The sequence below is a fragment of the Oncorhynchus masou genome, chromosome 3, assembly GCF_036934945.1.
Source record: "Oncorhynchus masou masou isolate Uvic2021 chromosome 3, UVic_Omas_1.1, whole genome shotgun sequence".
NCBI classification, from domain to species: domain Eukaryota; kingdom Metazoa; phylum Chordata; class Actinopteri; order Salmoniformes; family Salmonidae; genus Oncorhynchus; species Oncorhynchus masou.
This window is the reverse complement of record NC_088214.1, coordinates 23,117,343-23,405,700: the sequence shown is the minus strand read 5'-3', so window position 1 is coordinate 23,405,700 and position 288,358 is coordinate 23,117,343. Positions and strand designations below refer to the sequence as shown.

General features: G+C 42.9%; 4 protein-coding genes across 4 annotated transcripts; 1 reads left to right on the top strand and 3 right to left on the bottom strand.

Moving 5' to 3' along the window:
• Window positions 1–115,511: 115,511 nt before the first annotated feature.
• LOC135513033 (desmocollin 2-like protein) lies at window positions 115,512–141,140 on the bottom strand. Its single transcript, XM_064935687.1, has 16 exons — window positions 140,844–141,140; window positions 140,423–140,513; window positions 140,016–140,215; window positions 139,783–139,887; window positions 131,914–132,069; window positions 131,679–131,823; window positions 131,336–131,490; window positions 130,518–130,652; window positions 130,147–130,332; window positions 126,199–126,446; window positions 122,680–122,822; window positions 117,933–118,157; window positions 117,360–117,581; window positions 116,990–117,105; window positions 116,556–116,888; window positions 115,512–116,122 (listed from the first exon to the last, which is right to left on the bottom strand). The coding sequence occupies exons 1-16, from the start codon at window positions 140,904–140,906 to the stop codon at window positions 115,925–115,927; spliced, it is 2,721 nt and encodes a 906-aa protein (XP_064791759.1). The 5' UTR covers window positions 140,907–141,140; the 3' UTR covers window positions 115,512–115,924.
• Window positions 141,141–156,991: 15,851 nt separating this feature from the next.
• LOC135513028 (desmoglein-2-like protein) lies at window positions 156,992–181,005 on the top strand. Its single transcript, XM_064935677.1, has 14 exons — window positions 156,992–157,275; window positions 160,088–160,213; window positions 161,287–161,442; window positions 161,544–161,685; window positions 162,272–162,435; window positions 165,696–165,830; window positions 166,564–166,749; window positions 166,938–167,251; window positions 167,392–167,534; window positions 167,714–167,935; window positions 168,175–168,408; window positions 169,808–169,935; window positions 177,796–178,131; window positions 178,327–181,005. Exons 1-14 carry the CDS (start codon window positions 157,225–157,227, stop codon window positions 179,512–179,514), a joined length of 3,525 nt encoding a protein of 1,174 aa, XP_064791749.1. The 5' UTR covers window positions 156,992–157,224; the 3' UTR covers window positions 179,515–181,005.
• Window positions 181,006–186,144: 5,139 nt separating this feature from the next.
• Window positions 186,145–197,959, bottom strand: LOC135513023 (tubulin beta-2A chain-like). The gene is made up of 4 exons (XM_064935663.1): window positions 197,770–197,959; window positions 197,160–197,268; window positions 188,222–188,332; window positions 186,145–187,597 (listed from the first exon to the last, which is right to left on the bottom strand). Exons 1-4 carry the CDS (start codon window positions 197,824–197,826, stop codon window positions 186,504–186,506), a joined length of 1,371 nt encoding a protein of 456 aa, XP_064791735.1. The 5' UTR covers window positions 197,827–197,959; the 3' UTR covers window positions 186,145–186,503.
• A 7,433-nt stretch (window positions 197,960–205,392) lies between these two features.
• On the bottom strand, window positions 205,393–282,602 carry LOC135513017 (solute carrier family 22 member 23-like). The gene is made up of 10 exons (XM_064935651.1): window positions 281,652–282,602; window positions 263,277–263,380; window positions 262,882–263,036; window positions 230,854–231,022; window positions 229,477–229,604; window positions 222,368–222,470; window positions 221,222–221,460; window positions 219,524–219,556; window positions 217,650–217,773; window positions 205,393–208,299 (listed from the first exon to the last, which is right to left on the bottom strand). The coding sequence occupies exons 1-10, from the start codon at window positions 282,102–282,104 to the stop codon at window positions 206,712–206,714; spliced, it is 3,096 nt and encodes a 1,031-aa protein (XP_064791723.1). The 5' UTR covers window positions 282,105–282,602; the 3' UTR covers window positions 205,393–206,711.
• Window positions 282,603–288,358: the final 5,756 nt, after the last annotated feature.

Genomic DNA, 288,358 nt, shown 5'->3' with positions numbered 1-288,358 from the left:
AGTTTGACATGTGTAGCTGTGTTTGTCAAAGCTGATATACTGTAATACAATACAGGTTTAAATGATCAAGCCCTTGGTCAATTCATATCTTCATCTGTAGAGCTGCTGGGAACAGATCATGGGCTGCTTAGTGACCCCCTGAAACCCCAAATTCCCTCAATCTCAGCAAGCTACCTAAGACAAATAAAACAATGTTACATTTTATCCTACCATCCTTCGGGGTGAAAACAAGATTACTTTTCTTGATTTTTTCCCATGTAAAATGTAAAACTGCTGTAAAAATGTAGTTTCTGAGCGGAGATGAAAGCAAAAGCCCTCAAACATCTGGCGACTAGACCCTGGCAGGTTAAGGTAAACAGAAAGTCCTTTTATGGAAGTGATCCTACCCTCCAAAGATTCAGAGGTATGGTGTGGAAGACCTTCAAAGGAGCGTGGGGCCGCCACATCTTGTTTCCATTTATTCCGTAACCAGGCCGCCTCCTCATCGGCAGACAGAATACTCCAGGCAGAATACAGTATGTACTCCTGAAAAGAGGATTCTCATCAAACACACACACACACACACACACACACACACACACACACACACACACACACACACACACACACACACACACACACACACACACACACACACACACACACACACACTGTTCTCAGAGACAAACCACATATTTTCTGAGTGACCTTCTGTAGAAACAGGGAGGGGAGTAGATTAATTAGTTCATACCCAGCTCTGAAACGGAGACGAACGCCAAACCCACAACGTCAACCCACATTGTAACATCTGGCACTGGGCATCTGGCAACATACATCAAACCCTGCTCCTTCATGTTCCATGGACGGCAGGCCGGCCCACACATGACATGTTGCCCTATCAAACTTAGTTTTAAAACTAACATTTGCTTTAAAGGGGAAAGTGAGCCCCAATACTAGGGGCAGGCAGGAGGTAGGAGGCCCCACTGGGCCCATTTACATGGTCAGAGTTCGGGGTCGGTCCAGACCCAGCCCCATTAGTCAGTGTGTCAGGGAGCAAGAGTCCAGCCCCAATCCAGCAACATTCCTGGGGTAGAGCAAAGGGATAAGGTGACAGGGCTGGCCTCAGGAAACCTAGACCCATACTCAGCCTCACCACTCTGTGGAGGCCTAGGGAAGGTGTCAAGACTCAGCAACCCCTCCAGGGATCCAACATCCAACTGCTTCAGGGTCCAGATTCCAGCCCAGAGCCAATGAGAGCTCTCCATTGGCTCTTAGCTGTCACGGAGACATGAACAAGGTCTCCATGCTGTGGGATGGCGGTTGGAAAGAACAGTCTTGTCATGATAAGAACCAGGCTAGAGCTGCAACAGCTTGAAATGGGTCATACAGTATCTGTGTCCGTGCAGCTTTCTGCTCCTCCTCCCCTCAGCCCAATTCTGCCTCTGCTACAGTATAGCTGCAGCCATTTCCAATGCTTTACTCTTTTACACGCCACCAGAGAGAGAGAGAGAGAGAGAGTGCCCCCCGGCTCTAAGCACTTAGCTATGTCTGTCTACCACCGCTCGCCTGCCTCCCCTCAGCCTCCCCCTCAGCCTCCCCCCTACCTCCCCTCGGCATTTCCGTCTGCCACCAGTGTAACTACATTCCTGTCCTCTGATAGCATCGAGATGGTGTGGATATAGATAACTCATGGAAGAAGGTCTGCGGCTCCATTTTTCTCAGTCGTAAAGCAGCATGGTGGCCTGCCAAGTCGCTCGCGGTTGGTTGCCTACCTACCTGCCTGTTTGTGTTTGTGTTGTATTTCATTATCCTTTCCATTGAGCCCTGTCTCAGGCAGGGCTCAACAGGCACTGTTGTGTTGCCTTTCTTTGTTGTTCTCCGTCTGTCAATTGTGTGTTTATTCCTCTTTTGTTCTGGATTAGTGGTCCTTTTATATCCGCCTTGAGGGATGACACGTACACCTGGATGCAAGCAAGCACACGCACACAGGTACAATAACCCATATGAGGTCATCAGTGGACTGAATAGCAACAACATGAATAATAGGTTGCAGTAAATTTGAAACCTCCCTCACGATTGGAAAATCCCAGAAGGTCTTTGACAGATGATTTAGAAATTAGAAGGACAATAGAAGGTTCTAAGATGTGTAATCAACAGCGAGACCATTGTGAATAATAGGGACTGTACTGTATATGCTTTGTACAACAAAGATGCAACTAAATAGAAAGATACATGAGCCCTTTCCTGCAGTTAAAGAACTAAAAGTGCCCTCTTCGGCCTCATGGGTGGAATTATTTTAATAATTTCATAATTAATAAAGATTTTGTTTTTTTAAACGATAAAAAATCCAGTGTTTCTATTTCAAACAATTTTGTTATGTTTTAGTCTTCTGTGATGTATGTAAAGTGTAATATTTATGGATGTAAATGGGATACATGTCAACTCAACATCTCACATGGTACCGGAGTCTTCTTTTTTTAAGACTATAATCATGCGTGTGAAGTGTATACTGTTGTTTCAAAGTCCATTTGTTTAAGACTAACAAGAAACACTGTGTGACCCTGATTTAGCCCACTGCAATAAAAGGTTACAGGACAGTGTACAGAGAAACTAGTTCTTTCTATTTCAATATAATTTGGAAGCACAATGGGAGTTGTTTGTCAGTGAGTTAGTGTTTACAATATACTTCTGTTTTCAGTACAGTTTTTTTATGTACATCTCTACCTGCGTGTGTGTGTGCGTGTGTGCGTGTGTGTGTGTGTGTGTGTGTGTGTGTGTGTGTGTGTGTGTGTGTGTGTGTGTGTGTGTGTGTGTGTGTGTGTGTGTGTGTGTGTGAATATGTGTATTAGCATTAGTTTCTGTGTGTAAGCGTGTGTAAGAGGGATTGGTTTGAGGAGGTACATTCAGAAGGGATTGTAGGGGGATTTCTCTCATGCACTGTATTTCTATTCCAGGGGTGGGGGTAGTGCATACAGCTCTAACTGTTATTGTGTAGAAAAGGCCCTGCAGCTTTCTGAATGTCCCCTGTTATGTGGGCAAAGGGAGGGTAGTATTATGCAGGCTAGGCTATGGATCCTTTCCCTAACAATCTCTAGTAATCCTAATAATCCAAGCTTGCGTTCTCATTCCTCTGTAATGGGAGACATATGCTGATAGACCAGATAAACAGTAAACCCGGGTTTTTATCCAAGCTAAATAAAGCAGGAGGCTTGGGGGCCACAGGAAACAAATAAACAAATAGAGCTCAACATGCTGTGCTGAAAGTATGTGAACACACGCACCTACACAGGGAAACGCTTACATGCACACAAGTACTGTACAGAAACACATGTCTGTCTCAGTTACTGTAGGCCTACTGTACAGAACACACGTACTCAACATAACTGAAACACATAAGGACACACAGGCTCTGATGAAGGCGATTAATGCCGAAACGTAAGCCAGTTTTTGCTTGTCCGTCAATAAATCTATTAGATTTATGTTGCAACAGAGTGCTCCTTTTTCTTTATCCTCCCGCATAGTCACCAGTTGAAGTATCCTTGGGTAAGGAATGTTTTTTAAGCACACACATGCCTTATCCAGAAACACACATGCAGAGATTCAAGGTGCGCGAGCACACACAGACACACATTAATGTATTGTACAGTACGTCTCAGCAATTGCTTTCGGGTACTGTACTATATGATGTGTTTTCTACTGGCCCTCTACAGAGTGCTTTGAGAGAGAGAGAGAGAGAGAGAGAGAGAGAGAGAGAGAGAGAGAGAGAGAGAGAGAGAGAGAGAGAGAGATAGAGAGAGAGAGAGAGAGAGAGAGAGAGCAGTCAGCTCTGTATTGTTCAAACCAATGTCCTCTGGGCTTTGGCTGCACAGATTGCTTTCACCGCACGAGAGAGGCAGACAATATTAGGTGGAAATAGCAGGCTAGAATGAGCCCCCAGCCCACACACACACATCCACACACACTCAAGTGGAAGGACACATCCTCAGGTAATCACAGGGATTTCTCCCCTCACAAGCAACCCAACCCATTTTTCATGGAGGTATCACTCTGAGGCTTGCTTAATGCCAGACTCAGACTGACTCCCTGCATATTGCATAGTAGATCAAGTGAGACTGTGTTAAGTAAAAATGCAAAGTAATTAATTTTGTGTCGTTTCAGGCGACACAGAGAGATCGCGGAGGGAAATGAAGAGTAAAATTGAATTTGGGGTAGTTCTAAAATAGTGTCTACTTTTCAGGTGATGCGGGGGCTACTGAGGGATATTTTTCCCCCAAATGTAATTAAATCTATTTTCTCTGAAGTATACATTTCACCATAAGTAGGTACTTCTGAATAGACTATTTCTGAAGTTGCATTTGTCAAATCTGACAATGCCCTTCTTACATTAGGAGGAAGGGGGACAAAGTGGCTGACCCAGTTGTGGCAACATAGGCTTTGTTTTCCCTTATCCTTTCGGCAGGAGAATATGCTGGCCTTGACTAATACCTCAAATTCCACTACAATGCCTGCTTTAACACAAACTGCATTGGACCGTGGTGGTGGTATGATTAGTTAAAGCTCTGTTGTACTGCATGTACTCTATTATCAGTAGGGCAGCCTATTGTTGGTTCCCCCCTGTTTTAGAAACACAGGGTAAAGTACACTCATGAGTATGTTTTCTCAACAAAAAAAATGTGCTCTTGACAGTTGTATACCTGGCAATACTAATGGCAGTAGAGAATGACAGTGACGGTGATGATGGCAATGACCTTGACGATGATGACGATAACGATGACCATTGCTAATAGGAATAATGATTGCCATGGTGACGGTGATGATAAAGATGATGAACGTGACAATGATGATTTAGATCACATTTTTGTCCTCTCTAAGACCAACTATAGCTAAGAGTACTCCCCAGTAATTGTCCCTTTTTAAGGGCCAGCACTTTCTCCTCACCAACCCCACCCTTGGAGAAAAGAGAAACAAGAAAGCCAACAGGGGGAAGTTAGCAATCACGGTAATGACATGTCTCTGTGGGGACAAACGCCTGGGGCAGGTAGTATGATGCCCCGACACAGTCAAAACAACACTCCATCCCCACTTAAAGTTCATACTGCAAACTCGCTCTGACCAATCAAATATTTCTGTGCTTCATCACTCTAACCAGTCAGATCATTCTGCATCATCACTCTGACCAATCAACCCTCTCTCTTCTTTCAGTCTGACCAATCAGCTCATTCTATTTCTCATCATGCCGACCAATAAGCTCTCTTCTCACTTCATCAAGTCAACCAATGAACTCCCTAGGTAGTTCATCACTCGAGCCAATCAACTATCTCTGTCTCTCATCACTCGGACCAATCAACTCCCTCCACAATTCATCGCTCCGTCCAATCATCAAATCAGCAGTGGTGGAAAAAGTACACAATTGTCATACTTGAGCAAAAGTAAAGATGGCTTAATAGAAATGACTGAATTAAAAGTGAAAGTCACCCATTAAAAAATTACTTGAGCAAAAGTCTAAAAGTTTTTGATTTTAAATATACGTTAGTATCAAAGTAAATGTAATGGCTAAAATGTACCTAAGTATCAAAAGTGAAAGTAAGGAAACCAGACGGCACCATTTTCTTGTTTTGTAAATTATGGATAGCCAGGGGCACACTCCAACATTTAGACACAATTTACAAATGAAGCATGTGTTTTTAATAGGTATCGCACCCTTTTTTTTAAAATTCGCCTTAAATGTCATACCCAAATCAAACTGCTTGTAGCTTAGAAACAGCAGGGTTCAAACTTTAGAACCCACTTACTACATTTTAATATAAAAATAGATTTGATTAAACAATGCAATGCTACGTTTTATCTCTGGAACCCTCAGGATGACAAATCAGAGCAAGATTACTGAATGTAAATACATGATTTACCTTCAGAGGTGAATGTATCAAACCAAATGCTGTGACAAAAGTTTTTGCCATTGTGCACTCTCCTCAAACAATAGCATGGTATTTTTTTACTGCTACTGTAAATTGGACAGTGCAGTTAGATTAACAAGTATATAAGTTTTCTGCACATATAAGACATGGCTATGTCCTGGAAAGTTTGCTGTTACTTACAATGTAATTCTAGTGACATTAGCGCACGTTAGCATCAACCGTCCCGGTACAGGGACACCGATCCTATGGGATCCTTAAGAGGTTTTAATGAGTCTGCCAGATCACATCAGAGGCAGTAGAGATTACCAAGGATTTTCTGTTGATGTGAAGTGTATGAATTTGCCAATTTTCCTGTGCTGCTAAGCATTCAAGATGTGACAAGTTGTAACGATCGTCATCCTCCTCGTCTGAGGAGGAGTAGGACATATCGGACCAATGCACAGCGTGGTACGTGTTCATGATGTTTATTTGCCTGAACACTGAAATACAAAATAACAACGTGAATAAACGAAAGAAAGGAAACAGTCCCGTGTGGAACAAACACTGACACGGAAAAATAATCACCCACAAAACACAGGTGGGAAAAGGCTACCTAAGTATGATTCTCAATCAGAGACAACGAACGACACCTGCCTCTGATTGAGAACCATACCAGGCCAAACACATAACCACAACATAGAAAAGGGAACATAGACTACCACACCCCAACTCACGCACTGACCATACTAAAACAAAGACATAACAAAAGAACTAAGGTCAGAACTTAACACAAGTACTTTTGGGGGTCAGGGGAAATGTATGGAGAAAAAGTACAATATTTTATTTAGGAATGTTGTGAAGTAAAAGTAAAAGTTGTCAAAAATATGAATAGTAAAAAAAAGTACAGATACCCCCAAAAAATAAAGTAGTACTTTAAAGAATTTTTACTGAAATACTTTACACCACTGCATATCAGTACACATTCTTCCACATTTTAATCACTATTTGAAATATTAAATATTGCAACAATATCAACAGATTATCTACTTCACAAACATTGACCCAGAGTTTCCATCTCTTCCTTGATCTTCTCTCTACATCTCAGACATTTTATCAACCCAGTTCATCTGTTCTCCGCTGCTCCACAGGGTTGGGTAGGTTACTTTCTAAATGTAATCCAATACAGTGACTAGTTACCTGTCCAAAATGGTAATCAATACCTTCACTTCGAGAGCTTGGTTCTATCTGCAAAAAGATGATTCTCAGATAACTGGCTTTAAAGTTCCAAACCTTCAGGGGTTTGAATGGTGTCATATGTTTTTTATCTTGTATTCTTTTGAATTTTAACAACATTAATTGGGGTATTTAGAGTACTTTAGAGTACAAGTCACCCATTGTTTGGGATGCTCTGGATCGATGTGTATGACAGCGTGGTCCAGGTCCAGATAATATCCAGCAACTCCGCACTGCCATTGAGGAGGAGTGGGAAAACAACATGTCAAATCCATAGCTTAGGGCCTGATCAATGTATTTCAATTCACTGATTTCCTTATATGAATTGTAACTCAGTAAAATCTTTCAAATTGTGGCATGTTTGTGTTTATATTTTTGTGTCATTTAATCTTAATAAGATAGCTAGTTGGGACAACCACATATCTCAGTCATAGCAATACATTTTTCATAAATAAAGTAGCTATCAGCAAAGTGTGGGGGGAGTCAGGTGCGAGTGTTAGTTCAGAAAGTGTATTTTTTAAATATACAGTGCCTTCAGAAAGTATTCACATCCCTTTACTTTTTTCACATTTTGTTGTGTTACAGACTGAATTTAAAATTGATTACATTTCAATTTTGTTTCTGTGGCCTCAACACAAAACCCCATAATGTCAAAGTGGAATTCTGTTTTTAGAAATGTTTACAAATTAATTAAAAATGGAAAGCAGAAATGTATTGAGTCAATATGTCTCAAACCCCTTTGTTATGACAAGCCTAAAGAAGTCCCAGAGTAAAAATATACTAAACAAGTCACATAATAACTTGCATGGATTCACTCTGTATGCAATAATGGTTTTAAACATGATTTTTGAATGACTACAGTACCTCATCTCTGTACCTCACACATACAGATATCTGTAAGGTCACTCAGTTTATCAGTGAATTTAAAACACAGATTCAACCACAAAGACCAGAGAGGATGTTCCAATGCTTCTCAAAGAAGGGAACCTATTGGTAGATGGGTAAAAAAAATGTAAGCAGACGTTAAATATCCATTTGAGCATGGTCACTACAAAAGATACAGGTGTCGGTCCTAACTAGGTTGCTGGAGAGGAAGGAAATCAAGGAGGCCAATGGTGACAGTTACCGAGTTTAATGGCTGTGATAGGAGAAAACTGTGGAGTTACAACATTGTAGTTACTCCACAGTACTAACCTAAATGAAAGAGTGACAAGAAAGAAGTATGTACAGAATACAAATATTCCAAAACATGCATCCTGTTTGCAATAAGGCACTGAATAAAACTGCAAAAAATATGGCAAAGGATTTAAAATGTTTTATTGATATATTTCCACAGATATGTCTTAATGCAATTAATCCTTTACAATAGTTTATGTACTATTTATCAAGTGTTGGTGCTTGAGTTTGCGCACATTGTGGGTTGACATGGATTTGATGCATATGCCAAAGAAAAAATAATTATGTCCTGAATACAAAGCGCTATGTTTGGGGCAAATCCAACACAAAACATCATTGAGTACCACTCTTCATATTTTCAAGCATGGTGGTGGCTGCATCATGTTATGGGTATGCTTGTCATCAGCAAGGACAAGGGAGTTGTTTTTGTATAAAAATAAACAAAACAGAGCTCAGCACAGGCAAAATCCTAGAGGATAACCTGGTCAGTCTGTTTCCAACAGACACTCGGAGACAAGTCCACCTTCCAGCAGGATAATATCCAAAAACGCAATGCCAAATATATGCGGGAGTTGCTTACCAAGATGATATTGAATTTTCCTGATTGGCCTAGTTACAGTTTTGACTTAATAAATCTTCTTGAAAATCTATGGCAAGACCTGAAAATGGCTGTCTAGCGCTTATCAACAAACAACTTGACAGAGCTTGAAACATTTTTTAAGAATAATGTGCAAATATTGTACAGGTGTGCAAAGCTCTTAGATAGTTTCCCAGCAAGACGCACAGATGTAATCGCTGCCAAAGTGTGTGAATACTTATGTAAATTATATATTTCTGTATTTCATTTTCATTTTCAATAAATTAGCAAACATATACTACAAACATGTTTTTACTTTGTCATTATTGTCATGTCTTGTTATGTCTGTTCCTGTCCTTTCTCTTCACTCTGTCTCTCTCTGCTGGTCTTTTTAGGTTACCTTCTCTGTCTCTCATCCTTCAGCTGTTCTACATTTCCCCTAACTAGCTCATTCTCTCTTTCCCCACCTGTTCTCTCTTCCCCCTCTGATTAGGTCTCTATTTCTCTCTCTGTTCCTGCTACTTTCAGTGTCTGATTCTTGTTTGTGTTTTTTGATGCCAGAAGCAAGCTGTCGTCCCGTTTGCTTCCACCTTGTCCTATCCTGTCGGAGTCTGCCTGGCAGGTGCATCCTGCATTATACTACGTTCTTTTGTTCCATTGACTACGTTGGAAGAGGATTTATGCCATTCCTGTTTTTCATTAAAGAACTCTGTTTTCTGTTAAAACCGCTTTTGGGTCTTCACTCAAGTTCATAACAGAAGAATCAGACCAAGAATGGACCCAGCGGCTTCGGACCCTTTTCACTCCGCCGTCGAGATCCAGGGAGCGATGCTAGGCAGACACGAGGAGGAATTGTCTGCTGCTCGACATGCCGTTGAGACCCTGGCCGTCCAAGTCTCCGACCTCACAAGACAGGTTCACCAACTCCACCTCGATCCACCGCCCACTTCCAGGGTTTCCGAGTCTCCGGAGCCCAGGATCAACAACCCGCCGTGTTACTCTGGGGAGCCCACTGAGTGCCGCTCATTCCTCACTCAGTGTGATGTGGTGTTCTCTCTCCAGCCCAACACTTACTCCAGGAGCGCAGCCCGCATCGCCTACGTCATTTCTCTCCTTACCGGACGGGCGCGTGAGTGGGGCACGGCAGTCTGGGAGGCGAGGGCTGAGTGTATTAACCAGTATCAAGACTTTAAGGAGGAGATGATACGGGTTTTTGACCGTTCTGTTTTTGGGGAGGAGGCTTCCAGGGCCCTGTCTTCCCTATGTCAGGGGAATCGATCCATAACGGATTATTCTATTGAGTTTCGCACTCTCGCTGCCTCAAGTGACTGGAACGAGCCGGCTTTGCTCGCTCGTTTTCTGGAGGGTCTCCTCGTCGAGGTTAAGGATGAGATCCTCTCCCGGGAGGTTCCTTCCAGTCTGGACTCCTTAATAGCTCTCGCTATTCGCATAGAGCGACGGTTTGATCTTCGTCGCCGAGCTCGTGGAAAGGAGCTCGCGTTCTCCGCTGCTCCCCTCTCCACATCACTGCCACCTGCCGCATCCCTGCCACCCTCCTCCGCCGGCTCGGATGCTGAGCCTATGCAGCTGGGGGTATCCGCATCTCGGCCAAGGAGAAGGAACGGAGAATCACCAATCGCCTCTGTCTCTACTGCGGCTCCGCTGGTCATTTTGTCACCTCATGTCCAGTAAAAGCCAGAGCTCATCAGTAAGAGGAGGGCTACTGGTGAGCGCAACTACTCAGGCCTCTCCTTCTGGATCACGCACTACTTTTCCGGTCCATCTCCGCTGGCCCGGTTCATCTGCTTCCTGCAGTGCCTTGATAGACTCTGGGGCGGAGGGCTGTTTTATGGACGAGACCTGGGCTCGGGAACATGACATTCCTCTCAGACAGTTAGGGGAGCCCACGGCCTTGTTCGCTTTAGATGGTAGTTCTCTCCCCAAGATTCAGCGTGAGACGCTGCCTTTAACCCTCACTGTCTCTGGTAATCATAGCGAAACCATTTCTTTTTTAATTTTTCGTTCACCTTTTACACCTGTTGTTTTGGGTCATCCCTGGCTAGTGCGCCATAACCCTTCTATTAATTGGTCTAGTAATACTATCCTATCCTGGAATGTTTCTTGTCATGTAACCTGTTTAATGTCTGCTATCCCTCCTGTTTCCTCTGTCTCTACTTCACAGGAGGAGCCTGGCGATTTGACAGGGGTGCCGGAGGAGTATCACGATCTGCGCACGGTGTTCAGTCGTTCCAAGGCCACTTCTCTCCCTCCACACCGGTCGTATGACTGTAGTATTGATCTCCTTCCGGGAACTACTCCCCCCCGGGGTAGATTATACTCTCTGTCGGCTCCCGAACGTAAGGCTCTCGAGGATTATTTGTCGGTTTCGCTCAACGCCGGTACCATTGTCTCCTCCTCCTCTCCCGCCGGAGCGGGGTTTTTTTTTGTTCAGAAGAAGGACGGGTCCCTGCGCCCCTGCGTGGATTATCGAGGGCTGAATGACATAACAGTTAAGAATCGTTATCCGCTTCCTCTTATGTCTTCAGCCTTCGAGATCCTGCAGGGAGCCAGGTTTTTCACCAAATTGGACCTTCGTAACGCCTACCATCTCGTGCGCATCAGGGAGGGGGACGAGTGGAAGACGGCGTTTAACACTCCGTTAGGGCACTTTGAATACCGGGTTCTTCCTTTCGGCCTCGTTAACGCTCCAGCTGTCTTTCAGGCACTAGTTAACGACGTCCCGAGAGACATGCTGAACATTTTTGTTTTCGTTTACATGGACGATATCCTGATTTTTTCTCCGTCTCTCTCGATTCATGTTCAGCACGTGCGACGCGTCCTCCAGCGCCTTTTGGAGAACTGTCTTTATGTGAAGGCTGAGAAGTGCATTTTTCATGCCGCCTCTGTCCCTTTTCTCGGTTCCGTTATTTCCGCTGAGGGCATTAAGATGGATCCCGCTAAGGTCCAGGCTGTCATTGATTGGCCCGTTCCTAAGTCACGCGTCGAGCTGCAGCGCTTTCTGGGCTTCGCTAATTTCTATCGTCGTTTCATCCGTAATTTCGGTCAGGTGGCAGCTCCCCTCACAGCCCTTACTTCTGTTAAGACGTGCTTTAAGTGGTCCGTTTCCGCCCAGGGAGCTTTTGATCTTCTTAAGAATCGTTTTACATCCGCTCCTATTCTTGTTACACCTGACATCTCTAGCCAGTTTGTTGTTGAGGTTGACGCGTCAGAGGTGGGCGTGGGAGCCATTCTTTCTCAGCGCTCTCTCTCTGACGGCAAGGTCCATCCTTGCGCGTTTTCTCTCATCGCTTATCGCCGTCAGAACGTAACTATGATGTTGGTAATCGCGAACTGCTCGCCATCCGCTTAGCCCTAGGCGAATGGCGACAGTGGTTGGAGGGGGCGACCGTCCTTTTGTCGTTTGGACTGACCATAGGAACCTTGAGTACATCCGTTCAGCCAAACGACTTAATGCGCGTCAGGCTCGTTGGGCTCTGTTTTTCGCTCGTTTCGAGTTTGTTATTTCTTATCGTCCGGGCTCAAAAACACCAAGCCTGATGCTTTATCTCGTCTCTTCAGTTCTTCTGAGGTCTCCACCGACCCCGAGGGGATTCTCCTGACGGGCGTGTTGTCGGGTTGACTGTCTGGGGAATTGAGAGGCAGGTAAAGCAAGCACTCGCTCACACTCCGTCGCCGCGAGCTTGTCCTAGGAACCTTCTGTTCGTTCCCGTTCCTACTCGTCCGGCCGTTCTTCAGTGGGCCCACTCTGCCAAGTTAGCCGGCCACCCCGGCGTTCGGGTACGCTCGCTTCCATTCGCCAGCGTTTCTGGTGGCCCACTCGGGAACGTGACGCGCGTCGATTTGTCGCCGCTTGTTCGGTCTGCGCGCAGACTAAATCTGGGAACTCTCCTCCTGCCGGCCGTCTCAGACCGCTTCCCATTCCCTCTCGACCGTGGTCTCACATCGCTTTAGATTTTATCACCGGACTGCCTTCATCAGCGGGGAAGACAGTTATTCTTACGGTTGTCGATAGATTCTCTAAGGCGGCTCATTTCATTCCTCTCGATAAGCTCCCTTCTGCTAAGGAGACGGCTCAGATCATTATCGAGAATGTTTTCCGAATTCATGGCCTTCCGTCTGACGTCGTTTCCGACAGAGGCCCGCAGTTCACGTCTCAATTTTGGAGGGAGTTTTGCCGTTTGATTGGGGCTTCCGTCAGTCTCTCGTCCGGCTTTCATCCCCAGTCTAACGGTCAAGCCGAACGGGCCAATCAGACTGTTGGTCGCATTTTACGCAGTCTTTCTTTTCGTAACCCTGCGTCTTGGTCAGAACAGCTCCCCTGGGCAGAGTACGCCCACAACTCGCTTCCCTCGTCTGCTACCGGTCTATCCCCTTTTCAGTGTAGCCTCGGGTACCAGCCTCCGCTGTTCTCATCTCAGCTCGCCGAGTCCTGCGTCCCCTCCGCTCAGGCTTTTGTCCAGCGTTGCGAGCGCACCTGGAAGGGGGTCAGGTCGGCACTTTGCCGTAATAGGGCGCAGACTGTGAGGGCCGCTAATAAGCGTAGGACCAAGAGTCCTAGATATTGTTGCGGTCAGAGAGTATGGCTCTCCACTCAGAACCTTCCCCTTAAGACAGCTTCTCGCAAGTTGGCCCCGCGGTTCATTGGTCCGTTCCGTATTTCTCAGGTCATTAATCCTGTCGCAGTGCGACTTCTTCTCCAGCGCTATCTTCGTCGCGTTCACCCGGTCTTCCATGTCTCCTGTGTTAAGCCCGTTCTTGCGCCCCCGCTCGTCCCCCCCATCCTTGTCGAGGGCGCACCCATCTACAGGGTTCGTAAGATTTTGGACATGCGCCCTCGGGGCCGTGGTCATCAGTACCTAGTGGATTGGGAGGGGTACGGTCCTGAGGAGAGGAGTTGGGTTCCCTCTCGGGACGTGCTGGACCGTTCGCTGATCGATGATTTCCTCCGTTGCCGCCAGGTTTCCTCCTCGAGTGCGCCAGGAGGCGCTCGGTGAGTGGGGGGGTACTGTCATGTCTTGTTATGTCTGTTCCTGTCCTTTCTCTTCACTCTGTCTCTCTCTGCTGGTCTTTTTAGGTTACCTTCTCTGTCTCTCATCCTTCAGCTGTTCTACATTTCCCCTAACTAGCTCATTCTCTCTTTCCCCACCTGTTCTCTCTTCCCCCTCTGATTAGGTCTCTATTTCTCTCTCTGTTCCTGCTACTTTCAGTGTCTGATTCTTGTTTGTGTTTTTTGATGCCAGAAGCAAGCTGTCGTCCCGTTTGCTTCCACCTTGTCCTATCCTGTCGGAGTCTGCCTGGCAGGTGCATCCTGCATTATACTACGTTCTTTTGTTCCATTGACTACGTTGGAAGAGGATTTATGCCATTCCTGTTTTTCATTAAAGAACTCTGTTTTCTGTTAAAACCGCTTTTGGGTCTTCACTCAAGTTCATAACAATTATGGGGTATTGTGTATAGAATAGATTGTTGAGAAAACTACTCAGGCAGTAAACACAACAAAATGTGGAATAAAAACACAGTCTCTCTCTCTCCCTCTCTCTCTCTCTATATATATATATATATATATATATATATATATATATATATATATACAACGTGGCCAAAAGTATTTAAACACTGCTTCAAATTAGTGAATTTGGCCATTTCAGTCACGCCCGTTTCTGACAGGTGTATAAAATCAAGCACACAGCCATGCAATCTCCATAGACAAGCATTGGCAGTATAATGTCCCGAATGGAAGAGCTCATTGACTTTCAACGTGGCACTGTCATAGCATGCCACCTTTCCAACAAGTCAGTTTGTCAAATTTCTGCCCGGCTGGTGCTGCCTCGGTCAACGGTAAGTGCTTTTATTGTGAAGTAGAAACATCTAGGAGCAACAACGGCTCACCCGTGAATGTCACGCCCTGATCTTAGTATTTTGTGTTTTCTTCATTTATTTGGTCAGGCCAGGGTGTAGCATGGGTTTTTGTATGTGGTGTGTTTTGTATTGTTTTTTTTTCACATGTATTGGGATGGTAGCTTAGTGGGGTGTTCTAGGTGAATCTATGGCTGTATGAAGTGGTTCTCAATCAGAGGCAGGTGTTTATCGTTGTCTCTGATTGGGAACCATATTTAGGCAGCCATATTCTTTGAGTGCTTCGTGAGTGATTGTCCTCTTGTTCCTGTTCTGTGTTAGTTTACACCAGTATAGGCTGGTTCGGTTTTCGTTATGTTTATTATTTTGTAGTGTTTGTGTTTAGTGTGTTTTTCATTAAACATTAATCTCAATAGCCACTCCGCATTTTGGTCCGACTCTCCTTCACCTATAGAAAGCCGTAACAGAATCACCCACCACAACAGGACCAAGCGGTGTGGTAACGGTCAGCAGCAGGAGCAGCGAAATAAGGATTTCTGGACTTGGGAGGAAATCCTAGACGGAGAAGGACCCTGGGCACAGCCTGGAGAATATCGCCGCCCCAAGGAAGAACTGGAGGCGGAAAAAGCATAGAGGCGCTGGTATGAGGAAGCAGCCCGGCGACGCGGATGGAAGCCCGAGAGTCAGCCCCAAATAATTCTTGGGGGGGGGCTCACAGGGAGTATGGCGACGCTAGGGAGGAGACCTACGCCAACTTTCTGTGCTTACCGGGGGGCTAGAGAGACCGGGCAGGCACAGTGTTATGCTGTGGTGCGCACTGTGTCCCCAGTGCGGGTGCATAGCCCAGTGCGGTATATTCCAGCTCCACGTATCGGCCGGGCTAGAGTGAGCGTCGAGCCAAATGCCATGAAGCCGGCTCTACGCATCTGGTCCCCAGTGCGTCTCCTTGGCCAGCTTACATAGCACCAGCCTTGCGCACAGTGTCCCCGGTTCGCCTGCATAGCCCAGTGCGGGCTATTCCACCTCGCCGCACTGGCAGAGCGACCGGGAATATTCAACCAGGTAAGGTTGGGCAGGCTCGGTCCGGTCTACCCAGTACCACCTCCACGCACCAGCCCTCCGGTGGCAGCTCCCCGCACCAGGCTTCCTGTGCGTGTCCTCGGCCCAGTACCACCAGTGCCAGCACCACGCATCAGGCCTACAGTGCGCCTCGCCTCTCCAGCACTGCCAGAGCCTTCCTCCTCTCCTGTACTGCCGGAGTCTCCCGCCTGTTTAGCGCTGCCAGAGCCTTCCTCCTCTACAGCGCTGCTGGAGTCTCCTGCCTGTTCAGCGCAGCCAGAGCTGCCAGTCTGCATGGAGCAGCCAGAGCTGCCAGTCTGCATGGAGCTGCCAGTCTGCATGGAGCAGCCAGAGCTGCCAGTCTGCAAGGAGCAGCCAGAGCTGCCAGTCAGCATGGAGCAGCCAGAGCCGTCAGTCTGCCAGAACCGCCAGCCAGCGGGATCTGCCAGAGCCAACTACCTGCCTGAGCTTCCTCTCAGTGCCGAGCTACCCCTCAGTGCCGAGCTACCCCTCAGTGCCGAGCTACCCCTCAGTGCCGAGCTACCCCTCAGTGCCGAGCTACCCCTCAGTCCCGAGCTGCCCCTCAGTCCCGAGCTGCCCCTCAGTCCAGTGGGGTCCTGGGTGAGGACTACTAGGCCAAGGTCGGCGGCGAGGGTCGCCTATCTCAGGATGAGAGGAAGATGGACTAAGACTCTGTTAGAGTGGGGTCCACGTCCTGCGCCGGAGCCGCCACCGTGGACGGACCCTCCCCTATGAGTTTTGGTGTGCGGCCGGGAGTACGCACCTTGGGGGGGGGGGGGTTTCTGTCACGCCCTGGTCTTAGTATTTTGTGTTTTCTTCATTTATTTGGTCAGGCCAGGGTGTGGCATGGGTTTTTGTATGTGGTGTGTTTTGTATTGTTTTTTTCACATGTATTGGGATGGCAGCTTAGTGGGGTGTTCTAGGTGAATCTATGGCTGTATGAAGTGGTTCTCAATCAGAGGCAGGTGTTTATCCTTGTCTCTGATTGGGAACCATATTTAGGCAGCCATATTCTTTGAGTGTTTTGTGGGTGATTGTCCTCTTGTTCCTGTTCTGTGTTAGTTTACACCAGTATAGGCTGGTTCGGTTTTCGTTATGTTTATTATTTTGTAGTGTTTGTGTTCAGTTTGTTTTTTTCATTAAACATGAATCTCAATAGCCACGCCGCATTTTGGTCCGACTCTCCTTCACCTATAGAAAGCCGTAACAGTGAAGTGGTAGGCCACACAAGCTCAGAACGGGGCCGCGTAGCGTGTAAAAATTGTCTTTCCTTGCTGTGCAACACTCACTACCGAGTTCCAAACTGCCTTTGGAAGCAACGTCAGCACAAGAACTGTTCATTGGGGAGCTTCATGAAATTGATTTCCATGGCCGAGCCGCTGCATACAAGCCTAAGATCACCATGCGCAATGTCAAGTGTCGGCTGGAGTCGTGTAAAGCTCTGCGCCATTGGACTCTGGAGCAGCGGAAACTTGTTCTCCGGAGTTATGAATCACGCTTCACCAATCTGGCAGTTCGACCAACGAATCTTGGTTTGGGGGTGCCAGGAGAACTTCACCTGCCCCAATGCATAATGCCAGCCAACTATAAAGTTTCAAACATTGCTTCCATAGGCAGTTTGGAACTTGATTGTGAGTGTTGCAAAGCTAAATGAGAGAGCAGCAGTGTGATTCACATCAATGCGCTATAGATATCAATAGTAAGTAATATAAGTATCGCCTGTAGGCTACACCACTGCTGTCGTCCTTACCTCCAAGCGTTTATTCAAGTTGGATCATCTTTGGATGACATACATAGCTTGGACTGTAGACTACAAAAGCCTATTCCTGCTCTTTTCCTGCAATCTATCAAACAAATTTGGTGTGTGGTCTCTGACTTGTGATCAGACTCGCTCAGGTGGAACAAACTTCAAATTGAGCCTTTTTTCAATGCTGATTTGAATGTCATTGAGAAAACAGGAGTGTAAAATAATTGTTTGCAAACATGCTTTCTGAATTTAAAAGTCATCTTAAAAGTAATCATCCATTACATTTTTTTATAATGTGATTACATAGTTTTTGCTGGTAACTTTCAGATAACAATTACAGTTTTTTGTAATCAGTTAAATGTAACGAATTACATGTAATATATTACTCCCCAACCCTGCTGCTCCACATCCGGCATCTGGCCAGTCAGTCCTGAGACAGGCTGAGGTCATGGTGAGTAATGCCTCCCTCCCTCCTTCCCTCCAACTTTCCCTCCCTCCTTTTTCACCCTTCTTTCCTTCTTTCCTTCTTTCCTTCCTTCTTTCCTTCTTTCCTTCTTTCTTTCCTTCTTTCTTTCTTTCTTCTGCCCTTCCTTTCCTCCAGTGGCACCCCTCCAGCTGATTCCAGTCTCTTCATTGCTGTCTTGCCTGGCAGGGGGCTGGGTGGTTGTTTTAGGTGTTAGTGGGGTCTGGCCTGGCCTGGGAAGCTACATGCTGGTTTTAAAGGCCAGATGTGTTATGAGAGTGTATCCATTGGAGCAAAGCAAATAAAGTGTTCCCATTGGAGACCTGTTCGAGTCCCAGGGGTTTCACAGTAGATTTGCATGCTTGTCAGGACCAGACTCAAACTAATGTAGGAGTATTGAATCACTGAGTTTGTGTGCGGTTTAGGTTTACTGATTCAATATACAGTACATTCTTGAATCACCCATAGCTAATATAAAATGGATTCTAACCATGTCGGTGTACTCTGCTGACACATGTATTTCATGTAGCTCTGTGACATTAGTGATTTCTGAACTTTTTCAAGTTACTATGTGAACATATGCAGCAATACCAAGTATTTGAGTATGTGGACTGTTGTCTCAGACCTACACAGCACATGACTATGTGAACTGGAATCTGTGCAATGCTAACATCCTCTGGTTCATCCTCCTTTTCAAAGACAGTGAAGGCCCTCCTTAGGCAGAGATATGTAACTGCATGAGTCACGCTAGCAGCTGCTCTTTGTTTGGCAGAGTGTATTTCTCTCTCACACAACTGGATATGTGGGCCCACAGCCAAATCAGTCTCCACAGTGCTGCTTTTCTTCCTCAGAGAGGAAGTGTGCGTGAGTGCATGTGGATGCGTGTGCGCGAGTGTGTGTGTGCCTTTGTGTGTATACCTGCATTCATTCCTGTTTGCTGCATTTCTAATGTATTGATTTTTTGTCTCATTATTTAGCTATTTGTCCTGACCATTATTTCATGATTGCCCTTTTGAATAAATCACAAGGAAAGCAAGTAAGCTATCAACCCCCAAAATATCCAATGTGACACACATTATTTCATTATTTTTTATGGTTTATTAAGATGATTAGGTTCATTTTTAGGCATAATTGAGGTGAAACAGATTTAATCGAATAGAGTCAAATATCTTCACAAAGAGAATCGATACTGATATGGTCGTTTAAAACAATAGAGCATTCTCAATTATGGTGGAGTGGGAATGAAAATGTTACTGTTGATGTTACTGGGATAAACAAACAGGCTCATTGTACTTGAAAGCTTTCTCAAGTTATAAATGACTAATGTACAAAATAGCTCTTGTTTAGGCATTTGCCGATGTGGCATTGATACTTATTTTAACATGGGAATGAGCTACAACTTTCACAAAGCTTTTTAAATGGCTCACCACCAAGGATCAACATTATGTGCATACTAATTACGCCAATTAGATATTAGGAGCGTGTTCTTCGAGCAAGTCCAATTCAAAGAAGAATACAAAGTATCTTACTCATCTCGTAGACTGTGTATGAACAATTATACAGCTGACGAAAGATAGAGGATTTCATCTGATGTAAAAAGTCATGATTTAAACTATCACCCTCGTGAATATCACCCTTATTATCTACCATACAGTACCTCATATAAATAAATAAATGTTTGACAAACCATTTTACAGAAACATTTAGCGTCTTTTAATTAACACATTTCCATTACATCAGTAACAAAGTTATACGACAGAAAATCTATGAATCATATATAATTTAACACTGACTATCCATCCAATAGATTCAAAGTGAGTTGAAGAGGAGGAGAGTCTTTACACTCTTTAAAACTGTGATAGTGCAGCTATAAACGTAATTTAGGTCGTTAGAAATCCGACGGTTAGCCGTGAGACTGGTTACAACGCTCCTCCTCTCCCTCATTATAACCAAGAGGCCTTTAGATAAACACCCTCTCTAATCAATGGAGATCCACTGCCAGCCAGCCAAGTGCTCAGCTTAGAGAGACACAGTCTGGCCAGGATTTACACCTGTCTCAAATCATCAGCAGTCACATAATACAAACCACCCCCATCCTAGGGGAACTGCTAAATCCCATCCACCCTCCCATAGGCTACCCCTCACCCTTCTCCAATAGGACCAACCTGACTGTCACCAGTCACTTATTACACAGCAAGGGAGACTGCTCCAAGTCTCTCAACTACAAAAAGCCCACTGTTCGTTCATGGTCATAAAATATTAATATAACAGTGTTTCGTTCCAATTTCCCCCCTCCTCCCTTCTTTTTGGGTCGCAGTTCAAATCTGGGAGGCCGTCTGACTGCGGTGGATTCATCTCCTGTGGCAAGTCTCCATCTGCGATCAGCAGCATCATCGTCAGCCGTACAGTACGTCCCCGCTCTCTCTCCCATCACCCTCTCTGCATTAACCTCCAGCTGGGACTACTGTCTGTCTGCCTGCCTAGCCCATCACTTCCCTTTCCAGCTATGTCCAATCATGCTGTGTGTGGACACACTGGGGAGAGGAAGCGAGGATGGGGGAGGAGGAGGAAGCGAGATAAAAATCTCAATATCTCACATCAATTCTATTTTGCTGGGTTGATTTGTGCCTAATTTCCCCTCCAATAGCCCTTTTGTCTCCACTGTGATCTGATTGATACTAATAGCTTCCACAGCGGCCACGTTGAAGAGGATGAGAGGCTTCTGCAGTACCATACCAGGATGGGAGAGGAGTTGTTAGGGTGACACCAGTGAGATTGGGAGATGGGGGGATTTTTAATGTAATTCCACTCTGTGGTGCTCAGTCATAGACATGAGGGTTTGCTGCTGAGAGCTTGTGTGAATCCACTGCTGTCGGCTCTTGTCTGTTTGATGTTCTGAAAAAGGGAAAATACACTGATTTATATAATACATTGAACAGGCAAGCTTTCCGTTCTCACTTAACTGTGCAGTAGATGCTGTTTATTAAGTGACAAGTTACATCGGAAGGAGTGTAGTAAGGAGAGAAGTGATCCCTGGCCGTGACCCCACTCTCCGAGGGTGTCTCAGGCAGAGTAGGATATGCAAAAACACATTTCCATTTCACACCACATATCTGTACAAGTTACACACTTGTACATGTGTGAAACAGGACAGATATAAGCACCCCCTATTTGACCTTTGAGTTAAGATAAAAAGGATTTGAATGGTTTAGGTGTATAGTGTGTACTGTTACATGTACTGTATAGTTGGACGTCTTGGCTGGATGGATGATTGACTAATGCCTTATATTGCCAAATTGTATTGCCTTTTGTTTGACTCACATTCCAGCATGATCCACACTGGGTGGCAGCGTGGTACAGCTATATGAGCATTATGACAGCAGTCAATCACAACAAGCTGTGGCCTTATAAAAACCACGCCTGGGTTTGAAACATTGGGTTTTAACCAGCCCTGCCAACCAGAGTAGCCAGTTGCTTGTTGTGCCTGGCAGTCCATCCCATTTAATGAATGTGACATAGTCCTGATCCAATTTGGGCCACACTCAATCAACCCAAATCTACAGGTGTTGTGTGTGGAGGCCAGGCCGGGTAGGGTTGTACTGCAAGAAACAAAGCAGCTTGTTTTGTCTGCCTTCATGTCCATCACAACCGTATAGACTCTATAGGTGGTATGGTTTACACACTACATAGTATGTGTAAATTAATCAATGCCATTCAACTCCACAGTAATTTATGCTGTTAACCTAAGGGCTGCTGGTCCAAGCAACAGTGACTGGATTCTCGGAGGCCACTATTTTTAGTTTACTGCAAAATAGTAAGTTATTGAGAATGACTCTGAAATCAATGAATCCCCCAGTGACATGAAAACAAGCACTGTCTGACTCGGCAACCCACTAGTTTCTTCTACTTCGTTAATCGGAAAGTGTAAGGAACGACGCTGCAGAGAAGAAGCAGGTACGGGGAGTTGACGTTTAGTTAGGAATGGACATGCAACAGGACAGGACCAGCGTCAGAACTGGGAAACACGAAGACAGATGACAATCAATGCAGCAGCGGGGAACAGAGCTGGAGAACTGACAAATATAGGGGAAGTAAAAAACAGGGGATTGAGTACAGGTGAGTCCAATATCGCTGATGCGCGTGTCGAGGGAAGGCAGGTGTGTGTAATGATGGTGGCAGGAGTGCGTAATGCAGGGCAGCCTGGTGCTCTCGAGCGCCAGGGAGAAAAGCAGGAGCAGGCGTGAGTATGGCATAGTTGGAACAAATATAGCTAAGCATATGCGCAAGTCAAGTCAACAAACTTAAAAAAAACATGTTTTACATCTAATCTCCTTTTGATATTCTCATCATTGTCGTGGGGAGCACAATGTCATGCTTCTGCTTCTGCTGTTACAAGAAGCCCATTATATTAGCAGCGTGGGATCTCCGCTTGACATCCTGTGTCCTGATGCTCTAATGAAATAAAAGAGATTTCACACACATGCTCCTGCTATGTCCTTGACTCTTTGAATTCACTACTTTGCAATTTTTATAATTTGGGGGAGGGGGTTCAAAGATACCTTGGTGTCAAGCAGACTACACAGGGGAAAAATGTCAGACAACCAATCTCACATTTCAATACGGCATGGCACTAGTCAGTACCCACCAGGGTATACTGCAGATAAAGCTGGGGATGTGTTGCAAAGTCTCATAGATTACAATATGTGGGATCTGCTGAAAAGTTAAACAAATATTGGTTTGTTAAAATGTCAGTGTTTGCATCAGAACATGTAGTTATATTTTGTACAACAGATATCCACTGAAATGTAGGAACCTTTCAGTTGCATCAGTTGACTATTACATAGAAAAATATTAAATACATTTTCAAGTACAAACTCTATTTTAATCTGGAGTTGTCACGATGGTCGTATGGAGTAGACCAAAGCACAGCGTGGTGTGAATGCATATTTTAATGATTAAACGGAAAACACGAAGTACACTAAACTGACTGACTGACTGACTGACTGACTGACTGACTGACTGACTGACTGACTGACTGACTGACTGACTGACTGACTGACTGACTGACTGACTGACAATAACCCACGAAATACCCAAAGAAGATGGCTGCCTAAATATGGTTTCCAATCAGAGACAACGATAAACAGCTGCCTCTAATTGAGAACCAATCTAGGCAACCATAGACATACATAAACACCTACATGGTATACAACCCTATAAACCTATAAAACCCATAGACAGTACAAAAACACATACATCAGCCATGTCTCACCCTGACCTAACCAAAATATATAAAGAAAACAAAGAATACTCAGGTCAGGGCGTGACAGGAGTGTATTGTCAAAGTAGAAGAAACTTCTCTAAGCACTCAGTCGTGAACTCTAAAGCCCCCAACTTTTACAGGAGTCAGGGATGTTTCTTGTAAATGCTCAACATGCTGTCATAAAATCTGCCAAGCCGTGTTTAAAATTCCCTTTTCCTAATGAGCTCTCCCACCAACAAACAGATGTGAGTGAAGCATCGCTGTGTGAAGTTAACATCTGTACATAATTGGATATTGTAGCTGCTATTGTGGAAAACATGCTGTGGGCCCCCTTTCACTGTGAGAAGTCATTATCAATGTTTATGTTAATGGTTCTGCCCAAACCAACCCAGCCTTGCTCTGGATAGGAGCCCTGTTCCGCTTTCCGGATTGAAGCAGTTTTTCGTGAGTCTGACTGTTAGATGCACATGTTCGTGCTGCTGTGGTCCTGCTTGGATTCGTAAAGTCTTGTGTATGTGAGCAATCTGTTTCACAGCTCCACAGTGACTAAGACACAGTGGCAGCTTTAGTCACTTGTCTGTCACCTGGCTGACATACAGGCAGATGCTACCACGGTTACAAGCTGCAGGAATAGGGTTTGATATGATTTCAGTACTGATAATATGGTTTGATATGGTATCAGCACCGAAGATATGGTTTGATATGGTTTCAGTACAGAAGACAGGATTTTATATGGTTTCAGTAGTGAAAATTTCAGTACTAAAGATATGGTTTGATATAGTTTCAGTGCTGAAGAGAAACCCTAAACCTAACCACAATAGTATAGAAGAAAGGTGTAACAGTTTGGAAGTACTGTTTCACAGTTTTAAGGGCCACTTGTGCTAATATGGGATCTTAAAGTTGAATTAACTGGGAATTAAATAATGTTTCACAAACAAACATTTTAGCAATATTAAAAAGGCATTAATCAGAATCATTAAGTCAGCCTTACATGCATATGTATTTGTGACATGAATTGAGCAGTCAGGCATCATATTTAAGATGTATTGACGACTGAGCAGAATGAAGTAGCATGGGGCCTTCAGATGGGATAGTCTTCCTTTCATCTTTGAAGTCCTCACATGCCCTGCCTCTCTTTAGTATTCTCCAGAACCTTTCTGAATAATTGGTAACATATTGTGAGAAGGAAACATTTTCGTTCTCTCTGAAAACCCCCCTCCCTGAGAGAGAGAGAGAGAGAGAGAGAGAGAGAGAGTGAGAGAGAGAGAGAGAGAGAGAGAGAGAGAGAGAGAGAGAGAGAGAGAGAGAGACAGACAGACAGACAGACAGACAGACAGACAGACAGACAGACAGACAGACAGACAGACAGACAGACAGACAGACAGACAGACAGTCAGTCAGTCAGTCAATCACTGTATTTGTCATTTGTAATACCACCTATGGAGATTTCTTCAATCTCCAGGTTTAGTCTGGTTGGTTAGATTAGCAGAACACATGTATTAAAAGTGTATGATGACTGGGTTACAACAGTACTCTGATCTCTCTGTGTAAGTGGGGATACCAGTCCATGGAGACATTAGCTTCATGCTGAGAGGTCTCATAGGTGCTGATTTTCTTGCCCTGCTGTGGGGGCCTTCAGTGGGCCGATGTGTCACAAACACCCAGGTGGCCCTCTCTCCCCTGAGCACTGTAATTACATGGATTGGTGCTGGTAGACGTCCACTTCTATGTCCAAAGGCTTACTTTCGTCTACTGAATTTGCCTCCAGCTTTAAAATGTAGTAGGCAGTTTATTTCCATGAAAAAAAGTTGTACCTTAGCACAGCAGGGTTTATGATGTGTGCCAGGTACTGCAGTAAATTGTGTTAGTGAGTGTGTGCATGTGTGTGTATGTGTAAGATTGATAGAAAGAGTAAGGTTGTATACGTAATGAACATCTAAACTGAGATACCCCTCAACATTTATCCCTGTCCCCTGACTAAGCTCCAACACATAATAATCAGAAATGTAGATATTTGTCTTGATATTTGATATTTGAAAGGAGGAGCTTTGCATTCAAGTCAAGTGCCAAGCCCTGATGTGTTTATTTGAATATTATTCAAATCAAGGAGCTATTGAAAGCTAATGTGTGCTGCTCAGCTTTGAGTGTTGCCAATCTATTCAATCTATTCAATCATGCAATGGGCTGTGCTAATGAATGAAACATTCAGGTATGTCACGGCCACTGAGATGTACACAAAGACTCCGGGTAGATGACAGTCTTATTGAAAATTACAAGATTATGAGTCATCTTTGGCTAGTTTCTAAGAACCCATGTTTTTTCAATAGGCTTCCTGAGAGGACAGAGAGTAAATGTCTGACAGTGATTAGAATAAAGTTATGACAAGGACTCAAGGAGAAATGGTAGTCCTAGATTGCTGAATAGCACCCATTTCAACTTAGATTTACACTACCGTTCAAAAGTTTGGGCTCACTTAGAAATGTCCTTGTTTTGAAAGAAAAGTTTTAAAAAAGTGCATTAAAATAACATCAAATTGATCCGAAGTACGGTGTAGACATTGTTAATGTTATAAATTACTATTGTAGCTGGAAACGGCAGATTTTTTAAAATGGAATATCTACTAAAACGTACAGAGGCCCATTATCAACAACCATCACTCCTGTGTTCCAATGGCACATTGTGTTTGCTAATCCAAGTTTATCATTTTAAAAGGCTAATTGATCATTAGTAATCCCTTTTGCAATTATGTTAGCACAGCTGAAAACTGTTGTCTGATTAAATAAGCAATAAAACTGTCCTTCTTTAGACTAGTTGAGTATCTGGAGAATGAACATTTGTGAGTTTGATTACAGGCTCAAAATGGCCAGAAAAAAAGAACTGTCTGAAACTCGTCAGTCAATTCTTGATCTGAGAAATGAAGGCTATTCCATGCGAGAAATTATCAAGAAACTGAAGATCTCGTACTATGCCCTGTACTACACCCTTCACAGAACAGCGCAAACTGGTTCTAACCAGAATAGAAAGTAGAGTGGGAGGCCCCGGTGCACAACTGAGCAAGAGGACAAGTACATTAGAGTGTCTAGTTTGAGAAACAGAAGCCTCACAAGTCCTCAACTGGCAGCTTCATTAAATAGTACCCGCAAAACACCAGTTTCAATGTCAACAGTGAAGAAGCGACTCCAGGCTGCTGCCCTTCTAGGCAGAGTTGCAAAGAAAAAGCCATATCTCAGACAGGCCAATAAAAATAAAAGATTAAGATGGGCAAAATAACACAGACACTGGACAGAGGAAGATTGGAAAAAAGTGTTATGGACAGACACATCTAAGTTTGAGGTGTTCGGATCACAAAGAAGAACATTCGTCAGATGCAGAATAAATGAAAAGATGCTGGAGGAGTGCTTGACGCCATCTGTCAAGCATAGTGGAGGCAATGTGATTGTCTGGGGGTGCTTTGGTGGTGGTAAAGTTGGAGATTTGTACAGGGTAAAAGGGAAGAAGGGAAGATAATTGTGTCCTTCAAACTCCATTTTGCAACGCCATGCCATACACTGTGGACGGCTCTTAATTGGAGCCAATTTCGTCCTATAACAGGACAATGACCAAAAGCACACCTCCAAACTATGCAAGAACTATATAGGGAAGAAGCAGTCAGCTGGTATTGTCTATAATGGAGTGGAAAGCACAGTCACCGGATCTCAACCCCATTGAGCTGTTGTGGGAGCAGCTTGACTGTATGGTATATAAAAGGTGCCCTTCAAGCCAATCCAACTTGTGGGAGGTGCTTCAGGAAGCATGGGGTGAAATCTCTTCAGATTACTTCAACAAATTGGCAACTAGAATGCCAAAGTACTGCAAGGCTGTAATTTCTGCAAATTATTATTATAGGACTATTGCAAATTATTATTATAGGATTATTTGACAAAAGCAAAGTTTGAAGGACACAATTATTATTTCAATGAAAAATTATTCTTTCTAACCTTGTCGATGTCTTAACTATATTTTCTATTAATTTTGCAACTCATTTCATGTATGTTTTCATGGAAAACAAGGACATTTCTAAGTGACCCCAAACTTTTGGGCGGTAGTGTATATTATACAAATCGGTACAGATGATCTTGACTGGAAGACCATTTTCTCTGGTAATAGTGACTGACACGTTCCAGGCTGGCTAGACTGATAAACACAACGAGATAACAAGCTAATCAGAGCCTCCTCTGTTCACATCTCTCTCCTCATGTTGTAATCACACAGTAACTCACACAGAGATCACTGACCTGGTGTCTGTTAAAATGTCAGACAGATGTGTGTTTAGAGAGTGCAGAGATTTAGTGAATTTCACAGACGTAGGGGCATGAATACCAGAGAGACGTGAGGTCAGTAGTTCACACCGGAGATATGCCAGTGATGGTCTTAGTGACCTTGTCAGGAATTAAAGTGCTCTGCATTTAAACAGTTTATGAGGTTTGATGTTAAGTGAATTAAGTGATATGTGTGTGTTATTACCTTTAACACCCCTTCCCACACACACACCTCCTACTAACCCCTCCACTCGCACACACAAATACGCACACATGGTGAGATTCCCGGTGAGATACCCAATGAGGTGGACCATACTTTTCTATTCAATGATTTTGAAAAAAAATTCTACTTAAAACTGGCAATCATATGATCCTCCATCATTGTGGCAGTGGATTAATCAAATGTATTATTATTTAAATATTGAAAAGGTGTGGGCTACAGAGATAAATAGAATAGTGCAACTTGAGGTGATATGGCATAGAGTGCTAGAACGTTCCAGGGATGAACGATGAGGGGGAGTGTGGTTGTGAGACATACGTGATCAAATCAAATTGTATTGGTCACATACACGTTTAGCAGATGTTATTGCGGGTGTAGCGAAATGCTTGTGTTTCTAGCTCCAACAGTGCTGTAATATCTAACAAGTAATATCTAACAATTTCACAACAATACACACAATACGCACAAATCTAAAGTTAAGGAATGGAATTAAGAATATATAAATATTTGGACGACAATATCGGAGCGGCATTGACTAAAATATACTAGAATATAATAGAATACAGTATATACAGTGCCTTGCGAAAGTATTCGGCCCCCTTGAACTTTGCGACCTTTTGCCACATTTCAGGCTTCAAACATAAAGATATAAAACTGTATTTTTTGTGAAGAATCAACAACAAGTGGGACACAATCATGAAGTGGAACGACATATATTGGATATTTCAAACTTTTTTAACAAATCAAAAACTGAAAAAATGGGCGTGCAAAATTATTCAGCCCCTTTACTTTCAGTGCAGCAAACTCTCTCCAGAAGTTCAGTGAGGATCTCTGAATGATACAATGTTGACCTAAATGACTAATGATGATAAATACAATCCACCTGTGTGTAATCAAGTCTCCGTATAAATGCACCTGCACTGTGATAGTCTCAGAGGTCCATTAAAAGCGCAGAGAGCATCATGAAGAACAAGGTAACACACCAGGCAGGTCCGAGATACTGTTGTGAAGAAGTTTAAAGTCGGATTTTGATACAAAAACATTTCCCAGGCTTTAAACATTCCAAGGAGCACTGTGCAAGCGATAATATTGAAATGGAAGGAGTATCAGACCACTGCAAATCTACCAAGACCTGGCCGTCCCTCTAAACTTTCAGCTCATACAAGGAGAAGACTGATCAGAGATGCAGCCAAGAGGCCCATGATCACTCTGGATGAACTGCAGAGATCTACAGCTGAGGTGGGAGACTCTGTCCATAGGACAACAATCAGTCGTATATTGCACAAATCTGGCCTTTATGGAAGAGTGGCAAGAAGAAAGCCATTTCTTAAAGATATCCATTAAAAGTGTTGTTTAAAGTTTGCCACAAGCCACCTGGGAGACACACCAAACATGTGGAAGAAGGTGCTCTGGTCAGATGAAACCAAAATTGAACTTTTTGGCAACAATGCAAAACGTTATGTTTGGCGTAAAAGCAACACAGCTCATCACCCTGAACACACAATACCCACTGTCAAACATGGTGGTGGCAGCATCATGGTTTGGGCCTGCTTTTCTTCAGGAGGGACAGGGAAGATGGTTAAAATTGATGGGAAGATGGATGGAGCCAAATACAGGACCATTCTGGAAGAAAATCTGATGGAGTCTGCAAAAGACCTGAGACTGGGACGGAGATTTGTCTTCCAACAAGACAATGATCCAAAACATAAAGCAAAATCTACAATGGAATGGTTCAAAAATAAACATATTCAGGTGTTAGAATGGCCAAGTCAAAGTCCAGACCTGAATCCAATCGAGAATCTGTGGAAAGAACTGAAAACTGCTGTTCACAAATGCTCTCCATCCAACCTCACTGAGCTCGAGCTGTTTTGCAAGGAGGATTGGGAAAAAATGTCAGTCTCTCGATGTGCAAAACTGATAGAGACATACCCCAAGCGACTTACAGCTGTAATCGCAGCAAAAGGTGGCACTACAAAGTATTAACTTAAGGGGGCTGAATAATTTTGCACACCCATTTTTTCAGTTTTTGATTTGTTAAAAAAGTTTGAAATATCCAATAAATGTCGTTCCACTTCATGATTGCGTCCCACTTGTTGTTGATTCTTCACAAAAAATACAGTTTTATATCTTTATGTTTGAAGCCTGAAATGTGGCAAAAGGTCGCAAAGTTCAAGGGGGCCGAATACTTTCGCAAGGCACTGTACATATGAGATGAGTAACACAAAATATGTAAACATTGTTAAAGTGACTAGTGTTCCATTATAAAGTGGCCAGTGATTTCAAATCCATGTATATAGGGCAGAAGCCTCTAAGGTGCTACGGTGGCTATTTAACAGTCTGATGGCCTTGAGATAGAAGCTGTATTTCAGTCTCTCGATCCCAGCTTTGATGCACCTGTACTGACCTCGCCTTCAAATATTATTGGTCACATACACATGGTTAATGCGAGTGTAGCGAAATGCTTGTGCATCTAGTTCCGACTATGCATTAATATCTAACAAGTACTCTAACAAATTCACAACAACTACCTTATACACACAAATACACACAAATGTAAAGGGATAAATAAGAATATGTTCATATAAATATATGGATGAGCGATGGCGTGTGGCATAGGTAAGATGCAGTTGATGGTGTCGAATACAGTATATACATTTGAGATGAGTAATGTAGGACATGTAAACTTTATTAAAGTACAGTTATTTAAATTGACCAGTGATACCTATATGTAAACATTATTAATGTGGCATTATTTACAGTGACTAGTGATACCTATATGTAAACATTATTAATGTGGCATTATTTACAGTGACTAGTGATACCTATATGTAAACATTATTAATGTGGCATTGTTTACAGTGACTAGTGATACCTATATGTAAACATTATTAATGTGGCATTATTTACAGTGACTAGTGATACCTATATGTAAACATTATTAATGTGGCATTATTTACAGTGACTAGTGATACCTATATGTAAACATTATTAATGTGGCATTGTTTACAGTGACTAGTGATACCTATATGTAAACATTATTAATGTGGCATTATTTACAGTGACTAGTGATACCTATATGTAAACATTATTAATGTGGCATTGTTTACAGTGACTAGTGATACCTATATGTAAACATTATTAATGTGGCATTATTTACAGTGACTAGTGATACCTATATGTAAACATTATTAATGTGGCATTATTTACAGTGACTAGTGATACCTATATGTAAACATTATTAATGTGGCATTATTTACAGTGACTAGTGATACCTTTAAGTCCATTTATTTAAGTGGCCAGAGATTTGAGGCTGTATGTGGGCGGCTATGTTAATGATGGCTGTTTAACAGTCTGATGGCCTTGAGATAGAAGCTGTTTTTCAGTCTCTCGGTCCCCGCTTTGATGCACCTGTACTGACCTTGCCTTCTGAATGATAGCTGGGTGAACAGGCAGTGGCTAGTGTGGTTGTTGTCGTTGATGTTCTTTTTGGCCTTCCTGTGACATCGGATGCTGTAGGTGTCCTGGAGGGCAGGTAGTTTGCACCCGGTGATGCGTTGTGCAGACCTCACTACCCACTAGAGAGCCTTGTGGTTATGGGCGGAGCAGCTGCCGTACCAATGCTCTCGATTGTGCATCTGTAGAAGTTAGTGAGTGTTTTTGGTTACAAGCCGAAATTCTTCAGCCTCCTGAGGTTGAAGAGGCACTGCTGCGCCTTCTTCACCACGCTGTCTGTGTGGGTGGACCATTTCAGTTTGTCCGTTATGTGTATGCCGAGGAACTTGAAACTTTCCACATTCTCCACTACTGTCCGACGATGTGGATGGGGGGGTGCTCCCTCTGCTGTTTCCTGAAGTCCACAATCTGCCCTGACCTCCTCTCTGTAGGCTGTCTCGTCATTGTTGGAAATCAGGCCTACTACTGTTGTGTCGTTTGCAAACTTGATGCTTGAGTTGGAGGCGTGCGTGGCCACGCAGTCGCGGGTGAACAGGAAATACAGGAGGCGGCTGAGCACAGACACTTGTGGGGCCCTGTGTTGAGAATCAACAAAGTGGAGTTGTTATTTCCTACCTTCACCACCTGGGCACGGCCCGTCAGGAAGCCCAGGACCCAGTTGCACAGGGCGGGGTTCAGAACCAGTGCCCAGAGCTTAATGATGAGCTTGAAGGGTACAATGGTGTTGAATGCTGAGCTGTAGACAATAAACAGCATTCTTACATAGGTATTCCTCTTTTCCAGATGGTATAGGACAGTGTGCAGCGTGATGGCGATTGCATTGTCTGTGGATCTATTGGGGCCGGTAAGCAAATTAAAGTGGGTCTAGGGTGACAGGTAAGGTAGAGGTGATATTATCCTTGACTAGTCTCTCAAAGCACTTCATCATGACAGAAGTGAGTGCTATGGGGCAGTAGTCATTTAATTCAGTTAACTTTTTGGGGAACAGGAACAGGAACAGGAACATCTTGAAGCAGCAGACTTTGATTGGGAGAGATTGAATATGCCTGTAAACACTCCAGCAAGCTGGTCTGCGCATGCTCTGAGGATGCGGCTCGGGATGCCGTCTGGGCCAGTAGCCTTGCGAGGGTTAACACGCTTAAATGTGGTACTCATATGGGCCACAGAGTAGGAGATGTTGATAGTAAGAGAATAAATGTTGTTGAGAAAAACTATTTTACAACAGGCAGCATAGCAGTGCGGTGTGTAATTATCTGTTATTGTCTCACACTGTTTCACATAATAATGTCTGCTTTAATAAATGGTAATGACAGTGCAAGACAGAATGATGAGCTTGCACTCCTGCCAAACCAGGAATTAGTCTACAAACGCTTCATTACACCCCCGTTGGACTGCTGTTAGAGTTAGTGTGCTTTCCTTGCTTTCCTTGAATGTTTCTCTAATGATAGACAAGTATGCTATGTAGTGTTTGTGGATTTAAGGGTTGGTATTGTTCAGTTTGTAGACCGAGTTGGGCTCTTTGACGCAACAGACCTGGGTAATTGCTATCATTTAAATGTCAGGGGAGAACAGTGCTGCAATCGCTACAACCTTTTTAGTCATTGTCTAAAAGCATAATTTAATAATCAAAATGGAAACAGCTGCTTTTATCGTAGTATGTATCATTTGTTGAATAAACAGATAATGCTGGCAGAGTTTCAACATAATGATAAAAGTTTTTTCTAAATGATCTGTAGTGTATTATGAGCAAGTTCCACACAGTGGAAACAAAAGCACTACTGTAAGTTCTGGCTATAACAAAGGACATTTATATTGAATTCTAATTCCAATTATTCACCCAATAATGAGTCATTATTATGTAACACCATATGTATTCTCAGGCGCTATCTTAACCTCTCTATTTGTTGCTCTTTGATATTCAAAGTGTTTCTCTGCGGAACATTGTTTTCTTAATTGGAAGTATCTCAGGAATACTAATGATGATAAACTCACTCACAGTTATTGCAGCATATTGGCCACATCGGACGTTGACAGGGAGAGCAGCAGTGGGGAAGAGGGAAGAAGACTACAAGCCAATCAGAAGGTGACCCAGACCCTGTCATCCAGCAGCGTATCACTGACCTCTGACCTCCTGTCCGAGGGCCCCCTCTCGCACCTGTCAGCTGCTCCACCTTCTTGTGTCCATGGGCTGAGCGGCTAGGCATGTGGGCGAGAGATGATTGATTCTCCACGGTGCCTCTAAGAGGAGGCCTGGGGGTGAGGAGGGGGTGAGAGGTGACTGCCCACCTGAGCAGGGGAGTAAAAGTGGACATGATTGTGTCAGGAACCCTGGCAAATATGGGGCCATGCCTGGCAATCACACTGCCTGAGAGCTAAAAGAGAGACACGACTGACCTCACTGGAGCACAAAGTACAAGAGGATGGCTAGTTCCCATGTTCAGAATTTTGATAATTTTGCCTTTTTCAAACACCTACAACAGCTTTTTCCTGCAATCTAGATCCATAATCAGTATGCTTCATTTTATGTTAAAAAATATGTACATTTTTCTGCATATCTAAGCATACCTCCTGAGCTGTCTGTATCCTCCTGACAGGTGGTTATTTTTTAAAAGAAACTAAATCTGAATGTCCCAATTCTTCCATTGCCTGCATACTTACCAGACTTGTTACCCATAGAGCATGTTTGGGATGCTCTGGATCGACGTGAACAACAGTGTGCTCCATTTCCCACCAATCTCCAGCAACTTCGCACAGCCATTTACGGTATCTGTGACCAACAGATGCATATCTGTATTCCCAGTCATGTGAAATCCATAGATTAGGGCCTAGTTCATTCATTTAATTCTAATTTCCTTATATGAATCTGTAACTAAGTAAAATATTTGAAATTGTTGCACGTTGCATTTATATTTTTGTTCAGTAGAGATATTGATTGCTCTTCTAATGTCTACCAACCTTGCCAGCAGGCGTGCCAGCTAACATACAGGTAACTGACAAAATAATGAGGGTTATGAAGTATTTTCAAAGCAAGTGCTTTTTTCATTTAGAATTCAAGGCACACTTAAACATCAGTTAGTTGGACTATCATTTGCTTGGACTATCATTTGCTTTTCAACAGGACAATGACCCAAAACACCTCCAGGCTGTATAAGGGCTATTTGACCAAGAAGGAGAGTGGTGGAGTGCTGCATTAGATGACCTGGCCTCCACAATCACCCAACCTCAAAACCAATTGAGATGGTTTGGGATGAGTTGGACTGCAGAGTGAAGGAACAGCAGCCAAAAAGTCCTCAGCATGTGTGAGAACTCCTTCAAGACTGTTGGAAAATAATTCCAGGTGAAGCTGGTTGAGAGAATGCCAAGAGTGTGCAATGCTGTCATCAAGGAAAAGGGTAGCTACTTTGTGTGGCTCAGTCGGTAGAGCATGGCGCTTGCAACGCCAAGCGTCGTGGGTTCGATTCCCGCTGGGGCCACCCATATGTAAAAGTAGTGGCCCCAGCCGACTTGTAAGTCGCTTTGGACAAAAGCGTCTGCTAAATGGGATATTATTATTATTATTAAGAATATAAAATATATGTTATGTTCAACCCTTCTTTGGTTACTACATGATTCCATATGTATTATTACATAGTTTTGATGTCTTTCTACAATGTAGAAAATAGTTTAAAAAAGAAAACCTTTGAATGAGTAGGTGTGTCCAAACTTTTGACTGGTACTGTATACACACATGCGCACACATACACACACTTGGTATACCAAACCTAATATTGATTTGCACCTCCTCCCCCTTTTGCCCTCAGAACAGCCTCGTTGGGGCATGGATGGACTCTTCAATGTGTCGAAAGCGTTCCACACTGATGCTGGCCAATGTTGAATCCAATGCTTCACGCAGTAGTGTCAAGTTGGCTGGATGTCCTTTGGGTGTTGAAACATTCTTGAAACACACATGAAACTGTTGAGCGTTGCACTTCTTGACACACCGAAACCGTTGTGCCTGGCACCTACCTCGTTTAAAGGCACTTAAATATTTTGCCTTGCCCATTCACCCTCTGAATGTGACACATACACAATCCATGTCTCAATTGTCTCAAGGCTTAATAACCCTTATTTAAGAGGTTAACTTATCTCCTCTCCTTCATCTACACTGATTGAAATGGATTTAACAAGTGACATCAATATGGGACCAACCTAGCTTTCACCTGGATTCACCGTGTTAGTCTATGCCATGTAGAGAGTTCTTAACCAATTTAATCCCATCGGTCACAATAGTGACCATAAAAAAAAACGTTTCCAGTCATAAGGCTCTATAAATGTTACTGAATGATGTATCAATGCATTTACAGAAAATATTGAAATAATAAAGGGTCTCAATTAAATATGTGCATTGTCACATGTTTAGTGTAAATTGTCACATGACCAGAGCTGTTTACTTCCTGGTTACACCATGAGAAAAGGATGGCTGCATCAAAGCTCCCAAACAAAAGGTTAGTATATATGTTAACAAAAAGATAGGACAAAGATTTTTGGTACACATCATCTTTAAGGGGTCTGGTATTGATATATGCATGTGAAATTACTCAACTTTGTTCAGTGTGGTCATAGAATGAGTAAACATGTTGCCGGCAGCAATAGTGACATGCGGGATAACACAGTGCATCCAGGTGTACACATACTTGTACACATACATAGTTATTGTTCTACCGGACTTTCTACTCTGTTCTTTCTTTTAGTTTCACTTTGAGTAAAGTTCTGTATATGTTGGATCTAGGTGACTGCCCAGACAAGGCATGCAACATTGCAGTTATCCCTCATAATGAGAAAGATGCTGTCCTGAGTGATTGTGATAGCGATGGGTCAGATATGGACTATGGACAGGCCATTTGCCAGCCAGGCTGTTGAATGCATATGCTGAACCTATGCAAACTGACCATGACAGGAACAACGTTATCAGTGATGATGACCTGTTGCACTAAAATGTCACAATGACAATGTTACAATGAGTATTGCACTAAAGTACTAAAGTTCAAATGTTACAATAAAGTTACAATATCATGTTTCAATACATGTTGCACTAAAGTAACAATGTTACAATGTATGTTACAATAAAGGAACAATGTTGAAATATGTTGATGGTTGTTGTTTTGTATTTGCTCTCAGTATTCATATGGTGTTGTATAAAGGGGTTTTGATGTGTAAAATAGTCACACTAGAATGTGACGGTGAATTCTAGAGGCAATGCTGGGGACTGCTAGTGACAGAGTTTTAAATGTGTTAATAACTGGGTTGGGATTTATAAGAACATTGATAACTGCTTAGGAGAAATATGTTAATTTAGTACACGTAACATTATCCCACCGGTCACAACTGTGACCGACCATAAAAACACACTTTTTCACCTTCTTTTCCATTAAAAGTTCTAAAAATAATAATTGATTACGTCAAAGGGTTACTAATGACACTTGATTTGGATATTTTCATGTCTGGGAAAAATGTGTGATTAAATGGGTTAATGTTGTGTATACTCAGTGTATATTATAATATTTATAAATCTGAGGGGGCACGAGTTGCATTATACTGTATAGCAGTCTGTTCAGAGAAACAATTTACTTACAGCTGTGGTTGCTTTTTCAATTAACAAAACGTAAGTCTGAGTTTAAAGGTGGAGTGCCTTGATGCAATGCTGCTGCCCTTAATTTGACACAGTTTGCTCTGCTGGCTGTGCCATCATGTCTCTGTGCTCTGAGCTTTAGTGTGTACTAAATCCTACCCTCCCTTTCTATGTGCTCTGAGCTTGAGTGTGTACTAAATCCTACCCCCCTTTCTATGTGCTCTGAGCTTGAGTGTGTTCTAAATCCTACCCTCCCTTTATACGTCAACTCACCCACTCCCATCGCCCACAAGCAAATTTGTCACAGCCACTATCAATAACAGTCACTTCATGGACGAGAGATGTCCTCTGTGTGAGTGACTGAGTGTCTCTGTCTCTCTCTGTGTGTGTGTGTGTGTGTGTGTGTGTGTGTGTGTGTGTGTGTGTGTGTGTGTGTGTGTGTGTGTGTGTGTGTGTGTGTGTGTGTGTGTGTGTGTGTGTGTGTGTGTGTGTGTGTGTGTGTGTGTGTGTGTGTGTGTGTGTGTGTGTGTGTATGCATGATATAGGTCGTAATGCTTACTTGCCGGTTCCTTCTCGACAGCCACATTAAGAAATAATTAAAGATAAGAATACGAACATAAAGTAAATGGCAATAGAATAGAATAAACATTTTAGCATCAGTATAATACAGGAAGGTACAATTTATAATCCAATATTTACACAGGGGGGAAGAGGGACAAGTGTAAATTGAGCAGTATAATAAGAGTCCGGTAGCGGCAGTTGTGATGTGTGTGTAGCATGAACGTATATTTGTGTGTGTATGTCTGTGTGGGTGTGTGCATGAGTTAGTGAATGTTTGTTAAGGTGCGGAGAATCAGAGCAGGTGGTCAGTCCAGTTCAAGTGTTAATCAGTCTGATGGCCTGTAGAAATAAACTCTCTGCTCTGATACTGTCTGGCCAACAGTAAGAGAGAGAACAGCTCGTGACTGGGTTGTGTGAGGTCTTTGAAGATGCTACGTGCCTTACTGAGGCACCGTTTCAAGTAGATTTCGAGGATCACTGGGAGCACGGTCCCAGTGATGTACTGGGCTGTCTTCACCACCCTCTGGAGGGTCTTGTGGTCGTGGATGGAGGAATTTTTGTACTAGACCATGATGCAACCGGGACAGCATGCCGAATTTCTTCAGCCGCCTTAAGAAGTAGAGACACTATTACAGGGGTTGGTGTTCAGACCCAGGGCTCGGAACTTGGTGTTGAGCTTGGAGGGAACAATAGCGTTGAATGCTGAACTGAAGTCAATGAACAGCATTCTCACACAGGTGTTTCGCTTGTCCAGATGTGATTTATCTCACCCACACATATACGCTAACATAAACACCCTGCATATAAAACCTCTTATCATGTGAAATGTTGTTTACCGTATTTATAGAGCCATACAGAGCGCTATTATTCTGCTCTTTCTCTTTATAGTGCCTGTGATGGTTAGGTTGAGTTAGGTGGCGCATGTTTTGGGGGTTCAGATGAAGAGGATTAGGTCTACTGATGTCTCTTTTATTCTCCTGTCCTACTGATGTCTCTTTTATTCTCCTGTCCTACTGATGTCTCTTTTAGGCTCCTGTCCTACTGATGTCTCTTTTAGGCTCCTGTCCTACTGATGTCTCTTTTATTCTCCTGTCCTACTGATGTCTCTTTTATTCTCCTGTCCCACTGATGTCTCTTTAAGGCTCCTGTCCTACTGATGACTCTTTTAGGCTCCTGGCCTACTGATGACTCTTTAAGGTTCCTGGCCTACTGATATCTCTTTAAGGCTCCTGTCCTACTGATGTCTCTTTAAGGCTCCTGGCCTACTGATATCTCTTTAAGGCTCCTGTCCTACTGATGTCTCTTTAAGGCTCCTGGCCTACTGATGACTCTTTAAGGCTCCTGGCCTACTGATGACTCTTTTAGACTCCTGTCCTAATGATATCTCTGTTAGTCTCCTGGCCTACTGATGTCTCTGTTAGTCTACTGGCCTACTGATGTCTCTGTTAGTCTACTGTCCTACTGACGTTTCTGTTAGTCTCCTGTCCTACTGATGTCTCTGTTAGTCTCCTGTTCTACTGACGTCTCTGTTAGAATCCGTCCTACTGATGTCTGGTTTAGTCTCCTGTCCTACTGATGTCTCTTTTATTCTCCTGTCCTACGTATGTCCCTTTTAAACATCTGTCCTAATGACGTCTCTGTTAGATTCCTGTCCTACTGATGTCTCTGTTAGGCTCATGTCCTACTGATGTCTCTGTTAGTGTCCTGTCCTAATGATGTCTCTGTTAGCCTCCTGTTCTACTGACGTCTCTGTTAGCCTCCTGTCCTATTGATGTCCCATTTAGTCTCCTTTCCTACTGACGACTCTGTTCGACTCCTGTCCTACTGATGTTTCTGTTAGTCTCCAGTCCTACGTATGTCCCTTTTAAACATCTGTCCTAATGACGTCTCTGTTAAATTCCTGTCCTACTGATGTCTCTGTTAGGCTGCTGTCCGACTGATGTCTCTTTAGCATCCTGTCCTACTGATGTCCCTTTTAATGTCCTGTCCTACTGAAGTCTCTGTTAGTTTCCTGTCCTACTGATGTCTCTGTTAGTGTCCTGTCCTACTGATGTCTGTTTTAGTCTCCTGTCCTACTGATGTCTCTGTTAGACTCCTGTCCTAATGATGTCTCTGTTAGCCTGCTGTCCTATTGCTGTCCCATTTAGTCTCCTTTCCTACTGACGACTCCTGTCCTACTGATGTTTCTGTTAGTCTCCTGTCCTGCTGATGTCCCATTTTGTCTCCTGTCCTACTGATGTCCCTTTTAGTGTCCTGTCCTACTGAAGTCTCTGTTAGTTTCCTGTCCTACTGATGTATTTTTTAGTCTCCTGTCCTACTGATGTCTCTGTTAGCCTCCTGTCCTACTGACGTCTCTGTTAGCCTGCTGTCCTACTGATGTCCCATTTTGTCTCCTGTCCTATTGCTGTCCCATGTAGTCTCCTTTCCTACTGACGACTCTGTTCGACTCCTGTCCTACTGATGTTTCTGTTAGTCTCCTGTCCTATTGATGTCTCTGCTAGTCTCCTGTTCGACTGATGTTTCTGTTAGTCTCCTGTACTACTGACGTTTCTGTTAGTTTCCTGTTCTACTGACATCTCTGTTGGTCTCCTGTCCTACTGATGTCTCTGTTAGTCTCCTGTTCTACTGACGTCTCTGTAAGTATCCATCCTACTGATGTCTGGTTTAGTCTCCTGTCCTACTGATGTCTCTTTTATTCTCCTGACCTATGAATGTCCCTTTTAAACATCTGTCCTAATGACGTCTCTGTTAGATTCCTGTCCTACTGATGTCTCTGTTAGTGTCCTGTCCGACTGATGTCTCTTTAGCATCCTGTCCTACTGATGTCCCATTTTGTCTCCTGTCCTACTGATGTCCCTTTTAGTGTCCTGTCCTACTGAAGTCTCTGTTAGTTTCCTGTCCTACTGATGTCTCTGTTAGTGTCCTGTCCTACTGATGTCTGTTTTAGTCTCCTGTCCTACTGATGTCTCTGTTAGACTCCTGTCCTAATGATGTCTCTGTTAGCCTCCTGTCCTACTGACGTCTCTGTTAGTGTCCTGTCCTATTGCTGTCCCATTTAGTCTCCTTTCCTACTGACGACTCTGTTCGACTCCTGTCCTACTGATGTTTCTGTTAGTCTCCTGTCCTATTGATGTCTCTGTTAGTGTCCTGTCCGACAGAGGACTCCTGTCCCAATGATATCTCTGTTAGGCTCCTGTCCTACTGGTGTCTGTTTTAGTCTCCTGTCCTACTGATGTCTCTGTTAGACTCCTGTCCTAATGATATCTCTGTTAGGCTCCTGTCCTACTGATGTCTCTGTTAGTGTCCTGTCCTACTGATGTCTGGTTTAGCCTCCTGTCCTAATGATGTCTCTTTTAGCCTCCTGTCCTACTGATGTCTCTGTTAATTTGCCTGTCCTACTGATGTTTCTGTTAGTCTCCTGTCCTACGTATATCCCTTTTAAACACATGTCTTACTGACGTCTCTGTTCGACTCCTGTCCTACTTATGTCTCTGTTAGTCTTCTGTCCTACTGATGTCTCTGCTAGTCTCCTGTTCGACTGATGTTTCTGTTAGTCTCCTGTACTACTAATGTCTCGTTTATTCTTCTATCCTACTGATGTTTCTGTTAGTCTCCTGTCCTACTGACGTTTCTGTTAGTTTCCTGTTCTACTGACATCTCAGTTGGTCTCCTGTCCTACTGATGTCTCTGTTAGTCTCCTGTTCTACTGACGTCTCTGTTAGTATCCATCCTACTGATGTCTCTTTTATTCTCCTGACCTATGAATGTCCCTTTTAAACATCTGTCCTAATGACGTCTCTGTTAGATTCCTGTCCTACTGATGTCTCTGTTATTGTCCTGTCCGACTGATGTCTCTTTAGCATCCTGTCCTACTGATGTTCCTTTTAGTGTCCTGTCCTACTGAAGTCTCTGTTAGCCTCCTGTCCTACTGACGTCTCTGTTAGCCTCCTGTCCTATTGCTGTCCCATTTAGTCTCCTTTCCTACTGACGACTCTGTTCGACTCCTGTCCTACTGATGTTTCTGTTAGTCTCCTGTCCTATTGATGTCTCTGTTAGTGTCCTGTCCGACAGAGGACTCCTGTCCCAATGATATCTCTGTTAGGCTCCTGTCCTACTGGTGTCTGTTTTAGTCTCCTGTCCTAATGATGTCTCTTTTAGCCTCCTGTCCTACGTATATCCCTTTTAAACACATGTCTTACTGACGTCTCTGTTCGACTCCTGTCCTACTTATGTCTCTGTTAGTGTCCTGTCCTACTGATGTCTGGTTTAGCCTCCTGTCCTAATGATGTCTCTTTTAGCCTCCTGTCCTACTGATGTCTCTGTTAATTTGCCTGTCCTACTGATGTTTCTGTTAGTCTCCTGTCCTACGTATATCCCTTTTAAACACATGTCTTACTGACGTCTCTGTTCGACTCCTGTCCTACTGATGTCTCTGCTAGTCTCCTGTTCGACGGATATTTCTGTTAGCCTCCTGTCCCATTGATGTCCCATTTAGTCTCCTTTCCTACTGACATCTCTGTTTGACTCCTGTCCTACTGATGTTTCTGTTATTCTCCTGTCCTACTGACGTCTCTGTTAGCCTCCTGTCCTATTGATGTCCCATTTAGTCTCCTTTCCTACTGATATCTCTGTTATTCTCCTGTCCTACTGACGTCTCTGTTAGCCTCCTGTCCTATTGATGTCCCATTTAGTCTCCTTTCCTACTGATATCTCTGTTAGACTCCTGTCCTACGGATATCTCTGTTAGTCTCCTGTCCTACTGATGTTTCTGTTAGTCTCCTTTCCTACGGATGTCTCTGTTAGCTTCCTGTCCTATTGATGTCCCATTTAGTCTCCTTTCCTACTGACGACTCTGTTCGACACCTGTCCTACTGATGTTTCTGTTTGTCTCCTGTCCTATTGATGTCTCTGTTAGTGTCCTGTCCTACAGAGGACTCCTGTCCTAATGATATACCTTTTAGGCTCCTGTCCTACTGGTGTCTCTGTTAGTGTCCTGTCCTACTGATGTCTGTTTTAGTCTCCTCTCCTACTGATGTCTCTGTTAGACTCCTCTCCTACTGGTGTCTCTGTTAGTGTCCTGTCCTACTGATGTCCCATTTAGTCTCCTTTCCTACTGACATATCTGTTAGTCTCCTATCCTACTGATGTTTCTGTTAGTCTCCTGTCCTACGGATATCTCTGTTAGTCTCCTGTCCTATTGATGTCCCATTTAGTCTCCTTTCCTACTGACATCTCTGTTTGACTCCTGTCCTACTGATGTTTCTGTTATTCTCCTGTCCTACTGACGTCTCTGTTAGCCTCCTGTCCTATTGATGTCCCATTTAGTCTCCTTTCCTACTGATATCTCTGTTATTCTCCTGTCCTACTGACGTCTCTGTTAGCCTCCTGTCCTATTGATGTCCCATTTAGTCTCCTTTCCTACTGATATCTCTGTTAGATTCCTGTCCTACGGATATCTCTGTTAGTCTCCTGTCCTACTGATGTTTCTGTTAGTCTCCTTTCCTACGGATGTCTCTGTTAGCTTCCTGTCCTATTGATGTCCCATTTAGTCTCCTTTCCTACTGACGACTCTGTTCGACACCTGTCCTACTGATGTTTCTGTTTGTCTCCTGTCCTATTGATGTCTCTGTTAGTGTCCTGTCCTACAGAGGACTCCTGTCCTAATGATATACCTTTTAGGCTCCTGTCCTACTGGTGTCTCTGTTAGTGTCCTGTCCTACTGATGTCTGTTTTAGTCTCCTCTCCTACTGATGTCTCTGTTAGACTCCTCTCCTACTGATGTCTCTGTTAGCATCCTGTCCTATTGATGTCCCATTTAGTCTCCTTTCCTACTGACAACTCTGTTCGACTCCTGTCCTAATGATATCTCTGTTAGGCTCCTGTCCTACTGATGTCTCTGTTAGTGTCCTGTCCTACTGATGTCTGGTTTAGCCTCCTGTCCTAATGATGTCTCTTTTAGCCTCCTGTCCTACTGATGTCTCTGTTAATTTGCCTGTCCTACTGATGTTTCTGTTAGTCTCCTGTCCTACGTATATCCCTTTTAAACACATGTCTTACTGACGTCTCTGTTCGACTCCTGTCCTACTTATGTCTCTGTTAGGCTCCTGTCCTACTGGTGTCTCTTTTAGTCTCCTGTCCTAATGATGTCTCTTTTAGCCTCCTGTCCTACTGATGTCTCTGTTAATTTGCCTGTCCTACTGACGTGTCTGTTAGCCTCCTGTCCTATTGTATCCCCATTTAGTCTCCTTTCCTATTGACGTCTCTGGTAGTGTCCTGTCCTACTGATGCTTCTGTTAGTCTCGTGTCCCACTTATGTCGCTTTAGTGTCCTGTCCTACAGATGTCTCTGTTAGTCTCCTGTCCTACGTATGTCCCTTTTAAACACCTGTCCTACTGATGTCTCTTTTAGGCTCCTGTCTTTCTGATCACTATGTTAGTGTCCTGTTCTACTGATGTCTCTTTAGCATCCTGTCCTACTGATGTCCCATTTAGTCTCCAGTCCTACTGATGTCTCTGTCAGTCTCCTGTCCTACTGATGTTTCTGTTAGTCTCCTGTCCTACTGATATTTCTGTTATTCTCCTGTCCTGCTGATGTCTTGTTAGTGTCCTGTCCTACTGATGTTTCTGTTAGTCTCCTTTCCTACTGATGTCTCTGTTAGCATCCTGTCCTATTGACGTCTCTGTTAGTCTCCTGTCCCAATGAAATCTCTGTTAGTCTCAGGTCCTACTGATGTCTCTGTTAGTCTTCTGTCCTACTGATGTCTCTGTTAGGCTCCTGTCCTACTGATGTCTCTGTTAGTCTCCTGTTCGACTGATGTTTCAATTAGTCTCCTGTTCGACTGATGTTTCTGTTAGTCTCCTGTACTACTAATGTCTCGTTTATTCTTCTGTCCTACTGATGTTTCTGTTAGTCTCCTGTCCTACTGACGTTTCTGTTAGTCTCCTGTTCTACTGACGTCTCTGTAAGTATCCGTCCTACTGATGTCTGGTTTAGTCTCCTGTCCTACTGATGTCTCTTTATTCTCCTGACCTATGAATGTCCCTTTTAAACATCTGTCCTAATGACGTCTCTGTTAGTGTCCTGTCCGACTGATGTCTCTTTAGCATCCTGTCCTACTGATGTCCCATTTTGTCTCCTGTCCTACTGATGTCCCTTTTAGTCTCCTGTCCTACGGATGTCTCTGTTAGCCTCCTGTCCTATTGATGTCCCATTTAGTCTCCTTTCCTACTGACGTCTCTGTTTGACTCCTGTCCTACTGATGTTTCTGTTAGCCTCCTGTCCTATTGATGTCCCATTTAGTCTCCTTTCCTAATGACGACTCTGTTCGACACCTGTCCTACTGATGTTTCTCTTTGTCTCCTGTCCTATTGATGTCTCTGTTAGTGTCCTGTCCTACAGAGGACTCCTGTCCTAATGATATCCCTTTTAGGCTCCTGTCCTACTGGTGTCTCTGTTAGTGTCCTGTCCTACTGATGTCTGTTTTAGTCTCCTCTCCTACTGATGTCTCTGTTAGGCTCCTGTCCTACTGATGTTTCTGTTAGTTCCTGTCCTACGAATGTCTCTGTTAGCCTCCTGTCCTATTAAGGTCCCATTTAGTCTCCTTTCCTACTGACGTCTCTGTTAGCATCCTGTCCTATTGATGTCCCATTTAGTCTCCTGTCCTACTGATGTTTCTGTTAATATCCTGTCCTACTGATGTCTCTGTTAGTTTCCTGTCCTACTGTTTCTGTTAGTCTCCTGTCCTACTGATGTTTCTGTTAATCTCCTGTCCTACTGATGTTTCTGTTAGTCTCATGTCCTACTGATGTTTCTGTTATTCTCCTGTCCTACTGATGTCTCTGTTAGTGTCCTGTCCTACTGATGTTTCTGTTAGTCTCCTGTCCTACTGATGTTTATGTTAGTCTCCTTTCCTACTGATGTCTCTGTTAGTCTCCTGTCCTACTGATGTCTCTGTTAGTCTCCTGTTCAACTGATGTTTCAATTAGTCTCCTGTTCGACTGATGTTTCTGTTAGTCTCCTGTACTACTAATGTCTCTTTTATTCTTCTGTCCTACTGATGTTTCTGTTAGTCTCCTGTCCTAATGACGTTTCTGTTAGTTTCCTGTTCTACTGACATCTCTGTAAGTATCCATCCTACTGATGTCTGGTTTAGTCTCCTGTCCTACTGATGTCTCTTTATTCTCCTGACCTACGAATGTCCCTTTTAAACATCTGTCCTAATGACGTCTCTGTTAGTGTCCTGTCCGACTGATGTCTCTTTAGCATCCTGTCCTACTGATGTCCCATTTTGTCTCCTGTCCTACTGATGTCCCTTTTAGTGTCCTGTCCTACTGAAGTCTCTGTTAGTTTCCTGTCCTACTGATGTATTTTTTAGTCTCCTGTCCTACTGATGTCTCTGTTAGACTCCTGTCCTAATGATGTCTCTGTTAGCCTCCTGTCCTACTGACGTCTCTGTTAGCCTGCTGTCCTATTGCTGTCCCATTTAGTCTCCTTTCCTACTGACGACTCCTGTCCTACTGATGTTTCTGTTAGTCTCCTGTCCTATTGATGTCTCTGTTAGTGTCCTGTCCGACAGAGGAGTCCTGTCCCAATGATATCTCTGTTAGGCTCCTGTCCTACTGGTGTCTGTTTTAGTCTCCTGTCCTACTGATGTCTCTGTTAGACTCCTGTCCTATGGATATCTCTGTTAGTCTCCTGCCCTACTGATGCCTCTGTTAGTCTCCTGTCCTAATGAAATCTCTGTTAGTCGCAGGTCCTACTGACGTCTCTGTTAGTTTCCTGTCCTACTGTTTCTGTTAGTCTCCTGTTCTACTGATGTTTCTGTTAATCTCATGTCCTACTGATGTCTCTGTTAGTGTCCTGTCCTACTGATGTTTCTGTTAGTCTCCTTTCCTACTGATGTCTCTGTTAGCATCCTGTCCTATTGATGTCTCTGTTAGACTCCTGTCCTAATGAAATCTCTGTTAGTCGCAGGTCCTACTGATGTCTCTGTTAGTCTTCTGTCCTACTGATGTCTCTGCTAGTCTCCTGTTCGACTGATGTTTCTGTTAGTCTCCTGTACTACTGATGTTTCTGTTAGTTTCCTGTTCTACTGACATCTCTGTTGGTCTCCTGTCCTACTGATGTCTCTGTTAGTCTCCTGTTCTACTGACGTCTCTGTTAGTATCCATCCTACTGATGTCTGGTTTAGTCTCCTGTCCTACTGATGTCTCTTTTATTCTCCTGACCTATGAATGTCCCTTTTAAACATCTGTCCTAATGACGTCTCTGTTAGATTCCTGTCCTACTGATGTCTCTGTTAGTGTCCTGTCCGACTGATGTCTCTTTAGCATCCTGTCCTACCTATGTCCCATTTTGTCTCCTGTCCTACTGATGTCCCTTTTAGTGTCCTGTCCTACTGAAGTCTCTGTTAGTTTCCTGTCCTACTGATGTCTCTGTTAGTGTCCTGTCCGACTGATGTCTGTTTTAGTCTCCTGTCCGACAGAGGACTCCTGTCCCAATGATATCTCTGTTAGGCTCCTGTCCTACTGGTGTCTGTTTTAGTCTCCTGTCCTACTGATGTCTGTGTTAGTGTCCTGTCCTACTGATGTCTGTTTTAGTCTCCTGTCCTACTGATGTCTCTGTTAGACTCCTGTCCTAATGATGTCTCTGTTAGCCTCCTGTCCTACTGACGTCTCTGTTAGTGTCCTGTCCTATTGCTGTCCCATTTAGTCTCCTTTCCTACTGACGACTCTGTTCGACTCCTGTCCTATTGATGTCTCTGTTAGTGTCCTGTCCGACAGAGGACTCCTGTCCCAATGATATCTCTGTTAGGCTCCTGTCCTACTGGTGTCTGTTTTAGTCTCCTGTCCTACTGATGTCTCTGTTAGACTCCTGTCCTACGGATATCTCTGTTAGCCTCCTGTCCCATTGATGTCCCATTTAGTCTCCTTTCCTACTGACATATCTGTTAGTCTCCTATCCTACTGATGTTTCTGTTAGTCTCCTGTCCTACGGATATCTCTGTTAGCCTCCTGTCCCATTGATGTCCCATTTAGTCTCCTTTCCTACTGACATCTCTGTTTGACTCCTGTCCTACTGATGTTTCTGTTATTCTCCTGTCCTACTGACGTCTCTGTTAGCCTCCTGTCCTATTGATGTCCCATTTAGTCTCCTTTCCTACTGATATCTCTCTTAGACTCCTGTCCTACGGATATCTCTGTTAGACTCCTGTCCTACTGATGTTTCTGTTAGTCTCCTTTCCTACGGATGTCTCTGTTAGCCTCCTGTCCCATTGATGTCCCATTTAGTCTCCTTTCCTACTGACATATCTGTTAGTCTCCTATCCTACTGATGTTTCTGTTAGTCTCCTGTCCTACGGATATCTCTGTTAGTCTCCTGTCCTACGGATATCTCTGTTAGTCTCCTGTCCTATTGATGTCCCATTTAGTCTCCTTTCCTACTGACATCTCTGTTTGACTCCTGTCCTACTGATGTTTCTGTTATTCTCCTGTCCTACTGACGTCTCTGTTAGCCTCCTGTCCTATTGATGTCCCATTTAGTCTCCTTTCCTACTGATATCTCTGTTATTCTCCTGTCCTACTGACGTCTCTGTTAGCCTCCTGTCCTATTGATGTCCCATTTAGTCTCCTTTCCTGCTGATATCTCTGTTAGACTCCTGTCCTACGGATATCTCTGTTAGTCTCCTGTCCTACTGATGTTTCTGTTAGTCTCCTTTCCTACGGATGTCTCTGTTAGCTTCCTGTCCTATTGATGTCCCATTTAGTCTCCTTTCCTACTGACGACTCTGTTCGACACCTGTCCTACTGATGTTTCTGTTTGTCTCCTGTCCTATTGATGTCTCTGTTAGTGTCCTGTCCTACAGAGGACTCCTGTCCTAATGATATCCCTTTTAGGCTCCTGTCCTACTGGTGTCTCTGTTAGTGTCCTGTCCTACTGGTGTCTCTGTTAGTGTCCTGTCCTACTGATGTCTGTTTTAGTCTCCTCTCCTACTGATGTCTCTGTTAGACTCCTCTCCTACTGATGTCTCTGTTAGTGTCCTGTCCTATTGATGTCCCATTTAGTCTCCTTTCCTACTGACAACTCTGTTCGACTCCTGTCCTAATGATATCTCTGTTAGGCTCCTGTCCTACTGATGTCTCTGTTAGTGTCCTGTCCTACTGATGTCTGGTTTAGCCTCCTGTCCTAATGATGTCTCTTTTAGCCTCCTGTCCTACTGATGTCTCTGTTAATTTGCCTGTCCTACTGATGTTTCTGTTAGTCTCCTGTCCTACGTATATCCCTTTTAAACACATGTCTTACTGACGTCTCTGTTCGACTCCTGTCCTACTTATGTCTCTGTTAGGCTCCTGTCCTACTGGTGTCTCTTTTAGTCTCCTGTCCTAATGATGTCTCTTTTAGCCTCCTGTCCTACTGATGTCTCTGTTAATTTGCCTGTCCTACTGACGTGTCTGTTAGCCTCCTGTCCTATTGTATCCCCATTTAGTCTCCTTTCCTATTGACGTCTCTGGTAGTGTCCTGTCCTACTGATGCTTCTGTTAGTCTCGTGTCCCACTTATGTCGCTTTAGTGTCCTGTCCTACAGATGTCTCTGTTAGTCTCCTGTCCTACGTATGTCCCTTTTAAACACCTGTCCTACTGATGTCTCTTTTAGGCTCCTGTCTTTCTGATCACTATGTTAGTGTCCTGTCCTACTGATGTCTCTTTAGCATCCTGTCCTACTGATGTCTCATTTAGTTTCCTGTCCCTCTGATGTCTCTTTTAGACTCCTGTCTTACTGATGTCTGTTTATGCTCCTGTCCTATTGATGTCTCTGTTAGTGTCCTGTCCTACAGAGGACTCCTGTCCTAATGATATACCTTTTAGGCTCCTGTCCTACTGGTGTCTCTGTTAGTGTCCTGTCCTACTGATGTCTGTTTTAGTCTCCTCTCCTACTGATGTCTCTGTTAGCATCCTGTCCTATTGATGTCCCATTTAGTCTCCTTTCCTACTGACAACTCTGTTCGACTCCTGTCCTAATGGTATCTCTGTTAGGCTCCTGTCCTACTGATGTCTCTGTTAGTGTCCTGTCCTACTGATGTCTGGTTTAGCCTCCTGTCCTAATGATGTCTCTTTTAGCCTCCTGTCCTACTGATGTCTCTGTTAATTTGCCTGTCCTACTGATGTTTCTGTTAGTCTCCTGTCCTACGTATATCCCTTTTAAACACATGTCTTACTGACGTCTCTGTTCGACTCCTGTCCTACTTATGTCTCTGTTAGGCTCCTGTCCTACTGGTGTCTCTTTTAGTCTCCTGTCCTAATGATGTCTCTTTTAGCCTCCTGTCCTACTGATGTCTCTGTTAATTTGCCTGTACTACTGACGTGTCTGTTAGCCTCCTGTCCTATTGATATCTGTTTTAGTCTCCTGTCCTACTGATGTCTCATTTAGTTTCTTGTCCTTCTGATGTCTCTTTTAGAATCCTGTCCTACTGATGTCTGTTTTAGGCTCCTGTCCTACTGAGGTCTATTTTATCCTCATGTCCTACTGGTGTCTCTGTTAGTCTCCTGTCCTACTGGTGTCTCTGTTAGACTCCTGTCCTACTGATGTTTCACTTAGTCTCATATCCTACTGATGTCTCTTTAGTCTCCTCTCCTGCTGTTGTCCCTTGTAGGCTCCTGTCCTACTGAAATATCTGTTAGTTTCCTGTCCTACTGATGTCTCATTTAGTTTCCTGTCCTTCTGATGTCTCTTTTAGAATCTTGTCCTACTGATGTCTCTGTTAGGCTCCTGTCCTACTGATGTCTCTGTTTGGCTCCTGTCCTACTGATGTCTGTGTTAGTCTCCTGTCCTACTGATCAAATCAAATCAAATGTATTTATATAGCCCTTCGTACATCAGCTGATATCTCAAAGTGCTGTACAGAAACCCAGCCTAAAACCCCAAACAGCAAGCAATGCAGGTGTAGAAGCACGGTGGTTAGGAAAAACTCCCTAGAAAGGCCAAAACCTAGGAAGAAACCTAGAGAGGAACCAGGCTATGTGGGGTAGCCAGTCCTCTTCTGGCTGTGCCGGTTAGAGATTATAACAGAACATGGACAAGATGTTCAAATGTTCATAAATGACCAGCATGGTCGAATAATAATAAGGCAGAACAGTTGAAACTGGAGCAGCAGCACGGCCAGGTGGACTGGGGACAGCAAGGAGTCATCATGTCAGGTAGTCCTGGGGCATGGTCCTAGGGCTCAGGTCCTCCGAGAGAGAGAAAGAGAGAGAGAAGGAGAGAATTAGAGAACGCACACTTAGATTCACACAGGACACCGAATTGGACAGGAGAAGTACTCCAGATATAACAAACTGACCCCAGCCCCCCGACACATAAACTACTGCAGCATAAATACTGGAGGCTGAGACAGGAGGGGTCAGGAGACACTGTGGCGCCATCCGAAGACACCCCCGGACAGGGCCAAACAGGAAGGATATAACCCCACCCACTTTGCAAAGCACACCACAAGAGGGATATCTTCAACCAACAACTTACCATCCTGAGACAAAGCTGAGTATAGCCCACAAAGATCTCCGCCATGGCACAACCCATGTCTCTAACAGATGTCTCTGTTAGTCTCCTGTCCTACTGATGTCTGTTTTAGTCTCCTGTCCTACTGATGCCTTCGGAAAGTATTCAGACCCATTTTTCCATATTGTTAGGTTGCGACCTTGTTATTGTCCTTTTTTCTTCTTTTTTCCAATCTACACACAATACCCCATAATGACAAAGCAAAAACAGTTTGTTATACTTTCTGCTAATAATACAAATATTTTTAAAACTGAAATATGACAATTACATAAGTATTCAGACAATTTACTTTGATAAAGCACCTTTGGCAGTGATTACAACCTCGGGTCTTCTTGAGTATGATGCTACAAGATTGGCACACCTATATTTGGGAAGTTTCTCCCATTCTTCTCTGCAGATCCTCTCAAGCCCTGTCAGGATCGATGGGGAGTGTTGCTGCACAGCTATTTTCAGATCTCTACAGAGATGTTCAATTGGACTCAAGTCTATGCTCTGTCTGGGTCACTCAAGGACCTTCAGAGACATGTCCCGAAGCCACTCCTGCTTTGTCTTGGCTGTGTGTTTAGGGTCGTTGTCCTGTTTGAAGGTGAACCTTTGCCCCAGTCTGAGGTCCTGAGAGCTCTATAGCTGGTTTTCATCAAGGATCTCTCTGTACTTTTCTCCGTTCATCTTTGCTTGGATCCGGACTGGTCTCCCAGTCCCTGCCGTTGAAAAACATCCCCACAGCATGATGCTTCCACCACCATGCCTCACCATAGGGAAAGTGCCAGGTTTCCTCCAGATGTGACGCTTGGCATTCAGGACAAAGAGTTCAATCTTGGTTTCATCAGATCAGAGAATCTTGTTTCTTATGGTCTGAGAATCTTTAAGGTGGCTTTTGGCAAACTCCAAGCAGGCTGTCATGTGCCTTCTACCATAAAGGCATGATTGGTGGAGTGCTGCAGAGATGGTTGTCCTTCTTGGAGGTTCTCCCATCCCCACAGAAGAACTCTAGAGCTCTGTCAGAGTAAACATCAGGTTCTTGGTCACCTTCCTGAACAAGGCCCTTCTCCCCTGATTGCTCAGTTTGGCCGGGCGGCCAGTTCTGGGAAAAGTCTTGGTGGTTCCAAACTTCCATTTAAGAATGATTGAGGCCACTATGTTCTTGGGGACCTTCAAAACATTTTTTGGTACCCTTCCCCAGATATGGCAAAAATTCTTTCAACCTCATGGCTTGGTTTTTGCACTGATATGCACTGTCAACTGTGGCATATCTTATAAACAGGTGGGTGCCTTTCCCAATCATGTCCAATCAATTGAATATTCCACAGTTGGACTCCAATCAAGACGTAGAAACATCTGAAGTATGATCAATGGAAACAGGTTGCACCTGAGCTCAATTTCCAGTCTCATAGCAAATGGTCTGAATACTTATGTTAATAAGGTACATTTTTTTACAAACATTTCTACAAACCTGTTTTCGTTTTGTAATGCTGGGGTATTGTTTGTAGATTGCTGAGGATTGTTGAATTATTTAATACATTTTAGAACAAGGCTGTAATGTAACAAAATGTGGAAAAAGTCTCAAGTGTATCATTTATTTAATCTGATTAGTGATTAATTTTGGTCTGACCCTCATTTTAAGGTCAACCCTCTTACATGAATTTAAGTGTCATTTTAAGATGGTTAAACTTTTCCTTTTTCATGGTTCATTTTTTTCTATGGAGACATTGAACATCCAATAGTCAAATCATAAAGTAAAAGCAGGTGAGCTGGTTAGACAGGCTAGAAATGTTCTAACAATATTATTTTTTTTGTGACGCTTGCATGTAATTGCCCCTCCATGTTGCACACAACAGGCTTCCACTCCCTCTGTCACAAGGGGATTTATTACTGATTTAAGATGAAATCGTCAACCCTGTTACCTTGTTTGGCACTTAATAGGCACTTACTATAGTCATTTTTTATTTAACCTCTTGACATGGGAAAACATGTTTTTTATAAAGTTGAATATGTGCTCTTTATGACAGAATATTAACATTTGGTGAAATCAATTGGTAATTGGAGCACTTTTTCTTTGCTGCATCTATCTGTTTGTGTGTTTTTCCCTCCGAGGTACAAGCTAACTCCTCCACTAAACTTGTTCTCTTTGGTTGGGTTCCACTTGAGAGGTTTATGTGTGGCTCTGCACTTTTTAATAGAAAGAAGAGAAGAGAGTTATCTGGGTCTGTATCCCTCCAGCTAGAACCACTGAGCTCAACATATATTGCTGCTCTGCTCTTCGCTGTGATGGGGTACGGTGAGACAGGAAGGAAAGGCAGAGATCTGGGTTAGCTTTTCTGGCTCCTGTGCCCACCGTGTGGGGTTCTGTAGAGAGAGATGGGCTCCCGAGGGGCGAAGTGGTCTAAGGCACTGCATCTCAGTGCAAGAGGCATCACTACAGTCCCTGGTTCGAATCCAGGCTGTATCACAGCCGGCCATGATGGGGAGTCCCATATGGCAACACACAATTGGCCCAGAGGACAAAAATAATATATATATATGCAAATACTCTGTTAGCTCCAGATGGTGAGGAATGAAATGGAGTTGGAAGTGTTTTTTTTGTGTGTTTTTTTCTGGCAGATGGAAAGGTCCCCGACCAGAAGTAAAGCAGGGACAAGGTACTGTGCGTCTGAAAGTTATACAACCTTGTTGACACTCAAAGTTCCATTGTGCACAGGTGAAACCTGTACTAACTACCAATCTAACCTAGCAATGTACAGTATGAGTGTGTTAACATGTTTAACATGTTTAACATGAATTAGTGAAAGTGAAATGGCATGAAATGGCAAATGAGCCCCACTCATTTGCCAAATTCAGTTCCTGTGACGGGGTTTTGTACAATCATCGTGGCAGCCCTGGCCAGCCTGACAGTGTGTGTTATCGTGGCAGCCCTGGCCAGCCTGACAGTGTGTGTTATCGTGGCAGCCCTGGCCAGCCTGACAGTGTGTGTTATCGTGGCAGCCCTGGCCAGCCTGACAGTGTGTGTTATCGTGGCAGCCCTGGCCAGCCTGACAGTGTGTGTTATCGTGGCAGCCCTGGCCAGCCTGACAGTGTGTGTTATCGTGGCAGCCCTGGCCAGCCTGACAGTGTGTGTTGTCTGGTCACCACGTAGCTCCCGATCTCTTCCTCACCTTTCGTTAACATGGGAGTCAGTGATCAGCTTGGACCACAGACCACGCAAAGGCACACACACACACACTCTTTCTCTCTCTCAATTAAATTAAATTAAAATGTAAACAGATGGGAAACATATGTTTACTTTGCCAAAGCAAGTGAAGTAGATAATAAACAAAAGTTAAATAAACAATATAAAATTAACAGCAATCATTTACACTCAAAATATCATATTATGGCGATATAAAGTGTTGTAACGATGTGCAAATAGTTAAAGTACTCTCTCTATCTCTATCTCTCTAATGTGTCTGTCCTCACAGCCGACACATCACTCCCACACTTTCAAGTCATTTAGACAGCACATCCCAGAGACTGCACTGCTCCTAAACTATAGAGACTGTGTCAGGATTTGGCCAGGGTTGTTCCGGGTTTTGGTCAGTAGATGCCCCCATTGTGCTTTTTGTCCTTATGTTTTTCCCTTGATCCCCATTAATTATTTGCACCTGTGCCTCGTTTCCTCTAATTGTATTTAAACCCTTAGTTTCCCTCAGTTCTGTGCTCTGTGTTTGTATGTTAGCACCCTGCCCTAGTGTTCTGTGTACTCTTGTCGATTCCGGGTGACGCTCTTGTGGTATTCTGTTTTTTGTTTTTGTTTATTTTTTGTGAGTTTCTTTTGAGGCCTTTTTGTGCTTTTCCTACCACCTTTTGGATTTGCCATTTTTTGTATTTAAGGATTTTTCTTTATTAAATACACCGTCTTAAGTACTGCTGTGTCTGCCTCATCTTCTGGGTTCTGCTGACTATTCGTGGCTCAGTTGGTGACTGTTTCTCACTCCGGAGACCCAGGTTCGAAACCGGGTCCTGACAGAAACACAGAGCCAAAAATGAACCCAGAGGCAGCCAGTTCCCAGGACCTTTTTGCCACGCTGTCCCACCACCAGGAGACTGTCCAACGCCACGAAGCCGCCCTGGTTCAGCAAGAGGCCTTAATGGCTAGACATTCTCATCTTCTGTCGGAGATGCTGACTTCCATTAAGCAAATATCTGATCGACTTACCCCGGCAACAGTTCCCATCCCAGTACCTCAGGTTCACGTACCCATGGCAGTTAACCCCCTGGCTGAACCTCGTCTTCCACCTCCCCAACGGTTCTCAGGTGATCCAAGTGCTTGTAAAGGGTTTCTCACTCAATGTTCTCTCTCCTTTGAGCTGCAACCCTCGTCGTTTCCCACCGACCGGTCTAAGATCGCATATATCATCACCCTGCTGTCGGAAAAAGCCCTGGCCTGGGCTACTGCTGTGTGGGATGCCCATAGTTCCTGCTGTGCCAGCTACTCTGCCTTTGCTGAGGAATTCAAACGAGTGTTTCAAGGCCCAAGCAGTGGTTCTGACTCAGCCAAACAGCTCCTGACTCTCCATCAAGGTTGGCGCAGCGTGACGGACTATGCCATCCAGTTCCGCACGGTGGCAGCAGCGAGTGGCTGGAACAACGAGGCGCTCACGGTGTGCTTTCTGAAAGGCCTTTCCGACACTATCCAAGATGAACTGGCCACTCGGGAACCACCGGACAATCTCGAGTCCCTGATCAAGTTGGCCTCACGCATTGACCAGCGTCTGAGAGAGAGAGAACTCAACCGTAGACCTCTAGCCCCTATCAGTCCCAGCTCCGAGTCCCCACCTTTATCATCGCTGGCTCCACCGGAACCCATGCAGATTGGACGCATCTCCCAGGCTGAGAGAGACCGCCGGATGAGGGAGCGACGCTGTCTATATTGCGGCAAACCGGGCCATTTCCGTTCCACGTGTCCCGGGCTCCAGGGAAACGCTCTGTCCCGTACAGACCGGGGGAACTGTAACGGGAAACATAACCTCCTCCCATCCGTCCAACTCCCGTCTGCTCATTCCAGTCACCCTCTCCTGGGACAACCACAAGCTTCACCTTCAAGCCTTGGTAGACTCTGGAGCCGCAGGTAACTTCATGGATGGTGTCTGGGCGAAGGAGAATGGCGTTCCCTCTGAACCTCTATGTGAACCCATGAGGGTCACTACATTGGATGGAAGCCCTTTGGGATCTGGACTTGTCACTCATGTCACTACCTCCTTGCGACTTTCAGTTTCACAACACCAGGAATTGATGAACTTTCATTTGATCTCCTGTTCCGAGTTCCCTCTCGTCCTTGGATACCCCTGGCTTCACAGCCATAACCCTCACATCGACTGGTCTGTGGGCACTATCAAGCAGTGGGGTCCTACGTGCCAAGCTACTTGTATTTTCCAGAATTCCCCGAGTTCTACTCCCGAGTATTTAGAATCCATCGACCTGACCCGAGTTCCCGAGTGTTACCATGACCTCAAACTGGTGTTTAGCAAACAGAGGGCCACCATGCTACCACCCCATAGACCTTACGATTGCCCCATCGACCTGTTTCCGGGCACTTGCCCCCCCCAGGGGTCGGATCTTTTCCCTATCTCCACCCGAACGAGCTGCTATGGATACCTACATCAAGGACGCTCTGGAAGCAGGCCTCATGCGTCCATCCACCTCCCCGGCGGGAGCAGGGTTTTTCTTTGTGGCCAAGAAAGACGGTGGATTACGTCCTTGCATCGACTACCGGGGACTCAATGACATAACCGTCCGTAACCGTTACCCGCTACCCCTTATGGCCACAGCCTTCGAGCTGCTCCAGGAAGCAGTTGTTTTCACTAAGCTTGACCTGCGGAACGCATACCATCTTGTGCGGATCAGACCTGGTGACGAGTGGAAGACCGCTTTCAACACGCCTACTGGTCACTATGAATACTTGGTGATGCCCTTCGGCCTGACCAACGCCCCAGCGGTGTTCCAAGCGCTCATAAACGATGTGCTTAGGGATATGCTTAACATATTTGTGTTCGTTTACTTGGATGACATCCTCATCTTTTCGAGCTCCCTTCAAGAACACACTAAGCATGTCAGACAAGTACTCAAATGCCTCCTAGACAGCCATCTGTACGTTAAGCCGGAAAAATGTGAATTCCATTCATCCCGAGTACAATTCCTGGGATTTGTAGTGGAACCCGGTCGAGTCCAAATGGACCCTAGGAAGGTAGGGGCGGTAGCGGATTGGCCCACCCCCAAATCCGTTAAGGATGTTCAGCGTTTCCTGGGCTTCACAAACTTTTACCGCAAGTTCATCAAGAACTTCAGTTTGGTGGCAGCTCCTCTCTCAGCTTTAACCAAAGGTGGCAATGCAAGGTTTTTGTGGGGAAGAGAAGCTGAGACGGCCTTCCAAGGACTCAAGCAGCGCGTCCTCTCTGCTCCCATCCTGATACTACCGACTACGGATGAACCATTTGTGGTGGAGGTAGACGCATCAGAGGTTGGTGTTGGAGCTGTCCTGTCTCAGAGGGGTGAAGACAAGAAGCTTCATCCGTGCGCTTTCTTCTCACACCGGCTTACCCCGACTGAGAGGAACTACGATGTGGGGATCGTGAACTCCTAGCGGTTAAGATGGCATTGAAGGAATGGAGACACTGGCTCGAGGGGGCTTCTCACCCGTTTCAAGTGCTTACGGACCACAAAAATCTGGAGTATATCCAGCAGGCGAAGCGATTGAACTCTAGACAAGCTAGATGGTCTCTTTTCTTCAATCGATTCCAGTTTATCCTCACCTATCGGCCCGGGTCGAAGAATCTCAAACCGGATGCCCTGTCCCGAGTCTACGCTCCTGCCATTCGAGATGACACGGACATGCCTGTCCTTCCTGCTGCTAAGATTGTGGCTCCGATCTCGTGGCAAGTTGAGGATACCGTGAGACGTGCTCAAGCTAGCGAACCGGACCCTAAAGGAGGCCCTGCCAATCTGTTGTTTGTCCCCAAGGCAGTGAGGACTCAGGTCCTTCTGTGGGGGCACTCCTCTCGCCTCACCTGTCATCCGGGCGTAGGTCGCACCTTGGAGTTCATCCAGCGTAAGTTCTGGTGGCCTACCATAAGAGAAGACGTTGCCACTTTCGTCAATGCCTGCCCCGTGTGCTGCCAGGGCAAATCTTCTCACCTCCGCCCTCAAGGACTCCTTCACCCTTTACCTGTTCCCCACAGACCCTGGTCCCATATCTCATTGGACTTTATTACTGGACTTCCTCCATCCCATGGCAATACTACTATCCTAGTCATAATCGACAGGTTTTCAAAGGCGGCCAGGTTCATCCCTCTGACTAAGTTACCTTCTGCCAAGGAAACGGCTGAGTTGGTAATTAATCATGTGTTCCGAGTCTTCGGCATTCCTCAAGATGTGGTTTCTGACAGAGGTCCCCAGTTCGCCTCAAGGTTTTGGAAGGCCTTCTGCCAACTCATGGGGGCTTCTGCCAGTCTATCTTCAGGGTACCATCCGGAGTCCAACGGCCAAACAGAGAGGATGAATCAAGAGCTGGAAACCACCCTCCGATGTATGACTCGTGACAACCCGTCCACATGGTCATCCTTTATTGTTTGGGCCGAATACGCGCACAACACCTTGCGCTCCTCCTCCACTGGTATGTCCCCGCATGAGTGTCAGTTTGGCTATGCTCCTCCATTGTTCCCGGACCAGGAGGCAGAAGTCAGAGTGCCTTCAGCCTTGAAGTTCGTCAGACGCTGTCGGCTTATGTGGAGGAAGACCCGTCTTAATCTTATGCGTTCCTCACAGAGGTATCAACAACAAGCCAACAGACGTCGCCGTCCCGGGCCTACCCTGCGCCCGGCCAGAGAGTCTGGCTCTCCACAAGAGACTTACCTCTACGGGTGGAGTCTCGCAAGCTGTCCCAAAAATACATCGGTCCCTTCAAGGTTGCCAGGAGAGTTAACCCAGTTTCTTATCGCCTACACTTACCCATATCCCTTAAGATTAATCCCACATTTCATGTTTCATTGTTAAAACCTGTTGTTTTTTCTCCCCTTGTCCCGGCAGACAGACCTCCCCCTCCGCCTCGTGTCATTGGAGGCCAGCCGGCTTATACCGTCCACCGGATACTGGATTCCCGCCGGGTGCAGCGGTCCTGGCAGTATCTGGTGGACTGGGAAGGCTACGGTCCTGAGGAGCGCTCCTGGGTTCCTGCCAAAGACATCCTGGACCCTGACCTCATTCGTCAGTTCAGGGTCCTCCACCCTGAGAGAGCTGGTAGGAACGTCAGGAGCCATTCCTAGGGGGGGGGATTCTGTCAGGATTTGGCCAGGGTTGTTCCGGGTTTTGGTCAGTAGATGCCCCCATTGTGCTTTTTGTCCTTATGTTTTTCCCTTGATCCCCATTAATTATTTGCACCTGTGCCTCGTTTCCTCTAATTGTATTTAAACCCTTAGTTTCCCTCAGTTCTGTGCTCTGTGTTTGTATGTTAGCACCCTGCCCTAGTGTTCTGTGTACTCTTGTCGATTCCGGGTGACGCTCTTGTGGTATTCTGTTTTTTGTTTTTGTTTATTTTTTGTGAGTTTCTTTTGAGGCCTTTTTGTGCTTTTCCTACCACCTTTTGGATTTGCCATTTTTTGTATTTAAGGATTTTTCTTTATTAAATACACCGTCTTAAGTACTGCTGTGTCTGCCTCATCTTCTGGGTTCTGCTGACTATTCGTGGCTCAGTTGGTTAAGTGACTGTTTCTCACTCCGGAGACCCAGGTTCGCAACCGGGTCCTGACAGACTGGAGTCAAACTACAGCAGTGTTTATCTGATGAACTGTGGAGATGTTACACTAATCTCTAAAAATATAAAAAATATAAACACAACACGTTAAGTATTGGTCCGATGTTTCAAGAGCTGAAATAAAATATGCGAGAAACTTTATATATGCACAAAAAACGTACTTATCTCACATTTTGTTCACAACTTTGTTAGAAAGCATTTATCCTTTGCCAAGATAATCCTTCCACCTGACAGATGTGGCATATGAAGAAGCTGATTAATGAGCATGATCATTCCACAGGTGCACCTGGTGCTGTGGACAATAAAAGGACGCTCTAAAATGTGCAGTTTTGTCACACAACACAATGCCACAATGCCATGCAATTGGCATGTTGACAGCAGAAATTTCCAATAGAACTGTTGCCAGAGATTTTAATGTTAATTTCTATATCATAGGCCATCTCCAACATCGTTTTAGAGAATTTGGCATTATGTCCAAACGGCCTCACAACCGCAGATCATGTGTATAGCGTTGTGTGGGCGAGCGGTTTGCTGATGTCAACGTTGTGAACAGAGTGCCTCATGGTGGTGATGGGGTTATGGTATGGGCAGGCATAAACTAGAACAATAAACACAATTGCAATTTGAATACACAGAGATACCGTAACGAGATCCTGAGGCCCATTGTTGTGACTTTCATCCGCCGCCATCACCTCAAGTTTCAGCATGATAATTCACGGCCCCATGTCACAAGGATCTGTTCACAATTCCTGGAAGCTGAAAATGTCCCAGTTCTTCCATGGCCTGCATACTCACCAGACATGTCACCCATTGAGCAAGTTTGGGATGCTCTGGATAGACGTGTACGACAGCGTGTTCCAGTTCTCGCCAATCCCCAGCAACTTTGCACAGCCCTTGAAGAGTGGGACAACATGTCATAGGCCATGCTACATTCCCCAGTTTTTGTGTTGTGGTTTTGTTTGTATGTGTGTGTTTCAGGATGGCTTCTAAGCAGCTGATTGGTCGGCCCCATTGATGATTGGAGATCTGACCCCGCCCTCTCGTCAGGAGATACAGCTGTCTTCAAATACCGACTCCTCTAAGCTATAATATCCAGTGTTCTTATGTTAGGAGAGAGAGCTGATGGTTATGTCCCGTGTTGGTTGTTGCTCAGAGATAGGTCCTGCTAGTTAAGTAAGTAGTGGGTAGGCAGGTAAGGTAGGAGAAGGGCGCTTGTTAACCTCTTACATCTATGGTGGCGCTATTTCATTTTTGGATGAAAAACGTTCCCGTTTTAAACAAGATATTTTGTCACAAAAAGATGCTCGACTATGCATATAATTGCTACTGTTCGAAAGAAAACACTCTGACGTGTCCAGAAATACAAATATCTTCTCTGTGCGTGCCCTTTAACGTGAGCTTCAGGCAAAACCAAGATGAGATGGCATCCAGGAAATGACAAGGATTTTTGAGGCTCTGTCTTTCATGATCTCCTTATATGGCTGTGAACGCAAGAGGAATGAATCAACCCTTTCTGTCGTTTCCCCAAGGTGTCTGCAGCATTGTGACGTATTTGTAGGCAGATCATTGGAAGATTGACCATAAGAGACCACATTTACCACGTGTCCGCCCGGTGTCCTGCGCCGAAATTGGTGCGCAAAAGTCACCTGCCAGTATTTTTCCATGGGACACAGAGAGGGAAGCAAGCTTCCACGAACTGCATGTCAATGAAGAGATATGTGAAAAAACACCTTGAGGATTGATTCCAAACAACGTTTGCCATGTTTCGGTCGATATTATGTAGTTAATCCGGAAAAAGTTTCACGTTGTAGGTGACTGCATTTTCGGTTCGTTTCGGTAGCCAGGCGCAATGTAGAAAACGGAACGATTTCTCCTACACACAGACGCTTTCAGGAAACACTGCGCATCTGGTATGTGGCTGGGAGTCTCCTCATTGAAAACATCAGAAGCTCTTCAAAGGTAAATGTAAAGGTATTTATTTGGTTATCTGGCTTTTGTGAAAATGTTGCGTGCTACATGCTACACAAAATGCTATGCTAGCTTTGCATACTCTTACACAAATTAGTCCATTTCTATGGTTCAAAAGCATATTTTGAAAATCTGAGATGACAGTGTTGTTAAGAAAAGGCTAAGCTTGAGAGCAAACGCATTATTTTAATTTTATTTGCGATTTTCAGAAATCGTTAACGTTGCGTTATGCTAATGAGCCTGAGGCTTAGTCACAAACCCGGATCCGGGTTGGGGAGTTTCAAGAAGTTAAATTCTCTGCCTTTGTCATCCTTACTCGCACCTACAATCCCATTCGTCTTTCACTCCATGGGGAGTTGAGTTGTAGCAGGGTGTTGCGTTCCCTCTTCCGAGAGGCGTACGTAACAGGCCACAATCAACAGTCTGATCAACTCTATGCGAAGGAAATGTGTCGCGCTGCATGAGGCAAATGGTGATCACACCAGATACTAACTGGTCTTCTGATCCATGCTTTCGTGACGTTGTATTAGTTAATGTGACGGCTGTTGCTCATCGAATGATTAACGGTTTCTAATTGCGTGATTAACTGAATCAAGCAATTATTAACTCATTAACCTGGGGCACCATGGGAAAACTAGTTTTTGAGTTTCTATTTCCCAAATTAACTCAAAGAATATCAATTTTACAACAGCCGCTAATTAACCAGTTAACTCTACAGTCTCGTTCTGAACGTCGCATAATCCGGGAATCTGCGCAGACCCGGGTCTCACCAATGAATTCGTACCACACCAATCTTAGTTGAGTATTTATTTACTAGATAGCTAAAATGATGATAAAAGATACACATACACAAAAACACATTCTAGGCTATTGATTAGAACTTAGTATAATGGGCCAACACACTATGGCGCGTGTTACCCAAAATGGGGATTTAAAAGAGAGAGCAAAAAAGAAAGTACACAAGAGAAATATACATTTGGGTGAATTTGTCAGCTATGCTTATTCTAACCCTAGCCTTGCCCCAAACTTCCCCTCTTATGGGTCAGAATAGAATGATATAATTACGTGGGGAAGGTCTCTGTGGATTTTCCATGTGGACCGTTCAGGCTGCTCAATGACGCACTTCTCCGGCGCAACTCTTTGGTTGTCCTCGTGATGTCAGTGTCCTTTTGGCTTAGGATTCTGTTCCCTCGCCCTTGCTCTGGAAGGGCTCTTCTGAGGACAGACAGCTCTGTGGCTCAGAACTCACAGCGTAGGAATGAAATAGTGTAGATACCACGACTCGATGGGGAGTGGAGGCTAGGTGGTTCAACTTGAATTCACCCGCTTAGACACAGCTACTCATCCGTAGCTTGGGTAGAAAAATATTTCTGTCTTCAAACTTGTGTTTCGTTTTGGGTTTGTTGACTTTTTAGACCTCGGCTGCAGCTTGGGTCACTTAGTCTTATTTGTAAATTATTCACTCACAGGTTTTATACCCTCGGGTCAGAAGTGGGCGTAACCGCCTTTAGGGCAATTCTCTGGGCGTACCAAGTTAAGAGCAAGGTCTAGATTTTACTCAAATCCAATTTTAGACAACTAACTTCACATTTCACTTTACCAAAACATTCTCTTTGATTTGGAGATTTTCCATACAACGTACAATGTATAAAAATCAAACATATACTAGGTAAACTGTTGATGTTACAATGTTTTCGTAATAACGTCATCTATTAACCTTTAATAACAAAACAAAAATGACATAAATTTTCATGTTACATATATCGTCATGACCACCATTGTTGTTGACGGAAACCATTGTTCCAAAGTCCCTTTATTTCATGTTTAACTTGTTATGGCTGCAATCCCGTTCACGGGATCGATATGACAACTACCAGTGAAAATAGACAAATTCAAACCACAGAAATCTCATAATTACAATTCCTAAATCATACATGTGCCTTATATCATTTTAAAGTTAATCTTGTTGTTAATCCCACCAAAGTGTCCGATTTCAAAAATGCTTTTCAGCAAAAGCACTACAAATGATTATGTTAGGTCTCCACCAAACCACATTAAGCACAGCCATTTTCCAGCAAAATATAGCATTCACAAAAAGCAGAAATAGAGATAAGATGAATCACTAACCTTGAATTATCTTCATCAGATGACACTCATAGGACTTCCTGTTACACAATACATGCATGTTTGGTTTGATAAAGTTCATATTTATATAAAAAAATTGGAGTTTACATTGGTGTATTAGATTCACTAGTTCCAAAAACATCAAGTGATTTTGCATAGCCACATCGTTTCAACAGAAATACTCACCATAAATGTAGATGATAATACAAGTTATAAACATGGAATTATAGCTATACCTCTCCTTAATGCAACCGCTGTGTCAGATTTCAAAAAAGTTTACGGAAAAAGCAACTCATGCAATAATCTGAGACGGCGCTCAGAACAGTAGCCAAATTAGCCGCCATGTTGGAGTCAACAGAAACCAGAAAATACATGATAAATGTTTTCTTACCTTTGGTGAACTTCATCAGAATGAAGTCATAGGAATCCCAGGTCCACAATAATTGCTTGATTTGTTCGAAAATGTCCGTTATTTATGTCCAATTAGCTACTTTGTTTAACGCGTTTGGTAAACAATTCCAAAGTCACAAAGCGCGTCCACTATAACGTAACGAAATGTCGAAAAGTTCCATAACAGTCAGTAGAAACATGTACTGAATCAATCTTTAAAATGTAGTTTACATCTATCTTGAATAACATTCCAACCGCAGAATTAGAATGACTTCAGACGACCAGTGGAACGCAGGTTCTTCCTCTGTGAGCGCGTATGGTGAAAGCATGGTCAACTCGTGGCAGTGGTGACTATTTCCTGCCTCATTCGATCCCCCTTCACATTAGAGTCATCAGACAAAGTTCTATTGACTGTTGACATCTAGTGGAAGGCGTAGGAAGTGAAAACTCATCCATATCTCACTGTAATTTCAATGAGTGCTTGGTTGAAAATCTGCCACCCCCAGAAAAAATACAAACAGGAAGTGGAATTTCTCATGTTTTGGCCTGCAATATGAGTTCTGTTATACTCACAGACATAATTCAAACAGTTTTAGAAACTTCAGAGTGTTTTCTATCCAATACTAATAATAATATGCATATATTAGCAACTGAGACTGAGGAGCTGGCAGTTTACAATGGGCACATTTTCATCCAAGCTACTCAATACTGCCCCTGCAGCCATAAAAAGTTGAAGTTCTGAGGCTGGTTCTCCATATTGAGGTGACACAGGAATGTTGTGTGGCCTAAGATTTACCAGGGGCGTGGGGGGTCATAAAACCCCCACATCTTCAGACCCCTAGATCTCTCCTCCTCTGTTGGGGTTGAGAGATAATCTGTAGGGTTGTGGTCTCCTGTAACCTGACCTGATCAGGACAGTCATGACAACGCACATACTTTTTTTAAGGTATCTGTGATCAACAGATCTGTGATCTGTATTCCCAGTCATATGAAATCCATAGATCATTTATTTAAATTGGCTGATTTCCTAACATGAACTGTAACTCGGTAAGATATTTTAAATTGTTCCATGTTGCGTTTATATTTTCGTTTCGTATATTTAGATGGATTCATGAATTTGGGCTAGTGTATGATGTATCCCCAAGCAATGATGTCTGAAGAGGTCACTTAGATTCTTCATTTTGTGGGTATTCACTGTTGTATTCAGTGTTATGGGTGGCAGTGGCGGATTCAGGCATAGCCCTTTTTTAAATATTCTGATTGGTGACATATGCGCAATCGGTTTTCTATTGCTCAATTGCACATCACGTCAGTGACATCATGTCACCGTATGGGACTGTGGGTCAATTAACCGTGTCGGAGTGGGCCATACAAGTGTCACGTTCTGACCTTAGTTCCTTTGTTTTGTCTTTGTATAGTCAGGGCGTGAGTTTTGGTGGGCAGTCTATGTTTGTTTTTCTATGTTGTATTTTGCGTTTGGCCTGGTGTGGTTGTCAATTAGAGGCAGGTGTCGTTAGTTGTCTCTGATTGAGAATCATACTTAGGTAGCCTTTTCCCACCAGTGTTTCGTGGGTGATTGTTTTCTGTTTTCTGTTGTGTGTCTGCACCAGCCAGAACTGTTTTCGGTCGTTTCTCTTTGTTATTTTGTTATTTCCGTGTTCATTTAATAAATATGGACACATACCACGCTGCACCTTGGTCCTCACCTTCTTCCACCAACGACGACCAATACAACAAGCTAGAACCGCCACTGATAGGTGGAATGCATTTTGAGAAGAGTGCAGATTGTTGTATTGTCTGTATGACCTTCATAGCCACATAATATTGTCCATTCCCCCATTGATTTTCTGAAGCATCAGTGTAGTTGACAATGTGACAAATGGACAGAAGCATACTTTTAACCTTTTTTTTTAAATCCACCCCTATGTTTCTGCCTTTTACCAAACACAAATGACAGAAATGGAGAGCGAAATACATTCCAAGCCTAATTGAAAGTCTGTACATAACTGAGTTTATGTGAATGCAGCGTCACAATACAGCGTTGAAGGTCAAAACTTTCACGTTTTAGAAATGGTAGCAAGAATGTCTGTCTTCATCAAAGTTCCCATTTAATGAGTCGTGGTTAGGCATCCATACTTAAGAACTATTGAATTGGCAAGGCCAGTCAGTCAATGCTGTAGCTTTTACATGCAGCTTCCGTGTTCATATTGTACAGATTATACACAGGTACATTCTAAGTACATCAGAATAATCAGCCAACGTGATTGTCAATCAAGGCCAACAGCTACCCGTAAGCTTAGGGCGTAACTTTTTTTAGACTCACTCAAAAGGTGTAGCTATTTCAGAGGGAACCAGCACCAACCCCTCTCAAAGCTATTCTAATCAAACATATTTGTGAAGTTTTGAGAACTATCTGTCTGAGTATTACTCTTCCTAGTTCCTAAATTTATTATGAGCCAGGGGACACGATCAAAGAGACCTCATGAGGAGCCGAGCCCAATCGTGGCATTCACAGGGGGGAAAACAACCTGCCGGCTAAGCCCCTCCTTCTCCCCTCGCCCCTCCACCCTTCCCTTCATCACCATTCTCTTGATGCCTGTAATGTAATGACCACCAAGTGCTGAAACATGCACATCCATCGGTGGGGTGAGTCAGTCACTGAGCTCAGGGTCAATAAGATGAGTGTGCGCACAGGGAGATACTCATAGCAGGTGGAGGAGGGGACAACTCTGATAAACTTGTGTTGTTTAACTGCTGCTGCTCAGACTTCAAGCTGTACAGCTCCAGCCTTTTTTGGAAGACCGGGAGGAATGTCAAGTGGTGCGGTTCCAAGTGTTTTCAGATTAAGGAGATGGGAGGCAAGCGAGAAATGAGAGGTAGGAAACATTGCACTGAATAGGAAGGAATAAAGCAGCTAGCAGATGAATAAAACAAATCATTTCTGAGTTCCATTGTGAAACAACAGGGCAATGAACTTGTCATAAGATGCTAAGCATTCAATACCCCTCCAGAGCAGAGATCTCTTTTTCTCGCTCCTTCTCTCCCTCCCTCTCTCATACACTCACATGCATACACTTGCTCATCCCAATTCCTCTCCGAGATGAATTACTTTACGTGGAAGAAGCTCTCCTTCGGGTGGCAAATTTCACTGTGTCTGACGAGAAGAAATTAGATGTCTAATGGAATGGAATAGTTGTGAAAATTGAATAAATGAGATACTTTTTTATCTAGGTGCCCACCTAAATTAGATTTTAATTTGGACCGCATTCACAGGTAATGGAGTGCAGTCGACTTCGTTTGGCGCCTCCATCTCTCCCCGTTGCTTGTGGCTTTTTTGATTTATGCAGGTCGCCTATGGTATCCATTATCAACTCCACTGCCCACCATTTTGAGCTCACCAGCCGTAATATGGTGATGGCATGACAGCTGAGTGTCGGTTCTGAATGTGAATATAACTACAGGAGCAGAATAACAGATGATGTCTGACAAAGAAAAGGCATAAGGATCTGTCTATTATTCTAATCCAAGCTTGGGGGTTGAGACAAAGTGGTCACAGAAAGATAGTTATGGTCACAGAATATGTAAAGGAATACAGCTTCAGCTTGACATTGAGATTGAGCTTTGCATGTCATCTCTATCATTTAATTTGAATTTGAATTTAATTTTACCTTTATTTAACTATGCAAGTCAGTTAAGAACAAATTCTTATTTTCAATGACGGCCTAGGAACAGTGGGTGCTCTCTGTAATGTATGTCAGTGAGACAGAGATAGTTGAGCTGTGAGCATGTCTTCTTTCTTTACATTTTTGGGGAGGATTAAACTGGAGAATGTCTGATGTTGACTCCTTTTGTCTGATGCTTAACCTGTTGCGTCGCGCAATCCCGGATCCGGGATTCTATTTATAGCCTCAAGCTCATTAGCATAACGCAACGTTAACTATTCATGAAAATCGCAAATGAAATGAAATAAATATATTTGCTCTCAAGCTTAGACTTTTGTTAACAACACTGTCATCTCAGATTTTCAAAATATGCTTTTCAACCATAGCTAAACAAGCATTTGTGTAAGAGAATTGATTGCTAACATAGCTATAAGCCTAGAATTCAGCACGCAACATTTTCACAAAAACAAGAAAATAATTCAAATAAAATCATTATTTGTGTAGGACAAATCGCTCTGTTTTGTTCACGTTTGGCTATGAAAAAAACCTGTATACAGTTATAGCCTCAAGCTCATTAGCATAATGTAACGTTAACGATTTCTGAAAATCGCAAATAAAATGAAAATAATGCGCCTGCTCTCAAGCTTAGCCTTTTCTTAACAACACTGTCATCTCAGATTTTCAAAATATGCTTTTGAACCATAGCTATTCACTAATTTGTGTAAGAGTATGCTAAGCTAGCTTAGCATTTTGAGTACATTTACATTACATTTAAGTCATTTAGCAGACGCTCTTATCCAGAGCGACTTACAAATTAGCATTTAGCACGCAACATTTTCACAAAAACCAGATAACCAAATAAATAAAATCATTTACCTTTGAAGAGCTTCGGATGTTTTCAATGAGGAGACTGTCAGTTACATAGCAAATGTTCAGTTTTTCCTGAAAGAATCTTTGTGTAGGAGAAATCGCTCCGTTTTGTACATCACATTTGGCTACCGAAACGAACCGAAAATTCAGTCACCAACAACGTCAAACTTTTTCCGAATTAACTCCATAATATCGACCGAAACATGGCAAACGTTGTTTGGAATCAATCCTCAAGGTGTTTTTTCACATATCTCTTCATTGATATATCGTTCGTGGAAGCCTGCTTTCTTCTCTGAATTCCATGGAAAAATACTTGCAGCTGAGGTTTGCCCACCAATTTCGGCGCAGGACACCGGGCGGACACCTGGTAAATGTGGTCTCTTATGGTCAATCTTCCAATGATATGCCTACAAATACGTCACAATGCTGCAGACACCTTGGGGAAACGACAGAAAGGGCAGGCTCATTCATCTCAATTTGTAAGTCGCTCTGGATAAGAGCGTCTGCTAAATGACTTAAATGTAAATGTAAATCTCGCATTCACAGCCATATAAGGAGACAATGGAAAACAGAGCCTCAAAAATCCTGCTGATTTCCTGGATGCCGTTTCATCTTGGTTTTGCCTGTAGCTCACGTTCTAGGGCACGCACAGAGAATATCTTTGCAGTTCTGGAAACCTCAGAGTGTTTTCTTTTCAAAGCTATCAATTATATGCATAGTCGAGCATCTTTTTGTGACAAAATATTGCGCTTAAAATGGGCACGTCTTTTTATCCAAAAATGATATAGCGCCCCTAGAGTTTCAAGAGGTTAAAGTTGTCTGTGGTTTGATTTGAACACACAACATAGGCGTTCAAGTTATATGCCCACCCCTCCTCCCCGACCAACCTCCATCCTCTCGTTTTTTTGCTTAAAACCTCTTGAAACTCCCCATCCCGGATCCGGGATCGTGACTAAAGCCTCAGGCTCATTAGCATAACGCAACGTTAACGATTTCTAAAAATCGCAAATAAAATTAAAATAATGCGTTTGCTCTCAAGCTTAGCCTTTTATTAACAACACTGTCATCTCAGATTTTCAAATATGCTTTTGAACCATAGAAATTGACTAATTTGTGTAAGAGTATGCAAAGCTAGCATAGCATTTTGTGTAGCATGTAGCGCGCAACATTTTCACAAAAACCAGATAACCAAATAAATAAAATCATTTACCTTTGAAGAGCTTCTGATGTTTTCAATGAGGAGAGTCTCAGTCACATACCAAATGCGCAGTGTTTCCTGAAAGCGTCTGTGTGTAGGAGAAATCGTTCCGTTTTCTACATTGCGTCTGGCTACCGAAACGAACCGAAAATGCAGTCACCTACAACGTGAAACTTTTTCCGGATTAACTACATAATATCGACCGAAACATGGCAAACGTTGTTTGGAATCAATCCTCAAGGTGTTTTTTCACATATCTCTTCATTGACATGCAGTTCGTGGAAGCTTGCTTTCCTCTCTTTATCCCATGGAAAAATACTGGCAGGTGACTTTTGCGCACCAATTTCGGCGCAGGACACCGGGCGGACACGTGGTAAATGTGGTCTGTTATGGTCAATCTTCCAATGATCTGCCCACAAATACGTCACAATGCTGCAGACACCTTGGGGAAACGACAGAAAGGGTTGACTCATTCCTCTTGCGTTCACAGCCATATAAGGAGATCATGAAAAACAGAGCCTCAAAAATCCTTGTCATTTCCTGGATGCCATCTCATCTTGGTTTTGCCTGAAGCTCACGTTTTAGGGCACGCACAGAGAAGATCTTTGTATTTCTGGACACGTCAGAGTGTTTTCTTTCGAACGGTAGCAATTATATGCATAGTCGAGCATCTTTTTGTGACAAAATATCTTGTTTAAAACGGGAACGTTTTTCATCCAAAAATGAAATTGCGCCCCCAGAGCATCAACAGGTTAAGTAATCTGAATTATACCATTGCCAAACGTCACATATAGTATAATACTAATTTGAGTGTTACATATTTAGGTTTACTATGTTCCGTCTAGTCTTTGAGGGCAGGCTGGTCCAAGACGCTGCCACCATGGCCCCAATATTGGTTAGTGGTTCTTGAGAGTTTAGAGTTGTACTGTAGCTCTGGTCCTTTTTGTTGGAGTGTGTTCGTGAGGGGTTCGAAGGAAAGATGGATGTCTGTTTGAGAGTTTGAGAGAATCCCAAATGACCAAGCTGAACTTTGTTAGGCTCTCACAAAATCCTCCCCAAGTCTAAATAAAGCCCATCCAATACATCCAGTACAATAATGTACTATGTGCTAATTTATTGTAATTCAACACAAAAGTGACAATGTATAAACCATTCAGAGATAAAAATAAAAAAACAACAAGAAAAAAATAGAGAAAACTGACTGAAAAAAGCCTTGATATGGTCTGATTAGGATGCTGGTGGTGTGGTGTACAGCGTTCTGATGTAAAACAGAAATAAAACTTTCATGTCATCCATATGGGAATTCTCTCTCTGGGCTGTCAGAAGCTTCCTCTGGCGATCTAAGCCAGCCAGAGAGAAAAAGCAGAGATGTGTTGAAAGGCTTGCAACAAGAATAGTAACTTATCACCCGCCCCAGGCCCCCTGGCACTTGGCTACAGCCAGGGCTTAGGCACAGCCAGTCAGTCTTTCCCCTCCCGGCCCATCTTCCCCTCTGTCTCCCGCTTTACTTCTCCCAACTTCAGCTGCCACAATAAGACTTACTTTATCTGGACCTCTGCGAAAATACATATTTAGTGCATGTGTGCACAGAATTTCATCATTACCTAGCAATTCCACATCAGCTACACATGCCGAAGTGATAAGACTCCAATGCTTGACATACTGTATGTGTATGACTGTCTATGGTTCAGTTGCGGTAGGCTTACTCCATGGTCTTGAAGCGCATTCTAGAATGTGTTATGACCTCGGACTTGGCCGTGGGAGGAATTTTTTGTTTTCCATTTACGCTTGCCTTTAAAACGATTCTGATTCCAAATAGGTCTGAGGTGTTAGAAGTGTGGATGATTATGATTGGGGTGTTTCGTTTTGACTGGTTTAACTGCAAATTATTCAGATGTGTGTTTAATTGGGGTTCCTGCATATTTTCCCTCTTTACGGGAATCTAAGCTACAATAGAGAATGTGGTGGGCGGCTAGCTGGTGAGAGAAGGAGAATGTTAAACAGCAAGACAGGTTAGAACTAGGCTCTGTGGCAGTTGCATCAACATCACTGCTGATCAGATGCTTGCCATACTGTATAAACGTTGGCGTTAGGCCGTGAATGGCAGAATGGGAGTATATTAGAGAAAAGGGGTAATGTGTTGTATTATATGTTTACGTTTACCATGAATAATTCACAGCACATAGTTTATCTCTAAACCACGATTAATAAAGTGGTACAGTATGTGGGAGATAATATTTAAGGATTAATCCTGCAGAAATAATTTGTTTATATGAATTCAACTCGTAAATGTAGACCATCTGTCATAGTCTGATTCTCTAAAAAGTTTGCTTCTTGTTGAAAAGTAGTTGACAGTACACAGTTTTGGAGACTGGAGTTGGGGGTTTGAAAACGAAGAGACAACAATTACTTTTTACTTTCACAGTTAATTTCAAACCCATACAATTTGCTGAGATGAAGGACAGTCGATAAGCTGACATTTTCTGAGCCACAATGGCTACACAATAAATTCTATGCTAATCTGAGAATAGATGGACAAAGGACAAAATAAAAATTGCATTACAAACACTGATACAGCATGGAGTGTGTTGAATGGCGAATTACCAGCAATAAACAAAAACGTCAGAGAGTCTGAGGAGGGAGGGAGAGATGAAACGAGAGAGAGGGAAAAATGTAAATGTGCCAGCAGCCTGCAGATTTGTTGTGTGAAATAGCCATTATCTGAACAGGCAGCAAGGTTTTACAGCTAGCGTGTGGTGAGGAATGCTAACGTGTGGCCTGGCGTGTAATTAACAGATAAAACTGTTGGTTCATTAAATGCATATGCAGTGTAGTGTTTTCAGTGAAAGTATCGATTGGCAGGCAGGCGGGCCACCTCCACGTCCTCCACGCTACACCGGACTGTGTGACACTACATCCATCACAACATCCTACCTCCACCATATTTATAGAATTTTAATTAGCTCACCACTCAAGCCAACAACATCGTTAGCTTTTCTCATTTTTTATTGCCAGCAAACAGCCAGCCACGCATGGTAATAACGGTTTGCAGTGAGAAAAGCAGTGGGAGCCCTTACATGGGGAAGGGAGGGAGAGAGACAGCAGGAGAAATAGATGAACGTTTAAAATGACAAAGAAAAATGAAGCCGTTGAAGAGAGTCTAACATGTGGCAGTAGACACAGACAGTAATGTCACCTTGGAATACTTTTCAAAATGATTAACTTCTCGTTCTTCAGAGATTAAAATGTCTGATAATGGTCAATATTTTGAGCGCTGTGTGAATCACCATGTGGGAGGACATACTGACTAGACAAGATAACCTACTGAGACTCAAAGTAAGTGAACTGAAGCCTAGTACAGCTGGACAAAAACAAGGCTGACATCTGGCTGGCCCCAAAGAGGAATATGACCTAATGTGACACCACCATGTTACAAACAATATTCAGACCCTTAGCCTTGATCTACAACATAGCCCACACTGACCTTTTAGGTTTCTCCAGCAAAGCACAAGTTTTAATTCAATAACAAAAATAACAAATCACTTTCAATGAATGTGAATTGACCAAAGTCCAGTTTTTCAAAGGTACTCAAAAGTATGAGCCCATCCGACCAGACCAATGACAGACCCACGGTTATGAATAGGAGTGCTCAGCTCAGATACCATTATGTTCATGTAACAAAGCGACACATTTTCTCTCCTTTTAATCAGACCTGAACAGAATTGAGGGGTCGATGAAGAAAGTCCACATCCCTATTCATCCCCTCACAAAGTTGTCGTTTGTCTGGTGTTGTGGACTGGAGGGCCTAAAGGGCAATTCTGACCTTGCCTTTCCTCTCTGTCTGCCCAACCAGCCCTGTTCTAGCCGGGAGGTTGCAGGGAGGACAAAAGCACTGTATCGGACCAACAGAAACTGTATTAGACCAATAGAACATGTATTAGACCAATCAAAACTGTATTAGACGAATAGAAACTGTATTAAACCAATATAAACTGTATGCAGACTGTCATCATGCATTATACTATTACACTCTACATAGACCACCAGCAAGAGGTCCCAAAGGTCGAGGAAACAAGCAGCTGCTGTAGAAATCTACTGAATACGTGTTCCCTTTGAGGCCAGGCCACACTTTTGTCAACTACAAACGTACTCTTTCAGATATTTTTAATTGTATGCCAATGTTTGAGACTTATACAGTAGCAACATCATAATGGGTGTCAGAGACACTTTGTTAAGTGTTTAAATTGTTACCATGATGTATTGTAATTAAGATTCCAATTAAGATTATTGGACTTTAAGTAGGTAAAGATTTGTAATTTCACCATCTTTTAAGTAGACACACTGTACACAGCGCTTGGTGCAATGCTGATCTTGAATGAGTCATGTGAAGATGAAGGGCTCTTTATCTGGAGAACAACAAAATCTGTTCTGGCCACTTGATGTTCTGGCCACTGACAGGAGCCATGATGACTTCTCAGGTGCTACGGTATAGAGAACATGTAAGACATCACAGAGAAGCTCCGAAATGTGCGTCATGGAGCAATCTTCAATTACACAATGTACAATCACAACATTTTCACTTTGATAATTGTTTTTCTTTTGTCAATCCACATACATTTTCCCGTGCACACACACACGCACACACACACACAGTAATTTGAGAGTGACCTGGTCCCTATTAATGTGGATGCTCTACTAGCTGCCTGTGGACTCAAACCCATTTGGCCTGTTCTGCTGTTGCTTGGAGACGGAATGATTTAACCCATTAGTTATAACAAACCTTTTCTAAAGCAATGCCATAACCAAGCATTCAGAAAGCTCTGTACAACTACATAGTCGGTGAGGGGCTACTCCTTCAATGTATGTTTGATTTTCAAGTGTTGGTACAGCTTTTTGGTGTATGTAATTTAGGATGGGATTATTTTCTTCCAGATAGCTCTTTCAGAAGTGCATTTGATTTGCACAGCAGCATGTGTGACATTTGACATTTGGGTAATGATCTGTCTGACAAGTCATTCAAGAATCCTGACCTCACTTTTGTTATTTTAAACTACTTTTGTCATACTGCAATCTGTTTCGTTAAACCACATATGAACATTAATAGAGTTGCTAGCACTTGGAGAATATCCAGAGTTGGGCATGGTGTGTTACTACTACTAGTCATGTTAGACGTTAGAGGTGATTGGGGTCGACGACAAAGAATCTTATCAGCGGGGCCACCATGTGTGGCAGACGGGAGGCAGTTTGTGCTGCGGGGCCCTGTAAGTAATTAATACATTCCTTCGTTCAGAGCGTCAGGGAATAATTTCTCTGGACAGCGGCCCATGAAGGGTCATCCACACCGCCCGCCACTGGCCGGTCGTTGGTCATTCCGGGAGGGAGAGCCAGAGTCGCTCAAGTGGCACGATGCACATCCAGTCAATTCAACTCAATCATTGATGCACATTTGAAATGAGGCACGGGCACATCACGGCCGACGTGGTTAGGAATTATAGTGTTGTTGGAGCGTGTCATCAGCTCCAGGAATAACTGGGCTATAGGTAAGTAATGCTTTGTTTCCACAAAGTGAAGGTCTCGGAACAGGTCCTTACTGTGATACTGGGTAGAATGTTGAGATGCAATGATATCTTGGCGAGTTTGTGGATTCAACTCACATGGTCATCTCATTTCTAAGGCACTCTGTATGTTTTCATGTCTAGAGAGAAGATAAGATCACACACATATAGGGCAAGGTAGAGTAAAGTGGCCTCACATTGTCTGAAAGCTTCCTTCACTGCTTCCTAGGAATTAATGAAAAATAGAACAATCTAAGTATTGAGAACAATGAAAATCATTGATGGTGCTGCTTGCGCTGACCTCTGGGTAAAAATAATGAAAGGTTAGTAAGAAGGTATGACCGCCAACTGTACCTCCATCGATTTCCTCTCCAGCATCATCGCTCTTCCTGCCACTCACCAGAGATGGAGTGATTGCTAGAGTTGTCGGGAGATCAATCAATAGAAGGAGAAGAGAGCAGACTGAAGGAGGTGGAGTTGGTTTGGGTGGGTGGGTGGGAGGGAGGGAGGGAGGCAGAGAGAAGCTGGGCATCAATTCAAGAGTGGAGATAATGTGTAGTTCTTAGCCATTGCTATTAGTGAAATGCTGTCTACTGAAGCATTACAGGTTCTCTGGAATATAGTTACATTTGATATTTTAGTCATTTAGCAGACACTTATCCTGAGCGCTTTAGATAGTGCATTCATCTTAAAATAGCTAGGTGGGACAACCACATATCACAATCATAGCTACTTTGATGAAAAATATACTTGCTATCAGCAAAGTCAGAGCTAGTAAGGGGGGGGGAGTCAAGTGCGAGTGTTTGGTCACGCAAGTGTTGTCAACTTGTGTCAGGGCTTCAGGTGCAGCCAGTGACTGGAAATATAGAGTGCAAAAAAATGGAAAATGGCTGTGTCCGAATACCCATACTTGGTTCTGTTTTTTTTAGTATTGTTTCTCTGGGTTACCGCTGGAAGACACTCTGGTAAGTTTCCAGGTTACCCTGATTATTTCTTATTGGTTTCACCTGTGTCTAATTATCTCCTCTGTACACCTGGTTGCCTGGTTATTTAGGTTCCTCAGTTGGCCTGTATCGTTGCTTTGGTCTTATGTTTTGTTAGTATGCTCTTGCCTGGTTTCTTTTGAGACAATAAGTAAAAGTTCTGGATTCACCCCTACCTCTGCTTGCTGTGTTTCTCTGTGCCTGGGTTCGAGTTCGAACTAGCATTATTGTCACAGTAGACCAAAGCCATCAAAGGACCCAGCAGAGCTCTCTCAGTCATCCGAGGAACATTCAGAACTCCTCCATTTACGGTCGACTGTCACCCACCATGGAAAGGTGATTGGTCGCAATGAGGCGCTGCTGCAGACATTGTTGGAGGATTTAAGAACTCTTGTGTCTGCTCTATAGACAGGACAGATAGGAGAAACGGCTGCTGCACCTGTGGCTGTTCCTAATCCTCCACTCTCCCTACCAGCTCAGTGTCTTCCTCCCTTCAGGAGCCTCATCTCACGGCACCGGAGCACAATGAAGGGCATCCTGGGGGGTGTCGTGGGTTCCTGCTCCAATGCTCGCTGGTCTTCGAGCTGCAGGCATCAACGCTTCCCACCGAGCGTACCAGAGTGGCATATGTCATCTCCTTGCCCTCAAGACGGGCCTTGGCCTGGGACACGGCCATATGGGAGCAGCAATCAGACATCTGTTTTAATTGGCAAAGCTTCACCCAGGAAATGAAGAGGGTTTTTGATCACCCCATCAGTGTCAGGAACGCTGCTCAAAGACTCATTGCGCTTCGGCAGGCCAGCTGGAGCATAGCTGATTACGCCATTGACTTTTGGACACTCGCAGCTGAGAACAGTTGGAATACAGAGGCACTTCACTCAGTCTTTCTGAACGGACTCAGCGAGGTTCTCAAGGATGAACTGGCTTCCCGGGACAACCCTGACACTATGGAGGAGCTTACCGTTCTGGCCATCCGGATTGACAACCTGCTTCGGGAACGTCGTCGTGAGAGGACGGAGGGGTTCCGAGTTGTTTCCAGTTTCGGGCTCCGCTGAGGGTGTCAATTCTTTGTTTGTTCCAATGCCTTATGCTGCATCTGCTACCCCGTCAGAGTTCTCAATTCGGCTCTGGTTCTCCTTCATATCCTTCAGAGGAATCGATGCAATTGGATGGCACCAGACTTTCCGCTCTTTCCGCTCTGGAGAGGATTAACGACCAACGTTGTCTTTACTGTGGACAGTCTGGATATTTCCATGCCTCCTGCCCCAAGCTGACGGGAAACGGGATGACTCATCAGTAGACGGTAGAATACTGGCGAGTCAGATACAGTCTCCAACTGCCAACACGGTACGCACCTTGCTTCCGGCCAACCTGCAGTGGGACAATGGGAAGTTGGACATTCCTGCTTTCATAGACTCTGGGGCTACTGGCTGTTTTCTGGATCACACACTAGCTCACCAACGCCCCTCACTAAGCTGGACATTTCGTTGTCGGTCATTGCACTGGATGGTCAACCCCTAGGTTCTGGGAAGGTGAAGCAAGTCACCATCCCTATTCAGCTACGAGTTCCAGATTATCATGTGGAGTTTATCCAGTTACATTTGGTGGAATCTCCTGAGCTTCCCCTGGTTCTTGGACATCTGTGGCTTTCTATCCATAATCCTCAAAATGACTGGCCTTCGGGAAGAGGTCTAGGATGGAATCCTTCATGCTAGTCCACCTGCCAGCAACGCTCTACACACCATTCCGGTCCTGCTCATCTGGAGGCTTCAGATTCTCCTGTCCCTCTGGCTGGGGAGGACAAGCCTGATCGTTCCCGCGTACCTGGGATTACTGGGATCTAGGTCAGGTCTTCAGCAGGCAAAGGGCCAGCGAACTGCGTTCTCACAGGTCCTATGATTGTGCCATCAACCTCCTGTCCGGCACCACTCCCCCGAGAGGAGGGCTGTATTCTCTCTCAGGTCCAGAGATGGCAGCCATGAACCGTTATATTAAGGAGGTGCTGGTTTTATTAGGCCGTATACTTCACCTGCAGGAGTGGGTTTTTTCTTTGTTGGAAAGCGGGATGGGGGATCACATCCCTGTATCGATTACCGGGGTTTAAATAACGTTACCATCAAGAACCGTTACCCTTTTCCTCTTATGATGTCAGCCTTTGAGAGATTCCAGAGAGCTATAGTTTTCTCTAAATTAATTTACGGAATGTGTACAATCTGGTGCGCATCAGACAGGGAGATGAGTGGAAGATCGTGTGCAACACCCCAAATGGACATACTGTGGACCGTGTCATGCCGTTTGGACTAACAAATGCCCAGCCGTTTTTCCAGGCACTGGTTAATGATGTGCTGCGCGATTTCATTCACCAGTTCGTGTTTGTGTACCTGGATGACATCCTCATCTTCTCCAGGTCCATGGTTGAACACATCCACAAGTTCACCAGGTTCTTCAAAGACTCCTCTCTCACCACTTGTTTGTGAAGGCCGAGCAGTGTGTTTCACGTTCCTCAGATCTCCTTCCTGGGGTGCATCGTGTCTCAGGGCTGTGTGTGGATGGACTCCAAGAAGGTAGAAGCGGTGGTCAACTGGCCGCGGCCCAGCACAGTCAAAAAGGTTCTGCGTTTTTTGGGTTTTGCTAATATCTACAGGAGATTTGTGAGACTTTAGTTCTGTGGCAGCGCCATTCACAGCACACACCAAAGGCTTGGCTGGGCATGCAAGCTGAACCCCTGCTGTTGAGAAGGCGTTCCAGGACCTGAAACATCGTTTTTCTTCTGCACCCATTCTAGTTAATGCGAATCCTTCTCTTCTCTTCGTGGTAGAGGTGGATGCCTCTGACATTGGCGTGGGTGCAGTTCTGTCTCAGTGCTCGGCTAAAAGACCAACAGCTTCAACCCTGTGCCTTCTTCTCCAGGCTACTCACTCCAGTAGAGAGGAACTATGATGTCGGCAATTGGAAGCTTCTTGGGGTCAAACTGGCTTTGGAGGAGTGGCGGCACTGGTTGGAGGGTTCGGAACATCCCTTTACGGTTTGGACTGAGCACAAGAAAGTGGCCTACATTCAGGAGGCTAAACACCTCAGTCCCCAACAGGCTCGTTGGGGTCTTTTCTTCACTTGGTTCATATTCACGTTATCTTCTCGTCTGGAGTCTAAGAATGTGAAGCAGGATGCCCTTTCTCGCTAGTTCCCCAGCTCCAGTGAGGATCGGCAACTTGGATCTATCATCCCCAGGTCGCTCATCCTCGCACCGGTAGGGAGGCAGTTCCTGACGGCTGCCCATCTAACTTTTAGCTCCTCTTGGGGCGCAGTCCAAGATACTTCAGAGTGCTCACTCACCACATCTCACCTCTCATCCGGGAGAGGTTAGATTACCACTGGAGGGCACCCTTAACTTGTTTTCTACATTCCAGGTTACCCTGATTATTTCTTATTGGCTTCAGCTGTATCTAATGTGTCACAATACTTGCGTCCTAAATAGTAGGCTGTTTGAGTCTGCGTAAAAATAAAGTTTAATAGTATGCAACATTTCAAAAATCTAGTATATTATAAATGCCCTGATATCATACAAATTATGGCTTTGACAACATCTGATCAATTAGATATGGGGATACACTATCAAATCAACAAATAGTGGGAAACAACGTCATCGCGCATTATGCATTCTCAGTATGTGAAAATATGTTTCATAGTATATGAATTTTCAAAAATCGAGTATGGTTTAAATGCAATGATGTATAGTCATTTCGGCTTTCATCTAGTAGAATTTGATTTACACTATTCCACAATGCATTGGAAGAGGTGATGCTAAGTGATTGGCTACTTGAAGAAAACCAGGGCCTAACAACAAAACTAGGCTACTTAATTGGGAAGAGCCGAATAGCGAAGCTTCTGTGGTGGTGTTCAAAGGTAGGCTAGTTTTTGTTACATTGTTGAAAACAGAACTAATTTATTTATTTTTTTACCCAAAGGGGATTTCTCATTGAAACATGTTGTCTTGCCCTTCATCAGAGCTTTTAAACTAAATACTAAGCCTATGTGTACTAGGCTATTTGATTTAATTTATATACACTACATGGCCAAAAATATGTGGACACCTGCTCGTCGAATATCTAATTCTAAAATCATGGGTATTAATATGGAGTTGGGCCCCTCCCCTTTGCTGCTATAACAGCCTTCACTCTTCTGGGAAGGCTTACCACTAGATGTTGAAACATTGCTGCAGGGACTTACTTCCATTCAGCCATGAGCATTAGTGAGGTTGGGCACTGATGTTGGGCCATTAGGACTGGATCGCAGTCGACTTCCCTATTCATCCCAATGTGTTCGATGGGGTTGAGATCAGGGCTCTGTGCAGGCCAGTCAAGTTATTCCACACCGATCTCAACTAACCATTTCTGTATGGACCTGGCTTTGTGCATGAGGGCATTGTAATGCTGATGCAGGAAAGGGCCTTCACCAAACTTTTCCCCCAAAGTTGAAAGCACAGAATCATCTCGAATGTAATAGTATGCTGTAGCGTTAAAATTTCCCTTCACTGGAACTAAAGGGCCTAGCCCGAACCATAAAAAACAGCCCCAGAACATTATTCCTCCTCCACCAAACTTTACAATTGGCACTATGCATTCAGGCATGTAGCGTTCTCCTGGCATCCACAAAACACAGATTTGGCCGTCGGACTGCCAGATGGTGAAGGGTGATTCATCACTCCAGAAAATGTGTTTCCACTGCTCCAGAGTGCGCTTGGCACATGGAAATCCTCCTGATGAACAGTTCTTGTGCTGACGTTGCTTCGAAAGGGAGTTTGGAACTCTGTAGTGAGTGTTGCAACTAAGGATAGACGCGCTACTCGCTTCAGCACTCAGCAGTCCATTCTGTGAGCTTGCGTGCCCTACCATTTTGCGGCTGAGCCCAGGCATTTCCACTTCACAATAACAGCACTTACAGTTGACCGGGGCAGCTCTAGCAGGGGTAAAATTTGGCGAACTAGAAAGGTGGCATCCTATGACAGTGCCACGTTGAATGTCACTGAGCTCTTCAGTACCGACCATTGTACTGCCAATGTTTGTCTATGAAGATTGCATGGCGGTGTGCTCGATTTTATACACCTGTCAGCAACCCACTAATTTAAAGGGGTGTCCACATACTTTGGTTTCACTAATAAATATGTTGAAATGGAACCAAATGATCTGTTTTTGTCTTCAGTCCTTTTGAAATAGGAATCATTAGCTATATGGGCAAAGATATACAGTTTAAGTCAAAAGTTTACATACACCTTAGCCAACTACATTTGAATTCAGTTTTTCACAATTCCTGACATTTAATCCTAGTAAAAATGATCTGTCTTAGGTAATTTAAGATCACCATTTCATTTTAAGAATGTAAAATGTCAGAATAATAGTTGAGAGAATGATTTCTTTCACATCATCACATTCCCAGTGGGTCAGAAGTTTACATACACTCGATTAGAACGTGGTAGAATTGTCTTAAACATTTTTGGGGCCAATTCCTCTTGACAGAGCTGGTGTAACTGAGTCAGGTTTGTAAGGCCTCCTTGCTCGCACATGCTTTTTCAGTTCTGCCCACACATTTTCTATAGGATTGAGGTCAGGGCTTTGTGATGGCCACTCCAATACCTTGACTTTGTTGTCCTTAAGCAATTTTGCTACAACGTTGGAAGTATGCTTGGGGTCATTGTCCATTTGGAGGACCCATTTGCGACCAAGCTTTAACTTCCTGACTGAGGTCTTGAGATGTTGCTTCATATATCCACAATTTTCCTTCTTCATGACCCATCTATTTTATGAAGTGAAACAGACCCTCTTGCAGCAAAGCAACATCATGATGCTGCCACCCCGTGCTTCACTGTTAGGATGGTGTTCTTTGGCTTGCAAGCCTCCTCTGTTTTCCTCCAACATAACGATGGTCATTATGGCCAAACAGTTCTATTTTTGTTTCATCAGACCAGAGGACATTTCTCCAAAAAGTACGATCTTTGTCCCCATGTGCAGTTGCAAACCGTAGTCTGGCTTTTTTATCGTGGGTTTTGGAGCAGTGGCTTCTTCCTCTGTGAGCAGCCTTTCAGGGTATGTTGATTTAGGACTCACTTTACTGTGGACATAGATACTGTGGTACCTGTTTCCTCCAGCAACTTCACAAGGTCCTTTGCTGTTGTTCTGGGATTGATTTGCACTTTTCGCACCCAAGTACGTTAATCTCTAGGAGACAGAACGCGTCTCCTTCCTGGGCGGTATGACGGCTGCGTGGTCCCATGGTGTTTATACTTGCGTACTTGTAACGGCGTTCTTCGTTTGTCGAAAGAGAGTCGGACTGAAATGCAGCGTGTTGGTTACTCATGTTTTTAATGGAACAAATGACGATACACAAAATAACTTATAAATACAAAAAACAACAAACGGAACGTGAAAAAACCTATACAGCCTGTCTGGTGAACACTAACACAGAGACAGGAACAATCACCCACGAAATACAAAGTGAAACCCAGGCTACCTAAATACGGTTCCCAATCAGAGACAACGAAAATCACCTGACTCTGATTGAGAACCGCCTCAGGCAGCCAAACCTATGCAACACCCCTACTCAGCCGCAATCCCAAATACTACAAACCCCAATACGAAAATACAATATATAAACCCATGTCAAACCCTGGCCTGACCAAATATATAACGAAAACACAAAATACAATGACCAAGACGTGATAGTACTATTGTTTGTACAGATGAATGACGTACCTTCGGGCATTTGGAAATTGCTCCCAAGGATGAACCGGACTTGTGGAGGTCTACATTTTCTTTTCTGAGGTCTAGGCTGATTTATTTTGATTTTCCCATGATGTCAAGCAAAGAGGCACTGAGTTTGGAGGTAGGCCTTGAAATACATCCACAGGTACACCTCCAATTGACTCAAATGATGTCAATTAGCCTCTCAGAAGCTTCTAAAGCCATGACATAATTATTTGGAGAAAAAAACATTCCAAGCTGTTTAAAGGCACAGTCAACTTAGTGTATGTAACCTTCTGACCCATTGGAATTGTGATACAGTGAATTATAAGTGAAATAATCTGTCTGTAAACAATTGTTGGAAAAATTACTTGTGTCATGCACAAAGTAGATGTCCTAACCGACTTTCCAAAACTATAGTTGGTTAACAAGAAATTTGTGGTGGTTGAAAAACAAGTTTTTATTTATTCCAACCTAAGTGTTTGTAAACTTCCGACTTCAAATGTAGAATAAATGTGACAATCTGCCTATAACCAGCTTGAGTAAGTACAGTGCCTTGCGAAAGTATTCGGCCCCCTTGAACTTTGCGACCTTTTGCCACATTTCAGGCTTCAAACATAAAGATATAAAACTGTATTTTTTTGTGAAGAATCAACAACAAGTGGGACACAATCATGAAGTGGAACGACATTTATTGGATATTTTAAACTTTTTTAACAACTACTGAATAATTTTGCACGCCCAATTTTTCAGTTTTTGATTTGTTAAAAAAGTTTGAAATATCCAATAAATGTCGTTCCACTTGTTGATTCTTCACAAAAAAATACAGTTTTATATCTTTATGTTTGAAGCCTGAAATGTGGCAAAAGGTCGCAAAGTTCAAGGGGGCCGAATACTTTCGCAAGGCACTGTATATAACTCCATGCCTATTCTATTCAGAGTTTAGAGATATTAATCGCCCCACCTACTCAGCCAGTTTGGCCGTGGCATAGTGCATACTTTTTACTAAACGGTACGTGTTAATATTATGCGATGGTAAGTACATAGTAAAGGTCGACCAATTATGATTTTTCAACGCCGATACCGATTATTGAAGGATAAAAAAAAAGGTGATACCGATTAATCGGCCAATTTTTTTCATTTTATTTGTAATAATAACAATTGCAACAATACTGAACACTTATTTTAACTTAATATAATACACCAATAACATCAATTTAGCCTCAAATAAATAATGAAACATGTTCAATTTGGTTTAAATAATGCAAAAACAAAGTGTTGGAGAAGAAAGTAAAAGTGCAATATGTGCCATGTAAGAAAGCTAACGTTTAAGTTCCTTGCTCAGAACATGAAAGCTGGTGGTTCCTTTTAACACGAGTCTTCAATATTCCCAGATAAGAAGTGTTAAGTTGTAGTTATTATAGGAATTATAGGACTATTTCTCTCTATACCATTTGTATTTCATTAACCTTTGACTATTGGATGTTCTTATAGGCACTTTAGTATTGCCTGTGTAACAGTATAGCTTACGTCCCTCTCCTCGCTCCTACCTGGGCTCAAACCAGGAACACAGCGACAGCAGCCACCCTCGAAGCAGCGTTACCCATGAAGAGCAAGGGGAACAACCACTCCAAGTCTCAGAGCGAGTGACGTTTGAAACACTATTAGCGCACACCCCGCTAACTAGCTAACCATTTGACATCGGTTACACCAGCCTAATCTCGGGAGTTGTTAGGCTTGAAGTCATAAACAGCTATTGGCAAACGCACGAAAGTGCTGTTTGAATGAATGCTTATGAGCCCGCTGCTGCCTACCATCGCTTAGTTAGACTGCTCTATCAAATCATAGACTTAGTTATAACATGATAACACACTGAAATACAAGCCTTAGGTCATTAATATGGACGATTCCGGAAACTATCATCTCAGTGAAATACGGAACCATTCTGTATTTTATCTAATGAGTGGCATCCATAAGTCTAAATATTCCTGTTACATTGCACAACCACCAATGTTATTTCATAATTACGTAAAACTCTGGCAAATTAGGCAGCCCAAACTGTTGCATATACACTGACTCTGCATGCAATGAACGCAAGAGAAGTGACACAATTTCACCTGGTTAACATTGCCTGCTAACCTAGATTTCTTTGAGCTAAATATGCAGGTTTAAAAATATATACTTCTGTGTATTGATTTTAAGAAAGGCATTGATGTTTATGGTTAGGTACACATTGGAGCAACGATACGCACCGCATCGATTAAATGCAACGCCAGACACGCTAGATAAACTAGTAATATCATCAACCATGTGTAGTTAACTAGTGATTATGATTGATTGATTGTTTTTTATAAGATACGTTTACTGCTAGCTAGCAACTTACCTTGGCTCACTGCATTCGCGTAACAGGCAGTCTCCTTGTGGAGTGCAATGTAATCAGGTGGTTAGAGCGTTGGACTAGTTAATTGTAAGGTTGCAAGATTGAATCCCCTGAATAAGGCAGTTAACCCACCATTCCTCGGCCGTCATTGTAATAAGAATGTGTTCTTAACTGACTTGCCTAGTTAAATAAAGATTAAGTAAAAGTGTAAAAAAATCGGTGTCCAAAAATACCGATTTCCGATTGTTATGAAAACTTGAAATCGGCCCTAATTAATTGGCCATTCCGATTAATCGTACCTCTAGTACATAGTATGTCATTTGCAGTTTAAGTATGTAGTACGCTTGTATGGGTATTCGGACACGGACTATGATTGACTTCGAGTCAATTCATATCTTATTGATCAAATGTGATCACGTTGATCCATCAGCGAGATCCTGATTTTCTGTAAAACTCATCCAAGCCAACTCACAGTACGGAGAACATTAAAGGCTGCTGCAAAACACACTGACCTCAAACACATCTGACATGGGTTCAATCCACCGAATTGGTGCTCTTCCACAACATGCATCACCATTCTCTGGTCTATCTGCACTACTTACTGTCCACCATCTATGTTGCTGCATACCTGGCCTCCCGATAGACCTGTGTTTATACCGGTCTGACAGTAAATCAATAAAATGCATTCCCTCGGCCTCAGTGCCATAAAACATGTATTTTGAGCTCAATCTCAGGAACATGAAAGGGATCGACATGTAAGGGCGTCGGCGAGGTTTACGTTCGCCAGTCTTTGGTATAAATAAACAATAAAGTAGTCACTGAGCTTACTGCTCTGCTGTATTGAGTTTTTCACAACACTTATTCTACCAAAATGAAGTTGTGCGCTTCTGTCGAATGTTGGATATATAGCTGCCCTGTACTCAAGCTCCCAGGTACATCCTGTAGAGAATGGCCTCGGTAGACATAGACTGAGTGTACAAAACATTAGGAACACTTTCCAAATATTAATTTGCACCCCTTTTTGCCTTCAAAACAGTCTCCTATGCTTTTCACAGTTGTGTCAAGTTGGCTGGATATCCTTTGGGTGTTGGACCCTTGATACACACAGGAAACTACTGAGTGTTAAAAAAAGAAGCGTTGCTGGTACTTCAATCTTTTGTCTTTCCCATTCACCCTATGAATGGCACACATACACAATTGTCTCAAGCCTTAAAAATAATTATTCAACCTGTCTCCTCCCCTTCATCTACATTGATTGAAGTTGATTTAACAAGTGACATCAATAAGGGATCATAGCTTTCACCTGGAGTCGCCTGATCAGTATATGTCATGGTAAGAGCAGGTGTTCCTAATGTTATACACTCAGAGAGAGGAAGAGGCTTCAAACACTGCATAAAATTATAGAGTTTACAAGGAATCTGTGGCTTACTTTGAAAACACAAATAGTCTGAAAAGTATAGCCTATGCTACAACTATACACTACACAGTTTGGCAAACATGGCATGAGGGTAAGGTTCTGTATTTATTGTCTTAGTCCATCTTGTGTTCTGTTTCGCTGTGTTCTTGAACGTAGCACTGTTTCTTTGTGTTGTTAAACGTAGCCCTGTCTTTCATTTTTGTTCATTTATTTCACCTGTGTTAGTTACTCACCTGGTCTCATCAGCTCCTTATTTAGTTCAGTTCATTCTGTTTGTGTTTTTTGGGGCATTGTTCGTTTTGACTCTACAAAGCCTTTTCCTAGCTCTTTGTGAGAACCAGTTATAGCCTTCAGTTCTAGCCTTCACCTGCCTGTTTGCATACCTGTGTATGACCATCGCCTGCCTATGACCACAATTCCTGCCTTCTGCGAAGGTGACAAACACTTGCTGCGCTCTGCACATGAATCTACACCCTTTTCTCCCTGAGTATTCATTACAATGAGATGTAGAATGTTTTACTGCCTGAGGGACCTGACTCCTCGCAGCAGAGCTCTTTGTGTGTAATCCCTGTAGTACAGATCTGTATCAGGGATCAGACCACCTGCCGAGGGGACCACCAGCAACGCTGCACTGTACTGCATTGCCATGTTCCAAGGTTATTACAATCTTGTTAAAATGCATTTTTTTGTCACAGAAAATTGGGTTCAAAATGGTGTATAGTTGACCAAAAGCTCTGGTTTTTCCTCACATCAAAATATTTCACTACCCACACAAGCGTTTCAGACCAACGGGACATAAAACCCACACCAGCACAAAGCGATTATCAAGGGCCTTAGCTCTCTGATACCGTAACGCTGTTGTGATGTTGCCCTCTGTTCTGGCAGATATAGAGCCGCCCCTCCTTCCCTTATTACTTCCCTCCCTCTGTGGAGGAGAGGAGACGACCTCTGTCAGAAGCACAACCCAGTGAGTATAGAAATGCAGTACAGTGCAGCGTTGCTGGTGGTCCCCTCGGCAGGTGGTCTGATCCCTGATACAGATCTGTACTACAGGGATTACACACAAAGAGCTCTGCTGTGAGGAGTCAGGTCCCTCAGGCAGTCCCCCCAATCAGCTCACAAACAGCCACTTCAAAGTAGCTAGTCTCTCACACACACACACACAAGCCACCTTTTTCTTTCTCTCCTTCTCTCTCTCTCTTTTCCACTTTCTGTCTATATCTGTTTATCTCCCACTCTACCTCTCTCTCAGCCTCTCCCTCTCTCTGCATCTACTAGATCTCTCTCCCTTGTCTCTTCCACCCTCTCTCTGTGATTGTGAGTAGATTCACTTATAGCTAACTCACTCTTCTCATCCCGAGGCGTCGACTGCTGACTGATCAGCTGTGAAATTCCTGATGTTGGGAAACACAGGAGAGAGATCGGCGGATAGGGCTTCATTTTGATTATGATAACTAGACAGAAAAACACTCCACCTGTTCCCTCTCCTATCCACGTTTTTATTCATGACAGATTCAGATGACACCGCCTGGTAATGGAGGAGACTAATGTTTGCCGTGTTCGTCTAAAGAGTGCGGTGCCACACGGAGTGTCTAAGTGGGACAGAGACTTGGGAAAGAAGGGCCCTTTCATCTCTACCCGGCTTTAGAGACTAACAGCATCTCCCATTAGATCCCACCACTTGGTCTGTAATAAGGAACCATCATGTACATCTCTCTCTGAGTTTGTTGCGTACTAATCAAACAGATTGTAACTGTGTTTTGACAGTCAGTTGAATTGATCTCACTTTCAGCCCCGTGCCTGGAAATGACAGGAACAGAGGATTCCATTTTAGAAGTTTCTTCTTCAAAGAATTCCCAAAAGTTTGATGAGACTCTCGCAGGTCCAAAATAATGAACATAGAAGTACAAACATTTTGGTATCCCAGAAACTATATGCACCGACTTGTCATTATGTGGCCCAGATCAGATGCGTTGAATAATCACCTAATGGAACATTGGGTTCCAACTTCCTGTTTTTGGCTCCCGAGTGGCGCAGCGGTCTAAGGCACTGCATCTCAGTACTAGAGGCATCACTAGACCCTGGTTCGATGTCAGGCTGTATAACAACTGGCCGTGATTGGGAGTCCCATAGGGTGTTGCACAATTGGCCCAGCGTCGTCCTAGTTAGGGTTTGGCCGGGGAAGGCCTTCATTGTAAATAAGAATTTGTTCTTAACTGACTTGCGAAGTAAAATAAAGGTTAAATAAAAAATATGTATATACAGTGCCTTGCGAAAGTATTCGGCCCCCTTGAACCTTGCGACCTTTTGCCACATTTCAGGCTTCAAACATAAAGATATAAAACTGTATTTTTTTGTGAAGAATCAACAACAAGTGGGACACAATCATGAAGTGGAACGACATTTATTGGATATTTCAAACTTTTTTAACAAATCAAAAACTGAAAAATTGGGCATGCAAAATTATTCAGCCCTCTTAAGTTAATACTTTGTAGCACCACCTTTTGCTGCGATTACAGCTGTAAGTCGCTTGGGGTATGTCTCTATCAGTTTTGCACATCGAGAGACTGAATTTTTTTCCCATTCCTCCTTGCAGAACAGCTCTAGCTCAGTGAGGTTGGATGGAGAGCATTTGTGAACAGCAGTTTTCAGTTCTTTCCACAGATTCTCGATTTGATTCAGGTCTGGACTTTGACTTGGCCATTCTAACACCTGGATATGTGTCACGCCTTGGTCTTAGTATTTTGTGTTTTTAATAAGTTGGTCAGGCCAGGGTGTGACATGGGTTTATGTTGTTGTATTTCGTAGTGGGGTTTTTTAGTTATTGGGATTGCGGCTGAGTAGGGGTGTTACATAGGTTTGGCTGCCTGAGGCGGTTCTCAATCAGAGTCAGGTGATTCTCGTTGTCTCTGATTGGGAACCGTATTTAGGTAGCCTGGGTTTCACTTTGTATTTCGTGGGTGATTGTTCCTGTCTCTGTGTAGTTTCACCAGATAGGCTGTAATTAGGTTTCACATTCCGTTTTGTTGTTTTGTATTTATTAGTTATTTCATGTATAGTTCCTTTTTTTCTTCATTAAAAAACATGAGTAACCAACACGCTGCATTTCGGTCCAACTCTCTTTTGACAAACGAAGAACGTCGTTACAATATGTTTATTTTTGAACCATTTCATTGTAGATTTTGCTTTATGTTTTGGATCATTGTCTTGTTGGAAGACAAATCTCTGTCCCAGTCTCAGGTCTTTTGCAGAAACTGATGGAGTTTCTTCCAGAATGGTCCTGTATTTGGCTCCATCCATCTTCCCATCAATTGTAACCATCTTCCCTGTCCCTGCTGAAGAAAAGCAGGCCCAAACCATGATGCTGCCACCACCATGTTTGACAGTGGGGATGGTGTGTTCAGAGTGATGAGCTGTGTTGCTTTTACGCCAAACATTACGTTTTGCATTGTTGCCAAAAAGTTCAATTTTGGTTTCATCTGACCAGAGCACCTTCTTCCACATGTTTGGTGTGTCTCCCAGGTGGCTTGTGGCAAACTTTAAACAACACTTTTTATGGATATCTTTAAGAAATGGCTTTCTTCTTGCCACTCTTCCATAAAGGCCAGATTTGTGCAATATACGACTGATTGTTGTCCTATGGACAGAATCTCCCACCTCAGCTGTAGATCTCTGCAGTTCATCCAGAGTGATCATGGGCCTCTTGGCTGCATCTCTGATCAGTCTTCTCCTTGTATGAGCTGAAAGTTTAGAGGGACGGCCAGGTCTTGGTAGATTTGCAGTGGTCTGATACTCCTTCCATTTCAATATTATCGCTTGCACAGTGCTCCTTGGGATGTTTAAAGCTTGGGAAATCTTTTTGTATCCAAATCCGGCTTTAAACTTCTTCACAACAGTATCTCGGACCTGCCTGGTGTGTTCCTAGTACTTCATGATGCTCTCTGCGCTTTTAACGGACCTCTGAGACTATCACAGTGCAGGTGCATTTATACTTGTGAAGGTCTACAATTTTTTTATGAGGCCTTGGCTGATTTATTTGGATTATCCCATGAAGTCAAGCAAAGAGGCACTGAGTTTGAAGGTAGGCCTTGAAATACATCCACAGGTACACCTCCAATTGACTCAAATGATGTAAATTAGCCTATCAGAAGCTTCTAAAGCCATGACATCATTTTTGGGAATTTTCAAACTTGTTTAAAGGAACAGTCAACTTAGTGTATTTAAACTTCTGACCTACTGGAATTGTGATACAGTGAATTAATCTGTCTGTAAACAATTGTTGGAAAAATTACTTGTGTCATGCACAAAGTAGATGTCCTAACCGACTTGCCAAAACTATAGTTTGTTAACAAGAAATTTGTGGAGTGGTTGAAAAATGAGTTTTAATGACTCCAACCTTTTGGTTACTGATCATTTGAACAAATCAAGATTTCGCAGGAGCTTGCATCGTTTGAATTACAGAAGTGGAGAGGACATTTGGACCACAGACTTGCCTGAAACCTGCAAAGTTTCTGTTTACGGGGGTGGAGACTTCGCAAGTCGTGTTAGTGTATACAGTAGGCCTACATGTGGTCATGTTTTGACTGTATTTCCTGAATCGTGTTTGTTGTTGTTGAGAGTTAATACAGTTGGCTTACATTTGTTTTATGTGTTGACTGTATTTCCTGTATCATGTTGACTAATTAAGACACAGATTCCTCTCTGGGGCTTTTAGCTGCTAAATTGATTTATCTAATTAACTTGTCAGCTGCATGTATAAAATGATTGTGGTTGATAGTGACTGTAACCCTGGAAGAAACACAATGGCCCAAACAAATCATTAAACAGGGAAATTATATTCTTGCATAATTAATGTGCAAATAATGAAGGTTATATTTTCCAAAATGGTGAGCATAGATCTGATGAGACTATTGTATTACGCTTAGGCATATCACATTAGTCATACTCTTGCTCTATCGTATTAAATCTCCCATACAAATTGATTAGCTACATCATATACAATGGCTGAGAAAAATGTCTTAATAAGATAATGAGCAGTGAGTACCTAGTATGTTTTTTCTCTTTCTACCCTACAATTATCTTCAAAACAATGTCATTCTTCAATCATGACTATATGACATATCTAGGGTCCTTGTTTTTTTTTTAAGAAATGCCATTCCATTACACTGACTTCCAGAAGCAAACCATACTGTACATACAGTATATATTTCTGCTACACAGGCACTACAATCACGACTGCTGTGGGAAAAAGACGAACACATACAGTTATGCTCCTTCCTCCTTCACCTATTCATTAATCTCTGAAGAAATAAGAGAAAGAAAAAGAAAAGGACTATTGTTGTGATTTCGTTGTTCCCTCCACCTTCCATTGCGTTACTTCATTAATTATTGCCATGGTTAAATGCTCATAAATCATCCCTATTCACTATTACTCTCCCATGTACATTAACAGCTCAGCATCGCCATAGGAATAAGACCTAGAAATATTTCTTCTCCAACACCTCTCTCTAACTAAAGGATATATACTGAACATAAATATAAACGCAAAATGCAACCATTTCAAACATTTTACTGAGTTACAGTTTATATAAGGAAATTAGTCAATTGAAATAAATGCATTAGACCCTAATCTATGGATTTCACGACTGGGAATACAGATATGCATCTGTTGGTCACGGATACCTTAAAAAAAGGTAGGTGCGTGGATCAGAAAACCAGTCAGTATCTGGTGTGACCACCATTTACTTCATGTAGTGCGACACAGCTCCTTCACATAAGAGTTGATCAGGCTGTTGATTGTGGCGTATTCCTCTTCAGTGGCTGTATATTGGTGGGAACTGGAACACGCTGTTGTACATGTCAATGTAGGGCATCCAAAACATGCTCAACGAGTGACATGTCTGGTGAGTACACAGGCCATTGAAGAACTGGGACATTTTCAGCTTCCAGGAATTGTGTACAGATCCTTGCGACATGGGGCTGTGCATTATCATGCTGAAACTTGAGGTGTTGGCGTCAGATGAATGGCACGGCAATGGGCTTCAGGATCTCATCACCGCATCTCTGTGCATTCAAATTGCCATTGATAAAATGCTATTGTGTTCTTTCTCAGAAGCTTAGGACTACCCATACCATAAATCTACCACCACCATGGGGCACTCTGTTCACAATGTTGACATTAGCAAACCACTCGCCCACCCGATGCCATACACGTTGTCTGCGTTTATGTGGCCGATTCGATGTACTGCCAAATTTTCTAAAACGACACTGGATGTGGCTTATGGTAGAGAAATTAACATTTTATTATCTGGCAACAGGTACATTTACATTTACATTTAAGTCATTTGGCAGACGCTCTTATCCAGAGCGACTTACAAATTGGTGAATTCACCTTATGACATCTAGTGGAACAGCCACTTTACAATAGTGCATCTAAATCATTTAAGGGGGGGGGTGAGAAGGATTACTTTATCCTATCCTAGGTATTCCTTAAAGAGGTGGGGTTTCAGGTGTCTCCGGAAGGTGGTGATTGACTCCGCTGTCCTGGCGTCGTGAGGGAGTTTGTTCCACCATTGGGGGGCCAGAGCAGCGAACAGTTTTGACTGGGCTGAGCGGGAACTGTACTTCCTCAGTGGTAGGGAGGCGAGCAGGCCAGAGGTGGATGAACGCAGTGCCCAGGTCTGGCGGACATTCCTGCAGTCAGCATGCCAATTGCACACACCCTGAAAACTTGAGACATCTGTGTTGTGTGACACAACTTCATATTTTAGAGAGGCCTTTTACTGTCCCCAGCACATGGTGCATCTGTGTAATGATCATGCTGTTTAATGAGCTTCTTACAGTTTTTTCCAACTGCTTACACACAAAATCTTTTCATGTCACATGATTTTTGAAACCTCTCACTCAAAGTGCAAAACTACACACCAAATTTCCAAAACCATAAGCTATTTCTCAGCCTTTGACTCAGTTGTCAATTGCATAAAACACTTTTTTCAAAACACTACACACAATTCTCTACTAAAACACATAAATCTAACAGGAAGTGACTTGCTCTCCTTTTCCAAACACAACCAATCAAAATTATACACATATTCACCAGGTCACACACACACTCCTCACATGTGCAAACACTACTAGCTTAACTGATCACTAACCAATCACTGCTTTACTGTAGTATAGGCCTTTAAATAGGTCAAAGGTCAGATTACCTGTTTTGAACAATGGGTTGCCAACAATGGACAGGGAGCAAGCGGAGTAGGAGGGAGAGGACGAGGGGAAAGATGAGAAGGAAGGAGAGCCATTTCTTATGAGATTAGGGCAACACTTGTTAATCGTGTGATCAACCAAGGTTTGACCATGAGAGAGGCTGGACTGAGAGTTCAGCCCAACTTGAGTCGATTTACAGTGGAGTCCATAATTCGAACCTTCAGATATGAGAACAGGTATGCAACTATCTAATGACTATTTTAGCATTAAAGTAATGTACTGTAAAATACGTACGACTGCATATTATTGAATAAACATTTGTAACTCTAAGCCATCCATTTACTGCACTGCATTGAATGAATGAGGTTGGTCATCATGCTATACTACATTGAATGAATGAGGTTGGTTATCATGCTGTACTATATTTTTTTGTACATTGTTTACAGTTCTTATGCTGAACACATACTGTGTTTGAATTCTGTACAGAGTGGAAAGGCAAAGTCATCATGGAGGACGAGGACACTTGTTTACAGATGTACAAGAGACTGCAATTATAAATATGGTTTTGGCCAACAATGCAATTAGGATTCGAGAGATAAGAGAGCATATCTTGAATAATGACACCATATTTAACAACATCAAGGCTGTAAGCCTGTCGACCATACAACGCATCCTCCAATGGCACCGAGTGACGATGAAACAACTTTAAAAGGTGCCATTTGAGAGAAACTCTGACAGAGTCAAGAATATGCGACATGACTTTGTAGAGCTATGTATGCAACACTACCTCCAGTACTTCAGACATACCATTTTTAATCATCTGTATATCCTTTTGTCTGTTACAGAGAGTATTGGAGCTGGATGCCCATGTAATTCGCCATGAATTTATTTATGTGGATGAGGTTGGCTTCAACCTCACCAAAACCAGGCGCCGCGGAAGAAATTTAATAGTACAGAGGGCAATTAACAATGTTCCTGGACAGCGTTGGGTAATATAACTATGTGTACTGCCATCACTCAAAACGGGGTCCTCCATCACAATGCCACACTGGGTCCGTACAACACCGGCCATATGCTCACTTTTCTGGATACAATTTACACAATGCTTGTCCCTGATCCAGATCAAAAGCCTGCTAGATTTGTGGTTTTATGGGACAATGTTAGTTTTCACCGGGCTGTTCTGGACCAAAACTAGTTTGCCACCCATCCACAATTTGTAGTTTTGTACCTTCCCCCATATTCACCTTTTCTAAATCCCATAGAGGAATTATTCTCATCCTGGCGCTGGAAAGTGTATGATCGCCAACCCTATGCCCGCATGCCGCATCTCCAGGTGATGGAGGACGCATGTGGGGACATAGAGGTTGCCTCTGTCCAAGGTTGGATACGCCATGCTAGGAGATACTTCCCTCGATGTTTGGCAAGAGAAAACGTATCTTGTGATGTGGACGAAGTATTGTGGCCAGACCCAGGCTGGAGAAGAGATGAAGCGTAGCTTAGCACTGGTGACTGCCCCCCCCCCCCCCTACCAATTCCTGGACTGCCCCCCCGGGACCCCACACACAAAATTGTGTTCTTTACTGTATTCTAAAGAATAGTATTTTGGTTTACATATGTTTATGGTTTTGTTGTATGCTACTGTATACAACAGTAATGTTTGGCCTAATAAATATTTTCTGTTTCTACATTGCATTGGTGTTTACAGTGTACTTGTTACCCCTCTCAGCAGATTACTTTCACTGTAGAACATTGCATTGAAATGTAGATATAAGCCTATGAATGACCAAAGAGCTTTAGATTAGATTTAGAACAACAGTGTTTACATGGTATATCCAAAAATGTACTATTATGAAAGCAGTGTTTGCCATTTGATGCAAGTGCTTCATTCTGACATGTGTTTATTGCATTTTGAATGCAGTGTTACATTTTGAAGGAGATGTGAGACATTTTGCATTTTGTGTGTGCAGTTTTGGGAATTGTGTGTAGAGTTTTGAAAAAAGGAGACAGTTTTGAAAACGTGTGTAAGCAGTTGGAAAAAACTGTAATTTGCCACACCCGTCAAGTCGATGGATTGTCTTATCAAAGGAGAAATTCTCACTAACAGAGATGTAAACCAATTTGTGCACAAAATTGGAGAGAAATAATTTTTTGGTGCATCTGGAAAATGTCTGGGATTTTTAATTTCAGATCATGAAACATGGGACCAACACTATAGTACATGTTGCGTTTATATTTTTGTTCAGTGTACATTATTACTATGTAGGTGGATGTAGCCAATCAGCCTATCAGTGGTATGGCAGTGACACTGAACAACAGCGAGGAAGGAACACATGAAGCCTACATACTGTTAGGTCTATACTGGCATGACATAAATATAATGTGACACCTGTCATAACTAGTTGTGTCATATTGTATTAATTATATGACATCACACTGTTGTGATTCTGGCATCAGCCTAAATGAATGGATTCCAGGTTCTGTTAGCTTCCATTCTGACTGCAAGTATCAGCAAGACTGTTGACTGGAATCTTCAGCTACCTTCCAGATAGGCCTCTAACTATCATAGAGCAGAATGAACAAGACATAAAAGGTAAGACTGCCACCTAGTGGTTGTGAAAATGAAATGTGAAATTGCAACGTAATGAGACATTTCCAAAGGCCTCATGGTCAAGGGCGTCATTTATAAACATTGCGCAAATTTTTTATTAAATATCTGTGTGTGTCATTTCTAAAAATACTGAACACACACAAAAACATTGAGATTTATAAACTTGGCGCACGCCATACATACGCATGTTTCCCTTATAAATCAGACCTGACATAAAAATGTGCGCGTGTGAACGAGCATTATAACTCCGCATGAATAACCACCATCATTCACCTTTTATGCCTACAATAACGACCTTATTTATTGTTTTGGAAAGTATTAGAATTAAACCAAGACAGTAGGCTAGCTAAAGGAAATAGCAAGTTGTCCGAATGTTTCCTTGTGACCTGCTGTGTCTGACCGTCTTTGAATGTCAAAAACAATTGCAAATTGTTGTGGACCTGTAAACAGATCGTTTAAATGTTTTGCATTTACTTTTTCCGAAACTAAATATGCTGCACTGCCCACGAATTTTGAAACAATATTGTCTAATCGTATAGGCGCACGCATGTTTTAAACGTTGCATATGCTCAAAATATGCCCCCAAAACATGCGTGCATACTTTTTCAAACAAAAGTTAACATTTATAAAAACTGAACATGACCTGAGAATGTGCTTATCCTTCTGCAACCTTTAGATCACTTAAAAGACACACCCTATCCCCTCAGCCCTCAAATTAAGTGGACACTTCTGATGACGTTTCATGAGGTCTGATAAGTATACACTTGCAGGGCAAGGGGCGAGGGAGGAAGGAATTATTATTATTATTATTATTACTTTTTATTAGCAACAAATCAATACAGAAAGTACATGAGGGAACACAAGTATATATAGATTATAAACAATGGACAATCGAGCTTGGGGGTAAAACATCTGTTGCTAGGGGGTAAAACATCTGTTTTTTCGTTTGTAAATTTACATTTGTGTATATGAAATTTGGCCAAAAGAATAATTAAATTAATTACATAAAAATGTTTCAGCTTATTTCTATCATTTGTAAAGAATCCAAGCAGTACATCTCTCCACAATAGTGTAAAATCTTCATAAATCGGAAGGAATAATTTTAAATGGACCACCCTTGTCCGGAAATGCGCTACTCGTTCATCCCGCGATGATTGTGTTTTCAGTCACCTGTAGCTTGTGGGTGATTTATATACGCTGCAGTCAATTATGAGTGCATGTCTACTTATATTAAATATATAACTATTAATATACGCCTACTGTATGACAGCTAGCAAATGGATTAGCTAACTAACGTTAGCCTGCCTAGCTGGAATTTATGAAGAAGTCAAATGTTTTATTTCTACAATTTTCAAAAGACAACCAAACAAAAACATTTACGAGACGTGTTTGTGCCGTCATGTGCATTAGTAGCACACTTTCTAACTTGTTTGCATTCGTTTTTACTTACACTTGCGTTGTATTCTGTTGATTACTGATGTCCTCTTTAAGGATGGAGCACCCATGGTCATGGCACTGTTGTTCTTGTACGAACTCGTTTTAGTAAATGTGAAGCTCCAGTTCACTTCCTTGTATTCGGAGTCTTTCTTATTATATAAACAAGTAATAAGAGCGAAGACACTACAATGGCGACGAGGATGATTACCTGCAGATTGCTGACGAGAACGAGGTGGCATATCAAAGACCCGTGGAGCCGGAGTTAAAGAGAATGGCTAGCATCGGGAAAATAGATGTGTTTGATGACACGCAAGAAAACTGGGCAATTTACATTGAACGACTGGAACAGTACTTCATTGCAAAGGACATTGCTGATAACTAGCATTGTTGTGTTTAATTGGCCCCAAAACGTACAATTTGCTAAGATATCTGACTGCCCCTCTGAATCTCTCCAATAAAACATTCACAGAGATTGTGGAGATATTGCAAAATCACCTAAACCACTCCTCATCGCGGAACGTTTTCGTTTACACAAGAGAGATCAGAATGAGGGGAGGGTGTTAGTACATATGTAGCTGAGTTGAAGAAACTGTCTGAACATTGCCAGTATGGAGAGAACCTAAATGACACATTAAGGGATAGATTTGTTGTGGACTGAAACATGAACACATTCAGAAATGTTTTGCTGTAGCTATGGAAATCTCGACCAAATATGCAATTGAGTTGCCAAGTAAAATAAATAGTGACCTATCACCAACTTCCCTGCACAAGTTTTCACGTGGCCGAAAAATGCAACAGGCGTGATAGAGATGGTCACAGAGCAGAGGACTGCCGTTTCAAAGAGCATGAGAGCAAAATTCAGTCACAATAGGAAAACTGAGAAAGTGAAAGGGTCTGTGAATGCACTAACAGAGAACAGTGGCAGTGATTCAGATGATTAATTAGTACAATATGGGTGAACACAGTGACTTCTCCCTGCATTAGCATAATATGGGTGACAGCAGAAAATGAAGGCAAACCCCTCAAAGTGGAGCTGGACACAGGATCTGCAGTGTTTATAATTTCCACGACTGTTACAATGAGAACTTCAAGGCTATCAAGGTGAAGAATACAAATGTGTTGCTGAAGACATACTCAGGAGAGAGATTGAGCCCAATGGGGGCATTGCAGGTCAGAGTGAGAAAGTTGACAGAAGCGAATGGGCCACACCCATTGTGCTTATTGTAAAGAAAGACAGGTCTGTTAGGATGTGTGCATGTGGACCAATACCCCATGCCACGTCTGGATGACATCTTTACTGCACTAGCTGGTGGGAAACAATTCAGTAAAATCAACCTGAAACATGCTTACCTGCAGCTATTGGTTGAAGAGAGCTCCAAACAGTACCTGACAATAAACACACACAAAGGTCTATACAGGTATAACCACCTGGTTTTTGGCATTGCATTGGCCCCAGCCATTTGGCAATTAACTATTGACCAGCTTTTGCAAGGAATCCCAGGAACCCAGTGTATCCTGGATGACATAATCATAACAGCACAGACAAAGAGCACCTGGCTAACCTGGTCCTGAGAAGACTGAAAGAGTATGGGCTACAGGCAAACTTACAGAAGTGGGAGTTCTTTAAAGACAAGATTGTCTTCTGTGGACATGAAATCGACCACAATGGATTGCATAAAAGACAGAACAAAATCAAATCAAATTTATATATAGCCCTTTGTACATCAGCTGATATCTCAAAGTGCTGTACAGAAACCCAGCCTAAAACCCCAAACAGCAAGCAATGCAGGTGTAGAAGCACGTTGGCTAGGAAAAACTCCCTAGAAAGGCCAAAACCTAGGAAGAAACCTAGAGAGGAACCAGGCTATGTGGGGTGGCCAGTCCTCTTCTGGCTGTGCCGGGTGGAGATTATAACAGAACATGGCCAAGATGTTCAAATGTTCATAAATGACCAGCATGGTCGAATAATAATAAGGCAGAACAGTTGAAACTGGAGCAGCAGCACGGTCAGGTGGACTGGGGACAGCAAGGAGTCATCATGTCAGGTAGTCCTGGGGCATGGTCCTAGGGCTCAGGTCCTCCGAGAGAGAGAAAGAAAGAGAGAATTAGAGAGAGCATATATGGGGTGGCCAGTCCTCTTCTGGCTGTGCCGGGTGGAGATTATAACAGAACATGGCCAAGATGTTCAAATGTTCATAAATGACCAGCATGGTCGAATAATAATAAGGCAGAACAGTTGAAACTGGAGCAGCAGCACGGCCAGGTGGACTGGGGACAGCAAGAGAGAGAAAGAAAGCGAGAAGGAGAGAATTAGAGAACGCACACTTAGATTCACACAGGACACCGAATAGGACAGGAGAAGTACTCCAGATATAACAAACTGACCCTAGCCCCCCGACACATAAACTACTGCAGCATAAATACTGGAGGCTGAGACAGGAGGCGTCAGGAGACACTGTGGCCCCATCCGAAAAATCAATTGCAATTGTACAGGCACCAAGACCGCAAAATATCACAGAAGTGAGATCTTTCAAAGGACTGATCAATTACTGCAGAAGACTCCTCTCAAACCATTCAGCAGTACTCCAGCCTCTCAATCATCTCCTGGAAAAGAATAAGACATGGCAGTGGACAGAATAGTGTGAAAATGCGTTTCTTGAGGCAAAACGGCTCATCACATCTGAACAGGTCCTGATGCATTATGACCCCGAACTGCCAGTGAAGTTGGCTTGTGATGCGTCCCCTTAAGGCTTAGGGGCTATCCTTTCACACACACTGAAAGATGGGTCAGAGAGGCCAGTGGCAGTTGCGTCACGAACATTGAATGATGCAGAGAAGAACTACTCACAAATCGACAAAGAAGCACTGGGACTAGTGTGGGGCGTAAAGAAATTACATGCATACCTATATGGCAAGTGTTTCACACTGGTTCACCAGCCATTGCTTTCCATTTTCAGTCCAAAGAAAGGCATTCCGGCAATGACATCGGCCAGGTGACAGTGATACGCCTTGTTCCGTGCCAGTCATATGTATGACATTGAGTTTAAGCCATCGTCCCTCCACAGAAGTACAGATGGATTATCCATACTGCCGTGTACAAGAGAAAGACAAAGGAGTGTGGATGCAATGGACATGTTCCATACCGCTCAGCTCGATGCACTACCTGTTACATGCACAGTTATCAAACAGGAGACAAGGAAAGATGTGGCCTTGTTAAAAGTATACACCTACACCAGGTCAGGATGGCCAGCTACTGGCTGAAAGGAGCTGACTCAGTATTTCCAGCGGAGAAACAAAATTACAACGTACCAAGGATGTTTGATGTGGGGAATGAGAGTCATGATACCCCAGAAATTCCAACATCGAGTTTTGCAGGAACTACATGAAGGTCATGTTGGAATTGTCAAAATGAAGCTGCTTGCAAGGAGACACTTTTGGTAGCCTGGTTTGGATCAACAGATAGAAAATATGGCGAAGAACTGTCGCGGATGTTTGGAAACCCTTCACATGCCTGCTCCTTTCCCAGTCCACCCATGGGAATGGCCCGCAGAGCCATGGCAGAGAATTCATGTGGACTACGCTGGTCCCTTTGAAAAGCACATGTTTCTGGTTATAGTTAATGCCCATTCCAAATGGCCAGAGGTGTTTTGCACTGGCTCCTCCACCTCAGCTCAGACGATAGTGTCTCAGAACAACGTTTGCACACTGCAGCTGGTGACTGACAACGCACAAGCTTTTGTAAGTGATGAATTTACAATATTCATGTCAGTAAACGGAATCAAACACTAAACCTCAGCTCCGTACCACCCTGCCACCAATGGGCTGGCAGAACGCTTTGTGCAAACCATAAAGCAAGGACACTGCAGTAACCTGAGACGAAGGGTCTTTGCAAACAAAACTGGCCAAGTTCCTAGCCTCTTACCGAAACACCCCACATGCCACGTCAAATGAAAGCCCAGCCGCACTGATGTTCAGGCGGCCTCTCCGCACACAGCTGGACATCACGAAATCAAACAGGCGTAATGAAGTGCTGAACAAACAAGCCAAGATGCTCTCCAGTAGCTGGGAACGCCATCTCCAAACAGGACAGGAAGTGATGGTGCGAGACTACAGAAGAGGAGGGAAATGGGCAAGAGATACCGTACACACAGAAACGGGACCCAGAACTTACCAGGTTCAAGAGAGCCCAGACATAATGTGGCTGCATCACATTAACCAAATTCATTCCACGGAAAACAGCACAACAATCGAGAGAGAACAGGGACAGAGAGATCATGAGAGTGAAACACAGGGAACTGTAGAGAACAATGGGGCAATAAAGATACCCAAGGCTGAAAGAAGGGAACGTGTGGATTAAGGTGCTGCTATAGTAGAAGCTATAATGGAGTCAGTACACACTGAGGATGTTCAGGAGCCTCTAGATCACATATGTCAGAGTCAAGGCCCGCGGGCCACATCCGGCCCGCGAGAAGGTTTTTTACGGCCCCTGGGATGATCTTGATTTATTATTAGAACCGGCCCGCAGACCGCAGCAAGCCGGCAGCCCGCAGATCTTTTACACGCACCAATACTACATTTCCCACAATGCAACGGTGACGCACCGAGCAGTAGGCTGCTTCATTTCAATATTTATTGGCACAGCAGTCGTCAGCATCACAGTAAAATTAACTTTCAGATACCCATCAAAAATGGCAAAACGGAAGGTGGACACTGAGAACCGGGGGTTTCAAACAAGGTGGGAGTCGGAGTATATGTTCACGGAGGTAGCTGGAAAACCTGTGTGTCTTCTGTGTGGAGAAAGTGTGGCGGTACTGAAAGAGTATAATCTGAGACGACATTATGAAACGAAACACGCGGACAAAAACAAGAATATGGACATGGAACAAAGGCTACAAAAGGCAGAGGAATTAAAACGAGGCCTCAAATCTCGACAGGCTCTGTTCAAAAAAGCCAAATCACAAGGCCAGGCTGCTGTCAAGGCCAGTTTTTTGCACTTTATTTTATTGTATTTCAATCCAATTATATTTTAAAAATATTTCAGTTGAGTGGATGATAGAAAATTGCTATTATTGTTTTTTTCTTTGAAGTAAATTTAGCCCACTTTTGCTAAAATAGAAAATATAGGCTACTGATGGTGCCTTGAATACCGGTTTCTTTCATTTAATGTTCATGTTATGGGGATTTTTATATAAAGGAAATTTGTCTTTTGTGTCTGTTGAAAATTAAAGATTACTGACAGAGCCATAAGAAAATATTGCTTTATTTATCTGATCATATTGGAATATATTTGTTAGGTTTTCAGTAGGTTCAATTAGGTTCACTAGACTATATGCGTCATTTAAAAATTTTTCAATGAACATTCGAACAGTCCGGCCCTCGGCTTGTAGCTAAATTTTTTATTTGGCCCTCCGTCCATTTGACTTTGACACCCCTGCTCTAGATAATCCAAGGCGCTACCCAGAACAAAGGCCCCGTCCACCAGACAGACTGGACTTTAAAAAAACTAAGACTGTTAAAGTTCAAATAACTACCATTTCTGATAAATGTGGTGGTTGTGGTTTGGTAAAAATAACTCTGATTTTATAAGAGAAGGAATGTTATGTTCTGTTAATTACTGATTCCCTCTTTAAGAATGGAGCACCCTTGGTCATGGCACTGTTGTTCTGTTATTCTATCTCTGTTTAGTAAATGTGAAGCTCCAGTTCACTTCCTTGTATTCGGAGTCTTTCTTATTATATAAATAAGTAATAAGAGCTAAGACGCTACAACTTGTATGTTGACTTCTCCATGTACGACAGGTCTGATTTATAACGGGAAACATGTACGACAGGTCTGATTTATAACGGGAAACATGTACGACAGGTCTGATTTATAACGTGAAACATGTACGACAGGTCTGATTTATAACGGGAAGCATGTACGACAGGTCTGATTTATTACGGGAAACGTACGACAGGTCTGATTTATAACGGGAAACATGTACAACAGGTCTTATTTATAACGGGAAACATGTACGACAGGTCTGATTTATAACGGGAAACATGTACGACAGGTCTGATTTATAACGGGAAACATGTACGACAGGTCTGATTTATAACGGGAAACATGTACGACAGGTCTGATTTATAACGGGAAACATGTACAACAGGTCTTATTTATAACGGGAAACATGTACGACAGGTCTGATTTATAACGGGAAACATGTACGACAGGTCTGATTTATAACGGGAAACATGTACAACAGGTCTTATTTATAACGGGAAACATGTACGACAGGTCTGATTTATAACGGGAAACATGTATGACAGGTCTTATTTATAACGGGAAACATGTACGACAGGTCTGATTTATAACGGGAAACATGTACGACAGGTCTGATTTATTACGGGAAACGTACGACAGGTCTTATTTATAACGGGAAACATGTACGACAGGTCTGATTTATAACGGGAAACATGTACGACAGGTCTGATTTATAACGGGAAACATGTACGACAGGTCTGATTTATAACGGGAAACGTGTATGACAGGTCTGATTTATTACGGGAAACGTGTACAACAGGTCTTATTTATAACGGGAAACATGTACGACAGGTCTGATTTATAACGGGAAACATGTACGACAGGTCTGATTTATAACGGGAAACATGTACGACAGGTCTGATTTATAACGGGAAACATGTACAACAGGTCTGATTTATAACGGGAAACGTGACGACAGGTCTGATTTATAACGGGAAACGTACGACAGGTCTGATTTATAACGGGAAACGTGACGACAGGTCTGATTTATAACGGGAAACGTACGACAGGTCTGATTTATAACGGGAAACGTGTACGACTGGTCTGATTTATAACGGGAAACATGTACGACAGGTCTGATTTATAACGGGAAACATGTACGACAGGTCTGATTTATTACGGGAAACGTACGACAGGTCTTATTTATAACGGGAAACATGTACGACAGGTCTGATTTATTACGGGAAACGTGTACGACTGGTCTGATTTATAACGGGAAACATGTACGACAGGTCTGATTTATAACGGGAAACATGTACGACAGGTCTGATTTATAACGGGGAACGTGTACGACAGGTCTGATTTATAACGGGAAACGTGTACGACAGGTCTTATTTATAACGGGAAACATGTACGACAGGTCTGATTTATAACGGGAAACATGTACAACAGGTCTGATTTATAACGGGAAACATGTACGACAGGTCTGATTTATAACGGGAAACATGTACGACAGGTCTGATTTATAACGGGAAACATGTACGACAGGTCTGATTTATAACGGGAAACATGTACGACAGGTCTGATTTATAACGGGAAACATGTACGACAGGTCTGATTTATAACGGGAAACATGTACGACAGGTCTGATTTATAACGGGAAACATGTACGACAGGTCTGATTTATAACGGGAAACATGTACGACAGGTCTTATTTATAACGGGAAACGTGTACGACAGGTCTGATTTATAACGGGAAACATGTACGACAGGTCTGATTTATAACGAGAAACATGCAATTGTACGGCGTGCGCCAAGTTTATGAATCCCAATATTTCTTTGTGTACAGTCTTTTCAGAAATAGTACATGTAGATATTTAGTGTAAAATGTACACAAAAATTATAAATGAGGCCCCAGGTCCTTCATATTATGTCCGAAACGGTGAACTAAAATTTGTTTTTAAGTGCATCATTCAGGTCAGGCAAGTTGCAACATGGGACTTTTCTTCTTAAATCCTCTCAAGTCAAAGCATATACTAATGTGGATACTGAGTAAAAAGTTATGCTCATGAATCATGGATAAAATGTTAATAGTGTCTAATTCACTTTGATATTTGGATACTTTAGATTTGATACATTGATTTGGCTACAACTTGTACAAGTTATGCTCTATTTCTAAAAACCCTACTTCACAGACACAACAAAAACAGCAATACTGAAGCGTATGGTACTGTACGCCTATCTTTTAATACATTCCGGGCCATTGGCTTTGATACTCTGATTGGTTTGAGACGATCCAATCGCTGATGACTTTGTTTTGTACAACACCCCTCATTTTGACTTCACCACAAATTACTTCAATGATGGTAGTCGCAGACTAAAGTACGTAGCGACAGATATCTGTACATAATGACGAAATGTCTCCACCCTAACAATGGGAGTTATTGTACCAAAGGTGGGAAGGCAGGCCACAAGTTTAGGTCCAAAAGAAGCCCATTGAAACGCATTACGCTTCTTTTGGACAGATTTTGGACAGAGTGAAACCTCTCACCTCTCCCGCTCTGGTAGGGAATGACAGAGCAGCGGAATAATTTAGTGTGAGTCGTCAGGCTAGGTCAAAGCCACCAGAGGGTTAAGAGGTCACAGGGAGAGCTCCTGCAGTGCATTGTGGGAGATTCTCAATTGCATACTCCTCATTCCTCGCCTCCTTTTCAAAATTCATGGGAGGAGAAGGTCAAATGGTAGAGACGTCTGGCTTTCTCATCTAATGGTTTTTGAGAAGGAATGCAATTGAGATTCTCCTCCTGTAAGTTGAAAGCAGTCACTCCATGGTGGACTGAGAGGTGGTTAGAGCGTTGGACTAGTAACCGAAAGGTTGCAAGTTCGAATCCCCGAGCTGACAAGGTACAAATCTGTCGTTCTGCCCCTGAACAGGCAGTTAACCCACTGTTCCTAGGCCGTCATTGAAATTAAGAATTTGTTCTTAACTGACTTGCCTAGTAAAATAAAGGTAAAATAAAAAAATATAAATAAAAGATACAGTGGCGTGTTATTCATGGACGCCAAGGGAAGCCTGGCTTCCACAAACAATTGACCAAAAAAATTAAAATAAATGCCCAAAAAGATTTCTTCTCTCTGTGTTTTCATAATATTCCTTCAATTCGCAAGAGGCTGATTGTATCTCACCAGAGAAAACATCCGAGAGAACAAAACAGCGCCCCTCTGTCTGTGTAGGCCATCTACTGTATCTGATAATGTCTGGTCATAAAAAGTATGACATTGTTGCCGCCCGTAGCATTGAATGCAAGGGAAGCCAGCGAGAATTTGGCCTCTCTTGATAAAAAAAAATGTATATCCAATCAGCTAAACTGAGTGAGCTCAACTGTGAATGGTCCTGGCTCATGTCAAGGGAAGCCAGTTTGGATTTGGCTTCACTCCCATCACATCGCATAAAGTGAAATACGGAATTGATAGAAACAACTTGAATTGTTGCATCTTGTTGTGTTGTTGTCCTTTGGTGGCTAGTTAACGGGCTGAAATGGTCCCTTTCCTAAATTAGCCATGGATGGAGATAGGGATTTGGTTTAACTTCATTCTCCATACTGGCCAATGATTATAACGGTGATTCTGATCCAATCATACATTTATACATTGCGCCTCTGGACTGAAAGGATGGAAGTTCAATATATAGCTAGATGTAGAAGGCTAATGTTAACTTGCTAACGTTGCCCATGAAAGGAAATTAGGCTAGAGAGCAAGTATTTTAGTCAGGTAGCCTAGGACAACAAAAATATAAGTGTGTACTGTATGACAGTCATAGACTGTTTCGTCAACATGAATGAGGGGAGGATGGCATTTCTCTACAAGTAGGGTGAGTCATGTTTTTTCTACTTGAACAAACGCACACACACACAAACACAAATCACAACCATCGTCAGCCACATCATATTTAGCTCACTTTGACTGGAAAAAATTGTTTTAGGTATCTTTTAGTTGTCACTGTGTTAGACTAACCATAGGTGATTTGCAATAATGCTGGAATAGTGGAGGCAGCTACTGTTTTCTATGCAACTTGCGGTAACTCCGTGGTTCTAAATCATTTATTAGTTCAAAAATGTCGGAAACATTAACTTGCTTGACCATGCTGTAGGTCATGTAACTGTTGGATACATGCAATATGCTTTGTGGACTTCACTGGATAGAGGTTGCTGTCCTATTTTGTGATGAAACAAAGGTGTGGTTGAATTTATTCTGCCACATTGTCTTCTTATTGTCTCGGCCTTAGGCCTATATATCACGGTCGCAAGAGATATGAACTAACAGGTTATAAAGCAAACAACGCAATTATCACAACACATAGGTTGTAATATGGCTTTTTTTCCTGGCTTCCCCAGTGATTTTACCCACGCACCCCTACTGCAGAGATGCGGCAGCCAAGTGCCCTCAGAGTCTCTCTTGGAGGACGACAACGAACACCCTAGATTGTTTTCAGAGTATGCAGAAAACAAATTACAAGCAATAAATTAATTTCACGCTGTCACTTTAGAGTTAATTGCGTCTTTACAGAACTGACTGGAAGCGATGGTTCAAGCGGTGATAAGAGCGAACAACGTGTTATATTAATTTATGCATCAATGGCATTGCCTTCGCTGAAGGTTGCACTCCATGCTCCTTAAAGGAACGCTCTAAACCTATTTCAATCGCTGCTTAAGTATTTCCGTCATGCATCTTATGTGGCCTATCTATAGCCTATAAATATCCATATGTGTCCTTAAATGTTTGGATTGCCTAAGCCATAAGGAAAGTTTGCCACCTACTGTGTTCTAAAGGTTGTAATGGAATAAAACACTGCAGGGAACGATCAACTGAAGCATCTTTCTTAGTCTTCCTGACAGAGTCTGCTTGCCTCGCTTCAACCACTCATCTATGAGGCAGCCATTTTGACCTGAGGTGGTACATTTTACACAAGCCAGGTGTATATAACTGTTGTTACCAGGTAACCCTGACAATAAGGCTTCCAGAGGTTCACATGCTGTTGGGGTCATTGGAAATTAATGTATCCACTTCAGTCACTGGTGTCAGTTATACAAAGCGGACAAAAACAACTCAAATTTTGACAGTTGTCCTGCACAAAAAACGTTTTGAGGGGGCACATATGGCCCCTCAGTTTCAGTGTGTAATGGCCCTTCAGTTTGGCCCCTCAGTTTCAGTGTGCAATGGCCCTTCAGTTTGGCCCCTCAGTTTCAATGTGCAATGGCCCTTCAGTTTGGCCCCTCAGTTTCAGTGTGCAACAAAGTGGTGTACGAAGTGGTTCTGTGTACAAATAGGAAGGGAATGCTTACTTGGACAATGCTTCCCAGGCACAAAATTTGAAGAAGAAAACACATATTTAAAATAAATACAATAAGAACTGATTATGGTATTTAATAATACAATGTTTTTGGTCAATCATTGTCTTATCTAAGCACAGTTTTAATATAACTAGGGAGCATAAAAACATTCTGCTGTGGATATTTGGCTTCAAGTTATTTGTAAGTCTGTACTTAGAATGCTTTCTTATTGCATTTGGGTCAACTGCTCATTTATATTATTTCTTAACACAGAAGAACTTGTGAAGTCATTTTTGTGGATAAAAAAATGAGTCAAGTAACTTTTCAAGATACAACTAATTGGCTCCTGTGGGAATTAAAGCAGAAATCATTGATGTGACTGCTCTTCTCACAACTCTCTAGCAAGGCTCTATCACATGAAAGAAAGACTCAGTTTTATTTCATAATACTCTCACAATTATGACAGTAATTGTAATCTTACCAGATAACATTGTTGTATTTTTAACACATTTCACTGTTTGATCATTATAAAGGACTTGTTCATAGTTTTTCCATTAATTTCCATTCCCTTTTTACTGTCCACTGCCATCTTTGATATTCATCACCCAATATGACTTGACAGATGTTCCAATCTGGACCTTCTAATTATATATCTCAAAGACATCCTCAGAGTAATTCCAATCAAATTGAGAATTGATAACTTAATATTTCCTATGCTGAAACATTTCATTCAAACATAGTACTACTTTCTTCAAATATGCCTAGGCTGTATAATGTTTTGAATCACTGTTAAATTAAAAACCTCCCATTAGAAATGGGCCTTTGTCAAAACAGTTATGGTAAGGGAATCACTTTCTATTAGTAGGGTTGACTATATATTTGTGTTACACTTTCAGATCATCTTATGTACACTACCTTTGAAACGTTTTGGGTCACTTAGAAATGTCCTTGCTTTTGAAAGAAAAGCACATTTTTGTCCAATAAAATAATATAAAATTGATCCAAAATCAAATTAAATCAAATCCAATTTTATTTGTCACATACACAAGGTTAGCAGATGTTAATGCGAGTGTAGCGAAATGCTTGTGCTTCTAGTTCCGACAATGCAGTAATAACCAACGAGTAACCTAACAATTCCACAACTACTACCTTATACACACAAGTGTAAAGGGATAAGGAATATGTACATAAAGATATATGAATGAGTGATGGTACAGAATGGCATAGGCAAGATGCAGTAGATGGTATCGAGTACAGTATATACATATGAGATGAGTAATGTAGGGTATGTAAACATAAAAGTGGCATAGTTTAAAGTGGCTAGTGATACATTTTTTATATCAATTTCCATCCATTTCCATTATTAAAGTAAGCTGGAGTTGAGTCAGTATGTTGGCAGCAGCCACTCAATGTTAGTGGTGGCTGTTTAACAGTCTGATGGCCTTGAGATTGAAGCTGTTTCTCAGTCTCTCGGTCCCTGCTTTGATGCACCTGTACTGACCTCGCCTTCTGGATGATAGCAGGCAGAGCTCGGGTAGTTGTTGTCCTTGATGATCTTTATCTCCAAGGGAATACAGTGTAGACATTGTTAATGTTGTAAATGACTATTGCAGCTGGAAACAGCTGATTTTTTTATGAAATATCTACATACTGTAGGCGTACAGAGGCCCATTATCAGCAACCATCATTCCTGTGTTCCAATGGCACGTTGTGTTAGCTAATCCAAATGTATCATTTAAAAAGGCTAATTGATCATGAGAAAACCCTTTTGCAATTATGTTAGCATAGCTGAAAACTGTTGTTCTGATTAAAGAAGCAATAAAACTGTCCTTCTTTAAACTAGTTGAGTATCTGGAGCATCAGCGTTTGTGGGTTCGATTACAGGCTTAAAATGGCCAGAAACAAAATACTTTCTTCTAAAACTTGTCAGTCTATTCTTGTTCTGAGAAATGAAGGCTATTCCATGCGAGAAATTGCCAAGAAACTAAAGATCTTGTACAACGCTGTGTACTACTCCCTTCACAGAACAGCGCAAACTGGCTCTAAACAGAATAGAAATAGAATAGAAAGATGATTGAGACGGTAACCTTTGACAGACACTAAACATTGTCAGATATGTAATATCACTCTGTTGCCAGATGGTGGAGCTCAATATTTGTACAAGGGTGAATAAAGCATCCTTAGTTACCTCATGATGTCACAGTTATTGTGCAAGACTTGGCTTATTTGTACTCTACTGTACAATGAACCAAACCCTTTTAATAATTTACCAGGCGTATCCAGGCATGAGAAACAATAGGCACAAGCTAATAATTTCTCTCTCTCTCTCTCTCTCTCTCTCTCTTTCTCCAGAAAATGAAGGGTTTACAGTAAAAAGGTCTATTTTATATGATTTATGTTCAAAGTCATATTAGCAAAAATTGACAAAATTAGGCAACACGATTAGTTAAAAAATGGGTCAGTTTGGAAACCCAATTCCAAATGAGTAATAAGAACACATGTGCATACATTTCCCATTTGAGTCTCATGTACCATTTCCAAAATTGTTTTTTAGTACATTATATAAAAGTACAGACTCATAACTTTCAAATGGCATATCATACACTGCAGTTGTGGGAAACATGGGAAAGTTATGCTCATTTGAAACAGGATAAACGTGTTATACCATCTTGTAGACAAGTACCAGAAAATCCCAATATTTCACACTTGCTCAAGAGCTCTTTTGTTTCTGTGCCCATTCAGCATTGTTCACACCCTCTTAAGCCTAAGCCCCACCCATCTACTTAAGTAGTCATATGAGTGATTTAAGGTAGTGTAGTAAATAGGTAGTGAAAGAAGTTGCCTACAATAAGGAAAATCTCCAGGTAAAAATACACTTTATCTAGTCCTTGGCCTATATCCTAACAGGTTGTTCTTCACATTGTCTCTGGTAAAAACACTATATTTAAATATAATATAAGATCAAAGTTTATTATGACACTTCTTTTGAATCAATCAATCACACGTCGTTATGACTACACATAGACTCACAGGTTGTCCGTCTGGTTTTATGCTAGGAAGATAAGTTTCTGGGTGCTTCTGTTTAGAATATATGTTTCTGATGAGGCAGATGCTGATAGACATGGGATTATAGAGGTTGTTGATGATATGTGTCTGACAGTTTGTCAGTCATACTGTGGAATTAAGCCTGAGGCTGATTGTATGAACAGGGAGAGGTTAACCTAGGAACATACAGAGATGTATCATGTATGTTTCTAAGTTCTAACCCCTCTCTGTTTGCTCAATTGCATGTAATGCCAAGCAATATTACAGAAATGCATAGCTATGACATTCTACAGGGTGGCCAAAATGGTTCCTAATTTGGCTTCTTAAAGTTCTCTTTACATATTGATCAATGGAGATATTTTTTGGGGTGGGCATCAAGCCAAAACTTGGCAGTGATATTGTTTAAATTGTGATGGTGAGTAAAAGAAAACATTTTGATTTCACCTCATTTTACCATTCTGTGGTAAAGAGCAAATGTTCAACTTCATACAAAACCCGTTTCCCATCTCAAGAGGGAAAAAAGACTATTGAGGGAAAAAAGACTAAGTGCCTCTCTTCAGGTTAATTAAATAATGAAAAATAATAATGATCAGGTGGCACTCGGCTATTTTTATTATTTTTAACTTTAGTTTTTATCGATTTAAACAAAAACTATACATCATACACATTAAAAATATGTTAAGTGTAGGTCTTGTTCTTGTGCTTCCAATTCCAATGAGTGGTATTATACAGCTATACAGTGGATGGATACAGGTGTTAGGGTGTGTTCACAACCAAGCGGGAGGTGGAAATTTACCACATCTGGGAAAAATCCACTTAAACGGCCTTCCAACTGGTAATTACTAGTTAAATCAGCCATGAATTATACCACGTTCACGTGCTAGTCGAAACCAGAAAACTCTAACTGATTGAACGTGGCGAGTGTATAGCTACAACCAATTAGCAAGCCGGAAATGTCAGAGTTTCCTTGTTCCGACTAGAATGTGAATGCGTCATCAATCCCCTTGTGACGGGGGTGGAAGTTTGTTGTGTGCAACAGGGAGGGGCAATTAAATGCAAGATTCACAAAATGTTTATATTGTTAAAACATGTCTAGCATGTCTGCCTATGGGTAACAGGGTTAACGTTTTATTCTTAACCTATTAAATGTTTTAGCATTTACATTTAAAAAGCAATAGTTTCACCATCTGAAATTGAGAGTTAATAGACATATTAAAGGGCACTTCATTTCATATAACATGCTTTTAAATTCAATATGGGTGGTATTATACAAGGAGTCACTACAGTACATGCCATACCTTTATTGCAACCCCTTCTGCCCTCAGAACAGCCTCAATTCGTCGAGACATGGACTCTACAAGGTGTTAAAAGCATTCCACAGGGATGCTGGCCCATGTTGACTCCAATGTTCCCACAACTGTTTCAAGTTGACTGGATGACCATTCTTGATACATACAGTTAAAGTCAGATGTTTACATACACTTAGGTTGGAGTCTTTAAAACTAATTTTTCAACCACTCCACAAATTTCTTGTTATTAACAAAGTAGAGTTTTGGCAAGTCGGTTAGGACATTTACTTTGTGCATGACACAAGTAATTTTCCCAACAATTGTTTACATACAGAATATTTCACTTATAATTCACTGTATCACAATTCCAGTGGGTTAGAAGTTTACATACACTAAGTTTACCGTGCCTTTTAAAAGATTGGAAAATTCCTGAAAATGATGTGATGGCTTTAGAAGCTTCTGAGAGGCTGACATCTTGGGAAATTAAAAGAAATCAGCCAAGACCTCAGAAAAAGAATTGTAGACCTCCACAAGTCTGGTTCATCCTTGGGAGAAATTTCCAAACGCCTGAAGGTACCACATACATATGTATGGGACCATGGGACCACGCAGCCATCATACCGCTCAGGAGGGAAACGTGTTCTGTCTCCTAGAAATGAACGTACTTTGGTGTGAAAAGTGTAAATCAATCCCAGAACAACAGCAAAGGACCTTGTGAAGATGCTGGAGGAAATGGGTACAATTTATCTTGACATAGCCTGAAAGGCCGCTCCATAAGGAAGAAGCCACTGCTCCAAAACCACCATTAAAAAAAGCCAGACTACGGTTTGCAACTGCACATGGGGACAAAGATTGTACTTTTTGGAGAACTGTCCTCTGGTCTGATGAAAAAAAATAGAACGGTTTGGTCATAATGACCATCGTTATGTTTGGAGGAAACACCATTCCAACCGTGAAGCTTCGGAGGTGGCAGCATCATGTTGTGGAGTTGCTTTGCTGCAGGAGGGACTGATGCACTTCACAAAATAGATTGCTTCATGAGGGGGGAAGATTATGTGGATATATTGAAGCAACATCTCAAGACATCAGTCAGGAAGTTAAAGCTTGGACGCAAATGGGTCTTCCAAATGGACAATGACCACAAGCATACTTCCAAAGTTGTGGCAAAATGGCTTAAGGACACCAAAGTCAAGGTATTGGAGTGGACATCACAAAGCCCTGACCTCAAACCTATAGAACATTTGTGGGCAGAACTGAAAAAGTGTGTTTGAGCAAGGAGGCCTACAAACCTGACTCAGTTACACCAGCTCTGTCAGGAGGAATGGGCCAAAATTCACCCAACTTATTGTAGGAAGCTTGTGGAAGGCTACCCGAAACGTTTGACCCAAGTTGAACAATTTAAAGGCAATGCTACCAAATACTAATTGAGTGTATGTAAACTTCTGACCCACTGGGAATGTGATGAAATAAATCATTCTCAATACTATAATTCTGACATTTCACATTCTTAAAATAAAGTGGTGATCCTAACTGACCGGAGACAGGGAATTTCTACTAGGATTAAATCAACATGGAAGCCCCAGTGTAGCCTAATCGACAAGGCAGTTTTACTCTTTGATGGCTAAAAAGTGATGAGAAATGCCATTTAGAATCTCACACAAACAGTCTTGAAAAAATGATTGGATTACATACAGTCTGCTTTAGATGGTCATATTCACTCTACTTATTTCATTATCATGTGTTGACTTGTACAGAACGTACAATGGTACAAAACAATAAGTGCAAGGCATAATTGTTCAGGTTATCCAACATTGAAAGAGAAATATAGACTTTATTTAGTAATGTTTGTATCCCATTCAGTTCATAGGTAATTAGAAAAATCTCATCTAATCTAACATTCAAGTACTGTTTTTACAGCATCTCATAAACAAACATTTGATTCTACAACACTGAAACTTTTACCACAATTTACAAAAAAAAATCTTATCTTTGGCACTTAAATCAGTAAATGTACACTATTTACAATACATAGTACTTTCCAGTGCAAAAGGCTCTAACCAACAAACAGTTTGAGCAATTCAGTGTGATGACTGACTCAATGTTTTGTATCACCTTTGATAATAATAGCATGCCAACCCTCTGATAATTCATAATTATCAACAAAAAACAAACATGAGAGAACACTTTCTGTAGTAAAAACAATATTGCAATAGATCTTCCTGGTTCATTTGTTAGTGCAGACCTCAGCTAACACCTTGAACTTTGGCCCCAGTGTGTTCAGGAAGTCCAGGTCTTCCGGGTTGACTTGGTCACTGCAGCAGCCCACCGAGCCAGCTGGAGACCCCACCCCCTCGAAGCCGTACGCGTGGATGATGTCATCGGCGTACCGTCCCTCCTCTTCCGTCCCTAGGTAAGCCAACTTCTGCAAAGAAAAGGTAGACCAGGTAAACATGATACGAGACAGGATGGACAAGGTAGCAGACAGGGTAAAAGATGAGGTGGAGAGAGGAGAATGCATGTTGTTATTAGTCCATAGGGAGCAGACAAGGACTAGACCGAAGGGGGGAGGAAGATATTAGAGTAGGTGATATTACTTCCTTCCACGGGATATTACACTGAGAACAGACAAACCTTTCACCAACCAGACGAGATACATGAAAGCTGACACAGAAGCCAAGGGTTTCGCCAATAAGTAAGCCAACATTACACATCGGAATTGTCTAGACTTTCACCAATAGTAAGCACTATATTAAGCCTTAGAGAAAAGGCAGAAAATGTGATCATGACGATATTATCCATTTACGGTGTTTACTCAGACTAAAGTAAACACATTGACATTGTTTGAGTTGTTTTACCTGTTGTAGAAACAGCCCGTTGGTTTGACGGTTGAACTTCATGAAACGTGTGTTGTCAAAAGTCATATTGCCACTGGCATATTGTCCGCCACCATATTGATCTACACCATATTGTCCACCGCCATTTTGTCCACCGTATTGACTGCCGTTGTATCGGTCAGAGAAGCCGTTCTGCATATCGGTCACAATGACACTGCTGCCGGACTGCTGTTGAGTGCCCAGGTCTCCTCCCATCTTACCCAAGTTCTTAGCTCCAGCCCACCCCATGTCAATCATGGATCCCTTCACTGAACGGTCAAACCCAGACTTTGGAACAATGATGAGATTTGAATCCTAAAGAGGAGACATATGAATACAAACAAGGATCTGAAATCTGCTTTGATTTCATGACCATGAGAAATGTGTTTGTAATACTTTCAATATCACAGCCTTACCACTGCATCACCTAGGGCCTCAATGTTAGACGTCAGCAGGATACCACCACTGTCTCCCATATCCTCCAGCTTCATTTTCTCATTCTTCGTCACACACACGAATGCACAAAGGATACCTGCGATAAAGAACCAACAAGAAAGTGTGTGAGTGGCACTGCAACAACAAGGCTGTCAGATGGACAAGACGCACGAGTCATTTGGTAAGGAATACAGCCATACTAGCTGATGTCAGCTATTTAAGACTTCACCATTCAATTTCTAATCTCTCATCAGTTTTATATGTTGTCCTATCTTATTATTTGCTTCGACACCAACCTGTCAGGGCTACATAAATAATATGAATGTCCATAATAGCCCAGTGGAGACTCACAGAGTAGAAGTAGCAAAGCCAGACCGAGCAACATGGCCAGGATGCCCCACACCCCCAAAGATGTGGAGTTCTGTTGGGCCAGACACGCTCCGTTCCTGCAGCGGCAGATCCGGACCGTCACAGTCTGGGTACTTCCAAAGCCCTGCAGGTCCCCCACCATCAGGGGGACAGTGTATAGGCCGGTGGGGAGCTCCTTAGTTTGCGCCAACATCACTGCAGTGCCTGAGGAGGAATTACACTGTTGTTAGGGACAGGAGTTTGTGTACTAGATTTCCAGGTGAGATTATACTATAAGGACTAAAACTCCTGGCTCTAAGAAGAAATGTCGCTAAAGAATGTCAGTTAACAGGTTCTGTGCAACGTGGCTCTGTTGAGGTTGCATCTCTAGAGAGTATTTCGGCTTTAAAGTTGTATTCAAGAATGTATGACACTGACTAGTCATTATAATTTATAAATTGTACATTTATGGACTTCTTCCCATTAAATAACTGCATCACTTTTTCAATCATATTTGCAAGACATCAATTAATAAAGAGATGCAATGGAGTCAGGAGGTAGGAATCATTTTCATACTGTTAAGTGGCTTCACAGCCCATTTGTCATCATGTTTCTCTCCCAGTTTGAAGCTGAAGGGGGCGGAGAAGGGAGCTTGGTCCTTGTCTTCTGCTACCACCAACACAGAGCCCATCTCTCCCCCATCCTTCTCACACAACACCAGGTCTTTAGAGAGGATGTCTGGGACGTGGTCGTTCATGTCTTCCACTTGAATAATCACCGTCCCTGTACCTGTCTTCCGACCTAGGAGAAAGGAGACATATGTAAGAAACAAGATAACACAATGCCTTCTTGCTGATTTTTATTGTGAGAGCTTGAGTGAGTCAGATTTCCAATCTATTCACTATCACACATGGCAATAAATGGGAAAACTTGAAAGTTCAGTTACAGATGGCACACAGTACTGATATTTTCCCAGTCGTTATAAATGCAAAACAGAGATAAGGGCCAGTAGATAGCATATGACCAAAAAAACATAATCAGCACATCTGGAATAGAACCGAGTAACACAATGTCATGGACCTCAATGACGTGATCACTCCAGGTGTAACAGATGGACTATTATACTCATCATCCTGTCTCTTAAACAACACACAAAGAGTTATTGTGTTGTGTGTGAACATAAATCGAACATTGGCGAGAGTGGAGGGGGTGGTTGAAGCTAACACCAGAATGTGTTACGTATTAGGTAACATCAGTCAAGGCGTAAAGACGACGACAACCTCTCATCCTCTGTGGTGTAATACAAGTTGTGCAAACGCACTCCCATATCAACATGTCAGTAAAAGGAGGCCTTGAGGAAATGGAATAGGGCACAGTGGTGTTGTTAGCTATATTTATGATGCTTTGTCTCTTCTTTGTTATAGAGTGTTAATAATTGTTACAGTGATAGAGGCAGTGAGAGAAAGCAAATGCAGGATTAGCATACTATTAGCTGGGAGGATATAACTAGGTCCCTGGGGCCGGTTGCATAACACATCTTAAGTTAAGGGGAAAAGGGAGCCCATCAGGACCCATATGTGCTTCATTAGCCTCTTGAAACTCTAGGGGCGCTATATCATTTTTGGATAAAAAGACGTGCCCGTTTTAAGCGCAATATTTTGTCACAAAAAGATGCTCGACTATGCATATAATTGATATTTCCAGAACTGCAAAGATATTCTCTGTGCGTGCCCTAGAACGTGAGCTACAGGCAAAACCAAGATGAAACGGCATCCAGGAAATCAGCAGGATTTTTGAGGCTCCGTTTTCCATTGTCTCCTTATATGGCTGTGAATGCGAGAGGAATGAGCCTGTCCTTTCTGTCGTTTCCCCAAGGTGTCTGCAGCATTGTGACGTATTTGTAGGCATATCATTGGAAGATTGACCATAAGAGACCACATTTACCAGGTGTCCGCCCGGTGTCCTGCGCCGAAATTGGTGCGCAAACCTCAGCTGCAAGTATTTTTCCATGGAATTCAGAGAAGAAAGCAGGCTTCCACGAACGATATATCAATGAAGAGATATGTGAAAAAACACCCTGAGGATTGATTCCAAACAACGTTTGCCATGTTTCGGTCGATATTATGGAGTTAATTCGGAAAAAGTTTGACGTTGTTGGTGACTGAATTTTCGGTTCGTTTCGGTAGCCAAATGTGATGTACAAAACGGAGCGATTTCTCCTACACAAAGATTCTTTCAGGAAAAACTGAACATTTGCTATGTAACTGAGAGTCTCCTCATTGAAAACATCCGAAGCTCTTCAAAGGTAAATGATTTTATTTATTTGGTTATCTGGTTTTTGTGAAAATGTTGCGTGCTAAATGCTACTCAAAATGCTAAGCTAGCTTAGGATACTCTTACACAAATTAGTGAATTGATATGGTTCAAAAGCATATTTTGAAAATCTGAGATGACAGTGTTGTTAAGAAAAGGCTAAGATGAGAGCAGGTGCATTATTTTCATTTTATTTGCGATTTTCAGAAATCGTTAACGTTACATTATGCTAATGAGCTTGAGGCTATAACTGCATACAGGTTTTTTTCATAGCCAAACGTGAACAAAACGGAGTGATTTGTCCTACACAAATAATATTTTTTTCAAAAACTGAACATTTGCTATCTAACTGAGAGTCTCCTTATTGAAAACATCTGAAGTTCTTCAAAGGTAAATGATTTTATTTGAATGATTTTCTTGTTTTTGTGAAAATGTTGCTGGCTGAATTCTAGGCTTATAGCTATGTTAGCAATCAATACTCTTACACAAATGCTTGTTTAGCTATGGTTGAAAAGCATATTTTGAAAATCTGAGATGACAGTGTTGTTAACAAAAGTCTAAGCTTGAGAGCAAATATATTTATTTCATTTCATTTGCGATTTTCATGAATAGTTAACGTTGCGTTATGCTAATGAGCTTGAGGCTATAAATAGAATCCCGGATCCGGGATTGCGCGACGCAACAGGTTAACTATGAATATGTACAGTAAGCATCATTCAATCTAGTCAAACCGGTTAATAGGCAAGTGGTTAGGAGTGTTGGGCCAGTAACCGAAAGGTGTCTGGATCAAATCCCCGAGCTAAAACTCTGTCGTTTTCCCCCTGAGCAAGGCAGTTAACTCCACTGTTCTCCGGTTTGACCAACATAAAGCCAACTCTCGGAAGATGAAAGACATTCAAAGTTCCATTCTGTGGGCCTAATTCAGATAATGCATGTCATAACAAGATGCCCAGCGCTTCAAGCCAAGCCTCCTGTCACGTCCTGACCTTAGTTCCTTTTTTATGTCTCTATTTTGGTTTGGTCAGGGTGTGAGTTGGGGTGGGCATTCTATGTTTTGTTCTATGTTTTGTATTTCTGTGTTTGGCCTGGTATGGTTCCCAATTAGAGGCAGCTGTCTTTCGTTGTCTCTGATTGAGAACCATACTTTGGTAGCCTGTTCCCACCTGTGTTTGTGGGTAGTTGTTTTCTGTCTGCGTCTCTGTACCAGACAGGACTGTTTTTCATTTGTTCCATTTTGTTAGTTATTTTTGTTCTAGTGTTCAGTGTAATTAAAACATCATGAACACGTACCACGCTGCACCTTGGTCCACCAACGACAACCGTTACAGAATTACCCACCACCAAAGGACCAAGCAGCGTGGAGGAATGGACTCCTGGACATGGGAGGAAATCTTGGATGGTAAGGGACCATGGGCTCAGCCGGGAGAGTATCGTCGTCCTAAAGAGGAGCTGGAGGCAGCCAAAGCTGAGCGGCGATGCTACGAGGAGTTGGCTCGAGGAAGAGTGCACGAGAGGCAGCCCCAGATTTTTTTTTTGGGGGGGGGTACATGGGGAGATTAATGGCTATGATAATTTAATGGCTGTGATAGGAGACAACTTAGGATGTATCAACAACAATGTATTTACTCCACAATACTAACCTAAATTGCAGAGTGAAAAGACAGCCTGTACAGAATAAAAAATATTCCAAATTTGCATCCTGACTTAAATCAGCATGAAGATCTATGGCAAGACTTGAAAATGTCTGTCTAGCATTGACCAACAACCAACTTGACAGAACTTGAATTTAAAAAATAATAATGTGCAAATATTGTATAATCCAGGTGTGCAAAGCTCTTAAAGACTTACCCAGAAAGACTCACAGCTGTAATCGCTGCCAAAGGTGATTCTAACCTGTACTGACTCATGGGTGTGAATACTTATGTAAATTAGAGATGTCATTTTCTATAAATTAGCAAATATTTCCAAAACATGTTTTCACTTGTCATTATGCGGTATTGTGTGTAGATGGGTGAGCATTTTTTTTAAATACATTTTTAAAATCAGTCTAACACAACAAAATGTGGAATATGTCAAGGGGTATGAATAATATCTGAAGGCACTGTAGCCAGCTACGTACTCTGTAAGTTAGCTTGACATGCTAGAAAGTAATAGAAACAAGTTGAGAAAAAAAATCTACAAGAAACATGTTTTATTATCTTCTGAATCAATTTGTTTCTCCTGTCTTGAATGTAGTTCTATTTTGCGATCTCTTAAAATAAACGTGATCTCTTTGACGAGACATTCAATCAGTGATGGTCGTCTCCATGGTAACCATAGACTTATTCTGCCATACATGCTTTCAAACTACTGTAAACCCAGAAATCCCCCAATCACACATGTAGGCGATGTAATGGCGACGTTGGCTATTCAACCTCATGCTCAGAAACACTTTGTCGGGTCTAACAGTCGTCTCGCACCGAACTGCGTATTTGCAGGCAGTCACAGCAAAGGCTTTCCTTCGATATAAAGTTGTTTTTGACTCAAATGAAAGCATGTCAGTTTGCCATTCATGAGGTTGGAGTAATAACAGGTTCAACTACTTAAGACACTGGCTCAAATCTAGGTTGTGCCTTTAGATAGAGAAAATTAACAACTAAGGAAGAATTTTTCATTTCACTCATTGACATCTCAAAGCCCAATCTCCGGCCTGGTCTGTTTAGTCTCTTTTGCAAGCGTTACCGGAAGTCTCGTGATGGTGCGCCTCTGGGTTTAGAAACTCTGGGGTAAAATCCCTTAAGTATGCCCTTACTAAAGTAATACATTTGAGGGGCTCTATGCAACGCCTTTAAACAATTCCCTCGGGTAAGGGTAAATCCTTAAAGGAAACACTTAAGATGTTTTATGCTACCAGGCCCAAAGTTTTTAAAGCAATAGATGAGTTAAGATCATCCAAATAGTGATGCATATTTGACTACACAGAAATGGAATAAATACACATGCGAGACAATGTGTAACAACATCTACTTACTGGCATCCACAGCTTTCATAGTGATGTTGTAAACACCATCCACTACGAAGTGGGACTCCCTGTCGATTGTGTTGGCGATCTTCAGCTGTCCAGTGCTTTCATCGACATTGATCCATGAAGCCGGGTCTGAGACCTTGTAATACCTGAGAGGGAACAGAGAGAGAGAAGACGGTATTAAAGCATTCATGAGCATCATGGTGCAATTCTGCCATCAAGTGCTGGAGAGAGAAAAAAAACATGGCATACCATATTTTCATGCATGTTAACATTAGAAGCCTCCTCCCTAAGTTTGTTTTATTCACTACCCTAGCACACTCCACCAATCCGGATGTCCTAGCCGTGTCTGAATCCTGGCTTTGGAAGTCCACCAAAAATTGTACCCAAACAATTTGAGCTTCTACTTCTAAAAATGTACCTTTTCAGAAACAAGTCTCTCACCGTTGCCGCTTGCTATAGACCACCCACTGCCCCCTAGCTGTGCCCCCGACGCCATATGTGATTTGATTGCCCCCCATCTATCTTCTGAGCTCGTGCTGCTAGGTGACCTTAACTGGGACATGCTTAACACCCCGGCCATCCTACAATCTAAGCTTGATACCCTCAATCTCACAGAACTTATCAATGAACCTACCAGATATCACCCCAAATCCGTAAACACGGGCACCCTCATAGATATCATCCTATCTAACTCACCCTCCAAATACACCTCTGCTGTTTTCAACCAAGATCTCAGCGATCAATGGCTCATTGACTGCATCCGTAATCGGTCTGCGAGCAAACGACCACCCCTCATCACTGTCAAACGCTCCCTAAAACACTTCTGCTACCAGGCCTTTCTAATCGACCTGGCCGGGTATCCTGAAATGACATTGACCTCATCCCGACAGTAGAGGATGCCTGGTTATTCTTTAAAAGTGCCTTCATCACCATCTTAAATAGGCATGCCCCATTTAAAAAATGTAGAACCAGGAATATATATAGCCCTTGGTTCACTCCAGGCCTGTCTGCCCATGACCAGCACAAAAACATCCTGTGGTGTTCTGCATTAGCATTGAATAGCCTCCGTGATATGCAACTTTTCAGGGAAGTTAGGAACCAATATACACAGGCAGTTAGGAAAGCTAAGGCTAGATTTTTTAAACAGAAATTTGCATCCTGCAGTACAAACTCAAAAAAGTTCTGGGACACTGTAAAGTCCATGGAGAATAAGAGCACCTCCTCCCAGCTACCCACTTCTCTGTGGCTAGGAAACACTGTTACAACCGACAAATCCACTATAATTGAGAATTTCAATAAGCATTTCTCTACGGCTGGCCATGCTTTCCACCTGGCTACCCCTACCCCGGTCAACTGCCCGGCACCCTTCACAGCAACCCGCTCAAGCCCCCACCATTTCTCCTTCACCCATATCCAGATAGCTGATATTTTGAAAGAGCTGAAAAATCTGGACACCTACAAATCAGCCAGGACAGACAATCTGGACCCTCTCTTTCTAAAAATGTTGCAACCCCTATTACTAGCCTGTTCAACCTATCTTTCGTATCGTCTGAGATTCCCAAAGATTTGAAAGCTGCCACGGTCATCCTCCTCTTTAAAGGGGGAGACACTCTAGACCCAAACTACTACAGACCTATATCTATCCTACCCTGCAACTCTAAGGTCTTTGAAAGCCAAGTTAACAAACAGATTACTGACCATTTTGAATCACATCGTACCTTCTCCGCTATGCAATCTGGTTTCCGAGCTGGTCATGGGTGCACCTCAGCCACACTCAAGGTCCTTAACGATATCATAACCGCCATCGATAAGAGACATTACTGTGCAGCTGTATTCATCGACCTGGCCAAGGCTTTTGATTCTGTAAATCTCCACATTCTTATTGGCAGACTCAACAGCCTTGGTTTCTCAAATGATTGCCTCGCCTGGTTCACCAACTACTTCCTTCTCTGATAGAGCTCAGTGTGTCAAATCGGAGGGCCTGTTGTCCGGACCTCTGGCAGTCTCTATGGGGGTGCCACAGGGTTCAATTTTCGGGCTGACTCTCTTCTCTGTATACATGAATGATGTCGCTCTTGCTGCTGGTGATTCTCTGATCCACCTCTACGCAGATGACACCATTTTGTATACTTCTGGCCCTTCTTTGGACACTGTGTTAACTAATCTCCAGATGAGCTTCAATGCCATACAACTCTCCTTCCGTGGCCTCCAACTGCTCTTAAACACAAATAAAACTAAATGCATGCTATTCAACCGATCATTGCCCGCACCAGCCCGCACCAGCCCGCCCGCCCATCCAGAATCACTACTCTGGACGGCTCTGACTTAGAATACGTGGATAACTACAAATACCTAGGTGTCTGGCTAGACTGTAAACTCTCCTTCCAGACTCACATTAAGCATCTCCAATCAAAAATGAAATCTAGAATCGGCTTCCTATTTCGCAACAAAGCTTCCTTCACTCATGCTGCCAAACATACCCTCGTAAAACTGACCATCCTATCGATCCTTGACTTCGATGATGTCATCTATAAAATATCCTCCAACACTCTACTCAGCAAACTGGATGTAGTCTATCACAGTGCCATCCATTTTGCCATCTAATCCCCATACACTACTCACCACTGCGACCTATACGCTCTCGTTGGCTGGCCCTCGCTTCATACTCGTCGCCAAACCCACTGGCTACAGGTTATCTACAAGTCTCTGCTAGGTAAAGCCCCACCTTATCTCAGCTCGCTGGTCACCATAGCAGCACCCACTCGTAGCACGCGCTCCAGCAGGTATATCTCACTGGTCACCCCCAAAGCCAATTCCTCCTTTGGTCGCCTTTCCTTCCAGTTCTCTGCTGCCACTGACTGGAACGAACTGGAAAAAATCACTGAAGCTGGAGATTCCCATCTCCCTCACTAGCTTTAAGAACCAGCTGTCAGAGCAGCTCACAGATCACTGCACCTGTTCATAGCCCATCTGTATACAGCCCATCTATCTACCTCATTCACAAACTTAATTTATTTATTTTGCTCCTTTTGCACCACAGTATCTCTACTTGCACATCCATCTTTTGCACATCTACCATTCCAGTGTTTAATTGCCATATTGTTATTACTTCGCCACCATGGCCTATTTATTGCCTTAACTCCCTTATTTGACCTTATTTGCACTCACTGTATATAGACTTTGTTTTATTTTTTTTACTGTATTATTGACTGTTCATTCCATGTGTAACTCTGTGTTGTTGTATGTGTCGAACTGCTATGCTTTATCTTGGCCAGGTCGCAGTTGCAAATGAGAACTTGTTCTCAACTAGCTTACCTGGTTAAATAAATGTTAAATAAAAAAAATACAAAATAAACAATTTCACAGTACCTCTATTTTCTATTGAAACATCATATTATTACTATGACCATTATCAATATGGTCAGACAATATGCCATCTCCTATGGTCATATCGCAAGACTGCACAAACAGATCTGGAACCAGGCTAATAAAGTATGACATTGAGGTAAACTAAGATCTTACTTGATGCCAGCGCTGCTCTTGGTCTCTGGGTCTACAGCAGTGTATGTTCCGATCAGGGTGTCGTTTGGAGTATTCTCCTGGACAGTAAATCGTACGGTGGGCGCAGTGAACTCTGGTCCCTCGTCCACGTCCCCCACTGTGACATCCACAGGGATGGACACCCACTTGGCATTGGTCCCACTCAGCTCAGCCTGGTTACGGGCCATCACATCCAGCTTTAGGTTCTTGGTCTTCTCGTAGTCTAGAGGCTGGTGACACAGCGAAGACAAGGAGTGTCATTTTATTGCATTATTATTGGACTATCAGCCATCAATGACATTGTCATTGTACAAGAGTAAATAAGAGTAAATAATCAAATCAAATCAAATTTTATTTGTCACATACACATGGTTAGCAGATGTTAATGCGAGTGCAGCGAAATGCTTGTGCTTCTAGTTCCGACAATGCAGTAATAACCAACAAGTAATCTAACTAACAATTCCTAAACTACTGTCTTATACACAGTGTAAGGGGATAAAGAATATGTACATAAGGATATATGAATGAGTGATGGTACAGAGCAGCATAGGCAAGATACAGTACATGGTATCGAGTACAGTATATACATATGAGATGAGTATGTAAACAAAATGGCATAGTTAAAGTGGCTAGTGATACATGTATTACATAAGGATGCAGTCGATGATATAGAGTACAGTATATACATATGCATGAGATGAATAATGTAGGGTAAGTAACATTATATAAGGTAGCGTTGTTTAAAGTGGCTAGTGATATATTTACATCATTTCCCATCAATTCCCATTATTAAAGTGGCTGGAGTTGAGTCAGTGTCAGTGTGTTGGCAGCAGCCACTCAATGTTAGTGGTGGCTGTTTAACAGTCTGATGGCCTTGAGATAGAAGCTGTTTTTCAGTCTCTCGGTCCCAGCTTTGATGCACCTGTACTGACCTCGCCTTCTGGATGATAGCGGGGTGAACAGGCAGTTGCTCGGGTGGTTGATGTCCTTGATGATCTTTATGGCCTTCCTGTAACATCGGGTGGTGTAGGTGTCCTGGAGGGCAGGTAGTTTGCCCCGGTGATGCGTTGTGCAGACCTCACTACCCTCTGGAGAGCCTTACGGTTGAGGGCGGAGCAGTTGCCGTACCAGGCGGTGATACAGCCCGCCAGGATGCTCTCGATTGTGCATCTGTAGAAGTTTGTGAGTGCTTTTGGTGACAAGCCAAATTTTTTCAGCCTCCTGAGGTTGAAGAGGCGCTGCTGCGCCTTCTTCACGATGCTGTCTGTGTGAGTGGACCAATTCAGTTTGTCTGTGATGTGTATGCCGAGGAACTTAAAACTTGCTACTCTCTCCACTACTGTTCCATCGATGTGGTTAGGGTGGTGTCCCCTCTGCTGTTTCCTGAAGTCCACAATCATCTCCTTAGTTTTGTTGACGTTGAGTGTGAGGTTATTTTCCTGACACCACACTCCGGGGGCCCTCACCTCCTCCATGTAGGCCGTCTCGTCGTTGTTGGTAATCAAGCCTACCACTGTTGTGTAGTCCGCAAACTTGATAATTGAGTTGGAGGCGTGCGTGGCCACGCAGTCGTGGGTGAACAGGGAGTACAGGAGAGGGCTCAGAACGCACCCTTGTGGGGCCCCAGTGTTGAGGATCAGCGGGGAGGAGATGTTGTTACCTACCCTCACCACCTGGGGGCGGCCCGTCAGGAAGTCCAGTACCCAGTTGCACAGGGCGGGGTCGAGACCCAGGGTCTCGAGCTTGATGACGAGCTTGGAGGGTACTATGGTGTTGAATGCCGAGCTGTAGTCGATGAACAGCATTCTCACATAGGTATTCCTCTTGTCCAGATGGGTTAGGGCAGTGTGCAGTGTGGTTGAGATTGCATCGTCTGTGGACCTATTTGAGCGGTAAGCAAATTGGAGTGGGTCTAGGGTGTCAGGTAGGGTGGAGGTGATATGGTCCTTGACTAGTCTCTCAAAGCACTTCATGATGACGGAAGTGAGTGCTACGGGGCGGTAGTCGTTTAGCTCAGTTACCTTAGCTTTCTTGGGAACAGGAACAATGGTGGCCCTCTTGAAGCATGTGGGAACAGCAGACTGGTATAGGGATTGATTGAATATATCCGTAAACACACCAGCCAGCTGGTCTGCGCAGGCTCTGAGGGCGCGGCTGGGGATGCCGTCTGGGCCTGCAGCCTTGCGAGGGTTAACACGTTTAAATGTTTTACTCACCTCGGCTGCAGTGAAGGAGAGACCGCATTTTTCCGTTGCAGGCAGTGTCAGTGGCACTGTATTGTCCTCAAAGCGGGCAAAAAAGTTATTTAGTCTGCCTGGGAGCAAGACATCCTGGTCCGTGACTGGGCTGGATTTCTTCCTGTAGTCCGTGATTGACTGTAGACCCTGCCACATGCCTCTTGTGTCTGAGCCGTTGAATTGGGATTCTACTTTGTCTCTGTACTGACGCTTAGCTTGTTTGATAGCCTTACGGAGGGAATAGCTGCATTGTTTGTATTCAGTCATGTTACCAGACACCTTGCCCTGATTGAAAGCAGTCGTTCGCGCTTTCAGTTTCACGCGAATGCTGCCATCAATCCAAGGTTTCTGGTTAGGGAATGTTTTAATCGTTGCTATGGGAACGACATCTTCAACGCACGTTCTAATGAACTCGCACACCGAATCAGCGTATTCGTCAATGTTGTTATCTGACGCAATACGAAACATGTCCCAGTCCACGTGATGGAAGCAGTCTTGGAGTGTGGAGACAGCTTGGTCGGACCAGCGTTGGACAGACCTCAGCGTGGGAGCTTCTTTTTTTAGCTTTTGTCTGTAGGCAGGTATCAGCAAAATGGAGTCGTGGTCAGCTTTTCCGAAAGGGGGCGGGGCAGGGCCTTATATGCATCGCGGAAGTTAGAGTAACAGTGATCCAAGGTTTTTCCGCCCCTGGTTGCGCAATCGATATGCTGATAAAATTTAGGGAGTCTTGTTTTCAGATTAGCCTTGTTAAAATCCCCAACAACAATGAATGCAGCCTCCGGATAAATGGTTTCCAGTTTGCAAAGAGTTAAATAAAGTTCGTTCAGAGCCATCGATGTGTCTGCTTGGGGGGATATATACGGCTGTGATTATAATCGAAGAGAATTCTCTTGGTAGATAATGCGGTCTACATTTGATTGTGAGGAATTCTAAATCAGGTGAACAGAAGGATTTGAGTTCCTGTATGTTTCTTTCATCGCACCATGCCTCGTTAGCCATAAGGCATACACCCCCACCCCTCTTCTTACCAGAAAGGTGTTTGTTTCTGTCGGCGCGATGCTTGGAGAAACACGTTGGCTGCACCGCTTCGGATAGCGTCTCTCCAGTGAGCCATGTTTCCGTGAAGCACCGAACGTTACAGTCTCTGATGTCCCTCTGGAATGCTACCCTTGCTCGGATTTCATCAACCTTGTTGTCAAGAGACTGGACATTGGCAAGAAGAATGCTAGGAAGTGGGGCACGATGTGCCCGTCTCCGTAGTCTGACCAGAAGACCGCCATGTTTCCCTCTTTTTCGGAGTCGTTTTTTTGGGTCGCTGCATGCGATCCATTCCGTTGTCCTGTTTGTAAGGCAGAACACAGGATCCGCGTCGCGAAAAACATATTCTTGGTCGTACTGATGGTGAGTTGACGCTGATCTTATATACAGTAGTTCTTCTAGACTGTATGTAATGAAACCTAAGATGACCTGGGGTACTAATGTAAGAAATAACACGTAAAAAAACAAAAAACTGCATAGTTTCCTAGGAACGCGAAGCGAGGCGGCCATCTCTGTCGGCGCCGGAATACAATAAGTATTTTGTTTCAAGATTTTGACTCTCTTTATGTTATGGGATAATTTGCCTTATTTTAAAAATAAATATGAAAGTCAAGATCAGATCAAAAATATTGGTTAATTGTGAGTACCAACTCACCTTTGTTAGGTAAATTAGCCCTTCATTTGTTTTTGGGTCTCTTTCCATCCTGAAGTTCCCATTTTCGTTCCCCTTAGTGATGATGAACTCAGAGTTCCAGTTTGGTGTGCCAATTAAGTCCTTGTCTTCAATAGGGATTCTGAGGATGAGGCCTTTCTCTTGGTTCTCCATAACACTCACATTATACTGCAAGAGGAAAGCAGCATGTTCAATTATCTGACTGAGGTATATTGAATATCCATACTCTATAGCAAACAAAATATAGCACATTTTCACCATAACTATTGTTTTGCTGCCAAATAAGCTGCGATATAAAATTGTCATTACTGTAATAAATAAATAAATATTCAAGATGATTATTTTTTCCTTACAGATGTCTTTTTAAAAGTGGGAGGGTTGTCGTTGATATCTCCAACAACTATTGTGGCTGTAGCCGTGTTTGATAGACCATTCAGAGCGCCATTCATGTCTCTGATGTCCACTGTCACTAAATGTTTGTCGTTCACCTGAAAAACAAAATCCCCAAATATACATTTAGTTCAAATATACACTGAGTGCACAAAACATTAGGAACACCTTCCCAATATTGAGTTGCACCTATTTTGCCTTCAGAACAGCCTCAATTCGTTGGGGCATGGACTCTACAAGGTATTGAAAGCATTCCACAGGGATTCTGGTCCATGTTGACTCCAAAGCTTCCCACATTTGTGTCAAGTCAACTGGATGTCCTTTGGGTGGTGGAACATTTCTTGATACACACGGGAAACTGTTGAAACATCCAACCTTGTTGCTGTTCTTGACACACTCAAACGGGTGAACCTGGCACCTACTACCATACCCTGTTCAAAGGCACTGAAATATTTTGTCTTGCTCATTCACTCTCTGAATGGCACATACACGCAATCCATGTCTCAATTGTCTCAAGGCTTAACAATTCTTCTTTAACCTGTCTCCTCATCTTTATCTACACTGATAGAAGTGGATTTAACAGGTGACTTCAACAAGGGATCGTAGCTTTCACCTGGATTCACCTGGTCAGTCTATGTCAGGGACAGAGTGTTCCTAATGTTCTGTGCACTGTATATTAAAACATGAATAATTCAAACAATGATAGCAGTGGCCACCAATGTGGAACCCTGGAAAACTAAGTGAGATATTTTGAAAGTACGAAGAGGAGACTAACACTCACCTCTCTGTCAAGAGTGTCTGTTTTGGTGCTGATGACTCCTGTCTCTGGGTTGATGTAGAACAGGTTGGTCCCAGAGAGGAGGGAGTACCTGATCTTAGTGTGGTCTGTCTCAGGCTCGTCTTTGTCTATGGCATTCACCTTCCCCACAACGGTACCTGCAATGGAACACATCACAACACATAGGCTATTAGTTCATATCCACAAGTTCCAGTTTCAAATGAATGTCTGGATGTGTGACAAATGTATCTGTAAATGTACTAATTTGTGAAACATATGGCACTTTTTCTATGTACTGTATTACAGAGGCTAAAGGTATTTCTTACTTCAGCTGTATGTTTCTCACCTGTGTTGCTTTGTTCCAGCACAGTAAACTGCAGTTGTCCAGTGAAAGTTGGTGCATTGTCATTCACATCGTCTACATTCACTGTGATGGGTAATGGTAAGTCTGTCTCCTGGTTGGTGTATCTGTCAAACACTCTGGCTTGAAACTGAAAAAAGAGATGTCATGTTTTATTATCATAGATAATCAATTATTAAATAATAAAGCAATAAAGCAATAATTGTTGTCTACTACTCACTATAAACTGAGGGGTAAGCTCGCGGTCAACAGCTCTGTGGACCTTCAGCATCCCAGTTTCCTTTACCACACTAAACACACCCACAGGGTCCTCTGTCACACCAGGCCCACTGAGGGTGTAGTACACCTTGTATGCGGCAGAAGAATCAGATGCAACCTAGACCAGAAAACGATCAAATATTATCTGGGGACAAGCTTCAACAAGCAGTGGGATAATCATATCATTCGGGTTAGAAAATTGTACAGTAATGATGTGTTTTTGGTTGGATATGTTTCTCAATTTCTTTCCTTGGTTTTTGCAATCTTTATCACACCATTTGCCATGATTGTTAGTCGTATGGTTTGGCCTCAGACCAGTAAGTGTGAGCAGAGCCTGCTGAGCATCTGGTACATGTCATTGGCTTGGGCTAGTGTAAGAGTGGGGGGGTTGGGCCTGTTTGCCTGATCACAGCCTGGGCGTATGTGTGACTTCCATGTCGAGGCCCTTTTGGCAGGAGTGGCGGGTATGGGGTGAGCAGGAGGCGCATAGATCTGATCTTCCTACCTCCCATCTCACACACATTGACTGCAGCCCTTCCCACGCCCTGCTGCAGCTCTCCCGAATCGCGAAACAAACAAGTGCTGTTTAGAATAACTTTTCTCAAAGGTTTCACAGAAAGCACACATGTATTTCTATATCCTCTCCAAAAATCATGATATTATTTGAATAGTGAAAATATTTCTAAAACCCATCCCTAGTGTTTACACAGGCAGCCCAATTCTAATATTTTGCCAGTAATCGGCCTTTTGACACAGAACACTTAGTCAACAATTATAATGCTTTAGACCTTTTTACTTGCTCGGCGGGTATGACCATTTCTGTTTTGCAAAATGTAGAGACACAGAAAACCTGAGTCTACGCCTTCACTATGGTGAATCACTAAAACAATACAGAAATACACTACGGATAAAGAAGGAACAGCACGTCAGAAATCAGATCAACGTAATAGAAGAATCCATAGACTAACCACTTCTGTAAAAATAGGAAAACACTTAACAAAGAACAACACAAAGAGTTATCTATCCAAAACGCTGATGTATGGGTAAACCACATCTCCAATCTTTTTGTCCCTATAACACAGAACAAACAGCAAAAACATATACACGATCAAATACAAACCATAGAATCAACTATTAAAGACTACCAGAACCCACTGAATTCTCCAATTACATTGAATGAACTAAAGGACAAAAAAACAAACCCTCCAACCCAAAAGGCCTGTGGTGTTGATGGTATCCTCAATGAAATTATAAAATATCCAGACAACAATTTTTTTACATGTATTTAACCTTTATTTAACTAGGCAAGTCAGTTAAAAACAAATTCTTACTTACAATGACGGCCTAATTGGCTTTAACATCATTTTTAGCTCTGGCATCTTCCCCAATATTTGGAACCAAAGACTGATCACCCCAATCCACAAAAAAATCCACAAAAGTGGAGACAAATTTGACCCCAATAACTACCGTGGGATATGCGTCAACATGAACTTTGGGGAAATCCTCTGCATTATCATTAATGGCAGACTCATACATTTCCTCAGTAAAAACAATGTACTGAGAAAATGTCAAATTGGCTTTTTACCAAATTACTGTACGACAGACACCTTAATTGACAAACAAACAAACAAAAACAAAGGCAAAGTCTTCTCATGCTTTGTTGATTTAAAAAAAAAGCCTTTGACTCAATTTGGCATGAGCGTCTGATTCCATCTAGACACCGTTGCCCAAGAGCACACAAAAAAAAGACATACCTGTGGCGCTGATGTTTAGACCAAGGTAACTTCAACAAAGCTGTGAATGAGCTGAGGGACAAGGCAAGAAGGGCCTTGCCATCAAAATGAACATAAAATTTGACATACCAATTAGGATCTGGTTAAAAATACTTGAATCAGTTATAGAACACATTGCCCTTTATGGTTGTGAGGTCTAGGGGGGAGGGAGCGGGCAATCGACGGAACGAAGAAGAGCTAGACTAACAGTAGACTTTGAATGGGTTAAACTGATGCAAGAGTTGGGGATAGAGGATGCATCTGTCATTAGTAATGTTTCAGAGTAACATGTCAAGCTAACCCTTTACAAATAGCTCGCCACAAGGTTAGAATATGACATTGCGCTAAAGCCGACCTGGTCCAAGGGAAAGGTATATAAGGAGAGTGCCTTCCTTAAGAGGGCATGATAGTGCTACTTGACTTATCACCGACAGACAGCTTGTGATACTTCAACTATCATCAACCTAAAAGGTCATATCTGACTTTCATACTCTAGAACAATTGTATCTCGACTTCTGATTTCTGAACGAGACATACTGAGACAACTCCCCTCCACACTCCCCGTGCTGAATAAATCCACCTCCTAACCAGGTGCGTGAATAGCAACAGTGGTGTTATAAGGTTTTTTTGTATCGAACCGTTCTCTTCACGAATCAGTAAATCATAGTACAACCTCTAGTAGGAGAAACAGATACTAAGTGATTGGATAAGCCTCTGGAGAAATTGTGAGTGGAAGAACATGCTCTTTGGGGACCAACCAGGTCAACCAGCGCTAAGGTAATTAACCGCTTGTTGTAATACATATAAGGCATTAATAGTAGTAAGTGTTTTGATGATTGTTGATGTTATAGATTAAGGACAAAGAGGAAACTGTAATAACGTGTACAACTGTGTGACTTGCAAATATTGAATAAAAAGTAGAAACTAGACCCAAAACCCTAGGGGAGAGAACGCCTCTGACACTCCTGTTCTAGGGGAACAAGTCTAGTTTCTACACAAAAGACTATTTAAAGGATTGGACAGCCAACTCATGTATATTGTAAAAAGCAAAGTTACTCTGTATTAATATTCAAGCAGTATTAACCGAAGGGTGTAGGCATTAAATCGTAAATTGTTTGTCTAGATACTAGAGTGATTGGGAACCCTATAAGAGTAATGGCTGGTTGAAGAGTCTACTGATTGTGAACCCTATAAGAGTAATGGCGGGTTGAAGAGTCTACTGATTGTGAACCCTATAAGAGTAATGGCTGGTTGAAGAGTCTACTGATTAGGAACCCTATAAGAGTAATGGTGGGTTGAAGAGTCTACTGATTGGGAACCCTATAAGAGTAATGGTGGGTTGAAGAGTCTACTGATTGGGAACCCTATAAGAGTAATGGTGGGTTGAAGAGTCTACTGATTAGGAACCCTATAAGAGTAATGGTGGGTTGAAGAGTCTACTGATTAGGAACCCTATAAGAGCAATGGCGGGTTGAAGAGTCTACTGATTGGGAACCCTATAAGAGCAATGGTGGGTTGAAGAGTCTACTGATTGGGAACCCTATAAGAGTAATGGTGGGTTGAAGAGTCTACTGATTAGGAACCCTATAAGAGTAATGGTGGGTTGAAGAGTCTACTGATTGGGAACCCTATAAGAGTAATGGTGGGTTGAAGAGTCTACTGATTAGGAACCCTATAAGAGCAATGGCTGGTTGAAGAGTCTACTGATTGGGAACCCTATAAGAGTAATGGTGGGTTGAAGAGTCTACTGATTGGGAACCCTATAAGAGTAATGGTGGGTTGAAGAGTCTACTGATTAGGAACCCTATAAGAGTAATGGTGGGTTGAAGAGTCTACTGATTAGGAACCCTATAAGAGTAATGGCGGGTTGAAGAGTCTACTGATTAGGAACCCTATAAGAGCAATGGCGAGGTGAAGAGTCTACTCTTTGGGAACCCTATAAGAGCAATGGCAATGGAAAGGTAAATGTGGAAATAAGAAAAGTACTATAGAGTTTATAACTAAATAGGAAATCTTATACAAAACCTCAAGGTAAAGAAGGAAAAAAAGATGAAGGTAGAAAAAGAGTGATTTTATAAGCATTACATTTAATTATGAAAAGAAATATGTTGCAGTTCCTAGGGATGGTAAATTACTGGATTGTCTTTAAATAGTAGAAAGATGACAAGGGTATATGGCATCTGTTGTGATCCAGGATCATTGAGAGTATCAGGTTAATTAAGCTGAACTATATCATTATTTTATAGATTACTACATATAAATGTTGAGTTCTATAAAATGAATTAGTGCAAACAGGGAGACAGTGAGACAGTCAGTCAAAATGTGGAAGCAGAAACTCTATCTGGTACCGACAGTATTAGCTGCGGCAACAGGAACCAGATGCGGAAGCGAAAAAGGCAGATTTTAAACCACAGCCATTAAAGCAGCAATTGTTAAAAGAGGAAGTTAAACATAGACATAACTATATTGAAGGATTATCAGTCTAAGAGCACCAGTGAAAGAGTGGGGGCTCGTCCAGGATCCATGTGCAAATTTATTAGGTCAGTTAGACATCGACACAGGAGTAGGGGAATGGGATTTTACATAGATGCAAATAATGCAAAGAGAGGCTAACCTAGAAAAGGCTAGTCAAAGAAAAAAGACAGCCTCAGTGCAAAGAGTGGACACATCAGGAGACGCAGGGGTACCCACTAAACCAGGGAGAAGAGATAGGGCAAGGCAGCAACCCCAGCAGCAAACCCAAGCAGGGCCACAGGCTCAGAGTAAACCGCCCTTCCAACCCAAACCCAAACCACCCCAAAAGGATGGAGGTAAAACTACCTGGCAAAAGAAAGACACCAAGCCACGTGACAATATGGCAGCAGGACCATCAGGTGTTAAAACCGGGGGACCCCCAAAAACCAGCCTCCCTGGACGTAGCGGCCTTGGGAGCCCTCACACAGGAAGATAAAACTCAAAGGAGAGAAGATTATGCTAAGTGGAAAGAGGCGAACCCTGGTAGGAAATGAAAAAGTGCAAACTGCTTAACGGGAACCCTGGAAAGAAACTTAAAAGTACCGATAGTGGGCAAGACTTTTCTTATAGATGGGTACAGTGGGTACCCTCAGGGTAAAATTTCCAGAAGGACAACAAAAAGATATGAAAATAATCAACCATTTTAAACCTGTAAATGTTCCAGACTAAATAGAGAGGGTCAGAACAGAAACGGACTTACCAGAGAAAAATATTAATCAAATAATAGAAAAGCTAGGTGAAATAAAAATACAGCAGTTTAAAGACGGTAACCTACTAACCTCTAATGAAGAATCTGAAAGGACTATTAAGTGTTTTAATAAACCCCTTAAAGGCACCATACAAAAATATGACACGGAAGGAGCCAAAATGGCGCTGTTGGAAATATGTTGGAATAAAATAATGGCCCTAGCCCAAGGCCAGGACATAATAATAAAGGACAATTAACTTAACAAAATGTGGGCACAACTAGTTGAGGGAAGTAACCACAACTAGTTGGGACAAATGGTGAAATGTAGTTTGTATCAAACCAAGAAACGGAAGAAGGGCCTCCTCCCGTGGTACAAAAGAGGAAGGCCACAAACATAGAAAACCCCAGAGACATAGTGGTTTTTACAGACGGCAGTGAGAAATCAGGTCCCACTGTGTGGGGTTTTATTATAAAAAATATAGAAACAGGAGACACCCTCATCAGAAAAAGAGGCCGAATGGAGGGAACGGCACAAAAGGCAGAGGTAATGGTAGTGTTAGAAGCTTTGCTACACTGCACCACTTCTAACCTTAAAAGATTTGAGGTAGTCACGGATAGCTATTATTGTTTCCCTGGTATGACATCAGAAAAAACTATATGGCAAAATAACGACTACAGAGGAGCAAAAAATACAACTCTCCTCAATGATGGAGAATGGCGTAAAATCCATGAGTTAATGGACAAGGCCGAAGTTTTAGTAACTCACCAAAAAGCTCATACCAAGGACGGTAAAACAGCTCAGGGAAAATGTAACGAATTTGGCAACCAGGAAGTGGATGAATTAGTCCGAAGGGTCGTACTAATTCACCATGAAAAAGATCAACTTAAGGCTTTACACATAAATTGGAGACATTTAGGCCCTAGGATCTTTATGAAAAGGCTTAGACAAGAAGGTATTCCCTATGTTAAAATGGAAGTTACTGACCTTTGTCAACAATGTACTACATGCCAGGAACAAAAAGCAAGCAACATTGGTAGGCAGGCAGGGCAACACATTAAACATGCAATACCATGGAAACAAATTGCGTTAGACACTATGGGCCCAATGAAGGTTGCTACCTTAGGCGAGCATAGATACGCGATAGTCGGTGTTTGCAGGGCCACAGGTTATTCAGTTGTCCTAACATCAAAATCATCAAACACTGTGCCTGTATTACAACTGCTTTTATTATATCTATACATTATGATTCTACCTGTAATTATACCCTGTAATTATACTCCGGGTTGCAAACCTCTGATCAAAGAAGTTTCCTGTGGTCTCTTGTATAACGTAGGGCAGAATTCCCTTACAATACTAATCAAATACCAATAGATTTTTTAGAATATACAACTGTCCTGTTTAGGCTACCTGAACCTGCATGACATGAGCCGCCCTCACGCTCTCTCCTTTGATAGAAAGTTCTTTGTCTATTAAAGCCAAATAATAGGCCATACATACAGTCAGTCCACACTCAGAACACTAGCTTACTATATTGTTTCATTATGCAGTGTACTATCTATAGCTATATACTGTATTTAGCTGCTATTTAGAACTTTTAAAAAATACACATCAAATAGCCAAACAATGAGGAAAAAAGTAGTCTACTTGAGGATAAATTCAGCCACTATTTAATGTTGAATTTAGTGGGTTTGTCTGACTAACAGCCTATACACAAATGGGCTGAAATATTCAGATGAAATTAAATACAAATAAATCCAACTTGAAAGACTCCCCTGGTGTCATAATATATTTTGATATTGCAACCACATAATTCAATCGCCGGTTCACCAACATGGACGAAATCACAAACAGATTTTTTTTGTTCAAGCCCTCAAGAACTGTTGTCTACTAATGGTGATAATCTGTTTGCATTTGCCAATGTATTGTCTTTCCAATATCCAGACAACCTGTCCCCAGAGCTTCCTATGCAGTAATTTAATCTATCTCCGTAACGTGTTGAGGCCGGCAATTAAGTAGAATGAGAGGCTCAATTAAAGATGTTTCAGAACTGCTATATTTGAAGCACAACTCCCTTCTGCACAGTTTCTTGTCTACAACAACTCCATTCGGATTAAACAGCCTAGCTGTTGGTTGCTCAATGTAGTCTACTTCTTCTCATTAAGGTTACTTCATTCAGACATTTTTAATTCCATTTTGCATTGATTAGAAATATCCCACTTCACCTGCTAGGCTAGGCCTACATGGAGCCTCTGCCCCTTAAATTGCCAGACAATAACAGCAAGCTACATGTGTGAAACATGTGTAGACTACCGGTATGTCTTTGTTATGGGGCGCAAGTCATACAAACTACATTCAAAAGTGTGTTGCTTTATTAAATGAAGAATGTCAAATGTCATGTTATACACTTGTGTGTAGCAATGTCACATGGCTCATTTGATTTAATTCAGACAAAGCCTTTTCATTGTTAAAAAAGGCCTGTATTATTTTCTTCTAAAAAGTGAATACTCACACAACATCCATTGGGATATTATATTAATAGATTAACCGTGCCCACTATTCCTGTGTATACATGTATGTGGTTGGGTGTGTATGGGTGTGTACCATCTGGTGAGGGCGTGGAGCATACAGGTACAGAATGTGCCTTAGCCACAAGTGAGAAAGAGTGAGAAATAAAGTGGATCATGGGTAAGGAGAATTGAAAGCACAGGTAGAGGATAATTTGGCTGTTGCCCATGTAGGAGTGTGTTATGACTACATTACATGAAATATGGACAAAGCTTCGGTTTATTGTCCATATACAAATAGACAGAATGTGCTGAAAGTAATGGAAGTTGTAACTTATTTGAAGGACATTACCAGATCAACTTCCTTTGGAAATGGAGGGACGTCGTTTTCTATGATGTTGAAGGGCAGAGGGCTCCAACGTCTTTTGGAGCGCTTTAGTAGACCATCTTTCAATACCTGAAACATGCGGGGTGAAAGTCACAAAAAGTCACGACACTACAAACATAATACAGTACTTATTTCAAAAGGATAGAACCAGCATCTTCAACATCTTTTACTCTCAGCCAATGTGGAATCCACCTTACTTTTCTAGAGTTCAGGACGAGGTAAACATCCATGTTTTTCTTCTGACCATTGGGGTCCTGAAACTGCACTGAGAATGTCCTGCCATTGGCTGGTACCATAGTGATGTGGACTGTTACTATAGTTCCATCTGCCTGTACTGTGAAGTCCGGGTCACAAGAGGTAAAATGCAAGGTCTTGGTGTCACAGTTGTTGACATCAACTGAACAATGAGAGAGAAAGAAATGTTATGAACTGTACAATTACTAAAAACAACATGAATTATCCTAACCAAGATTATGATTATGATTAAGGATGATTAAGGATGTCAACTGGTTATAAAAAGTGTATGACTATATTGATTGTTTCATTCAGTATCAATTACATACAAAGTTTGACAGGACTGGAGTATTTGTGAATGTTTAGTTACCTTTTGAAATAACATGCCCAACTGGTACTGTCTGAGGTACTGCTGCTTGTATGGAGCCGGGGATAAAGCAGGAGTCCACACATGAGATGATCTGCAGTTAACACACGAGAGAGGTATTGTTCATTCCCACAAGGTGCATATCATACCATAGTTGTGTTACAAATATCGTACTGCAATCATTTGTATTGTCTATTATTGGATCCAAAAGAATGAGACATTTACATTTTCAAGAACATAGTCTGCATAGGTAGATGTATCAACAAGCCGCACCTTGCCAGTGATATACAGTCTAACATTACACAACTGCACAAAATAAATGTTACGTTTGCCAATTCAATTACATTCATAGACTCGAAGGAAGTTGACAAATCCATATCAAATGTCAAAATTACAGAAAAACTTTAATTTCATATGTACTTACCAAAAAGATGCATAAATTGACATTTAAGTTCCGTGCCATTTTTGTTACTACCATTCGAAACATCAAGACTATAGTGACGAAACCACACGCAGGAACAATAAGTATAAGTGTTTCTGTCAAGGGCGAGGATGAGAGGGTGGAATATCCTTACACCAATCAACAGTAACCTAATTGTGTCTGTATGCGTCTTCCATTGTAGGTATCGGAATGACGGTTTCATTTATGAAAAAGTACCCCGCCCGTGATTACTCAGTTGGTTACATCGACGACGGGACGCATTCCTCGTCTAGTACTCCACCCTCTTTCAGTCTGTGAAAATAACAGTACAGAGGTGTGATTTAACATGTGATCAGCTGCTCAAAGCTTGTGGTTTGGTGTGAGCCATGCACGATAAGCAAATTGGTTATTTCGAAAGAAATCACAGTGAACAAATGTTACCAATAGGGGGAAGCATTGTATCGGTAATGAATTGTTGTCTGAAAACAATGGAATGTCCTCTTGGCTTTTTTTTCTCAACTATCAACTGTCCCATGCAATGGATTTAAAATTGAAATAATTGTTTCTGTTTTTTCTATATCAAAAAAAATTAAAGCAAGTAGACAGATACAGCTATTTTGTAATGTTAATTTAATCCTTAGTGCAGTTATCATGCAAAGTATTTTATAACTCCATTCTGTTCCAGGGGAATTAAGATAGGAACGTGTCATGTATTTCAAGAGTAAACTCTCTCTTTCTATCATTGCATAATCTCAATGATGATGAATTGAACTGCTGAAAGCTACGATAAATAAACTTGATCCGTGTTCAGGGAATACAGTGCCTTCAGAAAATATTCAGGCCCTTTGACTTTATCCACATTGTTCTAAAATGTATTAAATAAAATAATTATCAGAAATCTACACACAATACCCAATAATGACAAAGCGAAAACAGGTTTTTAGTTTTTTTTACACATTTAAAAATATAAAACAGAAATGTGAGACTTGAAATTGAGCTCAGGTGCATCCTGTTTCCATTGACCATCCTTGAGATGCTTCTGCAACTTGGAGTCCACCTGTGGTAAATTCAATTGATTGGACATGATTTGGAAAGGCACAGTGTAATGAGTGCGCTGAGAGTCGGGAAGCAAGTACAGGGAGTGAGTGTTTTAATTCATTAATAAATAAACAAAACACCAAACAAACAACACACTGACATGAAAACAGAGTCAATAACACCTGAGGAAAGATCCAAGGGGAGTGACAGATAGCGGGAAGATAATCAAGGAGGTGATGAAGTCCAGGTGAGTGTCATGAGGCGCTCGTGCGCTTGACGATGGTGACAGGTGTGCAGCAAAATCAGCATCCTGATTACCTAGAGGCCGGAGAGGGTGTAAACGGTGACACACACACAGTCTCTTCAAGGTCCCACAGTTTACAGTGCACGTCAGAGCAAAAACCAAGCCATGAGGTCTAAGGAATTGTCCATAGAGCTCTGAAACAGGATTGTGTCGAGTCACAGATCTGGGGAAGGGTACCAAAACATTTCTGCAGGCCTTTATGGTAGAGTTGCCAGACGGAAGCCAGTCCTCAGTAAAAGGCACATGCCAGCCCACTTGGAGTTTGCCAAAATGCACCTAAAGACTCCCAGACCATGAGAAACAAGATTATCTTTGGCCTGAATGCCAAGCGTCACATCTGGAGGAAACCTGGCACCATCCTTATTTGCGAAGCATTCTTTTAAATAAATTTGAAACATTTTCTAAAAATGTTTTTGCATTTTTCGCTATGGGGTATTGTGTGTAGATTGATGGGGGGGGGGGGATTTGATCAATATAGAATAAGTCTGTAACGTAACAAAATGTGGAGAAAGTCAAGGAGTCTGAACACTTTCCGAATGCACTGTATTCTGTGTCATTATTATGAATAGTAGGACATTTGAGTGCACTCGGACGGACCGGCAAGGCCTTTCAAATATTCTGTTAGGCCCATTTAAAACCTTTCCTGATCATGTACCAGAAAGTACATCAACTTTCTCTGCCCCTCTTTCTGCATGCAGTTCATTCAAGCATGGTGATTAAGAGAGCATTATGGGCTCCTCCCTAACCCCACAGGAATGTGGTTTGGATAGGGCCTGAAGTGGGGGAGGCTGGGTTCTGTGTTCAGACAGTTGAGCTCATGCTATCACTATAAACTGCTGATAAGACTGGAGCATTCTGAGTCAGGAGTGAGTTCAGAGAGCGAGAGAGATTATGGTAAACCTAATTGCCTCTATTACATGTTCACTAACATTTTAGAGCAGATATCAGATGTTTGAATTTCCCATCGATGGGCCAACATTAGAGTATCACACTCCATTGAGCATTGCTGTTCTTGGTTTGTTTAATATTAGACTGCATTCAGAATCCACACAAAGAATCAGAACAGGAGAAGAACAGACAACAAGCACACTTGCAGTGAAATATTTGTTTTCTCTGTGGGTCTGGGACATGGGTGTAGACATAATGAGAGGCCTTCGGGGAGAATATAACACCATAATGCAAACCAGATACACACACTGCAAATGCCCCTAAACAATGTAATCTCCACTCTCTCTTCTGTCAGTCTCCAAGTGAAAGGGATGCACTTTTAGTCCAGCAATGCTGTTTGTGCAAAGCATAAAGGATTATTCACTGTGTGCAGACGTTAATATCAGTAAAGACAAAGACAAATCAACCTCATCCTCACAAATCAAATCAAATTGTATTTGTCACATGCGTTGAACACAACTGGTGTACACTTAACCGTGAAATGCTTGCTTATGAGCCCTTCCCAACGATGTGGTTAAAAAAATTGAATAAAAATAGGAATACAAGAGGAATGAAGTACATAAGAATGGAGCTATACAGGGAGTACCAGTACCAGATCAATGGGGAGCTATATACAGGGGGGAGTACCAGTACCAGATCAATGTGGAGCTATATACAGGGAGTACCAGTACCAGATCAATGTGGAGCCATATACAGGGGGAGTACCAGTACCAGATCAATGTGGAGCTATATACAGGTAGTACCAGTACCAGATCAATGTGGAGCTATATACAGGGAGTACCAGTACCAGATCAATGTGGAGCTATATACAGGGAGTACCAGTACCAGATCAATGTGGAGCTATATACAGGGAGTACCAGTACCAGATCAATGTGGAGCTATATACAGGGAGTACCAGTACCAGATCAATGTGGAGCTATATACAGGGCATACCAGTACCAGATCAATGTGGAGCTATATACAGGGAGTACCAGTACCAGATCAATGTGGAGCTATATACAGGGAGTACCAGTACCAGATCAATGTGGAGCTATATACAGGGAGTACCAGTACCAGATCAATGTGGAGCTATATACAGGGCATACCAGTACCAGATCAATGGGGAGCTATATACAGGGAGTACCAGTACAGATCAATGTGGAGCTATATACAGGGAGTACCAGTACCAGATCAATGTGGAGCTATATACAGGTAGTACCAGTACCAGATCAATGTGGAGCTATATACAGGGAGTACCAGTACCAGATCAATGTGGAGCTATATACAGGGCATACCAGTACCAGATCAATGGGGAGCTATATACAGGGAGTACCAGTACAGATCAATGTGGAGCTATATACAGGGAGTACCAGTACCAGATCAATGTGGAGCTATATACAGGTAGTACCAGTACCAGATCAATGTGGAGCTATATACAGGGCATACCAGTACCAGATCAATGTGGAGCTATATACAGGGAGTACCAGTACCAGATCAATGTCGAGCTATATACAGGGCATACCAGTACCAGATCAATGTGGAGCTATATACAGGGAGTACCAGTACAGATCAATGTCGAGCTATATACAGGGAGTACCAGTACCAGATCAATGTGGAGCTATATACAGGGAGTACCAGTACCAGATCAATGTCGAGCTATATACAGGGCATACCAGTACCAGATCAATGTGGAGCTATATACAGGGAGTACCAGTACAGATCAATGTGGAGCTATATACAGGGGGGAGTACCAGTACCAGATCAATGTGGAGCTATATACAGGGAGTACCAGTACCAGATCAATGTGGAGCTATATACAGGGCATACCAGTACCAGATCAATGTGGAGCTATATACAGGGCATACCAGTACCAGATCAATGGGGAGCTATATACAGGGAGTACCAGTACCAGATCAATGTGGAGCTATATACAGGGCATACCAGTACCAGATCAATGTGGAGCTATATACAGGGCATACCAGTACCAGATCAATGGGGAGCTATATACAGGGAGTACCAGTACAGATCAATGTGGAGCTATATACAGGGAGTACCAGTACCAGATCAATGTGGAGCTATATACAGGGAGTACCAGTACCAGATCAATGGGGAGCTATATACAGGGAGTACCAGTACCAGATCAATGTGCAGGGGTACGAGGTATTTGAGGTAGATATGTACATGAAGGCAGGGTAAAGTGACTAGGCATCAGGAGAGATAATAACAAGAGTAAAATAAAGAACAGAATAGCAGCAGCATATCATGAGTGTATGTGTGTTTGTATTGTCGGTATGTGTAGGTAGTGTATGTGAATGTGTGGGGGTGTGTGTGAGAGTGTCTGTCACGCCCTGACCGTAGATTGCTTTCTATGTTTCTATTTTTTGTTTGGTCAGGGTGTGATGTGGGTGGGCATTCTATGTTTGTATGTCTAGGTTGTGTATTTCTATGTGTTTGGCCTGGTATGGTTCTCAATCAGGGACAGCTGTCTTTCGTTGTCTCTGATTGAGAACCGTACTTAGGTAGCCTGTTTTCCCACTGTTAGTTGTGGGAGGTTATTTTCTGTTTAGTGTTTGTTGCACCTGTCAGAACTGTTTCGGCTATTCTTTTTGTTATTTTGTATTCAGTGTTCAGTCAGAATAAATCATATGAACACGTACCACGCCGCACCTTGGTCTGTGTGTGTGTGTGTGTGTGTGTGTGTGTGTGTGTGTGTGTGTGTGTGTGTGTGTGTGTGGTGTGTGTGTGTGTGTGTGTGTGTCTGTGTATATATATATATATATATATATTATATATATATATATATATATAATTAATTTTAAAAGATTGTGTCAAATTGCCAATTGGCAACCCATCACTTATGGGATTAATTGACACATAAACAAACATTACAATAATTCACTTTGGTAATTAAATGCTAATTTTTCTTCTGGTGTTCTCTGCATTGCACATTGCATAAAGGGTGAGAAAATATAAGGTAAAAATCAATACATAATAGTAATTAAGGTTATCCAAACAATAATTATATCCCTAGAGCAGTAAAAAAAAATATATACAAACAAATGTACAGACGGTATACATACGTACGTAATATAACATAACATAACATAACACATACAGATAAATAAATACAGAAAAAAAGAAACCGAGGGCATTTGAACCCTGTCTGTCACGAAGAGAAGATTTGTATGGGAGACAAGCCTATACACAATCTATATACACACATGCCATTTACCACATAGAAGCTAAATATTTGTACGATTTAATTATAGATAGTCTTTTATTCCAAGCTTTATCTAAATATTCCGAAAACGGAAATACACAGTGGATATATATATACATGTACTGTATATAGTCCAGGTAACCAATAATTAGCTCAGTGGCATAGCCAGAAATTTGTTGGTGGGTGGGCCTGCAGAAATGTGCCATGGGGCAAAGAGAAAAATGTGCAGGTTTGTAGCGAATCTCATGCTATTATACACATTTTGCCATGAGGCTGACACACAATTTAGCAAAATATAGGTGTGTTGACTGTAATAAGGGCACTGGATTATGAGCTGTCTTTTTCGCTAAATGAACAAATCAAATAGGCACTGGCATGGTGCATACAGCCATAGAAGCAAAGTGACATTATGCTTCAATGCAGTCATATCGCTGGCTTATTGGGGGTGTGGCTTTCAGTTAGTTCTTATTGGCCAACCATCTTGTGAGATGGAATGTCATTCCAGTTCATCTATTCTGTTATATTTAATAACATCTGACTAACCCAAAGCACTGCTTGCTATGAACTATATTGGATGGCGTTTGCATGATTAGGTAAAAAGACAAATAATGTTATGTTTGGAACACTGACAAGTAAAGAGCATAAAAAGAAACGCGTCTGAATTGACTATTTAGCAGTCCTATGGCTTGGGGGTAGAAGCTTTCTCAGAGTCTGTTTGTCCAAGAGCCGATGCTCCGGTTACCGTTTGCCGGACGGTAGCAGAGTGAACAGTCTATGACTTGGGTGGCTGGAGTCTTTGGCAGTTTTTCAGGCCTTCCTCTGATACCGCCTTATATAGAGGTCCTGGATGGCAGGGAGCTCGGCCCCAGTGATTAACAATAGCAATCTCTTCTTTCACACACACTAGTCAACTATTTACTGATGAAGTCATTTAGAGCTTACTGTTTTTTTCATGTGTACTGTGATCCTGTGGCCACCGTTTCTTAGTAAAGTATTATGTTTATCCTTAAGCATTGATTCCTCGTCTGGTCTCTTCTCTGTACCTGGGTCCAACCACACCACATCACTGGAACTCCTTCAAGGCTGTTGGAAAAGCATTCCAGCTGCATCTGACTGAGAGAATGCCAAGAGTGTGCAGTTGTAATCAAGGAAAAGGGTGGCTACTTTGAAGAATCTCAAATATAAAATATATTTTGATTTGTTTAACACTTTTTTGGTTACTACATGATTCCATATGTGTTATTTCATATTTTTGATGTCTTCACTATTATTCTACAGTGTAGATAATAGTTTTAATAAATTAAGGAAAACTCTTGAATGAGTAGGTGTGTCCATACTTTTGACTGGTACTGTACATGCTAGTTGACACCTGCAAGAGTTAACACAGCATCAATACACCGCCCACTTGCACTGCACAGGCCTGTAGTGATGGTGAATCATTTTACTTTGAAATTCACAAGGGGTTATAGTGATGTCAGTTATTGTTAACACAATATATCACAATATATATTAATATATCTTACCTGTGATAGTAATTTCTTGTGGGAGTGTTCTTTTTATGTAGAAAAGACCCATCCTTAACCAGATCTGGAAGACGAACATCTGCATGAAGAACATAACGTGAGAAAGTTAAGGTAGGGTTATCCTTCATACGGGACAATTTTGGAGACTTTCCAGAAGAATTTGATGAGATGCTCTGATGTTACCTCCCTAACTCTCTCATTCACATAAAACAGTCCCTTTAATTACACAGTCAATCTTTACAAACATGATCCAATAGAAGAACAGGCCTTATCATTTAAAAGTTACATTTAGGGGCATAGCCAAATCACAAATTGGGTTCATATTTTTTCTGCTAATGATTTACAAGTCTTAGTTTTATTTGCCCTGAATATTTCAAATATTTAGTCGTGGTTATCGCCTAGATGTATGATTTATGTGTTCTTCCAACATCAAGCCACATATTTTTTATGTACCTGTATATCTTATCAACTGTTGGGAATTCTTTCTACCGTCTGTTGATGCTCTGAGTTGAATGTAAACACAAAACAATACCTCAGGTCTTTGCAACTTCAGTAGAATTGTTGTTGACAGATCAGGGTGTGGCTCTGTGAATCCAAGAGAAATAATATTTTCTCACACACACACTGCACCCTTCACCCGTTGCCTCCCACAGCCACCAACATCTCCCCCTCCTTCTACCCCCGCCCCCCACCTCTCACACTCCTTTCCTAAGCTACCATTGTCCCTCACCCCATCCACCCAAACACCCTCTCCCCTTCCCAGCTCAAGCTGGGTTGAAGCCAGTCAGTGAGAGGGAGGGGCACTGCCATTAAGTGTGAGGATGATTCATTGTCTGGGTGAGAGAAGTTGCATTAGAAGCCTAGAAAATGTAGACACTATTCATAATGATGATTACGTCTTAGACAGAAGAGCTAACAAACTGCTGCACTGTCAGTATCAGGATTTTTAAGTGGAAGGACTTTGGTCTGTGGCCTTTCTACAACTAATTTCAGTCTTTAATGTTGTACAATAAATTAAAGCCTGATATAGAGGCCCTGGATGGCAGGGAGCTCGGCCCCAGTGATGAACAATTAAGTCTGTTGTTGAATTTCTGTGTTGCTACACAAACACTATCTCTTCTTTCTCCCACACTAGTCATCCATTTACTGATAAAGTAATTTAGAGCTTACTGTACATAGGTGTGTCCACTACATGCTTGTTGACACCTGCATGAGTTTTGACACAACCACAATACACCACCCTCTAGCACTGCACAGGCCTGTAGCTATGGTGAATCATTTTACTTTAAAGTTCATAAGGGGTTATAGTGATGTCAGTTATTGTCAACGTAGACACTATTCATAATGATGATTACGTCTTTGACAGGAGAGCTAACAAACTACTGCACAGTCAGTATTGGGATTTGGTCTGAGGCGAATTGATTGTTGTAAAATCAATAACACTTTCATTTTGACAAACCCCCAGGTCATGTGCAATATCACTACATAGTTGACTTTGTCACATAAAGACGTTAATTCTAGTCCTTAGACACATCAACAAACAAAACACAACCCCCCCCCCCCCCAGTGCTATCTGACTGGCTAATGCAGTCATTGTCCATTTGGAAGACTCATTTGTGACCAAGCTTTAACTTCCTGACTGATGTCTTGAGATTTTGCTTCCATATATCCACATAATCTTCCTGCCTCATGATGCCATCTATTTTGTAAAGTGCACCAGACCCTCCTGCAGCAAAGCACCCCCACAACATGATGCTACCACCCCCGTGCTTCACGGTTGGGATGGTGTTCTTCGGCTTGCAAGCCTCCCCCTTTTTCCTCCAAACATAACAATGGTCATTATGGCAAAACAGTTCTAGTTTTGTTTCATCAGACCAGGGGACATTTCTCCAAAAAGTACGATCTTTGTCCCCTTGTGCAGTTTCAAACCGTAGTCTGGCTTTTTTTATGGCGGTTTTGGAGCTGTGGCTTCTTCCTTCAGGCGCTTGGAAATTGCTCCCAACAATGAACCAGACTTGTGGAGGTCTACAGTTTTTTTTTCTGGGGTCTTTGCTGATTTATTTTGATTTTCCCTTTATGTCAAGGAAAGAGGCACTGACTTTGAAGGTAGGCCTTAAAATACAGCCACAGGTACTCCTCCAATTGACTCAAATGATGTCAATTAGCCTATCAGAAGCTTCTAAAGCCATGACATCATTTTCTGGAATTTTCCAAGCTGCTTAAAGGCACAGTCAACTTATTGTATGTAAACTTCTGACCCACTGGAATTGTGATACAGTGAATTATAAGTGAAATAATCTGTCTGCAAACAATTGTTGGAAAAATGAATTGTGTCATGCACAAAGTAGATGTCCTAACTGACTTCCAAAACTAGTTTGTTAAACAAGAAATTTGTGGAGTGGTTGAAAAACGAGTTTTAATGATTCCAACCTAAGTGTATGCAAACACTTTTTTTTTCCAAGATGGCATAGCAGTTCAGACGTCTTTTGTCCTCATCTTGTCGTGTCCCGTATATATATATATATATTTACAACTTTTTTCACAAACATTTTTTTAAATTTCCATAAACTCATCTTCAAAACACTCTCCTGCAACCCACCTCACCAATTTATATTTATAAAAAGTATTATTTACCTCAAATCTGTAATCCTCCAAGAAGCTAGCCAGAAACTCCAAGAAGCTGGCCAGAAACTAGCCAGAAGCTAGCCAGGAGCTAGCCAGAAGCTAATCCAGAAGCTAATCCAGAAGCTAGTTCAGAAGCTAGTTAGCTTCTTTACTGGCAAATCGTTAGTATTCAGCTAACCACGGTTTGTGGTCATCAGCTATCCTTTAGCTCGAAAATCTATCGCCAGTTTTGTACGGCGCAGCGCAGCGCGGCTCGGAACGGAACATACCAGACCAATTTTTCTCTCCATGTCCCTAGATTTCAACCGCTAACTCTGGACATTCATACCTGGATCTCACAGCTAGCTAGCTGCTATCCGTGTGACTATCGGCTTTCGTCGATTCCGGAGCAAACATCAATTATTCCGGAGCTAGCCAGCTGACGAGTTCCATCAATCACTCCTAGGCTGCAGTCACCTATCCGGACCTGTTTTACTGCCTACGCGGAGCCCCACCGGGCCTTCACAACTGGACTGCCGATGTTATCTACCTGAAGGAGTTATCCGGCTGGCTCCTCCGTCGTGACGTTACCTGAACGCCCATCTGCGGCCTACTAACCGTTAGCTGTCTTATCGGCTGCTATCTGAATAGACAATCGGACAATTTTTTTTATTTTTTTATTTTATTTTTTTTTCTTCTTGGGCCTCTATAACTATATCTAATGTTTTTATTTTTGTTGTTGTTGTGTGATTTGGATTAATCCCCTCTACCACACGGAACACCACTAATCTAATGATGGAATGCAAGAGGTGCCTAATAACAGATGTCCATCCTATGCTAGCTTGCTACCGATGGCCTGGCTCGCTGTCTAAACCCCCAACCAACCTCTCCACTCACAGGACCCTTTTGATCACTCGACTAAGCATGCCTCTCCTTAATGTCAACATGCCTTGTCCATTGCTGTTCTGGTTAGTGTTTAATGGCTTATTTCACTGTAGAGCCTCTAGTCCTGCTCACTATACCTTATCCAACCTATTAGTTCCACCACCCACACATGCAATGACATCTCCTGTTTTCAATGATGTGTCTAGAGACAATATCTCTCTCTTCATCACTCAATACCTAGGTTTACCTCCACTGTATTCACATCCTACCATACCTTTGTCTGTACATTATACCTTGATGCTATTTTATCGCCCCCAGAGACCTCCTTTTACTCTCTGTTCCAGACGTTCTAGACGACCAATTCTTATTGCTTTTAGCCGCACCCTTATTCTACTCCTCCTCTGTTCCTCTGGCGATGTAGAGGTGAAACCAGGCCCTGCAGTGCCTAGCTCCACTCCTATTCCCCAGGCGCTCTCTTTTGATGACTTCTGTAACCGTAATAGCCTTGGTTTCATGCATGTTAACATTAGAAGCCTCCTCCCTAAGTTTGTTCTATTCACTGCTTTAGCACACTCTACCAACCCGGATGTTCTAGCTGTGTCTGAATCCTGGCTTAGGAAGACCACCAAACATTTTCAGACAAGATAGAACTGCCAAAGCGGGCGGTGTTGCAATCTACTGCAAAGATAGCCTGCAGAGTTCTGTCCTACTATCTAGGTCTTTACCCAAACAATTTGAACTTCTACTTTTAAAAATCCACCTCTCTAAAATCAAGTCTCTCACTGTTGCCGCCTGCTATAGACCACCCTCTGCCCCCAGCTGTGCTCTGGACACCAGGGTCCTGTGTGGCTCAGTCGGTAGAGCATGGCGCTTGCAACACCAAGCGTCGTGGGTTCGATTCCCGCTGGGGCCACCCATATGTAAAAGTAGTGGCCCCAGCCGACTTGTAAGTCGCTTTGGACAAAAGCGTCTGCTAAATGGGATATATTATGTGAACTGATTGCCCCCCATCTATCTTCAGAGCTCGTGCTGCTAGGCGACCTAAACTGGAACATGCTTAACACCGCAGCCATCCTACAATCTAAACTTGATGCCCTCAATCTCACACAAATTATCAATGAATCTACCAGGTACCTCCCCAAAGCCTTAAACACGGGCACCCTCATAGATATCATCCTAACCAACTTGCCCTCTAAATACACCTCTGCTGTCTTCAACCAAGATCTCGGCGATCACTGCATCATTGCCTGCATCCGTAATGGGTCAGCGGTCAAACGACCTCCACTCATCACTGTAAAACGCTCCCTGAAACACAGCAGGCCTTTCTAATTGACCTGGCCGGGGTATCCTGGAAGGATATTGATCTCATCCCGTCAGTAGAGGATGCCTGGATATTTTCTTTTAAATGCCTTCCCAACCATCTTAAATAAACATGCCCCACTCAAGAAATGTAGAACCAGGAACAGATATAGCCCTTGGTTCTCCCCAGACCTGACTGCCCTTAACCAACACAAAAACATCCTATGGCGTTCTGCATTAGCATCGAACAGCCCCCGTGATATGCAGCTGTTCAGGGAAGCTGGAAACCATTATACACAGGCAGTTAGAAAAGCCAATGCTAGATTTTTCAAGCAGAAATTTGCTTCCTGCAACACTAACTCAAAAAAGTTCTGGGACACTGTAAAGTCCATGGAGAATAAGAACACATCCTCCCAGCTGCCCACTGCACTGAAGATAGGAAACACTGTCACCACTGATAAATCCACCAAATCCAGCATTTTTCTATGGCTGGCCATGCTTTCCACCTGGCTACTCCTACCCCGGTCAACAGCACTGCACCCCCCACAGCAACTCGCCCAAGCCTTCCCCATTTCTCCTTCTCCCAAATCCGTTCAGGTGATGTTCTGAAAGAGCTGCAAAATCTGGACCCCTACAAATCAGCCGGGCTAGACAATCTGGACCCTTTCTTTCTAAAATTATCTGCCGAAATTGTTGCCACCCCTATTACTAGCCTGTTCAACCTCTCTTTCGTGTCATCTGAGATTGCCAAAGATTGGAAAGCAGCTGCGGTCATCCCCCACTTCAAAAGGGGGGACACTCTTGACCCAAACTGCTACAGACCTATATCTATCCTACCATGCCTTTCTAAGGTCTTCGAAAGCCAAGTCAACAAACAGATTACCGACCATTTCAAATCTCACCATACCTTCTCTGCTATGCAATCTGGTTTCAGAGTTGGTCATGGGTGCACCTCAGCCACGCTCAAGGTCCTAAACGATATCTTAACCGCCATCGATAAGAAACATTACTGTGCAGCCGTGTTCATTGATCTGGCCAAGGCTTTCGACTCTGTCAATCACCACATCCTCATCGGCAGACTCGACAGCCTTGGTTTCTCAAATGATTGCCTCGCCTGGTTCACCAACTACTTCTCTGATAGAGTTCAGTGTATCAAATCGGAGGGTCTGCTGTCCGGACCTCTGGCAGTCTCTATGGGGGTGCCACAGGGTTCAATTCTTGGACCGACTCTCTTCTCTGTATACATCAATGAGGTCGCTCTTGCTGCTGGTGAGTCTCTGATCCACCTCTACGCAGACGACACCATTCTGTATACTTCTGGCCCTTCTTTGGACACTGTGTTAACAACCCTCCAGGCAAGCTTCAATGCCATACAACTCTCCTTCCGTGGCCTCCAATTGCTCTTAAATACAAGTAAACCTCAATGCATGCTCTTCAACCGATCGCTACCCGCACCTACCCGCCTGTCCAACATCACTACTCTGGACGGCTCTGACTTAGAATACGTGGACAACTACAAATACTTAGGTGTCTGGTTAGACTGTAAACTCTCCTTCCAGACCCATATCAAACATCTCCAATCCAAAGTTAAATCTAGAATTGGCTTCCTATTTCGCAACAAAGCATCCTTCACTCATGCTGCCAAACATACCCTTGTAAAAGTGACCATCCTACCAATCCTCGACTTTGGCGATGTCATTTACAAAATAGCCTCCAATACCCTACTCAACAAATTGGATGCAGTTTATCACAGTGCAATCCGTTGGCTGGCCCTCACTTCATACTCGTCGCCAAACCCACTGGCTCCATGTCATCTACAAGACCCTGCTAGGTAAAGTCCCCACTTATCTCAGCTCGCTGGTCACCATAGCATCTCCCACCTGTAGCACACGCTCCAGCAGGTATATCTCTCTAGTCACCCCCAAAACCAATTCTTTCTTTGGCCGCCTCTCCTTCCAGTTCTCTGCTGCCAATGACTGGAACGAACTACAAAAAACTCTGAAACTGGAAACACTTATCTCCCTCACTAGCTTTAAGCACCAACTGTCAGAGCAGCTCACAGATTACTGCACCTGTACATAGCCCACCTATAATTTAGCCCAAACAACTACCTCTTTCCCTACTCTATTTAATTAAGTTATTTATTTTTCTCCTTTGCACCCCATTATTTTTATTTCTACTTTGCACATTCTTCCATTGCAAATCTACCATTCCAGTGTTTTACTTGCTATATTGTATTTACTTTGCCACCATGGCCTTTTTTTGCCTTTACCTCCCTTATCTCACCTCATTTGCTCACATCGTATATAGACTTGTTTCTACTGTATTATTGACTGTATGTTTGTTTTACTCCATGTGTAACTCTGTGTCGTTGTATGTGTCAAACTGCTTTGCTTTATCCTGGCCAGGTCGCAATTGTAAATGAGAACTTGTTCTCAACTTGCCTACCTGGTTAAATAAAGGTGAAACAAAATAAAAAAATAAAAAACATCCGACTCCAACTGTAGATGTATATATATTTAACAAAAAAATATATGGGGGAATGGAAATGATGCAGACAATTACATTGATGGAAGCAATCTACCCGCAGTATTAAAGCTGATCACCCCCTAAGAAAAAATAAATAAAAGATAAATGATAGCATATAATTACTTTAGGACATGAAGGTCAGTCAATCTCGGAAATGTAAAGAACGTTTAAAGTTTCTTCAAGTGCAGTCACAAAAACCATCAAGCGCTGTGATGAAACTGGCTCTCACGAGGACCACCACAGGAAAGGAAGACCCAGAGTTACCTCTGCTGTAGAGGATAAGTTCATTAGAGTTAACTGCACCTCAGATTGCAGCCCAAATAAATGCTTCACAAAGTTCAAGTAACAGACACATCTCAACCATCTGTTCAGAGGAGACTTCATGAATCAGGCCTTCGTGGTCGAATTGTTGCGAAGAAACCACTACTAAAGGACACCAATAATAAGAAGAGACTTGCTTGGGCCAGGAAACACGAGCAATGGAATTTAGACCAGTGGAAATCTGTCCTTTGGTCTGATGAGTCCAAATGAGAGATTTTTGGTTCCAACCTCCATGTCTTTGTAAGACGCAGAGTAGCTGAGTGTATGATCTCTGCATGTATGGTTCTCAACATGAAGCATTGAGGAGGAGGCGTGCTGGAGTGGGGGTGCTTTGCTGGTGACACTGTTGGTTATTTACAGTGCCTTGCGAAAGTATTCGGCCCCCTTGAACTTTTCGACCTTTTGCCACATTTCAGGCTTCAAACATAAAGATATAAAACTGTATTTTTTTGTGAAGAATCAACAACAAGTGGGACACAATCATGAAGTGGAACGACATTTATTGGATATTTCAAACTTTTTTACCAAATCAAAAACTGAAAAATTGGGCGTGCAAAATTATTCAGCCCCTTTACTTTCAGTGCAGCAAACTCTCTCCAGAAGTTCAGTGAGGATCTCTGAATGATCCAATGTTGACCTAAATGACTAATGATAATAAATACAATCCACCTGTGTGTAATCAAGTCTCCGTATAAATGCACCTGCACTGTGATAGTATCAGAGGTCCGTTAAAAGCGCAGAGAGCATCATGAAGAACAAGGAACACACCAAGCAGGTCCAAAAGGTCGCAAAGTGGCAAAAAGTCGCAAAATTCAAGGGGGCCGAATACTTTCGCAAGGCACTGTATTTAGAATTCAAGGCACACTTAACCAGCATGGCTACCACAGCATTCTGCATCAATTTGCCATCCCATCTGGTTTGCATTTTATTTATTTTTTTACCTTTATTTTACTAGGCAAGTCAGTTAAGAACAAATTCTTATTTTTAATGGCAGACTAGGAACAGTGGGTTAACTGCCTGTTCAGGGGCAGAACGACAGATTTGTACCTTGTCAGGTTGGGGATTTCAACTTGCAACCTTACTAGTCCAACGCTCTAACCACTAGGCTACCCTGCCGTTTTTCAACAGGACTATGACCCAACACACCTTCCTTACTCTATGAGTGTTGTCCTTGTCCTTCCCAGCTGAAAGCAGTTTGGGAATGTGACAGTCCTGGGGTGAAGTTTAACACATGAGTGAGAGAGCACTGGATTCAAGATCAAGTCCAAATAGTTCATTGAGTTTGAATGATTAAATGCAATACCTTCACTTGTTGGACCATTTTGGAAGGCAACATATATTGGTGACCAATTGTGATAAATAAACCAATTTGTTTTCATAGGTGATATCCATTCTATATTGTCACACAATAATAATAGCTTTCTCGGTCAGAGCTGTGCACAAATACTCCATCTACTGTATGTGAGCTGTGCACAAATATCCCATCTATGTGTGATGAACCAAGCTTCATCTTTTGCCTCGCCCTTTCTGTAATTTGCCTATGAGCGATGCTGTTGTGAAACTAGTTGAGAGATACCGCCTATTGCAGTCGGTATAATCAAAGAATAAAGAGTTTACAATTTCGAAAAGGCCGAAGTTGATGTAGGCTACAACAGAAAATACTGAGCAGCAGATTTAAAGGATTAGGCTACACTTCAACAGGGGAGCATTTTACCGAAGTCAACAATCATTCCAATGGCCCGTGTAGCCACAGCCACTGTTTTATTATTGCCGTTCATACTAACGGTGAGTAAAACTTCTTATTTTTCATAATGTAGCATGGTAATGCTGGTAATTAGGTATAGGCTACACGTGCAATAACGGCACTGTTTTTTTTTTAGGTGCGACACTTCTCAGGCAGCCTAGATGTGAGCATCTCAATGACAATGTCGGAGAAAACAGTTTTCTTTTTAGGATTGTAACCTTCACTTATTTGAAGAGAACATTTACTTTATATGTCGCTATTTTATTACTCTCCCGTTCATATTTCGCGTTCAACACCGACTACGGACAACATGAGATTGAGAACAAAAACAGGTTAGCTGCGTAATGGTGCTCAGTGGTCATTTGCCTAGAGAAAGTCTGAACACATATCTGGTCAATGTCAGTGAAAGAACAGCGGGAGGAAAAACTTCGCTCCGATTTTAGAGAATGTCACTGAATATGATAACTATCAACAGCAACAATCGACACTGATATCACTATCACAACTTCCTCTTAGTTTAAATGTTGTGAAATTGATTTGTTCAACATTTTCATTGGGTTTCCTGCATACAGACGATAACGATTTTATCATAAACTGAATACATACAGCTTCCTGTCGTTGTTACAGTGAAGGAAAACTATTAATAGCTTAAAGCTATATACTTTTCAGTTATAAGTATGCCTGTCATATGTCTTTGATTATGAATTGGCATAAACATGCAATTATAATTTGCCTTGGCAAGAAACTACACGTTAGTCCTTCAGAAAGTATTCATACTAATTCCAAAATGTTGTTGTGTTACAGCCTGAATTCAAAATGGATTAAATCTATTTATTAAATCTCACCCATCAACACACAATAACGCATAATGACAAAGTGAAAACATGTTTTTAGACATTTTTGCAATTTTATTGAACTGTCATTTACACAGGTATTTACACCCTGAGTCAATACATGTTGAAATCACATTTGGCTGTGATTACAGCTGTGAGTCTTTCTGGGTAATATTGTACAATATTTTCACATTATTCTTTATAAAATTCTTCAAGCTCTGTCAAGTTGTTTGTTGATTATTGCTAGACAGCAATTTTCAAGTCTTGCCATATATTTTCAAGCTGATTTAAATCAAAACTGTAACTGGGTCACTCAGGAACATTCAATGTCGTCTTCATAAGCAACTCTAGTGTATATTTGGCCTTGTGTTTTTGGTTATTGTCCTGCTGAAAGGTGAATTTGTCTCCCAGTGTCTGTTGGAAAGCCGACTGTACTTGGTTTTCCTATAGGACTTTGCCTGTGGTTAGCTCTATTCCATTTATTTTTATCCTAAAAAAGCTCCCTAGTCCTTGCCGATGGCATACCCATAACATGATGCAGCCACCAGCATACCTGAAAGAGTGGTACGAAGAGTGAAGAGTGGTACTAAGTGATGTGTTGTGTTGGATTAGCCCCAAACATAACGTTTTGTATTCAGGACATAAAGTTAATTGTTTTGCCATATTTTGTTTTGTTTCACTTTAGTGCCTCATTGCAAACAGGATGAATGTTTTGGAATATTTTTTTCTGTACAGGCTTCCATCTTTTCACCCTGTAATTTAGGTTAGTATTGTGGAGTAACTACAGTGTTGTTGATCCATCCTCAGTTTTCTCCTATCACAGCCGTTAAACTCTAAATGTTTTAAAGTCACCATTGGCCTCATTGAAATCCCTGAGTGGTTTCCTTCCTGGCTGGCAACTGAGTTAGAACGGATGCCTGTATCTTTGAAGTGACTGGGCGTATTGGTACACCATCTAACCGTTCATTAATAGCTTCACCATACTCAAAGGGATATTCAACGTCTGCTTTTTTGCAAGGCATTGGAAAACCTCCCTGGTCTTTGTGGTTGAATCTGCGTTTGAAATTCACTGCTCGATTGAGGGACCTTACACATACTTGTATGTGTGGGGTACAGAGATGAGATAGTCATTCAAAAATCATGTTAAACACTATCATTGCAATCAGTGAAACCATTCAACTTATTATGTGACTTGTTAAGATTATTTTTACTCCTGAATGTATTTTGTCTTGCCATACCAATGTGTGAATACTGAAGGCACTAAATCCATTCATCTGTACAAAGTGGTACAGACACTGAGGAAACAATCATGACATGATATTTAAACATAGCTTTAACTATTGCGCTAGAACTTACACTGAGTGCACAAAACATTAGGAACACCTGCTCTTTCCATGACATAGACTGACCAGATGAATCCAGGTGAAAGCTAGGATCCCTTATTGATATCGCTTGTTAAATCGACTTCAATCAGTGTAGATGAAGGGGAGGAGACAGGTTAAAGAAGGTTTTTTGAGTGTATGTGTGCAATTCAGAGGATGAATGTGCAAGACAAAATATTTAAGTACCTTCGAACGGGGTGTGGTAGTAGGTGCCAGGCACTCTGGTTTGAGTGTGTCAAGAACGGCAATGCAGTTTTACACACTCAACCGTTTCCCGTGTGTATCAATAATGGTCCACCACACAAAGGACATCCAGACAACTTGACACAGGTGTCTGTGGGAAGCATTGGAGTCAATATCGGCCAGCATCCTTGTGGAATGCTTTCAACAACTTGTAGAGTCCATGCTGTGGCGAATTAAGGCTGAAAAGAGGGTGCAACTCAATATTAAGAATATGTTACTAATGTTTAGGACACTCAATGTATACGTTATTGAGCAACTTGTAGTCTGCAGTTGTGAGTTATTTAGGAGCAATGCAGTGTTATTACAGTGTTATTATCACGTTAGCATAAAACCCATAGGCCTTCGTAGTGAGTCAATATTATAATGCTGTGTTTTTTCTTTTGTATTTTCTGCAGTTTTTATGTGTGGTGGCAGCAGAAGGCGGTGGGCTGAAGCTGAGAAGACAGAAGAGAGAATGGATCATTCCTCCTAAGAGGTTGAAGGAGAATGTAGATTACACCAGCCAAGAGTACATCGCAAAGGTATGATCTGATCCTATACGTCTTACTCTAACTCATGGAGTGATTCAGATGTTTCTGACAACCATGAGACATGAAAATGTCTGAGCATGGCATAGCTCTTTAGGCCACACATCGGATAAGTCAGTTGTCTGTCTAGAATGAATCATGCATAATAAGATCCATGAAGATACAGGGCTTTAGCGTTTAGTCAAAATTAGCACTTTGGAAGTTTGTCGATGTCCGTACTTTGAACCAAAGAACTGCTGAATGTTGTCTTACTTTCTACTGATCAGGTTGGTTGCATACAGTATATCTGTGTCAGCTAGGTGTTGGACTCTAAAGTGAAGGAATACCTGTGTAATCGTTATGTTTGTGATTTCTGTGTTAGGAACAAGCTGCTCAGAGATACAGCCCAATGTGCGGTCATACCTACAGTCACTGAGCAATGGTTTAGTCTAAAAACAAAACAAATCAAAATAAAATGAAATGTTATTTGTCACATGCGCCGAAATCAACAGGTGTAGTGAAATGCTTAATCAACAATGCTGTTTTAAGAAAACCACCTGCTAAGTAAACTTTTTTTAAAATAAATAGATAAGTAAACAGTAAGAAATAAAAGTAACAAATAATTAAAGAGCAGCAATAAAATTACAATAGTGAGGCTATATACAGGGGGTACCTGTACAGAGTTAATGTACGGGGTCACCGGTTGGTCGAGGTAATTGAGGTAATATGTACATGTAGGTAGAGTTATTAAAGTCACTATTCATAGATAATAAACAAAGAGTAGCAGCGTAAAATAACAAGTCTTTCAACAACACATTCTGCCTGTATCTCTCTTCTACAACACAAACATGCCATTCATCTATCAATAGTTTCATACCTACAGTATACCTTGATATGAAAGCATGTGTTCAGCTACATCTCCAGATGACATTTCGGCTATACTCCAAAAATAGGTTCCGTAAAAAACAAGAAGGCTTTTGTGGTATTATCCTAGTTATTCACCGATGCTTATTATTATATCAACACTATTACAATAATAATAATAGTATTTTACTCTCAAGACTGATTGGTATATGTGTTTGTGACAGATTCGCTCTGATGAGCAGTACACGTCAAAGGTGACTTACTCACTGACTGGGATCGGTGCAGACCAAAACCCCAGGAACCTATTCACTGTCAACCCAAATACAGGCCTGGTCAGAATCACTGGAATTCTGGACAGAGAGAAGATACCTTCCTACCACGTAAGCTACCCAGTAAAACCTCATCCAAGGAATGGAATGCTTGTGCTCAAGATGTAAGATATTAATGAATGTCTGATGTTCTAACATGGTCTCTCTTTTAGTTACTTGGAGTAGCGACATACAACAATGGAAGCAAAGCAGAGAAGGACATTGACCTGCGTATTTCCGTTGAGGACCAGAATGACTGCCAACCAGTGTTCGTCTTTGGCCAATCTGGATCCGTTAATGAGTCCAGTGCTGCAGGCATGTTCCAATGATTTTAAATGTTTCTATCAAAATTGATGAGAATTAGTAGCCAGAGTAGTGGTAATGGTTCAAGCTGTAGCTGTTGTAGTAGTAGTGTTATTACCAGTGTTATCAGTGAAATAGTCACAGTAGTGATACAGTAATTGAAATATTAGTGGAATCTGTGTGTAGTAGTAGTCATCGGCATTGTAGTAGTACAGATGTGGGTTCTTAATTTGATCACTTTTGTTGCTCAGAATTTTACCTTCACAGCAGCAAATTCAAACGTTTAGTGTATTTGTGTTTTAAATAGGCTTCTAAAGTTTGTAATTTCCACTTTGAAATGTCAGACTCTATTTGACCTAATGACCTAATGAAAAAAATGTGCATTCATTATAATCCACATAATAATTCACATTTCCTTTTGCTGCAGGATTATTTTCCTGCTGTAGCAAACAAGCTCATATTAAGATCCTACATACATGTATGTAGTAGTAGTGGTAGTGGTACTGGTGGTAGTGGTAATAGTAGTAGTGGTAATAGTAATAGTATAGTAGTAGTACTGGTGTACTGCACAAGTAACTCTTCCCTTGGTCAATTCCAGAAACCGTTGTCATGAAAGTTTTAGCCACAGATGCAGATGAAGTGAACACGCTACACTCTCAGATTTACTATAGCATAGTGCAGAAGAGTTCTTCAGATAGCATGTTCGCCATCAACTACCAGACTGGAGAGATCATGGTTCGCCAGACTACGCTGGACAGAGAGGTGAGAGATACCTTGGTATACTATTATACAGTGTACTGTGCATGTTTTTATTTATTCTTATTTCACCTTTATTTAACCAGGTAAGCTAGTTGAGAACAAGTTCTCATTTACAACTGCGACCTGGCCAAGATAAGGCAAAGTAGTGCGACACAGACAACAACTCAGAGTTGCACATGGAATAAACAAGTATACATTCAATAACACAATAGAAAAAATAAAGTCTATATACAGTGTGTGCAAATGGCGTGAGGAGGTAGGCAATAAATAGGCCATGGTAGCGAAGTAATTACAATTTAGCAGATTAACACTGGAGTGATAAATGAGAAGATGATGATGTGCAAGTAGAGATACTGGTGTGCAAAAGGAGCAGAAAGTAAATAAAAACAGTATGGGATGAGGTAGGTAGATTGGGTGGGTTATTTACAGATGGACTATGTACAGCTGCAGCGATCGGTTAGCTGCTCAGATAGCTGATGTTTAAAGTTAGTGAGGGAGACATAAGTCTCCAGCTTCAGTGATTTTTTCAATTCGTTCCAGTCATTGGCAGCAGAGAACTGGAAGGAAAGGAGGCCAAAGGAGGTGTTGGCTTTGGGGATGACCAGTGAGATATACCTGCTGGAGCGTGTGCTGCGGGTGGGTGTTGTTATCATGACCAGTGAGCTAAGGCGGAGCTTTACCTAGCATGGACTTATAGATGACCTGGAGCCAGTGGGTCTGGCGACGAATATGTAGCGAGGGCCAGCCGACTAGATGATACAGGTCGCAGTGGTGGGTGGTATAAGGGGCTTTGATAACAAAACGGATGACACTGTGATAGACTGCATCCAGTTTGCTGAGTAGAGTATTGGAAGCTATTTTGTAGATGACATCGACGAAATCGAGGATCGGTAGGATAGTCAGTTTTACTAGGGTAAGTTTGGCGGCGTGAGTGAAGGATTCTAGATTTGATTTTGTATTGGAGATGTGTAATATGAGTCTGGAAGGAGAGTTTACAGTCTAGCCAGACACCTAGGTATTTGTAGTTGTCCACATATTCTAGGTCAGAACCGTCCAGGGTAGTGATGCTAGTCAGGCGGGCGGGTGCAGGCAGTGAACGGTTGAAAAGCATGCATTTGGTTTTACTAGCCTTTAAGAGCATTTGGATGCCACGGAAGGAGTAATGTATGGCATTGAAGCTTGTTTGGTGGTTAGTTAACACAGTGTCCAAAGAAGGGCCAGAAGTATACAGAATGGTGTCGTCTGCATAGAGGTGGATCAGGGAATCACCCGCAGCAGGAGCGACATCATTGATATATGGGGCGGCAGGGTAGCCTAGTGGTTAGAGCGTTGGACTAGTAACTGGAAGGTTGCAAGTTCAAACCCCCGAGCTGACAAGGTACAAATCTGTCGTTCTGCCCCTGAACAAGGCAGTTAACCCACTGTTCCTAGGCCATCATTGAAAATAAGAATTTGTTCTTAACTGACTTGCCTGGTTAAATAAACGTAAAATAAATAAAAATATATATACAGAGGAAAGAGTTGTCTGAGAATTGAATCCTGTGCTACCCCATCAACAGATTTAACACACTGAACTCTGTCTGCTGTTGGTGAACCAGACGAGGCAGTCATTTGAGAAACCAAAGCTATTGAGTCTGCCAATAAGAATACAGTGATTGACAGAGTCGAAAGCCTTGGCCAGGTATTTGAACATGGCTGCGCAGTACTGTCTTTTATCGATGGCGGTTATGATATCGTTTAGGACCTTGAGCGTGGCTGAGGTGCACCTGTGACCTGCTCGGAAACCGGATTGCACAGCGGAGACGGTACGGTGGGATTTTAAATGGTCATTGATCTGTTTATTAACTAGGCTTTCGGAGACTTTAGAGAGGCAGGGCAGGATGGATATAGGTCTATAGCAATTTGGGTCTGGAGTGTCACCCCCTTTGAAGAGGGGGATGACCGCTGCAGCTTTCCAATCTTTAGGGATCTCGGGCGACACGAAAGAGAGGTTGAGCAGACTGGTAATAGGGGTTGCAACAATGGCGGCGGATAGTTTTAGAAAGAGAGGGTACAATTTGTCTAGCCCAGCTGATTTGTACGGGTCCAGGTTTTGCAGCTCTTTCAGAACATCAGCTATCTGGATTTGGGTGAAGGAGAAGCTGGGGAGTCTCATAGCCAGGAGGAAAGCATGGCCAGCCGTAGAGAAATGCTTGTTGAAATTTTAGATTATCATGGATTTATTGGTGGTGACCGTGTTACCTAGCCTCAGTGCAGTGGGCAGCTGGGATGAGGTGCTCTTGTTCTTCATGGACTTGACAGTGTCCCAAAACCTTTTGGAGTTGGAGCTACAGGATGCAAATTTCTGTTTGAAAAAGCTGGCCTTTGCTTTCTTGACTGACTGCGTGTATTGGTTCCTGACTTCCTGACCTGAATTGCAAAAATCGCTGAAGTTGGAGACTTTTATCTCCCTCACAATCTTCAAACATCTGCTATCTGAGCAGCTAACCGATCGCTGCAGCTGTACATAGCCTATCGGTAAATAGCCCACCCAATTTTACCTACCTCATCCCCATACTGTTTTTATTTATTTACTTTTCTGCTCTTTTGCACACCAATATCTCTACCTGTACATGACCATCTGATCATTTATCACTCCAGTGTTAATCTGCAAAATTGTAATTATACGCCTACCTCCTTGCCTTTTGCACACAATGTATATAGACTCCCTTTTTTTCTTTATTCTTTTTCTACTGTGTTATTGACTTGTTAATTGTTTACTCCATGTGTAACTCTGTGTTGTCTGTTTACACTGCTATGCTTTATCTTGGCCAGGTCGCAGTTGCAAATGAGAACTTGTTCTCAACTAGCCTACCTGGTTAAATAAAGGTGAAATGAAAAAATGGGGAAAAAAACAGTTGCATATCGAGTGGAATATTCGATGCTATTGCAGTCCGCCACAGGATGTTTTTGTGCTGGTCAATGGCCGTCAGGTCTGGAGTGAACCAAGGGCTATATCTGTTTAGTTCTACATTTTTTGAAAGGAGCATGCTTATTTAAGATGGTGAGGAAGTTACTTTTAAAGATCGACCAGGCATCATCGACGGGATGAGGTCAATATCATTCCAGGATACCCGGGCCAGGTCGATTAGAAAGGCCTGCTCACAAAAGTGACCACAGCACTGTATGCATTGTATGCATTGACACTTTCACAGCCAATAATGTTGATATCTACAACAATAAGTAGCTAACTATAAGCTCTATTATATTTCTTGGTTGTCTAGACCCAAGACACCTACACCCTGACTGTAAAAGGCTCAGACATGAACGGAGCAATGGGTGGAAACTCAGGAACAGGACAGGTGGTGATTAAAATCCTGGACATCAACGACAACATCCCCAACCTGGAGAAAGAATCTGTAAGATCTCAACCTCTCAACCTCTTTATATTTATTATATTGAAGCGACAATAACCCAATCAGTATAATAGGGTTTTTATATTTATTATGTTGTAGCAACCATAACCCAACACCTAGAAGCCTCGTTGAGAAGTTCAGATCTCTTGGCGCAATGGCTAATGTTTTGGCTTGACAGTTGCTGGACACCCGAAATTCACTGCAATATTTCATTTTTTATTTTACCAGGTAAGTTGACTGAGAACACATTCTTATTTGTAGCAACCACCCGGGGAATAGTTACAGGGGAGAGGGGGATGAATGAGCCAATTGTAAACTGGGGATTATTAGGTGACCATGATGGTTTGAGGGCCAGATTGGAAATTTTGCCATGACACCAGGGTTAACACCCCTACTCTTACGATAAGTGCCATTGGATCTTTAATGACCTCAGAGTCAGGACACTCGTTTAACATCTCACCCGAAAGACGGCGGCACCCTACACAGGGCAGTGTCCCCAATCACTGCCCTGGGGCATTGGGATATTTTTTTAGACCAGAGAAAATAGTGCCTCCTACTGGCCCTCCAACACCACTTCCAGCAGCATCTGGTCTCCCATCCAGGAACTGACCAGTACCAACCCTGCTTAGCTTCAGAAGCAAGCCAGCAGTGGTGTGCAGGGTGGTATGCTGCTGGCAAATAAGCAATATGTTGCTGGGGATGTATGAACTTTTGATGTGTAAATGTGTGTTTTCAGTACGAGGGGAGTGTGTTGGAGAACACGGTCAATGTGGAGGTGCTGAGGATCAAAGCCACTGATCTGGACCTGATGTACACTGACAACTGGCTGGCTGTGTTCACCATCATCACAGGCAACGAAGCCGGCTACTTCACTATCACTACCGACTCCAAGACCAACGAAGGCATTATTATGATAACCAAGGTATGGGCTATGATTGAAGATTGACTCAGGCTTGAATTTAATCAAAAGCATATCGAACATTTTCTTTTAAATGTAATTCCAGCCTCAGTGTCTTGTAACTACTAGTCTTCTCAATTCTCATAATATTCCAACATTGTTTGTATCACTTGACTTATTCTACTGTTTATCCCTGCTGTTTGAATCTAAAGGCACTGGACTACGAGGAGCTGAAAGTGCTCAACCTTGCCATAAGTGTTTCCAACAAAGCAGTGTACTACTTTGGCTCCTCCTCTACGAGTGGAGGGATAGGAGGAGGAGGGGTTGCAGGCGGGGGTATGACGGGCAGTGGTAAGACCTACCCCATCAAGATAAATGTGATCAACCAGAAAGAGGGCCCCAAATTCCAGCCAATGGTTAAAGTGGTGACCATCTCTGAGGACTCCACCACAGTCACCATTAAAAAGGTCATCACTACCTACGCAGCCATCGACAGTGACACACTACTGACTGCTACCAATGTTAGGTGAGGTCCCAGATGTGTTCATAATGTTTTATCGGAGTGAATATTATGTGATGTGATTTTATGTTATGTTAATCTCCATCTTACTAAAGGATCATTGAGTTGATCCTAATTGTGTGCTCATGTCATTATCATTTACTCAGGTATGCCAAAAAATCCGATGTAGACAACTGGCTGATCATCGATGAAAAGACAGCAGAGATCAAGCTGAACAAAGTGCCTGATCGGGAGTCCAAATACCTGGTCAATGGAACATACTACGCCAAGATAATAGCCATCACAACCGGCAAGTACCCATACTATAATCAATTTGTCCTCATGCCATTCTGTAAGATATCAAGAAGTCAAGAAATCTGTCCAGAACATTGGCGACTGAAGATGCACTCTCGGACCTTTGCTTCACTTGGAGCTAAAAGAGAATAAGTCAAGTCTCTACATAATTCTGTATTTTCTTTTGGTGTCCAGATCTGCCATCCAAAACAGCCACAGGGACAATAGCTATCCAGGTGGAGGACTTTAACGACCACTGTCCCATACTGACAGCTACGGCTACGACCATGTGTCTGGGGGACACCACTGTGTATGTCAAGGCTGTGGATGGGGACACCTTCCCCAATGGAGCTCCCTTCAAGTTCAGAGTGATTCAGGGGGACAGCAAACAGAAGTGGACAGTGGAGCACCTCAATGGTAACATAACTAATCTGGGACTTTGGGGTTTAGTAATCAGACAGACAGTATGGCCAGCTTAATCAAGGGGCTGTTTTGCCTTTATTTTGTTGAGCCTGATATAAGGTGTTTTAGAATGAGCAGTCTTAAACTGAACTTAAATTACATATTGTGGTGTGTTTGAATGAAATTGGTTGATAGATTTGATTTCTAGATTTGTATAATTCACGTTTGTTTTGTCTCTCTCATATTTATTTTAGCTACCACTGCCATTTTACGAGACCATGCCCACATGTGGCCAGGTCACTACAAAGTTGCTGTGGAGATCAGTGACCAGCAGGGGAAGGCCTGTGCTGACATCCAGATTCTGAACGTGGATGTGTGCACCTGTGATCAGGTCAATAAGGTCTGCTTCGCCCAGAAGATGGGTAAGGATGTCACATTAGGAGCATCTGCCATCCTGCTGCTCCTTCTTGGCCTCCTGCTGTTGCTGCGTGAGTAGGCCCTCTGTTAACTTCATCCTCTGTTGGCTTCCTCAAACTGCCTACTTGATAAAGATCTAGGAAGGAGAGACTGCTTCATATTGCTGCTGACTAACCCATTTCAACATGTTTAGAGGTATTAGTAAGTTGGGCAAGACAAGTCACGAGGCAGGTTTACATTGACCCAGGTTTATTCGACAAAAGCAATGTCACAAAATAATATATGTTGACGTGTGTAATGGAAATGGCAGATATACTGTACATGTAGCAGACATTTTCTAAAGATCAACAACATTTTTATCCGTTCTACAGGGGTGGATTTTTATTTTGTCCTACATTCCTTATTGCGACAAATGATGATGGAAAACAGTGTTCTTTGAGTAAATTATGATTGTTGAATCATTTTGAAGGTACGCGATGCACGTGATGTCATCACGCTTCTATAAAACTCCACTCCACATTTCTTTCTGAAAGCATACTTCTTGCTTCAGTCATTTTTTTCAACTATGAAAATTATGTTTTCTTTGCAGGACAAGGATTGTCCTGACTTTCAATAATGCATGAATGGCTTCGCCTTGCTTTTATGATTGGCTAGAAAGTTTCACCATCCAATTATTTCAGATTTACAGGAGTGCAAGTTTCACCATGGCACGGACCATGCACAGGATCGTTGTTTGAATATAGCACATTTTTGTCAAATGATTGTATTCTGTTCATTCTGGCTTTTGCGGGCTACCTGAGACATGAAACAGATAGAGGGCATAAGCTACTGTCACCAATTTATTAGGCCTAATGTGCAATTTGCCTAAATGGAAAATGGAAACACCAGTTTTTTTTATTCTACACTGTACACTCTTACAAAAAAGGGTTCAAAATAGGTTCTTCAGCTGTCCCCATACGATAACCCTTTTGGTTCCAGGTAGAACCCTTTTTGGTTCCAGGTAGAACTCTTTTGGGTTCCTTGTAGAACCATCTTTGTAAAGGGTTCTACATGGAACTCAAAAGGGTTTTACCTGGAACCAAAAAGGGTTCTATGACATCAAACCTGGAACCAAAAAGGGTTCATCAAAGGAATATCCTATGACAGCTGAAGAACCCTTTGAGGTTCTAGATAGCACCTTTTTTTCTAAGAGTATAGATTTTAGGTGTGACTTCATTACGTTTAGCTGTTTTTATTGACTCAAGATAGTTAAATGGAAACACACAAAAGCATGCAATTGTCGCGTCAATTTTCTATTTAAACTTTCGAAATGTTGACAACAAATCACTGGACAAGGTAATGTAAACATAGCTATTGATGGGTTATGTCTACAACCCTTTGTCTCAAGGCATTCAGACCTCTCACCTAACAGCATGTCTTGGGCTTTGTGTTTTGTGAACATTAGTTGAAATTTGGAATGTGTGTTTACAGTGGTGCCCCTCCTGCTGCTGTTCTGTCTGTGTGGAGGAGTGGCGTCCATAGGTGACTTTAAGGCCATGCCATTTGACACTAAAGAACACCTGATTCCATATCACACTGAGGGACAAGGAGAAGACAAGGTATTTTATACATGATGGCACTGCCAATGGATGACATCAAACTGGTGTCTGTAGTAGAGGTTGTAAATAAGAATGATCTTTGGACATACAGTATCAGTCAAAAGTTTGGACACACCTACTCATTCAAGGGTTTTCCCTTATTTTTATTAATTTCTACATTGGAGAATAATAGTGAAGACATCAAAATTATTAAATAACACATGGAATCATGTAGTAACCAAAAAAGTGTTAAACAAATCAAAATATATTTTATATTTGAGATTCTTCAAAGTAGCATCCCTTTGCTTTGATGACAACTTTGCAGACTCTTGGCATTCTCTCAACCAGCTTCATGAGGTAATCACCTGGAATGCATTTAAATTAACAGGTGTGCCTTGTTAAAAGCTAATTTGTGGAATTTATTTCCTTCTTAATGCATTTCAGCCAATCAGTTGGCTGTGTTGGTATACAGATACGTCATCAGAAAGCACAACATAACATTGTACTGTCTACACTCGGTTTGTTGTTTATATTAAAACATTTTCATTAAATCGATTTTAATCAGAACTAAAGTTTTGTTGCTAAGGATTCCATGACGCGGTTAGCCTTTACGACTGGATCTGCAAGTTTGTGTTCCATTTTTTGCGTGGATTCCGCGAGTGCTAGCTGGCTGTACTACAGACACCTGTCGTCATCGTGGGAAAGACTCATTGTTATCTTTTCGTAAATCAACTGGTTGCATTAAAGTGCCAAAAGCTTTACACTATGGAGGAACAACATACTCCATCATGGAAAGATCCGACTACCTCACAAAATAACTTTAACCCGACAAAAAAACATGTAAAACAGATTCATCTACAGACACGGACGATTTACTTACCGTTGAAGTCGAGGCAAGTGCTCTGGCTGGAATCCATGCAACACTGGATAAGTTGTGTGAGGAGGTAGCTGGGCTGAGGGGGAGTTTAGCCAGTGTGAAATTCTCGCACTCCAAGGAGAAAACAAGGCACTCACAGCCAAGGTAAAAATCCACGATTCCAACATGGATTGTCTACTCAGGGAAAACAGGGTGATGAAGGAGTCGCTACTAGACATTCATAATGTGTAAGGCAAATTTCTTAAGTGAAAGTATTTTTTATTTATTTCCCTGAGCATGCGTGAAAATCAATTTTTTTATGGGATTCCTGAGGACACATCCAATAATCCAGAGGGCGCGATCAGAGAATTCATGCAATCCGCCTTGAAACTTCCTATAGAAACTGTAAACAAGGTGGCTTTCCACCGAGTGCACAGACTTGCAGCTCGGAGCGACAAGACCAAGGGTCCCCGACCGATCATCGCAAAATTTGAACACTACCAACAAAAGGAGCTGATCAAAAGCAGAGGAAGGGAGCTTAAAGGGACCAAATTCAGTCTCAGTGACCAAGGGAGATAAACGAACGTCGTAAGAGACTGTATACGGTACAAAGGCAACAAAGGGAGAAGGGTAAGCGTGCCTTTGTCATTGTGGACAAACTCTTTATAGATGGACAGCTATTCTGAGACAGCTTCATAACACCATGGCTGTACTAAATTTTACAGGGACTTCAGGTTACGAAAAAAAGAAAGTATGGGAACTGTAAAAATTAAATGGATATGAAGTGGATATGAACACACACGTACTCAATTACATGCTCACTTACACATACAGACTTATACATACACACACACCTGCTCTCGCTCTCGCTCTCTTCTCTCACTCTTTTTCTCTCTTTTCTCTTCTCTATTGTCGAGAACTGTTTTAAAATGTAATATGTTTATTGTTTGTCTATCTTTTTTATGTATTTGTCAACACGTTTATATATGTTTACAACAAACAAGGGGAAGATATCAGAATAGGGACACTGGGGAATAATAACATATTGTACGGAATACATTTGTACTGTAGTGAAGGCATCTCTAGAGTAATGCAAGGTGTCTTTCATGATCATGTGAAATGTAAATTGCTATGGAAATGTTGGGATGTGTTTTTCAATGATGTTAAAGGTAACTATGATGCAACTATGACGGTGATACGATATGGATTACAATTATCATCATGAATATTAAGGCTATACGCACTACATGTTACACACATAGACACTCAACCATGCAAATTGGCATATTATTTATCTGGACATTACATATTATAGTCTTACTCTTATACAGACATCGTACACACTCTCACTAAATCACATCCAATATACACATCATCCTATTCAGATTTACTACACACATAATATCTTGTCTCAATTTTCTAACATCTGTGGCATTGGCTCACAAGCAAACAGGCAAGGGAATAAAACACAAATATTGCTCAAACCTATTTCTTGAATTCTAAATATCAGTCATTTGAAAGCTCTAATTTTGACCGTCATAATACCTCTGATGGCAGTAACTTTACAAGCACTAATTATGGTCAATTTAGACTGAGAATAGTATCTAATTATGGTAAGGGGTGAAATAAGTACAGCCAGTTATAATTGTAATTATTTTGCAGATTTTAAAAAAGATCAGTCTTTATGTGGCTAAAATAAAAGGAATATAACATATACTGTAGACAGGAAACTCGCTCTACATCCTTAGATGAAGTTGCGTGGAAAAAGGAATGGGGTGGTGAAAAATGTTTCTGTCATGGACAAAGGAACTCAAAAGGTGTGATGATATTAATTAACAACAACTTCGATCTGAATGTGCAAATAGTCAGGAATGATTTGCAAGGAAGGTGGATCTTTTTGAATATGAATGTGGACGAGAAAGAGATTTGGCTCATTATTCTATATGGTCCAAATCAGGATGATCCATACCTCATCGAAAACATTTATACAAATTTATTGAACTTATAGGCAACAAATGATCAAATTATAATGGTAGGAGACTATAACACAGTGTTAAGTACCTCAATGGACCGTAAAGATAATCACTCTCTGTTGTGACTAGGGGGAAGTATTTTCATTTTTGGAAAAATAACGTTCCCAAAGTAAACGGGATATTTTGTCAGGACAAGATGCTAGAATATCCATATAATTGACAGCGTAGGATAGAAACACTCTAAAGTTTCCAAAACTGTAAAAATATTGTCTGTGAGTATAACAGAATTGATATTGCAGGCGAAAGTATGAGAAAAATCCAATCCGGAAGTGACTCATGTTTTGAATGCTCTGTGTTCCGATAGTCCCTATTGAGCAGTGAATGGGCTATCAACCAGATTACTTTTTCTACATATTCCCCAAGGTGTCTACAGCACTGTGACGTAGTTTCATGCCTTTATGTTGAAGAATAAGCAAAAGCATCTACATTGCGCAAGTGGTCACCTGACGGCTCTCAGAGTGATTCTTGCGTAAAATACAGAGGTAGCCATTTTTCCTCTTGCGCCTACCGAAAAATCAATTGTCCTGGTGGATATATTATCGGATAGATATTTGAAAAACACCTTGAGGATTGATTATAAACAATGTTTGCCATGTTTCTGTCAATATTATAGAGCTAATTTGGAATATTTTTCAGCATTGTCGATTTCTCAGCCAAACGTGAAGAACAAACAGAGCTATTTCACCTACAAAAATAATATTTTTGGAAAAAAGGAACATTTGCTATCTAACTGGGAGTCTCGTGAGTGAAAACATCCGAATCTCATCAAAGGTAAACGATTTAATTTGACTGCTTTTCTGATTTTCGTGACCAAGTTACCTGCTGCTAGCTGGACATAATGCCATGCTAGGCTATCGATAAACTTACACAAATGCTTGTCTTGCTTTGGCTGTAAAGCATATTTTGAAAATCTGAGATGACAGGGTGATTAACAAAAGGCTAAGCTATGTTTCAATATATTTCACTTGTGATTTTAATGAATAGGAATATTTTCTAGTAATATTTATGTCTGTTGCGTTATGCTAATTAGTGTCAGATGATGACAACGATCCTGTTCACGGGATGGGAGTTACAACAAGTGCCCTTAAGGAAATCACAAATATTATGGACACATTAGAAATAGTAGATATTCGGAGACTAAAAAACCCGACCTAGTGAGATATACAGTTGAAGTCAGAAGTTTACATACACTTAGATACACTTAGATACTTAGATACACTTTACATACACTTAGGTTGGATTTCTTGTTAAACTTTCTTTCTTTCTGGGCCTGAGTAGCAGGCAGTTTACTCTGGGCACCTTATTCATCCAAGCTACTCAATACTGCCCCCCAGCCATAAGAAGTTAAATGTATTTGGCTAAGGTGTATGTAAACTTCCGACTTCAACTGTACATGCTGCAACTCATCCGGCCGTGATTGGGAGTCCCATAGGGTGGCGCACAATTGGCCCAGCATTGTCCGGGTTTGGCCGGTGTAGGCCGTCATTGTCAATAATAATTTGTTTCTAACTAATTTGCCTAGTTAAATAAAGGTTACATTAAAAGAATAATAAACACGGAGGAGACTTAATCAAGCTGGTCGTCTTGACTACTTTCTTTCTCTCTTGCATCAAAGGTTAAAAAGTTTTAATAGGAGACAGAATGCGATCGGATCTTCTACTTCTCAGAGAGTTTTGAATTGTCAAGCGGAGTTAACAAGGGTGTCCACTGTCACCATATCTATTCGTTATGGCCATCGAAATGCTAGCTATTAAAATCAGATCCAATAACAACATAAGAGGATTAGAAATCCAAGGCTTAAAAACAAAGGTGCCCATGTATGCCGATGACTCAAGTTTTATATTACGTCTGCAAGCTAGATCCCTGCATTGTCTTATTGAAGATCTAGATAACTTTTCTGTACTAAAACCTAATTATGATAAGTGTACAATATTACCTATAAAAAAATACAACTTTACATTACCCTGCAGTTTACCTATAAAATGGGCTGAGGGTGAAGTAGACATACTTGGTATTCATATCACAAAAGATGTAAATAAGCTCTCCACAATGAATTTCAATAGAAACCTTGTAAAAATAGACAAGATCCTGCAACCATGGAGAGGTAAATACCTGTCTATTTATGGAAACAATGCCCTAATTAACTCATTAGTCATATCTCAGTTTACTCACTTACTTATGGCGCTGCCTACTCCTGATGATTCGTTTTTCAAATCATATGAGCAAAAAATACTTGGCTTTATCTGGGATGCTAAACCAGACAAAATAAAAACGTGCCTATCTATATAATGAATATGAATTGGGTGGGTTGAGAATATTAAATATAAAAGCACTAAACTTCTCTCTAAAAGCTGCACTTATTCAAAAGTTTTACTTGAACCCTAAATGGTTCTCAAGTAGATTACTAAGAAAAGCTCACCCATTGTTAAAAACATGCCTTTTTTGCCTTTGTACAGATTTCCAAGTCTCATTTTCAGTTAATTGAAAATTGTACATTTTTCAAAGTATCTCTCTTTTTCAAACAAGCATTGAAGCATGAAAAGAAATGAAAACAAATATTTGAAAACATTTGAAAACAAATATTATGACTGAACTCAAATGTGCTGGTTGATAAAATACCTGTATTTATGGGAAAGATGTTTGAAACGGGTATTTTGTTATTTAAATGATATTGTACATTGGAATGGTAGAGTTATGTCATTCATCAAGTTCAGAATTGTACGGGAAGTTCTGCTCAATCCAAGAGTACAACCAATTGATTACATCATTACCCCAAAAATGGCAGGGGGCAGGTGGCAGTAGGAGGAGGTAGGGAATTAGTTCTGCCTGCCCAATATAAAGGATCAAAACAGTCAGAGGAATAAAAATAGCATAAATAGGAAAGTATACCAGTTTCATTTTAGGACCAGGATGTTGACATTAGTGCCATACAGACTGCAAAATAGTTGGGAAGAGATTTTTGATGTACTGATTCCATGGTGTCTGAGATTCAAGACTGTGCTTTTCAGCTAAAATTATTATATAGAATTCTTGCCACCAACAAAATGTTGAATATTTGGGGCATACAATCATCGAAGCTCTGCAAATTTTGTTGTGAGGATACAGAATCAATAGACCATTTATTTTTGTATTGATCTCAGGTAGCCTGTTTCTGGTCTTAGGTTCAGGAATGGTTGAAAATGCATAGCATTGATCTAAAATGTACCCTAGAAATAGTACTGTTAGGAGATCTGGAGAGACCGGGTCAGTCAATTACTAATATACTAATACTCTTAGTAAAGGTATTTATCTTCAACTCCACAATCTGTGGATTCTATTCGATTATATAGATTAACGTTAAACATAACAGCATAGTTGAAAGTTATGTGTTGCGTAGAAACCCGAAGAGGGTGGCCAGCAGAGATAGATGGGATGGGCTGAGGAAGCTGCGGGTTGGGATGTGGAATTGGAGACAAGTGGGAGTGGAGTTGCTGTGCAGGTTTGCCTGAGGCTGATGCTGTGCAGGTGCGGGTTCACGTTTTTGGCCTGGTGGGAGATCTGTCAACGTGCCCTTGAGGAGGGCATTGACCCTGGATGCTTCTGTGTGTCACTCTGAATGGGAGTCTGTTGGGTGACTGGTATGATGTCGTTGTTGAGCGGCTTCACTGCAAGTGTAATGTATGTTTCGGGTATTCAATCAAAAAAAGTGTGAAATAAATCAACAATATTTTATATTTGAGTTTCTTCAATTTAACAACCCTTTGCCTTGATAGCTTTGCACACTCTTGGCATTCTCTCAACCAGCTTCATGAGGTAGTCACATGGAATGCATTTCAATTAACAGGTGTGCCTTGTTAAAAGTTAACTTGTGGAATTTATTTCCTTCTTAATGCGTTTGAGCCAATCATTTGGGTTGTGACTAGGTAGGATTGGTATACATAAGATAGCCCTATTTGGTAAAAAACCAAGTCCATATTATGGCAAGAACTGCTCAAATAAGCAATGAGAAACGACAGTCCATCATTAATTTGAGAAAATCCAGAAAATGTTAAGGACTTTGAAAGTTCCTTCAAGTCGCAGTCGCAAAAAACATCAAGCGCTATGATGGAACTGGCCACAGGAAAGGAAGACCCAGAGTTACCTCTGCTGCAGAGGATAAGTTCATTAGAGTTAACTGCCTCTCATGAGGACCGCCACAAAGATTACCTCTGCAATAAGCATGGAGGAGGAGCCTCTCATGAGGACCGTGTGATGGTGTGGGGACCGTTACCTCTGCTGGTAAGTTCATTAGGTGACACTGTCTGTGATTTCATTAGAGTTAACTGAATTCAAGGCACACTAAGTTCATTAGAGTTAACTGCCTCTCATGACCAAAGAAAGACCCAGAGTTACCTCTGCTGCTCATTAGCTGCACCTCAGAGGATGGAAGTTCATTAGAGTTAACATGGCTACCACAACATTCTGCAGCGATACGCATCATTTTTCCAACAGGCCAATGACCCAACACACCTCCAGGCTGCGTAAGGGCTATTTGACCAAGAAGGATAGCGATGGAGTGCTGCATCAGATGACCTGGCCTCCACAATCACCCGACCTGAAACCCATTAAGATGGTTTGGGATGAGTTGGACCACAGAGTGAAGGAAAAGCAGCCAACAAGTGCTCAGCATATGTGGGAACGCCTTCAAGACAGTTGAAAAAGCATTCCAGGTGTAGTTGGTTGCGAGAAGGCCAAGAGTGTGCAAAGCTGTCATCAAGGCAAAGGGTGGCTCCTTTGAAGAATCTCAAATATAAAATATGTTTTTATTTGTTTAACACTTTTGGGTTAGTAAATTATTCCATATGCGTTATTTCATAGTTTTGATGTCTTCACTATTATTCTACAATGTAGAAAATAGTACAAATAAAGAAAAACCCTTGAATGAGTAGGTGTGTCCAAACTTTTGACTGGTACTGTACATTTATTATGTTCCATTTCCAAGTTGAAATTTGGCCCACTCATTCCCCCTTACAGGAAATTCCACTCCTGCAAATTCCTGTGGCGATAGATGGCTCCATCAAAGTTGCTGACTTGGCAAACAACGGGGGGGGAATGGGATTAATAAGAGATGCAGGGGCTGCAGGAAGATCAGCAGGAGGAGTGTTCTGGGACGGCTTCACCCCGTCCGCAATAAGCACATGGGAGCACAACCATTCCCATGGCTCACACCAGCCCAGCGACAGAGTGAAGGTGAGCTACGGCGTGGGTGGAGGAACCATGACTGGACATGAACACTTCTCCAGATATGGAGCTGGAGCTTATGACGGGGTCGCTCTCTCCGAGGGAGACCTGGAGGAGTACTACTCTGCAGTGAGTATCTTAGATCATGATTGTTTGAAGACCAGTAAAAGTGTGTATGCATTAGTATTGAGATTATACGGAGTCGGTGAAAGTACATTTCTTGGATTACTCCTTTAACATAGGAGTTGAGGGCAGCGTTATTGTAGCCATTTTGATTAAATGTGTTAATATACTGTATCTGTTCCTATCATATGACCTTTGCAGAAGGCCAATCATGCTGCGCAGAACGACCAACAGAGAGATGACCTACTGATCTACGACTACGAAGGTCAGGGGTCACCGGTAGGCTCTGTTGGCTGCTGCAGCCTCCTGGGGGCCGATGATGACCTGGACTTCCTCAACGACCTGGGGCCCAAGTTCAAGACCCTGGCCAAGATCTGCCAGGGGTCAATAGCTATGAAGGCGGAGACTGTCAACATGTCTGTGTCATCCCCTAGACCTAGGCCTACCACATCCACCCACACAGAGGTCAATAGAGACACAGCTCTCAATGTCAATACCCTGAACACATCATCCACCACCTCCACACCCCTACAGGAGAACCTGGTTACTCGGGCCCAAGGATCAGCCACCATCAGCAAGGTTCAGGAGAACAAGGTGATGCCCAACAAGACCCTCTTCATCCAGCAGCCCCCTATGTACTACGCTGCTGCCCCCACCATGTATATGGTGGAGCCCCAGCCCCAGTTGGTGCTGGTGGAGCAGAGAGGGGGAGGTGGTTATGTCCGTGCCCAGCAGGCGGTAAGCCAGGTGGGGGTAGGGATGGGTCAGGGGGTGGTGCAGGTAGGAGGGCTCCATGGTTCTCAGGGCATGATTTTACTGGAGAGGCAGGTAGGAGCAGGTGGTAGTGGGGAAGGACAAGGTCATGTTGTTATGGGGGCAAGCCAGGTCTTACAGGGAGCGGGCCACACTATTTTGGGGGGAGGTCACATTATTACAGAGACGAGCCAAACCATTACACGGGGAGGCCAGGGTCTACAGGGGGCAGACCAGACCATGATCGGAAAAGGCCATCTATCGCCAGGAGGAAACTTCTCACAGGGAAGCCTGTCCGGGTCCAGGAAAGTGCTGGTTGTTGAGAGCGGGTCTGGGTCAGCCTCGGCAGCAGGGTGCAGCGCAGGCTTAGGGGCTGCCCAGGTCACCATGCTGCAGAGAGGCCAGGGGTTAGAGGTCAAATGTGATAGTGTAGAAGTGAGAGGTCAGAGTGGTGCTTCCTCGTTGAGCTCCAGCTCCCTGTGTGGCACGGCAGGGTCAAACGAGGCCTCTGCTACTGCTGTCAAAGTCACCACCACGCCCACAGCTGCACCCTGTAGCAGCAGCCACACAGCTGTGGTGCAAGAGAAGAAAATATCTGTCACTGAGAAATACGTTGAGACCAGTACTATAGCGTAGAAAAACAACTTCACATCAGCTTGATAACATACTGTACACTGTGGGTTTAAAGGTGATTTCTAGGGAGAGAAAGAGATAGAGAGATAGAGGTACTGGTGCTTTCTGCTGGTCTGACTGGTGCTCTCTGCTGGTCTGAAATACAGGAATTCTACCCATTGTTTCTTAACAACTCTTTTATAACACTTTTAGTTTTTATTATCACGATTACCAGATGGTATATAATCCTAAATATGATTCATTGATACATTGTGAATTAATGATTGATTTGAAGATACTTGATTACAGAAGAAGAAATTGAATAAAAATAATGAAATCATGGAATCGAATCAGTATTTGAAAGGAGTGAAATATTTTTCTAAACATTCAAATGTTGTGGTGGGTGATGTATTAATTGTTCAGGTGAGAAAATGTGTCTATCTTTGATAAAGTTTTTTTTACTGGGATTGTCAATTCTTGATGTCATTCATAGTTCAGTAGGTCAAGGTTTCCAAGCGGGACATACAAAATTATTGTACCAGAGAAGTGTGGGACCTGTCAAAAAGCCCCTATTTTTCTCTTCTAGTTTACTTTTTAAGCCAAAGAGTGTATTGTTTTTCTGTTGGGTCTCATATGCATTAATTTATCCCATGATATTCAAGTTATTGATGCATAGGTAATATTATTTTGGGAAAATGTACATTAAATTATGCCTATATTTTTGTTCATCTCAACATTAGAGCTAAAAATAGAGATTATGTAAGATTTGTACCGTGGGCTTGGCTTATTATGCACTGATATGCATTAAAGCAGGGGTGTCAAATATGTTTTGCCCCTGGGGCCACATTCACTATTCAACGAGGTTCGGGTGGCTGCATTTAAAATGTGTTATATTTCTCGCCGTGAAAATGTTTTTTTTTCCTCTATCCATCGTTTGGGGAATGTTCAATGCTCCCTGACTGTCTTTCATTTCAGTGATTATTAGCGAGCTGGACACAGTCACGTTTCTGTATGAATGTAGGTCCATTATCAATTCTACACAGTTTCAATTTGGTTTTAGTCTTTTTAATGTATATTGATAACATACTGTGTTATCAATAGTTCGTATCCCCCCACAAATTATATATACAGAGATCCTCACTGAACTTCTGGAGAGAGTTTGCTGCACTGAAAGTAAAGGGGCTGAATAATTTTGCACGCCCAATTTTTCAGTTTTTGATTTGTTAAAAAAGTTTGAAATATCCAATAAATGTCGTTCCACTTCATGATTGTGTCCCACTTGTTGTTGATTCTTCACAAGAAAATACAGTTTTATATCTTTATGTTTGAAGCCTGAAATGTGGCAAAAGGTCGCAAAGTTCAAGGGGGCTGAATACTTTCGCAAGGCACTGTATACCATACACATTCAGTTAGTAATGTGTTATGGTTTCATGCAATTTCTTTCTTAGAATCTCTCTCCTGTAGTGTTTCAGTGGTTCTTCTGGAGATTGAGAGTGGAAAATCCTGTCTTATAGTATCACTCTTATCACACCTTAACATCTTTACATACTGCAGTTCAGATGTTATCACTGCTCAACTGAAAAAAATAAAGATGTCTCTACCAAAGAGGACTTTACAAGTGTTAACCAGTTTTCAAACGACACACTGACTCACCTCCCACCACCCACTCACAGAATTCATTGACAGATGAAGTACCAGAGAAATGTTAAAGGAGTATTTGATTACATAAGGATGTTAAAACCAGCTGGATTGCTACTGTGATATGGTGCTGGACTCTTAATTCAGAACAATGTAATGAGAAGTTGGGGGAGGGGGCTTCTTTCTAAACTGCTGCTGTTTGCAATGGGTAGGGGTGTAGTGCTGCTGGAACGCACTTTCAATTTGAGAATACACAGATCTGGTAACAAAAAAATCTGGAAAATGATTTCTGAAGCTGAATCATTGTCCCACAAGATCACATAATGATGAATGAGTATTTTACACAACAGAACTGACTATACTACCACAGCATATTAGGCTTATAACGTTACTGTTACACCAAAAAAACTATTTTCTAGTGAAATTTTAGGAGCTGAAACTGAATAGTAGCATTTATTTTCTCATGCGGCCAGAACGCAACAGTGTGCGTCACTAGGCAGGATACATGTATATATGCTTTGATTGAAAAAAAACAAGACAGGTTAAAAGTTTGTTAAAACCATCTGCTCTAATTCGCTCATGAAACAGTAATTGAAGAATATCTAAATGCATATTCTCAAGAAACTGCTTCAGATCAAACTATTGGCATGCAGACACAGTTTGGATATTTCACTAGTTAAAATGTGAAGAATTATCATTCACGATTGATGGTGACAATGGCCTATTTTGAAATGAGTTATTCCTAACTCAATGTTTAAGGCTATTAAAATAGAAAAATCAGGCTGACAGGCACAGGGGCATTCAGTTGCTGTTTGATTGAACATTAGAATGGGTAAAACAAGTCACCTAAACAACTTTGAGCGTGGTATCATCGTCGAGTCCAGGCACGCCGGATCCAGTTTTTCAGATAAGGGCGCACTCCTGAGTTTTTCCACGCACGACAGTGTCTAGAGTTTATCAATAAGGGTGCGACAAACAAAAAATATCCAGTCAGTGGCAGTCCTGTGGACAAAAATAGCTTGTTGATAAGAGAATTTGAAGGAGAGTGGCCTGAGCAGTCAGCAGATCTCAACCCAGTAGAGCAGGTTTGGGATGAGATGGAACGGGCTGTTCTCTGCATGAATCTACCGCTGTCCAGTCTGCAGCAACTGTGCGATGCCATCCCGTTAGCATGGACCAACATCCCTGTGGAACGTTTCCGACACCTTGTAGAATACCCTGAAGAATTCAGGTTGTTCTGGAAACAAAGGGGGTCCGACTGGAGCTGGACTGGACGCCGTGTTTGGACTGGCCATCGGCGCAGGGGAAGACTCCTGCCATGGAGCCTGACTGGACGCCATGTCTGGACTGGGCATCGGCTTAGAGGAAGATTCCTGCCATGGAGCTGGACTGGACGCCGTGTTTGGACTGGACATCGGTGCAGGGGAAGACTCCTGCCATGGAGCTGGACTGGACGCCGTGTCTGGACTGGGCATCGGCACAGAGGAAGGCTCCTGCCATGGAGCTGGACTGGACGCCGTGATTGGACTGGACATCGGCGCAGGGGTAGGCTCCCGTCATGGAGCGGGCCTGGACGCTGTGCCGGGACTGGGCACCAACGCAGAATAAGACTCTGGCCTTGTAGCTAAACTGGACGCCGTGCTCAGACCAGACATCCGGCCATGGAGCTGGAGGTTCCTGACCGTTGAACGTCGCAGGAGGTTCCGGACCGTGGACCATCTCAGGTGGTTCCGGACCGTGGACCGTTGCCAGAGGTTTCGGACTGGGAACTGTCACCGTACGCTCTGGACTGGGAACTGTCGCCGTAAGCTCTGGACTGGGAACTGTCGCCGTAAGCTCTGGACTGGGAACTGTCGCCGTAAGCTCTGGACTGCGGAACTGTCGCCGTAAACTCTGTACTGGGAACTGTCAACGGAAGCTCTGGACTGGGAACTGTCGCCGTAAGCTCTGGACTGGGAATTGTCACCAGGAGCTCTGGACTGGGAACTGTCGCCGTAAGCTCTGGACTGCGGAACTGTCGCTGGAAGCTCTGTACTGGGAACTGTCGCCGTAAGCTCTGGACTGCGGAACTGTCGCCGGAAGCTCTGTACTGGGAACTGTCAACGGAAGCTCTGGACTGGGAACTGTCGCCGTAAACTCTGTACTGGGAACAGTCGCCGGAAGCTCTGGACTGGGAACTGTCGCCGTAAGCTCTGGACTGCGGAACTGTCGCCGGAAGCTCTGTACTGGGAACTGTCGACGGAAGCTCTGGACTGGGAACTGTCGCCGTAAGCTCTGGACTGGGAACTGTCGCCGTAAGCTCTGGACTGGGAACTGTCGCCGTAAACTCTGAACTGGGAACTGTCGCCGTAAGCTCTGGACTGCGGAACTGTCGCCGGAAGCTCTGGACTGCGGAACTGTCGCAGGAAGCTCTGTACTGGGAACTGTCGCCGTAAGCTCTGGACTGGGAACTGTCGCCGTAAGCTCTGGACTGGGAACTGTCGCCGTAAGCTCTGTACTGGGAACAGTCGCCGAAAGCTCTGGACTGGGAACTGTCGCAGGAAGCTCTGTACTGGGAACTGTCGCCGTAAGCTCTGGACTGGGAACTGTCGCCGTAAGCTCTGTACTGGGAACAGTCGCCGAAAGCTCTGGACTGGGAACTGTCGCCGTAAGCTCTGGACTGGGAATTGTCGCCAGGAGCTCTGGACTGGGAACTGTCGCCGGAAGCTTTGGACTGGGGATCGTTGCAGGAAGCCTTGTGCGTGGGGTACAGGGCTCGTGACAAGCACCTCAGGGCGAGCGCGAGGAGCAGGCACAGGACGTACTGGACTGGGAAGTCGCACTGGAGGCCTAGTGCATGGAGCCGGGACAGGTGGCGCAAGACTGGTGACACGCACTTCAGGGCGAGTGCGGGGAGAAGGCACAGGAAGTACCTGACTGGGAACACGCACTTCAGGGAGAGTGCGAGGAGCAGGCAGAGGTCGTACCGGGCTGGGGACACGCACTTGAGGGAGTGTGCGAGGAGCAGGCACAGGACGTACCGGACTGGGAACACGCACTTCAGGGAGAGTGCGAGGAGCAGGCAGAGGTCGTACCGGACTGGGGACACGCACTTGAGGGAGAGTATGAGGAGCAGGCACAGGACGTACCGGGCTGTGGAGACGTACTGGAGACCTGGTGCGTATAGCTGGCATCAATGGTACCGGTTCGATGACACACCTCGCCCGGTAAGTGCGAGGAGCTGGCACAGGACGTACTGGGCTGTGAAAGCGCACTGGAGACCTGATGCGTATAGCCGGCATCAATTGTACCGGTACTTTAACACACTTCTCAGGACGAGTACGGGGAGCTGACTCAGGAGGTGATCCTGTCCTGCCAGGATTTCTTCCCAAGTCCAGGATCCCTTCCCATCCAGAATCTCTTCCCAGTCCAGGATACTTCCTCCTCCTGGGCACGCTGCTTGTTCCTTTGTTGATGGAATATTCTGTCACGTTCGTTTGTATAGACGGACCATGGTGCAGCGTATGTTGAGTTCCACATAATTTATTAAAGAAAGTGAAACTTAGTAAAGAGTAAAACAAATAAACAATAAACTAATGACGAACCGTGACTACAGAGAATGCTACGTGCACTAACTCGAAACAATATCCCATAACACACAGGTGTAAAAAATGCTACTTAAGTATGATCCCCAAAAAGACAACGATAGCCAGCTGCCTCTAATTGGGAATCATACCAAAACACCAACATAGAAAAAACTAACTAGAACCCCACATAGAAAATATAAACTAGACTAAACCCTTAGTCACGCCCTGACCTACTCTACCATAGAAAATAAGGACTTTCTATGGTCAGGGCATGACAAGACCTCACATAATGTGCGAGATAGGTGACCTGATCTCAGATGTTCTATTCTAGGCTAATATGACAGACAAGTGACGCATACAGTATTACTCCTATGGTCTGATGTAAAAGACAGGAGACTGATGGTAAGAGGCAAAAGGTAGTAATGTGCATAATCAACACTGGGGTTGCGGCACTTAAAGTCTGAGTAAATTCAGACAGATTATAGTTACTCTGGGGACACACCTGCATATAACACAATGTCACTTTTGATGTACCTGGAACAGGTTAACATTAGTAAGAAAGTGACCCTAACCATTGTTTCGTCCACACACCGGCATAACCCAGAAATAAACCTAACACTAACCACCACGTCCACACCCAGTCTCAACCCTTGCCATAACCTAAGACTGGCCTACTTGTGGTTTTGAGTCCTCCTGTTGGTTTCTAATGTATCTGTCTCTGCTATGTCTTCCTAGGTAACCACACAATCTTTCAATTGACAAGAGCATCTTTCCCCCAGTTGTGTCTGAATTTGCCAAGAGGTGGATAACATTATACTAACAACATTCTGCCTGGTCTGCCTTTTTAGATGGCTGCTGTCAAAATAGAACAACTTCAGAGTCTTCAAGTATTTATGGACCACCGAACAATGAAAAAGACAACCGATTTACTGTACCTCTAACAAAGCGGAAACTCTTGAGCCTTGCCAGAGGAACTTTATGTAAATGATATCAAGCAAATTGAGCAGGTGGAATAAAGGTGTGTAATATTGTGATGAACCAATATGTAAAGATCCTATTAGGTTTGCATGTTCAAAGATTTGCATTATTAGCAAAAAATTCTGCCATTGGAAGAGAGTATCCTACGTCCCCACACATTAAACCCGATGATCGGATAGTCACCATGTCTGGCCAGCCCTAAATCAGATATGCTATCTGACAGATCATGAAAAAATAATCTAGGTCTTTCAATCAAAAAAGTGCCTCCTGTCCCGGACAGACAGAGAAAACAAACCAATAGTCAAGATGACTCACATTTCATGCTTACCTTGCATTAAAACCAGAAAACATATATTTTTCTTATTGTATCTATTTATCTTCATTACCTCATGAAAAGTCTGGATTGTTCATTGTATCTCATCTGCTGAATACAATGAGCATTCCCATGAAAAGAAGGCTAACGAGAGTGATATTCATAGGACAGGACCATTTTATTTTGCGACAGAAAATGCATTCTGAGGTAAATGTTACAAAACTTGGTTTCGATAGTGTAACGATGTTGTATTTATTGACATTGACACAGCATCAATTGGAAAACCAATGACATTTATAATACTCACATAATTGTTATGTTTCACTTCTGGTCTTCAAGACATATTTGAAGAACAATGAAATGCAATAGTAGTAGTCTTTAGGCTAAACAGCTACAATATACAGTATCTTGACACGACAATAACTCATTCTGAACCTCTATCCTTCCATACCTATTGAACATTTAAAGTGACTGGTGTATATAACATAGACTGCTGTGCTGCTTCTACCCGGCATGCCTCAGTGGCGGACATCATGGTGCTGCTGGACATCCTGATCCGCATCCTCCAACTCGTCTTCCTCGTACTCGCCCACTTCGTCAGCAGTGGCGTCCTGGTACTGCTGGTACTCAGACACCAGATCATTCATGTTGCTCTCAGCCTCAGTGAACTCCATCTCGTCCATACCCTCTCCGGTGTACCAGTGAAGGAAGGCCTTACGGCGGAACATGGCAGTGAACTGCTCAGAGATCCTTCTAAACAGCTCCTGGATGGCCGTGCTGTTGCCGATGAAGGTGGCGGACATCTTGAGGCCACGGGGCGGGATGTCGCAGACGGCCGTCTTCACGTTGTTGGGGATCCACTCTACGAAGTAGCTGCTGTTCTTGTTCTGCACGCTCAACATCTGCTCGTCCACTTCCTTCATGGACATGCGCCCGCGGAAGATGGCGGCAACAGTGAGGTAGCGGCCGTGGCGAGGGTCGCAGGCGGCCATCATGTTTTTGGCGTCAAACATCTGCTGGGTCAGCTCGGGCACGGAGAGGGCACGGTACTGCTGGCTCCCCCTGCTGGTCAGTGGGGCAAAGCCGGGCATGAAGAAGTGGAGGCGGGGGAAGGGCACCATGTTGACGGCTAGTTTGCGGAGGTCGGCATTGAGCTGACCGGGGAAGCGCAAGCAGGTGGTGACCCCGCTCATGGTGGCCGACACCAAGTGGTTGAGGTCTCCGTAGGTGGGTGTGGTGAGTTTGAGGGTACGAAAGCAGATGTCATAGAGAGCCTCGTTGTCTATGCTGAAGGTCTCATCAGTGTTCTCCACCAGCTGGTGAACTGACAGGGTGGCGTTGTAGGGCTCCACCACCGTGTCGGACACCTTGGGTGAGGGCATGACGCTGAAGGTGTTCATGATGCGGTCAGGGTACTCCTCACGGATCTTGCTGATGAGCAGGGTGCCCATGCCAGAGCCGGTGCCCCCTCCCAGGGAGTGGGTGAGCTGGAAGCCCTGGAGGCAGTCACAGTTCTCAGACTCCTTCCTGACTACGTCCAGGACAGAGTCTACCAGCTCTGCTCCCTCTGTGTAGTGGCCTTTAGCCCAGTTGTTACCAGCTCCACTCTGACCTGAAAGACCCATGAAAAACCTGGGTTAGAGACATAGCATCTTTGTGCTAGTAAACATCTAGCCATACATCTAGGAGAATGAAAAGCAAGTCACCAGTAACAGGAATATGCATTGTGTACATTATTTATTCATTTCCAGTGAAAGAGAAAATTCCATTCCATTGAAACAACATTGAATAATTTGTATCTAATAAAAGTAGTGTTTTAATCTAATTGTACTGATGTGAGTGTAAGCCTACTATAATATTTTCAGTATTATAGGTAAGGTGTCCTGGGGTGGATTTTTTTTTAGCTCAATATCCCCATCCTGATTAGCACTGCAGCAGAAGCAGTCTGGACTGCATTCTGCTGAGTCGCCATTCTGGCTGTCTCTGCCTGACACAACTGCAGAAACGTTGCACAGAGAACACACTGTACATCTATGTGAAAGGTGAACTAAGCTTCGCTTCAAAGGACATGACAGTGAATGCTGTCACAGACATTACATGCTTTGGGTCAAAGATGGAAGACATGAAGACATGATGATGACCAATTGGACAAGACAGCACAGACAGATCTGGGACCAGGCTAGGCGAGATAGCACAAAAAGATATGGAATTCGGCTAGATGATAACCACTATTCACCAAAGACAAAGTTGTCTGGTCTGAAGAGCTGGCCAAAGGGCCCGGAGCGTACAGAGTCCATGGTGCCTGGCTCCAGATCCACCAGGATGGCCCGGGGGACAAACTTGTTACCTGTGGGGGGAGGAGAGGCAGGGACATCAGGGGTGTATTCATTAGTCAGATTTCGTTGCACAACGGAAACAGTTTACTCCAAACCGTTTACTACCCTGGGTGAGATAGCATGGTGAAGCCACATCAGAGGGCACAACCTACACAGTAAACATTGATTCTGAGATAATTTACCCAAACTGTTCTAAGGAAATATCTTGCTCCCCACTTGCATTTGGGACTATGGAAATAGAGACTGTGTGTTTATACAAACGGTTTGCCTTTTTCTACAAAGGAAACAGAGGGCAAATACTAGGCATCCCCTGACCATGCTCTCCCGCATAGCTTATTAAACAGAGCAAAGCACAGACTGCCTCTGATTCTCTTTCTCTCTCTCACTCTCTCTCTGTCTCGCTCTCTCACTTAGCCTCATTTGCAGACTGCAGCACCGTGCAGCACAGAGAACTTCCTAGCTCCAGTCCAGAGTAGGGAGGGGGAATAAAATGTGCTGTGCAGAATTGATTCAGACCAAGATGAAATCTCCCAGACCAGAATAGAAAGAGGAGTGGGAGGCAATTGTTGGAAATTGTTGGAAAAATTACTTGTGTCATGCACAAAGTAGATGTCCTAATCGACTTGTAAAAATTATAGTTTGTTAACAAGAAATGTGTGGAGTTGTTGAAAAACTAGTTTTAATGACTCCAACCTAAGTGTATGTAAACTCCTGACTTTAACTGTAGTAACCAAAAAAGTGTTAAACAAACCAAAATATATTTTGTATTTGAGATTTTTCAAAGTAGAAACCCTTTGCCTTGATGACAGCTTTGCACACTCTTGGCATTCTCTCAACCAGCTTCATGAGGTTGATTTCAATGGCTTTCAATTAACAGGTGTGGCTTGTTTAAAGTCAATTTGTGGAATTTCTTTCCTTCTTCACGTGTTTGAGCCAATTAGTAGTGTTGTGACAAAGTAGGGTTGATATACAGAAGATAGCCCTATTTGGTAAAAGACCAAGTCCATATTATGGCAAGAACAGCTCAAATAAGCAAAGATAAATTACAGTCCATCGTTACTTTAAGACAATCTGAAAAATGTTAAGAAGTTTCTTCAAGTGCAGTCACAAAAACCATCAAGCGCTATGATGAAACTGGCTCTCATGCGGACCGCCACAGGAAAGGAAGACCCAGAGTTACCTCTGCTGCAGAGGATAAGTTCATTAGAGTTAACTGCACCTCAGGTTGTTGCCCAAATAAATGCTTCACAGATTTCAAGTAACAGACACATCTCAACATCAACTGTTCAGAGGAGACTGCGTGAATATGGCCTTCATGGTCGCATTGCTGCAAAGAAACCGCTACTAAATGACACCAATAAGAAGAAAAAACTTGCTTGGGGCAAGAATCACGAGCAATGGACATAAGACCGGTGGAAATGTGTCCTTTGGTCTGATGAATGTGAATTTGAGTTGTTTGGTTTCAACCACTGTGCCTTTGTGAGACGCTGTATCAGATGACCTGGCCTTCACAATCACCCGACCTCAACCCAATTTAGATGGTTTGGGATGAGTTGGACCGCAGAGTGACGAAAAAGCAGCCAACATGTCACGCCCTGGCCATAGAGAGGCTTTTATTCTCTATTTTGGGTAGGCCAGGGTATGAGTAGAGTGGGCACCCTAGTTTATTTATCTCTATGTTTTCTGTTTCTATGTTTTGGCTGGGCATGGTTCTCAATCAGAGACAGCTGTCTATCGTTGCCTCTGATTGGGAATCATACTTAGGCAGCCTTTTTTCCTTTTGTATTTGTGGGTAGTTGTCTCCGTTTGTGCATGTATAGCCTTACGGAGCTTCACATTCGTTTTTGTTGTTTATTGTTTTGTTGGCAACATTTAAAAATAAAGGAAAATGTACGCTCACCACGCTGCACCTTGGTCCGGTCATTTTCAAGACGACATGCATGAGACAAGAAGTTCTCCTTCAAGACAATTAGAAAATCATTCCTCATAAAGCTCTTTGAGAGAATGCCAAGAGTGTGCAAAGCTGTCATCAAGGCAAAGGGTGGCTACTTTGAAGAATCTCAAATATAAAATATATTTGGTTACTACATGATTCCATATGTGTTATTTCATAGTTTTGATGTCTTCACTATTATTCGACTATGTAGAAAATAGTCAAAATAAAGAAAAACCCTTGGTGTGTCTAAACTTTGACTGGTACTGTATGTGCAACTTTATGTGGTATTTGGGTTGCTAAACATTGGTTTGAAGTGACATTGAGGATTTGTAAGCATCCTGCCATAAAGGTTAAGCAAATAGGCCCTGCCACTCCCATTGTTTCACTAGAAGCAATGCTAATTCTGGCTGTGGGGTAAGTAAATAAAGAAAACTAAGCCATGTTTTTGGTCACGGTCACTCAGGATCAATGAATTAATAACATTTTGTGAATACAATTAAGTATATTTAAATGTTGTTGTACTGCCCTTTAAATGGCAGTTGTTTTTTGCCACATAAATTTGACAAAATTTGTATTTAGTACCAAAACTCTAAAAACTAAAAGATACTACAATGAAATGATGGTCCATCTGCTTTTTAGTACTTTGTAGTTTGGAAAAAAGTTGCACATTATTTATGGGAAAATGTTCTATTTTTGTTTTCCAGAATATGCTAATTAACTTTAATTTTACAAATATAACTGTCTGTTTAGTTATTTTAATTTTATTTCAGATAAGATTATTTACATGTCTAATTATATTTTGATAATAATTAATTTTACATTTTCTATGAAGGTTGCTTTTTCCAATAGATTACTCTTGGGGACAATGACCCTAGTTGGTAATCCATGTATATAAAATATGTTGGTAGTATGAGGGTTAACGTGCTGCTACACACATCTCTCTATGAATTAGTGCCTTGTTATTTTAGGAAACTTTTTGTTGATGAATGCACAATGCAGCTAAAACTGGCGAGTGTAGAGAGTATAGAGATATTGTTATCCACGTCGGCACCAACAATGTTAGGATGAAACAGTCAGAGATCACCAAGCGCAACATAGCTTCTGCATGTAAATCAGCTAGAAAGATGTGTCGGCATCAGGGGGAGTGATGAGCTCTACAGCAGTCTCACAACTCAATCGCTGGTTGAAAACTGTTTTCTGCCCCTCCCAAAAGATAGAATTTGTAGATAATTGGCCCTCTTTCTGGGACTCACCCACAAACAGGACCAAGCCTGACCTGCTGAAGAGTGACGGACTCCATCCTAGCTGGAGGGGTGCTCTCATCTTATCTACCAACATAGACAGGGCTCTAACTCCTCTAGCTCCACAATGAAATAGGGTGCAGGCCAGGCAGCAGGCTGTTAGCCAGCCTGCCAGCATAGTGGAGTCTGCCACTAGCACAGTCAGTGTAGTCAGCTCAGCTATCACCATTGAGACCATGTCTGTGCCTCGACCTAGGTTGAGCAAAACTAAACATGGCAGTGTTCGCCTTAGCAATCTCACTAGGATAAAGACCTCCTCCATTCCTGTCATTATTGAAAGAGATCATGATACCTCACATCTCAAAATAGGGCTACTTAATGTTAGATCCCTTACTTCAAAGGTAATTATAGTCAATGAACTAATCACTGATCATAATCTTGATGTGATTGGCCTGACTGAAACATGGCTTAAGCCTGATGAATTTACTGTGTTAAATGAGGCCTCACCTCCTGGCTACACTAGTGACCATATCCCCCGTGCATCCCGCAATATCGGAGGTGTTGCTAACATTTACGATAGCAAATTTTAATTAACAAAAAAAATGCCGTTTTCGTCTTTTGAGCTTCTAGTCATGAAATCTATGCAGCCTACTCAATCATTTTTATAGCTACTGTTTACAGGCCTCCTGGGCCATATACAGCGTTCCTCATTTAGTTCCCTGAATTCCTATCGGACCTTGTAGTCATAGCAGATAATATTCTAATCTTTGGTGACTTTAATATTCACATGGAAAAGTCCACAGAAGGCTTTCGGGGCCCTCATCGACTCAGTGGTTTTTTTTCCAACATGTCTCTGGACCCACTCACTGTCACAGTCATACTCTGGACCTAGTTTTGTCCCATGGAATAAATGTTGTGGATCTTAATGTTTTTCCTCATAATCCTGGACTATCGGACCACCATTTTATTATGTTTGCAATTGCAACAAATAATCTGCTCAGACCCCAAACAAGGAACATCAAAAGTCGTGCTATAACTTCACAGACAACACAAAGATTCCTTGATGTCCTTCCAGATTCCCTCTGTCTACCCAAGGACGCCAGAGGACAAAAATCAGTTAACCACCTAACTGAGGAACTCAATTTAACCTTGCGCAATACCCTAGATGCAGTTGCACCCCTAAAAACTAAAAACATTTCTCATAAGAATCTAGCTCCCTGGTACACAGAAAATACCCGAGCTCTGAAGCAAGCTTCCAGAAAATTGGAACGGAAATGGCGCCACACAAAACTGGAAGTCTTCCGACTAGCTTGGAAAGACAGTACCGTGCAGTACCGAAGAGCCCTGTCATGCCCTGGTCTATATTTATTATGTTATCTTCAATTATTGAGTCAGGCCAGGGTGTGACATGGGTTTATTTGTAGTGTGTTTCGTCTTGGGGTTGTGTGGGGTGTATAGATTAGTCTATGGCTGCCTGAGGCGGTTCTCAATCAGAGTCAGGTGATTATCGTTGTCTCTGATTGGGAACCATATTTAGGTAGCCTAGGTTTCACTGTGTGTTTGTGGGTGATTATTCCTGTCTCTGTGTTTGTTGCACTGTTTCGGTTTTCGACGTTTGTTGTTTTGTATTATTCGCGTTCTTCATCATTAAAGATGTATCGAACGAACCACGTTGCATTTTGGTCCGATCCTTGTTCCACCTCTTCGTCAGAGGAGGGGGTTGGAAGAAAGCCGTTACAAGCCCTTACTGCTGCTCGATCATCCTATTTTTCTAACTTAATTGAGGAAAATAAGAACAATCCGAAATTCCTTTTTGATACTGTCGCAAAGCTAACTAAAAAGCAGCATTCCCCAAGAGAGGATGGCTTTCACTTTAGCAGTGATAAATTCATGAACTTCTTTGAGGAAAAGATCATGATTATTAGAAAGCAAATTACGGACTCCTCTTTAAATCTGCGTATTCCTTCAAAGCTCAGTTGTCCTGAGTCTGCACAACTCTGCCAGGACCTAGGCTCAAGAGTGACGCTCAAGTGTTTTAGTACTATATCTCTTGACACAATGATGAAAATAATCATGGCCTCTAAACCTTCAAGCTGCATACTGGACCCTATTCCAACTAAACTACTGAAAGAGCTGCTTCCTGTGCTTGACCCTCCTATGTGGAACATAATAAACGGCTCCCTATCCACCGGATGTGTACCAAACTCACTAAAAGTGGCAGTAATAAAGCCTCTCTTGAAAAAGCCAAACCTTGACCCAGAAAATACAAAAAACTGTCGGCCTATATCGAATCTTCCATTCCTCTCAAAATTTTTATAAAAGGCTGTTGCGCAGCAACTCACTGCCTTCCTGAAGACAAACAATGGATACGAAATGCTTCAGTCTGGTTTTAGACCCCATCATAGCACTGAGACTGCACTTGTGAAGGTGGTAAATGACCTTTTAATGGCATCAGACCGAGGCTCTGCATCTGTCCTCGTGCTCCTAGACCTTAGTGCTGCTTTTGATACCATCGATCACCACATTCTTTTGGAGAGATTGGAAACCCAAATTGGTCTACACGGACAAGTTCTGGCCTGGTTTAGATCTTATTTGTCGGAAAGATATCAGTTTGTCTCTGTGAATGGTTTGTTCTCTGACAAATCAACTGTAAATTTCAGTGTTCCTCAAGGTTCCTTTTTAGTACCACTATTGTTTTCACTATATATTTTACCTCTTGGGGATGTCATTCGAAAACATAATGTTAACTTTCACTGCTATGCGGATGACACACAGCTGTACATTTCAATGAAACATGGTGAAGCCCCAAAATTGCCCTCACTAGAAGCATGTGTTTCAGACATAAGGAAGTGGATGGCTGCAAACTTTCTACTTTTAAACTCAGACAAAACAGAGATGCTTGTTCTTGGTCCCAAGAAACAAAGAGATCTTCTGTTGAATCTGACAATTAATCTTAATGGTTGTACAGTTGTCTCAAATAAAACTGTGAAGGACCTCGGCGTTACTCTGGACCCTGATCTCTCTTTTGAAGAACATATCAAGACCATTTCAATGACAGCTTTTTTCCATCAACGTAACATTGCAAAAATCAGAAACTTTCTGTCCAAAAATGATGCAAAAAAATTAATCCATGCTTTTGTCACTTCTAGGTTAGACTACTGCAATGCTCTACTTTCCGGCTACCCGGATAAAGCACTAAATAAACTTCAGTTAGTGCTAAATACGGCTGCTAGAATCCTGACTAGAACCAAAAAAATGGATCATATTACTCCAGTGCTAGCCTCCCTACACTGGCTTCCTGTCAAAGCAAGGGCTGATTTCAAGGTTTTACTGCTAACTTACAAAGCATTACATGGGCTTGCTCCTACCTATCTCTCTGATTTGGTCCTGCCGTACATACCTACACGCATGCTACGGTCACAAGATGCAGGCCTCCTAATTGTCCCTAGAATTTCTAAGCAAACAGCTGGAGGCAGGGCTTTCTCCTATAGAGCTCCATTTTTATGGAACGGTCTGCCTACCCATGTCAGAGACGCAAACTCGGTCTCAACCTTTAAGTCTTTACTGAAGACTCAGTGAAGACTTCAGTGGGTCATATGATTGAGTGTAGTCTGGCCCAGAAGTGGGAAGGTGAACGGAAAGGCTCTGGAGCAATGAACCGCCCTTGCTGTCCCTTCGTGGCCGGTTCCCCACAGGGGCTGAGTCACTGGCTTACTGGGGCTCTCTCATACCGTCCCTGGAAGCGGTGCGTCACCTGAGTGGGATGAGTCACTGATGTGATCATCCTGTCTTTGTTGGCGCCCCCCCCCCTTGGGTTGTGCCGTGGCCGAGATCTTTGTGGGCTATACTCAGCCTTGTCTCAGGATGGTAAGTTGGTGGTTGAAGATATCCCTCTAGTGGTGTGGGGGCTGTGCTTTGGCAAAGTGGGTGGGGTTATATCCTTCCTGTTTGACCCTGTCCGGGGGTGTCCTCGGATGGGGCCACAGTGTCTCCTGACCCCTCCTGTCTCAGCCTCCAGTATTCATGCTGCAGTAGTTTATGTGTCGGGGGGCTAGGGTCAGTTTGTTATATCTGGAGTACTTCTCCTGTCCTATTCGGTGTCCTGTGTGAATTTAAGTGTGCTCTCTCTAATTCTCTCTTTCTCTCTTTCTTTCTCTCTCTCGGAGGACCTGAGCCCTAGGACCATGCCTCAGGACTACCTGACATGATGACTCCTTGCTGTCCCTAGTCCACCTGACCGTGCTGCTGCTCCAATTTCAACTGTTCTGCCTTATTATTATTCGACCATGCTGGTCATTTATGAACATTTGAACATCTTGGCCATGTTCTGTTATAATCTCCACCCGGCACAGCCAGAAGAGGACTGGCCACCCCACATAGCCTGGTTCCTCTCTAGGTTTCTTCCTAGGTTTTGGCCTTTCTAGGGAGTTTTTCCTAGCCACCGTGCTTCTACACCTGCATTGCTTGCTGTTTGGGGTTTTAGGCTGGGTTTCTGTACAGCACTTTGAGATATCAGCTGATGTACGAAGGGCTATATAAATAAATTTGATTTGATTTGATGTACAACAATGGTTGCTCACACACATGCAAGCTCAATTTACGCCTGACAACTGTGAAATAAGATGGATCAATACTGCTTAGCATTTGCACACACTGGGAATATGATCAGAGCTAACCACAGGACATGTTGGCCTCATAGGACCTAGGTTCTGCAGCCTGGTTGGTTTGGCAAAGAAGACTGACTTCTCAGTACGGCAAAGAGCCAGAGACAAAGGATGGGATGCTGCATGGCAATTACCTTCAAATCCCTGGATAAGAAATATCAGACCAACACACAGACAAACATTAGGGTTGGGTCAGTTTTACAGAGACTGCAGTTGTATACTTATTTCATTATTTTTGTTACCTTTATTTTACTAGGCAAGTCAGTTAAGAACAAATTCTTATTTTCAATGACGGCCTAAGAACAGTGGGTTAACTGCCTGCTCAGGGGCAGAACGACAGATTTTGTACCTTGTCAGCTCCGGGATTTGAACTTGCAACCTTTCAGTTTCTAGTCCAACGGTCTAACCACTAGGCTGCACTGCCATATACTTGACCCCTGATGTAGAGACAGATATAGTTTGCTGTTTGATTGTTTATTTCACTTTTGTTTATTTTCTTTGTCACTTGCTTTGGTAATGTTAACATACGTTTCCCATGCCAATAAATTCCATTGAATGTAATATAGTGAGATAGAGGGAGAGAGGATAGAGGGAAAGAGAGAGATAAATGATGCAGGAGAGAGAGAGAAAGAAAGATGTGATACAGGGAGAGAAATAACGAACGAGGGAAGGAGGGAGGGAGGGAGGGAGATTGGCAGGTACCTGCTGCTCTCCTCATTTCCCCTGCCCTGCCACAGGGCCCACTGCACCCAGACAGATATTATGGTTACAATGTCACATACTCAGTTTGGATTAGCCCTACAGAGCATGGCTTTGCAAATCCAATGAGGTCTGCAGTTTTTATTACCAGGGAATATTGATTTACTTTTGTTTTAATTCGGGGGAAAGCCAAGTGATATTACAGTGTGCTTATGGTTGATTATTTTCTTTAAACAAATGTTCGGATGCATGCAGAGATGACTTCATGCACAGTCTAGACAAATAGATGTATATTTACCCGATGCTTCATTGTAGTACACGTTAATCCTCTCCAGCTGCAGGTCACTGTCACCTTGGTAACTTCCGGTGGGGTCGATGCCGTGTTCGTCACTTATGACCTCCCAGAACTGAGAATGGGACAGACATGTAGGTACTGCAACTTTGATGTTTAAAGGTTTGAACTAAGAGATAAATATTTTCTATGCTCCGGCTATGACCTGTTCAAGACGCATTGAAAAATACCGAACAGTCTTCGTGCGTCGCCCTATCCCTATTGCGCATGGTGATAGCATGACTCATCGGCCCAGATGCGCGACCCCACTGCAGACACTTTGCCTCCGAGTGGTCCATAGGACCACACCCATATCAATTGAATAGCATGTAATATTTCTAAATAAATTAAATACTAATTTCCATGACACATTAGGCCACAAATATTATACCAAAATACTGGATGGGTATTTGGGAATTTGATGTCTTGGAAAATGCAGTGCGACATAGGTCTATTTTAAATAAAGTTACATGGGTGAAAAAAGCATGCAGGTTTCAACATTTCAAACACCTAACAAAATAGTTATTGCTCTATAACAACCACTGCGTCAGTATACAAATATAAACATGCCACCTACTTTGGCACCAATCTGGTTTCCACATTGCCCGGCCTGGATATGAACAATCTCCCTCATGATGATGCCTTGAGGGTGCAAGCAGACAGCAGCCTTTTGTCTCAGCTAACACCGATGTCCTCAACCTCTTTGCTACCCCTGCATGTGTCGCCTCTCAGCAGTTTTAACATTACGAGGGCGAGCAGTGAGCTCAGGGAGAGTAATCATGTTGATGCTGACGTCACACCGGCGCTGCATCCCAATCTCGCGCACCAGCCTATCAGCGGGCAACGTTTGATGCAGTGGGCCAGTGGACTGGTTGAGGATGCTGCTGCATCAATTTTCATCTAAAACATGGCGCATTGTTATTATTTGCCAAGTTAAGGAAATGCAACTTGATAGTTCATAAATATCCCCTTGTTCAATGTAAGCTAGGCTTTGTGCCCACCTTCTAGCTTGCCTTCCTGCATCCGTTTCAGTGTACATTATGTCCAAAATATTGACAGCTTGGAGCTCAGCAACTACATCATCCACAATGTTATCAATGCCATTCTCAAGACAGACATATTCGTTTTTATTGATCACTTGTTTAGTAGAGAGGGGAGTAGTTTACCCCTAGGAGCATGTTTACAGGTTATTGGGGTATTGTATGACATCATACAACAGGAAGTGGTTAAAATCAGAGTTTTCCAAGCAGAGAAATATATTGGCAGAAAAAATGGGTTAATAGTTGGTTGAGTAGAATGGTCTTATAATTTAAAGATCAATAAAAATACTAAATACTAAACCACATTTATGGAATAACTGTCTAGCACAGCCTAAATTCAATAAGCAAGTGACATATTGAAAACTGATCCTCAACATATAGCATCAACACACTTTATGCCCATGGCATGTTCTTGGGATAGAGAGGACATCAACTGGTAAAACAAGGGACAACTCAAACACCTCAAGATTCAGTATCAAGAGGTGGCTTGAAAATAGTCTGAAGAACAATTAACTCAACAAAGACCCAGGAATACACCATTCATCAATAAATAGTGAAGTTTATTACAACGTCACGTGGCTTATATACAAGTGCATTATTCAAAATCCCCAAATAAAAATTAAACTGGTAGTCTGTCATTTTTACATTCATTCATTCAAATCTTGCACCAACAGAAACTCTGTGCCATATTAGGGTTCTTTTTCATTTCACCAATATAGATGTTTGGTTGCATGTAGGATGAGTGAAGATTTGATCAGTTGAAAACCTGATTTGTTCAATTGAAAACCCTTTCTAAATCACTGTATGATGGCACCACCTATGAACAACCTATGAACCTAGAGAAAATCATCTTTACCTGAATGTATTCTATGGTCTATCTACTTTTTCTGTTTAACTATAGCCACTCTCCAAGCCATCACCCAACTCTTACCATACACTAGCACCTGGTGCTGACTTTGCTATTACATATGAAATCTGAGACTGTAATGTAAGGTTGCAATGTGTTGTATTGTGACATTTGAAGATAAGAGAATCTGCTAAATGACCAGAATGCAAATTAAAAATCGAATTTAACATGTGAGGTTACACCATTTGTTCCTGTGTGTGTCAGTGCATGTGTGTCTCAGCTAACCAATGAAATGGTGAGGTTGCATTTCAGGAAATGGGGGGTGAGAACTACTGTACAGCTGTAGACAATATCTTCTTTAACATCTGTAAGATTGAGCTATTTTGTTGTTCCAGTGTGAATAGACAGTACAGTGACAGAATGTACAGTAAAGTAAGTGTATTGTATTGTATATATACAACATGTTGAGTCTGTTATTGAAGTGATGAGTGCTCAGACAGACTGTTCACAACAGCAGCCTCCTCACATCACTGCTAGTCAAACAAGCTAATCGGACTGGGGTGAAGTTGCCCCTAGACACTGTTCTTGGGTCAGTTTAGCATTTTCCAAATCAATGGTTAAGTTTAGGATCAGGGGAGCGGAAGCTGATCCTAGATCTGTAACTAGGGGAGACTTTACTCCTGAGTTAACTACTCTGAGTTGGCAGGACACCTGGATACATTGTGCTTTGAGGCCTAGGGTGTATTGGAGATTAAATAAGTGAGTAGGCCCATATAGGGGTGTACTGAAGTTTAACTTGTTTCACATATCCTTTCTGCATCATGCTTGAGTCTTGTGAACAGGGTGAAGTATTAGGTATTAATCTCACAAGAAAATAATATCTTCTTTAACAGCATGCTTACTTACCAGGAAATAACCAGAGAATTAACATAAAGTAAGTTGTTACACGTTTAGTATTATCATAGTTATTTTTTACATCCATAGAAATACATGACAGTATGTGTTGTGATGACTACTGTATGATTAGTGTACAGTAGAGTGATCATTTTGGCTGCTATTGCATCATACACAACCCTTTGGACACCTCCAAAGCCATTGTATTTTCCTGGTTAAATACATAGTAATAAACACACTATATAAGAATGTGGACTCCATGGCATTTGACATCAATCAATGAGATTTGAAAAGAAGCTTTACAATAAATTAGTGATGTTGTATTTGTAAACAGTGGCCAATTGACACAGATCTCTGCACAATTGGATGTAGTAGCCTTATTAGTGAACTGATAGCCACCATTTTGTTTGTCAGGTATGTACTATTGTCAACAGTCAGTCAATAACAGATGTTGGTAAAGCATGATGTTGACACTAGCCATTTGGGTTTTAAAAAGAAGAAGAAAGCTCCTCATCACAATTTTAATAAAAATAATCAAAGATGTTTGTTGTTTTTTACAGTCAAGAGATCACAGCATTTCTCTATCATGTCTGTATTGATTACAATGAAATAAGTACTTAATGTTAATGATTGTTAATATTTTGAAGTAAAAAAACAACAAAAACAGAGAGGGGTAAGCCTACATTTCAAAATGTAGCAGAATTTTAGTCAATATCACAAAAATATAATTTTTGCATACTTTGGTGAAATGAAAATATTTTCAAGTATATTTTTCTAGGGAATACACAAAAAATATTTTTACTACAACAAATATACAAATGACACATACACAATACACACAAGATGGTGGCAATAACAGATATATTTGACAAAATACTTTTGTCATTCATGTGTCCATTTCAGAGCGATGGCTCTTGTTCCTTTTTAGGTAACATTTGAACACCACTTCTTTGTTTCGTGGAAAAGTTCACATTTTTGTTTACATGCTCTGTCCCCATAGCAAAGGATAAAGTGCCACTTACATTCACACAAATAATGGTGACAGTGCCGGCTAGCTGTATACACTAAGGACACGCCCCTTGAGATTATAGTGGAAATCTTTTTTTCTTATTTTTGTAATCAAGCTCAACATCAGTAGCACAACAACATTAAGTATGCAATTTTATCTACAATATCACGTTTACAAGATCCATTGCATACAGTACAATTCATTTCATTTATGAAAAGAGTGGAAAAATAAAAAGATGACGCTTCAGGCCCATGAAACAGGGAAATAGTAAAAAAAAAACGAAAAATGTTTCACTTTCAGGACCACACTGTCAATAATCACAACATAGCCCTACAGGACCAACTGACCACTCACTTAAACCACATCACCGGTAAAGCTCTCCTTTTCTACTGTCATTTCAGACATAAACAGTCTATTGTCTTTTTTAACTTTGGAGCATGCCTCTTCAGTTCAAGTCATTCTCTCCTCTCTAACCTTTCATACACACATGCCTGTATTACAAGGACTGGAGTCTTGAGATGTTTCACTTTTGATTTTAACTCATTGTCTAATACATCAAAATACCTCCAATACTTGTCTTTATTGCCCTTCGATTGGCAGTTCATTCGGGCAGCAAAATTTACTTTTGGTTTTTCATGTTTGGCAAATTGCTCTTTTCCCTACACAGATTCCAATTGGTTTCTGAGTACTAATTTCAGCGACAACAAGAACAATTAGGAGAAATCTGGCACTGTTGACATTCAAAATTCTGCTTTGTATTCTTGAAGTATTTTTTCTACATGATAAGGCAAATGTACATCATCAAACACATTGGACATACATCTAAGTCTGCAGTTGAGGCAAATGTACAGTCAAATGTTTTTTTTGTGTGGTATTTATGGAATCTCCAACTAACCTTTGGGATAAAGGATTCTAAATGGAGTTTTGGCTGGTAGTCTCTCAGAGTAAAATGACATTCAGGATTTCCCCAACAACAACAACGTCACACGCTGACGACGTCATAATTACGGACAGTTTCAGACTGTGGCTGAGTAAGGGACAGTTCAACATTTTCGAGGTGTACTAAAAAAAAGGCACCCCCCCCATCCTCAATGTAAAAAATATTTTCACACAACACTCCCCTTGTATTGTAAAAAATAATTGCACACCGTCCCCCTCATAGAATTAACTCTAAATAATGTTTGTGACCACAAATAACAATAACTATAGTGACCCTGTGTCTATAAATGTGACTTTTCCACTTCATCATGCTTTTGTGGCATAGTCGATGCAACGTAGGGCTACGGGCCAGAAGGTTGAGAGTTCGCCGACCACCATGGACAGAGCTAACGCTCCCGGCCTGTTTCATTAGACCTACACCACAGTCAGAGCAAGCTACAGACAATGATCAGCTAGGTGGAAATCAGATTTTCAAATTGTTGATGCCACATTTAAGCAATAATGCTCGAGGGGTGTGGTATATGGCCAAAATACCACAGCTAAGGGCTATTCTTATGCAATGCGGAATGCCTCAATACAGCCATTAGATGATATATTGTCCATATACCACAAACCCTGAGGTGCCTGATTGCTATTTTAAACTGGTTACCAATGTAATTAGAACAGTACAAATATTTTTTCTTGTCATACCCATGGTATACAGTCTGATATACCACGACTTTCAGCCAATCAGCATTCAGGGCTCCAACCACCCGGTTTATAATTATATAAAATATATGCAACAAATTTTCCACCAACAGGTCTCTGTGCCAATGGACAACAACCAATAAGCAAATTATACGGACTTTGGCTGCTTCAACATCATGGTTTGCGTTTTCAACACCACAATCTGGACAGTTTGAATGCCTGAATAAAATGTTGGACCAATGTACGCATGTAGCCTACAGAAGACTTTTGAAGTAGCTTAATCCGATTCAAATATTGTGACTGGTTGTGTTTATGCCACACATAAAAGGTAATCCAGAAGTTACATGACAAATATTTAGGCTATATTGAAGTGTTAGGTTCTAGGTGCGCGAGGAATAGCTGCTCGGAGGCAGAGCACGCATGACGCTTTCCTGAACAACTGGGCCTGTTGGGAGCATATGTGGCCACATTATTATAGCACGACTTAGAGAATGAGGATCCGTAACAGACAGCGCATCCCAGTATCAGAACTTAAAATAATGCCAGAATGGCCTGCTACTGTGTATTTCTAGACCAGGGGTCTCCAACCTTTTCTAGCATGAAAAGCTTAAAAATGTAATGCGTCTCGAGTTCCACACTTTTTCAAGCTTTCAAATAGGCACATTCTTCCTTTTCTCCTCTCCTCTGCAATTCATCGCCAGTTCCTTAGTGTACAAGATCATTTTAATGGTTAATGAACAACTCTAAAAAGGGGGCCCTTATACAATAATTTTAATTTAAAATAAATAAATAATTTCCCCTAAAATATATTGAATATTTTCCCAAATTAAGTTCTCAGTAAAAAATTAATTGTGGGTTTAGATTAAAACAATTTAAAACTCAAAATTACAATAATAGTTCATTAAGAAACAACAAAATTGGATGTTCTGAGTCCATGTCAATGCTTAAAATCACATCAGAATATATATTTTTTTTAGGTCTGGAAAAAACGAATAAATTGATCTTTGAGTGTAATTCCCCTTTAGTTCCACATCTGGCCCTTTAATTCCACAAGTTAGGAATGTGCCGTCTAATGTGCCGGTCTAGCTATGGTTCTGTACTGCTGCTACTTATTTCATAGCAAGGTTTATGAAGTTTATGAACGCAAAAAATGTTGTTTCCATGTTTCATGAGCTGAAATAAAAGGTCCCAGACATTTTCCATACAAAAAAAGCTTATTTCTCTAAAATGTTATGCACGAATTTGTTTACTTCCCTGTAAGTGAGCATTTCTCATTTGCAAAGATAATCTATCGACCTGACAGGTGTGGCATATCAAGGAGCTGATTAAACAGCAAGATCATTACACAGGTGCACCTTGTGCTGGGGATAATAAAAGGCAACTCTAAAATGTGCAGCTTTGTCACACAACACAATGCCACAGATGTCTCAAGTTTTGAGGGAACGAGCAATTGGCATACTGACCGCAGGAATTTCCACCAGACCTGTTACCAGACAATTGAATGTTAATTTCTCTGCCATAAGCCACTTCCAACATCATTTTAGAGAATTTGGCTGTACGTCCAAGAGGCCTTACAACTGAGTGCCCCATGGTGGAGGTGGGTTATGGTATGGGCAGGCATAAGCGACAGATAACAAATACAATTGTATTTTATCAATGGCAATTTGAATGCACAGAGATACCGTGACGAGATCCTGAGGCCCATTGTGGTGCCATTCATCCGCCGCCATCACATCATGTTTCAGCATGATAATGCATGGCCCGTGTCGCAAGGATCTGTGTACAATTCCTGGAAGCTGATAATGTCCCAGTTCTTCCATGGCCTGCCTACTCACCAGACATGTCACTCACTGAGCATGTTTGGGATTCTCTGGATCGAAGCGTACGACAGCGTGTTACAGTTCCCGGCAATATCCAGTAACCTTGCACAATCATTGAAGAGGAGTGGGACAACATTCCACAGGCCACAATCAACAGCCTGATCAACTCTATGTGAAGGAGATGTGTGATGTAAATGGTGGTCACACCAGATAATGACTAGTTCTCTGATACACGCCCCTACTTTAATTGTTATAATTTTTAAAAATCTGTGACCAACAGATGCATCTGTATTCCCATTCATGTGAAATCCATAGATTAGGGCCTAATGCATTTGTTTAAATTGACTGATTTTCTTATATGAACTGTAAACTCAGTAAAATCTTTGAAATGGTTGCATGTTGCATTTATATTTTTGTTCACTTTAGACACAAATGATATACTTACTCATGACTTTGCAGTCAACATTTGATTGAGAAGGCTTTGAGGAAACCCACAAAACAGTTATCACATCAACTGGCTCCACATGAAGTGATAGACAAACGCGTGCATCACACAGACAGACCGGGGCAATATTGCTGGAAAATTAATTGGCAGATATTGTTTTATGTTTGGCTTTTTAGACCTTTAGTGGCTAACCAGGGGTGGGATAATGCCAACGGTGCATTTATTAGACAGTAGCTGGGAAGCTGCGGTGTCTGAAACTTGAGAGATTTGTTTATGACAGTTTGCAGTGGGCCATGTGAATATTGCATGTACTTTCAGAATTATTTGGCGAGCTACTCATAGGTGGGCTGCGAGCTACTCATAGGTGGGCTGCGAGCTACTCATAGGTGGGCTGCGAGCTACTCATAGGTGGGCTGCGAGCTACTCATAGGTGGGCTGGTGGGCTGAGCTACTCATAGGTGGGCTGCGAGCTACTCATAGGTGGGCTGCGAGTTACTCATAGGTGGGTTGCGAGCTGTGAGCTACTCATAGGTGGGCTGCGAGCTACTCATAGGTGGGCTGCGAGCTACTCATAGGTGGGCTGCGAGCTACTCATAGGTGGGCTGCGAGCTACTCATAAGTGGGTTGCGAGCTACTCATAGGTGGGCTGCGAGCTACTCATAGGTGGGTTGTGAGCTACTCATAGGTGGGCTGCGAGCTACTCATAGGTGGGCTGCGAGCTACTCATAGGTGGGCTGCGAGCTACTCATAGGTGGGTTGCGAGCTACTCATAGGTGGGCTGCGAGCTACTCATAGGTGGGCTGCGAGCTACTCATAGGTGGGCTGCGAGCTACTCATAGGTGGGCTGCGAGCTACTCATAGGTGGGTTGCGAGCTACTCATAGGTGGGTTGCGAGCTACTCATAGGTGGGCTGCGAGCTACTCATAGGTGGGCTGCGAGCTACTCATAGGTGGGTTGCGAGCTACTCATAGGTGGGCTGCGAGCTACTCATAGGTGGGCTGCGATCTACTGGACCTGTTGGAGACCCTTGTTCTAGAGCAGACCAACAATTGAGCCAAATGGAATGAATGGAATGAAATATTATTCAAATGACATTTTCACTGCAGTTCACAGCCTAGAGTAAAATGTACTGACTTGAAAGCAATAATGTGTTCTAGGCTAGTCTAGGTAGAATAATTGTACAGTTTTTTGAGCTGCATGTCTCATGTCTTCACTGTTCTTTCATGCGCAATGACGCACCTGGTCTCTCCACTTATATTGGTGCAGCTTTGAATGATATTACGTGTGGTATGATCGCTAGTTATTGCAGATCTGGACAAACTATCCACCTACCACTATTGTCACTATGAAAGGTGGATAGAGGGCAGGATAGACAGTTAGACTGGTAGACTATATTGGCCTGTGGTATAGTTAGTATGTGGAGAAGTGCAGTGCATAATGGAACCTCCAAAACACCTTGATATAGGGGAGGTGCATGCAAGCAGATGATGGAATAAATCATATAGTAAAACCTGCAAATAGGGTGAATGTAAACCCAGGGGAAAAAAACGCATTACCCTCCCAGTAAATTTCAAACTGTCCCTAACCACTCATCACTGTCACCACAACCCTGTCCTGTTCTCTGGCTGTTCCCAGTAAGATGTATGACACAAAAAAACTTGGCCCACGCTCAAGCTGTTACCCTCCTGTTTGTCACTTGCAGTCTCCCGACAGAGCAGCTGAAATGTCTGAGGCCTGACAGACCAGTTAGTGACCCCCGTCATGTGACATGGGTGTCTGGGGCTTCTTCCTCCATGAGGGAGGGGCCCACCTCCTTGTTCCACAGGTGGAGCCTTGGATCATGAAGACACCACCCCGTTGACAGCGCTGTTTTCTGAGATGGCACAATCCATTACGGGGAGGATACCTGAGTCTATTGGGGAGGAGATGGTGCAGTCCATTATTGTGGAAGCAGGGGCCGCCTCTGTGGTCTCAGAGTCTGTTATGTTGGGGAGAAGTGAGTCTATGAAAAGCAGAGTTGTAGAGTCCAATGTAAGGGGTTGAACAATGTCTGTGATGGGGAGAGTGGTAGAGTCCACAGTGAGGGGGTGAACAGTGTCTATGACAGGGGGAGTGGAAGAGTCCACTGTTGTTGGGATATGAACTGAGTCAATGGGTGGCAGTGGTGGTGATAGGGGGGTGGGGTAATGAACAGGGGAATGAGCTACGACAGGGGAAGAGGGAGAGACAACAACATCCTTAACACATGAAGAGTCCAACTCTGGAGTATGGACAGAGTCTGTGACAGGGGGAATGGTACAGTCTGAATTATGGGTAGGAGGAGGGGGGAGTTTGTCATCTACAGAGTCTATTAGAATGGGAATGATCGAATCTGTGGTGATGGGGTCAGTAGAATCAATAGGAGTGGTACAGTCGACCATGAGGGGAAGGGGAACAATGTCATTGATGACAGTAGGGGAGGGTGTTGGAGAATGGGGGATAGGGACAATTACAGGGTGAGTGGTAGAGCCCAAGGTACAAGGAGTTTCTATGACAGGGGGAATGGTAGAGTCCAATGTAGGGGTGTATTTTATGACAGGGGGAGGGGTAGAGTCCAATGTGGAGGTAGAGGATGAATCAAGTACTGGTGGAGTGGTTGAGTCCAATGAAGAGATAGGATGGGTTTCAATAACAGGGGGAATGGTGTTGACCAAGATGGAGGTAGGGAGGTCTTCTGTATCAGTGGCAGTGGTAACGTCCTTAGTAGGGGAGGGGGCTGAGGGGTATGTCAGTGGAATCTCAATTAGGGGTATATCAGTAGAATCTTCTGTGGACTTCAGAAGGGAATTGGAGGGAGTGAGGGCACGATTTCTAGGTGTGGAAGATAACAGGTGCTCTTTACTAGGCAGTACAACGCCTGCCTTATCTAGGGCCGGCATGGGAGTACCAGATGGGGGCGTAACAGATTTCCCATTGAGGTCTTTCTTAACCAGGCGCACAGTATCAGGATCAGGCTGGAATGACGTCAACTCTGTAGCGGGGGGCGGCAAAATAACTATAAACGACGGTGCCGTAAGGTCAACAGCGGAGGATGCCGTGGAGTCCATGGTGAAGACGGTGGTGGCGGCCGCCTCGTGCAGTGGTGTGTCGTGGACCCGGGTGTAGTCCCTGCTGCTCTCCGACTGGGCCAGGAGGAGGCGCTGTTCGCCAGGCTTCCTGGGAGGCATCAGGGGTTGGCGGGTGTAACACTCCCCGTCTGCCAGGGTCTCGGGCAGGGGCTGGTAGCGCGTCTCGGGGAGGAGGAGAATGCAGATGATGCAGATGAGGGTGCAGCAGGCGAAGATGATGTGGTGGAGGAAGTAGCCCTTCTGATTGTGCAGCTCCATGATGGGGGCGGTCAGCATGCCGAAGCCAGCACTGGCTAGTACCAGGCCCAGACCACCACCCCTACGGAGAGAGAGACAAGGAACATCATGTCAGTCATCACTTCTGAAATCTACACCAAATCTCAAACCCAACCTTTCACCCTACTCTCCTAGGTAGCTCTCATATAGATTTGAGGCGATACAGACCACCACCCCTACAAAGGGAGACATGGAACGTCAGCTAGGAAAACCGCCCCACTGTCTTTAAACCTGAACCATTCTTTAGACAGGATGCGCCCTGCAACCTCTGCTATTTCCAGTGCAACGATCTGCTTAGTTACTGTCTGAATTTATTCAATTTCAAGGTTCTCTATGTTCACATTCAATGGCAAATTCAAGCCCCTACTAGACTAATTTCCTTACAAAGACACACTTGGTGATTATTGTGTTATTGACATATCCTATCAGCCATTTTAAGGTCACAACGGCAGAGAGTGCTGCAATACCATGATTAATCCGATACCATTGAGGAGTTTACCACATCAGTCACAGGCTTCATCAATAAGTGCAGCATAGACGACGTCGTCCCCACAGTAGCAATACGAACGTAACCAAAACAAGAACATTGATTACAGGCTGCGCTGGGCTAAAGGCTAGAGCTACTCCTTACAAGGAACGGGATACGGACATGGACACATACAACAAAGCCTGCTGCGACCTCCGACGCAATATCAAACATGCAAAAGGACACCAACTCCGACGCTCATCTTACGTGGCAGGTTTTGCAGACGATAACAGATTACGAAGGGAAACTCAGCCATGAGATGCCCAGTGATGCAGAACTATCAAACGAGCTAAATGCCTTTTAAGCTCACTTTGAGAAATACAACACTGAGTCTTGCTTGAAAGCACCTGTTACGGATGACTGTGTGATCTCGCTCTACATGGTCGATGTGAGTATGGGTGTTTTCACACTTGGCACCTTTCAGACTATTTTTGTGAACTCAGTGCAGTTCACTTAATTTTTCTGTGCAGTGTGAACACTCCAAAAGGAACTGAGACCTGTCAAAAGAGCCCCCAAAGCAAACCGAAATGAGAACATCTCGAGAGGTAGTATGAATTCGGTTAGCTTGAAATACACGGTTTCGGTTCCCTTTTTTAGAGCAATGGTTTCAGTTCCCTTTTTTAGGGCAATGGTTTTGGTTCCCTTTTTTAGGGCAATGGTTTCGGTTCCCTTTTTTAGGGCAATGGTTTTGGTTCCCTTTTTTAGAGCAATGGTTTCGGTTCCCTTTTTTAGGGCAATGGTTTTGGTTCCCTTTTTTAGGGCAATGGTTTTGGTTCCCTTTTTTAGAGCAATGGTTTCGGTTCCCTTTTTTAGAGCAATGGTTTTGGTTCCCTTTATTAGGGCAATGGTTTCGGTTCCCTTTTTTAGGGCAATGGTTTTGGTTCCCTTTTTTAGAGCAATGGTTTCGGTTCCCTTTTTTAGGGCAATGGTTTTGGTTCCCTTTTTTAGGGCAATGGTTTTGGTTCCCTTTTTTAGAGCAATGGTTTTGGTTCCCTTTTTTAGAGCAATGGTTTCGGTTCCCTTTTTTAGAGCAATGGTTTCGGTTCCCTTTTTTAGGGCAATGGTTTTGGTTCCCTTTTTTAGGACAATGGTTTCGGTTCCCTTTTTTAGAGCAATGGTTTTGGTTCCCTTTTTTAGGGCAATGGTTTTGGTTCCCTTTTTTAGGACAATGGTTTCGGTTCCCTTTCTTAGAGCAATGGTTTCGGTTCCCTTTTTTAGGGCAATGGTTTTGGTTCCCTTTTTTAGGACAATGGTTTCGGTTCCCTTTTTTAGGACAATGGTTTCGGTTCCCTTTTTTAGGACAATGGTTTCGGTTCCCTTTTTTAGAGCAATCGTTTCAGTTCCCTTTTTTAGAGCAATGTGAAGACAAAACTGCCCAGGTTTGCATGTCATTATTCCCGCATTTAATTAAATAATTACTGAAATGGTTACCTGGTCTACCTGCGCTGACCCTATCTTGCACTCACAAGACTATACATACACACTATATACAAACTCACACTACACTGACACAAAACCCACACACGTTCACATACATTACATACAAACACACATACGGTGCATAACACACACACACAAACACACACGCACACGTGCATACCGACACAACACACACACACACACACACACACACACACACACACACACACACACACACACACTTTTGCACTCAATATGCAGTGCCTTCAGAAAGTATTCATACCTATTGTCTTATTCTACATTTTGTTGTTACAGCCTGAATTCAAAATGGATCAAATGTATTTTTTTGTCTCATACATCTACATACAATATCCCATAATGACAATGTGAAAACATGTTTTTATACATTTTCGCAAATGTATTGAAAATTAAATACTAAAATCTAATTTACATAAGTATTCACCCCCCATAGTCAATATGTTACAATCACCTTTGGCAGCGAATACAGCTGTGAGTCTTTCTGGGTAAGTTCCTAAGAGCTATGCACACCTGGATAGTACAATATTTGCACATTATTATTATTAGTAGTATTATTATTTTAAGTCTGTCAAATTAGTTGTTGATCATTGATAGAGTGCCAGATTCAAGTCTTGCCATAGATTTTCAATTCGGTTTAAGTCAAAACTGTAACTACGCCACTCAGGAACATTCAATGTTGCCCTAGTAAACAACTCTAGTGTATATTTGGCCTTGTGTTTTAGGTTATTGTCCTGTGGAAAGGTGAATTTGTCTTCCAGTGTCTGTTGGAAAGCAGACTGAACCAGGTTTAACTCAGATTTTTTCTGTGCTGTCACGTACTTGTGGAGAGACAGACCATGGCGCAGTGGATGTTGAGTTCCACATATTTATTTTAAAGTGAAACTTAGCAAAAACAAAACAATAAATCAATAGACTAACGACTAAAGAAATGGGACTACGTGGTGCACATGCACAAAACACAAAATAATATCCCACAAATGCAGGTGTGGAAACAACCTACCTAAATATGATACCCAATCAGAGGCAACAATAAACAGCTGCCTCTAATTGGGAACCATATTAGCACACCCACATAGAAATATCTATACTAGATCACCCCCTAGTCACGCCCTGACCTACTACACCATAGAGAACTAAGGGCTCTCTATGGTCAGGAAGTGACAGCACCACCCCCCCCCCAAAGGTGCGGACTCCGGACGCAAAACCTGACACCATACCGGGAGGGTAGGGGGGGTGATTAGTGTCAGTGGCGGCTCCAGTGCAGGTTGTAGCCCCCGCCCAGACCCCGGATCCGGCCATGGCGCCGGGCTGAACGCCGTGCCTGGACTGGGCACCGGTGCAGAGGAAGGCTCTAGCTTTGGAGCGGGACTGGACGCCGTGCCTGGACTGGGCACCGGTGCAGAGGAAGGCTCCGGCCTTGGAGCTGGAATGGACGCCATGCCTGGACTGGGCAACGTGTCTGGACTGGGCACCGGTGCAGAGGAAGACTCCTGCCATGGAGTGGGAATGGACGCCATGCCTGGACTGGGCACCGGCGCAGAGGAAGGCTCCGGCCTTGGAGCTGGAATGGACGCCATGCCTGGACTGGGCAACGTGTCTGGACTGGGCACCGGTGCAGAGGAAGACTCCTGCCATGGAGTGGGAATGGACGCCATGCCTGGACTGGGCACCGGTGCAGAGGAAGGCTCCTGCCATGGAGCGGGAATGGACGCCATGCCTGGACTGGGCACCGGTGCAGAGGAAGGCTCCTGCCCTGGATTGGGACTATGGACCGTTGTAGGAGGTTCCTGACTGTGGACCGCCGCAGGAGGTTCCGGTCTGTGGACCGTCGCAGGAGATTCCGGACTGTGGACCGTCGTAGGAGGTTCCGGACTGTGAACCGTCGCTGGAAGCTCAGGACTGGGAATCGTTGCTGGAAGCTCTAGACTGGAACCGTCGGTGGAAGCTCTAGACTGGGAATCGTCGCTGGAAGCTCTAGACTGGGAACCGTCGGCGGAAGCTCTAGACTGGGAACCGTCGCCGGAAGCCCTGGACTATGAACCGTCGCCGGAAGCTCTGGACTATGAACCGTCGCCGGAAGCCCTGGACTATGAACCGTCGCCGGAAGCCCTGGACTATGAACCGTCGCCAGAAGCTCTGGACTGTGAATGCGCACTGGAGGCCTAGTGAGTGGAGCAGATACAAGACGTACCGGACTGGGAAGGGGCACTGGAGGCCTGGTGCATGGAGCCGGCACAGGTGGCACTGGACTGATGACACGCACTTCAGGGCAAGTGTGGGGAGTAGGCACAGGACGTTCTGGACTGGGGAGGCGCACTGAAAGTCTGGTGCGTGGAGCCGGCACAGGTGGAAGCGGACTGGTGACACACACCTCAGAGAGAGTGCGGGTAGCAGGCACAGGATGTACCGGACTGGGGACACATACTTCAGGGCGAGTGCGAGGAGGAGACACAGGACGCACCTGACTGGGGACGCGCTCTGGAGGCCAGAAGTGTGGTGCCGGCCCAAGTTGCACCAGACGGATCCTCTGGTCGGATATTGAGCAGAACACACTTCCACAACATCTTTCTCATCTCTCTCTCCCAACTTCCCCATTGCCTCCCTGACAGTCTCTGACTCTCCAGGGCGAGTGCAGGGAGCAGGCACAGATGGTACCGCGCCTGCGCTGCAACATACTCCTTGCCAGAACCTCTCTCCGGTATCTCTCATTAAATTCCTCTATCGACTCCCACACAGACTCTGGCACTCTCTGCTGCTCGAGCGCTAGATCTGCCGACCATCCCTCATGCCCCCCCCACACACACAATTTCATTGGGGTTGTCCTTGGGCTTTCTGTGGGCGCGAACCCTTCATATTTTTTCCTTCCGTCTGCCGCCAAGGAAAGGTATCGCATCCTCTCATGTCCTCCCAAGTCCAAAACTTCCTTACCTCATGTTCACGCTGCTTGGTCCTTTGTTGGTGGGATATTCTGTCACGATCGTGAGGAGAGACGGACCAAGGCACAGCGGACGTTGAGTTCCACATTTTATTATTTATTATGAAGTGAAACTTAGCAAAAACAGAACAATAAATCAATAGACTAACAACGAAATGCGACTAAGTGGTGCACATGCACAAAATATGTGCAAGCAGAGCAGGCAGAACAGTTGAAACTGGAGCAGCAGCACGGCCAGGTGGACTGGGGACAGCAAGGAGTCATCATGCCAGGTAGTCCTGAACAACAATGTTGTTGATCCTTCTTCAGTTTTCTCCTATCACATCTATTAACCCGCTAGACAACGTTGATGGGCGTCTTCTTTAGCATATGCATCAGATCCATATCAACCCACAAGGTGCAAAAACATAAGCACCAACCCTTGATAAATAGTACATCAACTATAGTAAAGGATCAACTATAGTAAAGGACATATTTGTGGAAAAGCTAGAAATGGTTTGTATTAATTCTTCAAAGTCCAGAAAAAACACAAGACCTCCAGCCTATTTTCATTTCCCTTACAATAAAAACATTACAGTTTAATCCATTCGATCAACTTTATCTGTAGATTCAATTAGTAATACAGTTATACAGGAGAAATTAATAAAGTCCAGTTAAAGCTTATTTTGACAAAGTAGAACAAAAAAGATAATACTATAACCAGCCAGGTGCACAGGTGAAATAATTTGCTGTATTCCTAAACAAAAGCACCAGTACATGAACAATTGTAAAGGATAAATTTCATATTTTAATTTGAAGATGATTAGGTTACTAGTTTTTACTTCGTAGACAGAGCATTGCTGCTGCACTAGTGGTCATGTGCTGAATGCATTGACAGTACGGATATTCTTGGAAAAAGTAACATTTGGAAATAGAGCTGCACCTCTTGAATTATGATAGTTATTTGAGAAAGGTAAGTGTAATAGAAACTGCAGAATATGCTCTTCCTGATATTATATAGAAATAAATATGTTTTACCTGCATGTGATTCTGAAGGAGGATTTGAAAAAGTGATGCTCCTTTCCATGCATTTGTAAATTACAAGTTACACCCCTCTCTGCTTGTACAATTTGACAACTGATAGGTCTAATATTGTCACTTGTCAATTTAATCTTGTCTATAGGCTAATTCTTATTACACAAACTTATCATTACACTATTGTTGTTCTAAATAAAATCAACATCTTCACCCTCATCATTCAGTTAGGCCTAATTTAAATTTGATTGTGAAGTAATTCCATCCATCCATCATTCATTCAGTGGGGGATGGCATGATTTGCTTTCTGTATAGAGTCAATGAAATGTTTTGCATTATTTGAAAGGCCTACTGCAACATGCAGCATGTTTTAGTTTTCCTTTACAGCTTATTTAAAAAAAAATACAACTTAAAAGAGAATGGTATCAAGGCGCACGGCATAACACAAACTCATCATTACACTAGTGTCTTTCTAAATTAAATCAACCTCTTCACCCTCCTTATCATTCAGTTCGGCCTAATTTCAAATCAATTGTGAAGTATGGTACACACGTATTGCCCATTTATCCATTTGTCATTCATCCAGTGAGGAGAGAGAGAGAGGCATTAGTGCCTGGCTGGGTACCAACGTCCTACAGCACATTGTCTTGGTAGGTTAAGGTAGGAAAAAAACAAGTAAAAGGGCTCTAAATACTTTTGTGTTTTCAAAATTCTGATATAATACAAACATTTAGGAAAAGTTAAGGAAATGGGCAGGACATAGCAATGTTTTGGGGCAGATTTGATTTAATTACAAAATCAAGCTTCAGTGGCCATTGGCCTATGGCGGTTCTAGTGTTAAACTTTTTTAAAGTCACCATTGGCCTCATGATGAAATCCCTGAGCGGTTTCCTTCCTCTCCGGCAACTGAGTTACGAAGGACGTCTATCTTTGATGTGGGATATTCAATGTCGGATGTTTTTACTCATCTACCAATAGGTACCCTTCTTTGCGAGGCATTGGAAAACCTCCCTGGTCTTTGTGGTTGAATCTGTGTTTGAAATTCACTGCTCGATTAAGAGACGTTACAGATAATTGTATGTGTGTGGTAAAAATACAAGGTAGTCATTCAAAAATCATGTTAAACACTATTATTGCACACAGAGTCCATGAAACGTATTATGTGACTTGTTAAAAACCTCTTAGGGATCCTTCACCCCATTCCAGCTCGGATACCATTAACGGGATTGATTTAAAAACATCCAGTGAAATTGCAGCGCCAAATTCAAAAACAGAAATACTCATAATAAGAATTAATTAAACATACAAGTGTTATACATCAAAATACAGCTTAACTTCTTGTTAATCCAGCCACAGTGTCAGATTTCAAAAAGGCTTTACTGCGAAAGCAGACCATGCGATTATCTGAGGACAGCACCCCACATACAAACACAAGAAAATACCGCATACAAACACAAGAAAATACTATTTCAACCAGCCAGGTGCGACACAAAAATCAGAAATAACAATATAATTCATGCCTTACCTTTGAAGATCTTCTTATGTTGGCATGCCAAAATGTTCCAGAAACATCACAAATGGTCCCTTTGTTTGATAAATGTCTTCTTTATATCCCCAAAATGTCCATTCAGAAATACACCGGTTTCAACTTGCCCAACATGCCTACGAAGTATCTAATAAGTTACCTGTAAACTTGGTCCAAACATTTCAAACAACTTTGCTAACCCAACTTTAGGTATCCTAAAACGTAAATAATCAATCAAATATAAGACGGGATAAACTGTGTCCAATACCGGACGAAAACAAAGTGAAGCACATTCCAGGTTGTGCGCACCAAAAGACTCGAGTCCCTCTGAGTGACACATGGAAATAACAGGGTTACTTCTTAATTTCTCAAAAGAAAAACATCAACCAATTTCTAAAGACTGTTGACATCTTGTGGAAGCCTTAGGAACTGCAAGCAAATTCCTATTAAAAAGAGCTTCCCATAGAAAACTAATAGAAAACACATTGACCTCAAAACATTTTTTCCCTGGATGAAACCGCTCAGTTTCACCTGCCAAAACAATTATGTTATACTCAGAGACATTATTCAAACAGTTTGAAAAACTTCTGAGTGCTTTCTATCCAAATCTTCTAATAATATGCAAATCCTAGCTTCTGGGCCTGAGTAGCAGGCAGTTTACTTTGGACACACTTTTCATCCGGACGTCAAAATACTGCCCCCTAGCCTTAAGAAGTTTTAAGCACATTTTCAATCTTATGTAGGCTTGCCATAACAAACGGCTTGAACATTTATTGACTCAAGACATTTCAGCTTTTCATTTGTAAAAATGTCTAAAAACATTATTCCACTTTGACATTATGGGGTATTATTTTGCGTAGGCCAGTGACACAAAATCTCAATTTAATAAATTTTGAATTAAGGCTGGAACACAACAAAATGTGGAACAACTCACAACTCACAACTCTGCTGCTACTCTGTTCTTTATTTTACTCTTATTATTACAAGTATTAGTCACTACACTGCATTCATGTAAATATCTACCTCAATTACCTCATATCCCTGCACAATGATCTGGTACCGATACTCCCTGGATATAGCTTCATTTGTGTGTTACTATTACTTGTATTTGTTTAGTTTTTCACTCTGCATTGTTGGGAAGGGCTCGTAACCAAGCATTTCATGGTATAGACTACACCCGTTGTAATCGGTGCATGTGACAATTAAAATTAGATTTGATTTGTAAGAGAATCCTGCCAATGCAGGATCATCATTTCTCTCCTTTCTGGTCTGTGACTGGCCACCAGGTGGTGCTCCGCAGTCACTCGAGGCAGTACAGTGCACCATAACCTTACATAATACAACACAGCATCATGAGATCCAAAGCTGTGTCGTAGTTTGTACAGAGAGGGAAAGGCTAATTCAAACAATATGTGGATATAGAACTACACACTTACTATGTTATAGATGGGGGCATGTATGTAGAGGTCCATGATCACACAATATTTTGAAATGGTGGGAGTGCTATGCTAACAGCAGTGTTGTAATATCCTGGTGATATCCTAGCAGGTCAGAGCAACCTTAAGTCATTAACCTCTCTATTGCGATCAAAAGACTAAGACTATGTTATATTTGGATAATGAGCATCATAAAACACAGGGTATTTTCTTCTTCAATCTTTCTTCAATTCCAGATTTGTAGACAGTATATTTACATTGCTTGACAGAGAGAATGTTCTGTAAAATGTTATAAACTGAACCAGACATTTTACTCAAGCCATCTCTGAATAAAAGGGGAATAAAATGAAACCCTGTTTTCAATTCCCATGAGGCCTAAAACACGGTTTCTCCTCAACCCTGGCCTGAACATATCCTCACAGCCCCTCTGAATCCTATCCCTCAACCCCCCTCAGTGGTACACTCCAATGGTCCGGTCCCAGTGTGTGGGTGGGCTCACCTGATGACGGTGGGGGTGATCTCAGCGCAGAAGAATATGCTCAGGTTGCTGACAGCGTGGGAGGAGAACATGCCGATGATGGAAAAGGCGATGGAGAAGTTCTTATTAAGTGTATCCGAGCTCTCTGCACAGAAAGAAGACAAAACACGAGTCAGCCATTAAACACGATTCAGCCTAAATTATTAAAGTGAGATTAGTGTATATGAGCACTCTGCTTAGAAAGCAAACAAACATAACCAATATCCAGCCAATATACAGAGAATACATTCTAATGTAGAAAGGTGAGATAAGCTCAAAGGAAAATACTATATCTAACCCTGAAAGATGAATGACTCTCTTAAGAGAATGCTCATTGCACTGAGCTAGAAAAGTAACTATGCTTTCTCCTAAGAGCAGGATGTTGTTGAAGGATGATCCTAATACTTCAACAACACATTTCCTGCCATCTTGACATAAAACTATGGGTTTATAAATAACATATGTAGATGGTTACATCATTCCCATGACGTGTATACAGTATAAGAGGCATGTTTAAATTGCATCATCCAAGGCTGGTCTCAAGTCAGTTTGGTGTCTAAATTAAACATGTTTCAGTTGCCCAAAGAGGATCATCTCTGGCTGGTCTCGGATCGGTTTGGTGTCTAAATTTAAGATGTTTAAGTTGCCCAAAGAGGATCATCCGAGGCTGGTCAGTTTGCTGCTCCTCTCTAATCTCTAATCCTCTGGCTGTCTGACAACAGGCCAGGCCCAGTTTGCTTCCAGGTGGAAGATTATGGATAGAGAGAATGGAGAGACCATAAGAGAGATAAATACACAGGGGAAGAAGAGGGCTAGAGGTTCGTTAGGGTCAATGAGACAAAGGAGGACCAGGGAGTAGAACACAGACAGGAAGACTGGTAATTCCACCTCTAATGAAAAATATCATTAAGAAGAAGTTACTCTTTTTTTGAATACAGGAAGACCAAGCAAGATGAAAAGCAGCTCAGATGAATGATGGTGATACGGCATAATGTATTTCATACCAGGTATAATGTGTACTAGCCTCTAAGGTTGTACAACTGCTGGTTTCATGTGTCTGTTGTGGCGTTTCACTGTGAAGGACAAGCAAGCTGGATCTGAATGTGTATTTATGCAGTAAACAGAACGCAGCTAGCTCGTCCTTGAGATATGTATTTATTCACTGATGCCTACAGACGTACTGAGTCAGTCACAAGGTGCCTCTGAACTGTCACTCGTCGTAGTTGTCAAACAGAAATCGCATGTGACGGTTTGGGCTATCGCGACCTGACTGAACTCTGCAATGAGTTTGTGTTTTTAGAGAGTGGGTGGGAAAGAAAGTGGGAGTGATTGGGAGGAAGGGACAGCGAGGAAAAGTCACAGTATTTAGGTTGAGGTGAAAAATCAACCTTTGACCTGGAACCACCAGCATTATGCAACAAACTCATTGAGACATTTAAAGCCCTGGTTTTAGTACTGTTGGTTTATAATGCTGACATTTTCTTAGTGTTCTTCAATCTTATACAGATGTCAGGTCCTCCAATCGTTGTCTAATCATATCAAACAAATCATGCTGAGGACATCTGCTTCTATCATAATGTGTTCCTAACAGCTTGAACCACATTTAGGATGGTAAATTGGTTATCAATTTACTGCAGAATTCTCCCATCTGCCCAGGACCTTCTTGGTTCTTTATCAAGCAGTTAAAGTATTTCCAGTAAGCTGAATAGAATTTGGTAAACATGATAAACAGTTATGAGCCAGAATGATGGGGTATTGATTAGTTCAGATTCTAGGGCAGAGCAACAGCAACAAGGGAAACATTGGCTGAGTTCCCACTAGAATGAATAGGAGACAAACCGAGGGTTGTACTGTACCTATATTCAGATGGACACTGTATTTCCCCAGCACTACAGGAGCCAAGGGAGAGAGAGGGAAACATACACAGGTTAATATGGAATCAAATGATCATCTAACACATCACACAGAGCATAGTCGACACAAAAAGGAGACACAGCCATGTAGTACCACGAGTGAATTTTCCAGTCACAGAACACACACTAGTTACACCACATCAATAACAACACAAGATGTGTGCTGTGTGCGCGCGCGTGTGTGTGTATGTGTTTGACCTTGATGTGTACCTGTAGTTGTAGGTTAAACATTTGTTCACGCAATGTATAAGTGACTCTTTAAAAAAATAATAAATACTCTGACAGATTTCAGACAATCATTTGTCCTTGTCACACAGTAACACGACATCACATAGACCTACATTTAAACCCCACTCCAAAACAACTATAGCTAACTAAAAGGCTGTTTCACCTCTGCCTATTCACATTCATAATAAAACTAGATACAACTAGATAAGATGCACATATACCAGCTTGCTAGTGACGGTGAGACATTTTAGCGGGGAGACATGGCATGATATGCCACATGTAATCTAAGGTCAGATAGCTTATGCTATTCTCACAACGTGAGTGTTGTAGGGACGAGATATAATGAAACTGTGCCGTAGAGGTCAAGGTATGGTTTTGTGCCGTAAAGGTCAAGGTATGGCTTTGTGCCGTAGAGGTCTTGGTATGGCTTTGTGCCGTAGAGGTAAAGGTATGGCTTTGTGCAGTAGAGGTCAAGGTATGGCTTTGTGCCATAGAGGTCAAGGTATGGCTTTGTGCCGTAGAGGTCAAGGTATGGCTTTGTGCCGTAGAGGTCAAGGTATGGCTTTGTGCCGTAGAGGTCAAGGTATGGCTTTGTGCCGTAGAGGTAAAGGTATGGCTTTGTGCCGTAGAGGTCAATGTATGGCTTTGTGCCGTAGAGGTAAAGGTATGGCTTTGTGCCGTAGAGGTAAAGGTATGGCTTTGTGCCGTAGAGGTCTTGGTATGGCTTTGTGCAGTAGAGGTCAAGGTATGGCTTTGTGCCATAGAGGTCAAGGTATGGCTTTGTGCCGTAGAGGTCTTGGTATGGCTTTGTGCCATAGAGGTAAAGGTATGGCTTTGTGCCGTAGAGGTCAAGGTATGGCTTTGTGCCGTAGAGGTCAAGGTATGGCTTTGTGCCTTAGAGGTAAGGTATGGCTTTGTGCCGTAGAGGTAAAGGTATGGCTTTGTGCCGTAGAGGTAAAGGTATGGCTTTGTGCCGTAGAGGTAAAGGTATGGCTTTGTGCCGTAGAGGTAAAGGTATGGCTTTGTGCTGTAGAGGTCTTGGTATGGCTTTGTGCAGTAGAGGTCAAGGTATGGCTTTGTGCCATAGAGGTCAAGGTATGGCTTTGTGCCGTAGAGGTCTTGGTATGGCTTTGTGCCGTAGAGGTTAAGGTGAGCAGCTAGAATGCACAGACTGTATGATAATTTGAGTGCTTGCAGTGCATGTGTGAGTGTGTGTGTTTGTGTGTGTGTGTGCATGTGCATGCCTGTGTGTTTGTATATTTGTGTGTGTGTGTGTGTGTGTGTGTGTGTGTGTGTGTGTGTGTGTGTGTGTGTGTGTGTGTGTGTGTGTGTGTGTGTGTGTGTGTGTGTGCAAGCAAGTTTGTGACAGCGTGTGTACTATACAGTATGTGTATAACACTGTAGGCTACCCACAGTTGAGCAGGCCAAGCTGCAGCAATGATGCCAGCGCAGTGATGATCATGAACATGAGCAGGCCTCCCCTCCTCCCCATCAGGCCCACCGCCGGGCACAGTGCCATGCATGAAGCCACGGCGATGCCTGCCATGGTGTAGTAGTCAGCGTAGAAGTTGTGGAACATGGTGGACTCGTGGGTCTCGTGGTGGTCCATCATACTGCGGGCAAAGCAGTGGTGGATGCCATAGCCAGTCAGTCTGGATAGAGGGAGAGAGAGGGAGGGGAGAGAATGAGGAGAGAGAGAATGAAGATAAGAGAGAAAGGGGGGAGATGGTGCAAGAGAGGGAAAAGGGAGTGAGGAGATGAAAGAGTGTATAGAGAGGACAGAAAGATAGAGAGGGATATGGGAAGAGAGGGTAAAGAAAAATGACATGAGTCCAGACAGAGTGAGGGAGAAGAAAGAGGAGGAAAATGAATCTCTCCTCTCGTCTCCTCCGAAACAAAGCCAAAAGCACGTACATACACCCTCTCCTGCTCATCTCCAGTTCTCTCATAAGAACACAGCTCATGTAAAATTCATGGTCAGACTAGATTCAGGGGCACCGTGCACTGAAATAGCCAGGGCTGTGTCTGTCTGCATGTCTATAAATTACTGGGATAGGTGAGTGAGAAGGTGAAGCTTTATTCTTTAGGCCATCTGGCAGACATACAGACAGATGGACAGACAAACAGACGGACGAACGGACAGAGAGTGACAGACCTGCTAACAGCACAGACATACAGGCAGACCAACAGACTGGTCAGGGCACTGAAATAGCTAATAGCCTGTCTATAATGACTGGTGAGTGAGGGAAGTGGTGAATCTTTATTCTGAAGGCAGATAGATAGACAGATGAACGGCTGGATGGACAAACAGACATGCCTGCTAACAGCACAGACAGACAGAGACAGAGAGACGGATGGACGGACGGACAGGCCTGCCAACAGCACAGAGGGCCACTGCTGGTCGATGCTGCATCGAGCAGACAGGTCCATAGTCCCATCATCACGGAACACCGGCCACTGCATTTAACACCCAGAGGCATCTTACTGGCAGCTGCATCATGGACACATGAACAAACACACACAGACACACACCGCCAGACACACAAAGACCATACTTACGAGTTCACACAGAGGACCACAATGTTTTTCCACAGGTTCCTTGTCCCCACCATCTTTACGATACAGGTCTTTTTGGGTTTCTTGTGAAGAGCGTTCTGCAGCTCTGAAACAATGAAAATAAGTCACAAAGGGCTTTATACCAGGTTGTACAGTCAACCACAGGGCTTCATCTAATTCCACATGATGGGGGTAGGTGAGGGAAGGACAATTTCAGCTGCACACTATGTGATTCATACCGACACATTTCATCATGTGACTTATCTCTTCCTGTTAGGAGACAGGTATGACGGGGGAAGGAGTGGGTGACTAGGGGAAAAGAAGACGAGTGAATGATTAAATGAAAGAGGACAACGCCCCAGCGAAGCACGAATCACGACATGGAGCACGGATGTTTTGAAATATAATGGGTTGCTATGGAAACAAACCTCCACTTTCTGCATGTACACACACATATGCACGTGCACATTCCAAGTTTATCGCTCTGTAAAATAATGGAGCTTTGAAGTCAACCTCTGGCCTAGCAGCATAGCCATAATCCCTCATCTGTGATTGGCTCTTAAACGAGAGGCCCTTTTCAGGGGCTAGTTATGTTACAAGGCTACATAACACACGCACACACACACACACACACACACACACACACACACACACACACACACACACACACACACACACACACACACACACACACAACTGCACTGCCCTCAACCGCAGGTCATCTACAGAGGGTGGTGCGGACGGCCCAATACATCATATTTGTACTGCATTGTCGAGGGAGCTCGCAAGTAAGCATTTCGCTGCACCGTTTATACCAGCAGTAAACTGGGTAAGTGACGAATAAACTTTAATTTGATTTGACAAACACCCGGAGGCTGCTTCTGGTTTTATTGTGAAGTGTTTACAGCTAAGAGAGCCAGGTGCACCATGGAAAGATGACACGAGCATAGCTCTACCACTACAGAGACAATGAACGCTATTGCTAGCACACCCATAGATGCAGATGACAACAGGAGGACAGAGAGCTGTGTGTGCAGGAGAGGAGAGGACGAATGGGACGACCCGGCTGACAGACACACTCTCTCATCAGCACACACTGCTCTAAAGGATCTCTGGAGGCTAAGAAATTTGTTGATTTCACATTAAACAACTCTGTTTTACGATGTATTCGCACTGTTACTCTGAGTAGCACAGTAACAGAAGAATTTGTAAATGGTTATGATTTTCCTCTGCCATATCATACCTGACAAGAATACCTCCTAGGTAAAAGGACACAGCTACAGTTAACTGCCAAAATAAAGGAAACCCTTGAGTAAATGAGGTTTCTGGCGGCTCTGCTATGGTGTCGGGTGCCTTTTCCTGGCATGGTTTAGATCCACACAACCCTGAGAGGGCAAGGGAAATGGCAATAAATACACAGCCATTCTGAGTGATCACCTTCAACCTATGGTGAATCATTTCTCTCCCGATGGGAGTGGTCTCTTCCAGGCCTACAATGCCGCCATCCACTAGGCACGAGTGCTCACTGAATGAGACAGCATTTCCCACCACCATCAAAACACCAAATGATGGAATTTCTAATGGAAGATCCCTCCAATAGGTTCCAGACACTTGTAGAATCTATGACAAGGCACATTGAAGCTGTTCTGATGGCTCGTGGTGGCCCAACGACCTCATTAAGACACTTTATGTTGGTGTTTCTTTATTTTTATTACATGGGACAGAGAAAACATTTTACAGTTTTATAGTTAGTTTCCTGCAAATCTACACATTTTGTAATGGGGCTGAGAGAAGTATGGAAGCTTCAAAGAAAATTTTCTGCAATTCTACACATTCTGCCATGGGGCTGAGAGACATTTCAGTTTTGAAGCTAATTTCCTTAAATTATACATATTCTGCCATGGCTTATGCCTTGTTCTTATGTTATCTGAGAGACTCAAACATTCCAACAAATTCAGTATTATTAGACACTTGAGAATTGTTTGTTTCTTTGGACAGTTTCGTGAGAATGACCCAACTATGTTGTTGACAGAGGTTATACTATACACATTTAGTTAACATAGTTAAGTCATTCTCACGAAACTGTCCAAAGAAACAAACAATTCTCAAGTGTAATTTTTAGAAAATGTTCTCTTGAATCACTGATATTAGGATCTGTACTTATCTATTTTGTATTTATTATTGTTTTTTTATTATACATTTGACCAACATTTTACAAAAATGTAATAAACAAATTGTCACGACTTCTCCCGAAGTTGGTTCCTCTCCTTGTTCGGGCGACGGAATTGTTTATTGTAAGTGCATGTGCACATTCTGGTGTGCCACGGGTTTTGTACCCATTGATTGTTTGTTCTGATTTTCTGTGTTTTTTTGTTATTAAGCTACTCCGTTGTAAACACAGTTTTTGCTGTTCTGTGCCTGACTTCTCTGTTGCACCCCTTACAGAATTCTGGACCAACTTATGGAGTCAGCAGGAGCAGGTACCCCGGGTATAGGGGTGGAGGAGCGCGTCCGGGAGCACGCAGCAATGCTCCACCATTTTGGCACCGCCATGGACCACGTTGTCCAGACAATGGACCGCTGGGAGAAAGAAGGAGTTCTACCAGCACCTCCATCAGCACAACCGGGGTCTCCACTATTCGCCCCCCTGTTCTCCTGGTCCCAGTGAGATTCGTCTCTCCCTTCCTCAAGAATACGATGGGACAGCTGCGAACTGGTTCCTGTAGCAGCTAGACTTATACCTGGCAACCGTCCACCCGGCTCCTTCGGGCCGTGAGAGGGTGTCCGTCCTCGTCTCGTGCCTCACCGGGAAAGCCCTGGAGAGGGCCAACGCCGTGTGGAGAGAGGGAGATGCAGCGCTGTAACAGTTTGAGGAGTTCACACCTCTTCCATCTGAGGCAGAGGAGTTTGCCCTGGAGTTTCGGACCCTGGCTGCCGGCGCGGGATGGAACGACAGGGCCATGATCGACCATTATCGCTGCAGTCTGTGCAAGACGTCAGTCGGGAGTTGGCCTGCAGAGACACCACCCTCACATTCGACCAGCTGGTGGACCTGTCCATCCGGCTGGACAACCTGCTGGCTACCCGCGGACGTTCAGATCGGGGTCTGTTGGTTCCATCCCCCGCACCCCCTCTCCGATACCAATGGAGCTGGGAGGGGCGGTGTGCAGGGAGACCAGAGGGGGCTCCAGCTCGTGCACCATCTGAGGGCCGCAGAGGTCACACTGCCGGTCGGTGCCGGGTTGGTTCCTCTGGGTATCGAGGCAGCAGGCAGGGCGCTCATGCGTCACCTCAGGTGAGCCGGCACCATTCTCACCCAGAGCCCTCTGTTGTACATATGTTTGTGTATGTCACTTTTCCTGAGTTTTCCCCGCATTCCCAGCATAAGGCACTCGTCAATTCAGGCGCGGCTGGGAATTTTATTGATAGATCGTTCACCCATAGTTTAGGAATCCCCATTCTTTCTGTGGCTGTGCCCTTCAGCGTTGATTAGGGAGGGTCAGGGTTGATTTGAGAGGCCACCGCTCCTCTGGGTATGGTGATGCTGGGGGGTCACAAGGAGATAATTAGTCTCTTCCTCATAGACTCTCCTGCGTTTCCCGTGGTGCTAGGCCTACCCTGGTTAGCTTGTCATGACCCCACTGTTTCTTGGCAACGGAGGGCTCTCACGGGGTGGTCGTGAGAGTGCACAGGGAGGTGTTTAGGGGTTTCTGTTGGTTCTACTACGGTGGAAAGTCCAGACTATGTCTCCACCGTGCGCATTCCCCCTGAATATGCCGATTTGGCTCTCGCCTTCTCTAAGAAGAAGGTGACTCAATTACCACCCCATCGACAGTGGGATTGTGTGATAAATCTCCTGATAGACTCAACACTTCCCAGGAGTCACGTGTATCCTCTGTCACAAGAAACACATGTCTCCGAATCCGAGTCTCTGCAGTCCGTCTCCTTCCTAGGCTACCGCATTTCCAACTCAGGGGTGGAGATGAAGAGTGACCGCATTGTAGCCGTGCGTATTTGGCCGACTCACACCACGGTAAAGGAGGTGCAGCGGTTTCTTGGGTTTGCCAATTACTATTGGAGGTTTATCCGGGGTTTTGGTCAGGTAGCGGATCCCATTAAGTCACTGCTGAAGGGGGCCCGGTGAGTTTGCAGTGGTCGGCTGAGGCAGACAGGGCTTTTGGTCACCTGAGGGAAAGGTGGGCCATGTTTTTCACCCATTTTGTGTTCACCCTTTCCTACAGACCAGGCTCCCAGAAAGTGAAGGCAGATGCATTGTCCCAGCTGTATGACACAGAGGATCGGCCCATGGACCCCACTCCCATACTCCCAGCCTCCTGCCTGGTGGCGCCGGTAGTGTGGGAGCTGGACGCAGACATTCAGCAGGCGTTACGTGCAGAGCCCGCTCCCTTCAAGTGTCCCGCTGGGCATCTGTACGTCCCGTCTGCTGTTCGTGACCGGTTGATCTATTGGGCCCACACGTCACCCTCCTCTGGTCATCCTGGGATCGGTCAGACAGTGCGCTGTTTGAGCGGGAGGTACTGGTGGCCCACCTTGGCTAAGGACGTGAGGGTTTATGTTTCCTCCTGCTTGGTGTGTGTAAGGCTCCTAGGCACCTGCCCAGAGGGAAGCTACACCCCTTACCCGTTCCACAGCGGCCTTGGTCGCACCTGTCGGTGGGTTTTCTTACCGATCTCCCCCTCACAGGGTAACACCGCGATCCCGGTCGTTGTGGATCGGTTCTCTAAGTCCTGTCGTCTCCTCCCTCTGCCCAATCTCCCTACGGCCCTACAGACTGCGGAGGCCTTGTTTACGCACGTCTTCCGGCACTACGGGGTGCCTGAGGATATAGTGTCTGATCTGTTCATGGAACGTCTGGGGGTCTCGAACAGCCTTACTTCGGGGTTTCACCCCGAGAGTAATGGGCAGGTGGAGAGAGTAAACCAGGATGTGGGCAGGTTTCTGCGGCCTTATTGCCAGGACTGGCCAGGGGAGTTGGCCGAGATGGCACAGAACTCGCTTCGCCACTCCTCCACTAACCTCTCTCCCTTCCAGTGCGTACTGCGGTACCAGCCGGTTCTGGCACCTTGGCATCAGAGTGAGACTGAGGCTCCTGCGGTGGATGACTGGCTCAGGCACGTGGAGGAGACATGGGAAGCTGCTCGTGTTCACCTTCAGCGGGCTGTGCTGCGCCAAAAAAGGGGCCTTCAGTATCTCGTGGAGTGGTAGGGATACGGTCCGAAATTATAGAACTATTATCAAATTAAATCAGACTTTAGCAGTTTTGATAATGAGAAGGCCAAGTGCGGTAAAGGGGGTGTTTGAGAATAAGAACCTCATTCTGAAGGCATATAAGCAAATACATTAACTTGACTTGTGCTCATTTAAGGACTTAACCTCTAGATGATGCATCATTGGTGAATAAAACTTTATTTAAAAACTGAAACTTTTTTTTTTTTATAGCTTTTACAGGAACTTGAAAAAGTGTCACGGTAATGAAATGTCCACAGACACTGTATGTACGTAATATATATTATAGTTTAATGTAAACTTTAATTAGTATACCATTCTTATGATTTATGGACAAACTTTTTTCTCTCACTTTTTTATGACCCGATTATCTGGACACATTTTGGTAATGAGGATTTACAGTGAAAATGTAGAAAATTCAAGCGGAAATGTAAAATGTATTTAAAATAAGACACGTTCCCAAAAACACCTTAGTCCTCAGAATGATGCATCATGCTTTTGTAACTCAATTTGCTACAGACATTTTAAAACTGATTTCATGAGAAGCATCCAGTCATCTCTTGTCTGCAGGAATCTGGCCTGGCTATACTTATCCATTATCCAGAAACTAAGGTAGAGGTCAAAGGGATTGACCTGGTCCCATCTGTTGTCTATGAGCGATGCCTCTCCCTTTCTTCTTCTGCCCCTCTCCCTCTAAAGGCCCTAATAAACCGTGTTGGGGAAACAACTCTGAGAATATAGTTTACCAAGCTACCAATACTTCACACTGGAAGAAAGCTACCCTTAAGAAAAATATAGTTTACTTAACTAAAGTTACTTAGAAAAAGTGGTTCACAACATCCAAACTACTTTGTGATAATTATTATTATCTAAATCTGAAATGTCATAGAATACAAATTGCAAGAACAGATCACTCTGGAGTCAGATGTTAACTGAATGTATATTTATCCTATTTAACAATTAAACAATGTTTGAAGTGAGAATTAGGCAGAACTGATTCTTTTTTTGACAAAATGTAGTATGTAGTTACACTAGCTACACTGCTACATGGCAAAAAAAGTAAGTAACTACTGAAAACACTACTGGATTAGAATTTGTTCCACCAAGCTACTGCAAAATGTAGTTACATTACTAGTTGAACTACTTCTAGTTCACTACTCCCCAACACAGGTAATAAAATTAATTAGGGTCTGGAGGGCTGGGTCCATGATGTCACGGTGTAGGTTTACTACCCTGCCGAAGATATACCTCCACCCCCAGGAGAGAGGGTTGTTACTATGGTAACCAGGCAGAGAGAAAGGAAGGGGATCTCCCTCGTCAGTCAAGATAATCCATATAGACTGTTGACTGAACAACAGGGACCTACACTCTACTGAGCCTGACCAGACCTTTCTGTCTCAGAGAGAATCTAACATTGGCATTATTATACTGTATGCTTATGGCTGCGTTTACACAGGCTGGCCAATTGTGATATTTTTTCCACTAATTTGTCTTTGACCAATTACATCAGATGTTTTCACACAATATCTTTTTTCAGAGCTGATCTGATTGGTTAAATGACCAATTAGTGAAAAAATCGATCTGAATTGGGCTGCCTGTGTAAACACAGCCAGAGTTTTGTTCAACGTATTCAAAGTTAATAGATAGTGAAAATAATGAAAAGGAACTAGAGACTATCCTAACTGCCCTTGCTAGAGATATTGTCTAAGAAGAACCTTTCACTTCAGGGATCAACAAACATTTCACTTCCAAATAACAACATTAAACCCATAGCAGAGGAAAGAAATGAATCCAAACCAAAGACAAAACACTTGGGATAATTAGATAGTGTTAATTACAGTAATAATTACAACAGTGATCTCTACCTGTAAGGATGTGGTCAGTGTCCAGCTCGGGGTTGACCTGGTTCTTCTTGATGATGTGTCCCATGATCCACTTGGAGCGGCCATACTGTTGAGTGGCCAGCAACCACCGCAGAGACTCAGGAAAGATCCTGCATGGAGACAAGACAGAACACTCACTCCTCAATAAAATATGAACCGCTGAATCAAAATGAAATTAGTACCTATTTTTTTCACTGGGATTTAACGAGAGGCTGATAGGAATCTCAATCCATCATTGTCCTCCTCAGGCTCTGTGGGAATCCCTGAGTCTGAAAGTGTGTGTGGCCATGTGCATATGTGTGTGTGTATGTGTATATCCATGATTGCTTTCTAGCGGATTGAAACTCGGATTGAATCTGCCTTTAGAATGCTTTCATAACTTGTGGATATCAAGTCCTTTGTTAACGTGTGCAATTTGAAGGGAATGAAAATGACAAGAGCTGTGATTCTCAAGGATGAAGTAAAACCCATAAGTTTCTTCCCCTTGATCTGTTGGCAGCTTTCTCAGCAGTCAGGTACACAGTGTGAATACAGGGTAAATGATGGTTCATTCATTATTATTTATTACCCAGGCTTTAAAAAGACCGGCTGTATTAACATGTACAGTAGAGGTCTTTTGAAGGCTCTTAAGCTATAAAGATGATCGGAGATTAGGCATACCTAAATAAGAGGGAAACACAGCTGGAAAAACCCAAGAAGCTTCCCTCTGATTCTATACATATCTGATTAACCTCCAGTGTCTGGGGAACTACACAGATAATACTTCACTTCCGGGTGCTCCCATGCCCCTCTGGCCCCTCTGGCCCCATACTAATTTCATACTTGCTATATTGTATTTACTTTGCCACCATGAACTTTTTTTGCCTTTACCTCCCTTATCTCACCTCATTTGCTCACATTATATATAGACATATTTTTCTACTGTATTATTGACTGTAGGTTTGTTTTACTCCATGTGTAACTCTGTGTTGTTGTATGTGTCAAACTGCTTTGCTTTATCTTGGCCAGCTCGCAGTTGTCAATGAGAACTTGTTCTCAACTTGCCTACCTGGTTAAATAAAGGTGAAACAAAGAAGAAGAAATAAATACATAATATGAGCATTGGATAAATAGAACCTACATTAACATAAAGCAGAAACCAATCATGAACTGTAGTGTAAGATAATTGGGAGTAGCACCTAATCAAGTGAATTAAATCAGTATTTTCTATGTAAATGGGATCACCTGTATGCATATAATAAATAGCTAAATATATCAACACTGAGCTGCTAAATTGTAGCAGGTGTTGAAGTATAGCCTGGTCCTAGAACAGTTTTGCACTATGCCAGAGATGGGGAGTAAAGTAGCTTCTGTCCTCACCAGATATAAGCCAGCATGAGGAGAAGCGGGCAGATGATGACAGCCTGCAGAACCTGCCAGTCTCGACAGACGTATGCCATCCCTGGCATCAGGAGCTGCCCAACCAGCACCACGAAGCTGGCAACCATGGTCATGGAGAAACGCCAGGCTGGTAGGCACAGCTCAATCCCTGGTAGAGAGAGAGGAGAGAGAGGTTAGATTACATGGACCTACACTACAAATAGACACTCTGACCCCAGACACAGTTCCATCTATGATAGAGAGGGTGCAGAGGGAACACAAGGTCAACAATGACACTCCCACACATACACGACTTGACAGAGAGAGTGGACAGAAGGGAGAGGGGTCGACACTACAGTCCATCCCTGGGAAGGAGAAGAGTTATCCTGATACCGATGCCACTCCAGTATTGTGAACATTATTGTCACTTTTTTATTTTTGTATTTTAAATGTACCTTTATTTAACTAGGCAAGTCAGTTAAGAACAAATTCTTATTTTCAATGACGGCCTAGGAACAGTGGGTTAACTGCCTGTTCAGGGGCAGAATTACCTTGTCTAGAACTGATTCTAAATGTATGACTGATGCTACTGCATAAACCTGCATTCTCATGCAGAGAATATGGGTCTATTAGTCTATTTTAGCTGAAGAGCACTGACTCTTCCATGGCTAGGACACGACACAGTCCCTGTCCTGATCTGACTGAACCAAACCTATTGCAGTGAAGTAATGAGGGTCTCCTTCTACAAATGTCTTCCCAGTCACTTTCAGAAAGTCTTTGATTCATTTATACGGACATTAGCATGCATGCCACCACCACGCTAGCCGGCACAAACACACAGAACTCAGCCCCTTAGCAAGCTAGACACTGCGGCAGCATAGCATAGAATAAAATAGGCTATATCAATCTTATGAAGCTGGTGAGTGGTACTGTACTGCAACAACTGTTCCCTTTCCTTCCCTTGTCTTTCTCAGTCTTTTGTCTTCCACTCGTCACTTTATATCTCCTCATATTTTTATTTTTATTTTTCTCTGCTCCAACTGGGTCTTTTGAGGTGACAGGCCCGGCATAATGCACTGTCAGCAGGCTTCAACTCCACCCCCGAGGAAAAGGCAGGAATTTCAATTAGCATCTTCCCCCCTCCTAGCTAGTATGAATAATGCTCTGTGTTCACGGGACAGTAACGCAGCAGGAACGACAGAGCTAAGACTGAGGAGGAGGAGGAGAGAGGAGAGTGGTGAGAGAGAGGGAAGAGAGGAGAAGGAGTGTTGGGTTTTGTGTAACCTCACCATGACACTGTGACAGTAACGCAGCAGGAACGACAGAGCTAAGACTGAGGAGGAGGAGGAGAGAGGAGAGTGGTGAGAGAGAGGGAAGAGAGGAGAAGGAGTGTTGGGTTTTGTGTAACCTCACCATGACACTGTGACAGTAACGCAGCAGGAACGACAGAGCTAAGACTGAGGAGGAGGAGGAGAGAGGAGAGTGGTGAGAGAGAGGGAAGAGAGGAGAAGGAGTGTTGGGTTTTGTGTAACCTCACCATGACACTGTGACAGTAACACAGCAGGAACGACAGAGCTAAGACTGAGGAGGAGGAGGAGGAGAGAGGAGAGTGGTGAGAGAGAGGGAAGAGAGGAGAAGGAGTGTTGGGTTTTGTGTAACCTCACCATGACACTGTGACAGTAACGCAGCAGGAACGACAGAGCTAAGACTGAGGAGGAGGAGGAGAGAGGAGAGTGGTGAGAGAGAGGGAAGAGAGGAGAAGGAGTGTTGGGTTTTGTGTAACCTCACCATGACACTGTGACAGTAACGCAGCAGGAACGACAGAGCTAAGACTGAGGAGGAGGAGGAGAGAGGAGAGTGGTGAGAGAGAGGGAAGAGAGGAGAAGGAGTGTTGGGTTTTGTGTAACCTCACCATGACACTGTGACAGTAACGCAGCAGGAACGACAGAGCTAAGACTGAGGAGGAGGAGGAGGAGAGAGGAGAGAGAGAGGGAAGAGAGGAGAAGGAGTGTTGGGTTTTGTGTAACCTCACCATGACACTGTGACAGTAATGCAGCAGGAACGACAGAGCTAAGACTGAGGAGGAGGAGGAGGAGAGAGGAGAGAGAGAGGGAAGAGAGGAGAAGGAGTGTTGGGTTTTGTGTAACCTCACCATGACACTGTGACAGTAACGCAGCAGGAACGACAGAGCTAAGACTGAGGAGGAGGAGGAGAGAGGAGAGTGGTGAGAGAGAGGGAAGAGAGGAGAAGGAGTGTTGGGTTTTGTGTAACCTCACCATGACACTGTGACAGTAACGCAGCAGGAACGACAGAGCTAAGACTGAGGAGGAGGAGGAGAGAGGAGAGTGGTGAGAGAGAGGGAAGAGAGGAGAAGGAGTGTTGGGTTTTGTGTAACCTCACCATGACACTGTGACAGTAACGCAGCAGGAACGACAGAGCTAAGACTGAGGAGGAGGAGGAGGAGAGAGGAGAGAGAGAGGGAAGAGAGGAGAAGGAGTGTTGGGTTTTGTGTAACCTCACCATGACACTGTGACAGTAATGCAGCAGGAACGACAGAGCTAAGACTGAGGAGGAGGAGGAGGAGAGAGGAGAGAGAGAGGGAAGAGAGGAGAAGGAGTGTTGGGTTTTGTGTAACCTCACCATGACACTGTGACAGTAACGCAGCAGGAACGACAGAGCTAAGACTGAGGAGGAGGAGGAGAGAGGAGAGTGGTGAGAGAGAGGGAAGAGAGGAGAAGGAGTGTTGGGTTTTGTGTAACCTCACCATGACACTGTGACAGTAACGCAGCAGGAACGACAGAGCTAAGACTGAGGAGGAGGAGGAGAGAGGAGAGTGGTGAGAGAGAGGGAAGAGAGGAGAAGGAGTGTTGGGTTTTGTGTAACCTCACCATGACACTGTGACAGTAACGCAGCAGGAACGACAGAGCTAAGACTGAGGAGGAGGAGGAGAGAGGAGAGTGGTGAGAGAGAGGGAAGAGAGGAGAAGGAGTGTTGGGTTTTGTGTAACCTCACCATGACACTGTGACAGTAACGCAGCAGGAACGACAGAGCTAAGACTGAGGAGGAGGAGAGTGGAGAGTGGTGAGAGAGAGGGAAGAGAGGAGAAGGAGTGTTGGGTTTTGTGTAACCTCACCATGACACTGTGACAGTAACGCAGCAGGAACGACAGAGCTAAGACTGAGGAGGAGGAGGAGAGAGGAGAGTGGTGAGAGAGAGGGAAGAGAGGAGAAGGAGTGTTGGGTTTTGTGTAACCTCACCATGACACTGTGACAGTAACGCAGCAGGAACGACAGAGCTAAGACTGAGGAGGAGGAGGAGAGAGGAGAGTGGTGAGAGAGAGGGAAGAGAGGAGAAGGAGTGTTGGGTTTTGTGTAACCTCACCATGACACTGTGACAGTAACGCAGCTGGAACGACAGAGCTAAGACTGAGGAGGAGGAGGAGAGAGGAGAGTGGTGAGAGAGAGGGAAGAGAGGAGAAGGAGTGTTGGGTTTTGTGTAACCTCACCATGACACTGTGACAGTAAAGTAGCTGGAACGACAGAGCTAAGACTGAAGAGGAGGAGTAAAGGGGAAGGGGAGAGGGGAGATGTGTGGGAGAGTAGAGAGGAGAGGGGAGAGGGTTAGGAGGGGAGAGATGAGAAGGGGTCAAGGTGGGAGGGGAGAGAGGGGAGGGAGTGTTGGGTTTGGAGTAACCTCATCCTGATTCTCTGTGGGAGTTTTGTGAGTAAAGTCATGGGTCACTGGGAATAGCATGGGTTGGTGTTATGTGGTTTTGTGAGTGTGTGACTCGAACATATGGATGTACTTACAAAACATTCTACAGAAGTACTATGAACTCCTTACTCCAGCTGACCCTAATCCTCCACATCCCTCCTGATCAGCAGTCCCACACTGCCCTGCACCGGCCCCAACCTCCAACCATCAGCCCAGGTCCTGCCCTGCCTGCTGCCACAAATCCCAGCGCTCAGGTGATGTCACACACAAAGCACTCACAGAAGGCCACAATGGCACAGGGGTGATACTGAGGTGACCCACGGGTGACCAAAAAGGAGTGACCAAACAGGAGTGACCAAATGCACTAAAACAGGACTTTGTTAACACACATGATGACAAATGACAACTGACAAGACTTATCTAAAGCCATGGTGGGGGACAGCATTGGTACCAAGGAGTAGCCTAACCATCAAAAGCCATAATCTGCCAAAAGCCTCTGGTTTGCAGCCTCTGTTCATCAAGTAGTCCAACACAGTGTGGATTCTGGAATGGAACATGCAACTTGAAGAACATAATGTCCAGTGAGTCAAAGAGGTTCCATTGTTCTGAGAACATTACAGTATCTGACCACTAGGGGCCCACAGTGATGTTGTTTCCCTGTCACCAGTGGGTAACACACCACACTGACCTTTCCCCGGCAGTCACATGATCTCCTCATGGCCCCATGCCATGTCGTCACCCCCTGCCTCCCCCCCCTGCTCCCGGCCACTGGGTTTGTGTGTTCCCAGCCAGTAAACAGCTCCAGGTCCTGCTCCTTCTAAATACAGTAAAGATGTGGTGGTAGACATATTATACTGTACAGCTATAACGATCATTCTTAAAAAGATTGTAGATAATAAGACTCAGAATACTGCTTCCTGTTTTTTTCTTAAAGAGAGTGTACAAATGGAATAATGTGTGTGCAACCATGTGCTCAATATCCAGAAAGGTTGAGACTGAATTGTGACTGTGTGGACGTGTTTGTCTATGCCTCTGGGGACCAGAAGTCAACAAAGAAGGGTTAGGGTTAAGGTTAGGGTTAAGGTTAGGGTTATTAAGGTTAGGTTTTGGGGTTAGAGTTAGAGTTAGCGTAAGGGTTAAAGTTAAGGATTAGGGAAAATAGGATTTTGTGTCCCCACAAGGTTAGTTGAGTAAGACTGTGTGTATGTGTGTGTGTGTGTTTGTGTGTGTGCACGCCTGAGTGCATGTGTGTGTGTAGTAGGCCTATCTCATTCTTTGTGGACTTTAAGTGAGGCCACACTCATTGATCAATACCTTATCTTAAACTGTAAGGATCAATAGGCTATGGGTCCAAGGCCTCTGAGGAATAGAGGGATGTTTAGGTAACAACTTCACAGTAATACTACATTGATCCCTACTTCCAAAAAGGCATGACAATATTTGCAACTTAGAACTTTGCTTGCTGAACGTGGGTGAATGTGTGTGAGTATGCATGCACATGTACGTTTGCTTGTGTCTCTGTAGTAAAAACAGACATTACTATCAATGCAAAAAGGATGTATCTGCGGTTTAATCATTACTACAAACAGTTGCAAAACGAGTTGTCCTACTTTTGCGACAAAAATGTGCATTTCTATTGGACAGACTCAGGTAGGTCCCTCTGGTAGGTAGGTCCCTCTGGTAGGTAGGTCCCTCCGGTAGGTAGGTCCCTCTGTTAGGTAGGTCCCTCTGTTAGGTAGGTCCCTCTGGTAGGTAGGTCACTCTGGTAGGTAGGTCCCTCTGTTAGGTAGGTCCCTCTGTTAGGTAGGTCCCTCTGGTAGGTAGGTCACTCTGGTAGGTAGGTCCCTCTGGTAGGTAGGTCCCTCTGGTAGGTAGGTCCCTCTGGTAGGTAGATCACTCTGGTAGGTAGGTCCCTCTGGTAGGTAGGTCCCTCTGGTAGGTAGGTCACTCTGGTAGGTAGGTCACTCTGGTAGGTAGGTCCCTCTGGTAGGTAGGTCACTCTGGTAGGTAGGTCCCTCTGGTAGGTAGGTCCCTCTGGTAGGTAGGTCACTCTGGTAGGTAGGTCCCTCTGGTAGGTAGGTCCCTCTGGTAGGTAGGTCACTCTGGTAGGTAGGTCACTCTGGTAGGTAGGTCCCTCTGTTTGCTGAACCTATCCAATAGAAACGCTAGTTTTCGTCGCAAAATTGTTTGTATTAGTGATTACACCTCAACTCTACTAGTCCCAGAGGAGACCCCAGACAGACATAAAATACATCCAGCCAGTGTAACACAAACACAAATAATGACAAAATAGCACCAACAAAACCACAGTCATCAACCTGGTCCAAACAGTGGACGGATTAGGTGTACCGTTGACTCCCTACACCATGAGAAGGAAAAAGAGGCACAATGCAGTCTGATGCTATGCGGTCCTGCTCTGTTACTTTGGACAGTGGGTAAATGTCACTTATCCAAAGGGTGTTGTAATATCATGTTGTGAAAGCGTGAGTTATTTGAATAACACAGTCTCTGCAAAATTGGCCTACTACGGTATCAAGCTATGGAAAAAAGGTCCCCATCCATCCACCGCACTGGGACTTCTGATAGGGAGGGATATAGACCCCCAGGAGAGGATGGGGGCTAGGGGTGAGAGATAGGGATGGAGGGATATAGACCCCCAGGAGAGGATGGGGGCTAGGGGTGAGAGATAGGGATGGAGGGATATAGACCCCCAGGAGAGGATGGGGGCTAGGGGTGAGAGATAGGGATGGAGGGATATAGACCCCCAGGAGAGGATGGGGGCTAGGGGTGAGAGATAGGGATGGAGGGATATAGACCCCCAAGAAAGGATGGGGGCTAGGGGTGAGAGATAGGGATGGAGGGATATAGACCCCCAGGAGAGGATGGGGGCTAGGGGTGAGAGATAGGGATGGAGGGATATAGACCCCCAGGAGAGGATGGGGGCTGGGGTGAGAGATAGGGATGGAGGGATATAGACCCCCAGGAGAGGATGGGGGCTGGGGTGAGAGATAGGGATGGAGGGATATAGACCCCCAGGAGAGGATGGGGGCTAGGGGTGAGAGATAGGGATGGAGGGATATAGACCCCCAAGAAAGGATGGGGGCTAGGGGTGAGAGATAGGGATGGAGGGATATAGACCCCCAGGAGAGGATGGGGGCTAGGGGTGAGAGATAGGGATGGAGGGATATAGACCCCCAAGAAAGGATGGGGGCTAGGGGTGAGAGATAGGGATGGAGGGATATAGACCCCCAGGAGAGGATGGGGGCTAGGGGTGAGAGATAGGGATGGAGGGATATAGGGGAGGAAGGAAAGGAAGTTTGCCTAGCAGCCGGGGAATGTACACTCAGCACAAAAGTGAACTTTACCCTGCTCAGAGGAAGCACTGAGTGTGCATCTTATCTCATGTATCTAGACACAGAGAGTGAGGGAGTGGGGTAGGACAGGATTCTGGGAGAGAAGGAATTATGTGAATCACCCACCCAGTCATAGATTCCCTCCTCCTCATTGGAGAAACTCCTCCATTTCTTCCGCCTAGACATCATTCTCTGTCTCTATGAGAAATAGGGCTGATCTCAGCAGCCATTTGTCTGTAGTGCTTCTACATCTGCATTGCTTGCTGTTTGGGGTTTTAGGCTGGGTTTCTGTATAGCACTTTGTGACATCGGCTGATGTAAAAGGGGCTTTATAAATAAATGTGATTTGATTTGACTAGGTGATCCATGTTCAGTTAAGCCTGGGTCCAACATGCCTTCATTATAAGTCTCTAACTGATCCTAGGTCCTGAGGGTGACTGAGCACAGTGCAGCAGGCTGTGGCTGGTGTCCTCAGGAAGCCATATCCATACTGGCTGAGGGGAAATGAAAAGCTCTTCTCTATAGCAGAGAGATGGACAGTGTCTGCTAATGTAAACAGGCCTGAGTGATACATCCACCCAGATAAAGACCCATTGACAATCAATTAAAACGTAGACAGGTAGACAGAGAGAAAGATAAACTGATATTGAAGCTACAAGGATCCAAGACTGGTGAAGCATGGACTCAGTTCAGTCCTACATATTGCAGCAGGAAGGGGAACAGAACTGGGCCAAATCCTGTCTGAATGAACCAGCTTTACTCCCCCACCACCAGAGGGGAAACAGACCAGGATAGAGCAGGGAAAACAGGGAGTACTCTGCCCACTGGCTCACACGGAAGAGAGGCTACGGATATGACCTATTACAGCTATGTAGTCTTTAGAGTTGATTAGTGTTTTCCTGTTTTTCTGTTCATACAGTATCTCTGCCGTTTCTATGTGCAATGCTAAATGTATAGCAATGTCTCTGCTCTAAATGTATATCCATGTGTCTGTGCTAAATGTATAGCAACGTTTCTGTGCTAAATGTATATCCATGTGTCTGTGCTAAATGTATAACAACGTCTCTGTGCTAAATGTATATCCATGTGTCTGTGCTAAATGTATAGCAACGTCTCTGTGCTAAATGTAAAGCAATGTCTCTGTGCTAAATGCACAGCATTGTCTCTGTGCTAAATGTATATCAATGTCTCTGTGCTAAATGTATATCAATGTCTTTGTGCTGAATGTATATCAATGTCTCTGTGCTAAATGCATATCAATGTCTCTGTGCTAAATGTATATCAATGTCTCTGTGCTAAATGTATAGCAATGTCTCTGTGCTAAATGTATATCAATGTCTCTGTGCTAAATGTATATTAATGTCTCTGTGCTAAATGTATATGAATGTCTCTTTGCTAAACGTATAGCAATGTCTCTGTGCTAAATGAATATCAATGTCTCTGTGCTCAATGTATATCAATGTCTCTGTGCTAAATGTATATCAATGTCTGTGCTAAATGTATATCAACGTCTCTGTGCTAAATGTATATCAATGTCTCTGTGCTAAATGTATATCAATGCCTCTGTGCTAAATGTATAGCAACGTCTCTGTGCTAAATGTATAGCAACGTCTCTGTGCTAGATGTATATCAATGTCTCTGTGCTAAATGTATATCAATGTCTCTGTGCTAAATGTATATCAACGTATCTGTGCTAGATGTATAGCAATGTCTCTGTGCTAAATGTATATCAATGTCTCTGTGCTAAATGTATATCAATGTCTCTGTGCTCAATGTATATCAATGTCTCTGTGCAAAATGTATATCAATGTCTCTGTGCTAAATGTATATCAACGTCTCTGTGCTAAATGTATATCAATGTCTCTGTGCTAAATGTATAGCAACGTGCTAAATCTCTGTGCTAATGTCTGTCTCTGTGCTAAAATGTCTGTGCTATGTATATCAATGTCTCTGTGCTAAATGTATAGCAATGTCTCTGTGCTAAATGTATATCAACATATCTGTGCTAGATGTATAGCAATGCCTCTGTGCTCAATGTATATCAATGTCTCTGTGCTAAATGTATACCAATGTCTGTGCTAAATGTATATCAACGTCTCTGTGCTAAATGTATATCAATGTCTCTGTGCTAAATGTATATCAATGTCTCTGTGCTAAATGTATATCAACGTCTCTGTGCTAGATGTATATCAATGCCTCTGTGCTAAATGTATATCAATGTCTCTGTGCTAAATGTATATCAATGTCTCTGTGCTAGATGTATATCAATGTCTCTGTGCTAAATGTATATCAATGTCTCTGTGCTAAATGTATATCAATGTCTCTGTGCTAGATGTATATGAATGTCTCTGTGCTAGATGTATATCAATGTCTCTGTGCTAAATGTATATGAATGTCTCTGTGCTAAATGTATATCAATGTCTCTGTGCTAGATGTATATGAATGTCTCTGTGCTAAATGTATATCAATGTCTTTGTGCTAAATGTATAGCAACTAAATGTATCAACGTCTGTGCTAAATGTATATCAATGTCTCTGTGCTAAATGTATATCAATGTCTCTGTGCTAAATGTATAGCAATGTCTCTGTGCTAGATGTATATGCATGTCTCTGTGCTAAATGTATAGCAACGTCTCTGTGCTAAATGTATATCAATGTCTCTGTGCTAAATATATATCAATGTCTCTGTGCTAAATGTATATGAATGTCTCTGTGCTAAATGTATATCAATGTCTCTGTGCTAAATGTATATGAATGTCTCTGTGCTAAATGTATATCAATGTCTCTGTGCTAGATGTATATGAATGTCTCTGTGCTAGATGTATATGAATGTCTCTGTGCTAGATGTATATGAATGTCTCTGTGCTAGATGTATATGAATGTCTCTGTGCTAAATGTATATCAATGTCTCTGTGCTAGATGTATATGAATGTCTCTGTGCTAGTATATCAATGTCTCTGTGCTAGATGTATATCAATGTCTCTGTGCTAGATGTATATGAATGTCTCTGTGCTAGATGTATATCAATGTCTCTGTGCTAAATGTATATGAATGTCTCTGTGCTAAATGTATATCAATGTCTCTGTGCTAAATGTATATGAATGTCTCTGTGCTAAATGTATAGCAATGTCTTTGTGCTAAATGTATAGCAACGTCTCTGTGCTAAATGTATATCAATGTCTCTGTGCTAAATGTATATCAATGTCTCTGTGCTAAATGTATAGCAATGTATCTGTGCTAGATGTATATGCATGTCTCTGTACTAAATGTATAGCAACGTCTCTGTGCTAGATGTATATGAATGTCTCTGTGCTAGATGTATATCAATGTCTCTGTGCTAAATGTATATCAATGTCTCTGTGCTAAATGTATATGAATGTCTCTGTGCTAAATGTATATCAATGTCTCTGTGCTAAATGTATATGAATGTCTCTGTGCTAAATGTATATCAATGTCTCTGTGCTAGATGTATATGAATGTCTCTGTGCTAAATGTATATCAATGTATCTGTGCTAGATGTACATGAATGTCTCTGTGCTAGATGTATATGAATGTCTCTGTGCTAGATGTATATGAATGTCTCTGTGCTAAATGTATATCAATGTCTCTGTGCTAGATGTATATGAATGTCTCTGTGCTAGATGTATATGAATGTCTCTGTGCTAGATGTATATGAATGTCTCTGTGCTAGATGTATATGAATGTCTCTGTGCTAAATGTATATGAATGTCTCTGTGCTAGATGTATATGAATGTCTCTGTGCTAGATGTATATGAATGTCTCTGTGCTAAATGTATATGAATGTCTCTGTGCTAAATGTATATCAACGTCTCTGTGCTAGATGTATATGAATGTCTCTGTGCTAGATGTATAGCAACGTCGATGATGTACATGTGATGGGGAAAATGGATTCAGTTACATATCGCAATATTATCTTTGGTCAATATTATATTAATATTTGACTCTTAAGTATCAACTTTATTTCTCTGACTGATCAAAACAAATGTTTTCATGCTCTCTCTTTTCCCTGCAGCAGACATATAGTGAGCAATATGTTTGGATCATCAAAACGCAATAAAATCACAGTATTAAAACGCAATAGATACAGAATCGTGAGAATCGCAATATATAGTGCATTCTGAAAGTATTCAAACCCTTTGACTATTTCCACATTTTGTTATTTTACAACCTTACTGTAAAATTGATTAAATAGTTTTTTTTCTCATCAATCTACACACAATACCCCATAATGACAACGCAAAAACAGGTTTTCAGAAATGTTTTCAAATGTATTATTAAGTAAAAAAATCTAAATATAAGATTTACATAACATTTATAGAACATTTACATAAGTATTCAGACCCTTTACTCAGCACTTTGTTTAATCTTATTGGGTGTGACGCTATAAGCTTGGCACACTAGTATTTAGGGAGTTTCTCTCATTCTTCTCTGCAGATCCTCTCAAGCTCTGTCAGGTTGGATGGGGAGCATTGCTACTCAGCTATTATCAGGTCTCTCCAGAGATGTTCCTTCGGGTTCAAGTCCGGGCTCTGGCTGGGCTCTAAAGGACCTTCAGAGACTTTTCCCGAAACCACTCCTGGGTTGTCTTGGCTGTGCGCTGTTGGAATGCTTGATAATGTATGTGATATCAAGAGAGACGTATATTTTCTGGGTGATTTAAATATTGACTGGCTTTCATCAAGCTCCCCACTCAAGAAAAAGCTACAAACTGTAACCAGTGCCTGCAACCTTGTTCAGGATATCAGTCAACCTACCCAGGGTAGTTACAAACAGCACAGGAATGAAATCATCAACATGAATTGATCCCATCTTTACTAACGATAAAAAACTGTGCTTGAAAGCAGTATCCAGATCCATCAGATGTACTGATCACAATATAGTAGCCATAGCTAGGAAAACCACAGTTACAAAGGCTGGGCCTAATATAGTGTATAAGAGGGCATACAATACGTTCTGTAGTGATTCCTATGTTGTTGATGTAAAGAATATTTGTTGCTCCGTGGTCTGTAATGTTGAGCACACAGACATTGCAAATGTACTAAATTAAGACACTAAACAACTCCATCAAAGATAAATGACATAAAGAATGACAGTAAAAAGGCAAACTCAACTCCATCATTCGTTGAATCAGATGGCTCATTCATTACCAAACTGACTGATATTGCCAAATACTTTAATTATTTTTTAATTGGCAAGATTAGCAAACTTAGGCATGACATGCCAGCAACAAACGCTGACACTACACATCCAAGCATATCTGACCAAATTATGAAAGATTAAATCAAATCTAGAATCGGCTTCCTATTTCGCAACAAAGCATCCTTCACTCATGTCGCCAAACATACTCTCGTAAAACTGAGTATCCTACCGATCCTCGACTTCGGCGATGTCATTTACAAAATAGCCTCAGCAAACTGGATGATGTCTATCACAGTGCCATCTATTTTATCACCAAAGCCCCATATAATACCCACCACTGCAACCTGTATGCTCTCATTGGCTGGCCCTCACTATATATTAGTCGCCAAACCCACTGGCTCCAGGTAAGTCTTTGCTAGGTAAAGCCCCGCCTTATCTCAGCTTACTGGTCACCATAGCAACACCCACCCATAGCACGCGCTCCAGCAGGTACATTGCACCGGTCATCCCTAAAGCCAACACTTCCTTTGGTCCGTATTGTTGGGGTGGTAGTAGTGGTATGGAGTCTTATATCTCCCTCACTAACTTTAAGCATCAGCTGTCTGAGCAGCTTACCGATCACTGTACCTGTACACAGCCCATCTGTAAATAGCACACCCGTCTACCTCATCAGCCAGAGTGTCTATGTATGCGGATGACTCAACACTATACAAGTCAGCTACTACAGCAACTGAAATGACAGCAACACTTAACAAAGAGCTGCAGTTAGTTTCAGAACAGGTGCCAAGGAATAAATGAATCCCAAATGTTTCAAAAACTAAAAGCATTGTATTTGGGACAAATCATTCACTAAACCCTAAACCTCAACTCAAACTTGTAATAAATCATGTGGAAATTGAGCAAGTTGAGGTGACTAAACTGCTTGGAGTAATTGGCTTGGAGTTGCAATTGGCTCAGAACAGGGCAGCACGTCTGGCCCTTGGATGTACACAGTGAGCAAAAATGAATAATATGCATGTCAATCTCTCCTGGCTCAAAGTAGAGGAGAGATTGACTTCAGCACTACTTGTATTTGTGAGAGGTATTGACATGTTGAAAGTCTGTTTAAACGACTAGCACACAGCTCAGACACCCATGCATACCCCACAAGACATGCCACCAGAGTTCTCATCACAGTTCCCAAGTCCAGAACAGACTTTGGGAGGCGCACAGTACCACAGAGCCATGACTACATGGAACTTTATTCCACATCAGGTAAATGATGCATTATGGAACAGGGGGGACTGTGAAGCAACACAAACATAGGCACAGACACATGCTTACACACACATGATAACATACATACTATACACACACATACACATGGATTTTGTGCTGTAGATCTGTGGCAGTGGAGTATGGGCCCGAGGGCACACACTGTGTGTTGTGAATTCTGTAATGAATGTATTGTAATGTTTTTAGATTGTATAACTGACCTAATTTTGCCGGACCCCAGAAAGAGTAGCTGCTGCCTTGGCAGGAATAAATAGCGATCCATAATAATAAATACAAATGCAAACCTTGGCCCCAGTCTGAGGTCCTGAGAGCTCTAGAGCAGGTTTTCATCAAGGATCTCTCTATACTTTGCTCTGTTCATCTTTCCCTTGATCCTGACTAGTCTCCCAGTCCCTGTATATTGTCAAAACCCCACTAATGCTGGTGCTAATAAGGCTGGCCTTATTGTAAGTCAAACCCTACATAACTAAAGCTATACTACTGCTATGTAAAGTATAGGCATCTTTAGACTTTACAAAAAGAGTCTGTTCACAAAAACACAAACATTCAGGGAAAATGGAAGGAATCGTGGTAGCCTCATAGGCCAGGCATCTAAACTCTCATATCAGCACTGCTTTTAAGAGACTCGAATTGTGAGGAAACCTGTGAAGAACAGTGGAGCAAGGGAGTGACTGTATATTGAAGATATGTTATTGTAGTAACATCACCTTGCCTTGCAATCTGTGATTTCACACATCAATGGCATTCTTCCCTTCCACCCTTTCCCAAAGTGTGGCAGTGAGTAATTCATCACAGTCCCGGTGGACTGATTTACTTTGTCAGTTGGTCACACACACGTCGGTCTAAAGAGAGAGACCGTAATCCAGGTAAAACTCTGCGGTGTTCACTGTCAACAAAGTGACATTTCCCCATGTAAACCACCATGTAAGCTACCGCGTCTGGTTTCATTCTACCTAGATACAGGACGCAGTGCTGTACCATAGAGCTGATTGACGTTGACAAACTCTTTGTGTGGCTCATGTTCTGCTCTAGTCACACACAGAGACACAGTGACTCAAAACGCTCTGGAGTGTGTATGACAGTGATTCCCCCTACCATTACATAAGTAGGGTTGGCCCTTACATCTAGCTTCCACCTGTTATTCCCGGCCTGAAAGTATTTCACATGGTATGTTTGGGCCCTGGATAGGCTTGCAAAATGACTTTAACTTTACCACAATTCCCAGGTTTTCCAGAAATCCTGTTTGGAGGATTCCGGATTTGTTACTTATTCCCTTCTGTGTCTGGGAATATTCCAATCGGGATTTCTGAACAACCTGGGAATTTTGTGAAGGTTACCAGACTTTTGCAACCCTAACCCTAGATGCTGCTTGGGGGGCCCTACTGTACCATACTGCCAATGGGAATACTGATATGTAGGGGAAACACTGAGGATATGGTTAATAAAAGGACAGAACCAGCCCCCCACCACCCCTCCCTCTCCTACCCTTAACTATATCCCCAGAATCAGCCAGCCAGCCAGAGACATGGGGAGCGAGAGAGACAAAGGGAGAGAGAAACATGGGGAGAGAGAGAGAGACATGGGGAGAGAGAGAGACAAAGGGAGAGAGAGAGACAAAGGGAGAGAGAGAGACATGGGGAGAGAGAAAGACATGGGGAGAGAGAGAGACAAAGGGAGAGAGAGAGACATGGGGAGAGAGAGAGACAAGGGGAGAGAGAGAGACATGGGGAGAGAGAGAGACAAAGGGAGAGAGAGAGACAAAGGGAGAGAGAGGGAGACAAAGGGAGAGAGAGAGACAAAGGGAGAGAGAGAGACATGGGGAGCGAGAGAGAAACATGGGGAGAGAGAGAGACATGGGGAGAGAGAGAGACATGGGGAGAGAGAGAGAGACATGGGGAGAGAGAGAGAGACATGGAGAGAGAGACATGGGGAGAGAGAGAGACAAAGGGAGAGAGAGAGACAAAGGGAGAGAGAGAGAGACATGGGGAGAGAGAGAGACATGGGGAGAGAGAGAGACATGGGGAGAGAGAGAGACAAAGGGAGAGAGAGAGACATGGGGAGCGAGAGAGAAACATGGGGAGAGAGAGAGACATCGGGAGAGAGAGAGAGACATGGAGAGAGAGAGAGACATGGGGAGAGAGACATGGGGAGAGAGAGAGACAAAGGGAGAGAGAGAGACATGGGGAGAGAGAGAGACAAAGGGAGAGAGAGACAAATGGGAGAGAGAGAGACAAAGGGAGAGAGAGAGACATGGGGAGAGAGAGAGACAAAGGGAGAGAGAGAGACATGGGGAGCGAGAGAGAAACATGGGGAGAGAGAGAGACATGGGGAGAGAGAGAGACAAAGGGAGAGAGAGACATGGGGAGAGAGAGAGACAAAGGGAGAGAGAGAGACAAAGGGAGAGAGAGACAAAGGGAGAGAGAGAGACATGGGGAGCGAGAGAGAAACATGGGGAGAGAGAGAGACATGGGGAGAGAGAGAGAGACATGGGGAGAGAGAGAGAGACATGGAGAGAGAGAGAGACATGGAGAGAGAGAGAGACATGGGGAGAAAGAGAGACATGGGGAGATAGAGAGACATGGGGAGATAGAGAGACATGGGGAGAGAGAGAGACATGGGGACAGAGAGAGACATGGGGAGAGAGAGAGACATGGGGAGAGAGAGAGACATGGGGAGAGAGAGAGACAAAGGGAGAGAGAGAGACATGGGGAGCGAGAGAGAAACATGGGGAGAGAGAGAGACATCAGGAGAGAGAGAGACATGGAGAGAGAGAGAGACATGGGGAGAGAGAGAGACAAAGGGAGAGAGAGAGAGACATGGGGAGAGAGAGAGAGACATGGGGAGAGAGAGAGACATGGGGAGCGAGAGAGACAAAGGGAGAGAGAAACATGGGGAGAGACAGACATGGGGAGAGAGAGACAAAAGGAGAGAGAGAGACATGGGGAGAGAGAGAGACAAAGGGAGAGAGAGAGACATGGGGAGCGAGAGAGACAAAGGGAGAGAGAAATATGGGGAGAGAGAGAGACATGGGGAGAGAGAGAGATAAAGGGAGAGAAACATGGGGAGAGAGACATGGGGAGAGAGAGAGACAAAGGGAGAGAGAGAGACATGGGAAGCGAGAGAGACAAAGGGAGAGAGAAATATGGGGAGAGAGAGAGACATGGGGAGAGAGAGAGATAAAGGGAGAGAGAAACATGGGGAGAGAGAGAGAGACATGGGGAGACAGAAAGACATGGGAGAGAGAGAGATGGGGAGAGAGAGTGAGAGGGAAAGAGCAACCGAGGGGACAGATGGGAGAGAGGGATTACAGAGGGACTATTATATAAGCATCACAGCTCACAATCTGTCTATGTAATGACTCATTAGTATGCTAATGATTTAATGTTATCAATCTGTGTTAAGGTTTGCTGTGCCTTTACCTGCAATGCCCATGATGTGCTCTCCACTCTACAGCAGTAGGCCATTTTAAGACTGCCACATCCAACCTATCCACCCGTCCTATCTATCTATTTACATAGCAGATAAGCAAAGCAGACCCCTAAAGGGTCATCTGATACACCATTCTTTCTTTTTTTACCTCAGGGTTCTGTCACCGCAGTATGTTAGTGTTTTTAGTGCTGTAGCATCAGGAATTGTTCCAGTGCTTAGCCAGGGTCACATTAACGCTAACGTCTGTAGCTTAGCATGTAAATGCAGAGCTGTGTTTTTTATCAGCTTGTTTCCAGGGAGTGTTTTTCTCCCCACACGGCTGGGTCTGACTCATGCTAGATGTATGTGTGTGTGTGTGTGTGTGTGAGAGAGAGGTCATTGTGGTCTGTGATCAGTGTTTGCCAGGGTTATTGTGCTCTGGGGTAGGGTAGGCCTAGCTAGCTAGATTTAGTTCTCTCTGCATATGTTATTGTTAGATCATGTTTTGCCCCACTTATAGAGACCATTACTTCTCTTCCAGCCCGTGATATGATTGAATTCAACTACTGAACTATATACATTATGTTTCATCTGACGGTCTTAATTGGATCATTTTAGCTAGATCATCAGATCATTTTAGTAGCCTACAATTTATTCTATTAGCTAAATGAATGGTAAATGTTGACAACCATGTATGTGATTCATTAGTCTAATGACAGAAGTATACAGTGTATTGGAGAGATCTCAGTATATTGTATATCTACAACCTGGATAACACAGTCATAGAAGACAAGCAAACATAGAAATCATATCACATCAACCCTGTTAGTAGGCCTCTGCTTGTTGCTTCATTTACTGTGTTGGGAGCTCTTGTGATCCTACAATGTTGAACAGTGTCTCAATACAAGCTACTTGATGTCACTCTGGCTGCAGTGTTCCCAAGTCTTGCCCCTGCCTGCCTTATGTGTGTTTGCATGTGTGTGTGTGTGTGTGTATTGCCTTGCCCCAGGGCCTTTGTTGAGGGATAAGCTAGTCGAGCTGATGATGTCATCCGACCGTTAATTAGGAGTGCCCCAGCCCTGTGTACTAGGAGTCGCAAGTCTGTGTGGGTATGATTATCCAGATTTGACATGTTTTTGTTGTCAGTCACATGCCTACCACTAATCTAGTCTAAGTGGTTTTACCAGGTTTCTTTATCTGTTTAAGGGATAAAGTAGCAGAGTTGTATCTTGATCACTGTGAATAGCTGACAGTAAATGAGACAGACTACCTGTATGTGATCAGTTGATTCATTCCAGTCAGACTAATGTGTTTCAGTCTTGACGCATCTCAACACTCACAAGGCTGCATTGATTAATCTGTGTGGTTACACCTTAGTCGGCATTCACTTCAACTTACATACTGTACATAGGCCTACTACTACACTACATGACCATAAGTATGTGGACACCTGCTCGTCGAACAACTCATTCCAAAATCATGGGCATTAATATGGAGTTGGTCCCCCCTTTGCTGCTATAATGACCTCCACTCTTCTGGGAAGACTTTCCACTAGATGTTGGAACATTTCTGCGTGGACTTGCTTCTATACGGCCACGAGCATTAGTGAGGTCGGGCACTGATGCTGGGCGATTAGGCCTGGCTCACAGTTGGCATTCCAATTCATCCCAAAGTTGTTTGATGGGGTTGAGATCAGGGATCTGTGCAGGCCAGAGAAGTTCTTCCACACTGGCCTGACCTCAAAAAAAAAATTCTGTGTGGACCTCACTTTGTGCATGGTGATATTGTCATGCTGAAACAGGAAAGTGCCTTCCCCAAACTGTTGCCACAAAGTTGGGAAGCACAGAATGGTCTAGAATGTCATTGAAAGCTGTAGCGTTACGATTTCTCTTCACTGGAAATAAGGGGCCTAGCCTGAACCATAAAAACAGCCCCAGACCATTATTCCTCCTCCACCAAACTTTACGTTTAGCACTATGAGGCAGGTAGCATTCCTCTGGCATTCGCCAAACCCAGATTCGTTCGTTGGACTGCCAAATGGTGAAGCGTGATTCATCACTCCACAGAACATGTTTCCACTGCTCCAGAGTCACTGAGCTCTTCAGTAAGGCCATTCTACTGCCAATGTTTGTATATGGAGATTGCATGGCTGTGTGTTAAATTTTATACACCTGTCAGCAACAGGTGTGGCTGAAATAGCCAAATCCACTAATTTGAAGGGCTATTCACATACTTTTGAATATATAATGTAACTAGTCTAGGTCAAGGTCATTTCATGTTTTCATGTGATACATGAGCTCTTGCGAAACCGGCAGAAATTCAGCCAGTTTGACGTAGCATTGTTATAAAGCCCTCACTACAGTGGGAGTTAATAGGAATAAGACGTTTAGATCGTGAAAACATCTATCATACATGTCCGATTTCAATACTGGCCAATGTCATTACGCGTGAGGTAGGGCTGGGCGTTATGACGATATGTATCGTGTGAAGATAGATGTTTTTCTATCATTTCATATTGTGCTCTATCATTTATTTTGTTGCGTCGCAAATCACACTCTTTACGGCATTATTTTTTGTCAATTGGACGAAGCTTTGCGTTCTCCCACACGTGCCGTGTGAATGGAAATTTGCAACAAAAACAAACATGGAAGAGAGACAGAGCACGGAGACACGGAGCTTGTACCTAAAAGAGGGGCAACTTCGTTCGCATGGACGTGGTTTGGGTATGAAAATTCTGACACGAACCAGGAAACCGTTCACTGCAAAATATGCCGCAGGCCGGTCCCGACAACAGGCTCAAACACCACTAACCTATTTTACCACCTACGCAAGAATCATGTGAAACAGTACAGAGAGAGTCTACGGATGAGACCCAAAAAAGTACAGTCGCGTGCTCAAAACAAACCCACGACTCAGACGTTGCAAGAGGCTTTTTCCTGCGGCACACCGTATGGCAAAGAACCATGAAGATGGAAGGAGATAACAGCTGCCGTTACAACTTACATCTGCAAAGACATGGCCCTAATTTACGCGGCCGTGAAACGGGGGTTTCGTGAGTTGGTGCTAACACTCGACCCAAGGTACCAAATGCAAATTGATATGTGACACGTATTAATCCCAAAATAACATGCAAAACAGACAAGGCCCCCCCCATTTTTTTTTAAATATTAGGCCTATATTTATTTGGTTTGCAACTATAGTTGAAGTTTTTTCTATTTACCTTTTTAGATTTTATACATTCATATTTTATATTTTGTTACATGCTTAATTGAACATTTCTAAATAAAATAAATAATCGAATATGAGTAAGTACCTTTTTATTTGTTGAGTATAATTCAAAATGTAATAGGAAATAGGTCTTTACATGTGGTCATTTTATATAAACTATTTATAAATTGAATTTACAGAAAATGTGCTATATCGTGATATGTATCGTTATCGAGATATGAAATTACCTATATCGGGATATGAGATTTTGGCCATATCGCCCAGCCCTAGCGGGAGGTTGTCTTCTCTCGAATTAACCATTGATCATATTTTTGCGATATTCCTACTTTGAGAGGGTCCACCACATTTCTCAGAATTTTCTGCCTTTTCAGTCCATGGTGCCGTTGCAAATGGCAGACTCCACTCTGCAAGGCACATCGATCTGCAGGTTGAGTGTGGTGAGGTTATAGACTCTTAAATTGATAGTGCAGTTTGTTTAGGCAATTTTACAGCTGACTAGCTACTTCACATGCTGATATTGAGTTTGTTATTATTGTGTGTAGCTACATTTGCTTGCAGGTAGCTAGCCAGCCAGCCTTCCAGCCAGCCTGCCAGCCTGTAGAGTGCATTGTGGATTTTGAAGTCGACTTGAGCTGCAACAGATTTCTATAAGGATTTTCACGTATTGCTACTGCAGTGAAAGAATGACAAAAGGTGATACTCGCGACTGGTGACTTGCTGATTAGATTAGAATCTGGGTGTGTTTTCCTGTCTTTTGTTTTTACAAGCAAAGTGCAAAGAAATGTTCATTCAGGTTGGGGGTGAGGTTCTCCTTGAATTTGGTTAAAAGGACAGTGAATTTGTTCATACTTTGAGAACTTGCTACCAAGCTCCTGTGTGTATCAGACACGCACAGTTTCTCCTCTTGGAGATCAATCTGATCTGAAGACGTGTGTACATAACCACTTTAAGTCATAGCCTATTGGTGACAGTCATTTACTCTGAGTAGTCTGTAATGTATCATGTATTTCATGTACACTAATTGTTTGAGTGTTAATTATTTTGTGACTAAAAATGATATTAGTTGAATTGACTAAATGCATTCCTCATTTTACAGAATAGTTATTTGACTATACGTCAATCATTTAGTAGGTCTATTTCTAGTTATATACATCTCTGATCTGCTTGCCTCAATAAATGAATGCAAGAAGAATGGTCACCAGAATTGGCTACTTGTATCTCTTAATGATTGTCATACTAACTTGACTATATTCCTTTTGGACTTCCTGACGGGCCGCCCCCAGGTGGTGAGGGTAGGTAACAACATCTCCTCCCCGCTGATCCTCAACACTGGGGCCCCACAAGGGTGCGTTCTGAGCCCTCTCCTGTACTCCCTGTTCACCCACGACTGCGTGGCCACGCACGCCTCCAACTCAATCATTAAGTTTGTGGACGACACAACAGTGGTAGGCTTGATTACCAACAACGACGAGACGGCCTACAGGGAGGAGGTGAGGGCCCTCGGAGTGTGGTGTCAGGAAAATAACCTCACACTCAACGTAAACAAAACTAAGGAGATGATTGTGGACTTCAGGAAACAGCAGAGGGAACACCCCCCTATCCACATCGATGGAACAGTAGTGGAGAGAGTAGCAAGTTTTAAGTTCCTCGGCATACACATCACAGACAAACTGAATTGGTCCACTCACACAGACAGCATCGTGAAGAAGGCGCAGCAGCGCCTCTTCAACCTCAGGAGGCTGAAGAAATTCGGCTTGTCACCAAAAGCACTCACAAACTTCTACAGATGCACAATCGAGAGCATCCTGGCGGGCTGTATCACCGCCTGGTACGGCAACTGCTCCGCCCTCAACCGTAAGGCTCTCCAGAGGGTAGTGAGGTCTGCACAACGCATCACCGGGGGCAAACTACCTGCCCTCCAGGACACCTACACCACCCGATGTTACAGGAAGGCCATAAAGATCATCAAGGACATCAACCACCCGAGCCACTGCCTGTTCACCCCGCTATCATCCAGAAGTCGAGGTCAGTACAGGTGCATCAAAGCTGGGACCGAGAGACTGAAAAACAGCTTCTATCTCAAGGCCATCAGACTGTTAAACAGCCACCACTAACATTGAGTGGCTGCTGCCAACACACTGACACTGACTCAACTCCAGCCACTTTAATAATGGGAATTGATGGGAAATGATGTAAATATATCACTAGCCACTTTAAACAATGCTACCTTATATAATGTTACTTACCCTACATTATTCATCTCATATGCATACGTATATACTGTACTCTATATCATCGACTGCATCCTTATGTAATACATGTATCACTAGCCACTTTAACTATGCCACTTTGTTTACATACTCATCTCATATGTATATACTGTACTCGATACCATCTACTGTATCTTGCCTATGCTGCTCTGTACCATCACTCATTCATATATCCTTATGTACATATTCTTTATCCCCTTACACTGTGTATAAGACAGTAGTTTAGGAATTGTTAGTTAGATTACTTGTTGGTTATTACTGCATTGTCGGAACTAGAAGCACAAGCATTTCGCTACACTCGCATTAACATCTGCTAACCATGTGTATGTGACAAATAAAATTTGATTTGATTTGATTTGATTTTTGAGGCATACAGGGCCTGTTGCATTTAATCACATAATATTGGAGTTTGGAACCACCAAGACTCTTCCTACATCTGGCCGCTCTGCCAAACTTGAGCAATCAGGGAAGAATGGCCTTGGTCAGGGAGATGGTCACTTTGACAGAGCTCCGGAGTTCCTCTGTGGAGATGGGATAACCTTCTAGAAGGACAACCATCTCTGCAGCACTCTACCAATCACGCTTTTATAGAGTGGCCAGACGGAAGCTACTCCTCAGTAAAAAGCACATCACAGCCCGCTTGGAGTTTGCCAAAAGGCACCGAAAGACTCTCAGACCATGAGAAACAAGATTCTCTGGTCTGATGAAACCAGGATGGAAATCTTTTGTCTGAATGTCAAGCGTGACGTCTGGAGGAAACCCAACACCATCCCTATGGTGAAGCATGGTGGTGGCAGCAGCATCATACTGTGGATGTTTTTCAACAGCTGCAAGGACTGGGAGACGAGTCAGGATCGACGGAAAGATGAACAGAGCAAAGTACAGAGAGATCCTTGATGAAAACCTGCTCTAGAGCTCTCAGGACCTCAGACTGGGGCCAAGGTTTGTATTTCCACATGATTTATCACAAGTTTTAGATGAGGTTTAGGGTTTAGTGAATGATTTGTTCCTTGGCACCTGTTCTGAAACTAACTGCAGCTCTTTGTTAAGTGTTGCAGTCATTTCAGTTGCTGTAGTAGCTGACATGTATAGTGTTGAGTCATCCGCATTCATAGACACTGGCTGATGAGGTAGTCGGGTGTGCTATTTGCAGATGGGCTGTGTACAGGTACAGTGATCGGTAAGCTGCTCAGACAGCTGATGCTTAAAGTTAGTGAGGGAGATATAAGACTCCATCTTCAGAGATTTTTGCAATTCGTTCCAGTCATTGGCAGCAGAGAACTGGAAGGAAAGGCGGTGACACAGCATGTGACCATAAGCATATCACTACCACCACCACAACAATACTGACCACAATATAGCTTACAATCGATTATTGCAAACTGTACTGGTAGGAATTTGAAAACTAAAACATGAATGGCGAGCTCAAGGCATTATCTAGATAAATCTTTAAGGCAAATATACTAGGCCCACTATTGATTCTAACAAATGAAAACATGATAACAAGTGGTCAGATAATGTAGTCCCGACCAATTAGCACATAATCTTGATGGAAAATCCCCATCTCCTTGCCCTGCCTGTCGGGGGGGGGGGGGGTGTTGCTCAACAACACTGATGGAGAATGAAATGAAATGGGTACGTGCATAGTCTTTTATCACTGTTGCCTGAGGAGATTTGCCTGAGTGATTTAGTGGCACACCTTAAAGTGTACATACATTTTACAGTATTTACTCAGAAATCACTGGATGTCAGTTGATAATGGGAGGAAATACAGGAGAGAGAAGGGTGGAGATATGGGGGTAGACAGAGAAAAAGAGAAGGGTGGAGATGTGGAGACGAGACAGAGAGAAAGAGAAGGGTGGAGATATGGAGACTAGACAGAGAGAAAGAGAAGGGTGGAGATATGGAGACTAGACAGAGAGAAAGAGAAGGGCGGAGATGTGGAGACTCGACAGAGAGAAAGAGAAGGTCGGAGATGTGGAGACTCGACAGAGAGAGAGAAGGGCGGAGATGTGGAGACTAGACAGAGAGAAAGAGAAGGGCGGAGATGTGGAGACTAGACAGAAAGAAAGAGAATGGTGGAGATGTGGAGACTAGACAGAGAGAAAGAGAAGGGCGGAGATGTGGAGATGAGACAGAGAGAAAGAGAAGGGTGGAGATATGGAGACTTAGACAGAGAGAAAGAGAAGGGCGGAGATGTGGAGACGAGACAGAGAAGGTTGGAGATGTGGAGACTAGACAGAGAGAAAGAGAAGGGTGGAGATGTGGAGACCAGACAGAGAGAAAGGGTGGAGAGGGAGAAAAAATTGGCAAGGCAGAAACACAGAAAGACAGACAGACAGACAGACAGACAGACAGACAGACAGAGAAAGAAAGACTGGGCCTCAATTTTATTGTGTCCATACACACACAGTATCAAGTCAGCAAACAGTGAGATGACTCTGCAAAAGGTATGTAAACAACCAAAGCAATTATCAAACAGACACACAGAGGTGGAGGTTAAACACAGGGGCCGTGTCTGAATGACAATACTTGTGTTCTAAATAGTAACCATTTTGGGTATGCAAAAATAGAACATTTCATAGAAAATTGGCTGTTGATCAAGTAGAATTCCCTGCACACTATTGAGGAAGAGAAGCGTATTTTCACACCCAGGTGTGCTTGACAACAGCTGGTAACCAGAGAAGGTCACGCAGTGTACAAAAATGAACGAATGGCGGAAACAACACAATTGCACATTAGATGACACATTCTCAGTATGGGTAAACCATGTATGTTAATATTTTGTTGCTTACTGCAATCAATTTTACTAAACAGTACATTCCACGTTTTACATTTGTATTTTTAGTCATTTAGCAGAGCTACTTACTGTAAGTAGTGAGTGCATACATTTTCATATTTTTCAAACTAAATATTATGTAGTGTATGATTAGTACACAGTATGTACACTGAACAAAAATAGAAATGCCACATGTAAAGTGTTGGTCCCATGTTTCATGAGCTGAAATACATTTTCCAGACACACAAAAAGCTTATTTCTATCAAATTGCTTACATCCCTGTTAGTGAGTATTTTTTCCTTTGTCAAGATAATTAAACAGCATGATCGTTACATAGGTGCACTTTGTGCAGGAGACAATAAAAGGTCACTCTTAAATGTGCAGTTTTGTCACACAACACAACGCCAAAGATATCTCAAGCGGTTTGTTGATGTCAACGTTGTGAAAAGAGTGCCCCATGTTGGTGGTGTGGTTATAGTATGGGTAGGCATAAGCTAAGGACAACGAACACAATTGCATTTTATCAGTGTTAATATGAATTCACGGAGATACCGTGACAAGATCCTGAGGCCCATTGTGGTGCCATTCATCCGCCACCATCACCTCATATTTCAGCATGATAATTCACGGCCCCATGTCACAAGGATCTGTACACAATTCCTGGAAGCTGAAAATGTCCCAGTTCTTCCATGGCCTGCATACTCACCAGACATGTCACCCATTGAGCATGTTTGGGATGCTCCGGATTGCCGTGTACGACAGCGTGTTTCCGTTCCCGTCAATATCCGGTAACTTCACACAGCTATTGAAGAGGAGTAGGACAACATTCCATATGCCAAAATCAACAGCCTAATCAACAACTATGTGAAGGAGATGTGTTGCGCTGCATGAGGTAAATGGTGGTCACACCCGATACTGACTGGTTTTCTGATCCACGCCACTACTTAAAAAAAAAAGATTTCTGTGACAAACAGATCCATATCTGTATTCCCAGTCATGTGACATCCATAGATTAAAATCAAATCAAGTGTTATTAGTCACACGCGCCGAATACAACAGGTGTTGTACAGTGAAATGCTTACTGACAAGCCCCTAACCAACAATGCAGTTTAAAACATACCTGCTAAGTTTAAAAAATAGATAAATAAATAGATAAGTAAAAATATAAGAAAAAAACTAACAAATAATTAAAGAACAGCAGTAAAATAACAATAGCGAGACTATATACAGGGGGTACCTGTACAGAGTCAATGTGCGGCGGCACCTGTTAGTCGAGGTAATATGTAGGTAGTTATTAAAGTGACTATGCATAGATGATAAACAGAGAGTAGCAGCAGCGAAAAAGTGTGTGTGGGGGGGGGCAACGAGAATGCAAAGAGTCTGGGTAGCCATTTGATTATATGTTCAGGAGTCTTATGGCTTGGGGTAGAAGCTATTTAGAAGCCTATTTGACCTAGACTTGGCGCTTCATTATCGCTTGCCTTGAAGTAGCAGAGAGAACAGTCTATGACTAGGATGGATGGAGTCTTTGACCATTTTTAGGGCCTTCCTCTGACACTGCCTGGTATATATGAGGTCCTGGATGGCAGAAAGCTTGCCCCCAGTGATGTACTGGGCCGTACGCACTACCCTCTCTAGTGCCTTGCGGTCGGAGGCCGAGCAGTTGCCATACCAGGCAGTGATGCAACCAGTCAGGATGCTCTCGGTGGTGCAGCTGTAGAACGTTTTGAGGATCTGGGGACCCATGCCAAATCTTTTCATAATAGGGCTTAATGAATGCATTTAATTTCCTTAAAAGAACTTCAACTCAGTAAAAAAAAAGAAAAAATTAGATGGGAAAAAATGTACAGAAGCATGTACTTTACACGTCAATCACTCTGCATTCTTAACACCCCAATCATAGTCAAAAACTCATCAGTCTGACACCTCATCATTGCTTTAAAAACGTCTGCCCCATTACACAACAACTATTATTTTTCTCCACAATATCTGAACAGCCAGGAACCCCTCTAGTCTCCACATTCATCCGGCCCCTCCACTCTAATCCACTCAGTACCGACCAATCCCAGTGCTCTATTTTGGGCGAGCTGCCATGCTTTTCAAGGTAGACAGTATGGATTAAGTTAGAATAACAAGGACATGGAGGGCTCCTCTGCCGCCCTCTGTCCCCCCCTTCCTCTGCGACAGACAATTACTGCAGGCAAAGAGGCTTTTAGGGATCTATCGTACAGCGGGACTGTACTGGGCATCAACCGCAAGGCTAGTTATCAGGATGCTATTCATTCCCCCTCCCCCACCCCACCTCCCTCCCTTCCCCCCGCTTCGCTAGCTGGGTAAATCTATTTCAACGGTAACGAGTGGCAGGACCGACTGGAACGGCTGTCTAAAGTAGATTATCGCTCATCAAACCTTTACTATGGAGAGAAAAGGTCACTATTCAACGGCAATGAGGATTCATCTCTCTGTGACTGTTATGGAGTGTACAGCACACACAGTACCACTGAAGCGCTGTAGTTGGCAAGGCCAAGGAGTAGAGTGGAGCAGACAGGTGATCAATGTCCTCCCTCCTCCGTTTCCCTCTCAGTATCTGTCAGTCTATTGATTAGCAGTAAGAGGACAAACCCAGGGAAAACGGTTATTTGGCCGAGTGAGGTTGATTGTGCTTCAGAGGGCCTTCCAAAGAATAACCCCAATGTGGAAAGTCAGCACTTCTCTTGTCAGTTGATACCTCCTCATAAGGAGGTTACGCCCTCCAAAATAGAAATGGTATGCTATCAGAGGCTACTTTACACTGAAAGGCTCTTTGATCAAGTGAATTTGACGTCACAGTTACACACGCTCTTGATAACTATTCACTCTCTGTCTACCAGCAATGCCATGTCGTTTTTCCTAGAACTACAACAAAACAAACTCGGACCAAAACAAACCTATTTTAACTGACCCCATTGAAAGTGTGAGCCTGACCCTGCTCTGCCAGCAATCCATGAGGTAGACCAGACAGGTTGCGGGTACAGTATTGCTGCTACGCCTACACAGTGGCCTTTGACATTCTCCAACCTCCCTCTGTGTTTAGTACATATTCAACAGCCTCTAACCCTCTGCTGACCTTGCATAAACATGACCCACATTGGAAAGGCTAGGGCTGCAGCTGAAATGGCACCCTATTCCCTATGTGCTTTTGACACAGAGCACTGGTTAAAGGTAGAACCCTGGTCAAAAGTAGTGCACTATCTAGGGAATAGTGTGCCATTTCGGACACAAGCTAGGTTTCCAGACAAATACACATGCTTGTAGTCATCTCTATCAATGCAGAGGCCTGGGCTGGTGGAAACAGGGATAAGTGAAAACACAGCTAGCTTGGACCTATGGAAGCTGCTGTAACAGCATCTACATGAAACGCATAGGAAAAGCAATGCACTACAGATATATCTCTCTATGTAGGTCCAGTAGGTCTCCACAGCTCATTCTGAAATGCTTGCTGTCATCTCTAGTGATGCAGAGGCCTGTTTTAACACTTCATAGGCAACTTGAACTAACAGTATCTGTTGGAAAAAACACACATTCCTGCCCTCACAACATACTTACAATGCATTCGGAAGGTATTCAGACCTCATGGCCTTTTCCATATTTTGATACGTTACAGCCGTATTCTAAAATTGATTAAATAAATACAAATCCTCATCGATCTACACACAATACCCAATAATGAAAAAGCGAAAACAGAGTTTTAGAAATGTTTGCACATTTATAAAAATAAAAAACGGAAATACTTTATTTACATAAGTATTCAGACCCTTTGTTATGAGACTCGAAATTGTGCTCAGGTGCATCCTGTATCCATTGATCATCCTTGAGATGTTTCTTCAACTTGATTGGAGACCACCTGTGGTAAATTGTATATATTGGACATGATTTAGAAAGGCACACACCTGTCTATATAAGGTCCCACAGTTGACAGTGCATGTCAGAGAAAAAATCAAGCCATGAGGTCAAAGGAATTGTCCGTAGAGATCCAAGACAGGATTGTGTCGAGGCACAGATCTGGGGAAGGGTACCAAAAAATGTCTGCAGCGTTGAAGGTCCCCAAGAACACAGTGGCCTCCATCATTCTTAAATGGAAGAAGTTCGGAACCATCAAGACTCTTCCTAGAGCTGGCCGCCCTGCCAAACTGAGAAATCGGGGGAGAAGGGTCTTGGTCAGGGAGATAACGACAGACTCAACTGCCTTGGTTTCTCAAATGGCTGCTTCGCCTGGTTCACCAACTACTTCTCAGATAGAGTTCAGTGTGTCAAATCGGAGGGCCTGTTTTCTGAACCTCTGGCAGTCTCTGTGGGGGTACCAGAGGTTTCAATTCTCGGGCCGACTCTTTTCTCTGTATATATCAACGATGTCGCTCTTGCTACGGGTGATTCCTTGATCCACCACTACGCAGATGACACCATTCTGTATACATTTTGCCCTTCTTTGGACACTGTGTTAACAAACCTCCAAACAAGCTTCAATGTCATACAACACTCCTTCTGTGGCATCCAACTGCTCTTAAAAGCTAGTAAAATTAAATGCATGCTCTTCAACTGATCGCTGCCTGCACCCGCCCGCAAGACTAACATCACTACTCTGGACGGTTCTAACTTAGAATATGTGGACAACTACAAATACCTAGGTGTCTGGCTAGACTGTAAACTCTCCTTCCAGACTCAAATTAAACATCTCCAATCCGAAATTAAATCTAGAATCAGCTTCCTATTTCGCAACAAAGCCTCCTTCACTCACGCTGCCAAACAGACCCTCGTAAAACTGACTATCCTACCGATCCTCGAATTCGGCAATGTCATTTACAAAATAACCTCCAACACTCTACTCAGCAAACTCGATGCAGTCTATCACAGTGCCATCCGTTTTGCCACCAAAGCCCCGTATACTACCCACCACTGCGACCTGTATGCTCTCGTTGGCTGGCCCTCGCTACATATTCGTTGCCAGACCCACTGGCTTCAGGTCATCTATAAGTCTCTGCTAGATAAAGCTCCGTCTTATCTCAGCTCACTGGTCACCATAACAACACCCACCCGTAGCACGTGCTCCAGCAGGTATATTTCACTGGTCATCCCCAAAGCCGCCTTTCCTTACAGTTCTCTGCTGTCAAAGACTGGAACGAATTGCAAAAATCGCTGAAGTTGGAGACATATCTCCCTCACTAACTTTAATCATAAGCTATCTGTGCAGCTTACCGATTGCTGCAGCTGTACACAGCCCATCTGTAAATAGCTCATCCAACTACCTACCTCATCCCCATATTGTTTTATTTAATTTTTAGCTCTTTTGCACACTAGTCTTTCCAGTATTTCTACTTGCACATCATCTTCTGCACATCTATCACTCTAGTGTTAATTTGCTAAATTGTAATTACTTCACTACTATGGCCAATTTATTGCCTTACCTCCTTACACCATTTGCACACACTGTATATAGTATTTTTCTATTGTGTTATTGACTGCACATTTGTTTAACTCTGTGTTGTTGTTTGTGTCACACTGCTTTGCTTTATCTTGGCCAGGTCGCAGTTGTAAATGAGAACTTGTTCTCAACTGGCCTACCTGGTTAAATAACGGTGAAATTTAAAATAAAAAAACATATAGAAAAAAGAATGACTAAGAACACGATGGTAACTTTGACAGAGCTCCAGAGTTCCTCTGTGGAGATGGGAGAACCTTCCAGGACAACCATCTCTGCACACTCCACCAATCAGGCTTTTGTAGTGGCCAGACGGAAGCCACTCCTTAGTAGAAGGCACATGAAAGCCCACTTGGAGTTTGCCAAAAGGCACCTAGACTCTCAGACCATGAGAAACAAGATTCTCTGGTCTGATGAAACCAAGATTGAACTCCTTGGCCTGAATGCCAAGCCTCACGTCTGGAGAAATCCTGGAGCCATCAGTATGGTGAAGCATGGGACTGGGATCGAGGGAAGGATGAACGGAGCAAAGTTTAGAGAGATCCTTGATGAAAACCTACTTCAAAGCGCTCAGGACCTCAGACTGGGGCAAAGGTTCACCTTCCAAAAGGACAACAACCATAAGCACAAAGCCAAGACAATGCAGGAGTGGCCACGGTACAAATCTGTGAATATCTTTGAGTGGCCCAGACAGAGCCTGAACACGATCAAACATCTCTGGAGAGACCTGTAAATAGCTGTGCAGCGACACTCCCCATCCAACCTGACAGATCTTGAGAGGATCTGCAGAGAAGAATGGGGAAAAGTCCCCAAATACAAGTGTGCCAAGTTTTTAGCGTCATACCCAAGACGACTCGAGGCTGTAATCGCTGCCAAAGTGCTGAGTAAAGGGTCTGAACACTTACGTAAATGTGAAATTTCAGTTTTCTATTTTTTATAAATTTCCAAAACTGTCTGAAAACCTATTTTTGTTTTGTCATAATGGGGTACTGTGTGTAGATTGATGAGGGAAAACAATTATTTCATTGTTTTTAGAATAAGGCTGTAACGTAACAAAATGTGGAAAAAGTCAAGGGGTCTGAATACTTTCCAAATGCAATGTACACCTCATGACTAGGGGATTTCCTTACTTTTAGGCATACAGCAACACCATCTGACAATATATAGAATGTGAGTCCTAACTTAAGACATGGGGGTCTACTAACTATAACACACTCCACAAGGACAAGGCTATGGGAACCAACTACTGCCCACACAGCAGCGCATCCATTACTAAAGCGCTAATAGAAATTCTCACCTAACAGATAAATCAATGGACTGTACAGTATAGCGAAGGCATTCAGAATAGCATGGTGTAGTAGGTCTGCAGGACTTACTGAGGACTTACTGAGGATGTAGAGGGAGAGGGCGATGCCTGCCAAGCAGAAGCCCTCGAAGAAGCGCAGGGTGCTGAACATGGGAACGTTGACCGAGAAGGCCACGGTCAGACCAAACACCAGCATGAACAGTACCGAGATTATTAGGACTGGGTGGCGACCAAACCTGAGGATGGAGGGAGAGGAGAGAGAGAGAGAGAGAGAGAGAGAGATGAAGCACAAATACAGTAGGAAAGATCCTTAATTACTTGTCCATATTCAAACAATACAAGCTAAAGCATTAACAAGAAACACACTGAAAACTCCTGAACGAAATGTCTATGAAAATATATTATGTAATAACTTTATTATGTAGCAAAGATATCATGTAACAACTTATTATGTAATAGTGAATAATTGTACTCACCAGTCTGCCAGGACCCCAAAGACCAGGTATCCGAATATGGATCCCACCAGCAGAGAGAACTTAGCGATGTGGACCTTCCACGCCGAGTCACACACCAGACTCCACTGTAGAAGACGAAGAAGAACAGAGGAAGGTTACTGGATTGTCTAATGAACACAAATGTCAAACGGAAACGTGTCTTCTGCTTTATCCCAAATCCTCTGAAAGTCTCTCACACAAAGTAACAAACACACAGAGGGCAGCGGAACTATGGCATACGGAGAAACAACCAATTCACATCAGCCATTTTGTATTCAGACTAATCTCAGCCAGAGTGTTACTCAATATATCTAATAACGACATGAAGCATATACATTATTTGTCAGATTGTATGGGGACATTAACTCAGAGCTACAAGAGCATTCTAGCTAACTTCCTATTGGATTTGAACCAGGCAGCACACCCTTGATCTCAATCCAGTTTCCCTAACCGACATCCCACTTTGCTAACAACGCCTTAAAACATAAAGAGAGACTAACCATTGATTTAAAGCCTCCATTAAAAGTGTTCAACCATGTAAATGTACTGTAGCCTATTATGTTGAGTTTCCCCTTCCAATGTCTGAATTGCCCTCTGTGTGTTGTCTGTAATGATGTAAACCCCCACTTCCACCCCCATGCCTGTGTGCTCTTCCTCTGGCTGTGTAGTGTAGTCCTCTGCCCCATCAGTAGTAGGCTTCCAAGAACGCAAATTATGCTATGCCACTACAGCAGATTTGCATTAGAATTAAATCCATGCTCATCTTTTTGTATTTTTTGTGGATGAATACAATTGTAGGTGCATATACATGTGTGAACAGAATGACCCCACTTTAGACAAATCAATCAAACATTGATAAATAAGGCACAGTGCAAAAAATAGCTAGACCCCATTCATCCCCTGCTAACTCTGCCACCGCTGCTGGGAAAAACCTTAGGGGGAACTGAAGTAGACATATGTAGAGTATGTCTAATAAATAAATTTTTTACTGATTCAAGTCTACATGTAAAGTATGTGTACAATACATACAGAATAAACCCACTTTAGTCAATGATGATAATGTGATAATGTTTGATTTATCCACTCCACTATCACCCCACACTTTAAGCCCAATGCAGCTGTGAGTAAACAGTACTGAGAGGCAGGCTGTTGGGGTTCCTGGGTTCCTGGTACTCTGGTCTGGAATGGAGCCTCCTCTGTGCTCCCAGCTGTCTGAGGGATATAAGAGTCAAGGAGAGGGTGTGTAAGGGTGGGGCGTGATGGTGACAGGTGTGTGACACATGGGGGTGTCTGTCTATCGATGTGACACTCAGAGTAGAGCTCTGGTTAGCCAACAGAGACAGACAAGCACACACAAGATTTGGTTCCAAATTCTGAGATTAGCCAATACATACCCAAAGACACAGCTTTGGAAAGTACCATTACTTTGCATTGCTTTTTGATTTCTGGTAAACGTGAATGCAATGGCTCGGAACTGGTCGATTGTTTGGTCGTTAGGCTGTTGGTTGACCGAGATTGTCTTAGTCGAGCAGTAATACATATATATATATATATATAAATAAATATATGTGACCATCTCAGTGAACTAATCTCGGCCTAGACTAAAAGCCAATTCATGCTTGCGCCTGCACAGCCATGCAGAGGCCAAATCGAGCTCTGTACCGCATTGACATGCGCCTCCCAAATTTTGTAACAACGTGGAGGGCTCTGTATAGCACCACATTGACATGATTGGTTGACGGTAGAAAATACAAACTCACTTCCTTGACAACATCTCTGCACTGTTCTGCAAAGCACAAGAAGTATGAATGCCCTGACTTCTGCTGAGGTCGTATCACCTGGCCAAGGCAGAAGTCGGAATGACAATGCGCCTACATGCACAATGCACTTCTCTCTCCAGAATGCACTCTCTCCCGCTAATTGTTTAAGAACTTCATTGTGTGAATTGTTTGCATTTCATTGTCCGTGTCTGTCAATTCCACAATACATATATCACCAGTAGTAGATTTACTGTTATTTCCTAGCATTTCTAATCTACAATGTCTACAGTAATTTATGATAATGCATTCAATATTATTATTCCAGTCTTCCCGGTTTCATTGTCAGAGTGGACACATTGTTTGCGGAGTGCACAGCCTATTCTACACTTGTGAGAAACAATTCTTTGTTTATTTTCATTCCATTTACGAGTTTTGTCAATTTAGTCATTGTGTTTTGTTTGGAGCGATTCTGTCAATGTTGAGTAAGGTTGCGCACGAATAGAAGTAGGGGGATTTGATAGTATTTCTGATTGGCTTTATGCATCACCAACTATGACCTGTGGATTCTTCTCAGAGTAATGTTTTCTTCACCTCAAACAGCAAGGAAACAAAGTCTGTTTTTACATCCATTGACAATTACAATAGTTCCTCAATGTATTTGAAAAATCTTTCCATCTCTCTCCCCTTTCGATAACCACTCATCGTGAAAGGGAACAATGTCATGCTCTGATCCAGAGGAAACGTCATAAAACAGGCCCACCTGATTACTTCTTATCTTTGCCTCGCTTGGACTGGAATAGGTGCTGGTACTCATTTTGGGTGCTGGTACTGTTCATATTTAGGTTCAGGAGCTCTACAATACATTTGAGCTAATATTCTATGAGAGGAACAGGAGCTCAAGCAGTAGAACATTTGAGGTGTCGCTACTCAGCTCTGGTGAGCTCCTATCAGGATATATCAGGATATTTTCTACCTGCAAGCTGCAATTTTTTATTAGTTGCCTTTATGTAGGCTATTTTTACATTGTTGGCAATGGCAATAGAATTTACTTTTTAGGTTTGTATCATTTTCATTTAGATTTGGAAAGAATTTGTATTAACCACATGACAATGATTTTCAGATATGAAGATGTTATTATATATTAAATTAAATTGTTTCAAGGAAATTTGCCAATGAAAACCAGAACTGGCACGCAGATCGGTAGAAATGGTAAGATAAATTGGCATTCCACATGAGAAATATTGCCGACTCCTCGTGTAGCCTATTACCGGCAACTTCAGGAGATTAATGGCAGAATCTGCAAAAGCCAGTAGCGGCAGGAGGATGGTTGAGGATTAAATCTTCTGGTTATCTAGATCTCTGGTGCCATTGAAGCATCAAACCGTAAGCTTAAAGCATCAGACAAGCTCAATGCATATAGTTTATTTTAAAACGCATAGGGTGTGTCTATACAGTTGAAGTCAGAAGTTACCATACACTTAGGTTGGAGTCATTATAACTTGTTTTTCAACCACTCCACAAATTTCTTGATAACAAACTATTGTTTTGGCAAATCGGTTAGGACATCTACTTTGTGCATGACACAATTTTTCCAACAATTGTTTACACACAGATTATTTGACTAATAATTCACTGTATCCCAATTCCAGTGGGTCAGAAGGTTACATACACTAAGTTGACTGTGCTTTTAAACAGTGTGGAAAATTCCAGAAAATTATGTCATGGCTTTAGAAGCTTCTGACTCAAATGATGTCAATTTGTCACAACCTGACCATAGTTTGCTTTGTATGTTTCTATGTTTTGGTTGGTTAGGGTGTGATCTGAGTGGGCATTCTATGTTGGATGTCTTGTTTGTCTATTTCTACGTCTGGCCTGATATAGTTCTCAATCAGAGGCAGGTATTAGACATTGTCTCTGATTGGGAACCATATTTAGGTAGCCTGGGTTTCACTGTGTTTGTGGGTGATTGTTCCTGTCTCTGTCTGCACCAGATAGGACTGTTTAGGTTTTTACATTTTCTTGTTTTGTTGTTTCATGTCTAGTTCCTTTATTAAAGAACATGAATAACCACCATGCTGCATTTTGGTCCGCTTCTCCTTCACCAGAGGAAAACCCTTAAACAATTAGCCTATTGGAGGTGTACCTGTGGATGTATTTCAAGGCCTACCTTCAAACTTAGTGCCTCTTTGCTTGACATCATGGGGAAAATCAAAAGAAATCAGCCTAGACCTCAGAAAAGAAAATGTAGACCTCCACAAGTCTGGTTCATCCTTGGGAGCAAATGCCTGAAGGTACCACGTTCATCTGTACAAACAATAGTACGCAAGAATAAACACCATGGGACCACGCAGCCTTCATACTGCTCAGAAAGGAGACGCGTTCTGTCTCCTAGAGATGAACGTACTTTGGTGTGAGAAGTGCAAATCAATCCCAGAACAACAAAGGACCTTGTGAAGATGTTAGAGGAAACAAATACAAAAGTACCTATATCCACAGTAAAAGAGTTCTATATCAACATAACCTGAAAGGCCACTCAGCAAGGAAGAAGCCACTGCTCCAAAACCGCCATAAAAAAGCCAGACTACGGTTTGCAACTGCAGATGGGGACAAAGATCGTACTTTTTGGAGAAATGTCCTCTGGTCTGATTAAACAAAAATAGAACTGTTTGGCCATAATGACCATTGTTATGTTTGGAGGAAAAAGGGGAAGGCTTGCAAGCCGAAGAACACCATCCCAACCGTGAAGCACGGGGGTAACAGCATCATGTTGTGGGTGTGCTTTGCTGCAGGAGGGTCTGATGCACTTCACAAAATAGATGGCATCATGAGGTTAAAGCTTGGTCACAAATGGGTCTTCCAAATGGAGAATGACCCCAAGCATACTTCCAAAGTTGTGGCAAAATGGCTTAAGGACAACAAAGTCAAGGTATTGGAGTGGCCATCACAAAGCCCTGACATCAATCCTATAGTAAATGTGTGGGCAGAACTGAAAGTGTGTGCGAGCAAGGAGGCCTACTAACCTGACTCAGTTACACCAGCTCTGTCAGGAGAAATGGGCCAACATTCACCCAACTTATTGTGGGAAGCATGTGGAAGGCTACCCAAAACGTTTGATCCAAGTTAAGCAATTTAAAGACAATGTAACCAAATACTCATAGTGTATGTAAACTTTTGACCCACTGGGAATATGATGAGATAAATAAAAGCTGACAATCATTCTCTACTATCCTGACATTTCACATTCTTAAAATAAAGTGGTTATCCTAACTGACCCAAGACAGGGAATTTTTACTAGGATTAAAAGTCAGGAATTGTGAAACTGAGTTTAAATGTATTTTGCTAAGGTGTATGTAAACTTCTGACTTCAACTGTATATGGGGAAAAAAAGACTTAACAAATTTGGCCCCTCGATTGGGTGAAAGAACAGACGACTTTCGGGTTAGCAAGATTTATTTTAGTCGGGAACAGCCATAGTATTAATAAAACAATGTTCTTCATTTGGGGACAGGTGGACTGAGTTCGCACTCTGTATTTCATTCTCATTTGAAACTGAAGTTCCCCACTCACAATATGTCTTTAGGCTATCAGAGTTTATGACCTCTTATAACCTCTGGCTTAGCGATCTTTCCTGTACAGGGTAAAAAGCTCCAGCTCCACGATTATTCACTGTCACGAGGCAGTGATCACATGACACACACATGCATACTTTCAGTATCGATGTCACTAGGGGACAAGACCAAGATGGGAGGCAAACAAGTTCCCCAATGTTGCGCAATACCACATAAACCATGAGGTAGTGTGTCAAAGTCAAGGACGTCTGCTCTCTTTGGCCGTGTCAAACTTGCGTGTTGAAAGTGTGTGTGTCAGAGCTGGGACTATGTATAAGACCATGGGATATGGAGAAGCCACGACCGTGCAGAGTGGGGGATCAACCAGACCACGCGGCCAGGGTGACTGACTATGTGTGACAGATGAACGCGGTTCAAAGCAGCTGGTGACCGCACAGTTGAAAGGAACCTCAACCATTAATAAGCACCAAAGAGAGCTGACTGTGCAAGATGCCTGACCACATCTTTGTTAGAGGAACATAATGTTTTAATGTTAACCAAGGTAAAAATCCTAACCACGACTGAGGTCAAGGGACAAAATGTGTTTGTAAACCTGATCCACGGTCATGTCACTACAGAAGTTCAGCTATCTACTCTACTGAACATTCTGTCCCATATGCTTCCTTTAGTTCACTCACTCACTATTGTAGTGTTCATTAGGGATAGCTGAATTGAAGGCTCTATGTTAGCCAGTAGGCAATGCCTTATTAATCCTTTAGTTTGACAGGCAGGCGGGAGCACAAAAGGCCTATTGGTGCTCTGGGTCTGTGTGTGACAGCAAGGGAGGGCATCAGGCCCAGAACACTGACCCGAGTGACAGTACTACCCCAGGGAGGGGAGGGGACAGGGGAGGGGGGGGGCACCCTGCTGCGGTGTCTACCGTGTCATTTAACACCAACGGCCACAGCTGCATGTACAGTACATATCTAACTAGAGATACTGTCTTGTACTCAGCTGGCTCCTCCCCGGATATTGTGTTAAATGCTCTACAACAAAGCTTTCTTAGTGTCCATATAGCTTTATCTATCATTATCCTTGGTCTGAGCACCTCCAAAACAAAGGTCATGTGGTTTGGTAAGAAGAATGCCCCTCTTCCCACAGGTGTTATTACTACCTCTGAGGGGTTAGAGCGTGAAGTTGTCACCTCATACAAATACTTGGGATTATGGCTAGACGGCTGTCCTTCTCTCAGCACATATCAAAGCTGCAGGCTAAAGTTAAACCTAGACTTGGTTTCCTCTATTGTAATCGCTCTTCTTTCACCCCAGCTAACCCTGATTTAGATCACCCTCCTACCCATGCTAGATTACGGAGACATAATTTATAGATCGGCAGGTAAGGGTGCTCTCGAGCGGTCAGATGTTCTTTACCATTCGGCCATCAGATTTACCACCAATGCTCCTTATAGGACACATCACTGCACTCTATACTCCTCTGTAAACTGGTCATCTCTGTATACCTGTCGCAAGACCCACTGGTTGATGCTTATTTATAAAACCCTTTTAGGCCTCACTCCCCCTATCTGAGATACCTACTGCATCCCTCATTCACCACATACAACACCCGTTCTGGCAGTCGCATTCTGTTAATGGTCCCCAAAGCGCACACATCCCTGGGTCGCTCCTCTTTCAGTTCGCTGCAGCTAGCGACTGGAACGAGCTGCAACAAACACTCCAACTGGACAGTTTTATCTCAATCTCTTCATTCAACGAGTCAATCATGGACACTCTTACTGACAGTTGTGGCTGCTTTGTGTGATGTATTGTTGTATCTACCTTCTTGACCTTTGTGCTGTTTGTGCCCAATAATGTTTGTACCACGTTGTGTTGCTACCATACTGTGTTGTCATGTGTTGCTGCCTCTCTTCATGTAGTGTTGTCTCTTGTTGTGATGTGTGTTTTGTCTTATATTTGTTTTTCTGTTTTTAATCCCAGGCCCCGTCCCCGCAGGAGGGCTTTTGCCTTTTGGTATCAGTCATTGATACGTCTAGTTAAATAAATTTAAAAAGGAGGGAGGGATGAGAGAATGAGTAGAAAGGGAGAGAAGGAAACAAAACGCTTGACAGTGAATGGAGAGAAAGAAGGAGAAAGGGAATAGGGAAATATAATGAGTAAATAGACAGACACATTAAATGCTTGGCAGGAAGTGTGAGGGGAGGGAGACAGGGAGAGTGGAGTGAGACTGCTGCATAGTTACTGCCTAGCAACAGACTATCACCTTGGTTATGAGTCCTTTTCTAATTTACAGTATAAGTTTAGAATTCTCTCATCTCTGGAATCAGGGAATAGAGGCGAGTAGGTGAGAGAGAAGCACACATCCAGCAGGAGAAGGACACATCCTTAATTACTTGTCCATATTTAAACAATACAAGCTAAAGCCTTTGAAGTCTGCCCCTTCGGGTATTTTATTGTTTGAGTGCTTTAGCAAGAAACACACAGAACTCCTGAACTGAATCTATATATATCTATATAGAGAGTGTCAGGGAAAGCTATGATCCCTTATTGATGTAACTTCTTAAATCCACTTCAACAAGTGTAGATGAAGGGGATGAGAATGCTTTTGAGACATGGATTGTGTATGTGTTCCATTGAATGGGCGAGATAAAATATTTAAATGCCTTTGAATGGGGTATGGTAGTGGGTGATCGGCAGACCGGTTTGAGTGTGTCAAGAACTGCAACTCTGCTGGGTTTTCCACACTCAACAGTTTCCTGTGTGTATCAAGAATGGTCCAATTTCCAATGGACATCCAGCCAACTTGACACAACTGTGGAACGCATTGGAGTCAACATGGGCCAGCATCCCTGTGAAAGGATTTCAACACCATGTAGTTCATGCCTTGATGAATTGAGGCTGTTCTGAGGGCAAAAGGGAGAGAGAGCTCTGGGCCACATTCCATCACCGTTACAGTTATAGAAAATGTGATAATATAAATCCAAACTGTTCAATCAGTGACATCATTTAGAAAAGTGCGACTCATTGAGAAATCACCTATGTAAGCAATGTCATATTCCAGAGCTGTTGTGTAAATTGTATTTCATATTCATATCCTAGATAACTATCATTCCAGAATCAATTCTCAAGTTACACATTAAAGGTTGGACTAATTGCAGACATGTTCAATAAAGAGTCTAAGGCACTGCATTTCAGTGCAAGAGGCGTCACTATAGTCCCTGGTTCAATTCCAGGCTGTATCACATCCGGCCGTGATTGGGAGTCCCATAGGGCGGTGCACAATTGGCTCAGCGTCGTCTGGGTTTGGCCGGGGTAGGCTGTCATTGTAAATAAGAATTTGTTTTTAACTGACTTGCCTAGTTAAATTAATTTGTCACCATTGTCTGCTCAGCATGTAAATTGTATGTCTTTTTATTATTATTATTTTTACATCTATTCAATCCACCTCAGGTCAAAAACATAATGTAGCCTATTGAAGTCTCTACTGTTAACATTTTATGGAGATAATGGTATCTTTTCTTTCAGGGGCACAATTAACAGTCTGGAAACATTAGCATTATTCCTCAAATGATCATGCAGTGACAGGGCAAGGACAACAGTCAAACACCATGCCACAATCTCCCTATAAAGAGTGTGTGTGTCCGAGACGGCGCACCATCAGTGACAGTTGGTTCCGGGGCCTGTCAGCCCAGTTTCTGTGTGTGAGAGATACAGACTAGCTGATCAGATACATCTGCAGTGTTGCCTTTGAGGTCTGCAGGGAGCCTGGCAATACCCAACACTTTGTTACTGTATCCTGAAAGTGTCCACACAGACAAACTTGAAAACTACAAGAATAAAAAAGATATTCTTCAGTTTGGGTGTGTGTACACTAAGATAGTAGCTTAGATTGAGAGTGAGTAACCTTCTTTTGTGTGGAAAGAGAAATATAGACGAAACAAATAGTATTAGGTGGATAGTAGGTAAAACGAGAGGTGGTTTCTGCATGATTCTCATCGCTTTATAACTCACCACCACTCTCTCTCACACACACACATACATAGTGCTCCAGCATATCCTGTCATGGCAATGTAGATGAACCATATAATTAATTTGATCAATCTCACTGTTTGTGATTATGCAGAGAGAGGGAAGGAGAGAAAGGGCGTGATTAAAACAACTGCGACCAGGGACACAGGTTGCTCTGGGTCACACGTTCAGTTCCAGGTTTACTGCGGCTCTGCTCAAAATACCACTACGAGAAACTAACTCCCTTCAGCAAATACATACAATGACTGTATGAAGCTTTGTCTTTCAGTCCCACAGGCAGACCTCTCTTTCCTCACAGCTGACGTGTGTGTGTCTACACACAACTAACTTGGGCAGAGGGTTAACCCCTCCTAACAGCTGTGTTTGTCTCATGCTGTCCCACACAGATGCTGGGTCTGTAGATAAGACAGGACAGGACAGCTGGACAAACAGACAGTGAATGTTTAAGGACTAGGCGTTCCTGTATTCACTCTCAGGGCGTACAGTGGAATTGGGTGCAAACCTTATCTCTCCGTACTTATGACACAGTTATCTTGTTGTACAGTTAAAGCGTACAGACTTTCATAAGACGATGTAACATCTGCTGACACAGGGGTGCCAGCTTGAGGAGGAGTATATTCTTACTTTTCAAATCAAATCGTAGTGGTCATGTACACATATTTAGCAGATGTTATTGCAGGTGTAGCAAAATGCCTTTCTAATGTAAAGAGGAATTACATTGTTATATCCTGTTGATAGCATAATATTTCTCCACACTCACTTGAAAAGGGAGCTGCCTGGCACCAATAGCAGTCCCATCTAGATACAGGACTGAATCTCCAGCTATATTTTAAGAAGAGCTGATCCTTCTCTAACCACTAGCTGTCCAAGTTCATTGGAGAGCTAATCATACAATCACAACTTTCCTTGAACACACTGGGGATTTCAGTCAGTGTAGTCTAGAGTGCGATGGTAGTTTGTCTCTACTCCAGGCTGTGTGATGCTGTTGCCATTTGAATGTGATGGAGAGTATATGAGCAGAGAAGGATGAAGCATTAAGCAGGGAGAGTGGGATACTCCACCCATCCGGCCCATCTGTCTCTCTGTAATGATTCAGGCTCGTTTTATTATTTTATTCAGCTCTGTCCCCAAGAAGCCCCAGGTATCAATTAGAATCCACATCCACACCAGCCACTCTAGATGCCCCATCCCCTACTCCGCTGAGCCCAACGTTATCAAAGCCTTCTCTGAACATCGCTCTGATGGGACAGAGCTGCACTGTTACCATGCCATGACTATTCAAGGAGACGCTACCAAAGAAATCCATTGTGTCACTATGCTAGTATTTCAAGGAGATAGAGCCAAAGCTCTGATTGTATTATCACTAAGTTGTATTATATCTATGCTATAACTATTCAAGGAGATATATCCAATGCTTTTATGGGCCGATTCCGACCTGAGTTAAGCGTGAGTTATGCGTAAATGGAACATGATTCCTTTTTTATGTACTTCTCTCTGTGTATTCTGACCTTGAACTTAAGCATGAGAATAGCATGCTATAAACGCAATCTCTGACTTTAATAGTATTTCAACAATGGTTTCACTGTCACAAGTGCCTCTGATTTAACAAATGATTGTACTTTATATGGAATATTATCGTAACAAATGCACTGATGGGGTCAAATTATATATAGCCTGTCAATATGTTGCATGAATTCACAATGGAAATACAACTAAATCAAAAGTATTATTACTCTCGCAATTTCACACATTTTAAACATATATTTCCCCATTCTACGCTTGACAAGCAGTTCCCCTGTTCCAGCACATGGCACTGTGTGCACGCTTGGTCAAGGCTGTGCGTAAACTTACGCTCACTCTCATGCAAACGTTCAAAATGAGTCTCATACTTTGCATGGAAACGATCCGATGCATGGTTTACACAGGTTTGTGACTACGAATGATGGATAAATGAGGCCCCAGGAGTCAAGGGAGGAGGTTTATAGCGAGGTCCTTTAGTGGGATTGAACTCGTCCATTTACCTGAATCAATTCCTTCTGGGGACGACCTTGTTGGGGGGGTGTGTGTGTGTAATGGAATGATATGCCATTTTGTTCGATATTGTTAATATTGTGGTAACACTTTACCTTCAGCTGTTCTTGTACCTGTGTAGTAAAGCTGTAATACAGTAATAGATAACTTAGTAATAGCTTTGTAATTAATTTCATAGCGAAGAGGCAAAATGGTAGGCTATATAAAATAGTTTTGAGTTTCACAGGGTTGGGAAGGTTGCTTTCTAAAAGTAATCCATTAGTCCAAAATTGTAATCAGTAGCATCACTTTTGGATTAGCCAAACTCGGTACCGTAATCTGCCGACTTTCATTTAAGAAGCATTGGAAGAACACAATGTATATTACCAATTGAACAACATCTAATGCAGGATAAGCCAATGTTAGAGTTTACATAGCTGCCCATAAATGGATGTTGGATTTTACTACATGGGTTGGTTATGTTGGCTTCTTCTAACCCATTGCTTTCTACTGGGATGGCAGGTAGCCTAGTGGTTAGAGCGTTGGACCAGAACTTCAAGAATAGGACTTGAAAATATAGATTAGCTCAATTGTTTTTATCTGACCATAACCCAAAAACTATGGACTTATTAGCAAACTACCACGGAGTGTAGTTTTGTTTATGATTTTGTCTTGGACTGATTGGGCTGTCATAGGCTCGCATGCTTTAATCACAACCCGAAAAGTGCTATTTGCATGTGAAAATCTATTCACATTGGTTCACATCAGGCAATGCTTCTTGTAAATAGCAAACTCAAATTCTGTGTTTTTTTAATAGGGCAAGGCAGCTCTAACCAACATCTCCAATCTCGACGCATTGGTTGGACTCCAGGTTAGCTGACTCCTGACTCCAATTAGCTTTTAGCCTAGGGGTTCACATACTTTCCCAACCTACACTGTGAATTTTTAAAATGTATTCAATATAGAAAAATTGAATAATTTCAGTTATTAGTTTAAGCACACTATGCTTGTCTATTGCTGTGACTTAGATGAAGATCAGATCAAATGTGATCAATTTATGCAGAAATCCAGGTAATTCCAAAAGGTTCACATACTTGTTCTTGCCACTGTAGGCCTATTGTTTATGATTTTGTTGGTGACACTTTGATATCTCGATAATTTGCAACTGTTTAAGGTAATCAAGTGTGCGAGTTTGAGAATGAGTCCGTTAGGCCTATGGAATTTCTTTGGAAATCATCACCAATTAGATTGAGTAATAATCTCCACCTGTGGTCTTCTTAAATTAAACTTGTTTTTGACAGTATGGATCACAATACCAAGGAAGGGAAGAACTCAAACTTTTATTCCACCGGCTGGGATCCACACGATGCAACTGTTGCAAGAGCATTTTTCATTGGTTGTCTACTGGTCACAAAACTAATGATTGAAAGGCAGCTTAATCTTATTCAATTCAACCATTATTGGGTTAAGTACACATGTACATTTGTGAACAGCTATCCATAAGGTGCTAAATGAGAGAGCAGCAGTGTAATTCACATCAATGCGCTATGTAATAAGTGATATTCATATCGCCCCGCCTGTAGGCTACACCACTGCTGTTGTCCTTACCGCCAAGCGTTTAATTCAAATTGGATAAATTGGATAATCTTTGGATGCTGACAGATGTCACACCATTGGAAGACATAGCTTGGACTAATCATGATCATAGACTACAAAAGCCTATTCCTGCTCTTTTCCCGCGATCCATCAAAAGCATTTGGTGTGCCATCATAGTGGTCTTTGACTTGTGGTCAGACTCACTCGGCCAAAACAAACTTACTGTAAATTTGCGCCTTTTTTCAATGCTGATTTGAATGCCACTGAGAACAGAAAGGTGTCAAGGAATGTTTTCGCAAACATCCTTTCTAAATGTAAAAATAATAATAGAAGTGAACGTGTTTTTAGTTAAGTATCTGAAATCTGATTACAATATTTTTTTCTGGTAACGTAAAGGATTAGTCACCTTTCTTTTGTAATCTGTTACTTGTAAAGTCATTTACTCTGCAACCCTGGAGTTGATACCAACTCTAACAATCAAATTGTGATTGTATGAGCTGCCATTGGCGGCGACTAAATGTGCATTTGAATATCCAAGATGGATGTTATGCATAGAAACATAAATATGAACACTTACATGCTTTAGTGCAGGGGTGGGCAACTCCAGTCATCGAGGGCCTGATTGGTGTCAGTTTTTCCCCAGCCCCGGCTAACACACCTGACTCCAATAATCAACTAATCATGATCTTCAGTTCACAATGAATTTTGATTAATCAGCTGTGTTTGCTAGGGATGGAGAAAGTGTCATCGATCAGGCCCCCGATGACTGGAGTTGCCCACCCATGCTTTCTGTGTGTACCATAAAGCTATGCAGTCAGCCTGCTGTCCTCTGAGCATACAGACATTCTATATTAGCCTCCCTCCAGACAGTACAGTAAAATGAAAGCGTGGCTAACGTGTCCCTTGACTCGTGGTGGAATGGAACACTGTGCATGCAGGGCTGCCTCATGTTTATCTGCTGCTCGTTTAACAGGGGATATTATCTGTGATAAACAGATGTCCGAGGCTGTGGGGAGAGGGAGGGGCGCATGGCTGCTCCAAGTCGTATCACACTGGCCTAAAGCCTTGGTGTGGTACTTAGAACCCCTTTGTGCAATACTGAGAGAGGCTTCAAAACCAGGCTCTTTGTCAAGCTGGTCCTCTTATGCCTTTGAGCAGACTAGATGACATGTCTGTGGGTAAACTGGTGTATTTTAAGTAGTGTTTGATAAATGAATATGTATGAAGCTTCAACAAAAAAGCTAACACTTCCTTGCCGCCCCCCATGGAGATGGATGGGTTAGGATACACATAAACATAAACATCAAGATTTCCTTGAAGAAAAAATATAACTTTAGTCAGGTGTAAACACACACCTCTTTGACTCACTGCCTATAGCAGTGGTCACCAACTTTTTCTGAGTCAAGATCACTTTTGCAGAGAAGCAAGCTGAAATATTTTTTAAACAAGACTTGATAAAGTCGGAACATTAACCTAATAAAAATGTGGTTTGTGCAGTAGGACTAATACATCATTACAACATATTGGCTATATGCCTGGCATGCCAATGTTGTTCTCAGACCATATTGTAATTCAAAACTCATGCTTTGATAACCAAATAGATCCGTTGGTGTACCACTTGCGAGGCACCGCTGAGCATAAATTGAATTAATTTGCAAATGACTAGATTTTTTTATTTATTTTACTGGACTGATGGTACTTGCATCTGATGGTCATGGTGCTTTCAAGACAACTGGGAAACTAGGTCAAATCATGACGCCGGTGATCTTCTGATCGGAAATCCAGAGCTCAAGAAAGATACCCGTTTCCGACATGGAATTCCGAGTTGTAAGACCTTTCAAAACGATCTTTGCCAGTTGGAACCTGTTTTTTTTTCCGAGTTCCCAGTTGTCTTGAATGCACTGAAGTCTGAGATTTGAGTACCCTGTTGTTTTGAACATAGCATTAGTCTCAGCGGAGAGCGAGAGAGAGCAATAGAGGGTCTGCCTCTCCCAGTCCCTAATTTCTCCTTCCTTTCCTCCGGAGAGACTGACTAGAGAGAGGGGACACCGTCATCCATCTGATTGTGAAACTTGAGTCACACCACATCTGTCTCATGCACAAATTCATGTTATTTCTATGACCAGAGAAAGTGAAATACTCCTTGACATTAAAATAGACACGATGAGCTACAAATTATAATAACAATGCAGGGCTATCGATACTTAGCTACTCATTCATTGCAGCGCCAGTGGAAGTAGGGAGAAGCACATTTTATGTTTTGTAATAGTGTTGAATAAAAACATTGATTGTAATAATAAAAACGTAGATGTGAACTCACTCATAAAAACAGCAGCTCTTTGCTGTATTCTTTGACAGTCTCTCTCTGGTCAAGGTTTCAAAAGTTATTAAATCTCACGTAGGTTAGTATCAAACTTTGCTGTGGGGTTGTGGAAACTGAAGGCACGGTGATTGAGCTATCCGATTGGCCAGCTCAGTAGGCACACTGAATTTAGCCAAAGATCTTCCAGTCAGCCGGGTAGGTGCAGTTTGTCTTTTCAAACTAATTTAAATGGTTCAAAATGGAAACATTTTGCATACGCTGGGCTTCTGAATCAAGTGCACCTACTGCCAACAGCGCAACACGAAGCGCAAGCCTTTAGTTTGCTTATCTACAGAAATGTTTGGTGATCGACTAGGAATGCCTTGAAGATCATTCCTAGGTGATCAACCGGTTGGTGACCACAGGCCTATTGAGCAGTATTTACAATGTAGTAATATGTGTGACCTTAAAGCCCAGAAAGTATGTTTTATTTAATCTTTAAAGCACTGTATGTCTAATAAATCACTGTTTATTCATTTCATGAAAATAACTCAATACTTAAAGCATTCATTTCCCTGAGCCTCCGTTTGCCATTGAAATGCTCAGTCTGATCGTGTAGGCGTGTTAATACAAAGGTAAATACACAGACCTGATTGGCAGACAGGATTGTCTAGACTATATTCTAGAGTCTACCCCTCTTTCCCTTCAAAGTAGGAGGATACATATGCAAATAAAAGATGACCAGTCATTGACATTGGGCCAAAAACGCCCTCCCACCTGAACAGACTGAAATTCTAGGTGTTTATGTCAAAAAGCTCTTACAGTAAAAGAGCATTATAATGAATTTCACAATTTCAGAGATTCAACATAGTGTGGAAATATATAGATCACTGCACTGCCCCTTCAAAGTTCAGTATTTAACCTTTTTGATCAAAATATAAATCAGGATGTGTAGTTTGTTTTTGTAGAACTTACTACAGATTATAAAGGAATCAATAGGACATAGTGTAACGTACAAGACCAACAAACAACCAGGGGGTGTCCACTATGGGGTAGTCGTTTTCTTGCTGTGTGACCCTCCAAGCATCACAGAAATAGCCCCTAAGGACATGACTGACATCCCTGCAATGGATGTATTCTTATACCTCTAGGGGTCCATGAGAAGAATGCCAAATCATTTCTCATTATCTTTCTTACAGAAAAGACAACTATTTCACAATAGGGTTTGCCTTGCTTCCCAGACCTCTTGCTCTGGCCAAACGCTACGCACACGGACGTTAGTTTCTTCTCCGGCAATGAGTCTGGATCCGAATACCTCCCAGACCCTTCACCGACTGCAAACACATCCGGGGCTGTCTGATTGGTCCAGAAACCGATGGGTTGGGCCAGAGCCAGAACACACCACTAAGGTATAAGAACTGGAGACCGCATCCAAGATGTCCGCCCATTATTTTCAAGGTAATCTACTCACGCCGACTCATGGACGGTCTACATACGGGTGGCATCGGGTTTATACGGACCAACATCCCATGCGCAGACAGTGGATGAATATAACATTTTAATACTGTCGGCTGTGAGTGATGGGGGAAAAATCTCCCTGAGCTACAATTATTTGAATAATTCAATTGATGTTTTGTGCACAAAGGTGATGACTAGTGTCTTTTTCAGGATTTTCAAACCGGAGTTCTCTGTGGCGTCTACGGAAATGGTCAGTTAAACTGCAGTACCAAAGCAAAACCGTGGTTCTAGACCGGAACCCTTGGCTCCTTGGAACACGTGGGTAAAGCTGCAGTTAGAAAATGTGTCATTGGCTTTGATACTCTAATTGGTTAGTGATGATCCAATTGCTGATGACTTTATTTTGTACAACACCACTGGTCACTAACAAACGATTTCAATGATGGCAGTCTAGAATAAACTGTTGCGTAAGACAGAGCAGAGGAAGAATTGTGTGAGTCGTCAGGCTAGAAATAGTGGGCCTCAAGGTCCATTTTGAAAGTGTAAATAGGGAAATCATGTCCTTCCACTATTTGGGTTCAGAAAGTATATCTAGGCTAAGTATAGCTATATGGGCCTGTGTGGATCGATAAACACCTGAGGCTGAGGAACTGAACTATAACATCAACAGCACAAGAGCATTGGAAATATTAGTATTCTCTCCAAGTAACTAAAACTAAATGTCGATACAGAGTCGAAACTGGGCACAGTAGAAGAGTTTATAGGCTACTGTTCAGATATAAAACAATTTCATATAAGGACGAAAGACAATCGTTGGATTTATTTTAGAGCAGGTGAGATAATCAAAACAGGGAAGTCATTATTCTCGGGTGGCGCAAGGTGTGCGAGGGAGAGCACTTACGAACGTGACAGTCATGCCCTTTGCTCTAGATCAAAGCTCGATTATCGCTTAGGTCTGGGCCATTATTACCAATGGCACATTCTGACCACCGGCACATTCTGACCACCGGCACATTCTGCCGTGGTCATAGGGAGAGGGACATCTCTCCATGATAGGTAGCAACTCGTCAGCTGCTCCTATGAGTGATGGCATAACATCACGGGCTTAGGAACTGTCGGCATCTAGGTGAACTATAAGCTACAGAACAGTCTCTCCAGCCGACATACTCGTAGTTATTGTCCATGAGTATTCATAGCCCCATGAATTGGTTATTAAAGCACTCAGTGGAGCAGCTCGTGTTATACAGGGATAGCCAATTGTGGAAAAAAGACATTCCTGGGCTGCATGCGCCAGCAGGCTATTGGAGGCAGCAATGCATGAACCAGTCACATGCTTTTAGACTCATAAAGGTGTGACAGTTAAGCGGAGGTGCCAGCCTATATAAAAAAAAAATATGCATTTTTTTTTGAGAGAGACTTCAATATTCCTACAATAAACAATATGATAGTGTTAGCCCTCGTCTGCTAACATACTTTACTATGGCCGTGGGTTACCCGCCACAATATGCTGATATTATAATGCAATTGATCCAATGCACCTCATCTGAATCGAGGGAGGAAGACATGTATAGGCCTTAATGACACAAAATAAGCCATGTAAAGTCAGCCCTTATTGCTCAATGTCAGGCATCAAAACTTACCTTAGTAACCACATTCTGCATTAGTCCCGTATGCAGCTCAAACGTCCACTCCTTGCACATACAATGTTGCAGATGCCTGGCTGTATTATTGTGGGTGCCATTGTAATAAACGTACGCCGCTGTTCGTGGGAAACTATTATTTGGACCATGAAATAAAGAGGAAGGAATTATAGTAAAATTAGTCGTATTTGCAGTTGGAGGAACGCATGTATTGTTCGGTTGGGCAAGAAGGAATTCATCAGAGTACTGGCTGAATCCAATAAATAACGCCGGAATCCACGTCAGCACGATTAGCTGTCTCTGATACTTCCCAAATCCCCCAAGAAAAGGCAAGACACAATCGTCGATGCGTGTGAGCAATCCCGGCGACTCTGTTTCGGGGGACACGAAGCCGTTCTCCGGCTGATGGTCCTCCGTCTCGAGCTGCACCACGGCCATCGCGGTTTCGCTCATGGATGCGTCTGTAGCGCAGCCGGGTTGGCAGTGTTACCCGTCGACTCCAAAATGCGTCAATGCCCCCGCTCTAGTGGTGAAAGCCGTGCGCAAGCAACCACTGAAATTGAAATAAGAGTCGCTTCTTTAGGATCTGGACTCCCTGTGCTCCTGTTTAGGTGGACTCAGTGGACTATTGCCACTGAACTAAGAGCACTAGGCTACTTGAGTGACAGCAAGCAGCTTTAAATGTAGGCTGGGCAAATGTCCAAACTTAGAATAAACAAGCGCGACAACATGGGAAATGGTCAGGGATGTTTTTAATCACCAATATTCCCTTCTGCTGGATAGGCTACACCTCATTAGCATATAATTGTGCCGGAAGAAGTGGTATATCGAGGGAGGACGTTAAACACTGCCCCTTTCTCGAGGGCGCTACAGGTAACACACCTGTACAAATAGTGATATACAGTCATCAGATGGTCTGTAAACACATAGCATATTCCTTCTTCCTGACCACGTCATCCGATATATCGAAAATTACATGTAAATCAGACATGTTGAGTAATTTTCACAGCAGTGAAGTGACACGGACTGTTTCTGTAACTACGGAATACGAAGAAAGATTAAAACATTTAACCGTCTGGTAAACTAGAGGCGGAACTTTGAGCAACCCTCCGCCCATGTCTGTAGCTCACTCGCAGCAGTGCTTACCCCGACAGGTTGCATAACAAGTTTTTGGCTCTATATAGCAACAAAGATCTCCATTGTAATGTGTGTAGCCTAGGAGACGTTTACTAGGCCCATAGGCCTGACCTTATATTTATGACAATAGGAGGTCTGTCATAGGAGGGAAAGGAGAAGAGAGGATGCACTTGAGTTGAGATTTTTAATAAGGGAGTGGGCCCACTGTCACACACACACACACACATACACACACACATGCAATGGGTTATTTAAGCAATAAGGACCAAGGGGGTGTGGTATATGGCCAATATACCATGGCTAAGGGCTGTTCTTCTGCACAACGCAACGCCGAGTGTCTGGACACAGCCCTTAGCACAGGTATATTGGTCATACATTACAAACCTCGGAGGTGCCTTATTTCTATTAAAAACTGGTTACAAACGTAAAATAGCAGTTAAAATAAATATACCACGGCTGTCAGCCAATCAGGGTTCAAACCACCCAGTTTATAATTTACTATTATACACAGAGACATACAGAGAGATATATTAATGTCATCTGTGCAGTATAGTCAGTCAACATATTATTCTTAGAGCTTTACTACATTGTTATTTCAGTAATGATTAACTGTAACTCTAAGCTACAATGTCTTGTGTGGTCGAATAAAAAAAAAAAAATTAGACCATGAGGAAAATCAAGAACTTATTCAAAATCAACAAAACAAAATCAATATGAAGTACATGATTTGATTTAAAGAGCAACTGCCTCTAAATACCAACTTCCCATTTAGAAAACACCCTATATGGCATCGATTTAATTCAGAAACATTTATTCTACTGTCAAAATTGACTACAAAGTGTAAATAGAATAATTTTAGTAAAAAAGTCAGTCTGGTCCAAAACAGAGTTTTGTGAGACTTGCACTACCGTTCAAAAGTTTGGGGTCACTTAGAAATGTCCTTGTTTTTGAAAGAAAGGCTCATTTTTTTTGTCCATTAAAATAACATCAAATTGATCAGAAATACAGTGTAGACATTGTAAATGACTATGGTAGCTGGAAACAGCATATACCATTAAAAAATATCTACAAAGGTGTGCAGAGGCACATTATCAGCAACCATCACCTGTGTTCCAATGGCACAATGTGTTAGCTAATCCAAGTTAAAAGGCCATCATCCCAAAGTCGCGTCTTCACTGTTGCCGTTGAGACTGGTGATTTGCAGGTACTATTTAATGAAGCTGCCAGGTAAGGACTTGTGAGGCGTCTGTTTCTCAATCTAGACACTCTAATGTACTTGTCCTCTTGCTCAGTTGTGCACCAGGGCCTCCCACTCCTTTTTCTATTCTGGTTAAAGCCCGTTTGCACTGTTTTGTGAAGGGAGTAGTACACAGCGTTGTATGAGACCTTCAGTTTTTTGGGCAATTTCTCGCATGGTATAGCCTTCATTTCTCAGAACAAGAATAGACAGAACAAGAATAGACATCGTAAGAGGGAAACGTAGCGGTCTTCTGCTCAGGTTCCGGAGACGGGCACATCGCGCACCACTCCCTAGCATAAAACTCGCCAATGTCCAGTCTCTTGACAACAAGGTTGATGAAATCCGAGCAAGGGTAACATTCCAGAGGGACATCAGACTAACGTTCTTTGCTTCACGGAAACATGGCTCACTCGACAGACGCTAACGGAATCGGTGCAGCCAGCTGGTTTCTTCACGCACCCCCCCCAAGCAGACACATCGATGGCCCTGAACAAACTTTATTTGGCTCTTTGCAAACTGGAAATCACATATCCTGAGGCTGCATTTGTTGTAGCTGGGGATTTTAACAAGGCTAATCTGAAAACAAGTCTCCCTAAATTGTATCAGTATATCGATTGCGTAACCAGGGCTGGTAAAACCTTGGAACATTGCTATTCTAACTTCCGTGACGCATATAAGGCCCTCCCCCACCCTCCTTTCGGAAAAGCTCTGGGATATGGGATATGTTCTGCATTGCGTCCAACAACAACATTGACGAATACGCTGTTTCGGTGAGCGAGTTCATGAGAAAGTGCATTGATGTCGTTCCCATAGCAATGATTAAAACATTCCCAAACCAGAAACCGTGGATTGATGGCAGCATTCACGTGAAACTGACAGCGCGAACCACTGCTTTTAAGCACGGAAAGGTGATCGGAAACATGACCGAATACAAACAATGTAGCTATTCCCTCCGCAAGTCAATCAAACAAGCTAAGCGTCTGTATAGAGACAGTCGAGTCACAATTCAACGGCTCAGACACGAGGAATGTGGCAGGGTCTACAGTAAATCATGGATTACAAAAAGAAAACCAGCCCTGTCACGGACCAGGATGTCTTGCTCCCAGGCAGACAACTTTTTGCCCGCTTTGAGGAAAATAGTGCCACTGACACGGCCCGCTACCAAAACCTGCGGACTCTCCTTCACTGCAGCCAACGTGAGGAAAACATTTAAACGTGTTAACCCGCGCAAGGCTGCAGGCCCAGACAGCATCCCCAGCCGCGTCCTCAGAGCATGCGCAGACCAGCTGGCTGGTGTGTTTACGGACATATTCAATCAATCCTTATCCCAGTCTGCTTTTCCCACATGCTTCAAGAGGGCCACCATTGTCCCTGTTCCCAAGAAAGCTAAGGTAACTGAGCGAAACGAGTACCGCCCCGTAGCACTCACTTCCGTCATCATGAAGTGCTTTGAGAGACTAGTCAAGGACCATATCACCTCCACCCTACCTGACACCCTAGACCCACTCCAATTTGCTTACCACCCAAATAGGTCCACAGACGATGCAATCTCAACCACACTGCACACTGCCCGAACCCATCTGGACAAGAGGAATACCTATGTGAGAATGCCGTTCATCGACTACAGCTCAGCATTTAACACCATAGTACCCTCAACTTGTCTCGACCCCGCCCTGTGCAACTGGGTACTAGACTTCCTGACGGGCGGCCCCCAGGTGGTGAGGGTAGGTAACAACATCTCCACCCCGCTGATCCTCAACACTGGGGCCCCACAAGGGTGCGTTCTGAGCCCTCTCCTGTACTCCCTGTTCACCCACGACTGCGTGGCCATGCACGCCTCCAACTCAATCATCAAGTTTGCGGACGACACAACAGTGGTAGGCTTGATTACCAACAATGACGAGTCGGCTTACAGGGAGGAGGTGAGGGCCCTTGGAGTGTGGTGTCAGGAAAATAACCTCACACTCAACAAAACAAAGGAGATGATTATGGACTTCAGGAAACAGCAGAGGGAGCACCCCCCTATCCACATCGATGGGACAGTAGTGGAGAGGGTAGTAAGTTTTAAGTTCCTCGGCGTACACGTCACGGACAAACTGAATTGGTCCACCCACACAGACAGCGTCGTGAAGGCGCAACAGCGCCTCTTCAACCTCAGGAGGCTGAAGAAATTAGGCTTGTCACCAAAAGCACTCATAAACTTCTGCAGATGCACAATCGAGAGCATCCTGACGGGCTGTATCACCGCCTGGTACGACAACTGCTCCGCCCACAACCGTAAGGCTCTCCAGAGGGTAGAGCACGACGCATCACCGGGGGCAAACTACCTGCCCTCCAGGACACCTACACCACACGATATCACAGGAAGGCCATAAAGATCATCAAGAACAACAACCACACGAGCCACTGCCTGTTCACCACGCTATCATCCAGAAGGCAAGGTCAGTACAGGTGCATCAAAGCAGGGACCGAGAGACTGAGAAACAGCTTCTATCTCAAGGCCATCAGACTGTTAAACAGCCACCACTAACATTGAGTGGCTGCTGCCAACACACTGACTCAAATCCAGCCACTTTAATAATGGGAATTGATGTAAAATGTATCACTAGCCACTTTAAACAAAGCTACTTAATATAATGTTTACATACCCTACATTACTCATCTCATATGTATATACTGTACCTATCATCTACTGCCTCTTTATGTAATACATGTATAACTAGCCACTTTAAACTATGCCACTTTGTTTACATACCCTACATTACTCATCTCATTTGTATCTACTGTACTCGAGACCATCTACTGCATCTTGCCTATGCCGTTCTGTACCATCACTCATTCATATATCTTTATGTACATATTCTTTATCCCTTTACACTTGTGTGTGTATAAGGTAGTAGTTTTGGAATTATTAGGTTAGATTACTCATTGGTTATTACTGCATCGTCGGAACTAGAAGCACAAGCATTTCGCAACACTCGCATTAACATCTGCTAACCATGTATGTGACAAATAAATTTGATTTGATGAGTTTCAGAAAAAGGTCTTTGTTTCTGGCCATTTTGAGCCTGTAATCGATCCCACAAATACTGATGCTCCAGATACTCAACTAGTCTAAAGGCCAGTTTTATTGCTTCTTTAATCAGCACCATAGTTTTCAGCTGTGCTAACATAATTTTGTAATTATCAATTAGCCTTTTAACATGATAAACTTGGATTAGCTAACACAACGTGCCATTGGAACACAGGAGTGATGGTTGCTGATAATGGGCCACTGTACGCCTATGTAGATATTCCATAAAAAAATAAACTGTTTCCAGCTACAATAGTCATTTACTATATTAACAATGTCTACACTGTATTTCTGATCAATTTGATGTTATTTTAATGGACAAATTTTTTTTGCCTTTCTTTCAAAAACAAGGAGATTTCTAAGCAACCCCAAACTTCCTATCTGCAAGCCTACACACGAGACACCCAGATCAAACCACACCCCAAAACCAACTCACATTTTAATTCAGTCATGGCTGCTTGCATTCCTTAATGAACCACCCTTACAAAAAATTATTTGTTGCGGCAGACTTCCCGCAATTTACTGCAAACTAAATAGTGTACCACAAAATGTTGCCAGAAGTTTGCATCTGTTTGCCACTAGTGGTGAATCTGCGGCAAACCTTTGGCAACAATATGTATTGCCACTAGTGACAATTTGCCAGAGTCTTTTTTTTTTCTGCCAAACAACTCCCTCAAAATTCTATTGTGTTTCTGGAGAACACATGTGTTCCAAGACCAGTAACCATTGATGACCAGTCAGGGGGAGAAGGAAAAATCAGTTGGAAAATTGAAGCCAATTTATCTAGCTTGCTAAGTTACCCACCGAAGTTGTCAAGTGAGTGTCTAACTTATTAATAAAACTTCCTAATAAACAAAAAAAATGGTTAGCTGCCTGGTTAGCAATGTCATGTTTAATAGGATATAGTGACACTATATCAGTTTCAATGTCAGCAACACTGGCTATCTAGCTAGTAACTAGTGCTTAGCTAGCTGGCTAGTGCTTAGTTAGCTAGTTAACGAACTAATGATTTGCCTAAACACTTATTTTTAGGTGAATACATTGCTGTCTTTTGATACCAATAATATACATATGCTAGTGTCACTGTTCAGTAGCATGTTAATTAGGGCAACAGCTAAGATAACATTCAGAAATGTTGAACTATGAACAGATATAGCCCTTGGTTCACTCCAAACTTGGCTGCCCTTGACCAGCACAAAAACATCCTGTGGTGTACTGCATTAGCATCAAATAGCCCCCGCGATATGCAACTTTTCA

Bases quoted from the DNA above. Each gene is read 5' to 3' on its own strand.
- LOC135513033 (XM_064935687.1), bottom strand. From the start codon at position 140,906: ATGTTTCGAATGGTAGTAACAAAAATGGCACGGAACTTAAATGTCAAT. The intron at 130,653-131,335 runs GTGAGTGTTAGT...TTTGTTTTTCAG, and splicing joins CAGACACTCTTGACAGAGAG to GTGAACGACAAACATTTAGT. The intron at 126,447-130,146 runs GTGAGTTGGTAC...CTGTGTCACCAG, and splicing joins GGCTAATTTACCTAACAAAG to CCTCTAGACTACGAGAAGAC.
- LOC135513028 (XM_064935677.1), top strand. From the start codon at position 157,225: ATGGCCCGTGTAGCCACAGCCACTGTTTTATTATTGCCGTTCATACTA. The intron at 160,214-161,286 runs GTATGATCTGAT...TGTTTGTGACAG, and splicing joins GCCAAGAGTACATCGCAAAG to ATTCGCTCTGATGAGCAGTA. The intron at 167,535-167,713 runs GCAAGTACCCAT...TTTGGTGTCCAG, and splicing joins GATAATAGCCATCACAACCG to ATCTGCCATCCAAAACAGCC.
- LOC135513023 (XM_064935663.1), bottom strand. From the start codon at position 197,826: ATGAGGGAGATTGTTCATATCCAGGCCGGGCAATGTGGAAACCAGATT. The intron at 188,333-197,159 runs GTAAATATACAT...CTCCCCCCACAG, and splicing joins GTACTACAATGAAGCATCGG to GTAACAAGTTTGTCCCCCGG. The intron at 187,598-188,221 runs GTGAATAGTGGT...TGGGTCTTTCAG, and splicing joins ACCAGACAACTTTGTCTTTG to GTCAGAGTGGAGCTGGTAAC.
- LOC135513017 (XM_064935651.1), bottom strand. From the start codon at position 282,104: ATGAGCGAAACCGCGATGGCCGTGGTGCAGCTCGAGACGGAGGACCAT. The intron at 222,471-229,476 runs GTAGAGATCACT...TCATTGTTTCAG, and splicing joins CACTGACCACATCCTTACAG to AGCTGCAGAACGCTCTTCAC. The intron at 217,774-219,523 runs GTACAGTACAAC...CTTTCTGTGCAG, and splicing joins CAGTGTCCATCTGAATATAG to AGAGCTCGGATACACTTAAT.